At 33.0% G+C, this 288358-nt stretch overlaps 13 protein-coding genes, 2 long non-coding RNA genes and 1 pseudogene across 33 annotated transcripts; 7 read left to right on the forward strand and 9 right to left on the reverse strand.

The window, feature by feature from the left end:
- Positions 1-248: 248 nt before the first annotated feature.
- On the reverse strand, positions 249-3867 carry LOC7470917 (trifunctional UDP-glucose 4,6-dehydratase/UDP-4-keto-6-deoxy-D-glucose 3,5-epimerase/UDP-4-keto-L-rhamnose-reductase RHM1). 2 transcript variants are annotated; one of them, XM_002317523.4, is made up of 3 exons: positions 3700-3867; positions 1157-2738; positions 249-1075 (listed from the first exon to the last, which is right to left on the reverse strand). In XM_002317523.4, exons 2-3 carry the CDS (start codon positions 2723-2725, stop codon positions 632-634), a joined length of 2013 nt encoding a protein of 670 aa, XP_002317559.4. In that variant the 5' UTR covers positions 2726-2738; positions 3700-3867; the 3' UTR covers positions 249-631. The 2 variants fall into 2 exon arrangements, with proteins under 2 accessions (XP_002317559.4, XP_024436988.2); XM_024581220.2 differs by having other exon boundaries at positions 1157-2735; positions 3700-3863.
- A 15082-nt stretch (positions 3868-18949) lies between these two features.
- Positions 18950-42514, reverse strand: LOC7454402 (alpha,alpha-trehalose-phosphate synthase [UDP-forming] 1). Of its 5 annotated transcripts, none has more exons than XM_024581239.2 (19): positions 42295-42514; positions 34384-34465; positions 31420-31863; positions 31068-31165; positions 30598-30986; positions 29659-29773; positions 29410-29511; positions 28646-28796; positions 27033-27121; positions 26209-26257; positions 24193-24293; positions 23290-23477; positions 22361-22478; positions 21401-21577; positions 21200-21322; positions 21033-21120; positions 20804-20934; positions 20598-20696; positions 18950-19983 (listed from the first exon to the last, which is right to left on the reverse strand). In XM_024581239.2, exons 3-19 carry the CDS (start codon positions 31784-31786, stop codon positions 19600-19602), a joined length of 2769 nt encoding a protein of 922 aa, XP_024437007.1. In that variant the 5' UTR covers positions 31787-31863; positions 34384-34465; positions 42295-42514; the 3' UTR covers positions 18950-19599. The 5 variants fall into 5 exon arrangements, with proteins under 5 accessions (XP_024437007.1, XP_024437005.1, XP_024437008.1 ...); XM_024581237.2 differs by lacking the exon at positions 34384-34465 and adding an exon at positions 37136-37180; XM_024581240.2 differs by lacking the exon at positions 34384-34465 and having other exon boundaries at positions 42309-42514.
- A 26579-nt stretch (positions 42515-69093) lies between these two features.
- On the reverse strand, positions 69094-73120 carry LOC18103335 (zinc finger BED domain-containing protein RICESLEEPER 1). 2 transcript variants are annotated; one of them, XM_024581447.2, is made up of 4 exons: positions 72942-73120; positions 69748-71745; positions 69598-69654; positions 69094-69509 (listed from the first exon to the last, which is right to left on the reverse strand). In XM_024581447.2, exons 2-3 carry the CDS (start codon positions 71720-71722, stop codon positions 69608-69610), a joined length of 2022 nt encoding a protein of 673 aa, XP_024437215.2. In that variant the 5' UTR covers positions 71723-71745; positions 72942-73120; the 3' UTR covers positions 69094-69509; positions 69598-69607. The 2 variants fall into 2 exon arrangements, with proteins under 2 accessions (XP_024437215.2, XP_006377715.2); XM_006377653.3 differs by having other exon boundaries at positions 69094-69495; positions 72942-73119.
- A 3864-nt stretch (positions 73121-76984) lies between these two features.
- LOC18103336 (F-box/LRR-repeat protein At3g26922) lies at positions 76985-97871 on the forward strand. 4 transcript variants are annotated; one of them, XR_008056776.1, is made up of 4 exons: positions 76985-77128; positions 77614-78606; positions 79882-80223; positions 97497-97871. XR_008056776.1 is itself a non-coding variant. In XM_006377654.3 (4 exons), the coding sequence occupies exons 2-3, from the start codon at positions 77629-77631 to the stop codon at positions 80038-80040; spliced, it is 1137 nt and encodes a 378-aa protein (XP_006377716.1). In that variant the 5' UTR covers positions 76985-77128; positions 77614-77628; the 3' UTR covers positions 80041-80051; positions 80157-80320. The 4 variants fall into 4 exon arrangements, 3 of the variants coding, with proteins under 3 accessions (XP_006377716.1, XP_024467320.1, XP_006377717.1); XM_006377654.3 differs by lacking the exon at positions 97497-97871 and having other exon boundaries at positions 79882-80051; positions 80157-80320; XM_024611552.2 differs by lacking the exon at positions 97497-97871 and having other exon boundaries at positions 79882-80051; positions 80165-80320.
- On the forward strand, positions 85597-88988 carry LOC18103337 (F-box/LRR-repeat protein At3g26922). Its single transcript, XM_006377656.3, has 4 exons — positions 85597-85756; positions 86212-87204; positions 88502-88671; positions 88769-88988. The coding sequence occupies exons 2-3, from the start codon at positions 86227-86229 to the stop codon at positions 88658-88660; spliced, it is 1137 nt and encodes a 378-aa protein (XP_006377718.1). The 5' UTR covers positions 85597-85756; positions 86212-86226; the 3' UTR covers positions 88661-88671; positions 88769-88988.
- LOC18103338 (F-box/LRR-repeat protein At3g26922) lies at positions 93495-97871 on the forward strand. Of its 2 annotated transcripts, none has more exons than XM_052445220.1 (4): positions 93495-93751; positions 94600-95661; positions 97155-97324; positions 97422-97871. In XM_052445220.1, exons 2-3 carry the CDS (start codon positions 94627-94629, stop codon positions 97311-97313), a joined length of 1194 nt encoding a protein of 397 aa, XP_052301180.1. In that variant the 5' UTR covers positions 93495-93751; positions 94600-94626; the 3' UTR covers positions 97314-97324; positions 97422-97871. The 2 variants fall into 2 exon arrangements, with proteins under 2 accessions (XP_052301180.1, XP_024467485.1); XM_024611717.2 differs by having other exon boundaries at positions 93499-93751; positions 94586-95661.
- Positions 97872-107875: 10004 nt separating this feature from the next.
- LOC112325737 (NADH kinase) lies at positions 107876-110556 on the forward strand. Its single transcript, XM_024592698.2, has 5 exons — positions 107876-108096; positions 108640-108888; positions 109023-109103; positions 109623-109774; positions 109858-110556. The coding sequence occupies exons 1-5, from the start codon at positions 108004-108006 to the stop codon at positions 110210-110212; spliced, it is 930 nt and encodes a 309-aa protein (XP_024448466.2). The 5' UTR covers positions 107876-108003; the 3' UTR covers positions 110213-110556.
- A 25-nt stretch (positions 110557-110581) lies between these two features.
- LOC112323319 (E3 ubiquitin-protein ligase CCNB1IP1 homolog) lies at positions 110582-114637 on the reverse strand. Of its 4 annotated transcripts, none has more exons than XM_024580928.2 (9): positions 114315-114634; positions 113063-113183; positions 112897-112969; positions 112621-112666; positions 112430-112460; positions 111953-112208; positions 111694-111860; positions 111234-111471; positions 110582-111108 (listed from the first exon to the last, which is right to left on the reverse strand). In XM_024580928.2, exons 2-9 carry the CDS (start codon positions 113130-113132, stop codon positions 111102-111104), a joined length of 888 nt encoding a protein of 295 aa, XP_024436696.1. In that variant the 5' UTR covers positions 113133-113183; positions 114315-114634; the 3' UTR covers positions 110582-111101. The 4 variants fall into 4 exon arrangements, with proteins under 4 accessions (XP_024436696.1, XP_024436694.1, XP_024436697.1 ...); XM_024580926.2 differs by having other exon boundaries at positions 111234-111501; positions 114315-114631; XM_024580929.2 differs by lacking the exon at positions 110582-111108 and having other exon boundaries at positions 111230-111471; positions 114315-114637.
- Positions 114638-117773: 3136 nt separating this feature from the next.
- On the reverse strand, positions 117774-184833 carry LOC18103348 (receptor-like protein Cf-9 homolog). Of its 5 annotated transcripts, none has more exons than XM_052445263.1 (3): positions 182714-184833; positions 168512-169392; positions 117774-117946 (listed from the first exon to the last, which is right to left on the reverse strand). In XM_052445263.1, exons 1-2 carry the CDS (start codon positions 184831-184833, stop codon positions 168534-168536), a joined length of 2979 nt encoding a protein of 992 aa, XP_052301223.1. In that variant the 3' UTR covers positions 117774-117946; positions 168512-168533. The 5 variants fall into 5 exon arrangements, with proteins under 5 accessions (XP_052301223.1, XP_052301222.1, XP_052301224.1 ...); XM_052445262.1 differs by having other exon boundaries at positions 117774-118039; XM_052445264.1 differs by lacking the exon at positions 117774-117946 and adding an exon at positions 152351-152425.
- Positions 118062-156362, reverse strand: LOC112323337 (receptor-like protein Cf-9 homolog). Its single transcript, XM_052456952.1, has 2 exons — positions 156178-156362; positions 118062-119358 (listed from the first exon to the last, which is right to left on the reverse strand). The coding sequence occupies exons 1-2, from the start codon at positions 156279-156281 to the stop codon at positions 118062-118064; spliced, it is 1401 nt and encodes a 466-aa protein (XP_052312912.1). The 5' UTR covers positions 156282-156362.
- LOC127903984 (uncharacterized) lies at positions 170284-185082 on the forward strand. The gene is made up of 2 exons (XR_008056788.1): positions 170284-171160; positions 184767-185082. It is a non-coding gene; the product is annotated as an uncharacterized LOC127903984 (long non-coding RNA).
- Positions 185083-242525: 57443 nt separating this feature from the next.
- On the forward strand, positions 242526-247013 carry LOC7472328 (B-box zinc finger protein 22). Of its 2 annotated transcripts, XM_024581682.2 has the most exons (5): positions 243069-243209; positions 244149-244207; positions 244328-244542; positions 244622-245053; positions 246325-247013. In XM_024581682.2, exons 3-5 carry the CDS (start codon positions 244411-244413, stop codon positions 246604-246606), a joined length of 846 nt encoding a protein of 281 aa, XP_024437450.1. In that variant the 5' UTR covers positions 243069-243209; positions 244149-244207; positions 244328-244410; the 3' UTR covers positions 246607-247013. The 2 variants fall into 2 exon arrangements, with proteins under 2 accessions (XP_002316844.1, XP_024437450.1); XM_002316808.4 differs by lacking the exons at positions 244149-244207; positions 244328-244542 and having other exon boundaries at positions 242526-243209.
- A 405-nt stretch (positions 247014-247418) lies between these two features.
- Positions 247419-252302, reverse strand: LOC18103350 (mechanosensitive ion channel protein 6). Its single transcript, XM_024581681.2, has 5 exons — positions 250200-252302; positions 249752-249875; positions 248857-249150; positions 248545-248747; positions 247419-247906 (listed from the first exon to the last, which is right to left on the reverse strand). The coding sequence occupies exons 1-5, from the start codon at positions 252059-252061 to the stop codon at positions 247627-247629; spliced, it is 2763 nt and encodes a 920-aa protein (XP_024437449.2). The 5' UTR covers positions 252062-252302; the 3' UTR covers positions 247419-247626.
- A 6000-nt stretch (positions 252303-258302) lies between these two features.
- Positions 258303-259326, reverse strand: LOC112329127 (uncharacterized). The gene is made up of 2 exons (XR_002984606.2): positions 259204-259326; positions 258303-259105 (listed from the first exon to the last, which is right to left on the reverse strand). It is a non-coding gene; the product is annotated as an uncharacterized LOC112329127 (long non-coding RNA).
- On the forward strand, positions 259147-261136 carry LOC7472329 (protein ROOT INITIATION DEFECTIVE 3-like; annotated as a pseudogene).
- A 123-nt stretch (positions 261137-261259) lies between these two features.
- LOC7455929 (protein VTE6, chloroplastic) lies at positions 261260-266571 on the reverse strand. The gene is made up of 5 exons (XM_002317405.4): positions 266138-266571; positions 265320-265573; positions 263757-263880; positions 262538-262642; positions 261260-261735 (listed from the first exon to the last, which is right to left on the reverse strand). The coding sequence occupies exons 1-5, from the start codon at positions 266528-266530 to the stop codon at positions 261649-261651; spliced, it is 963 nt and encodes a 320-aa protein (XP_002317441.2). The 5' UTR covers positions 266531-266571; the 3' UTR covers positions 261260-261648.
- Positions 266572-288358: the final 21787 nt, after the last annotated feature.

A 288358-nucleotide genomic window follows, 5' to 3' on the forward strand; every position in this document is an offset into this window, starting at 1 on the left:
TTCCTCCTTTTTCCTTGACTATTCTAGCACACCTTCTGGCTACTATCTTATCTTTTTCTATCAAAAAAGATATTTTAACCACGGGATCACAGCAGCATCAACTGCTTAATTCATAATTCATAATTCATAATTCATGGTTTGGATGGCCTTGCACAGTTGGGATTTTGTCTTTCAATAATTGGGATGTACATGTTCTTAAAGCATAAAAAACTGGCCATTCCAAGTAGCTGAAATGATGTTAACAACAGTTTCTGCAATGGGAATATTATTATTGAACTGGCTGTTGGAAGACAAACTAAATTCTGCAATTCTTGAACATAACAAGGTAGCAGTACGTGTTCAATTGAAAAGCTCAGCGATAAGAATCGAACAACGAAACATTTGTCTAATAAGAGGCCCACCTGCAAGCTCCCAGATGACTACAAATTTTAAAAACCTATAATTGTTTGCTTTGGAAAGGAATGATGAGCAATCTAAGTAGTGATAGAAAGAACCTCCTTACTCTCTAATATGGCAGAAACCATGATATGAATCTAACAATGAATAGCAAGTAGAACAAAAATATTAGAATATAATTAGTGTACTCGGAGGCACAGCAATGCAAGATATGATCAGCAACTGAATCTTTCGCTTAGGTTCTCTTGTTGGGTTCAAAAACATACTTGATTAGGGACTCCTTGATTGGCAGCAACTCAGGGAATTCATTCTTCAGCTTGGACGCATCCAACTCATTGTTGCTCCGGGGGGCAACTATCACCTTGGCTTGCTCCTCTAGGTTGAAGTTAACCCATGTGAAGTTCGGGTCAATGTAGTTCTTGTACATGTCCAGAATCTCATTATGGCTCACAACACCAGGGTTCGTGAAGTTCCATATACCCCTCAAGTTCCTTTTTGCCATCTCAATTGAAATAGGTAGAAGTTCCTCCAAGATAGTCATGCTGTTTGGAATGTTAACTACTTTATTGTAGCGAGAGATTTTTGTAATGAAGTTGCGCGGGTTGCTTAGGTCTGATGATATTGGCATTCTAACTCTGAGCGTGCACACATTGTCATATTCTCTCAAAAGCTCTTCGACCTGGTTGAAATTTCAAACAATATACATGACCGTAGGAAAAAAATAATTTCAGATAAAATGAGTCTGGAAGAAAAAGATTACCATGGCCTTAGTTTTTGAATAGAAAGAACCAATGAAATTGGGCTTGTCTTCCTCAGTGAAACCAATGCCAGAACCCTCTGGATGACCAGCATCATACTCAAATATGCAGCCTGTAGCAAAATTTACCATCAGGAGGTTGTGCTCTCTGCAAACATCTGCTAAAGTTAGAGTTCCAGCAACATTGGTGCGTATGGTTTCTGTCTTGTGAGATTCACACCAATCAACATTAGGTCTGCCGGTGACCCCGGCAGCATTAAAAACATGGGTAGGCCTGATGTTCTGAATATCTGACAAAAGTGAAGATCGATCTTCCAAGCGCCCCTTTCCATATTCAAAGGAAATTCCTTGTTTCTCACACAACTTCCCCAGCAGACCCCCAATCCATCCAGTCCTGCCATAGATTAGGAACTTAAGAGAAGGTTTTCGAGGAGAGCCAGTGCCTACTTTTGTAACTGGAATCACCATTCGGGCCTGATTTGAATTATTTGAGACATAAGATGCATCTTTGTTCTCTTCAGACCCGTCAAAGTGTCTCCCACCAGGCATCATAAGCATTCTTGGATGAGGAAGCAGGGCTCCAGTGACATCACCCCACCAATCAGGATTTTGAGTGTACCACTCGATAGTCTTTCTCAACCCCTCCTCCCATGTAGTGTGCTCCGACCAACCCAAAATCTTCAGCTTCTGATCATCCAAAAAGTACCTTTGGTCATTAAACGGTCTATTCTCTACAAACTTGATGCTTTTATCAGGGTCCATGGAGAAAAGATTGCAAATATCTTTGGCTACATCAATCACTCTCCTTTCCTTCTTTGTCCCAACATTGTAAACATGGCCCACCTCTCCCTTGTGAAGGATGACTTCAAAAGCCTCAGCAACATCCTCACAATACAAGTAACTCCTCACATTAGAACCATCCCCATGGATGGGGAGATCCTTCCCTTGCATGGCTAAGAGGATAAACTTCGGGATTAATTTTTCAGGGAACTGATTGGGGCCATAAACATTGTTCCCACGAGTGGTTATCACAGGCAGCCCATATGACCGGCCATATGCCATAACAAGCATTTCTGCTCCAGCTTTTGTTGCAGAGTAGGGGTTGGTTGGGAGAAGTTGAGAGGCCTCATGATTTCCTACAACAGCATCTTCATCGGTCTCCCCATATACTTCATCCGTGCTCACATGGATGAACCTCCTGATCTGACCAGTGACTTTGCAAGCTTCTAAAAGGACATGAGTTCCATAAATATTGTTCTTGGTAAACTCAAAACTGTTACCAAAAGAGTTGTCAACATGGGTCTGGGCTGCAAAGTGCATAATTGTGTCGATCGACTCAGTGATCAGAAGGAAGTTGACGAGATCAGCACTTCCAATGTCACCCTTGACAAACTTAAAGTTAGGAGATGACTTAGAAGGGAGGAGGTTTTTCAAGTTCGAGCAATAGTCAAGCTTGTCAAGCACAACAATTTTGTAATCAGGGTAGTTGCGGATAAGCCTATTGCAAACATGGGATGCAATAAAACCAGCAGCCCCGGTGATTAGGATGTTCTTCGGAGTATATGTAGCCATGCCAAAACAACTTCTACAAGGAAAAGAAAACAAATTTAACCCTAGAACTGTAAGTTGAAGAGAATAATGTTTGCCCAGATTTAAAATAGAAATGCAGATCTTGATCACCATATAAGACAAACTAGAAGGAATGCATATATAGATGGGTCCACGAGCATCTATCTCAGGAGAAAAACAATAGCCAACTACCACAGCTCACATTAAGTAAAGCATGGAGAGAAAAGGAAAAAAGAGACGAGATCTGACGGCAATCTAGGGAGAATGCACACCCAAAATGATCAGATCAACAGTAAAATAGTAACAAATAATTATATAATAGGTTCAAGTAGTCACCGATATACCAAAAATGATTCTCATTTTCCCCAGTTAAAATATGATGAAGAATTAAGGCAGTTCAACTAAATCTAAAGCAATGAAATGTCCATGTCCTCAAGAAACTAAGTACGTAAATTCCAAACATCAGTTATCTATGGAATCAAAATCTCAAGAAAGTAAAACATAAAAACAATTAGCAAACCAAAAAGTAATCTCAAAATTAAGAAAGATCACCACCATACCATCAGATCCCACATAAAGTAATTAAGACAACAATTCATAATAGATCCACACAAAAAGTTTCTAGCAAATGAATGATTCCATAAACCAATTTCAACAAACCAAACATGAATCTGACATTGAACAATGGCTCCAAGTTACATTTTCTTAATACAAAGGATCCAGATCCAATTAAGCAACAAATGTGGATCATCCAAATCTACTACAAAGCAACAGAAAATACAGAAAGTTTTCCCCTTTATCGAAGATCTAACAAAATGGAGAAAACCCAGATAAAAAAAGTAGCGTAAACAGCTTGAAATCAACAACAAGTGATCACGATCAAATCTTTCATAAACCATGCTCCAATTTTGTTTAAGAAAATAGAAAATTTTAAAACAAACAAGGGTTGACAGAAGTAAGTTACAAGATTGACTTACAAATCCAAAACTGGTTAAGATCAAGGAAATCCCAGATATGAAATGAAGATTTAAGAGACAGAAAGAAGGGAAATTGGTACAAAGATATGGTCTGGTAGAGAAGGATATTAAGGAGAGTTCATATATGTGTTTGTGTGTGTGCGCGCGCGTGTAGGGGGGGTTACGTAAGTATAAAAAAACTGAGTCAATTAAGGAGGACCATCAGGTAAGTAATTTTTATGTACGTGTTTGACATTTCAGTTGCATTTTGAATTGTGTTTATATATATATATATATATATATTAAAATAATTTTTTTTATTATTATATTAAAATATCTAAAAACACTAAAATAATATTTTAAAGTAAGAAAAATTAAAGTTTTGGTCAAATATGTTTTGATTGAAACGTCAAACATATTAATAAATGACTAAATTGACATTTAATTTTAAGTTATTAACTATATAGTATTGCATGTTTAGTGTAGATGTTATATATATGGGACGATTAGACATTCATCTAAAAAAATATTAATTAAATTACAACTATGTTCATTAAGTGTTATATTTATGTTATTTTACCACTTGCACAAGAACTTTGTCATATAAACTGTCATTTTATTGAATGTTTGGATATTGTTTGATTTTTTTAGTATGGTTATCAAACTCGGCTCGACCTGATGAATCAACTCGAGACCTGGAGCCTTGACTAGGTTTGTTTCATTCAAAACCCTAGCTTGCAATTGGTCCAGAGAAAACCGTTTGACCCGCCGAGTCAACTCGAAACTCGGGTGACCTAACAAAACCCGGTAGATACCCGTTTTTTTTTTTCAAATGTGTTTTTTCTCCTAGCCAAAGACCTTTTTTTTCATATTTTTTAGTTGGTTATTAACTCATTTCAAAGTTTACTATATAAATACTAGAAGAATATTTTATTTTTTCAATGCAAGATTTGAAACCCTTTAGTATATATCATTGTTTTTAAACCCGGCCCGTTCCAAGGCCCGGGTTCTGGGTTTTGACCGGGTTGGCCAGGTCAATCCCTATTTTAAAAAAAATTCAAAACGGTGTCGTTTTAGTAAAAAAAAAATCAACGGGTTGCAACCAGGTTTTTGACCGGGTTTTGCCGGGTCAACCTGTCGGGTCGGCTGGGTCACACCGGGTCAATCCCTATTTAAAAAAAATTCAAAACGACATCGTTTTAGTAAAAAAAAGGTCAACGGGTTGCAACCTGGTTTTTGACCGGGTTTTGCCGGGTCAACCCACTGGGTCGACCGGGTCACACCGGGTCATGACTTTTCTTATTTTTTCTTCAACCCGGCTCGGTTCCAGCCCTGGGTCAACCCGCCGAGCCGGCCCGGGTTTCAAAACTATGGTATATATATTCTATATTCACAAGAAAAAAGTTATGTTTTTTCAATGTGGAATAAAAAATCTTTTTGGTTTAAATACTTTAACTTAAAAGGATAAGATAATGTCTTTCTAATGTAAGATAAAAACCTTTTTAAAATAATCTTTTAAACTTCATTATTTACAACATGTATAGCATATATTTACATGAATTGTTTCTTAATTTTTTCATATGAAATATTCATGCATCATTTGTTTTATGTATATCCATGAATTAACAGGTTGTCTTTCCTCTCTTAATCATGTATATGTTTAATGCTTACATTAGGATAAAGCTTCGCCTTTTAGACTATACACAACTAGTGTTACCATCTTCACTTTTATGATGTCAATGTATTCTTTAACCTTATAATATTTAGCAAGCCAATCGAGGAACTTTTCTATGTCCAGATATACATTGAAGGTATGGATTTATAACTTTATTTGAAACTCATTTGCTTGTTATCTCTCAAGTTATGATAGTTTATCTTGGTATACTAAGGTTTTATGGCCCCCATTGAATTCGTCTTTACTAACACCCTCCACATAGATAATTGATTGTCTTGGTGAATTTTTAGGAATATGTTTGGGGTTATGCCCACCCCAAGATAAGTCTTTAGGCATGTTCCTCTTCTCTTTACCATCCTTGTTGATGCCTCTCATTAGCTAAATTAGATGTTCTAAGCTATTTGAAATTGTTGTTATATTTTCTCCAAACAATCTAGTTTTTACTCTTAATTCTGCACAATTCCCTAAATAGTCTCCACCACTATATTATAAGATGGGTTGTTACCATCTTTATCTATCAAATAAATCAACTTACTTTGATACCAATTGATGAGACATATAATGCATATTGGTTTTGTCTTATGTCATGGGCCAAAGTAATATATATATATATATATATATATATATATATATATATACACTTAGTTCATATAAAAACCTAAATTTTCTATATTTTATGGTAAAGTTTATTTATGAGTGCTTCATTTCTCAACACTTTAGTGGCTAGAGAAAGGAGAAAAAAATGAGTTTGGGTTACTTTGAGATTTTAGGTGAGAGAGCAAATTTATATGACACCTGTATTCTTCTACTTTCTTATAGTGAATTTCTTTAATCATCTCACTTGTGGTGTAGTCCGAAGTTGTTGAACATGAAATTTTAATGTATGCTCTTGTATGATTGATTATGCTTGTTTTACACACACACTCACACTTTCCAATTAGGTTGAGATTTTAGGGTTAATTCCACTACAATTTGGTATATGAGTTTGTCTGGTTATCAATTAGCTTTCACAATGACAATAAAAGTAACATCAATGACAAAGTTTAATGTAGAGAAATTTAATGGTTGAAACAACTTCAATATGTAGCGTATTAAGATGCGAGCCTTGTTAGTTTAAAACGGTTTATTTAAGGCACTGAAAGGTGTATACAATTTGCTTAAATAGATGAATGGTGAGGGAAAAAAGATCTCATGGAACATGTTTACAATGCTATTCAACTTTATTTGTCTAATGAGGTTCCTAGAGAGGTTGTTGAATATACTACAACTGCTAGATTATGAAAAAAGTTAAGAACTTTTAACATGATCAAATCCTTGATTAACCAATTGTATTTAAAACATCTGTTGTGTACTCTCCAAATTAAAAAAGGTATGTCCATTAAAGAACATCTTGATGAATTTAATATAACATCTTGATGAATTTAATAGAATAATTTTAGATTTGTGAAATAATGATGTTAAGGTTGAAAATAAGGATCATGATTTGATTTTATTATGTTCGTTACCTTTATTTTATGACCATTTTATGCATACTTTCTTATAAGTCGGTTTAGAAATGTTAAAGCTTCTTTAAACTCTAGAGAGTTAAAAAGACGAGTGTCAGAGATTCATAACAAGGAATATATAGAGGGTTTGATAGTGAGTGATATAATAAATAATAAGGGTTAGGGTAATAGAGGCAAATTTAGATTAAAATCAAAGCTTATAAAAATTAAATACTTTGAATGTCATGAAGTAGGACACTTTTAAAAAATACTTTTCTAAGTGGAAAGATATGGAAAAAAAAGAAAACCTCTGATGTTGTAAATATTATCAGTGAAGGGAAAAATTTGTATGATGTTGAACATGTTTTAGCTATATCTATTTATAGTTAGGTGATTCGTGAATTCTTCATTCAGGTTGCATATTTTATAGTTGTCATAGTAGAAGTTCATTTAACACTTATAAAGTTGTCAATGAAACTATTTTATTAAGAGACAACAAATGATTTTTTGTTGTTAGTATGGTACAATTTGAACTATAATGTAAGATAGCATTATTAGGACATTGGAGGTTCGACATATTTCAAATATGAGGAAAAAAATAATTTCTTTAAGTCTTCTTGATTTCTAAGGTTATTGTTATTCTACTAAAAATAGAGCTCTGAGAGTTTGTAATGGTACTCTTGTCATAATGAAAGTAAAACTAGTTAATAACATATATCATCTTTAAGGTTCAACGTTTATTGATTTAGCTATTGTATCATCTATGGTTGATTCAAATAGTGTTTTTACTTAATTATGACATATATGACTATGATACATGAGTGAGAGAGGGTGATAGAGTTAATCAAATAAAATTTGTTGTGTGGTAAAAAATAGATAAATTAGATTTTTGTGAGCATTATAATTATAGTAAACAATGCAAAGTGAAATTCTTATTGTACCAAGGGTACTATAAATTATGTTTATTATAGCCTTTGGGTTTTTCTTCTTGTCTTGTCAAAAGTTAGAGCACAATATTTATTTATATTTATTGATGACTAATCTAGAAAGTTCTAAGTTTATTTTTTTAGGACAAAAAGTGATATGTTCATCATCTTCAAGTAGTGGAAAACCTTGACCGAGAAAAAGACTGGTAAGAAGATCAAACACTGGTAAAATTTTGCTCAAGTGAGTTTGATGAGTTTTGTAAAAATAAAGGAATCACTAAACACCACACTGTTAGGAATACACCATAATAAAATAGAATATATATACACTTATAGAAAAAGCATGTTATATGTTTTTACAAGCTAGATTATCAAAGGAATTTTAGTTTAAATAAATTAATATGGCTTGTTATCTTATGAATAGATCTTAATTGATAGTTTTATAGTTAAAGACTCCATATGAGGTATAATTTGGTTCTCTTGCTAATTACTCTAAACTGAGAGTATTTGATTGTTCTACTTATGCTAATATTAAAGAAGATAAACTTGGGTTGAGAGAGAGAAAATATGACCTTTGATGATCTAATTATTTTTTACAAGGAAAAAGAGTCATTTGGTTTTGATTTTGAGATGGACTAAAATACTAGCAAGCAAGTAGAGCTTAAGGTTAAAGCTTCAAAGACAATACAAAAAGATACATCAGTTGAACTTGTTGTGGAAGTGGTGTTTAGGCTATGCTAATTTAGTTAATTTTGCCTTGAATATTGTAGAGAATCTTGTAAAAATGCTCTTGTAACATATCCAAAGTCTTAGTTGCCCCAAAATATCTCATTAAATCGCCTTCATGAGCTTCCCTCACAAGTAAATCATGCAATGAATATTTAGGCACACACAATCTCTTAACTTTAAATAAAGATCCATTAGGCCTAAATTACTTATTAAAGGTTGAATGCTCACATTATCCATACACTTGTTCATAACTTATATATAATTCTTTCACATGTTAAAATCCTAAAAGTCTAGTGTTCAAGGTATTAAAGAAGTACATACCTTCAAGACAATGCATCCGCAATGATGTTTTCCTTACCACGCTTGTACTTAATAACATATGAGAACGTCTCAATGAATTCAATTAATTTGGCATGTTTCCTATTCAACTTACATTGGCTCTTTAAGTGTTTTAAAATCTTCAATTCTAATGGCCGAAACTTTCCTCCCAATTGTTTCAGACTCACGACTTACCTTATTTTTACTTAGTCTCATATCCTCACCATTATTTTTTTTTATGAATTCTCATTTAGCTTCCTCAACTTTCTTAAGCTTCAATTGATCTGCATACACTTGTCTAGGTCGCAATAGAGCAAGTGTGTAAATCTTTCATCTTTCTTCACAGTATACCTATTTTTGAACTCATCATGTTTGGTCTTCATATCAAACTGTCAAGGTCTCCTTGATAATAGGTGTGTATAATGCATAAGAATAACATCACATAGAACCTTATCCTTAAACTTTCCTATGGTGAATGAAACCAAAACCTGCTTAGTCATCCTAACTTCTCCATATTCATTCAACCACTGAAGCTTATATGGCTTAACATGTTTAGATGTATTCAGGTTCAACTTTCTAACCAAAGTTGAGCTAACAATATTAGTACAACTACCATTATCATTTATCATACCATATACCTTATTATCAATGTAGCTTCTAGTATGAAAAACATTCTCTCTTTTTTGCTCTACATCCTCTTCACAAACCTAACACTTAAAGATCTCTTTATAACCAAGGATCTTCCTTACATAACATACTCCACATAATTACAATCAAGCTTTGACATCCCTTCTAAATCATAATCACTAGTCGATTCCACCTCACTATCATCTCTTATAACCATAATTATCTTATTTGGACATGCATGTGATAAAAGCCTAAACTCTTGACATCGAAAAACATTTAATATTTTGTTTATGCCTCGGCCGAGCAATATTTTTCCCCTTTACTCCAAAACTGCAACTTGCATCCTAATAAAGGAAGGTTCAGCTACTTTAGGTGTAGTCATTGGTTTTACCTATGCATTACCCTCTCTTCTAAAATTTGATTTTCAAACCAAAGAGAAACCCGAATATCTAACAAGTTTTGCACTACATTTTCTCCTTAACTATTTCTTTATTTTTATAGTCATATGTACCATATCCTCAATCTCCATATAATGCTACAATTTCACCACATTAGCAATATCTTTATTTAATCCATTAAAAAATCTAGCCATTGTGACTTCTCTATCCTCATAAATATTAGCTCTAATCGTAGTTACTTCCATCTCTATAAAGTACCGATCCACACTTCTAGAACCCTGAGATGATGTTTGTAATTTATCATAGATATCTCTATAATAGTGAGTAGGTACAAACCGTTTTTCTTATAATTACCTTCATCCCCTCCTAAGTTTCTATTGGCCTTTCTCCATTACACCTTCTACTTGTAACAAGCTAATCCCGCTAACTAATTGTATAATTAGTGAATTCAACCACAATCAATTTAACCTTTTTTTCTTCTAAATATCTATGGTAATCAAATATAAACTCTATTTTTTTTCTCAATCCATGTAAGCCTCCAAATCATTATTTCCCTGAAACCTTGGAATTTTGAGTTTAATACCACCCAAATTATCATCTAAACCATCATGCTCCTTAAAAGTCCTACCCTGGACGAATATATTAGTTAACCGTGACCCACCTCCCATTATCCTCATATGTCATGACTCATACAGGGGATTTTGTTGCATTTGAGATTCTCTATCATAATCAACTACATCATCATCATCCTTTTTTTCTTTAGAATTATCGCCCATATTCTCATCATTCACTGTAGCCTTAATGCTAGGCATTTCAACTTCATTTTCTTTACGACTAAGAACTCCTTGTCCACTAATCATCTCATCAAACTTACTCATTAATTCTTCCATCGTAGCTTTTATTTTATCATGCCTTTCCTCCATAATTCTCACTTCTTTTATGCAGCACATTTTGAAGACATTGTTTATACCTGAAATAAAGGTTAGTAGAAAAGATAATTTTTCCTCACACAAACCTCATATGTTTACTCTGACAACAGAATTCACTCCTCTCATGTTTCACATAATTTATTATGCTTTTCACTCTAATAGTCTTATTACACCTTTTACTACTTTATTCATATACTTTGGTTCTTAAAAGTAACATAGCAACTTATCAAATAATTAATCAAACTATGCAATGATTTATTTTATGTTTAAAGACTCAAGAATCAATAATTATTCAAACTTCTCAAAACAAAACTTGAGGATAAACTTATGAGTAGCAATGTAAATTTATGCGAATATAATAACAAAAATGAGGACAAAAATTAAAAAGCAAGAATTATTATTAAGAAACAATGAAAACTATGAAATTTAAGAATAAAACAAAATGATGTAAGAAATCAAGAAACTTAAAAAATAAAGCAAGATAATTCTATCCTATCCAAATTTGCAAGAAATCAATTAAGATCACCAAGAATTTTCAAGACAAGTTACAACTAAACCCTAGTTTATTCAAGATCCAAAATTTCTAAATTTATTCTCTAAGAATACTTTCAAGATTGTGATTTTGATTCTTATTTCCTTTATTCTTTTTTTTTTATATGATGAATTTCTTAAGTCACAAAGATGAACACAATTTGTTCTTTTTTATATGCTGAATTGTGATTTGTTGTTTGAACAACTTCAAGACTTTTCCATATCAAAATCAATTTTCTTCTTCCTTTTTTTTTTAATCAAACACACAACTCAGATTAATCAAGAATTAATGTTTTTTTTTGTATTAGCCAAACATTTAGAGAGAAATAAACTAAGAAAAATAAGAAAACAAATTCTAGATATGACAAGATCTAAAGAAAACCCTAGAATTACTTGTAACAATGAAAATTAAAGAGATATAACCTAAAATTAGTAATGCTCTGATACAAAACTGATACAAAATTTTCCCTTAGATTTCTAATTTGAGGTTTGAAAAAAAAATTTGCAACTTGACCAAACAAGAATCTTATATTGGAGAACCAAAATTATATGCAATTGATCACCCGAACCTAGGCCTATAACGAGACACGAATAAGAAGTATAGATCACAATGAAGTTGATCAATCATTTGAAGAGTTTGCAAGTTCAATCTAGAACTTCGTATAGGAATCACTCAATAACACAAAAAGAGAAATAAAGTACATAATTTACGATAACTTTAGAAAAAAAATCATAAGCTAAAAAGTAATGTTAACAATCAATTTATATAGTAGAAAGCTAACCCTAATTTGACTTAATGGACCCAAACTTGATAAATAGGGTCTAACACATTAAAAGCTCAAAATAACTAAAATAATAAAATAAAATCTAACCCAAATAAAATTTTAAATTCCGCAAGCCCAAAAATAAACTAAAAGATAAATAAATTATAGCACAACTAACTAAAACAAGATTAAGTTGAATTTTATAATCTGCCGGCAGAATCAAAAGTCAACTCCAAACATATGGTTATCCCTCGTCTTGATGAATTAAAAGGTGTATCATATATGAATGGAAAGCTATGGATATTTACTTTCCAATGCAACTGAGATCACATCAAAATTCATTTTATAGCTCCAATTATGGCCAAAACATTAGCGAAAGGTAAAAATTAACATATTTGAATCTTCTTATTCCAATATTTCTGTTATGTTTGGATGCTCCCCTACAAGTCCTTCTTAAACATGAATCAAATTAATTAGATCTTGTTCTTTATTATATGATATCCTCTTGAAGTCCACCTTAACTCATGTATCTTGAAGAAGTTCATTAATTACCTCTTTGATCTAGGTCTTGTGATCGGATCCAATGTCATCTCTAATGGATCTCTTAGTGTTGAAGCTAAGATCACATTACATTTCACATGTTGTTAGTATGGTTAGCAAGTTTAAAAGAAATCCTGGTAAAGTCCACTGGCATGCCGTGAAATGAATACTTTTTTTTTTTTATCTTAGAAGTAATTTAGATGTTGGTTTGGTGTATGACAGGGGTAATAATGCTAGAGGTAGTATTGAGGGCTTTGTAAATTTAAATTGTGATTGTGATTTAGATAGGAGGAGGTCGCTGGCAGGTTATGTTTTTACTCTCTCAAAATATGCAATTAGTTGAAAAGTAATTTTTAATCCATTATTGCATTGTCTACAACAAAGACTAGGTATATCAGAGGTTCAATTAATAATCTTAGTTTATCACATGAGTTAACTGTATACACTATATTGATGTCAGGTATCACTTCATTTTAAATATCATATCATAAGGTGTTGTATTAGTGAAATAGTTTGTTACAACTAAGAGCTCTGTAGTTATGTTGATGAAGTCTATCTTTACAGTTAAGTTCAAGCATTACGTAGATTTGATTAGTTTGCATAGTACTTGAGAGGTTCTTGGTAGAGACAATCAGAGAGGAGTTTAGGTTCCATAAATTGGCTCAATTTAAGCCAATGTAGAGATTTGTTGGGTTTATCTTAAATTATACGTCCAAGTGAGAAAATAAATACTTATGTACTTAGTCCATATAAAACCCTAAAGTTTTTATATTTTACAGGAAGACTTATTTGTTAGTGCTTTCATTCTCTACACTTTAGTGGCTACAGAAAGGAGAAAAAAAATGAGTTTTATGTTACTTTGGAATTTTTTATAAGAAAGCAATTTTGTGCAATACTTTGTAATTTTCTACTTTCTTATGATGAATTTCTCTTATCATTTCATCCATGGAGTGGGTCTAAGTTGTTGAACCATGTAAATTTCATATATGCACTTATATGATTGATTATGCTTGTTACCCACTACAATTAAGGTTCTCAAGTCCTAAGTTGTAACATGAAACTATAAAGAAATAAAAAGAATACTTTGATATTTTCTGAAAAGTTTGACCTGTTCTGGAAAAATTAGCCTATAAGGATTTTTAAATACAAGAAAAAATTGTAATTGATAAAATCCTATAGATAACAAGAAAAATAGAGAAAATCCTGGTTAGAAACTTCTAGGCCAAATATGGGTACGTTCCCGAATTTTATTAGAAATTTAGGTAACAAGACCTTTAGAACATTTTATTAAAATTTTAGTTTGATGTAATAACAGGATAAAACATGATTGTTTTCATTAGTTTGGCTTCTTCGTGTATTTCTTTTCCAGCTTGGTCTTGGTCTTGGTCTTGGTCTTGGTCTTTAAACATAAAGATATTATTTTTATATAAATTATAGCCTCTGTCATGCCCAAGGTTGTCAATACCGTTTCGATAGGTGTTTCGTTTTTTCAATTGGAACGGAATGTTTCGGTTTCGGAGCGTTTCGGCGTGCCGTTTCGGGGTTATACTGTTCATCTATATATATATTCAAGATAAATTAATTATAAATTATGCATTACAAAGTACAAACACAATGTCAAGCAAACATAATTTTAAAATTTAAAATATTTCTAAATAGTCAAGATTAAATAGAACTTTAACTTAAAGTCTTAAAGTAATTCAACTTAAACAAAATACCAAAATATTATGAAGTAAAATGTTTTAACACAAAAGAAACATAAATCAAACATCATCTCCATCATTAACATAGAAATAAGGATCTTGATCTTGTGGTGGTATGTAGGGAAAGTCATCAACTAGACATTCCAATAGTTGATCATTTCCACCAAGCTCATTCTCTTCATCAAAACATGTCTCTTCATCCTCTAAAGTCAAAGTAGACAAAGGTGCTTCTATAGTCTCCCAACTTATATCATCTCCATTAAGAAGGCTAGGTTCTTCACAAATCCATTCATTCAATAGATCAATGTTATCGAGGCTAATGGGATCTAAAGCATCCCTTGTTTTGCTCAAATTCCTACAAAAAATAACATGAATATAAACCACATATATATTAGTGATAAATATAATTTTAAAAAATTAATATTATTGTTAATGAAAATAGTAATAATCATTTTCAATATTATTATTAATATGATAATATCAATATTTTACCTCTGTTGAATCCTCAAATTATAATGAACAACTACTAGATCACTCAATCTCTTGTGCTCTAGCCTATTGCGCCTTTTAGAATGAATGAATTCAAATATACTCCAATTTCTTTCACACCTAGTTGCACTACAACATTGACTAACAATTCGAATTGCAAACTTTTGAAGTTCTTGAGTATCATTGCCAAATTGCTCCCACCATGCAACTAGATAAGACAAAAGTTTAATTAATTAGATATTATAAATACAAAACAATATTATATTTAAAAAACAAAATGTTATTACCTGGATTTAACTTTTCTCTTTGACGAATAGCTAGAGGCATGCCAAAATCACTAGTTGCTTTCTTATACTCCTCAAGTTGGCCACTAATTACATCTTGAGTGTCACAATCAGGGACCAATCTAGTAATTATGCTAAGCAAACCTCGAGTAACCTCCTTTTGTTTTGAAAAAGAAGGCCTAAAATAGATTCCAGGATTAAGAAAAAAACCTGCTGCATGTAATGGACTATGAAGTTGCTTATCCCATCTAGCATCAATTACCGGAATATATGGTCCATATTGAGATACTCTATTTTTCAACCTTGTCTTGATGGCTTCTTTTGCTTTATCCATTGCCTCATATAAATAACCCATTGATGGTTTTTCTTCACTATCTGCTAACTGAAGAACTCACACTAAAGGCTCACTAACTTTGACTATATGTTCACATCGAGGCCAAAAGTCTTTATCTTGTAAAATTATGGCAGCTATTTCCTTTCCAACTTTACTTTTACCATGACTTGATTCTATCCATTTCATGCAAGTAAACATTTGTCGAAGCTCTTTCTTAAACTTAAGTAAACATTGGATGCTTAAAAAATGGGTAGCAAACCTTGTAATGCCAGGACGACAAAGATCATTTCCATTAGTAAAGTCTTTCCTCATCAAAGCTAAAACCCATGCATGATTATATATAAATTTGGTTATGTTTCTTGCCTTCTTAATGGTTTCATCAATCATCGGAAAATATCTTGGATCAAAAATATTTTCTAACATCAAATCAATGCAATATGCAGCACAAGGAGACCAAAAGAAAGTGCCATACCTTTGTTGTAAAGCCTTCCCAGCAGCCTTGAATGCAGCCTCATTATCACTAACAAATTGGACAATATTTTCTTGCCCCACTTCTTTGACAACTTCATCAAACATTTCAAGCAATGTCTCTTTATCTTTTCGAAGACCCGAAGTGTCAACTGACTTCAAGAATATGGTACCTCTTGGAGAATAAGCAAGAAAATTCACAATTGGTACATTCCTTTTATTTGACCACCCATCTGCCATAATGGATCATCCATAAAGTTTCCAATCAGCCTTGATTTCAAAGAGGTATTCATGGACATTATGAACTACATCTTTCAAAAGTGATCCCCTTAAAACATGATATGATGGTCCTTTAAAACCAGATCCCATTGATGTTATGGCGTCTATCATTGGTTGATAATAGTATGATTTAGCACCATTAAATGGTACATTAACATCATACCACCATCTTGCCATGACCTTCCTTGCATTATGTTCCTTCTCTTTAGAAGCCATTGCACTTTTAATGCTAGGTTGTGAACTTAGGGTAGTTCGTGGAACGAATGAAGTCATCTTTTTTCTATTTGCACTTGTGCCTTGCATTGTCAATCTCTTATTTGCTTTTGAACCGATATCACTTAAAGTAGGATTTGCACTACCACCCTCTTCGACTTCATCATTGGAAAGTGATTGAGAATTTCCAATATCAGTTCTAAGTCTCTTTCTTTTCTCTTTCTCCATTGTTAAGTCCTCTATCAACTGCTTCATTTGCCATTTCACATCTGGAGGAATCTTTTTACAAGCTTCAACTTGGCCCTTAATACTAGCAAGGTGATACTTCAGACGAGTAATACCACCACCATTGATTCTTTTGCTACAATGAACACATATACTTAAGTTCTTTGCACCAACAACCATTTGCCCATGAGCCCATGCTGGATCATCTGATCTTGTTGGAGCTGAAGCCATAGAAGAACCACCACTTGATGAGTTTTCAGCCATGTAATTTGATTTGGAAAAAAAAATAAAACACAATTAATTTCAGCTATTACAATTTACATCAACGTGATTTTTAAAGTAAAATGGATGGTAATAATACCAATAACTTAAAATGAAAAAAATGACATTTCTCAAGATACCATGTTGATTTACAAATATTATTTGTTGGCTTCACACTTTAAATTTATTATTTGATACATTCGGTTTCATATAATAATTATGTATCCTTCCTTATAATTAATCCGGCCATGGTCAAGTTACTTATATTATTAACTACCAAACCTAGCAACCTAACAATTAATCCGGTTATTTGGTTTGTATAGGCTTGTGCAAATAATACAGATCAAACATCAAAGTAGGATTCAATTTCAGATAAAGATTCAAAGTTCAAACTAGCTAGCCAAGCCCGGTGAAGTAATAAAATGATAAATACAATACAAAGTTACAACTTACAAACCCAACAGTAAGATTATATACAAAGAAAAAGATTACATGCGTTTTCCATTTCATAATTAAATTAGATACAAAGAAAGACCAAATTAAATACAAAATTTGGTATTAAGTTAGGAGGGGTATCTAGTGGGATATTGTTACTCTGCCTGCATATGATTTTAGAAAAATGATAAAATTTATACAATAGTCGGTGAGATATCCATTGTTTTCCGTAGATCAATATCATATTGTATATATTCGTTGAACAATCCATTCAAAGAAGTTGGTTTTCTATGCTAAAATATTTTCAGATGGCATATCCTTCTCTTTTATCTAACGTCATATTCCACACCACCTAAGTCCTAAACAATGGATTCATTGTAGTAAGCCATCTCTTAATTTGATTTATATATATAAAAAAAACTTTTAACGTAGAAATCAAAGCCATTTATCATAAAAGACAACTTTCTAAAGTGTTTTGTCCTTTGAATTTATGGCGAGCCTGAGACTATTAACGTTCCAGCAGTGTAAGACGTAAGTTAACAGAACTAAGTTCATGCGTTTTCCATTTCCAATTTGAACTTGAAGAGAGAAAAAAGATTGCACCTTAGCTCTGCAGAGACAATTATTTGAGAAGGGAACGGATGGCCACAAAGCGAGGTTTGATGAGTCTTCTGGTTCTTTGCCAGGTTGCAGGGGGACTCCTTCTCTTTTTTGTTGATTGAGCCGCTTTGGTCGGGAAGTCAGGTTGCAGCCTTGCAGGAGCAGCAGTGCAGTTACTGTAGTATGCAAGAGCAAGACAGCAACATAGAAGAGGAAAGATTGGAGGGGGAGTTCGTGAAACTGAAAGACAAGATGCCGATTGTAATTGTTTTGGTTGGGAACTTGAGTCTGCGAGGAGGAAGAGAAATTAGGGATTTGGTTTAGTTTACTTTAGACTTCAGAGAAAAAAGAGCGTGGGTGTACTGTGCAGTTAATGAAAATGAACCGGGTTTAATTTTGAGTCTTTGACTTTGACTCGGTGGCTTTAACCCGAAACGGAACACATGGAATTCGGTTGGAACGTTCCGGCCGAAATTTGACCGAAAATTCCGGATCAGGCCGAGATTTTAAGCGAGGTAAAACTTGTTTCGTTTCGTTTTGTTTTGTTTTTTTAACTGGTACGAGACGTTCTAGGCATTCCGGCCGGAACAGAACGGAATTAACAACTCTGGTCATGCCCCGATGTAACTTTATTTGGCAAAATTAATGCAATAAAAAATGCACGTATAATAATTTAGTTACTGTTCACTAGTACGATTTCTCACTTCTGCTAAAAATCTAAAATTAACTTGAGAACTAAAAAAAAAAAATCACAACCATTTGAGTTATGTTATTTATTTAGTTGTAATACATCTTAATTATATTAAAAGAAAATTGCTATACATCATTCTTACATTCTATATTGACAATATTCAAAAGATAATATTTAAAAAATAGTTCAATTGATCAAGTTTTATATTTAATTATCAATAATTACGAGTTTAAATTTTTTCAGAGTCATTAAAAACTTATATAATCATTAACTTCAGAGTCTGTGAAATTAATCAAGATATACGCAAGCTGATTCAAACATCAATGTTTCTAAATAAAAAATAAAAAAATTTCATTATGCAATCGAAGTATAAAAGTCACATAAATATTAACTTCTTGTGCAATTGTTCTCTTGGTTTTTACACATCGTATTCGCACCCGAAAACATGCCCACTTTAACAGGCTAAATGTCTGCCTGGTCCCTGAAGGACGGTATCACTGTTTTCAGGACTCAAAGCACGCAAGCATTACATAGGGATATCAGTATTTCTTTAATGGATAAAACTAAAGGGTATGACAGCTCTTATACACACTGTACATACGCCAGGAGAAGCAAACAAGCTTCATTTACTAACATAACTGCTCTTTTGCGAGTACTCATTCCAAAATCTGGGACAAAAATAAACATATGGAACGATAGAAGCAAAAGAACGGAAATGAAGAAGCTGAGGCTATAAGAGTTCTCTTCCTCAAATCTTTCAACAAAGGTCTCACTGCGGTGGCTTGCTGCTCTTTCTTTTCTTCCTGTTTTTTATCTTTTATCTTTTTCTTGGTTCTCGGTACCATGCCTTTGCTTATGTGGGGCTAACTATTGATGTTACAACATTCGAACCTATAGAGGACTGTTTCTGTTGCCTCACCATTCCTGCCTTCAAGAACCACACGTGGTTCGTGAACTCTGAGCGGATGCTTTACCATTTGCAGGAGAGAAACATTTCTCGACTTCAGCACTACTTGTCTCACGTAGATGCATTGGCTAATTTCATTAGGAAGGACACGACATCATCTGATGATCCAAGTAGATAGCGAGCATTTGTGCGAGTTCGACCAACAGCACAGGAGAAGTAATTATCTCCCTTGAGATCAAGCACGTTCCATGAAATCTTTTCTGCTGATGGCCGTCGCCCACTCCCACAGCCGTGGTTAGCTGTTCTCTTCTCGGGATTTAGTAAAGGTCGCTGTGCCTTACCTTGAGATGATTTAGACACGCTTCTAATGGCTGGAAGCTTCATAGAAGGTCGTCTATCAATGGGCGATTTTAGTCCATCATTTTGCTTAGTTCTTGCAACAGCTAAGCTATCAGAAGGGAGCTCTGGCTCAAAGAAGGTGTACACATCTTCATCCTGATGATCAAGAACATGATAATGAGATTCCACCAATTAAAATGCAAGCACACCAAATCAATAGACACGTTTTCCATCGAACAGTAGATGAGACAGAGACGGTTAATTTATAAAGAACTTGCTTAAGGCCTGAATTGAGAACGGGTTTTGCAAACAGTTAATAGTCAACTAAATTCCAGAAGGTGTTCTGTGAACAAGGCTGTTGCAGGATTAGCATGACTAGAGGATGGTCAGATAGATCTGACATCTGAGGTTTATTTGCATCCTATCAATGGGGTTTTAAAAAAGATGATTTAGAAAGCATTGTCATTGCTATCATATTGAATCCTCAAGCAAGTTTATTCAAGCTGCCAACAAAGAAACTTTTGCAACATGATTATCACATTAGTTATTTAATAATTTCAGTTTTCCGACTTAATAAAATGCACAATAATTCCCATTTATGACACAATATAAGCCTATTATAAGCTAAATCAATGTGTAAAATAAATCCAGCATGATCACGACTTATCCAAGTACATAGACCAAGTCTTGAAAACCAACATCAGATTGAGATTTTGGTCTCCCAGGATTCTGCTTAATATTGCTAGAGAGATTTAAGTTGATGAAATTACCTTTCCCAGAAAATGGCCAATGCATAGGACATAATCAATTGGTGTTGTCATGGATTTACTATGGACAATCTCTCCCAGTATACGATCAATAGCAGCACCCTGAATAAATACAAAGCTGTCATATACAGAACAAACAAGTATTGTACTAGAACAATGAAAAATTTTAGTGGTGTCAATAATTTTAACTATATCAATCATATCGTTACCTTTGTAACACCAACTGCTCGAACCTCAACTGATCGATTCCCTTGGACCACATCAACAGAGGCATTTGAAATTGGGCCCGTCCAGAGGTGTTGCAACATATCCCTTGCTTGAAGCCTCCCAAATTCAACATCTACCATCATAGTAATATCAGAACAAAACAACAATGAAGCAAGCAGAGATAAATAAATTTCAAAATTTAGCTGGTCCAAATTCCAAAAAGACACATACCTGCATACTTGTAATTCCATACAAGTGATGTTTCACAGCGTTCAAAATGTGATCGGGGAGTACGTTCTGTGAAGTACTCAAAAACATGCTGAAAAGAAGTGAAATGTGTCATATGGCTATAGGCAAGAAGGGATAATTAAAAATGAACACTATTATAACAGAAGCACCTTCACACTGTCAACCCATTCCATATTTAAGTGTTCTGGCATTGTTGTCATCCATTCTCCCTTTGTAAGTCGCAAAAACATTCCATGTTCTGCTGCCAACCACATGTCATACTCCCCAAAGTTCTGAGGAAGAGATAACACTTGGTTAAGACATTTTCATAACAGGGTAAATAGGAAATTAATGTGAAATAGAGAAAATACATCATCTAATGTTTTTCGGTCACTCCCACTGAGAACAACAATGGTTGTCTTTCTATCACTGCAAAGTGCTGTCAATGCTTCTTTTAACTCTGGGTGCAATTTAAGTTCCATTTCTTTAATTTGATCAGCTCTTCTCCCAGGAGTGTCCGCTGGCTCAGTCAATGTTGCATTGAATCCCTGTAGCGTACACACCAATCATATGAAGGCAGAAAGCAAGCACAGAAACATTTTTACAACAATTAAAATCAGGAACATAAACCATATATTAAACTATGATGAAAATTTCCCAAAATCCACATTAGGATTTCAATATCATGCTGGAAAGAAGAAAAGCAAATGTTTAATATGACAGGTAACTCCTATTTAATATGTTCCAAGGTTATGCTTTGTTCAGAAAAATAGCAGAAATATTCATGTCATGAATTCATTTTGTTACGAATTTATTGATTATTGAGGCAATGGGTGATGCCATGATGATCACCATGTAAAATAGATGAGAAATTTGACCTTATCCATCACTGCAAGGCTGCTTCACTCAACATAATTCAGATGCAATTTTTAATACCGTGCTAGTAGGCTTTAAGGCATGGAATAGAGGTAGAAATTGGTGCTTTCTCCAAGATCTAAAACTTTCATTTTCAGCTCAACCTTGAGTGATTTAATGTTTTATTTAATTGCATTAGTTTGGTGTGTGTGTGAGTGTTGGCTCAGCATACTCCTCTACAACCTGGGACACAGAATACCATTAACAGGCAAAAGAAAAAATTAAAATGAAGGACATAAAATTCTTTCACTAGAAATAGATTGTCTAGATTCCTAACAGAACAAAGTCGCACAAATTCTGGCATGTGTCTAAAATATACTTGTAACAGGATTTCTTATTTTGAGCCGAGACATAATGATTTTTTTCAAATTTAAAAAGAGCAGACAGTAATTATATATGTAAAAAAAGCAGCATACCAGTATGAGCAATCGATTAGTAGACTGCAAATAACGACTAATTGCATCTTCTTCTGGAAGTGCAGGTGGCACTTGCTTGGTCCTTAGTTGTGCCTCGATAACTGTATCATCTAGTTCACTGTATGGAAAATATTCAAAAATCAAAGTTTAGCACCACAAAATGAAAGTTGAAAAGCTGGAAATTTCTATTCTTGTTTTCATAAAGACTGCAAAATATCAAAATAGCCACATTAAATAATAAAGTTTTCATACATCAGAACTACACATTTCCAAGTTGAATTATGATTATTAGCAATATGATACTTGACAATATTTGCTAAACAAAAACACCAGAAGATTTTCATTTTCACATACTTAACGAGTCTATTCATCACTATTTAAAGGTTATTGGTACTGATCAATTATTTCCAATTATACTTCACTCTATACACATGTGGTATGGTCATTTATTAGCATGCACCAACAGCATTCAAAAATAAAAAACTGATTAAAGGCCATAATATTGAAATCAATTTCACTTATCCAGACTTAATCTATCCTCCTCCTTCATAGGTGCTAAAGAATAAATCTGCAAGGTCTCCCACAAAACCTTATGCAGATGAAAAAAGAAGCCTTCTCTGTGAAGCAAGCAGCCAGATTAGCGAATATCATGAAACACAATTTCTCGAATTCAAGTGCGTAAAAGCACAATAGAAGTGTGTACTCTGATGCATTGCATCAGATAAAGAAGGTAGTTCTTTAGGACAAGGTTATGATAGCACAAGGGGGTTTCATTTAACAGGTTTCTTCCATGCTGTGAACTCATAAGCCCCCTAATTACAATAGAAAAATAATATCAACAACCTAGTTACCGATGTCCAAAAAGGTTTTAAGACCTAAAGTACTTTTGGTCTTTTTCTCAAAGATAATTTCTGCTATTACACGTGTACCTCACAAAAGTTTCAGCCCATTCTTGAGCAGTGTGGGTTGTCACATGGACAAAGTTGTGGCGATGTCGCTTCTCTCTTTCTTCAGGGGACATAGTTAGAGCTTGGCGTATTGAATCAGCAACTTCAGTGATGTTCCAAGGATTCACAAGGATTGCTCCAGCACCTAGAGATTGGGCTGCACCTGCAAACTACAAAAATACAAAAAGCCTGCTTTTTTTAAGACTGGGAGATTATAATCCATAAAATACAGATAGTAATTATTCAAATATACAGCTATTGACAATTTATAATATATGATTGATTTTCATTCCAAATCAATGCAGAAAAACACAGCATCAAGGTTTGGTGTTCATGGAGCTTGTATTTGGTCATCAGTAGATAAAATAACTCCACATGTATTGCTGAGATCAAAATCATAGAGCTTCACTATGGAATCCTGCACAAGTCAAAATCATATACTACAATTTAAAAACCAAGTCTTCTGCCTCTGAAGTTTGTGGGGATTCCATTCTCATTGTTTACCAAATTATTTCACAGGAAGTAAAAAAAAAAATTGTGATAAATTGATATATGTCCTCCATTAGTTATTCGGAAGAAAAAGAAACTTTTGTTCACTAACTTCAACATTAAATTTATTTTCCAAGCAATTGGTGATTATGTTTATGAAAGTTGCTGCTTGTTGCTACATGAGCAAATATCATGGAAGGTGTCAGATCCAGCCATGTCAAGCCAAAACGTTAAGGCAATAAAAAGAAAGAGATCCATTAAAAGGATACACCAATAGTTACATAAAAACGACAAGAAGACTAACAAAACTACGTTTTCGCACTTGCAAGAGATAAACAACATCACAAATTTTAGATAAAATCCAGACATCACACATTTCAACTCATCTGTAATTACCTCACTAAGAATGAGCACACCTTTCTTCGAATCTTGGCATGCTACAAACTCATAACTGACGAGATTCATTCCATCCCTTAAAGAAGTTACAAGAGCAACATCTGCAAAGGGAGAGAAAAAACATTATGGGGAATGACAAATTATCATCTGCAAAACAGATCAGGTTTCTTGTATGTTCATTCCATTTCCAATAACAATACTATTAAACCAGTGAGATTTCCACTTTTAGGAGAAAACATTGTCGATTTTCACTGTGATTAACGCTGTCAACATTCTGAGACAAAGTTCTAGTTCTTGAAGTTTGCCCAAAGTCTAAAATGAAAGCATTTCCAGACCTCTACTGACACTTTGATATTTATACATTGTCTGATTTCAAATCTTCTAACTTCATGAATTGACTGTAAATCTGACACCATGTGGTACCCTAGAACAGATAGCATACTTTCGTAGTCAATTCTTGGAAGAATGGCATTTCACAAGTAATAAGAAGATGAGACTCAAACATTAAACAATAGCATAAAATCCTGCTTGGAAGTACATCATTTCCAGTTAGAGCAGTTAATACATAAGGAAAGGCATTTATTCAAATAGTGAAGATGAGCAGAGTACAATATGAATGTGTAAATAACATAACTTGTGAACAAATAGGACTTCTTACAAAAAGATTTGCTCATAAAAATATATACATACATGTGCGCACGCGTGCGAGTGCATGCATAAATGTATGTGTCCACTCCATTTAGAAGAGTGTGTGTGACATGGTTGTTCAGATGAACATGTCTTGAACAAACTCCATACCGTCCTAATAATGAGCTAACATCCAAGAGATGCAAATGCGTTTGGAACAGTTTACAGGAACAAAAACCAAAGGGATGTCAATTTTAGTATCATCATGTCGTAGTCATTGTCTTGGGTTTTGATAATATGTATGTAACAATTCTTGATAAGTAGAATGTAATGCACAAAGGATATGCTACTAAACACACACAAGCACAGACAGTGCACAAACACAAATTGATGTCTCAAACTGATAATATTTTAGTTGCATTCCACTTCATAAGTTTAGAACTTATTATTTAGCTTTTTTGATGATTTGGCTTTTGAAGTCATTCCCAACCCTGCTTATATAAATGCAGCTGTCCAGGAAATATTGGCGCTCCCACTTGCACATCCATTCCATTATATACAAATGTGTGCTATGTGGCTTTTCAGATAAGAACCATTTTAAATGAGGATTCTGTTGCCGTCCAATAAATAAGGTAGCATCTAACTGATGCAAGAGTTTGAAACATAGGCTGCAGGCTGCAGTCTGAATAACCAGCAAGGATGTGAACTTTAGTATTGGCTGTCATTTCCATTTTTACCTTGTCCTTATTGTAGTTATTATCATTACATTTATCATTAATAATTAATCTGCAGTGCTTCTAAATGATGGAGAATTTGTTCTGTTTGATATTTCATTGCCACATAACAAGATTTACTGTGGAAATGGTAAGAAGGATTAAAAACTTTAAAATGACTGGTAAAGGAAATGGGGGAAAATTAAATAAATTCAGAAGAGAAACTTAACCAAATTCAGGGAAATAAACATCCAAATCCGAAGATTATAGCACATGATCAATCTATAGGTCAAAAATATTTCAATAAAACACATTTGTGTGCTGCCCATATGCACTTAGCCACATAGTAGTTGCTAAAACAGGAATGTTTATCTCTTACATGCCAGCTGTATTTAATAAGATACGTGTCAATTGTGGGTAAAAGCTTAAGTTAGAGATAAGATTTTCTTAAAAACAGGTAGAAAGGTTAAAATAAGGGCATCATGATTAAGAGTCTTTTAGTGAAACCATATTTGACAATTGGTAATAAGAGCCACTAATATTGGCTGCTCCATTATTTTCAGTTGCAGAAATATCAATAAGGTTAATCTTATGCAGAAATAGAAAAAACTATAAAAAAAATTCCAAAAAAAATGAAGATAGTAGGAAAACCTATGTTAAAGGATGAAAAAATTACCGGTAACTGCATATAAAGCACACAAGGCATGGAAGTCGAGAGAGCGATCCTGCAAGCATAAAAGAAACTGCTTCAGGAATTTCCCATTAATGATCCCCAGATGCAAGATTAAATCATTAGAAGATGACTCAGAAAAACAAGGCATTTTTCAGGAGCAGAGTATAAATCTTTAAAGAAGTTCTAATACTACAATAAAATCTCCCACAGGCAAGCAGAAACCTAGCCAAGGTCTTCAGATTCCTCTTATTTATAAACCACCCAGCTCAAAAACTGGCATCTTGTTATCTGTTTCTTTTCTTTTCTTTTTTTTTCCCCCATACTGTATTGTTTTGTTGAGACCTGAAAAAAACTTCGCACACAAAAACTGTTTTCTCCCACATAAAATCCTTTTGTTTTCTCAAAACGTTTTCTCAATGGCTTCCACTTCAGTTGGACATAGAATGTAAAAACATTCAGTTATGTTTGGCTATAGCTTCGTATGCCAGGATTTTCCTTTCAATATAAAGGCCAAACGCCCTTTGGCTCATCCTTTTTTTCTGAAACAGAGATCTGCATGAGAGTTCTTATTTTTATATTCAAATATGAGGCAAAATGTTTATGGTGGCTAGGTATTTTATTCAAGTATTTGGTTTAGACACAAGTACATTTCCAGCAGAGATTCATTTCTAAAAAGTATCGCAAGAAGCTAGAAATGAGATCAACATACAGCCAATGATAAATTTACTCCTTTCAAATAGTAATTTGTCAAGCCAACAAGCAATCTATAATGCACCTCAAAATTTTCATTTATAATCCAACATTGAGTTGAAAAATCAAAAACATACCAGGTGGTGTATTGGAACAGCAGTTAATGTTCCAAATCTGCCATTAATGCGTCCAACAATTTCATGAACTTGGCTTGTAAGTTTTTGATCTGTGAATATAACAAGAAAAACTTACTGGTTTATCTTTTTCGAGAAGGCACAAAAGCCACAGTTTAGAATGCTACACAAGGCTAAGAGTCAATAATCTGTTATCATGGCTGAGACAGCAACAAGCACATCAAAATCAATAAAGCCTAACGTTGCTGATACAAATACACTAGAAGACAAAAAAAAATCGATGCACCTCGAATGACAAATCAGAAGAAATGAAATTAAGGAAATCTAAACCCAGTTTGCAAGTAACCAATGAATTTATCAAGGGAATAATAACGAGATAAGAGTCGAAAAAACTACTACAAAACACAAACTATTACTAAACTAGAAAATCTTGAGTTATCTCGTAGGTGTTACTAACTTCTATAAGCACCTAAGATCAACAACTCAATAAAGATAGTATCTCTATCTACCATTATATATATTTGGGAGCATTCTCTCATGCATTTTTTCACTCTCCTATGTCCCTTGTCTATTAATGTTTTCTCTCATGTCATTTTTCTAATTTTGAAAAATAATGCCCTCAAACCAAAGAAGAAAAAAACAAAGAAACATAAAAAAAATTATAAATTAATTTTAAAAGTTAATAGAACTAGGAAAACCTAGAAAATAAAAAAGAAATGAAAAATAAAGAATAGAATTGAAAAAACTAGGAAATTAAGAACTTGGAACATCCCAATATAAAAGTGAACTAAATCATAAAAAATATAAAAAACATTGAAAACAAGTGAAAATTTTGAAAACCCGCATCAAGCAAGACCCTTTTTTATATATATCTTTTTGGGATTTTCCTTGGCTTTTCAAGTTTTTGTTCTAATTTTTGAAAATGAAATTTTCATTTTCTTCTAACTTTTTTAAAATTAATTTTTCTGACATTTTCCTTCAAAAAGTGAGAAAAGATTGTATGAAAAAAAATACGAAAATATAAGGGCATGTGAGTAAATAATTCCTAAAATGGCATTTAATATGTCCAATTTATTAGGGTAGCTAAATCAAGTGACCCCAACTCAATATTTTGCACGTAACTCGCAATGGGCAATAACCTCATGTAATTGTGGTATGATGGCATGCTCAAGAGTTGAGATCCAGATTTCATGTTCACATTCCTCATTTTCCTTTTGAGTGGCAGCTGAAGGCTTGAGCTAACTCTAGTTGTAAGGCCTGAGGTGAGGATTTCCATAGAGACCTTAGGTTCAATTTACAGTGACCTCCACTATAGAGAAAAATCGAAAAAGAAAAAACCATAAAAATATAAATGTAGCTTCTATCATTTAGGAAAAAATAGTAACATAAGCAGTGCAATTTGGAACATTTTTGTACACATAGGACACAACCAGTGCTTAGGAGCGAAGATCCAACTTGATTCCCAGACCTTTTCTTTCGTAGCATATATTGTTTCGGCATATGGGACAACATAACTCTTAAAGACATAAATTCCACAGTACAGTCAGTTTGAAATGCCAACATGATGATGACTAATGTCATATATGGAACTGTATCAAGGGTGTTAGAAATCATACACTCAGGAACATCTGTTCTTGTTGGCACAGCAATCTGCAGTAGAACAACTTTATCACGCCAGGCGGAATTCTCCTCGAGAAATTTTTCAAATGCAAGAATCTTCTGTGGAATTCCTTTAATCATATCAAGGCGGTCAACACCTAGCATTACCTGTTAATTATAATAATTTCAGCAGGAATGAGATAGTAGAATATAATCTAATGACATGGTTTGTGAGAAAAAAGGGATGACAGTGAAGTTGACAGCGTGAGAGAACCTAAACCTTAAAAGTTAAAAGACGTAAGATAATTACATGAAGGTTTAATTCTATAAAGATCAGAACAAATGACCATGAGATTCTTATGGAGTAGTGCTCATTTCAGAATATGCTAGTCTTGGTGCTGGAGCCTGGAGCTAGTTAATCATTTTAAAAAATATGGGTCAAAAACAGCTGACCATCTTCTTCTTTTCTTCTTTTTTTCCCCTCAAATACTTTAGTAAGAGAACTGACTGTTCAAGTGTTCATGAGAAACAAAATTCAACTGACATGAAATAAAACAGAAATTCAAATTATGTATGATTTGGCAGCTGGCACTGGAGGTTCTCCAAGTTTCCATGGCCAACAAAAATCAGAGATCCCATATCATGCCTATTACATATGTTTCAAGTACTTCAAATCATATACTCATGCAATAAATGTCAGGTTCATAATTGAAAAACTTGTAGGTTTCAACTACCATATTTTAGAAAATGAAGAACTTAATCAAGTAAAGATCAGATCTACCTTTCGGCCAGCAAATCTTTCCTTCAGTTCTTTGATGTGTTCCTGGACTTGAGGGAGTTCAAGAGCTCTTATGAACCGATCTGAGTCTATCCCAATGGGAAACTGATTACAAGAAGATGAAAGAGCATGATTATCATAACAGGAGTAGAACCTTATTTGCTCATGCTGTGGTGCAACACCAGAAAGTATGGAGTGACTCAGTGAAAAAAGGCAAGGGGAATTCAAATGAATAATTCTACTCAAACATACCGCAGCAACTCGAGTCAGCCTCCCTTGATCCTCAACGCCTTCAGGTGTGCCCTCTAGCCCAAGAATACGAGTACAAGCACTAACAAAATGTCTTGCATAGTCATAGGTGTGAAACCTGAGGAAAAATTAACATGTTAAGTTAAAGTCGTGAGTAATAATAAGTCTTAGCAAATACTGCAAGAATGCTCTTACATCTGAAGCAAAACAAAAGAACCAAAAGGAAAAGGGGTCCTATTCATGTTACCATGAAATTAATTTGCAGTATCAAAAAAATATTAGTGAGTTTGAAAGCAAAATTCCTGTTATATTCAACAACCAAGAGTGGCCTCTAAAACCAAATGATTTAATGTCAAACTAAAGATAACCCTAGTTCTAGATTCCTACCTATACAAACCCTGGACACAGAGCCACTCCATATTTCATTCAATAATGCTAGATTTAAAGACCCTACATCAAAATGTTCAGAGCAGTCAGTTATTTATGGATTCCTTTCCTAAATTACTAATTTTCCTCTAGCTTCCCTCATTAACTGTAACTACCAAAACTCAGATAAAGTTCAATCTGATGATTTCAAGCCTAAATGCACTTCAACTTTTTGTTGGCCTGCCACAAAAAAAACAAACAAGGAATCTCATTGGATCATTAGGTTTCAGTCGCACTTGTCTCTAAATAGACAAGGGAGTTCAGAAGAGGAACAGAAATAAAGTCCCTTACATTAATTACGTGTACAGTGAACACAAGAGATACTAACTCAGGTGGAGGGTGCAAAATATGGAAATGATGAATGAATGAACCATTCTAGTTTAAGTGAATTTCAAACAATTTACAAATCCAGCCATTTTCCCTTGTCAATGTTTAACCGTATCAACAATGCTAGCAAAGCTAAAATGGAATGCTATATATGATTTAAGAGACTTGCATTACATAAGTGAAACTTACCCAACTAAATCGGCTGCAAGAACAGAACGTAGTAGGTCTGATCGAGATGGCAGCGTCCTATGGATTTCAGAAGAAGGAAAGGGTGTGTGGAGAAACCAACCAACTTTCATATTATTATTGTATTCCTTAAGGCATTTTGGGAGGTACATCAAATGGTAATCATGGCACCAGACAACATCACCCTCCTCATAGTGCTGATTCACCACATCAGCAAACATTTGGTTTGCCTTCTTATATGCAGCAAACTGAGACTGGAAACTTCTGGTCGTGGCAAGTCGATCTTCTTGTGGAAGCCCAAGGTAATGAAAGAGGGGCCACAATATATTGTTGCAGTAGCCATTATAATATTGATGAACAATCTCTTCGTCAAGGAATACCGGAATACACCTCTGCAATAATTGAAGAAGAGGAGAGAATCAGAAACTTTTGATTTGTTAAGTTCAAAAGGTTTCAGGCACAGAAAGTTTTACCTTTTCAGCCAAAGCTTCAGTAAGCGCCTTCTGGCCAACTTCATCTGGCACATTAACTCCAGCCCAACCAATCCATTTCGCCTCAAACTCCTTTACACCTTCGGTAACGTTGTCCGAAACACATCAGGTACATGATCACAAGAGGAATGAGAAAATGCAACAAAGATAAAATACAGAATTAAGTAGAGAACAAATCAGAGGAGATACAAAAGCCTGAACAGTAAGAATGAATAATTTCAATGACAAACCCAACTCGAGTAATATTAGTCTCAATTACTTTGGGGTCCACTACATGTATTGTTATTCTCCATTCCATCAAATGGTTATAACAAAAATCAATGTAATTGCATACCTAGAAGAGCAGTGACTAAGCCCCCAGCACTTATCTCCAAAGACCATGAGTCTTCACCTCTTCTAACTGCAGATACAGGTAGTCTATTAGCTACCACCAACAGCCGTTGCCTTAAAGGCCTGACATCCAGCTTTTCATATCCCTCTGCGATAGCACCTTCCAAGTATTGTTCGATAAATGAATTGTTTAAGCTGTCACCTTCTCGCGTGCGCAAATCATTTTCACATGCTTCAGTTCCTCTATGGTTATCAGTTACCTCATTTGAATAGGCAGACCTGATACTTCTCCTTTGCTCTCTTATCTTTAAGAGCCGTCCGACACGACCTGAGTTAAGGGTAGAGTTACCGTTGTACTGGTTTCCAGGCATACGCTCACAACTTTAGTAACCCAACCTCCAATCAACAATTTGATGGGATAATGGTGTTTTCAGAGCAATTGAATCTCCTACATTTTTGTTTGAAAGTAAATTAAGTGCTCAGTAATCCCTATAAGCCACACAAAAATCTCAGTCCTAGTAAGTAAGACACTAAGAGAACTACATCAAATCATTGTCACATCTTAAAAAACAGAGTGAAACACATTTCTACGGCTGTATAAAATCCAATTATCGGGCTGAAATAAATGGCATGAGCATCTTTTGCATATTCATCAAACAAGACAAACACAAAATGACATAAGGGCAACGAGAAAGAGATAAAACAGAGAATGGGATCCACAGAATAGCACTGAAGCAACAAAAATGGGGTCTACAAAAAAAATCCTAGCTATTTAAGCCCAAATATTTGAACCTTCTCATTCAAAAAATAAACCTCAAATATCCAAAAAAGCATCACCACCCTTTTTTCCAGTTCATGAAAGCAAGACTGACAGATTGGCAAAGCGCGGACAAGAAGAATCATAAGATCCACAGAAGCAATTCAATTTAGCACACAAAAACAGAGCTCTCTTTGTTTATTTTCACTCAGTTGAAAAGGCAAATACATTGCATGAACAGAAATACTACAAAACACTTCCTCCAACTTGAAAATCAAGTTGAGCTTAAAAACACAAACGCAAGTTAAAAAGAATCCAAGATATTCCAAACACAAAACATGAATTACAACTCAAACAAGAACGACATCAAGAACCGACCTAGGCAGGCAATATAAGAAGTAGCTTGACAGTTGGCACCAGACTTTCGGGGATTACAAAAAAAAAAAACAAGGATTCGGTGAAAAAGATTGATCTTTTCACTCAATTGTGAAGCTATATTTGAATTTATAAAGATGGGTTTCAAGTAGAGAGAGAGAGAGAGATGGGAGAAAGAAAAACGAGGGGGAGCACAAAATCCCCGTGCAAGCTTTATAGGGTGCATCAAGATTCAGAAGCCATGCAAGGATTGTGTTTTTTTTTTTAAATAATACACAATCTTTTATACCGTCAAAAGGTATGTGATTAATTAAAAATTTGAGGTCTGATTTTTAAGGAAATATCATTTACCACGATAAGTAACATATTATAGCTTCTACATCGATAGATATTAACTAATATTTTAGTATTAATTATGTAAAATATTTTGTTAGAGATAAAGATGATACAGATTAATGAGTAATATTGACCTAAGAATTGGATAAGTATTCATTATTTAAACAATCAACGCTAAAGATTAAGAAAATAGTTTTAAACAAAGAAAGAAAAATTCAATATATATATATACACACACACACATATTCAGTTATCATTTGGTGTAATTAATTGATATGCCTATTTGTTGGGGTTTGTAATTATAATGCCTTTTTATTGGCAACAACATTTTTAGTAATTTCTTGCATTATTAGCAACCAAGAAAATTCTATTGCCTTAAATAGAGAAATTATGCGTAGATTTATTATTGATGATATTTATTATATTATTCTCGTTTTCGAAAATTGTAAGAGCAAATTTACTGCAGGTTCAATGGTAAAAAGTAATAAATTTTTTTAAAAAAACTTGTGGGACAAAATTATTATTATTATTATTATTATTACATAAAAAATCAGAGGTGCCATCATTTTTTTTCTTTTTCACTCAAAATTGCACAAACTATATTGTGCCACACACACAATCTAATTGGATACCCAAAACCAAAATAACAAGAGTTTTAATGTAAAGATCAAACTATTGTTTGAAGACCATCCAATTAAATTAACCTAATTATTTATTCAACTAAACACTCCAATGAAACCCTTCAATCCAACGTCTCTGAACAAGTAATCATATTATTTAATTCAGGAAAAAGTCTCCAGACTTCGCGTTAAAGCAATTAAGCAAAATGGGTGCATTAATATTTCCTAGCATACTTACAACTCCATAATTTATTGTTTATTGAGAAATACACAAGAACAAACTTTACTATAAAGGAACTAGCACAAGTGCCATGGCAAGTTTTATGCATGGAATTATGACGCATGATTTTCACATGTAACAGTGATTTGATTCCAGGATTGGTTTAAGCCGGTCTATTTTTTATTTTTTTTACCAAGATGATATTATTTTTAAAAAAGAATCCAAAAAATAAAAATTGATTTCCTATTCCATGAATCAATCCCTTTAAAGATTTCCTATTCGTTTTTTAATTCAGTAGTTGAGAGGAAATTCCTCCGAGTTTCCTGTTGCTTACCCAAGCGAGTTTCATTGCAGGATTTATTTCCAACTATTTTATATGCATGATTAATGTATTTCTATTACAAAATGTTGAAACTTTGACGGCTAGAATTATAAATCTAAGAGATTGGTGTGGTGATTTTTAAGTTTAGATTCTACGACTAATCTTCTGAAGAACAAGATGGACGCACAAACTTAATTTTTAACTCCTGAAAAACTTAATTACTATTTTCACCTCTCTAATTAAAATGATGTCAACTTCAACCCCCATATCCACATCCAAAAAGATTATTATTATTTTTTTTTAGTTTAATATGGGTGTCCGGGTCAGCTTGCGCGTACCTCGACTAATTTCATGGGCCCTGAAGTTAACGATCATGTAAATCTCCAGTGACCATCATATGAACAACCACATGAATTAAACCTGAAATCATAAAAAATTAAATTTTTTGATTCCAAAACTCTCTTATTTATAGCCACCACTAGATGATTAAAAAACTGTTGAGAAGTAGTAGAAGTAAACTGTTGAGAAGTAGTAGAAGTAACCATACCGCACCAATAGCTTAAAGCGGTTGCATGTAAGTAAACATAGATTACTAAACGTAAGCGGCCAACTGATGGCTAGAAATAATATCGTTTTCCACTAAGGCATGGATTCAATCATGAACTTATAATGGACCCAATAAAAAGGCAATGACGGTGTCCTGGCCAGCCACAGGCTAAATACATGCTCTGAAAAGTGCTTACCTAAGTGAGTGGTGTCCAGCTGCCCCCACCTAGTAGAGGTGCAGATTATGACTTTTTTAATATTTATGAGTTTGAGTTTTTTCAGAAAGATTTATATAATTATTGATTTTAAAATTTATAAAATTAGCTAGCGTATCTGAAATTCTGAATATCTATATTAATAATAATAATAATAAAAAATCAAGAATTAGCCCTGGAGAGAGGAAACACACGGGGAAAAAAACATTTCCGGGGGAGAACTGGAAAAACCGCGCTTTTAGACAGTGACCATTTTTCAGAAAGCACCAAGGACAAGGAGGAGACGAGATTGTTGGTTGGAATTTATTTCTCGTCCAATCCCCACAGATAAAAGAGAAAAGGCTAACGATCATATTTCTATTTGTTTTTATATTTTAAAAAAATTAATTTTTTTATTTTAAATTAATATTTTTTTTTTAGTATTTTCACATCATTTTGATATTCTAATATCAAAAATTTATTTTAATATATTTTTAAATAAAAAATATTTTAAAAAATAACTGATATTATATTTTCAAATACCCTAATATATCTAATATATAGGCTAATATTCTCTATGATTTGTTCTGATATCTAATATATTTTCAATTATTAGCAGCCAGCTGATATGACGAGTAGAAATCTACTTGCCATCATGCCACCCGCTCTATTGAAGACAAGAATACCTAATAATTTCTAGTAGGAGAAATTGTTGAGTAAATACAAGTTATTTCATAAATAGAGTTTATAAAAGCTCATCCGGATAAAATCAAACCACAAAAACTCATAAAATCAATTGTTAAATCATAGAGAATATAACCCCTTAAATGTTAGAATCTTTAGATAGAGAGGTTTTTGTAGTTTCTAGAAATAACTTCTTTATCATCTTAAAAATATAAAAGAACTTTTTTTTATATTTGTTTTTCAATATAAAAGCATTACAGTAGTTGTCAGGAATTTAAATTCCTAAAAAATTATAATATGAATATTTGGTTTTGAATTTATCTCCTCATGAGCATTCATTAATTCTCAACTCAAATCCAACATACATCTCGTGTTAGCAATAAATAAATAATATATATATATATATATATATATATATATATATATATATATATATATATATATAATCAATTGATTTGCAAGGGGAAATTACTAAGGACTCTACTTCTTGTATAATTAAACACTTAGACCAAACAATACAATATTAATAAATAAAAAAATTGATTTGAGATTAATTAGGAAATTCAGGATTTCTTAAATCATCTTTTTCTTACAACTTAAAAGGAGACCTGGAGCATGGAGGAATGCTTCTCTCAAGGGGGGGCCAAATGTCCATGGACTTGACAAAAAATAGACCATTTGTACCATCCAAACGGTTGATGTATACTGATAGATGTGGAGTTTATCCCTATCATGAGTGGTAGTCACTTTTTATGCCAACACCATTATTCGCAGTTAGTGTTTACCATCGTGAATTATTTTTTTTAAATGTTTTTATTTAAAAATATATTAAAATAATATTTTATATCTTTAAAAAGCATGTTAAAATAATAATAAAAACATTTAAAAATTTAACTTGAATATAAAAAAAACACCACGTGAAGCTTTACACCAAACCCTGTCATATGCCACGGCACTGTTACTGTGGCTGCTCGAGGCTGTAGCCTGGACCATGTTAGTTTTTGTGTTTAAAAAGTATTTTTGAAAAATTTAATTTTTTTTATTTTTTTGCTTTAAATTAATATATTTTTGGTGTTTTTAGATCATTATGATGCGTTGATATTAAAATTAATTTTTAAAAAATAAAAAAATATATTATTTTAATATATTTTCGATTGAAAAATACTTTAAAAAGTAACTACAATTATCCTCCTCCGAAACATACTCTTGGTGCCTGTTTAGAGTGGAAAAAAGCTCTAGCAATAGAAAATATCGATCATCTGAAAGCTAAGTGGACCGCACTACATAGCTATTGAAATCCCAATCAGAACTTTGTCTATTCCATCATTAATTGGCCTCATTAGTTGGATTTTTTAAAGCATGGTGAATGCACAGACGCAACAACAACTTTAATTTCTCCTACTATGAATTCTAATCTCGGCACATAATGTTTGAAAACCAGACTCTGGTGCATATTCTAAGCATGCCCAGGGCAAAAAAATGCCTTGGCCAAAAAGAATTGCGCATGAGAATGAGAAGAACAGGTAAAGCGGATGCAATCAAGATGACATCGATAATCCAGAAAGTAATGCATGAGCATAGAAATTTGGATTCTAATAAATATGCTGTTTGTAATAGCATGTTAACAGAAAATAATACCATATTAATCTGTTCTGGGAGCGTTTACCTTCTACATTGGCATGCTGATGCAGAGGAAAAAACTTTTTCGGTCCTGAGAAGCGACAGCAGAAATATCTCTAAATCAATATATCTATGGCTTGATAGATCGAAGAATTATCCTTCCCCGTCGCTCGTTTGAAATTGAAGTACTCGAAAAACAACCATAAAACATAAAACATGTGACTATTATGTGTTTGAAAGTGGGATTGTGGTTGTTTTTTAAAATGTTTTTTATTTGGAAATATATTAAAATAATATTTTTTTTATTTTTTAAAAATTATTTTTTATATTACCGCATCAAAATAATTTGAAAATATTAATTTAAAACAAATAAAAAAAATTTAAATTTTTTTAGAAGTATTTTTAAAATATAATAAATGAATAGAAGAAGGTAAATGCAAGCTAAAACAGGTGATGACAGAAAAATACTCGCATGCAACTTGGTGTTTTCTCTGCCAAACAAAGGCAAGTGGACGTTAGTATCATTGCTGCTGTCAGATACCTACTTGGGATTCTCGAGTAGAAGAGCCCGTGAAGACCATCAAACACCTAGACAGGAATTCGCAGCAAAGCCATGAATTTCTCACACACGCAAGAGGTTTGGTACTCAAGATTTTTATGGGTCCCGCTAGAAAAGATACCCTAACCCAAAGGCCTCATGATCAACTGATGAGATGATCTAAGCCATTCATTTGTAACTTCCTCTTTTCAATAGTCAATTTTTGAAATTTCACCGTAAAATCCCAGTTCTCAACCAGCCGGTAAAAAACACAAAAAGATCTCAAGGTCAGAAAAGGCTTGCTGAACAATAAATTGGGGACGTGAGTATTTGCCAAAACTTCTTTAAAGAATTGTCACTTGTGATATGAGCTAATGATCAGGTGGGATATAAATTGAGTTTTTTTGGTTTTTAGCACTTAAAAAAAAAAAGATAAAATAACACACTATAAATATTTAAAAAAATTACACAATTTAAAAAACTATAAATAATATCTGCGACTCTTGAGTCGCGAGTCACAAATGTCATATGAGACTCATTTAAATTCTAAAAATAAATTAACATAATTTACAATAAAAAGAGAAGAGAAAAAAAAACAAGAAAAAAAAGAAAATGACATTACAGACACACTAAAACTCTGATGATAACATCACTAATATCGTTGGAAAAATATCGAGTCATTCAAATGTGCTGAGACTTATTTGCCTAGAACGACTCTTATAGCACACTACGATTATCGTTAATGACGTTTCTTGATGTCGTTTGATTTGTCTTGTTGAGATTTTACTAATAGTACCAGTAATATCATTATCAAAGAAAAAGGCCTAACGTTTGATTTCTTAATAGCATGTTTGTAAATCTATGAATTGAATTTAATTCAGGGGTTTTAATGAAATCTCATATTTGTAATCTTAAATGTTGAGAATTGAATTTCAAATGAAATTTAATCTCTAAAAATACTATAAAAATAAATTAGAGGTGAACCACTCTGATTTACCATTTCAAAAAGAAAAAAAATATAATATTAAAATTAATTACTTCAAAATACATATTTAACCCTTTTTAAAAGATTTTTAAAGAAATAAAATGAAGGTAATGAGGGTTATATAGAAAATAAAATAAAATAAAATATATATTTTCTAAACATACAAATTCAATTTATTTATTAATTAAATTAAAATTAAATACTATAATTAAATTTTATTGTTGAGAATTGATTTCAAATACCTTCTAAATTATCGGTTAGACTATCAATTTAAGAACTCTATTATCTTATCAATCGAGATAGAACAACCATATACCAGCATGATTGTCAAGTTGACAAACGTAGGTAAATTTTTCTAACTATTTTCACCAATACCTATTGGCTTTATTCGCTTTGCACAGTCCCTTTAGGCAGACTTTCATGTATCATGAACATTTGTATCATATTTTTTTAGTACTTTTGGTTTCTAGCATAGGAAAAAAATATATATCCCGGTGCAAAAAATATTTTAAAAAATAATATAATTTAGAGATTACAAATGATATATGTGATTCATGAGTCGTAATTATCTTATACGACTCCATCAAAATATAAAATTGTTGGATGCTTGATTCAATAAAGAGAAAGGAGAGAGAGAGAAAAGAAAGAAAAAAAGACTATTAAGGCATATCAAAACTATGATAATGACACTATCAGTACCATTGGAAAGTCACCAACGATGACTAAAGTGGGTCACATGAGCAGTCCAAAAACAAGTGAGTTTCGGCACCTTTGAACAGCTCGTGTGGTCCATTTTGTTTATCGCTTGTGACTTGTTTTGGTGTCATTAGATTCGCCTTGTCGAAATCTTTCTAACGATACTAGTGGTGTCATTATTGAAGTTTTGGTGTGTCTTTGATATATATTTTTTTCTTTGTTTTATTTCTCTCCTCCTTGTAATATGTAAAAAGAGAAAAGAGAGGGAAAAAAAAAGACTTCAGAGGTACACCAAAACTTCAATGATGATATCACTAATACTGTTGAAAAGATCTTGACGAAATAAATCCAACGACATCAAATAAGGTTACAAACAATAAACGAAGTAGGCTACACGAATAGTTAAAAGGTGTCGGGGCTCACTTACCTTTGAACCGCTCGTGTATCCCACTCTGGTCACTGTTAGTGACCTTCTTTAGTATCGTTGGATTTGTCTTGTCGGGATCTTTTCAACGATAATGGTGATGTCATTATCATAATTTTGATATGACTTTTTTTTTCTCTCTATTAAATCATGTATCCAGTAATTTTATAATTTAAAAAAGTTATAGATAATACTTATAACTCAAGAATCACAAATATAATTCATGACTCTTTAATCCGTTCTATTTTTATAGATATTTTTTGCAACGTTTTATTTTATCATATATTTTCTTAATGTGCTAGAAACCAAAAAGACTCACGTTTTTTCGAAGAAATTCTGATTTCTTCCGTTTCATGCATTTATTGAGCACTACCTAATGCCAATTAATTATCTGGAAAGCTGCAGCAGAGCACTCTAACAGTCAAGTCTGGAAACATAAAAGCCAGAGCATCCACCGAGCAACTTTTAAGAAATTTAGAGATTTGTTTTAGTAGCACAGTATAAATAAAATATTGAAAAACAGTAAAGTTGAAAAGGTAATTGAAAAAAATAATACAGTTTATAAAATCATACATAATATATTAAAAAAACTATTTTAATTTTTAAATTTAAAAAATATTATCTATTATCTTTATCCCAACTGTGATAAAGATATTATTAATTTATTTTTAAAATATAATATTTTAAAATATAAATTTCTAATTATCTTATATAATATATAATATTTACAATTTTTAAATTCATAGGTTTTAACATTAATTATAAAAATAATTTATTATTAATAAATATTTTTTTCATTTAAAAGATAAATGCATGTAATTTTTTGAAAGGAAAAAAATCACAGCAATTTAGTTAATCAAATCACGTGTGTCTATTTTTTTATGAAAAAATATTTATTAATAATAAACATTTTTTTCATAATTAACAAATAAAATCTTAAAACCTGTAAATATTATGTATTATCTTTATAATTGAGAATTTATATTTTAAAATATTAACTTTATTGATAATGATAATAAATAATATTTATTTATTTTTTATATTTAAAATAGCTTTAAAAAAATTCAATATTTTTAAAGGAGTCACGGATATCATTTACAATTAATTATACACTTTTTAAACTATATTATTTCTATTATTCTATTTTTTTTTAAAAAAAAACCCCTCATAAACTTCTTAATCAATGGATCAATATTGGACTTGGATGGATCGCAGGGAAATCTTTGGTGTAATCTGAATGACTAGCAACTACAAGCAGAAATGGACTACTGGTTGACCTGATACTACTCACTTTCTTTCTTCTATTTTTGATATTTGCAAGCACGCCAAGCAACGCCAAATCTCTGCCAAGTAACGCCAACTCTCTACCTAACATACGGAATCGTGACTAGTCATTTTGTCTTTCCAATCCTAATTTTTTTTACATTTTTTTTAATTTTTTTAATATATTAATATTAAAAAAATTATTTTAAAATATTTTAAAAAATAATAACTAACACGAAGAAGCTTGTTACCTAACAAGCATGCTTCAAAAGATAGTAATGTGTACGTGACACTGACGGGAATAGGAGGAATAATGAGACACGGGATTCAAGCATTAGACAATAGACATAATGCGATATGGTACAATTAATATTCTTTCAAGTGTCTACAGAATAGATGAACGTCCAGAATTCCATCTACAAGATATTTTTGTTATTTTAATTATTTTTGGATTATAATATCTTTTTCTACTTGTATTTAGATTTTTTTTTGGTTAGGTGGATTTTAATACTTACTTTTGGATTCTTTTAATAAAACCGGCTTTAATTTCTATATAAATACTTGAAGCAACCTTAAAATTTAATAACATTAATTTCATTATCGTTAAATGTTGGATAAATTTTCAATTGTGGACCTCTCTTACTATACTACGAGGAAACTATGAAACCAAGTTTTTATTTGACATTGCAGTTCAATTGAGTTTACCAGACTTTTAAACAGGTTAAGATATATCTGTAAAAAAAGAGAAGAAGAAGAAGAAGAAGAAGAAGGAAGATTGTTGTTGGATCACAAAACCATCAACGATAAGGCTTACTTGGAAAATATTGTTTGTCAATTTTGGAGACTAGATCACAGGCATGTGATGTGTGTGCGGGCGCGCATAATAGAATAGAATAGCCAAACAAACGTGACTTTCAAACTTCACTTTCCGTTATTGGTGCTCAGTTTTCACAGCAACGAACATGGCATCATTTGGAAATTGAAAAAATCAACCAGGCAAATAATTAAGCCGTCAGTACTGATAGACTACGCCTAGAAGGACTCAACATGCGCTAAATATGTTTGTATTTATCGTGTTGTGCACATACGTAGACGACAAACTAAAAGGTATATGTAAGATTGGAATATATCATGCGTATTTGATTGAATCTGTAGTCTGATTAACATTGAAGATTTTCGATCATGAAATTAATTAAAGCAGCCAAACACATAAGGAAAAAAATAAAGCTAAGTTTCCGAAATCCAAGAAGAAAGACAAATAATTAAATATTTAAATTGAAGATTGAGAGGAAGCCGAACCAGGATATGCGTACATGAACGACGATGATCAGCTGCTTCGATGGAGCTCTGAGTTCATCGAAGATTCCTTCGATATGTAATGGCTGCTTGCAAATTGAGAGTGAGAGATTTTGTTGGAGAAAGAGATTGACAGGAATTAAGTGGTAAAAGAAAGATTTATATACGAGGAGACATGATTCCGTCAGGGTGGGATTTTTTTCTTCTTTTTTTCTTTGGCGGGCAAGAGAGAGAGAGAGAGAGAGAGAGAGAGAGAGAGGCTTTTGTCCACTGGTTTGGAGGGAATCTATTCTCTTTTTTTTTTTTTTTTTTCTGTTTTGAATTTACTTTACCGCTAATTTTTTTTTTATTTTTTTTCTTGAAAGTACTTTAAGGATTCCTGCCTTTTCATTCCTTCTCTGCATGTTTGTTTTAAAAAAAAATTGAAATTTTTTTTATTTTAAATTGATTTTTTTTATAATTTTTCATCTTTTTGATAATGTCAAAAGTAATATTTTTTTAAAAAATATATATTATTTTAATATATTTCCAAACAAAAAACATAAAAAATAATTATTACTATAATATCGAACACTACTAAAAGCAATTCTTGGCCCCTAACGTTACTTTCATATCATTTCTTCATGAATTTGTGCCTTTCTTGTTGGCCAAGATACCTCGCAGGCTAGTCCAAATATTTTTTAATATAAAAGAAAAATGTTAAGATGAGTTAAGTGTTCCTAAAAATGTAAAAAATTAATAATATGAGATTCATGTTATTAATTTAATTCAGTTTAATAAAAATTTTAAATTTAAATAATGTTAATAAAAAAATACAACAACAATAAATAAGCAACAAAACAAAATTGACAACGTAAAAAAAATACATTGCTTATCGAAAGCAAACTGAATAAAATTATAAAGTTTAATTTTCAAATAAGGGAGAAATTGAAAAAAAAAACTAAAAAAAAAGCAACAAAAAAATGATCTAAATTAACTCAGGTTAACTCACTAACTAGCAATTTTAGGTACAAAATTGGGATAAACCTATAGAAAAAAAATAAAAAACAAATATGAAAACCAATTCCTAGTAGATCAAATGTTGAAAGAAAAAATTAAAAAATAAAATTAAAAAAACTTAAAAATACCAAAGTCAACATATATTAACTATCGCAACTCGTAACCCTAGTCATGAGCCTGAGACCAACCCTATATAGAAAACAAACCCTAAAATATAATGCAAAAAATTCTAAATCAATAAAATGATAAGAGATGAGATTGAAAAAAATACAAAAAAAGAATAAAAAAACAAAAAAATAGAATAAGAAAAATAAGAACTAAATTTGATATAAAAATAATTTGAAATTAAGTATTGATGGATGAAATTGAAAATAAAATTCAATCAGAAAAAGAAAAAACAACAATCGAAATAATAATGACCATATTTAATATAAAAATTAAATAAAACAAAATAACGAGAGATGAAATCGAAGAAAAAAATCAATCAAAAAAAGATTAAAAAAAACCAATAGCAATACAAAAAATAAGGATCAAATTGGATCTAAAAGGCAAATAAAATGATATCTTTATATTTTGATAAGGAAAACAGAGACAAAATAAGGAGAGAAAAAAGTTCACTAGAGCCCAACCATTTCTTCTATATGTATACAATTTGCATCAACAGAAAGATCACAACGAGATACTTCCAACACTATCTTAAAAGGCGGCATTTGAACATTGAATTATGCCACAAGCATCGCTCAAATAGTGTAGGCGTTTTCACACGCCGACAATGTTTTGTTTTTTTTAAATAATAATTATGTATGTCAAAAGACAATATCACACCATTCAACTTGTTAATAACTAGAAACCAGTTTAAAAATATAAAAATATTTCATGGATGCAAGCTTGAAAAAATTTGTTTTTAAGGGTAATATAATTTTTATACTATGCTTTTATAAAAGTAAATAGACCAAATAGCCCTAATTAGCCTTTTAGCAAATTTTACTTGTAAGGGTAATATAATTTTTACACTGTGCATATAAAATATAAAAATACCAAATTATTCTTGATCAACCTTCTAAAATATTTTCTTAAGAGTAATATAGTCTTTACATTGTATATTTAAAATATAAAAAGATTGAATTGTTCCCCATTAATCTCATAATGACTATGGCTATGTGAAAAAAACTATACTCCACCCAATAGCAAATTCATTGATTTTTTATTGGAAGAGAAAAATTATAATTATACTATTGTGGTGAATAATGATATGTGTTTAGGGACACAATGAAATTTTGCATGATTTAAATAAATAATTTAAAATTCTGAATTATAATTTAAGAGTTTGTTTGATATAATTTTTGAATTATAATTTTTTTATTCTAATTTATAATTCAAAAGTTGTTTTTCATAAATAATCTATGAGAAAAGTAAAAATAATTTTATATTAAAAATACATCTAATAAAAATTACTCAAATGAACTTATATATATATATAATAATAATAATAATAATAATAATAATAATAATAATAATAATAATAAAAGTTTTAACGTTTGATTAAAACAAGATTTTGACTTAGATTTTGTTTTACATGACATTTGCAAATCGAATTATATTTTTTTTATTTTAAGTTTTGACTTATAAAAAAATCATAAACATGTTTAGTTAAAAATAAATTTTGACTTGTATAAAAAACATGTTACAAAATTAAGTCAAAAATTTAAATTAATCAAAAGTTAAAATTTACAACTTTAATATATAGATTCTGTTATACTAGATCTCTTATTAAAAAAGTCATTTTAAATCATTTTTACCAAATATAATTATAATTTAAAGTCATTTTAACTTATTTTTTTACTTGAAAAACAACTTCTGAATTATAACTTAAAGTTAAAAATCATTTCTCATAAATCATGCGAACCAGCTCTCAATTTTGTAATCAAATTTGATTCAAATTACAAGTTATCTCCACCAATAATATCTATGCCTTTTTAATGAGTTAAAATTAAAAAAAAATCAATTTACAAAATTTATACCAAACAGAACCTAAAAATTATTTTTAAATAAGATATGCAGTGTAAGTTAGAATTCATAATTCATGTTAAAAACTATAACTTTTATTAAATCAAAATTTTAACTCAATTTTACAGCAATATCTTAATTTAAATAAAAAAAAGTTGTTTCTAACAAATCATACTCACGTCTTCTCTGTAAATCAAAATAAACAAGACTTAAATAATCTTTGCCCTTTCGGTCAACAGACTTTGCCAATCCATGAGTACACCTCAGAAGCCATCAGGGGAGAACACAGATATGTCAAACACATTACATCATGGTCTCCTGCTTATCAAGATTCCTAAGACGCACTTAAAAGCATTGTGTGATGCTGACAGGGTCGGCTGTTTTAATGACTGCAAATTTACCAATGATATGCTTTTTTCCCAAGTAAAAAATGTTTAAATATTTTTAAGGTATTGTCTTTGCTTGACAGTAAATATTATAATAATATCATATCTAATTATCGAATAAAATAATAAAATATTTTTTACAATCTTTAGCTTGCACAAACTCTAAGCTATAAATATCATGGTGAATTAAATCTAGATATTTACAATTTTTATCTATAAAATAAATTAGAAGACTCAACCATTTAAATAAAAGAAGAATCTTTATTAATCTTCTCGCTCTTTGTTTTTCCTGGTACAAGAATCATCACATTAAATTTAAATAGTCCATCACATAGATATCATTTGTTCACAAATATCCCACTATTTGTAACAACAAACTTGTAGGACACAAAACCAACCTAAAGCCATTCTTGCTCTATAGCAAGCAAAAACCCAAATTCTTTTAAATATCAAAAGCATAAATCACGTTGTTGAAAAGTCATCTCTTTTCTTAGATGTCATCCTTAGCACCACCTTTCCATGACTTAGGGTTTTACTCATAAAAGAGTTTCTCATGAACAACTATTATTTATTTATAGTTGGTGCATACTTAGAAAAACTATTCATGTCAGAATATAGAGGATGGTGAATCCAATATCAACCCACCATTTTTTAGGGTTATCCACCAATTTTACTTCTGACTCAATGGCAATAGCTTTATAGCTTTTTCATTAACATTCTCAATCACGTTAACTTGAGCATTCTTTCTTTTTATGATGACGACAATGTTTAGTGTGGTGTCTTTTGTTGCAAATAAATCAAGTTCATTTGGACTTCTTTTTACTACCGCCACCAGCATCAGGACCTATGAAAGAACTCACTCTTTCATGCTTCCTATTTATGTTCACACCACTTAAGTTCTTAGTTTTTCTCCATTTGGAGCACATGTAGGAATATGGTTAGCCAACAAGGTAACTAGGACTATAAGGACTACCGGGTTAACCAATTTATTATGCTATCAACACTCATTTCAACCATCTATTATCTCAATAATAGTATTAACTTCATAATTATATATCACACTTATATAATCTCAAATAATATTAATTAAATTGAATCACAAGAATATAACACATTAATTCAAAATATAGAAGCAAATCAAAATGTGACGACGAGTGGGCATTTTTACCTTAGGTTCAATACCAAGCCAACAACTTGGAATTAGGATGAGGGTCAAGATTGGGATTATAAGCTAAGTTGAACGAACTATGATAAAGTCTAAGCAGTTAATTGAGGATATGTCTAAGTACTCAATGATGGTTGGGTCTAGGTATAAATTCTTAGAATTTGACCATGTAATTGGGTTTAGATTCTTTGAATCTAGTCATAACTTGATGAATATATCTATTCCATCACATTAATTTAGTTAATTCTGAATAATAAAATAACAAGGATGTAATGACTATTAAAAGGATGTCAATTTTTTATTGATATGAAAAGAAGAGTCTTCATACATCATGATCATGATCATGATCAATTGAAATTAATCTAAAATTGTACCTTTTTTTGAACAGAGAATAATTAGATAGGTGGTCAGTGCTTTGTCGTGGGTTGAGTTGAATTTTTTTTTAACTTAAAAAAACAACGTTAAGCACTACTATCATGTTTTAAAACATAATTGTTTTTTCACAACTTGAGTCATAAATCCTATTGGGTCCAACAATGTGGTTTAATTTAATTATATGATAAGAAAAAAAATAATGACAATAAATGTACTGATGTAAATCCGAGTTAACATTTCACATCATTTGCATATGTTATGAGACTGGAATCATTGTATAAAAAAATTATGAGGTCTAATTCTTGACAATTCAATGCTGAAGGATGAGATTTAGAAAAAAAAATCAATTTAAAAATAGGATCCAAAGGAAAAAAAATTAAAAGAATAGGAACAAAATTTAACATAAAAAATAAAATAAAATGTTGAAACCTGTGACACGGGTCGTGAGGCCAGACTATCCTCGTAGAAAGAAAAATAAAGAAAATAAAAAAGTTGAATATTCAATAAACCTACTATTGAAGGATGCAATAAAAAAGTAAATATAAAAAAATTAAAAAAATTTAGCAATCCGAGTTAACATTTCATACATGTGACCCGAGTCATAAGATTGAATCATCACATGAAACAAATTATAAAGCTCACCAATGTTGAAGAATAAGATTGAAAGAAGTAAATCAATCTAAAAAATAAATCCAAAGGAAAAAAAGAAAAAAACAATGAGGAGAAAACTTGATATAAAATTCGAATGAAATAAAATGATGTAAAAGCTTTAATCCAATCTGAGTTAGGGTGACAAATTTACAACCCGGGTCGTGAATGTCAATAGAAAGCTAAAATCAAGCAGTATACAGGTTAATAGAAAGGCTGAATTCAAGCAAGCTATAAATACTAGATATAAATAGAAAATTTCTCTTACCATAGATAGCTCCCTAGATCTAGCTTAACATATGTAGCTTCCTAGAATTACTCTTTGTAATTACTGTGTACAAGATAATTTTCCCTGTATAAATGAAAGGCTAATCTCAATGAGAGGCAATTCAAACCAATCTGCTATGGTATCAGAGCCTCTCTCATATAATTCATAAATCTTAGTTTTTCTTAGTCATAGCTTTATGAAGAAGTCAATAATGTTTGTGTCAGATTTACTGGCAAAAATTATGTTGTTTCGACATTTCAGTTGGAGATCTTTCTCAAGAGAAAAGAGTTCTGAGGCTATATAGATGACAACCACAAATGAGACTTGGCTGTTGAGGGATCTGTTATTGCTAAGGCAGCATAGGCAGCTAAAGATACACAAATCATGTCCTGGATTCTCAGTTCCGTGGAGTCACATCTGATGTCTTTGCGTCCTCATAGATCAGGAAAGGTTATATGGGATCACCTCACACAAGTCTATAACCAAGATAACAATGCTAGGCGTTTTGAACTTGAGTTGGCTATTGCCAACTATACCCAAGGAGATCTCTCTATTCAAGATTACTATTCTGGATTTTTGACTCTATGGAATGACTATTCTGATCTTGTTACAGTTAAGATTTTTGCAGAAGGAGTGTTAGCAGTGCAACAAGTCTATAAGATCAGCCAAAGAGACCAATTTCTGATGAAATTACAACCTGAATATGAACCAGTTTGTGCCTCTCTAGTCAATCGCGATCTTGTTCCATCATTGGATGCTTGATTTGGAAAACTCTTATGTGAAGAACAGTGTCTCCATACTTAGACTGTTATGGAGCAGACAAGAGTTACCCTAGTTGCTTATGTTGCTTACAGTAAAGGGAGGGGCCGTGATACGAGCAAGACACAATGCTATAGTTGTAAGAAGTATGGCTATATTGCACCTTATTGTCCAAATAAATTTTGGAACTACTGCAAACAGCCAGGACATATTATCAAGGAATGTTCTATTCATCCTCCTCCACGCCTCAACAAGGCTTATCAAACTGTTGTTACCACTACTGGTCCTTCTGCTCCACAAACTCTTGTTGGCTCACCTATCTCACAACCTCCGGCAAATTTATTAACCAGAAAGATGGTGCAAGAAATGATTATGAGTGCTTTCTCCACACTTGGTCTTCAAGGTACTGGTTCTTCAACTCTTTCGTGGATCTTAGATTCATATGCTTCTAATCATATGACAAACTCCTTTGGTGGCTTAAGTAATATCCGGAAATTTTATGGATCCTCACATATTCAAACAGCTAATGGCAGTGCTCTTCCCATTGTAGCTGTTGGTGATATACCTCCTTTAAAAGATATTTTTGTCTCACTTAAGCTTGCTATAAATCTAGCTTTTGTAGGTCAGTTTGCGGATAATAATTGTGATGTATACTTTTCTAAATATGGATGTATTGTACAGGACTAGATGTCGGGACAACTGATAGCGAAGGAGCCTAAGCACAGACGTCTATTTTTCCTTCAATTTCATGTTCCACACACCTTGGCTCTTTCCTCTATTTTATCTCTCTTTTATACTGCACCTAAAGTGTTTAATGAAGTTTGGCATAAGTGTCTTGGTCATCCAAATCCTAAAATTCTCTCCCATCTGTTGAAATCTAGATTAATAAACAATAAATTGCATTCATCTTTCAGTATGTTCCTTGATTGTGTCACATGTAAGCTTGACAAGAGTAAAGTGTTACCTTTTTCCCTTTGAAGGCAGCAGAGCCACAAATCTATTTTAGATAGTTCATAGTGATGTCTGGGGAATTAGTCCTATCCTTTCTCATCCAGGTTATAAATATTTTGTAACCTTTATATGACTATAACCGTTATACATGGGTTTATTTCTTGCGGAACAAATCAGAAGTTTTCTCCATGTTCAAACTATTCTTGGGACTTGTACACACTTAATTTTTTGCCACTGTTAAAATTCTTAGATCAGATTCGGATGGGGAGTATATATCTAATGATTTCCAATCTTTCTTGCAAACTAAAGCATTATTTCTCAACGATCATGTTCCTATACTCCTCAACAAAATGGAGTAGCGGAACGTAAGAATCAACATCTTTTGGATGTAGTTCAGACCTTGCTCATTGAAACCTCAGTTCCTTTTAAGTTTTAGGTAGAAGCTCCTACTACCGCAACTTATCTAATCAATCATCTTCCTTCACAAATCTTAGGTCTAAAGTCTCCATACTTTCGGCTTCATCATTGCCATCCTACATATACAAATCTTCACACCTTTGGGTGTGTATGCTTTATGCATCTTCCTCCACTTCATAGAAATAAACTTTCTGCTCAGTCCATTCGTTGTGCCTTTCTTGGGTATAGTGCCAATAAAAAAGGTTATCTTTGTTTTGATCCACACACCAATCAAGTTCACATTTCTAGAAATGTTTTCTTCTTTGAAAATCAATGTTTCTTTCCTTTATCTTCATCTTCGGCCACATCTCTTGCCTCTTTGCCTTCTTTTAATGACACTTCTCATATACCAGTGTTCAGGTTGATAGAATTAAGCCATATTCAGTGTACAGACGTAGACTACCAGTGCTACCCCCTTCAGCTAATGTCCTGCCATATACTCTTTTGCATCATTCGGTGGATTCTGAGGTAACCAATTTACTTCCTTTACTGCCTCCTTTACGGTGCTCCTCTAGGGTATCTGTACCCCCTGACAGGTATGAGTTTAACCCATCTATGACACATATCTCTAATACTGCTCTCTCAACCACTTTAAACTCTATTGATATTCCTACTAGTTATTCACAGGTAGCTAAAGAGTCATGCTGGCAGCAGGCCATGCAGGAAGAATTAAGTGCCATTGATGCTAATCATACTTGGTATGTTGTTGATTGTCCTTCTGGTGTCACTACTCTTGGATGTAGATGGGTCTATTATGTTAAAATCAAGGCTGATGACAGCTTGGACAAACATAAAGCCTGTTTGGTGGCTCTTGGAAACCATCAACAATATAAAGTCAATTATGAGGAGACATTTGCTCCAGTACCCAAAATGACTACGATTCAGACACTTCTGGCCATTGCAGCTTCTCAACATTGGTGTTTACACTAATTGGACATGAAGAATGCTGTTTTCACGGTGATCTCAATGAAGATATTTATATACGTCCATCAGTCGGCTTATTTATCACTCCTACTTCTGCTGTGTGTAAGTTGCGTCACTCTTTATATGGTCTCAAACAAGCTCCTCGGGCGTGATACGTGAAATTTGCCTATACCCTTGTTGACTTTGATTTTCTCAAGAGCAAATATGATGCCTCTTTATTTCTGCGTACAACTGCAAATGGAGTTGTGTTTCTATTGGTATATGTTGATGATATAGTCATCACGAGTACTGATTTAACTCTGATTGATCAACTAAAATAGCATTTGCAGAACTCCTTCCACATGAAGGATCTCACTAATCTAACATATTTTTTTGGTCTAGAGATTCATGCTGGTTCACATGGCATTTTTCTATCACAACACAAGTATGACATGAACTTGATGGCTGCTGCTGGTCTCCAGGATTTGCCACCTTTTGATACTCCAATGGAAATTAATATCAAGCTACGCAAAGATGAGAGAGATTTATTATCGGACCCAGCAGCATATCATACATTTATGGGCAACTTGATCTATCTTACGAATGCTAGACCTGATATCTCTTATGCAGTACAACATGTTAGTCAGTTTATGGCCTCTCCCAGGCACCTTATATGGCTGCTGTTAAAAGAATCATCCGCTATGTTCATGGCACAATTCGGAGAGGGTTTTACTATCCTGTTGGTACTTCTTTTGATTTAATTGCATATAGTGATGCTGATTATGCTGGGTGTTCTGACACTTGACATTCAACCACTGGTTGATGTATGTTTCTTGGTCCTGTACTTGTTTTCTAGAAGAGCAAGAAACAAGATCGTGTCTCCAAGCTTCTACTAAGTCCGAGTACAGGGCTATGTCCCAAGCTTGTTCAAAAATATTATGTCTACACGGGCTCCATGTTGAGCTTGGTTTTCGACAATGTACCCTTACTCCTCTTTATGCTGATAATACAAGTGTCATTCACATTACCACCAATCCTATCTTCCATGAGCGCACCAAGCATATTGAGGTGGATTGCCACTTCATTCGAGATGCTTTTAAGGCTCTGATTATATCTCTTCCCCGTGTGTCTAGCAATCTTTAGGTGGCTGATGTCTTCACCAAAACTCTCACATGCCAGTGTCATCATTTTCTTGCGAACAAATTGATGCTTATGGACAAATCCACATCAATTTGATGGGGGATGTCAATAGAAAGCTAAAATCAAGCAATATACAAGTTAATAGAAAGGCTGAATTCAAGCAGGCTATAAATACTAGATATAAATAGGAAATTTCTCTTACCATAGATAGCTCTCTAGATCTAGCTTAACATATATCGCTTCCTAGAATTAATCTTTGTAATTACTGTGTACAAGACAATTTTCCATATATAAATGAAAGGCTAATCTCAATGAGAGGCAATTCAAACCAATGTGTTAGTGAAGCCAAGTTATTCTCATAGAAAGCAAATAGAAAAAAAAAAATAAAGAAGCTCAATCTTTAGTAAACTCAATATTGAAAGATGAAATTAAAAAAAAAATCAGTGTATGAAAGAAAAAAAAGACCAACAATATCAATTTGAGTTAACATTTCATACATGTGATTTAGGAAATAAAATTTGGATCAACGCATCAAAAAAATATTACGAAACTCAATTCTCAATTAATCCAATATGTTAAATGATGAAATTAAAAAATAAAACCAATTAAAAAAAAAAGAAGTTTTCCACCGCCACACTAATGTTTTTATCATTTAAGTTAATCGGCCCTCAGTTAATTAACCAAATGCATACAACATTTTGTACTCTTTATTTATTATTTTTTTTTATCATTTGGATAATATAAACATTTTCTCCACCGCCACACTACTCCCATAAAAAAACCTAGAATATAATAAATGAAGAAAGATTTAATGAAAGGAGCGGCTCTGATGAACTATTCTCCTTCAAATTTGAACTGATCAGGCGCACGGTGATCGTGAGGCCATCAACTTTATGCCTTTGGATCTCATCCTGCTGAGCTCACTCACATATTAATGCATCTACTTTTCTTTGTGCCCTTTTTTCTTTTCTTTTCAATTTATACTTTATATATCCCTTTCGACAGAAACCATGTCGATTCACCACCGAGTTAAAAAGTTTAGCTTCCTGTGAAGGTGGTTGCCTTTCGATTCAGCACCCTTTATGCAACCTTGAGAGAGAGTGAGTGAGTTCAATTGAAATGCTTTGAGTTCATCAAATTCAATATTGTTAAATAGAGGGAATTGGAAGCTTTGTCATTACACTGTTGATCGAAAGCAGATTTGTTTTTACTTTTTAAAAGTATTTTTAATTTTTTTTGTTTTAAATTAAATTTTATGATATTTTCATATTGTTTTTGATGTATTGATATTAAAAATAAATTTTAAAATGTTAAAAAATATTATTTTAATATATTTTTAATTAAAAATCTCTTAAGAAAGTATAATAATAATAATAATAATAATAATAATAATAATAATAGTAGTAGTAGTAAAATCAGGTGACTCAGGAACTAAAAAATCAAGATTTTAAAAATAAGAAAGGCACCAGCTAATAATATCATCAAAGATCACGCAGTAAGAATCGGAGCAGCGAAAAGTTAAATTGAAAGCAATGTCGGAGTACTTCTATTGACTATTCCGTCGGAAAACTTTCTATTCAAAGTTTAAATTTTAATTGAGGGTTATTTCTTTTCTTATTAAATGAGAGATCTAAATATTAAATCTAAGATAGAATAAATTAATGGAAATTGAATTTACCAATAGTTAGATTAAAATCATATCTCTTTAAAATATACAGCAATATAAAGAGGAAGGAAGAAAACCATTTATAATAAGTTTGCTTTCATGCTCGAGCGAGGTTAAGAAATTAAACTTTTTTGTAAAATTAATTTTTTTATATTTTTGAATTGTTTATATATTATATATATTAATATCAAAAATAATTTTTTAATATATTTTTAAATAAAAAATATTTTTTAAAAAATAATTGCTATCAAACTTTTAACACCCGGGGAAGATGTATGGCGTGTGAGAAGTGAATGAGGGTTGTAATGGGGAACATAATGAGAATCTCTTGATTTGAAGAGATATATTTCATGCACGTAGTGACCCTCTTGCTTTCTATTTCTGATTCCTTTACCGTACAAAAAGGAATGCATGCAACTGATGAGGACAATTTATCTCCTTGCTCTCCGATATAATCATTTTCATGATGATTTATTTTTCTCTTTTGTCTTCGGGTGGTTGTTTGAGCATCTTAATCAATGGAAGCCACGCAACGCGCCAAAGGTATCTTAGCCTAGAGAGTGGCTGCTAGATTCTTTGAAAAAAAGGGAAGGCAGAAACAACTTGTAAATCATATAATTGAGATTCCTCACCGGCCAGCCTGAGACATTGACGGTTCTTCGTAAAATTTGCAGACGGAGAAATATACAAGTTCAAGTCTCACAAGTCATGCTCATAGCCCGTCATTTCATGACGAGCTTCCTCGTCACTCCTGATTTGTTTGTAGCTTGGATTAGGCTGGCTAGCTGGATTCTCGCCTGTAGATGATGACCTAGCCCTCTGCAACTTCTCCTTCTAGCCACACCAGGTCGCTATATGACACCATTGGAATCCCGGGTGCTCTTGCTGCTAACCAAAAAACACAGCTAGCTGCTCTATGTACGTGCAGACAAACACATCTCTGAGTAGGGAAATTACTAGCATGTTGCTCTTTTTTCCCTCCCTGCGAGAAAATGGATGCAGATGCCGCCACATCTCGATCTTTCAGTCCTTTGATATTCGATCACAAACTACAAAGAATTACTAAAAGACAAGGGGATCACTGTTCACATGAACGAAGTAAATGTAATATTTTAAATATTTATTAACACAGTTGATGTATGGCTTCCTTGACGAACGCATGGCAAGGCGTGATTGAGGTTGCCGATTCGAGCTTTAACATTGCTAATATTTTCAGCAACGTGACAGCCGACATATTTTGTCGATCACCCCTTTATAAAGTGAAAAAAACATAAAGGCACAGGCTAGTGGGTCTGCTGCCTAGACTTTTTGGTATAGGCCCATGCCATTTTATAGTGCCTGTCTCTTGCCCACAAACTAGGCTTTTTTGTGTAGTCACATGGCAGTGCCATGTGTTTTTTTAGCCTCCTTTTTCTCTCACTATTCTTTTCAGTGCCATTATAGATCAGTTTTTGTATTTTTATTATATAATAAAATAAAAAAATTAATTTATTTTAATAAAAATTCATAATTCGAGTCAAGTTTGATAAAAAACTAAAATAAATCTGCTTTTTTTCTTTATTTTTTTTCTTTAAACCTATCTAATTAACAAAGATATATAAGAAGAATATCAACACAAGTTAATTTAAAATTCAAACTAAAACCATCTAGGTAGTGACCCAGTGGTAAGAGCTTGGGACCAAGAGGTTTGCTCCCTCTGTGGTCTCAGGTTCAAGCCCTGTGGTTGCTCATATGATGGCCACTGGAGGCTTACATGGTCGTTAACTTCAGGGCTCGTGGGATTAGTCGAGGTACGCGCAAACTGACCCGGACACCCACGTTAAACTAAAAAAAAAAAATTCAAACTAATAAAAAATCAAGTCATTATTTGTTTAGTTTCACTCATTAAACCAAGTTTAATGATAACACAAAAAGCTTAGTTTAGATATTGTTTTTTTACATTAAAAAAAATTCAAATCCAACCTTAGCAAAAACACAGGCAATAAACTAGTATGTACTAAGTGGAGGAGTATTCAACCATAAATTAGTAATAACTATTATCTTCTAAAATATCTAATCTAGTATATATAATATAATTTTTATCTTGTTCAATTATTTATATAAAATTTATTATTGATTGATTTTACTACATTATTGTAATCTCATTTTTGTGTTGTCATAGTCATTATAAATATATTTATTTGTATTGTTACTATTATGCTTAAACACGAATAACAATATATCTTATGTCCATGAAAATATTTAACCCAAATTTTATACAATTTTTATAAAATTGTATTATTTTTCCACCTTTGGTATCAAGTTTTAAATTTTTTTATTAATTGAAATTGAAGTTAAGAAATTTCTATCGTAATAGTAAAATCAAAGAGTAATAAAATTTGTAATATCGATGCATATCCTATTCTTATTTTTAAAGAAATAATATTGTATTATTTGATTTTGTAATTGTATTAAGAAGAAGGGTTTAATTAAAATATAATAATGGTTCAAATAATACATAATTCAACTCTTATATAATCATAAGTTTTTGAATAATTTAAAAGAATTTGATATGGGTAGATTTACTAAAAATAATTAATTTTTTATTAATTTTAGATCTTATAAAAAATATTCAATGTGCATCTTAAACTAAAACTTATGATATTAGCTTTGATGAGCTTAATTAAAAGGAAGTTATAATAAACACATGCTAAGAAATTGTGATTCAAAATATTTAGTTAAAAAGATTTTCTCAATTTTTTTTTAAATAGATATCAATATTTGTTTTTCTATATAGACGGTAAGAGGGACTCATTATATTATTGATTTTTTTAATAGATGAAATTTTTTTATTAGATTAGATTAAATTATATTAACATATAAGCTATCTATGCATGTTAATCATAATCATAGAACACACTTTTTCGTTTTAATATTGTATATTATTGGCCTATTTTAATTGAATCAGGAGGTGATATTAGTCTTGATATGCACGAGTTGGTTTTTTTTTCCAGGATAAATGTCTTAATATATATGGCCAAGTCTATTATATGTCTCTACATTTCTAATTGTGTCCTTTTTATTCTTATATAGTATCTAATTCCAAAATATTTCTTTATTTCTAAGTATTTTTGTACAGATTGAAATATTTATATCTTGTATTCCAAAAATATCCTCAAATTATATATAAGGATATAAAATAAGAATTTCATACAATTGCTCAAAATATTTTAATAAATAAATTTTTTTATAATAAAAATAAAAATAAAAATTGTATAACTCAAGGACATTTTTTAAATGAAAAATGTCAATACATTACATCGAGGGACACCTTTTTTTTCGGTATTGAAAAAAAAAATTAGAAAAATAAAGATTTTATTGGAGTCGTCATCAAGTAATTTGAAGGAATCATAAATCCAAAATTAAACACTGGTCTCAAAGATTCAGGTACTAGGTTCGTTATGATTAAGAGAATGTAGATACCACACTTAAATCATCCTTTCAAGTGAAAGGTTACCCTTACTTTTGTTTTTTCAAATTTTATTCAAATGCTAGAACATTTTGATCTTTTTTGCAATTTATTTTTTAGGGTTAACGCCGGTCCCTAAAAATAGAAGACTCGTTGAAATGTTAACTTTTAACCCTAAAAAAAAGAGTTACGTCCAAGTTACAACAAAAAAGGCACAATCTATATTTATTTTTTAAATTTTGACGTCGGTCCTTATTAAAAACAAGAGACACATCGATGAATAATGTTTATCACTAAAAAGAAAGATTATGTTGGAATAGCTAAAAAATAGTCATAACCAATATTTAAGAATTGGGCTTTAGACCCACGCACAACGATAGGATAAACTGGGCGCTGGACCTGCATTGTCATTCTTTTTTATATTTATTTATGGTATTTAAAAAAATAAAAAAATATAAATAAATACATGTATGAAAGACAAATAAAATACCCCTAGAAGTCCCCAACATTACTTAAGTGTCACTATATAGAAAAAGACCAAAATACCCTTGAATTTCACTGTAAATTACAAAAAGACCCCTGGTAGCGCGTGTGTAGCTCACGCATGGTCACTGTTGGAGGGGATGAACTTTTATTGCGATATTTTGGGGAAAAAAGGCAGATTATGGTAGATCTAGGTGAGAGGATTCCAATGGTGGTGGCGATGTTGGTTGTTGATGGTCGATGAGAGGGAATCGATGATGTAAAGCTTTGGGTGGTCGAAGGTAACCACAACCTTTTTCCAGAAATATAAGGCGGAGAAGGCGATGAAGACCACCTAGGGTTTTCACGCGAGGGGGATACGAGTCTTTCTGTGTTGGTTCAACGACTTGAGGTGACTAGAGTTTGGATATCTAAGGAGAGAGAGAATCACCAGCGAGAGGAGAGAGAGTATGTGAGGTTTGCTATGATACGGACACGAGCATGGTAATCTGGTACACCTAAAGTTTGTGGAGTGCTAGATCACTTCTGGATTGATCCCTCGGCTGCAGTTGGCTTGATCTGAAAATTGAACCAACACTCCTGATTGATAGATATTTATTTCGGTGTGATAAGATGCATTGAATGCTTGGTACACCATCAAAGTACAAGTTTGTTAAGGACTGAGATGGATTTGAGTTTTAATCTAATCAAAGGTTCAGATCTAATTATTATTCCATCAACTGGTTGGCATTTTTTGAATTTGTTTTTAAATCAATATCTTAATAAGGTGAAGAAAAACTAAAAAAAATCAGAAATAGCTATTTTTGTTTGACCATCTGTTTATGAAAGATAAGTAGTTAAAAACAATATTTTAGTTCCTAATTTTCACATAAAACCTTCCAAAAGTAGTTAAGAAATTTAACATCATCATCAGAAATAATGCTCTTAGAAACGTTACGAAGTTGTGCCATCTCTTTAAAGAATAAATCAACAATATTGGTGACATTATCAGTTTTATGACATGATATGAAATGTGTCATTTTAGAAAACCTATAAAAAAACCATAAAAATTGAATCTCTCTTTTTTTTTTTTTACCTAGGTAAACCTAAAACAAAGTCATGAAAATATCTACATAAGATTCATTAGGTAAAGGCAAAAGAGTATATAAATCATGCAATAAGATCTTAGATTTAGATTGTCTACATGTAATGCATTTGTCACACACTTTTTGGACATAACGTTTCATTTTAGATCAATAAAATTGTTCATGCAAAATCTCAAAAGTCTTCCTAACACCAAAGTGTTCCGTTAAACTATTATCATGAGCTTTACACACAAGCAATTCATACATAGAACTATTAAATATACAAAGTTTATTTTCCTTAAACAAATATACATCAAGTCTATAAAATTTACCATAACCTAATTTCTCATAAGCATTAAAAACATTAGAAAAATCAATATAATTTTCATACAAATCTTTCACATACTCAAATCTTAATAATTTCATATTTAAATTAGAAAGAAGAATATACTTTTTCGATAGTGTATCAACCACTATATTTATCCTTACCTTACTTATACTTAATAACATATGGAAATGTCTTAATAAACTCTATCCATTTGGCATGTTTCCTATTCAGCTTACTTTGTCTTTTTAAATGTTTCAACGATTCATGATTTGAATGTATACCAAATTTTTTTTACTACAAATAATATTGTCAAGTCTTCAAAGTCCTCACCAATGCATAAAGCTCTTTGTTATAAGTTGAGCAACTTAATATTACTTCATTAAGTCTTTCACTAAAATAGGTAATTGATCGCTTCTCCAACATTAAAACAACTCCAATACACATTCTAGAGGCATTAAACTCAATCTCAATTTTTTTAATAAAGTTAGGTAGTGCTAATAAAAGTGTTGAACATAGCCTTTCTTTAATAAGATTAAACGTATCCTCTTGTTCACTACCCCATTTAAACTCAACAAAGTTTTTAACAACCTCAGTTAGTGGTGCAACTAGTGTATTAAATACTTAACAATTCTCCTATAGAAACTAGCCAAACCATAAAAACTTCTAACCTCAATAATTGATTTAGGTGTAGGCCATTATTGGATAGACTTCACATTTTCCTCATTCATTTCTATACCTTTTGCACTAACAACATAACAGAGAAATAGAACCTTTTCCATGAAAAAAAATACACTTTTGCATATTAGCATATAATATTTCTTTTCTTATAAATGCTTAACATGCTTATCTAAACTCTTACTTTAAACCAAGATATAATCAAAATAAACAACAACAAATTTGTCTACAAATACATGCAAACCATGATTCATAAATCTCATAAAAATACCATGCAATTTATCTAGCATATCATCTAGACTAGGAATGAAATGCGTATACTTTACCATAATGTTTTTTATAGCTTGACAATCAACACACATCCTTTAAGATCCATCCTTTTTTCGGCACTAATAACACCATAACAACACATGAACTCATGTTTTCTCTTATATACCCCTTAAACATTAGCTCCTCAACTTGCTTTTGAAGCTCTTTTGTCTCCTCAAAACTATAGGATGGTTGTTAGGAATTGTAGCTATGAGTGTGAGATCAATTTGATGTTCAATTCTCCTTATTAGTGGCAAACCACTAGGAATATCTTCGGAAAACATATATTTAAATTCCTGTAACAACAAAACATAGGTTGTATGCATATGATAAAATTTGTTAGCATTAAAATATGTCTCTTTATACAAAAGTATAAACATAGGCTGGCTAGTATAAAAAACATTCTTAATTTCATTTTCTTTTGCATAAAAAACGCACTTGCTTTTTCCCCCATCAACATTCTCTTTTCTCTTCTTTTCTTTCTTCTCTTATTGATTTTTCACTTCACTCTCTGCTAGATCCCTAATTTTTTTCTCTCTCAGTTGAATCTAACTTTTCTCTCCTCTTATGGCTCATGATCAAATTTTTATTTTCACTCCCTTAGCCTCACTTTCCCTTTTCAATTTCAACTGGTTCTCATCAATATTTTTTAGTGAAAGTGGTATAAAGGTGATGAATTTTCCATCTTTTATAAAATAATACCTATTTTTAAAGTCATCATGTATAACTTCTTTTTTTATCAAACTACCATGGCCTCCCTAATAACAAATGACATGAATGCATAGAAACAACATCACACGAAACTTCATCATTATACCTCCCAATAAAAAATGAAACCAAAACCTGTTTATAAACCTTCACTTCCCCATATCCATTCAACAATCGAAGTTTATAAGGTTTATAATGCTTTGTAGTATTAAAATTCAACTTTATAATTAGTATAGTACTAGTAATATTAACATAACTCCCACCACCTATAATCATACTACATACCTTATTGTTGATAGGCATCTCATATGAAAAATATTCTTTTTTTGTTGCTCTAAATCATCCTCCTTAACTTGAACATCCAATGCTAGCCTAATCATAATTGATTCCGTCTTAACCAGATACTTTATATCATCATATCTAGCATCCTCAATTGTTGACATCTCTTCATCATTGTTGTCACTTTCAGATACAATATCCCCATGATAATGTAAAATCAAAGCTCTCTTGTTTGGGTATTGAGAAGCCATGTGACCTATTCCCAAAACTTATAAAAAAAACATTTAATATCATGATTACGAGGTGTTTAAGTATTAGATTTATCTCTAGTATTAGTGGAGACTTCTTTCTTGCCTTTAGATTATTTGGCCTTAGACCCCACATTCAACTTGGTTTGTGCAACCCTTTCTCTTATAAAATTCAACTTCTATATCGAAAATAAACTCGAGTTTTGAACTTGCCATATACTACCATTCTTTTAAGTTGTTGTTCTACCTTTTTATCCATATCCACTATGTCATCTAACTTCATATAGTGTTGTAACTCTATTACATTTGTTATCTTGCAATTTAACCCATTCAGAAACCTAGCCATAGTAGCTTCTCTATCCTCCACAACATTCTCCCAAATCATAGTTACTTGCATCTTCTTATAATAGTCCTTTACACTCTTAAAACCTTGAGTTGGACTTTGCAACTTTTTATATAAATCTTGGTAATAATATCTTAGAACAAATCTTTTTCTTATGATTGCCTTTATCTCATTCCATATGTCAACATGCCTCTCATGATTTCTTCTCCTATTTGAAACATGTTGATTCCACTAAATTATAACATAATCAATAAATTCAACTACAACAAGTTTTATGTTTTTTTATTTTTGAATAGTGGTGACAATCAAATATCAACTCCACCTTTTTCTCCCATTCTAAATATGTTTGAGGATCATTCCTCCTCTAAAACGCTAGAATTTTCATCTTAATACTTCTCAAATTTCTATGCAGACCATTATGATACCTAAAATCTCCTTTTACTCCTCGATGGCCAAAATTCTCAACTTGCTAAAATAACCTATCACCACTATTTCTAGGATGTCAAAATCTATCACTTTGGTCAAATGATACACGATCAAGATCTTTGGTTCTTCATCTTTATTCTCGTCAACTATCTTATTTAAAAGTGGGATAACATGTCTTTTCAACCTTCAAATATTAGGGCCCTTTCATACTGACCCTTCTAAAAAACTAGCTATCATAATCTCTTGTCTTTCCACTTGTTCCTGCACCTCACCAAACACCATATTCATCCTCTCATATTATTGTTGCATTACCCGTAACATAAATAATGAGTTTTACTTCTCCTTCATAGGTCATTCATCTTTGAAAGACATTGTCAAAATCTAAAATTTTATATTAGTACTAAAAACAATATACTCACACACTTATCATGTGTTTACACTCAATAAGATGTTACTCCACTCTTGTTTCACTCAATTATGGCTTTTCACAATAATATTATCACCTTTTTTCCTTTTACCTCTCATGTTCTCCTTTTCAGTTCTGTAAGGAATTAATCATAGACAATAAAAAATCATGGCCTCGTAACGATCAACCATAGATTTTAGGACTAAAAAAAATCAAGAAAAATTAAATAACAATGATACATATTTATAATAATAAAAATAAAAGCAAAATTGAAAACAACAATGAATATGTCAACGAACACAACAACAAATACGAAATCAAAAACTAATGCAAGAAAAACTCTAATGACCCAAAACTATAATAGATTATAAAACCAAAACTAAAAACAACAAATAAACAAAACCAATTGATGATGTAAACTTATTTTGATAAACACTGATTCATAATTTGCTCAAATACCTGAACCCCAAGTATGCTCAATTAATCCCAAAATCAATGACAAATAACAAATTCAAGCTAGTATGTAAACACACTAGTTTTGGCACAACACTAACTTGCCAACAACAATTTCTTAAGAATCATAACTTTTAATTTTTATGATATAATTCAACACTTGTGATTTTCAACCTTTTCTCTTTTTATATATATATATATATATATATATATATATATATATATAATATTGATTCAACAGTAATGGAATCCAACAACATTTGTTTTTTATATTATTTTCACAAGAACATATTAAAAATAATGAAAAGGATTAATATGGAAACCTAAAGATAGATATATAGAACCTGATTTTAAAGTTTTTATTTGATATTAACTTATGTAAACCTAGAGGGTAAGAACCCTTGAATACATAAAAAAGATAGAAACAACCTAAAAAAGCTAAAATAAGATTGATAGAAAACTCGACCTAATGATTATCTAAACCAAGGAACCAAAGTTATTGGATGAAAGACCCCAATGCTTTGATTATAAAGAATCAAGAATCGAAGGTATAAGGATGAACACCCTAAAAACAATTTTTTTTTATATAATTTCTAAAGAATTAAATGAAGAACCAAGAGTTAGAGTAACCTTGTACACTAAAAATATCTTAAACAAGGATGAAAAAAAATAATAAAAGAGTACTAATCCAAATAGAAAAAGAAATCATAAACCAACTAGAAAAATAATATAAATCTTGTATAGTAGCTTCTGTGCCTTATCATAAGGTCTTTTCGATATTTGATCACTGCAAAATTTAATCATATAAAAAACAAAACCTTTAGAATCTTCTAGCCAACTTTCAGCTTAATCCAACTTTTAGATTGAAAGTTATGCTTGTTAACGTAAAATTGTGCATTAGAAAATATAAAGCTCACAACCGACAGAGTCTATTTGGTATTGTGGTGGCTTTTGTGGTTGTAGTTTGAAAAAAAGTTGTTTTACAAAAAGTACTTTTAGTTGAGGTTAGTTTGGTATTTATATATGTTTGGTTAAAACTGTGGTTGAAATTGAGGTTGAACAAAAAGTAGTTTAATGTGTTTGGTTAAAAGAATACTTTTCAAATTGAGGTTATAAAATAATATATATATATATATATATATATATATATATATATATATATTGATGGTTTTAAATTTAAATATTGTAGATTTAACTACTGTTATTACATCATGAAATAAATAATACTTATATCAAATATTATAGATCAAATTCTGCAAATGCTACGTCATCAAGCTATCTCCTTCTAATTTTTTGAATAAAACACAATTAAAAATAAATTGTGATGAATTACTATAAACGACTATAAAAAATATCTCTCCAAACCTATAGCTGTTGTTTGAGAATTCATGCTTAATAAGAAATTTCTCAAGCTCCAATTTATTTCTTTTTATTTAAATTGATATTTGTTTCTTAAAAAATATCCATATTAAATGTATTTGTTTTGAAAATACCATTTCTAGTAGTATTGAAAATGATGTTTTCAGAATAAATGCACTTAATTTATTATTTTTAAATGTAAATAATATAGTAAAAAACAATTACTCTTAAACGGTGCTAGCAACTTCCAGATATTTTTTCTAAACCTGGAATTGTAATTCTATGCAAGCCACGTGTCTTTCAAATCATCTAGATAATTACCTGCAAGGAAAAGTTATTATTAGAAACGAAGTCATGTAACTCCACTGTGTCCGCAGGTTTGCGGAAAGCAGCTGAGAGCTGCTTTCCGCAAACCTGCGGTTTTAACCAACTTTTAAATGGGTCCTACATGAATAGTATATTGTGGTTCTTCATTACCAAACATTTAAAATCTGCGGTTTGCTTTAAAAGCTACCGCAGCCGCGTAAACAAACGGTTACTTAAGCTTTTTCAACTCTTGTATGGATTTTATTAATTAAAGTTCGATCATTTCTTATTGAAGTTTAAAAGTTTGACTTGACTCAAATATCCTAAATAAACTCATGGAGTGTTTTTTTTAATCTTCTTACTTCTTGACCTTGTAATTGTCCTAATCAATACCTCTAATAGATCATTTGATAATATTTGTTGATTTTTACTATCATAAACTGCCCAAAACTAGAATAAAAAACATGTTCCTAAAATCATCGGCATACCATCGGGGCACGAGTTCGCTGAGATTATCAATTAATTGTTTTGTGATTTAATTGCTTTTGTGATTTTTTAATTTATCAGTAATTGTTAAGTGAAAAAAAAAAGAGTTTTTGTACCGATATCTTATGTGAAAACCATTATATCATGTACCAAAAGAGGATTTGATATCGGATAATTAATAAGGAGAAAATAAGGAGAAGTATGAATTTTAGGGTCAACTATCTATTCGGCATGTGCTCTACCACAAGCTAAATATTTGTTTTAACAAGAAAGTTGAACATGCATGATTTTGCACACATGTTTTTTTACATAAAAAATTTCAAGTGCAAATCAAAATATTTATGCATGTATCTAATTAAATAAATTGAGAATTATCTATGTTCATAAAAAAAGTCATTAAAGATAACTAAATATATATCTAGAAAAGTCAACAGACGAATATAAATCAAGATATTTGATCTCGCAACACAGTTCATTCACCTAATTGTGTTCAATAACTTTATTTATTAAAATTAAATTTTTATTTAATCAAATGATAATAGAAATAGATACACATATAAAATTTATTGAATAAGATCATAGAGAAAAAAAAAATCTCGCAATGTTGCACTTAATAGAAATATTATCAAAAATAAATATGTTTTATCTTTAAAAATAAAGTTCAATTATATAAAACATAAAAAAAATATAAATGAATTAGAATAATATCATTAAAAATTAAATACCTATAAAATAATTAAAGAAAAATCACTATTTTAAAAAGACTAAATACTAAAAACAAAAATTAAGAGACAGGGGTATTAATTTAAATATAATTTTAAAATTATTTTCAAAAACACTTCTAAAAAAAAGCAAAATTAAAAATACAAAAAAGAAGAAGAGGCTAGTGCCTGTCCCATTTAGGCATGGGCCCTATTTTCTTAAAATTCAATTAGAGCAAATGAAAAAAAAATGAAAAACAATTCATGCCTGGCCTATTGAGATGTGTTGCCTTGCATTTCCCAGATTTTGGCTACTATGGTGGCAAAAAAAACAAGGTCTATATATTTTTATCCAAAAATATATTTTTAGCCTTTTTAACGCAAAACACCTAGAAATGAGCCTAAACACCTTAAAAAATCCATAATTTGATGTTTTTTTTTAAAAAAATCAACACAAAAACCTGAAACCAACCCCATTAAAACTTTTTCTGAGTTTTGATTTGGTTTTTAAGGCAATTTCAAGTTGGAAAAACACTTAAGTTTGACTCCTCTCACCAAATGAAACCTTTTGACACTAAAATCAACTATTTCAGTGGTTGAAATTGTTGCAAACTTTGATTTTCTCTCTCTATCGTTAGAATCCAGCGTCTTTTCTGTCTCTTCTCTCTAAAACTAGGGACTAAAATTTACAAAAATAAATTTTTGTACCAAATTAAATTGAAAAACTATTTAGCAACAGAATAGTTGTAATTTGTAAAATTGAAGGACTAAAGTAAACTCTTTTTTTGATAACTTTGAAAGCATCACCTATTTGTAACATTTTTTCCACTTTGGTCCTTATTCTTTCAATTTTGCCCTTAGTCAACAATTTTGATTCAATTATCCTTTACTTTGTCCCTAAAATAATGCAATGCGCAAAAAAAAAATTTGAGGATCAAAATGAAAAAAAATAAACAGTAAATCCATAATAAAATATGAGAAGGTGAACAGCGGACAATGTTTAAAGTCTTTGTTAACTAGACATGGATCCTCCCTACACCGACAGTACACATTTTTGTTTCATGTAAAAAATAATGTTTAGACGCCGTAATCACGTTTCGATTAAAGAACAAAAATTAACAACTTAGATTATAGGTCCGACAAGGTAAGTTTGTTTTATTTTAATTAGATGATAAAAAAAAAAGCAATAATAGTAAACACATAAAAAGAAAAAAAAAAGGTGTTCATGACAACTTAAGGAAAAAAATCCATGGAATGATGAAATTGTATTAAAAAAGGCGGAAAAACCCGACCTAAGTCAACTCGAGATAACATGATAAACATGTAATTTGGGTAATAAATGTCGAGCTAACCCGACTTAACTCGCGAAACTCGCAGCTCAAGTCATGAGATCGAAATAACCCAAGAGAGAAGAAACCACGAAGTCAATTTATTAAAAAAATATCAAATGACGAAATCAAAAGAGAGAATAAACAAAAAAGGATATCTACCTGCGTTAATTTTTCAAACTCGCGACCCTGGTTATTAGACCGGAAACACCATATATAAAAAAACCACGAAACTTAATCCCTAACAAATCAAACATTGAAGGATGAAATTGTAAATAAAAAAATAACACAAAAGGATCAAAAATCAAATAGAGTAATTAAAAGAATGAGGATAAAAATTGAAACAAAAAATAAATTAGAGGTAATCTATAAATTATTTATTGAAGGGTGAAATTGGAAAGAAAAACAAACTTGAATAAAAGGAAAAAAATCAAAAGAATAAGGACCAAATTGAAAAAATAATATACCATAAATTTGAATTGAGGGATAAAATTGAAAACCAATAAAAAAAATACACAAACGGTTTAAGGAAAAAAATCATAAATCAAAATATCAAGGACTAAAGTGATAAACAACACATGAAAAATTACGATTAAAGAAAGAAGTTGAAAAAAATAATCAAAACTCTACAAAAAAAGCAAATGATAAAAAAATTAGGAATCAAAATAATAAGGATCAGATTCAAAAAAAAAAAAGAATTGAAAGGCCTAATGCAAAAACCTGGATGGAAGGAGAAAGAAAAGAAAAATAAAAAGGTTATTAGCACCAAATTGAATGTAAATCGACAACATGCGCCGACCAATAATGAAAAGGATACTGAAAAAAATCAGACTCTACTTCAATGATGACCATCTATAGTCATGCATCATCATTAGTTTTTTTTTAATATTTATTATAATGCAAAAGACAAAAACTCCCCTTACCCACTTAATATTAACAAGAAAAGACCAAATTGAAAAGGCAAAACTAACATTGGATCAAAGTCAATGACTTTTTCCACTATAAAATCATGTAAGTAATTTAATTGTTTTCAGACCTTAGTTTTTTTTGTCCCTAATGGTATTTCCATCCTTTTTACATGCCAGTAAAGTCTCTCCTAGCCCAATAACCGACCCAATTGTTTTTTGGTTTAAAGGGTAAAATAAATTAGAGTCCATAACTACAGTAAACATAAATTCATGCGAGATAAATAAATTCTTTCTTACAAGACAGATTAAAATATATTTGTGGATAATAAGGAAAGCATGCGTGATAAAACACCAATGCATAAAATAACCTTATATTTGATTAAGTTGTATTTCGTATCTTGGATTGATCAATGTTTTGGAACATAAACTTTATTATATACATCAGGATTTTTCAAATAAAAAAAACCACTTCTTTATTCTATTTAACCTTTTAAAATCGAAAAGCTGCATCATAGCAAACTCGTTTCTGATAAAATTAACCTTCAATTTACCGCTATTTTAAATTCTTGGAACACCACAGGAATAAACACATAAAAACGCACGAGCAGTCGAGCTCCTTACGTTCAACTATGAATCACAAGAATTTGCAGGATCACATTAGATTATTGACTTCTTAGCACACTGATTTTTAAGTGTGCTTTTCTAAATTATAGGACTTTCGCACAATTTGCAGTCAGCCATGCCTTTGCATTATTATTAATTTTTAGTTTGTAAACTATACGTGATGCAGCAAAAGAAAATCCCTCAAATTGGAAGTGACATAATCAGTCAAAACTCAAAATCACTGAATTTATGAGAACGTAATTTGTGAAAATGAAAGTTGGAAAATACTATACATTAACACCATCCACTAAATTTCCGTTTCATCTAGTTATAATAAGAGATCTGCCCAACAGAGGCTCAAATTCTTCAAATTCAAGCGGAGGATACGTTAACCTTGCATGTCCTTGAATCTAGAACACAAACGTTTTAGTCGCTATCCTCAAAATGTACATTTCAGCTTCTTGATGAAGCAACTGTACCTAAGTAGCAATTTAGTCACACTGCAATATGAACATAGAGAATAAACTTAACTATGCTACACCAAACTCTGGAGGCCTATGTGTAGGAAACAATCAGGTACCATCATACAGCACATAACTTCAAGATAGCTCCCCATCAACCTTGCATGACAAGACTAAAATAAATAAGAAATAAGAAATAAGAAAAAATAAGCATAAAGGGGGCATAGATTTATTTGCAACTCATATGACTTGATAACATACCATGAACAGACTAATTCGCTTCAACATAAAGCGCTAGAGCAGAAGATGGATTGTGATCTGGTAAAATCACAACAGCAGAAAATTAGTAGAGGAGAAATTATGGGCCAACCAGATATATCAAAGTAAAATTCAAAGATTATGGACACAAACCTTCTGATTCCACCTGCAACCAATCCCGTGTGCATATCAGAGCCTGTCGAGTGTCTGGATTCAGGGAACTGCGATAACTATCAAGCACCCTACCTCCAACACCAAAAGCCAACTCTGGCGCAATAGTTGACATGGGAGTCCCCAGAATGTCTCGTGCCATCATAGACAATATAGGGTACCTAGGTGTGTGGACTTTCCACCAGTTTAATATGTTGAAATCGCAATTGCGAGGAAAGACCGGTTCTTCCAAGTATTTGTCCAAATCAGATATTGCACTCTGACCTTGAGAAGATTCATGGAGGAACTTGTCAAAACCCTTTAATCTATCCCTACTATCAGTACTGGTGCTAGGTAAACTGCTGCCAGGTAAAGTTGAACCTTGATCGACCAATGTTGAGCAGATGGAGTATGCATTAAAAAGCTCCTTAATGCCATCAGAAACTTCCTTGATTCGATCCAGGGCAGTACTACCATAGATCTGGGAATAATAATACTCCACCAATTTCATCTTGAATCGAGGATCTAAGATGGCTGCTACTGCCAAAGCCAAACTGCACTTGCTCCAATATCTATCAAACTTGGCTTTCATCTTCGATGCCATGGAACTAAGAAAATCATCTGGGTTCTTACACCATTCAATTAACTGGATGTGAACATCACAAATTTCAGGAAAATATATGTTCGCTGTTGGACATTTATCCCCAGAAAAGATATTGGTAATTTCAACAAAGAGTTTCAAATAACCAGTGATGGAACTGGCCCATTCCCACTCGGTATCAGTTAAAGCTGAGGTATAGGCTGGATCACGCTCTTGCAAGAAACAAAATGCACTCTTGTATCCTATGACTGTTTCGAGCATGAAGTATGTTGAGTTCCACCGAGTTGGCAAATCAAGAACCAAATTCTTCTGACTACTGATTCCAATTTGCTCTGCAATTTCATTGAACTTTCCTTGTATTACCTGCGAACTTTTAACATATCGAACACTTCCTCGTACCTTTTCAGTCACCTCTCGGATTGTTTCCATGGCATCTTGAACAATCAAATTTAGAACATGCGCAGCAGAGCGAACATCAAATAATTGACCATTACTCAAAAGGGGCCTGTTTTGTGAGATCCGATCCTTAATTCTGAGCACAATATCATCATCAGCAAAACAATCATCAAATGTCATGGCAAATAACTTGCATTCAACATCCCATTCCATGAGACAATTTATAATCACTTCTGAAAGCATATCTTCAGTATGAGAAGAATCCAAGGTCACAAAATTTAGAATTTTCTGTTGTAATTTCCAGTCCTCATCAATATAGTGCGCTATCAAACACAAGTATTCAGCATTTTCTGGAGAAGACCACATTTCAACAGCAAGGTTAATTCTGCCATGCAATCTATTTATCATCTCATACACTTTCTGTTTCTCTTTCATATAAATCTCAATACAAGAGACTTCAATGGAGCTATTTGGCACAAACTCAAACAAAGGCTGAAGATTCTTCACAAATATTTTGAATCCAACATGCTCAACCATGGTTAACGGGTAACCATGCAATATGATCATTCGGGCAAGATCCAGACGACTCTGTTCTTGATCAAACCTACAACTTCCAAGGCTAATAATTTCATCTTTTCTCTGTTCATGATCGAACTTTATAATTGAGGGCTTAATATATTCATCTTTTCTTTGTGTTTCATCATAGTTGGCATTGACATTTGCAATGCTAAGGGAAGTATCCTTCTTCTTTTTCTTTGCTGCAAGTAGTTGCGACACATCATAATTAGATCTTTTAAGACATCTCATTAAGTGATTTCTCAGATGCGTAGTCCCACTATTACTTGACCCACTGAGTTTCTTGTCACAATGCACACAAACAGCATAGCATACATCTGCCTTCCTAATCCTTTGGAAGTGATTCCATACGACAGACGTCAACCTCTTTGGTTTCTTAATAGCTGATTCATTTGATACTTCCATTGCATAGGTTTAAGAGCCAGAGTCTGCATTTGACAGGAATCAAGAAAAATTGTGACAAATGAATAATTTAACCTTTGATAAAATTTCAACACTGATGAAATCTATAAAGAAGACATGAAACAGCACTAGATTAGACCGATGACCTAGAGATGGGTTAACTCCATAAACAAAGATTACATTCCTAAGACCTCAAGCCAAAACATAGCATGGTTCAATAGAGAAGCCAAACTCAGGATAACAAGAAAAATGCTTTGCAATTACTTTCATACTCTTTTTTTCCTGACAAAAAAACCTTTAGTATGAGCATCACAAACTAAACATGTGGGTCTCACTTAAACCAAAACATTGCAGACAATCATGCATCCAAAAAGACCAGCCCAACCCAACCCACAAGAAGTAACTCTCTCAACAGAAACGGTTAGGAAACACTACACAAATGATCTTCCAATTTCATCATTAATAAGCAGCGGCCAAAAAACTCAGCGACCAACTCTTTCAACTTTCACTATCCTCTTAAGGAAAAAAAAAAAAAAGGCACACGCACATTCAAACGCATTACCAAAATCAAGGCTGTCAGTGATGTCATCATCTACCAAAGAAATAACAATCACATGAACAATTGTCACAACAAACAAAAAAAAATCATTTCAAAATTCAGTATTCTTAAATCACTCAATAAAATCACAGTTCCAGCTCCAGCATCCATGAATAAAAAATCCAACCAATCCACCAAAAACCAAATGAATTGATCATCTTAAAACCCTAAATTCTCATACAATAAATTCAAAACCAATCCATCCTCTCAAAGTCCACAATTCTCAAACAAAAATAACAAAAGTAGCAATAGTTTCAGCTTCAAGCACCTCTATAAATATTAAGTGTCCACACACCAAGAAACGCTATAAAACATAGATGGACCATCCTCAAATTCCCAATTTTCCAAGAACAAAGAAAAAAGAAAAACAAACTTTTAAACTTTACTTTTCTCTTTAACATGAATGCAAGATCCAATCTTTCAGCCATTATAACCATCAACTGAACAGTAACAGAAAAAAAACAGTAAATGGGCCATCTCAAAATACAGGAAGTAAGCACTAAATCACATTTTGAAAAGAAAGAAAGGAAACAGAAATAAAGGAAAACGACTTGCGTATACAAGAACCTTAAAGAAACAAAAAAAAAAGGTGAAAAATGAATCATGAGCGAGAGAGGGTCTTACATGGATTCTTGGATAAGCTTTGCTTTTTGAGCTCCACAGAGCCCGATCAGAGGATCCGGGAAGGTTTAGAGTTTGGACTCGGTGAAGAAAAGAAAAGATAAAAGAGGATCCGGTGTGGGGTTGTTGAAATTTGGAGAGAAAACGGGTAAGGATCCGGTAAGAAATCTGGTCATGTTGGAAACGGGTTGTGGGCCAATATCAGGGTTGGAAATATACTTTTGTTTGTTTGTTAATGCGGAGTTGGTAGAGGTGGTGTTTGTATAAAAAGAGGTATGTTTGGATCATAATAAAACAATAAATAAATAAAAGGGACCATATTGAAATTTAATTTGAAGCCAAACCCATGCTTGGGTCCGTTTGCTCATTGTTAGGTTGATTTGTGGTGCGTTGGGTTTCGACAAAATGGGGGGGCTTTGATTTTGGATTGGATATAACCAAGTCTCTCATTGTACCTTTTCTTTTCTTTTTCTTTTTATTTCTTTTATGATTTAAACTCTAGATATTAAAATGATAAGTAAATTCATTTACAAATCATACTATTTTTTTTAATAGTATAATGTAGATTGCAAATTTTTATAATTTATTATTTGTAAAATAAAAAAATACAACCCAAGTAATATTAGTATTATTCTTCCATATAAAAGTTAAAATTCAAATTTCTTATTTTAAATAAGTAAATAATTTTGTAATGTTGTTATTATTAATGCAAAAGTTCATTCTCCAATCACATTTTGTTTAAAAACAAATACATGGTGCAATAATTTTCTTATATCAATCTAAACATAAGATTTAGAGAGAGATTTAAAACCTTAATGTTGTTAAACATTAACAAAAATAACATAAATTTAAAATTTTATTTACTTTAAATTATTTAAAACCTTAATGATGCGAGAAATTGACTCAATTTGGTACCACACGTGGCCATGCTTTTTAAAAAATTTAAATTTTTTTACTTTGATTTTTTTTTACTTATTATTGAATTGTTTTGGTATACTGATGTCAAAAATAAATTTTAAAAAATAAAAAATATATATTTTAATATATTTTCAAATAAAAAATACTTTAAAAATAACTGTTATAACAAAAATAGTCATTTCACATTCTCAATTCTTTAATTTCTCACTAATTATCCTTTTTTTTTTCTTTTTTTTGAAAAAAAGAGGATGACTATGCAAAGTTCGTGCTCCTCTTTCTCTCTTCTCTTTAAGTTTTTTTTTTCTGTTTGGGAGTATGGTTGCGATTGTTTTTCAAAGTGTTTTTCACTTGGCAATGCATCAAAATAATATTTTTTTTGTTTTTTAAAAATTATTTTCAACATTAGCATATCAAAATGATTTGAAAATACTAAAAAAATATTAATTAAAAAATAAAAAAATATTAAATTTTTCAAAAAATATTTTTAAAATATAAAAACAAGATGGACGTATTAGATTTTGTTGTTTCCGTCATGGTTTCTAGCTTCTTCAAAGTGGCGGGGTCTCACCTTTCAATTCTTTTTTACGGGTTTTTATATGTGTTTTTTTCCCCTTAAACGCATTTAAACATGGCAAACTTGCTTGGATTTTGCTTTTTGGATTGTTAATTATAGTTCCTTTTTTTTTTTTTTAGTTTTTTAGAGCTTCGATTTTAAACGAAGAAGAAGAGAAAGGGACATGCTAACGAGTTTTGGTTATGGAACAAAGTGGAAGAGACTTTGTCACACTACCATTGCTCTTACTAGCAACTTTTGTTTTTAAGTTTTTATTGGTGCGTGGAAGAGAATGGATCTTGATAGTCTTTTTTTTTTTTTTTTTTGTCTTACTTATTAGAAAAAAAGATGTTAATTTAATCAAGTTAATAAAAAACCAAACCTTATACATAAAGCATACATTCTTTTATGATTAGGTATGAAGGTTTTTATGTTGATTTTATGTTGATTTTCTAAGTTTTATGTGACGGAGAAAAGCTATAATAACCACAATTTATTTACACGATATTCCATTTACATGTTGTATTATTATTGGAAATACAAGAAATTTTTTATATAATATTTCTACCAGAAATTCAACAGAGATTACTTTATTTTTTTCAAAACCAAGTTATTAACTCAATCAATATTCACAACTTGAAAATAAAATTTTAATATTTTCCTATATTTGAGATCTACTTTCTTATTTATATTATAACAAGCACAAGAACAAACTTATATTTCTCTTCAATATTGACTCAAATGGATCAATTATTATATTATTCAAGAAATATTATGTATAATGAGATGATTAATTTAATTATGATATAATTCAAGACACATTCATTTTAAAGCAAAATAAACTTAAAATTGAGTACACATCATTACACTTAAGTGTTTTTCAAAAGAACCTAGTTTAAATACATTATTCATATTTAATTTAGATTTATATATTTTTTGGATATAAAATTATATTACATAAAAAAAGATGCGTTTGATTATAGAAAATTATAAATACAAGATCGATTAATCGGCACGACACTGTAAGATACCTTAAATTTATACTAAACATAATATAATAAGATTATACACAATGAATATTTATTATTGCTACTTCTATATATAAATATTCCAACTAATACAATTGTATAGTTTACGCACATACAATGTCTTCTCTAGCCCATTCCGGGCATTTGTTTTATAACCATATTAACATATTTCTTTAATTGTCCATTAATCACGATACTAGTCTCATTTACTAAGGTAGTAGTTTTTTCAGTTAACTATTAACCAAGACACTAGTCTCATTAACCAAAGTAACTAGTTTCTACAATTGCTCATTAATCAGAGTAGCAGTTCCATTTACCAAGATTACTTGTTTCTTTAACAATTAACATTTATCAAATAGATTATAATACATTGAAGGAAAAATTGCTATCACAATTAATTAATACATTAGTTTTAAAGTCTCGAGTACCTACTTGATGACGGAGCATGTAAAATGATATCTTGCTACTAAATAGGTTTTGAGTATCTTCTTTACCAACAAAGACAATATCATTTACTATTAAATCCTCAATTTATTTTGAAATTTGACCCGATAGATAATTATTTTATTCTTTACTTAAATTATTTAATACGATTCCATATCACTTAAACTAATTATTATTAGCCATTTAACCCATATAAACAATTTCAGTCTTATAATTTTTAATATTTAAATCTTACATTAAGAGCATATCTAAATAATTTTTTTGAAGTTAGCTACTTCTAGCCGACTTAACTTAATTTAATCGCTAAAACACGCTAATTAATATTTTAACCATATCCAAAGTCTAAGTATTTAGGCTCTTTTCTAGGTAATTTGGATAAAAATTGGTTTTTAGATTAAAACAATATAGATCTTGTTTTTTCACCATCACAACGAGTCGTTTGACATTTTAAAAAATAGGGTTTGCATACGAGCCCTTCCTCAATGGGCCAAGCACTAACTTGGCTTGCCAAACCCACTGACGCCTAGCTGTTTTGTTTTTAAAATTTTTTCATTTAAAAAAACCAAGCTGTTTTTTATATGTTCTTAAATAATTTTTTAATTTATATTTAAATTAATACCCCTTCTCTCTATTTTTTATTTTTTATTTAGTGTTTTTTAAATAGTAATTTTTTGTAATTATTTTATATGTATTTAATTTTAAAGATATTATTCTAATTTATCTTTAATTTTTTTGTGTTTTCTATAATTGAACTTTATTTAACAAAAATATTTTTTTTATTAATATTTCTAATAAGCATAACTTTTTGTGAGATATTTTTTTACATTTCATATGCATGTCAATTTTTATTATTTTTTGATCAAATAAAAAATAATTTTAATTAATAAAATCATTGATCACAATATGATAAATGAAACGTTTTACGATTGATCTATATATATTTTCTGATTTTTTAAAATATATATTTAATTATTATTAATAAATTTTATTTAATTATTTAATTAAATATATATATAAAATTTTTAATTTGTACTTGATATTTTTTAATGTAAAAAATATGGGGAAAAAAAACTTCATGTTTAATTTTTTTTATTAAAAAAACAAATATATCCGGCCTGCGGTCAATTAGCCAGAATGCTCCAAACAGCAGAAAACCCGCCGACTTTAACACTTTCACTCGCCATAAAAAAAACAAAACGAACCCCTCAATTTCCCCTGTACTGTCTCGTCTCCGGCGAAATTCTCAGGTGAGTATCCTTAAAACCCTTTGAAATCAAATGGGTATGCAATAAATTCATGCAGCACGTACTGTTTAAACTTTTAATAGATTGGGGTTTATTGGTTGTTGCCTATGGATAGACAGATAGATGGGTTGATATTTATCTAGATAAATTGGAAGATTTTGAATATAGTTTTAGCACACAAGGAGGTTGACTTATTTATTTATTTATTTCGACTCAGTTTTAATCCAAGCAAATCATAAGATTTCTTCTTCCAAATGCAATTTGACTTAGGTCATTGATTCAAAACAATAGATTTTAATCAGGTAATATTTTTTTTAATTTCAAATTGGTATGCAGTAAAATCAATCAATTAGTCTTCGTTGGTTATTGGTTTTGGAAATTAATTGGCATAATCGGAACAACAAAGCATGGATTTTAACAATTATTTTCTTCGTAGTCTCATTTAATGGATCCTAATTAGTAATTCTAATGTTTTTTTCATTTATCAGGGTTGGTGAGATAGAATGGAATCAAGGACTAGAAAGAGGTCATCGCTGAACAACAATGAAGACAGGATCAGCACGCTACCAAATGTACTTCTCCATCACATTTTATCTTTTTTGGACGCAGTGCAGGTTGTTCAAACCTGTGTTTTGTCCAAAAGATGGATGAATGTGTGGAAATCTCATCCCTATCTTGACTTCAATTTTGAGACTTTTTCATCCTTAATAAGTTCATATTATTATGACGATGACATGAACAATTTCACTGATTTTATCAGTCATGTTTTAGTACGTCGTAATAACGTCAAGGCTTTTAAGCTTTCCTTAGATACACGTCGTGATTGTCAGTATAGTGTGGTAGAATCTCTGATATATTATGCAGTTAAACATCACGTGGAAGAGATATCTATAAATACTGCTCATTGGGATGTCCCAATTGTGTTGCCTCGTTGTTTCTTTGACTGTGAATCATTGAGAAGCCTGAAATTGAAAGTAGACGGTGGCCTAGCTTTGCCAAAATCATTGGGGTTGCAGTCTCTGAAGACATTGCATCTTGGTGGGGCTCAGAATTTTGATGGGAAGATTTTCTCAAGTTGCCCGAATCTTGAAAATCTGACAATTGAAGATATATGCTTAAACGTGATTGAAAACTTCAATATTCATGCTCTTAGTCTGAAAAGCTTGGAAATTTTGAATTGGAGATATAATAGAATTAAGCAGGGGTGCAAAGTTATGTTAGTTGCTCCTAAGCTTACCAGTTTCAAGTTTGATGGGAACACTCCTCTATTTTGGTCTGAAGTGAATCTTACCTCTTTGGATGATGTAAATGTAGTCTTGCAGAGATACTATCACAATCATTACTATCCATTCTATGTAGTTGAAGATGAATACATTTCAGAAGAAGAAGAAACCGAGCAGGGGCTTGGTCTCAATCTCATCAAGATGCTTCATCAGTTCTGCAGTGCAAAATCTTTGACATTATCCATGAATATCATTGAGGTGCATATTTTAAAACATTCTACAATTTAAGAGATTGTTTTGTTAAAGCTTGTGGTACAAGGCTGTGAAGTTCAGATGGCATGTCATCATTAGAGATATTGCGAATTTTGCCATTTTTGTCTCTTTAAAGATTTGTGCAGGAGGTTGTATTCTTAATTTGCATGGCTATCTTTAAGAAAATGATTTTCTTAGTGTGCATTCATTTGGACGCGTCTTGTTAACCTTTCATAAAGTTCCTAGCACATTAACTACTACTTCATTCCCTAGAGTGCTGCTAATTTAGTTGACAAATGCCTCCTTTTATGTTTTACATTGAAGAGTTGAAAGATATTCTCTTAACTGCATGAAAGAATTTTAGGATTTCGTGTGTGGTCGCTTGCTTGTGCATTAGCCCAAGTGCGTTTGATATGGACTCTTTAGGATTTGGAATCATATTCCTGCAACTCTGTAATATTAACTATTAGGCAGTGTTGAATTCTACAGGTGATGGCATAAGCTTTTTGACATTAAATTTTTACTTTTTTTAATGCTATGAGTTTACTTTGTATTTTGGCAATGGTGCTGCTACTGATTGACCCTCAAAGTGTAATGTTGAAATGTGACGTATCCTTGAATAATTGAATTTTACATTCCATGCATCTTAAATGCGTTCTTATCCTCATAGACACTCTCCTTCTTTATCATGGCATGCTGGGCATAGATACAATAAATTTGAGCATACATCTTTTACAGTTATTTTTTCCATACAAGCTTACCACTGATTGGTTGGCTTGCAAGGCTTTGAATATTTGATAAAACTGGATTTTCTTGAGCTGCAATTTTTTATTCAAGTATGGTTGAGGGTCATTAACAGATTATTAATTTTCTCATGTATAGCTTTCAAGTAGTGTTACAAGTTAAAAGGATTTGTTTGTTCTTGTTTATGCATATTTTACCCATGACTAAATAATAATAATAATATAATAATAATTTTTTATTTTTTGTTAGCGGTACCTAAAAGAATTTCATTTGATGAAATATCAAATCCTTTATATTCATGTTCTGCTGCTGACTTTTGTGTGAAAACAAGTCTGTTTATCATTAATAACTAACAGACTGACGTAGTTAACATGTAAAGACAACTGTTTTCTTCAGCCATACCCAACTAATGTTTATCATTTGTTGCTCACTGAATAACTAAAATGTTAATTATTTTATATATTTATTTTGCAAGGGTTTGTTTCTTGAACATCCTTTAGTCTGGTTTCATTTTATATGAAATTTTCATGTTTCCAGGTTCTCTCAAAGGTTCCGGCTGCTCTAAATAAACATCCTTCTCCGTTTTCTAATTTGAAGTATCTGAAGTTGAAAACTGACCACAAGGATGTCACTCTACCTGCCCATGTCTTGAATTACTTTCTTAGAAGCTCTTCTTTGCTGAAAGTATGCTTCTAATATCTCCCAAGGTAATCGAACATCTCCTTCTACATTCAAAGTTACTGTTGATGCCACATAAATAATAACTGCTTCAGTCTCACTCTAACATGCCTTGTAATTTCGTGGGCACAAAGCTGTGAAGCTATATGAAGGCAGTTCTTTCCATTACCATACGCATGTGAATGTCTTTCAAGTGCTTAGGTACTCCTTTGACACCTGTATTCTACATTCTAATCGATTGTGGCTTGATCCTTGTAGCATACTGCAATACAATATACGATGTTCTTTTTCCCGCAAACATTGCTTGGTTAATCCAATATATTGAGCAGCTCTGATTGAAATCAGCAGTTTGCATGAAACTTGCCGAGAAAGAACCCTGCATACGATGTGTTAGCAAAATTTGCCCAGAAGGTAAAAAGGAAATTGTTGGGTGATCTGTCGTTCTTGCATGTCGAATTTGCAAATATTTATTTACCTGTTGATTAAATAGGAGCGGCAGTTGTTCACTGCCAAAGGCTAAAATTGATTGATAACAGTTAAATTAACAAAGAGTTATTATTGATTAGGAGTTCAGATTTATCCATAGACTGGTAAAAAAAATCATTATTATGACAGGCTAGTTACAAGGCCATGAAGAATTTAACAACTAATTACCAACTCAAGGACTAATTGAGCAGGCTTAATTAGATTTACCGCGTTATGGTTTTTCATCTTTTAACTCCATTAAGCATCAAACAATTGCACATGGACAGACTTGATGTGCTCTCCATCTTATACCTCTGTTGCCATTCCGAACATCAGGCGTTACTACTCCTACGTAATAACACTTACATATCTTTTTAGGAATTGATGTAGTCAGGTGCTCACACCATTGTGGCCCCAAACTCTAGGTAGCCACCAATGGCTTCTCTTGAAGGATCTCCCTATCATCGAATGAACATGTCTAATTCTAATTTTAGAGTCATCTAATTAGAGATGAAAAACACAACAAACATTAATCACGACAATAATAATGGTGTGGTAGATCATGATTAATGAACTAAATCAGATTTAAAATAAGTTAATACAAAATTGATCTCTCATATGAAAACTTGAGGAGCAAGTACCAAGATATCTTCCAAGAGCAAATGCTTTGATGGGACTGTACGGAGGTTGCCAACCGTAACTTCGGTGTCATATGTTAGTTTTACAAACATTGCTGCAAGCCCAACATTATTAGAGTATGATCACACACTATGTAGGTTTACATACCGTCTCAAATTGATCATATGACTCGACAACCTTATAGTACACAACCTTACTTGTTCCTAGGCAATATACAATGCTCCACAAGTTACTTTACAACATGGTAATGTAAAACCTCTTCTACCTCAAGGACTTTATCAAACACAAGTAATGTTGTAAATAGATAGGGTTAAGCTAGCTTAATACCTAAGTAGTTCTTTGAATAAGACAGACAATCAATAAGAAAACACTTGTTAAATTCATTGATCAATGTTGGGATGGTGCACAAATCCCTTAATGAAGTTATTATTGTTTGGCTCATTACAAATCCAAATAGCCTTTCATTGATTCTTTATGCTATCGACAAACTCAATCAATAGTTTGAAAAAAATAAAGACTCGTTTTCATGAGCACTTCTATAAAACAAAGGTAGAGTTGTCATTGATTCAGGATTCTAAAACCAAATGCATAATAGTTATAATAAAGCAAGAGTGCATTAAATTCATTATGGAGTGGATGTAGTGGAGTATTACAACGAGGTTTATGGGAACCAAGAACTTGGATATCTACATCCCAACAAATGATCTTGTTCGATATTAAAAGATGTCTGAGAAATGAGAAGAAAAAAAAAGCCATTGAGGGGAATATACCCAAGTGGCTATTTCAATGAAGTTGAAATCGTACATCCAATTATTTACTTAAACTCTAATGAAAAGTTCGATGAAAAACATTATTAACATTGAGTATCTTGGTATTATTCTTGTAAGAATTAAACATTCCCTTATAACAACTTTCTTTTTGAAATTAATTTTGATAGAAGAAATTAAATAAAACATATGAAATTTTAACCAACATCATCGGTAAAAATTAAATGGATATTGTTATGGTTAAAGTCAAATGTTCAATGCACCAAATCAACATGTTGGCTTGTTTTTAATCAATTTTAATTTCAACACTTAAATTATTAGAAATTATGTGAATTTGGAAAGTTGTAGGGAACTAGTTCTCAATCTACTGTGCATACACACATAATTTCACAGGTAGTCATTAAACATTCTATCATTGAGTTTGTGCTCGATTTTTAGAAAAATTATTTGAATTTCTCACTTTTTAAAGAATTCAAAGTAAAGGGACTGCAACTAAATTTTTTGAAAAAATACAACCCTTTTTATACCAATAAGGAAGAAAAGGAAAAATCAGTCATGACAACCAAGGAAATGAGAGAGGGAAAAAAAGAAAAGAAGAATGGAATCAATGGATTGTCAGAATCACATTAGAGCTCCATCACTATCATGTGCTGTCGCACAATGAATTCCTTGCCAAGATGATCCAATGATACTAAGAAAGGTCATTGTCATATCTTGGAGGAGGCTATACACACCTTCTTAATATAGTAGCCTTTCTCACACGCTAGCGATTGTAACACACAAAACACCTTTTAACATCTTTCGTCTTTGATTCTCTCATAACTTTTTAATTTAGTCACAATTTTCATCTCTCTCAAGCTTAATAAAGGCCTAAATAGGAGAGAAGAAAGGAAGGGAAAGGAAATAGATAAATGGCCCAAATTGAGTAAGCTTATTATAGTTGTGTCCATGACACGAGTTTCTAATTTGACAGGTTAGTCTAGGTTGACCTAAGTTATGAATTTGACATGTTAACATGAGTGGACCTAATAAGTCACCGTCTCAATTTCTTTTTAAAAGATATCATCTTGAAATATTTTTTAAAGTCAAATCATGTTCTTAAACCTTTGGAATCGCCAAATCAAGTAGGTCACGTTGAGCCAACTTCTATATAACTTAATTTGAAGCCCAAGTAAGGAAATGGATCAGGTTGGGAGCTTATAATATTGACACATTGGGCCAGCTTTAGTGACATTTTTGAAGAGCTCACAATGAATTGGACATTCTTTCATATATTAAAAAAAATCACTTATCTTTTTTAATAAAATAAAAATAGTTTGAATAACATTATCTTAAAATATTTATTCACATAAGGTTTTCACTAGGTATATTGCTTAAGTTTTTCCCTCCTCCTATGACTATAATTTTGAGTTGTCAAAATGTTTTAAAAATAATTATCTTTCGACAAAATTCTCTAGTATTGGCAAGCCCTTCTGCCTTGCATCCTAATCTATTAAAATCTTGGATATCTTGTCATAATAGTCAATGAGTTATAGGTCAACTGATATTGATATCATCCTTATTTATTAGAGTGTTAGAGTATTGTGTTTGAACCTCTTCTTTGTCACATACAATAATTTGTATAATCCTTCTTTATAATTCAAGGAGATTGATATATTACGTTGCTATCTTTATTTTTTTAATAAGTTAATTTTAAAATGTCATGATGAAGATATAAATTTACCAAAATTGATGAGGCTTTGGTCTTAGAAAAGGTTCGAACTTTAAAGAGTGTTTAAGCATTGATTGTAACAACAACTTTAAACTTGATATAGACAAGTTGGATGTTTAATCAATCATACACTTGATTCTAAGATCTTGAAAATTTTAATTCTAATTCACATTATGAGTTCAAAAACCAATCAGGTTTAAAGATGCAATGGATTAACATTAGTTTAAAGATTATACAATACTTTATAATAAATGATTGGATTTATACACAACTAATACATGACAAATGAACAATATGACAACATAACTAGTCAAATATTTTATTTAAGAAAAAACCCTAACTAAACCATTTTTTTTTAATTATGTCAATTATGAACTGAATTAAACTGAATTGAAAACCAATTCAAATCAAATTGCCTTAGGTAGGTTCATTTTTTATTTATTAACAGGTAACTAATAGGTCTTTTAATTAGGATTGTTTTGTTTTGTTTTGTTTTTTTATATATACCTAGGCTTTTAATGCTTATTTACAATAATTATATATTGAATTGGGATTAAGAAATTTTCATAATAAGCTTGGTTTTTTTGTAGGCTTTTATTAACAACTAAATGGTTTATTGTAATAGACTTTTACTCCCCACTTATTGGGTATTTGTAAAGCCATAAAAGAGACTTTTGCATGATATAGACTATTTAACTTAAAGGTGACGGGGGAAAATTTCTTTAACAAAACAGGCTATCTAGCTAGCAAGTCTAAATCTAAAAGGTTAGGCTAGTGCGTTTAGAGCATGTTTAAAATTATGATTGTGATTATGATTCAAAGTATTTTTTGTTTAAAAATACATTAAAATAATATAAAAAAATATAATTTTTAACAAAATAAAAAATTAAATTTTTTAAAAACGCGAGTTGAACCGTGTTTCTAAACAATATGTTAGTCTAAAAGCAAAAGGTTTAGGTGCTTTTGGGTATGGAAGTTAGGGATACATGCCTTTTATATATATATATATTGATAACATATTTTCCACCCAATTTGTTTTAAAATAAATAATAACATGTCATTCACTTTAGATAATAAATTCAATTTTCAACCTTTTTTCACAAAGTCCTTTTAACAATGGAAACAAAAAAAGGTTGTATTTCTTTAAACTTAGTTCTATCATTTGTTTTTAACTACAAATTAAAATTTTATTTCATAAAATAAATATTTAATTTAACGTCAATAATTCTTAGAGACTTCATAAACATATCTCAACACATAAAACAATATCAATAATTCAATAAAATTCAAAATGATAGTGTAGAAGGGAAAAATTTGTCCATAATGAATTTTTGACGTTGAAAACAATGTAGCATAATAAAAACTTGCATTATGTTTTAACTGTATTTTTAATTGTAATTTGTAATGTTCTTTTATAATTTGTTTTTGTCTAAAAGAGAAGTTTTAATGCTGATTATTTCTTACATTCCAATATTAATGCTGTTTTCATTGTGCTCACATATATATAAACAAATTCAAACATTCCAATATTAATGTTAATTAGCCACATTAGCCAAAAATAAAAATAATAAAAATCCTAGAATGTATATCTCATTTGCTAATTGGTATCATCGAGCTTCCTAGGTAATAATGGAAAATGCAAGGAAAGCACAAAAAGAATTATTTTTTGTCAATTACTTTTGATTGCAGGACAACATTGAAGGGAATGTGATGGTTTTGAGGTAACATTGCTTAATTTCTTTTTATTTAATGTTGGTGTCCGGGTCAGCTTGCGCGCATCTCAACTAATTCTACGAGTCCTAAAGTTAATGACCATGTAAGCCTCTTTAGTTACCATCATATTAACAATTATAAAGTTCGAACCTGAAATTATAAAAAAAATAAATATTTTAGTTCTAAACTTTTACCACTGAATACTATAAGGTTAACATTGATTAATTTTGAATCTGAAAAATTAATTGAAAATATTATTTACCGGAGAGGGATGCATTTGTAGTTATCCATTAACTTTCTACTTCCCGTCCCTAATCCTTTATACATGCTCCAAACAGTGAGTGAAAAGCCGCCGAATTTAACACTCCCTCCCCACAAAAAAAATTCTACGAATCCCTCAAATTCCCATCTACTGTCGCGTCTCCGGTGAAATTCTCAGGTGGGTATCCTTAAAACCCTTTAAATTCAAATTAGTATGCAATAAATTCATGCAGCACGGGCTGTTTAAGCCTTTAATAGATAGGGGTTTATTGGTTGTTGCCTATGGTTGATTGTTATCTACATAAATTGGAAGATTTTTAGTTTAGTTTTAACACACAAAGAAGTTTACTTCTTCTTTTTTTCCCCTTTTAATCCAAGCAAGTCATAAGATTTTGTCTTCCAAATGCAATTTGACTTGGGTCATTGATTCAAAACAATAGATTTTAATCAGGTAATATTTTTTATTTCAAATTGGTATGCAGTAAAATCAATCAATTAGTCTTCGTTGGTTATTGGTTTTGGAAATTAATTGGCTTAATCGGAACAACAAAGCATGGATTTTAACAATTATTTTCTTCGTAGTCTCATTTATTGGATCGTAATAAGTAATTCTAGTGTTTTTTCATTCATCAGGGTTGGTGAGATAGAATGGAATCAAGGACTAGGAAGAGGTCATCGCTGAACAACAATGAAGACAGGATCAGCACGCTACCAAATGTACTTCTCCATCGCATTTTATCTTTTGTGGACGCAGTACAAGTTGTTCAAACCTGTGTTTTGTCCAAAAGATGGATGAATGTGTGGAAATCTCATCCCTATCTCGACTTCAATTTTGAGACATTTTCATCCTTAATAAATTCAGATTATTATGAGGATGAGATGGTCAATTTCACTGATTTTATCAATCAAGTTTTAGTACGTCGCAATAACTTTAAGGCTATTAAGATTTCCTTGGATTTATGTGGTCATACTCGGTACAGTTTGGTAGAATCTTTGATATATTATGCAGTTAAACATCATGCGGAAGAGATATGTATAGATACTGCTTGTCGCGATGTGCCAATTGTGTTGCCTCGTTGTTTCTTTAACTGTGAATCATTGAGAAGCCTAAAATTGAGAATTGATGGTGGCATAGCTTTGCCAAAATCATTGGGGTTGCCGTCTTTGAAGACATTGCATCTTGGAGGGGCCCAGAATTTTGATGGGAAGATTTTCTCAAGTTGCCCGAATCTTGAAAATCTGACAATTGAAGATATATGCTTAAACACGATTGAAAATTTCAATATTCATGCTCTTAATCTGAAAAGCTTGGAAATTTTGAATTGGAGATATAGTAGAATTATGCGTGGATGCAAGGTTATGTTATTTGCTCCAAAGCTTACCAGTTTCAAGTTTGATGGGAACACTCCTTTATTTTGGTCTGAAGTGAATCTTACCTCCTTAGATGATGTAAATGTAGTCTTGCAGAGATACTATTACAGACATGACTATCAATTCTATGTAGATGAAGATGAATACATTTCAGGTGAAGATGAAACCAAGCAGGGGTTTTGTCTGGATCTTCTCAAGATGCTTCATCAGTTCTGCAGTGCAAAATCTTTGACACTATCCATGAATATCATCGAGGTGCGTATTTTAAAAAAATTTACAATTTAAGAGATTGACCTGCTAAAGTTTGTGGTACAAGGCTGTGAAGTTCAGATGGCAAGTCATCATTAGAAATATCATGAATTTTGTCATGTTTGTGGTTCTAAAGATTTATGCAGAAGGTTGTATTCTTAATTTGCATGGCTATCTTTAAGAAGATGATTTTCTTAGTGTGCATTTGTTTAAATGTGTCTTGTTGACCTCTCATAAAGTTCCTAGCACGCTAACAACTACTTCATTCCCTAGAGTGCCACTAATTTAGCTGACAAATGCCTCCTTTTATGTTTTACATTGAAGAGTTGAAAGATATTCTCTTTAATGCATGAAATAATTTTAGGATTTCATATGATCCCTTGCTTGTGTGTTAGCCCATGTGCGTTTGATAAGGACTCTTTAGGATTTGTGTCATATTCTTGCAATTCTGTAATCTTACCTACTAGGCAGTGTTCAATTCTGCAAGTGATGACATAAGCTTTGTGAACTTTTTTAATGGTATGAGTTTGCTTTGTAATTAGGCAATGGTGCTGCTACTGATTGACCCTCAAAGTATAATGTTGAAATGTGACGTGTCCTTGAATAATTGAATTTTACATTCAATGCATCTTACATTCTTAACCTCAAAGGCTCCCTCCTTCTTCATGATGGAATGCTGGGCATAGATACAATAATCTGAGCATGCATCATTTAGAGTTATTTTTCCTTACAAGTTTACCACAAGATTGATTGGCTTGCACAGCTTTGAATATTTGATAAAACTGGATCTTTGTGCTGCAATTTTTGGTTAAGTATTGTCGAGGGTCACTAACAAATTGTTAATTTTCTCATGTCTCTTTCAACTAGTGTTACAAGTTAAAAGGATATGTTTGTTCTTGTTCATACGTATTTTACCCACCACTAAATTATTATTAATATTATTTTATTTTTTTTGTTAGCGATACCTAAAAGAATTTCCACAGTAGTTTCATTTGGTGAAATATCAAATCCTTCATATTCTTGTTCTGCTACTGATCTTTGTGTGATAACAAGTCTGTTTATCATTAATAACTAACGGACTGACGAAACTGTTTTCTTCATCCATACCCAACTAATTTTTAACTGGTTATCATGATCATCTATGGACATCAGGTTTCATGATGAGATTGTTTGTCAAAAACCTTGGATTTGTTGCTCACTGAATCACTAAAATGTTAATTTCCTTGTTTTTCGCAAAGGTTTCTTTCTTAGTTGAACATCCTTTAATCTGGTTTTATTCTACATGAATTTTTCATGTTTCCAGGTTCTCTCCAAGGTTCCGGCTGCTCTAAATAAACATCCTTCTCCATTTTCCAATTTGAAGTATCTGAAGTTGAAAACCGACCACAAGGATGTCACTCTACCTGCCCATGTCTTGAATTACTTTCTTAGTAGCTCTTCTTTGCTGAAAGTATGCTTCTAATATTTTCCAAGGTAACCGAACAGCTCCTTCTACATTCGAAGTTACTGTTGATGCCTCTTAAACAATAACTGCTTCTGTTTCACACTAACATGCCTTGTAATTTCTTAGGGCACAAACCCACAAAGCTCTGAAGCTATTTGAAGGCAATTCTTTCCATTACCATACGCATGTGAATGTCTTTCAAGTGCTTAGGCACTCCTTTGAGGCTTGTAATCTTCATGCGAATCGTGGCTTGATCCTTGTAGCCTACAGCAATACCATATACGGTGTTCTTTTTCCTGCAAACATTGCATGGTTAATCTCATATATGAGTAGCTCTGATTGAACTGAGCAAGTTTCAGGACTGAAACTTGCTCAGAAAGAATCATGCATACAATGCCAGTTAATGCAAAATTTGCCTAAAAGATAAAAATGGAAATTGTCGGGGTATGCGATGATGCCCTTCTTGTGAATTGAATTTGTGACATTTGTTTTTTAAATCCACATTAAGAAAGCTAAATGATACGAGAATTTCACGTAACTATAGACATGGATTACTATGGATGATTATAATAGTGAAATTATCTTTTTACCTCTTAATAACTTAAATTTAAGCCTTGATTTAGGGGTATTTGGGTCTTTTAGCTGGCTTAGTTGTCATTAGAAGATAGATTGCTCGGGGTGTTTGTGTGTTTTTTTTTTTTTTTTTAATTTTTTAACATAGATAAAATAATTTTTTATATTTATGCTATGTTTGTTTTCCGGAAATTGGTTTCCGGGAAATCATTTTTCAAACTTTCCTGTGTTTGTTTGTCATTAGGAAAGTTGGCCAACGGAAAACACTTTCCGGTCAACGGAAAACACTTTCCAGTCAAAGAAAAATTTGGCTTGGTTTCCAGGAAAGTGTTTTCCTTTTATTTTGGGCGGAAAACACTTTCCGGAAGTTGTGAAAAATTTAGAGATGTCATATTATTTGCTGATTATATCAAATTTGGTCCTCAAACTTTTGATTGCTATATATATTTTGTTTTTAATATTTATTTTTCAATTTCATCCCTTAGAATTTAATTTTTATATTAATTTTGATTCTTATTTTTATAATTGTTATTTGCTTTTCCCTTATCATTTTTAATTGAAATTTTTTATCTATCAAATTTGGTCATCATTCTTTTGATTGTTACTTATTTTATTTGAAATAATTTATGAAATGTTAATTATTATTATTTTAATTTCTTCATCTTTTAATTTTTTTATTTTTTAGATTTGATCTCTATTATGTTGATTATTATTTATTTTATTTGAGATAATTTATGAAATTATATTTTTTTTCAATTTTATTCTCATTTAACTTTTTAATTTGTAAGATTTGTTCTTCATTATTTTAATAAACTTGAAAAAAAAATAAAACATTAATAAGTTATTTTCCAGCTCATTTTTCATGACATAACCAAACACTGGAAAGTGTTTTCCAACTTATTTTTCATTACACTACCAAACATCGGAAAATAATTTACTTTTTCGGAATTCACTTTCTAAAAAGAAACTACTTTCCAGCAAACAAATGGGGCTTTAGAGTCAATAAAATTTAGAAATATTGACCAAGGGTTTTCTTGGCTTTTTTTAATATTTATAATAGTAAAAATATTTCTTTATCTCTAAGATCAAAAAATAATGGGCTGGTGGATAAGGGTATTTTGGGTTTTTTTCAATTTTTATATACAAAAAAATAACGCTTTTAACCTCAAAAAAGACAAAAAAAAAAGCTTTGTTTTTTGGGGTATTTTGGTATTTTTACGTAGGTATTTTGTGTAATTAAGAGGACCATGTGGACGTTTTAGTATTTTTTTCGTTGTATTTTTTATTTTCTTAATTGAAAAGCTACTAGCGCGTGTTTCACATGTCTTAGTGAGTGGACGGTGCCCATGCCACTAAGGAGGCGCGTGAGACGCTTCATGGTGGTCAAATCTGGTTGTTTCCTGTTTAACTAGATGCGCAATTGTGCTCTCTTCTATATGATGCGGCGTGTGTAAACATATAATGGTTAGGTTGTTGCTGGTGATTGATTATTTGTGTTTTTTTTCTTTCTTTTCTATTTCATGATAGCTAAAATGCACAATTGTCATATCTTTGTTTGCCAGACCTTACCCTTTTACTCTTTAGTGACTTAAATTTAAGCCTTCATTTTAGGGGTATGTAGGTATTTTCTTCTCGCTTGGTGGTTATTAGAAGATTGTTTGGGGGTATATATATATTTTCTAATTTTAACACAATTAAAGCATTTTTTTTATCTCTAAAGTCAATAAAATTTAAAACTGTTGTCCAAGGGTTTTTTTTGGATAAAAAAGATAGGCTGTTGGACAAGAATATTTCAAGTTTTTTCAATTTTCATATATAATAAAATAACACTTTTAATCTTAAAAAAAATAAAAAAATAGCTTAGATTTTATAAAAACATAACGTGTATGCCATACCTAAACAACTTGCCAGATCCACATGCTTTGAGCCTCAGAATTAATACCAGAGATTCAGCAAGTTTTCCCAACCATACCAGGCCAAAGCGCCTAACTTCATCTTAAGGTGCCACAGAATTAATACTTGAGATTCAGCAAGTTTTAATGATTTGAATGCCATGACTAATTAACTCTGTTGCCATTACTTAGACACCAAAAAATAAACTGATCGGAAATTATTCTACACAATGGGTGCAAGGCACATTTAGAAACATTATTGGCTCTTAATTAATTTAATATTTTCTTAATGTTCCATCTCTGTCAGTGTAAGATCACTTACAAGTGCTTTCTGGCTTTTTTCTCTCTCTTTTCTTCAACCTCAACACATTAGATTCACCTTTACCTACCCTTCTTCATCGCATCCCACCTTTTCCATTCATTTAATCCCTACCACTGATGGTTGCCTTTTCATTTGCAGGGATTCTCCATCACTAGGATTGCACTTGCTTTTTGTGCGTGCAACAGCTTAATAACCTGTTCTCCAGCTACATTTACGAGCCTCTTTTGACTGCTACAGCAAGAATTTACTTGGCTCTCTTGCAATGCACCATTACTCTTTGCCATTGATGAGGCATCGTTCTGTTGTTTGTTTGCTGAATGCATTTCTTTTGTAATGCTTTTTGTTGTTGCTAAATTCAAGAATACAGGTGTTGCCTAGCTTTTTAAGAATGATCAATCAAATAATACATTCTCTCAAATTATATAAGCTTTTGTTCTTACAATTTCTTTGCATTGTGAACCCTTTCACACACTGATAGTTGCCCATATTCACCTAAATTTGCTTCATCTGCACAATTGTTTTTGCTTCGTTCAACGTTCTCTTAATCATAACTTCAGCTGGTTTTTCTAAATTTTATTAGCAATATTGATAGGCATGGTTTGCCGGACCAATCACTTGGGAATGACTTAGGTTCACATGAAACAGTTTAAATACAAAATTATTCTTGGGTCTCAACAGAAATAAGGTTGCAGGCAAGAAGTTGCCAGATCTTATCGACACTTGCCTTTAGGTTGGGGTCTTTATTTGTCTTTTTTTTTATAAAAAAAAATAAAATAACATGAAGCTTAAATACTTGCCCTCGTGGTTGATGGTGAATATATTAGATTTTACTGGAGCCGATATTTTTATGAGAACAAGTTTGTTCATTTATATTTAAAAACAAAAACAACATAGTTAAGATAAAATTATTTTTATTGATTTTACACCGCTTTGACATAATCTCTTAGATAACTTAAGTTTCAAATTCAATTGTGTTTGAGTTGAATCTGATCAATTTAACCTAACAGACTTAAACTTGACTTGGTTGTCTAGCTCAAAACATGATCTAACTCTTAAAAAATTGTCAAGTTGTTGTCATTTAATATATACCTAACCCGATCATGCTAAAATACAAAATAACAAACTATTCAAGGATAAAAAAATTTATGAAATAAAATAAAAAAATAATAATATATCATATTGACCTAGATCAATAATATGACCACGGTAAACCAACCTCGTTAGACTTTTTTTTTTTCACCTTCTTTTTTTCCTAGTAGAGCTTTCATTAGATTTAGAAAATAAAAAATTAAAGAATTATTAAATAATCAATTATGAAATTAAAAAAAAATCATGGTGTTTGTAACGTATGCACTAGCTTGTGAGGAAGCTCATCGCAGTAGAGAGGCATGTTTAACATCCCATGAGATCTAATGACTACCTTTCTAAGTATATCATCGAAATCATTTTCACAGGGGCTTTCTTAGAGGGCAGAGCATGAAGGTTAGTCATGTCCGACATGGTTCTGGTGACCACTCTTTTTTCTTTTTGTATTTTTTCTCCTCCCGTCGGTCTTAGCGCCAAATTCCTCTACTTCTTCCCTCCAAGTAATTGGTTTTTTTTTTTTTTTATATCAAATTAGATTCTTTATCTACAATTAATATCAAATGCATAAATAATGATTATTTTTTTACATGTTGTCTTTTGTACTACTAACCAAATTCATATATTCCATTATTAATGATGCCAACATTAAAGGGTAATGTTAATTAGGCAGAAATAAAAATAATCCTTAAGGGTATAATTCAACTAATCGGGTTTTAGATTTGTTCCTTAAAGATTATTAGTTCGATTTACTAGAGATTTATATGGTTGTTAACTTTAGAATCCATGAAATTAATCAAGATAGGCGCAAACTAGCTTGAAAACCCATGTTAATTAAAAAAAAAAAATAAATAACAAAAATACTAGAATGTATATCTCATTTGCTAATTGGTATTACTATGCTTCTTGGGTAAATAATGGAAAAAGCAAGGAAAGCGCTTAACGAATAAATTCTTGCCTAATAAAAAAGCAATTGCGGGAAAACATAGAAGGGAATGTGATTTTTTTTAAGGTAACATTGCCGTATTCTGAACTTTGAGAAATTGTTTGAAAATATAATTTATATCAGAGGGATGCATTTGTAGTTAGTTTCCCATGTCTACTACCCGTCCCTGATCCTTTATATACGCTCCAAACAGCGAGTGAAAAGCCGCCGACTTTAACACTTCCTCTCCAAAACAAACAAATACGAATCCCTCAAATTCCCCTCAACTGTCGCGTCTCCGGCGAAATTCTCAGGTGGGTATCCTTAAAACCCTTTGAATTCAAATGGGTATGCAATAAATTCATTCAGCACATACTGTTTAAGCCTGTAATAGATTGGGGTTTGTTGGTTGTTGCCTATGGATAGATAGATAGATGTGTTCATTGGTATCTACATAAACTGGAAGATTTTGAGTATAGTTTTAACACACAACGAAGTTTACTTTTTTTATTCCTTTTATTTCCACTCACTTTTAATCCAAGCAAAGCATAAGATTTTTTCTTCCAAAAACAATTTGACATAGGTCATTGATTCAAAACAATAGATTTTAATCAGGTTTTTTTAACCCCGTAATCTCATTTGAATTCATTATCTAGAAAAAAATGACAAATTATATTATAATCGAAATAATATATGTTAATTTTCTAATATAATAGTAATATTGATCCTAGAGTATTTTTTTTTAACGAAAAGATAGAAAAATACGAAGTTGTGTTTATGATATCCAAATTGTATACCCTTTTCTTTTCATTTTTTCTCATGAAACTTTTTATATTAAATTTTGTTTATAAGGTGAATCAAAATTCTTAAAGATATACTTTGGCATGAAATGCTGTATTATTATAAATAACGTTTTGGTACATATACTAATAATAAAATAGTCTCTGAAAATTAACAAATTCATTTTTAAGCCAATCAAGAGATTATATTGGCAGTATAATTATAGCTGGATAGTACAATTACAAGAAAATTTAGTGTGATGGTTAATTTGAAATATAGGATGCTGCACTGTAATTATAACTCTTTTTCAAATTTCAATGACTTCGTAACATTCCTTCCTTGTTTACTTTTTGTTGTGGAATTTGCAGTTCTCAATCAATAGGTATCTCCTTGTCTCTCCACATTAACAATGGAAATAATCATACTGGAACCAGATGGACAACCTCAAAACAACCAAGAACCAACAGGGGAACCAAGGACTAGGAAGAGGTCATCACTGAACAACAATGAAGACAGGATCAGCACGCTACCAAATGTACTTCTCCATCACATTTTATCTTTTGTGGACGCAGTGCAAGTTGTTCAAACCTGTGTTTTGTCCAAAAGATGGATGAATGTGTGGAAATCTCATCCCTATCTCGACTTCAATTTTGAGACATTTTCATCCTTAATCAATTCAGATTATTATGACGATGAGGTGAACAATTTCACTGACTTTATCTATCATGTTTTAGTACGTCGCCATAACCTTAAGGCTGTTAAGATTTCCTTAGATATACTTCGTGATACTCGATGTAGTTTGGTGGAATCGTTGATATATTATGCAGTTAAACATCATGTGGAAGAGATATCTGTAAATACTGCTCATTGGGATATGCCAATTGTGTTGCCTCGTTGTTTCTTTGACTGTGAATCATTGAGAAGCCTAAAATTGAAAGTTGACGGTGGCATAGCTTTGCCAAAATCTTTGGGGTTGCAGTCTCTGAAGACATTGCATCTTGGTGGGGCTCGGAATTTTGATGGGAAGATTTTCTCAACTTGCCCAAATCTTGAAAATCTGAAAATTGAAGATATATACTTAAACACGATTGAAAATTTCAATATTCATGCTCTTAATCTGAAAAGCTTGGAAATTTTGAATTGGAGATATGGTAGAATTATGCGTGGATGCAAGGTTATGTTATTTGCTCCTAAGCTTACCAGTTTCAAGTTTTATGGGAACACTCCTTTGTTTTGGTCTGACGTGAATCTTACCTCTTTGGATGATGTAAATGTAGTCTTGCAGAGATACCATCACAGTCATAACTATCCATTCTATGTAGTTGAAGATGAATACATTTCAGAAGAAGATGAAACCGAGCAGGGGCTTGGTCTCAATCTCATCAAGATGCTTCATCAGTTCTGCAGTGCAAAATCTTTGACATTATCCATGAATATCATTGAGGTGCATTTTTTAAAACATTCTACCATTTAAGAGATTTATTTGTTAAAGTTTGTGGTACAAGGCTGCAAGTTCATATGTCATGTAAACATTACAAATATTGTGAATCTTGCCATTTTTGTTGCTTTGAAGATGTATGCAGAAGGTTAAATTCTTAATTTGCATGACCATCTTTAAGAAAATGATTTTCTTTGTGTGCATTCATTTAGATTTGTCTTGCTGACCTTTCATAAAGTTCCTAGCACATTAACAACCACTTCATTCTCTAGAGTGCCACCAATTTAGTTGACAAATGCCTCCTTTTATGTTTTATATTGAAGAGGCGAAAGATATTCTCTTTACTGCATGAAAGAATTTTAGGATTTTGTGTGTGGTCACTCGCTTGTGCTTTAGCCCATGTGTGTTTGATAACAACTCTTTAGGATTTGCGTGTCGGGGGGTTGAAGTAGGGAGGGGTTTGGTTCATATTCTTGCAACTCTGTAATCTTAACTATTAGTGAGTGTTAAATTCTGCATGTGATGACATAAGCTTTTTTGACATTTAATTTGTACTTTTCTAATGCTATGAGTTTGCTCCGTAATTTGGTTGACCCTCCTCCAAGTGTAATGCTGAAATGTGACATATCCTTGAATAATTGAATTTTACATTCCATGCATCTTTTATAGCTATCTTTTCCTTTCAAGTTTACAGATACTGGCTTTGATTGATTGGCTTGCACTACTTTGATATTTGATAAAACTGGATTTTCTTATGGTGCAATTTTTGGTTTCAAGTATTGTGGAGTGTCACTAACAGATTATTAATTTTCTGTATGTATCACTTTCAAGTGGTGTTACAAGCTACTAAAAGAATATGTCTGTTCTCGCTGCACACATATTTTACCCATGACTAAATTATTATTTTTTGTTGGAGATACCTAAAAGAATTTCTACAGTAGTTTCATTTGGTGAAATATCAAATCCTCTATATTCTTGTTCTGCTGCTGACTTTCATGCGAGAACAAGTCTGTATATCATTAATAACTACCGGACAGACTTAGGGAACGTTTGGGAACGCGGCTGCGGCTGCGGCTGCGTTCTCAAAAATTTTGAAATTTTTTTTTTTTTTTTACTAAAATTTAATATGGTTTGTATGTTTTGGATCGTTTTGATTTGCTGATGTCAAAAATGATTTTTAAAAAATGAAAAAACATCATTGGCATGCATTTTGGCACGAAAAGTTATTTGAAAAGCACCCGCAACCACACTGCCAAACACGCTCTTAGTCAACATGTAAAGACAGCTTTTTCTTCAGCTATATCCAACTACTGTTTAACTGGTTATCATGATCATCTATCGACATCAGATTTCATGATGAGATTGTTATTTTATAACCTTGAATTTGTTGCTCACTGAATAACTAAAGTGCTAATTTCATTGTTTTTCTCTAAGGTTTCTTTCTTAGTTGAGCATCCTTTGATCTGGTTTCATTTTATATGAAATTTTTGTGTTTCCAGATTCTCTCCGAGGTTCCGGCTGCTCTAGATAAACATCCTTCGCCATTTTCTAATTTGAAGTATCTGAAGTTGAAAACCGACCACAAGGATGTCACTCTACCTGCCCATGTCTTGAATTACTTTCTTAGAAGCGCTTCTTTTCTGAAAGTAAGCTTCTAATATTTTCCAAGGTAATCGAACAGCTCCTTCTACATTAAAAGTTACTGTTGATGGTTCTTAAATAATATCTGCTTCACTTTCACTCTAACATGCCTTGTAATTTCTTAGGCACAAACCCACGAAGCTGTGAAGCTATTTGAAGGCAGTTTTTCAAGTGCATATGAATGTCTTTCAAGTGCCTAGGTACTCCTTTGGGGCTTGTAATCATCATTTTAATCGATCGTGGCTTGATCCTTATAGCATACAGCAATGCCATATAAGATGTTCCTTTTCCCGCTAACATTGCGTAGCTAATCCAATATATTGAGCAACTCTGATTGAACTCAGCTGTGTAGCTATGATTGAACTCAGAAGTTTGCCAGAAACTTGCTCAGAAAGAACCATGCATACGATGATATCATTTTTTTTTATTGTTGTTTTGCTGCATTCTTTTACATTTCAGTTTATTTATTTTTCTTTTACCATTTACTTTCTTTTTACTTGACATTTCCTAAAACAATGTATCTTTTAAAATAATATATCTTTCTTAAGCATAGAATATTAGACACTTACATTTCATTTGATTTATGAGGTTGTTATTTGATTCATTTCGGGATTACGTTCCTTTAAGCACAAAGAGATGCACATGGACAAACTCATTGTACTCTCAAGCATCTTATATCTTTGCTACCATTCCTAATATCTTTGCCTTCACAAGCTTGTAATGGACAAGACGATGCTATTACACTTTCAGCACAATATAACATGTATCCGTTTTTAGAGATTGATGGTATAGTTAGGTGGTCACAACCATCGTGACCAAACTCCAATCAACCATCAATGGCTCCTATTGAAGGATCATCATTCTATCAGAAAATGAATCCATCTAATGCTAATTTAAGAGTCATCCAATTGAAGATGAAAAACGCAACAAACACAACTTACCATGATAATATTATGGTAGTTATAGAATTATATAGGTCATGATCGATTAGCTATATCATATTTATAATGAATTGAGGCAAAATTGATCTTCCACGCAAAGAGAATAATGTGTTTGGTATTGTGGTAACTGTTGTGATTGTGGTTTGAAAAAAGTTGTTTTTATAAAAAGTGTTTTTAGTTGAGGTTGATTTGATATTTATATATGTTTGGTTAAAACTGTGGTTGAAATTGAGGTTGAACAAAAAGTAGTTTAATGTGTTTGGTTAATAATGCTTTTTAAATTGAGGTTATAAAATAAGTAAAAACTATATATATTAATATTGATGGTTTTAAATTTAAATATTGTAGAATTAATTACTACTATTACATCATGAAATAAATAATACTTTATATAAAATATTTTTTATTATTCCATTAAACTATCTATAATTCCATTACGTACAAAATTCATCCGATAAGAACTACAGTTTTCATAATTTTTTGAGTGTGTATTAAAATTAGATAAAATATTATCAGGTATAAAATTGATATTACAGTGCGAGTGAATTTAATTCACTTTATACTAGTTTTTCAGGAAAAAAAAATATTGTTCACATTACAGTGCGAGTGAATTTAATTCACTCTAAACTAGTTTTTTTAAAAAAAAATATTAAAAAAATTAATACACTGAAAAAAAAACTAAAACTAAAACTATTCACGTGAACAATGCAAGTGAATTGTACTGTTCATTGTTTTTAAGTGAACAGTGCAATTTTCTTGCACTGTTCACATGAACAGTGTATTAATGTACACTGTTCATGCTAATTGCACTGTTTAGTGAATAATGCAATTAGCATAAACAGTGTGCGAAAAGCAAGAATTCCTTACTTTTCTCTCCCTGCGTTTGGAACGCAAAAGTAACGTGGGACCCATGAACAAAAAATCTCGTTTTAATGTTTACCAAACGATTTAAATCTGTGGTTTAATTAAAATGCAGTCGCAGCTTGTAAACAAATACACTGGCAAATACTAAGGTATTTTTCATGAGCAAACACTTGGAGGTTCCTAGCCATATACTGAGTATCAAGGCTGCCAAACTAACCGCCTTAACCCATGACAAACAACACAATCTCCTTTCCATCCACTCCAACCAAAACCTCATGATCTCCCTCCCCTCGTGCATATAGTAGCCTTTAACCACCACCCTCTACATCCAAAACACACCATCAACTATGTCATTTCTTCATTTTTCCCAAGCCAAATAAACTGGTAGCTATATAACCCAACAACCCTGAAATCTTCTTTCCATCATGAAATTGAAGCATCAATCCACCAATACCCAGGTTGAAAATACGAAAACTTCTCTAACTAAAATCAAACCAAAATTCTAGTCAATTTCTACCCAAAATCAAGTAAAAAATCCCCCATCTCTACGATTTTAACCATAAAATCCAACATAAAAACACCTAAAAAAAAGAAGAAAAAAATAGTATCAAAACATGAGATACATGTGTAGTGCACCTCACACACCTATCAATAGGCTAACGCATGATTCCCATGCACTGACCTACTGAAATGATTTTTAATTATGTTCTAAGGACAAAATCACCTTTTCCCCTTCCCTTTATTACATAAGATTATCTGTGCATGTTTTTCATTATATGTTGAAGAATTGGAGTTTGCATAATTGTATGGCAACTTTGGGGTATAAAGCCATCACAAATTTATTTTTTTAGGTGCGATAAGTTTATAATCAGCAACCCATGTTGAGATTGGAATAGAATTATCTAAGGTGTAATTGTTTAACCTTGGTGTGAGCCTTTATATATATATATATATATATATATATATGTATATATATGTATGTTTGGTTGTGGTGGAGTTTATGCTCGAATAACGGTTTTCAATTATTTTTTTAAATAAATGGTAGGTTTATTTTTATATTAAGAAAGTTTATATTTTCACTTTTTGTTTGGATGTGTATTAATTATTTTCTTTATCAAATAATCAACTTGGGGATGGTAAGATCTTTATATGAATCTTGTCTCTCAGATATTTAGATGTTTTCATATAAAAAACAATAATAATTTTTATTTTTAATTTTTGTGTGATTGTTTGTATGTGTGTTGATTGATTTTTTATTTATTCAAGATTTAACCTAGGGATAATACAATCCTTAAACATGTCATGTTTCTTGAGAGTTGAAAGATACTAGATATGGTTGATATGCCACTTTGTTTTTTGTAAAAAAATACATATATCATTTTGTTTTGTGTGAACCTGGATCTATAAATTGAAGGAAATCTTAAGAAATATCATTTTAATATACTTTACTGGTTATCCAGTAAACTGTTATCATATTGATAGAGTCATCTTCGAGATGTCAACATTTGATTTCATAAAAAAAGCATTATTTATAATAAACATTTGGTTAATATTATTTTGAAACTTGGTTTGTAAATATAATTTAGATGTTTATACTTATTGTTTATTAAATTTTAATTTTGAATGTGTGGATGTTTGTTTAATTATTTTCTAGATGATAACTTTTATGTGATGAGTGAATTTGGATCGTGTTGATATGACCCCACATAGACCGATTTAGAACGAGTGGTGGCTTTTGGATCTTGAGTATAATCGAAGAAAATAAACTTGAAACCTAATTTATCATTTACCATTCTCTCAAATCTAATGTCTATATTTTAAAAGTGAGGATTACACCATGTTGTCAAAACTAGATCCCAAATCACTGTCTCAGGTCTTAGTAGTATTTTATCCTTAGTATCAAGTGCACATATATCAGTTTAGAAAAATTATTAGCATGTAAGCACAATAAGTATCTTTTTATCATTAAAAATAAATATGAATCAACTTACCTTAGGTATGATATATAAAATGATTGTTATTTTTTCTATTAAATAACCAATCATTTACTTAGAATCTTTAAAAGACCAATTAGTGCTCTTAGTTACTATAAAACTATGTGAATTTAATTCGATTCCTATCAATCATATCAGCTCACCAAGATGTCAAAAGAGAGAAAATGAGGGACTACAATGAGTCAAAAGTTTTTGACCCCTTTTCCAAGCTAGGTAGCCCTATATATATTTCAAAGAATTTATATGAAAAGAAGTGGGGGACATCAATCCCAAAAAAAATCTAGAAAATTGAAAAAAAAAACAAACAAATAAGAAAAAGAGAGAGAGAAGAAAGAGATTATAGAGATATACAAAATAAAAAAAAGGATAAAAACATATTAGAAAAAAAAACAAAAAAGAAAGAAAAAAAAGAAGGGATGTTGATCAACATTGCCATCCATGACAATCACACCATTATCAATAACCCTCATTAATAGACTCTTCATCACCAATTAACCTATACCAAAATCTTTTGAAATGCGCTAATAAAACGCAAAGACCCGCATATCTCTCTCTCTCTCTCATCTCTCTCTCTCTCTCTCTCTCTCTCTCTCTCTCTTCATAATAAAAGACCCTACACCAACTACAACATTTATCTTTGTTCATATTTATTTTTATAAGCATACCCCTATCAATTTAGGCAACCTTAATAAAAAGTACAACCTACAACTTTATCTTTCAAAAGTAAACACAAAGCAATTTATCATAGGTAGGATGCCTAGACTAATTTTATTTTTTATTTGAATAATCAGTTTTGTACTATAGAATCTTGGAAAAGCTAGTTAGAGATTTCCTAGTTACCTTAAAAATAAGCGGTGAATATTTTTTTTCCCATTTTTCCCTTTTTCTTTCAGCTCACTGAAACGTCCCCTATAATAACAATTATGGGGTTATGTTAAAAAAATTGAAAAAACATAAATCGATATTGATAATTTTTTTCCATTTTTACTGTTCATATTGCACAAGCATTCTATGCTTTGTTTCCTATAGATTTTTTATTTGACATTTCAATTATAGAACTTTATTTATTTTTGTATTTAAGTCCTTATTTATTGAGAAAAGAGATAGAAAGTTGCTAGAAAAGGGATATGGGAGAGAAATATCTTGAGTGCCCAAATTTTGACCATATATAACTCTGATTTTAGTGTCTATGAATTCATTTTTAAGAAAAAAACTCAACGAATATGGCTTTTACCTTTAATAATGTTAGAAAAAGTAGATCGAAACTAAAAAATGTTAATGACTTAATTTGATTTTGTGTTTTCTTGTCTATTAAAATGTGTTTTATGATTGGAAGAGGTCCATATGATATATTTTTTCATGTTTTGGAGTAAAAAAAAGTTGAAATTTTAGTTTGTGGGATCCAAAACGTTATACCCCGATTTTTTAATTACCTTTAGCGATTGCAAATTGTTGTAGATTAATAACACATCATTCGCTATCTATAAATAAATTATGGTATGGGCTCTTAAGCCCATGCTTGTATAGGCCATCCTTTCATGCCTAGACATGTCTAGGCTTGATTATTTAGTCCCTTTTATTTTAAAAAATATTTATATTAAAATAAATTATATTTAGATAAATAATTCTAATAATATTTAAAAAACTATTTGCTTATGTTATGCTTTTTAAATAATAGTTTTAGCTTTTTATTGTTATTATATATATATATATATATATATTATTTTTTAATTATTTTATATTCTTTCTTATAATTAATTATTCTTTCTTTTTCATAATATCTCATACAAATAATCAAAATATCTTTTTTCCTGATTTAAAATTACTTTATAGATTATAGATTATGATAAGTTTTTATTTTAAAAACAATGCTACCAACATCTACCAAAATTGAAAAGAAATAAATGAATAATAAAAAGAGAGTTTTGGATAAATAATATTTTTTCCTACTAAATTTAAATCATTTGAGTCTTAATGGATGTTTGTTTAAGTTTTATTCAAATAACTATACATAAAACAAATCATAGTTCCATCGAAATTAAAAAAAAAAACACATAAATAAAATAATTAATAGAAGAAATATATTTTTACTCCTTGAATTTAATTCATTATAAATTTTTGGATAAATAATATTTTTTCCTACTAAATTTAAATCATTTTAGTCTTAATAGATGTTTGTTTTTATTGCTTTAAGTTTTATTCAAATAACTATACATAAAACAAATCATAGTTCCATCAAAATTAAAAAACAAACACATAAATAAAATAATTAATAGAAGAAATATATTTTTACTCCTTGAATTTAATTCATTATAAATTTTTATGAATATTAATTTTAGTTACCACATAAAAAAAGATGGTTTTGAAAATGGCATGAAGAAATATTTATTTACGAATATTTACTAATACTCCTGCGCTATATAATGGTAATACGAAGTCATGGGCTTTCTAACGAAATAAAAAAAAGTCCATCTAATAAATCATATGAGAAGAGAAACAAAGTTATTCATTCTAAAATATTCATTTTCAAAAGATTTAAACAAAGTTATTTATTTTGAAATATCCATTATTTAATGAATTTTTTCTTTTAACATAGATGATTTAGACTTATGGATTCCACATCCAACCAATACTAAAATTATTTAAAAACTTATTTAGGATTTGATATTTCAAAAGTGTACATCGAGGGTTTATACTAAAAATAAACACCACCTCTACTAAAAGTTTAAATTAACAAGTTAAAAATATATTTTATACTTTGTATAAGCACCTTTTTTCAATTAATTAGAATGAATTAATTCTTTTAATTATTTGTGCTTTTAATTCTTTGAGGACGATGACCGTTTAACTTCAAGCTTTTATTTCAGTCAATAAATAGTATTGGATATGCGTATAAACGTTTTTCACTTAATTTATATGAAAAGTTGATCTCCAAAGGGTAAATTATTTTCTTAACAAAGTAGAAAACAACATGTTTTTGACATCAAATTTTTTTTTTTTCTTCATGTATCTAGACATAATTGTGTCAGGTAAAAAGTCTTTTTTTTTTATATGAACTTTTGCCAAAAACCTCACAAGTTAAAACAACTTCTTTATTTATGTATTTCCCTTTTTATGTAAGAAATATGTTTTTTATTAATAGCATGAACTTTTTAATAAAAACTTATCATTATTTAAAAAGCAGGTTTTGGATTACAAGAAAGTACGAAAAAATCATTTACTTAAGAGAATGGTTGAGGGTAGCTCAAATAATCATCATCAATCAAAAGATAATAAAGTTGAGCTTAAAAAGAGTGAAAAGAAAAAAATGACCTAAACATTTGGTCTTGATTTTTTAACATACTTATTAGAAAATTAACCTCGAACCTATTCCGAGGCAATGTCATGTCCTAAAGCTTTATATTGGGAAAAGATAATCAATAAAAAAATTGAATCTATTATGAATGATCATAATCATACATGAGAACTAATGAATCTTCCTTTGAAAAATAAATCATTAGGTCATAAATGGATCTTTAGAAGAAAGATGAAAGTTAATGGCTCTATTGACAAATATAAAGCTAGATGAAACTTGATGGCGCTATTGATAAATATAAAAGCTAGACTTGTTGTTAAAGGTTTTAGATGACAATAAGGTTTTGAATATTTTGACACATATCCATCTGTGTCAATAATAATTTCCATACTAACATTAATAGCCATTGCAGTTATTAACAAGATTGAAATACATCAAATGGATATAAAAATAACTTTCTTATGGAATAACCCTATGAAATTGTTGTTAATGGACAAGACAAAAAAGTTTGTGAGCTTGTCAAATCATTATATGATTGAAACAAGTATCTAAATAATGACATGAAAAATTTGACAAGGTTATGTTGTCAAATGAGTTCAAAATCAATAATTTGATAAATGTGGCCAAAATCAATGCCAGTTATTTGTGTCCATTATGATAATCAGTCAACAATTGAAAGAGCACAAAGTAGTAGTTTAATAGGAAATCTATACATTATAAACATAATAATGTTAAACACTTTCTCTTGAATGAAATTATTTTCATTGATTATGTAAAGTCAAAGAAAAATATTATGGATTCACTAATTAAAGGTTCATTAAGAGAGTTTGTGTATAACTCATCAAAAGAAATGAGCTTAAAACCTTTTAAATATGAAAGAGTGTAATGATAATAACCATACCTAGTTAATCGAAAATCCCAAGTCATGCAAAATTCTTGTGGTAGCACTAGAAAAATATTATTTCCTGCTTATTCCTAAGATTAAATAAGTGTTAGCTGCATCGTGATAAAGGGAAAGCTGAGCTCTTAATGATTTTCATATATTGGTGCTTTAAATGGAGTATAGTAGAATATTTTTAATAAAAACTCACCTATATAAGTGAAAAATATGGCCCTTTTTTTGAGAATTTCAATAAATACTGAATTTTCTAAAGCACTCATGAATCAGGGCCAAAATAAACACAACAATGAGAACCACAAGAAATCTCTAGGTAGAGAACTAGAGTAATCTTAGTTTACATAAAAGGCTGAATAGTGCAAGACATCGCGTTCAATATTTAGCACAATAAATTCGATAATATTTCACTAAGAAAGCTCAAAGCCAAAAGCTACATATCTTGATGTAGTGATATGCTAAATCAATATTTCTCAACAAATCTTTGAGTGACTTTAAAATCGATGAGCAATTTTTGTTCATATGGGTAATTGTTAGAAATTTGTTTAAATAATATTAGTTAAACAAATTATAGGTGAATGAAAAATTAATTTCAAAGAACCCTTGATTTTCTTACTAAAAATAACCTTGGTTTTTCTAGTTTTTATTCTTGATGTATGGTGGTTAATCAAAGATTGATAATGGTGGGGATTAATTTTTATTAACTCTTCAACTTTTTAACTTCCAAAATTCACTATAAAAAAGGGTGAAAAATACTTTCTAACTTGAAATTTTAAGATTTTTACATACTCTTTCTCACTTCATATTTTAATTTTTTCCTCACTTTAAGCTTTGATTTTCCACCCAAACTTAGAGTTTAAGTTCATCTTATTGAGATATATTTGAGTTTTATATTATTTCATTCAAATATCTTATTTAGAAGTGCATCTAAACTAAGGTGGTGTTGTTATAATATTGAGAGAGATATTACAAACATCTTAGTTGCACAATTAATAAGCAATAAAACCTTAAGGACAAAGGATTCAATCTTGACAATAACAAATATTTCATCACTTTAAAGTGCTTGAACAAGTAAGTACTTTTTTTGTTTTAATTTAAATATAGATATTTTTTTTATTACTAGTATGTTTATTAGAGTTTTGAATTAACATTGATTGCAAGTAGGGCTATTTAAAAATATCAATTAAACCAAGAAAACAAAAAAAACATTAACTGATAAAACCAAACTAAGAGAAAAACCAAATCAATCAATTAGAAAATCAAAAAAACTTTTGGTCCGGTTCAGTTTTGATTTCAAAAGTATGAAACCAATTGATTCGGACCGATTCAATTTAAAATTGAACCCTAAAGCAAACTCAGGTATAAAAAGCTAATTTTTATCTGAAACTGTATCCCCTTAATTTCCTTTCCTCCGCAGCCACCCTACCCCTCCCTCTTTATCTTTATAGTTTGTTGACTTTGCTCACCTCTCTCCTAATGTAACACCCTCAAATTATAATATCATGAAATCTCAAATATTTTTTTACTAAACTCTCTCCCAACCCCCCTCCCTTTCTTCCTTGTTCTCTCTATCTCTGGTCTTTTAATTTAGTGTGGTTGGAGATAGAAAAATATTAAATACTCTTATATTTTATATACTTTTTCACCATCTTCGACTCCTAATGATGTTTGATTGCTTATTTGGTGTGTGATTGCATATAGACATAGATAACACAAATGTGTGAGGACTTTGTTAGCTCCTACCATGACAAACTAACTTTCTATTTTCCTTCCTCTATGGTCCATTTGCTTTTCTTTTATTATGTTCCCATTATTATTTTCTATTCTATAGATTTTTCTACATTAAAGCTTTTGAAAAGAAAAATTAACATATTCATGCACTTTTGACCAAGTCTTTAATGTTGTCCCAATAAGATGACCTCTTTTTCTCTTTTGTGTAAATGAAGTAAAATTAGATTAGATACTTATGATTACTTCATTTCATTTTTTTTTTCATCATATTAATACCAAATTATCCCTTTGCTTTTTGCTAGCTTTATCCAGGTGTTTGATTTCCTATTTTTTCATGCTAAAAAATCAATTTTGATCGAATCAAACCGGTTTGGTTTGAATAAGTTTTTGGTTTGATCCGGGTTATTTTCTCAAGAAATTACTGTTTTTAATTCGATTGATTTTTTAGATCCAAACCAGACTGAATTAGATCGTAAGCACCCCTAATTGCAAATTTAATTATATATTTAGTATACAAGCTATATATATATATATTGAAAACATGTTTTCTATAAATTATATTTTTCCATGCTTATAGTTTTAAATATGTGTTAATTCTAGGTTTTTGTTGGACATCTTTTTTATAATGATAAACTAAATATTTTTACTCATTAGTTTAATATATATTTATAAACTTTGATCTACAGTAAAATACGTTATGTTTTAGTTTATAGTTTATAGTTTATAGTTTATAGTTATAGTTGTAGTTGTAACTGTAATGTAACGTAAGTGTAATGTAATATTAATTTAGAAGAAAGAAGTGCACATTTTGAGTAACAGTTATTGAAGTAGCCCAAACAGGCACATAAGCCCAACTCACTGCCTTCCACACCACTCCTGCATCTCCAGCCCCTTACTCTCCCAAGTCTTTAAGGACGGACAGCACTTCGCTGCTGTGAACCCATCGAGAAAGCGAGCTCACGAACACACAGCGAGAAAGATATAAAGATGGCAAGGAGGCGGCTATTATTGATGTTAAAACCTTTTGATGTTTACCAATTTGGCCAATCAAATGGCGGCTCTTCCATCACCAATTCTCAGGTAACTACCATATCTACATTACAGTACCACCACCACCACTTTTACTCTCTCCATTTTTTTTTACAGAATATTCAGAGCTCACTTGCTATTCATGGTTTCTTCACTTCAACCCTCTTAAATATTAGCCATTTCTTTTTGGGTTCTTCTCCCTTGTCTCATTTTCATTTTTCTTTTCGGTTTTAACATTTGGCTTAACCTTGATGAAGATACTCTGTTTGATAAAATGTCAAAGTTGATATTAGTGTTTTTTGGATTGTATTATTTTCATTGCGTTTGACATTTTCTGCTCTTATTTAGCTATCATGTCTGTAATAGTAGATGGCTATAAATCAAAATACTTAATTTTTATGTTTCAATGGAGGAATTCTGTTCATTCTCAAATTTGATGGCTGCTTGCTAGAAACTTTGTTGGTCAAGGAATGTTTGAAGGGACCATTTGATCTAAAGTCTTAGCCTCTCTTTTTTGGTCATTTTCTGTTTTTATCAATCATGTAAAGGTTTCTTCGATGTTTCTTACCCAATTTTGTGTTGGAATTATTGCAGGCTTTTCGTTATCTAGATAACAGGCGTAAGGTTCACAAGGATGCTGTAAACTTCTGTCAGGATATTTTACGAAAGAAATCAAATATTGATTGGGAACCCATCTTACGTACAAATTTGTCACAACCAATTCGGAATTTTGATTTGGTTGTTACTGTTGGTGGTGATGGAACTCTTTTACAAGCAAGTCATTTCTTGGATGATTCAATTCCGGTTCTTGGAGTGAACTCAGATCCCACACAAGTCAAAGAGGTTAGTTTATTTGTCAGGCTGAGCTTAGATTTGTGTTCATTAAGTCTGTAAGGATTTATTTAGATTCTCTTCTTTTTTCCCTTGATGTTAAGGTGTGTTCTGGATGTCCAATTACAGTATGCTCTTTGGTGTAGGTGGAGAAATTCAGTAATGAATTTGATGCTACTAGAAGCACTGGCTACCTGTGTGCAGCAACTGTCCAGAGTTTTGAACAAGTAAGAAATACCAATGGGGTTAACGAAGGGAAATTAAAGAAGCAGGCATAGACAATAAATGCGACTCTGATAATGTATAGGCCGTGATTATAAGTTTGGATATTGATTAAAGGACAACTTAGTAGCCATGTAATGTCCAGGTTAAATACTAGCATTTGTGCTAACTTAGATTGATCACTAGGCAATCCAGAAAGTGTATCCAAGACCTGAAAACCTAACTTAATTTTACTAAACCATTTTTTAAAAAAGCATCCTGACTGGATTGCTAGTCATTAGAAGGCTTTCCTTGGAGAAGAGATTTAAACACACTTTCGTCTTATAATTTGTAATCTTGAGATGGTTTTACTCTCATTTTAGTTTATGTGCCTGTACTAATATCATTTTTTTTTTATAGTATGTATTTTCTGGAATGGTGTCATTTGTTCTTATAATATGTATTACCTAAATTAGCAGAAATCACCAAATTCTTTTCATAGTAAGTAATTTCCTTTGTTCATCAATCATGTTGATTTCTCTCAGGTGCTAGACGATATCCTAGCTGGTCAGAAAGTCCCTTCTAACCTCTCGAGAATATCATTAAGTGTAAATTCACAACCGCTGTCTACTTATGCCCTCAATGACATATTGATCGCAGACCCTTGTCCTGCGACAGTTTCACGCTTCTCATTCAGGTAATGATTTGGCGTTGAGCATGCATTGATTACAGCATATTATGTTGATACGACCCATGTTGAACCTTTGTTCTTGTTTTCAGGATTCAGAGGGACAGTGAATCGTGTGGCCCATTAGTGAACTGCCGATCAAGTGGTCTCAGAGTCTCGACTGCTGCTGGATCAACAGCTGCAATGCTCTCGGCAGGTGGATTTGCGATGCCTGTTTTATCCGAGGACCTTCAATATATGGTGAGAGAACCCATTTCACCTGGAGCCGCAATCAGGTTAATGCACGGGATAATTAAATCCGACCAGTCCATGAAGGCCTCGTGGTTTTCCAAGAAGGGAGTAATATACATTGATGGTTCTCATGTTTTCCACTCTATCCAGCATGGGGATACCATTGAAATATCTTCCAAGGCCCCGAGTTTGAAAGTTTTTTTGCCTCACGATTAACACAGAGGACATGTGAACGGGGAGTGTAAATATCTGAAAGGACAGAAATTTTACATGCATGATGGAGGTCTAGTAATTTTGCAGGGAAATTATATTTCTCTTATTGAGAAGTCAAAAAAGCAGGATCTCCTTTTCTTTTTTGCCCTTCTCTCCATTTTCCTTATGAACCAAAGCTTGTGCCGGCCTCAAGCATCAAATGTGAGAAAATTATAACTCAAGGCCCTTGTATCAAGCAAGATGCTGTTCTCTGTTTTAAATCATGTACTCTAAATAATGACAATGAAGTGAAATTGCTTGAAAAATAAAAAAGAAATGGCATTGAAATATGTTTTTATTGACCAATTGGAATTGACTCTTAAGATTTGTAACTGCGTAAAAGGTCCAGCCGTTCTTTCATAGCACACAGGCACAAAAGTAGCAATTGGATCGAGAAATCCAGACCCAAGAGGAAAATGCTAATATCATTTCAGTATTTCCTAGTAGAACTTGAATCCTCTGTTAAACTGATCAGAGAAAGCAGAGGATGCTACTGTTACAAGACCAACGTAAGAGCATCAAGAGTTGCTGAGGTTCAAACACGTGTGCCCCTTTAAGCCAACGCTTTGACATCTTCTATGTACCCTTTTTAATTATATCAATCAAGAAATCCAACAGTATAATAGCTATTTCCATGTATCTGTTGTTATGGAAGCCAAAATCTACACTTGCATGATATCAGGATTACAGTCTCTTGTTTGTGCCACGTCATCATTCTTCTCCTTCCCTTTTTTTTTTCTTTGTTTTTTGGAAGACAGGAAAAGGAAAGAGAAGACAGGAAAAGCTTCTCAGGACTGTACTGAAACCAAGCAGTCCGGCGAGTGCATGTAAGTTGCACGCCTTGCCTTGTAGCCTACAGCCTGAAAAAGAAAATATAAAAGATAAATTACTCAGAAATATCAAATATCTAGCAACTTGAATCGAATTACAAAGATTAGGCTACGCTACTACTAAGCCTGGTTAATGAACACAGTCCATCACTTACGTGAACATCTGAGGGCGGCTACGTGAAAGTTGAGGGCGCTTTATCGGGGAAAGTATCAAGTTCCTTAGCGTCATTGAGGGGTTGCCAGAGCCAGCTCCAAAGGAAGGAACAGAGCCAATTCTTCTATTTCCAACATCAACTGGCATGGCTGCTTGGTTTGCTGGTGAGCCACCACGGATTTCAAAGGGACCAGAATTCGAGCTGTTTTGTCTTGCCGGCCATATATCCTCCCGAGGCCCTGGAGTTGATGGAGTGAAAACCGTCCAATCTGCATAAATTAAGTCAACTAATTTTGGAGATGCTTAACCAAAATGCATTATTAAGCTATAGCGTGACAATGACAAAGCAAACATTTTCCAATGTTGTAAGCGTAACAAGGACTTTAATAATCAAGAAATATTTTAAGGCACCACAAGGAGCCTGTGCTGTTCTATTGCCATTTTAAAATGAAAATGATTACCTTTACGGATAGGGTCTCTGTTATCCATCATGGTAGCTGCAGGGTTTGAGAACAAATCAGGCTCATTTCTTGAAAAGAAATTGTTTGCTGGTTGGATGGCTGATCTTTTATTTGACTCGTACTCGCTCCTCAACTGATCATACATTTCATCAAGTTTCCTCTTCTGCCTAGTATTGAAAGTACCAGTGTTTATTACGATCCAGGCTCGCATCATAAGCTGATAAAGTAATTGAAGGCTTTGGACAATATATAAACTGACCTGGCTTTCTCAGAAAATTTCTCCTGGAGCTCTTGTTTATCCTTTGACAAGCTCTCAATCTCTTGTTCCATCATCTGGCACCTTTTGGCCATTTTCTGATATGCAGCATGCAGCTGCTCGAGTTTTTCCGTGAACTTTTCTTGCATGGACTCACATTTTTGCCGGCACTGAGCTACAATTCTATTCATCTTGTATTGCATCTCAAGTTCCCTTTGCCCAGTAAAAAACATCACGCTTCTGTATGCACTTTTCATCACTGGGGTCATTTAAGGAAGATGCAAGGATTAAAAGGCTGTTTTTGCACGTTTCCCAGGGAATGCCAAGAACCATTCTGCTATTCAGTTTGGTAATTCTCTCAAATGAAATAGAAGAATTATGAGTACCACCAAATAGTCTTATCATTTCAAATTTTCAACTTGTATTCAAACTAGCAGTTGATGGATTTAAGGAAAAATGGTGTTAACTTATAAAGGATACATATCTGTGGAGATATTCCAGCCATGGCCATCTGCAAGAAATTCATTATGAATAAAAGGAAAAAGGCAACCAGTAAAATAAGAAATAGCAATGTTGTGACCAAATAATGATGCATGTTTAGATTTCACTTTAATAAGATGTAATAGAAGAAGCAAGATATTCGTAATATTCTAAGCTAAGTCCTTGCTTACATTTATCCACTCATCATTTGGATTGATCTCCACAGGTTTCATAAGGCTGTAAAGAGGAAACAAAAATTGAAAGTAATATCAGAATACCATGAGCAAGAAACATCAGTAAAGATTACCCAAATCATTATTTCATATTAGAGGTGTTCAAAAAAATTGACAGATATATTATGATCTTGTGGACATTCAAGGAAATGTCAAATAAATTCTTTTTGTTAAGAAACAATTCCGAGCCACAACAAGCATTTCATGGAATAAGCATTTCCATAAAGCACTCACCTCTTAGAGAGCACTTGATCACAGATTGGACAGGCCGCATCATTATTAAGGATCTTGTTTGCATCTTCAGTGCCTGTTTATTCTGTTAAGGGACAATTTGCGAATGCAACAATAATCCAGAAAGCATAGAACTAAAAAAGCTTAATCATAATCTGATCTTGGATACATAAGAGGTGACCACAAGTAGTAGAAACAGCACGCCCTTCCAACTCTCGCCAGCATGAATTGCATCTCATTTTCACCTTCACTATGAGACTTTTATCCAAATATTATCCACTCATCTGAACCTAATAAAAGGAGTTTCATAGCATTAGCATTAGCTACAACATCACATGCAGACACATAGATTCAAACTAATCTGCATCACTGTTACATGCAGCCACATGGTTTTAAAAATTGAAGTTTTGGATGACACTGGCGAAAATCATCAGCTGTAAATACTGAAAATATATTGAATTTTTTAGTCCCAGTAAATTCTTTAAAATCATAGAGTTTCATATTTTGTAAAATAAAGAGTGATATTGATCATGCACAGAAAAATAGACATGGAGATTTTATAGAGAGCGATATCGATCATGAAGAATGACAATCCACGCAACTTCTTTCACAACATTCGTTTTTTTTTTTAACGAAATTGGCCCATCTTTATGGGGTCATTTATTTTCTCAACATCAAAATGTGATCTGCGAATTCACTACAATCCCCTTCCATTATGCACAATCAAAACAGAATTTGTGCAAATATTTATATTTTTTTACGAAAGTATTCCTCATAAGATAAAACGACTGTCACAATCTCAAAAGAATTGCTAAAATTTTGTCAAATATACAGCTGCAAAGTGCCAAATCCTCATCACTGAGTATCAAATTACAAAGATTTTCTAGTGTCTAAATATTGATCAAGGCAGTGGTTACTCAGTAATCAAGAAAAATTAGTCAAGGTCATGAAAATGACCAGAGTACCCTCAGTTTGGTACTGAGCCAAAAAGTCCGCGCAGACGCAAAATTTGCATGAAAACCACCAATTTTCTCGAGTTCCAAAAGTGAAGTCTTATTATTCAAATTCCTGAAACTCCTTTCCAATTCTCAAATTTTCTCAGCATCCAAACGGAAAACGAGAAAAAAGAAGACGCATAAACAAAGCTTGTAAAAAAGAAGACACAAACAAACGGAATCGACTTGATAAATTTTCCTGAAAATCACACTCCTCGGCGTTCTCCTTAATGAAAATCACAAATCAACGCCTAAAATCGTAAAGACACTAGAGATTATAAACATAAATAAATCATATGGAGATCTAAAACGCGAGCAGAGTGACTATCGAAATTGAAAAGCAGCAGCAATTGGTAATGTGAAATCAAATTTATACGTTACTTCGGAAACAGTGAAATGTGATTTGAAGAGACACGAATCCCTAACCTGAAAGAGTTCTGGCTCGAAACGTTTCTTCTCTTCTCTTCTCTTCTCTTCTCGGCTTGTGGCGTGGGGGTTTTGAAGGAGAGAAATGGCGGCAACTCGATTTTTGTATTTATTTCAAATTATCACACTTCTCTCTCTCTCAAGCAAGGAATTTATAATTTGACGCTTCTCCTTTATTTCAAAATCTGGATTCAGAACGGTGTCGTTCTTCAAGCAACTCTTTTAATTTTTTAACCTTAAATAGTGTTAAAAAAATCTAAATTAAAAAAAAAAGAATTTTGTTGTTCTGTTTTTTTTTCTTAATAAATTTGTTTTTTTTAATAATGTATGTATAGAAAAAAGTATATAGTTGTGCAAAAAGCCAAGATAGAGATTACAGAATATCTAAATTATGATTTTTTCTATGGTGCTGAAATAATAAATTCAGGATCACTATCAAATTAACATATAATTGTCTAATATCAGCTAAACCTATCTATTATAACAGGTTAATGTTAATAGTTTAAATCATACTAGAAATAATAGAAAACTTTGAATAATTAATTTAACAATTTACATGAGTAACTTTTTGATTTCAAAATGATAATTCATTTGTTTAAATCTAAAGGATTTCCTATTATTCATCAACTAGGTTTTCTTAGAATCATAATTTTTTTTATCCATTTTAATATCGTTTCTTATTTTAACTATATATTTATAGGCTATGAAATATATATTAAAATATATAGTAGCCAAAGCATGGCTTAGGACTTCAAATTAATCACTAACTACAATTCTTAATAATTACAATTACGACAGTAAGAATCTATCTATTAACCAGGCTAAAAACCGCTAAATGAACAATTTTGCTCGTGAAAAATTATAAACACACAAATTAAAAGAAAAAACAAAGAAAGAAAGAAAAAAGAATTTAAGTATGGTCCCCTCCTCTTGACAGTTGTCATTATAGTCCTTGTCCACAGGCCTTCTCTTGAATCTAATCGAGAGAAGTTTACAAAAAAAAAAAAAAGCAAGTTGAAGCTAGAGTAAAGATTTTTTAGATTTCCTAGTCGAAATTCAGGAAGCACCATCCGAAATTCATATGCCTCACTGTGTGAAGGAGGCATAAGCTAAATATAGCTGTAACAACACATGCACATGGAAAATATATAATATTTAATGTGCAAAGAGGGAATTCCCAGTTTTTATTAGGGGTGCTTATTTTTTATTTGGTTTGATTTTTATTAAATCAAATAATTAAATTAGTTTTTTTAAAATAAAATCTGGTTAAAACCGACTGGTTCTGGTTTGGCACGGTTTTTTCGATTTGGTTCGGTTTTTTCAAGTTTAGCTTGGTTTTTTTGGTTTCGGGTTCGGTTTAATTTTTTTGGTTTCGGGATTATCAAACCGAAACCGAACCAAACCGGTCGGTTTTTTAAAAATTCTAATCGGTTTTTTTCACGGTTCGGTTTTTTCGGTTATTATTTTTTTTTCTGATTTTCTCGGTTTAATCAATTTTTTAGTTTTTTGCTCACCTCTAATTTTTATTCTCTAAATATATGATAATTATCTCTTTAAGAGGTTTCCAATATCTTTAAATAAGTCATGAAACCTACCTTACCACAAAACAACTACAAATATAAAAGCATGTAAAAAGTTAAAAAAAATCTAAATTAAACAACAAATCTTAAAACACCTAGAAAAAACAATAAAATTATTATATATATACCTAATATATAAATATTTTTTAAAAAATATCTTCATGAATATTAAATGAGAATAAATTATCTATTTTTTATTTTAATAATAGTTTTTTACATGTTTTTCTCATATTAATTTTTATTCTATCACACCTAAATAAATAATTGAGTCATGATAATTTTTTATGTTTATAATCAAAAGTTTCTTTTCAAATCATTATAAACTTTTATTAAAAAACAATGCTTTTTATATATAATAAAAAACATGTTTTCATCAAAATAATACAAAAAAATACATTTTTCCTCCTAACTTCAAATGATTTAAATTTTAATGAATATTTATTTTAGTTTTTTTCTCAAAAAAACATGCTACTAAAAAAGACATAATTTTGCTAAAATAAAATAAAAATGTATGAATAAGGAAGGAAAAAATTGCTGCCCGAATTGATAGCTAGGGGTGAGCAAAAAAACCGAAAAACCGATTAAACCGAGAAAACCGGAAAAAAAATAACCGAAAAAACCGAACCATAAAAAAAAACCGATTAAACCGATTAGAAAATTACAAAATATTCCCGGTTCGGTTCGGTTTTGGTTTTCAAAGTTTGAAACCGATTGAACCGAACCGAACCGGCCCGGTTCAACTAAGTTATCTCTTGAAAAAAAAAAGGAGTATAAATAGCATATTTTCTAACCCTAAACTTATCTCACCTTCTCACTTTCTCAGCCGCCACCTCTCCCTGATTCTCATCTCTCATCTCTCAAATCTGCCTCTCTCTCAGATCTGCCTCTCATCTCTGCCTCTCAAATCTGCCTCTCATCTCTCATCTCTCAAATCTGCCTCTCTTCTCTCATCTGCCTCTCAAATCTGCCTCTCATCTCTCAAATCTGCCTTCTTCTCCATGCTCTCTGCCTCTCATCTCTCAAATCTGTCTTAGGGTATCAAAGATCCAACCAAAGGAATATGATATTCGAGCTCTGTCTGGGCTGAGTTGTGTTCTTGATAAAGAGGTACAAGATGCAGTTACATGCAACCTGTTACATTTAGTTGAACAACTTGCAATACTTGTGATGCTCAGTTATGGCACAGATGTTTGTCATTGTTTGCCATTTTACAGGGAGGATTTAGTTGAACAACTTGCACACTTCTCTCTCCTCTCTCTCTCTCTCTCTCAACTCTCAAGCAAGGAATTTATAATTTGACGCTTCTCCTTTATTTCAAAATCTGGATTCAGAACGGTGTCGTTGTTCATGTAACTCTTTTAATTTTTTAACATTAAATAGTGTTAAAAAACCTAAATTAAAAAAAAGGAAATTTGTTGTTCTGTTTTTTCTCCTTAATAAATTTGGTTTTTTTATGATTTATGTATAGAAAAAAGTATATAGTTGTGCAAAAAGTCAAGATTGAGATTACATAATATCTAAATTATGATTTTTTCTATGGTATAGAAACAATAAATTCAGGATAAATATCTAATTAACATATAATTGTTCTGTATCAGTTAAACCTACCTATTAATGTTATTAGTTTAAATCATACTAGAAATAATAGAAAACTTTGAATAATTAATTTAACAATTTACATGAGTAACCTTTTGATTTATTAAATGATAATTCATTTGTTTCAATCTAAAGGATTTATAGCTTTTTAAAATAGGTTTCTATTTAAAAAAAAAATTGCCGCCCGAATTGATAGCAATCAGATCTCTTGGAAATAAAAAATCATGAATCATAATTAAATGAGCGTAATTGATAGCTTCAAAATATCAAGACATAAATGCCATCACCTAAATGACACCTCGTCAGAGCTTTTGCTCATAATTTATTATATTATTAACTTACAATGACATAAATCTATCGATTAAAATAAAATTACAAACACACGACGTAAAAAAAAAAACCAGCTTCACTAGCCTGGAAGATGATCCCCTCTTCTTGACTGCTGCCATTATAGACCTAAGTCCACAAAGCAAGTTAATTAACTAAACTGGTGATGGATCATGGAATAAAATATTTGCGCTATTAGTTAAAAGCATTATCAAGACTTACCTTCTCACACCGCCCTGAGTAGCTAGTGTCGTCTTCCACCATTTCTGGCCGGAGCATTCTTCCTTCTAAGCCTTTTTCCATATTGATGGGCACTGGCTTCAACCATCTTCACAAACCATGCAGGTTTTCTTGCTCTAAATACAACGTATCCTATAGAGACTCCAAATACAAATCCACATCCATAACCCATTGCTACAGCTTTCCATCCAAATCCTTCTTCAAACATTGAATCTTCTTTCTCGAAGTTTGATGGTGGCGGTTGTTGCCCCTCACCTTCGTTGCATTTTACTTGCAAGGGAAGTCCACATAATCCCAAGTTCCCTTCGTATGAACCAATTTCAAATGTGTTGAACTGCTTACCTACAGGTATGGGTCCCTCAAGTTGGTTATACGAAAGGTTGAGGACTTGAAGAAATGTTAAATCTACCAGTTGTTGAGGAATCCTTCCAGCAAGCAGATTTGAGGAGAGATCCAGCGATTCCAGATTAGTTAAATTCCCAAGTGATGGCTGGATATAACCGATGAGGCTGTTGTGAGAAAGGTTGAGCTGTATCAGAGATTTAAGCTTCCCGAGGGACTCTGGAATCTTTCCCGTGAATTTATTGCAGGATAAATCAAGTGTTGCGAGGGCAATTTGAATTTTAGAAAACTCAATCTCCGAACCTTTCCATGCCAAAGTTACAGAATAAACATAAGAAGTAGATATATTTTTATTTTTTGGCCTCATGTAATCCATATCCTGATCAACGCTCATCATGGCTTTGAAGTTGTTGAAATACTCTGTTGGCAACGGACCACTCAAGCTGTTGTTGGAGAGGTCAAAAATCTGTAATTTAGAAAAAGAGTCCTTGACAGTTGGACCCTTAAAAGAACCATGGAATTTATTTGACCTTAGAATAACAACCTCCAACTGTGGAAGCATTTCTAAAAAGGAAGGGAATGTGTCATCAATCATGTTGTTACCGAGATCCAGAAATTCTAAATTCACACAATTGATGATGGATGGTGGTATCACCCCTTTCAATTGGTTGCCATTGAAGTTGAGATATCTCAAATCGTTCCCCTCTGAATAGATTGAAGGGATATTGCCATGGAGATTGTTGCCACCAAGATGCAACACTAAGAGTCCATCACTGAAGTTTCCCAAGCATTGTGGGATGAATCCACTAAAGCTATTGTTGGACAAGTCTAGAATCTCTAGGAACTTCAGCTCACAAATGACAGAGGAGATGTTCCCGGTCAGTTTATAATTGGAGGAAAGCATAAGAGCTCTCAAATGCTCAAGCTTGAAAACTGAAGGTGGAATCTGGCCATACAACCTATTATGACTGAAATCGATATATTGTAATGAATTGCAAAGGAACGGACTTATCTGGCCATACAGTAGGTTATTGTGAAGAAGGAGAGCCCGCAAAGAAGGCATAGAAAACAAGGAGGATGGAATTGTTCCATCGAGCAAGTTATGAGATAAGTCGAGAGAGTTTAAACCTGAAAGCCTACTTATTTGTGATGGGATACTTCCTATCAGTATATTGTTTGAGAGGTCCAACGAAGTGAGCCGTGTGAGGTTAAAAAAACCATCCGGAATTTGACCATCAAACCTGTTGTTTGAGAGGTCCAACGAAGTGAGCTGTGTGAGGTTAAAAAAACCATCAGGAATTTGACCATCAAACCTGTTGTTTGAGAGGTCCAACAAAGGGAGCTGTGTGAGGTTAAAAAAACCATATGGAATTTTACTAGAAAAATTATTGGAAGAAAGTTTCAAGAAATATAGCTTTTTAAGGTTTCCAAATGAGGATGGAATCTGACCATCAATCTTGTTGTTTGAGAGGTCCAACGAAGTGAGCTGTGTGAGGTTAAAAAAACCATCCGGAATTTGACCATCAAACCTGTTGTTTGAGAGGTCCAACGAAAAGAGCTGTGTGAGGTTAAAAAAACCATCCGGAATTTGACCATCAAACCTGTTGTTTGAGAGGTCCAACCAAAGGAGCTGTGTGAGGTTAAAAAAACCATATGGAATTTTACCAGAAAAATTATTGGAAGACAGTGTCAAGAAATCTAGCTTCTTAAGGTTTCTAAGTGACAATGGAAGATGACCTTGAAAACTGTTATATGAGAGGTCTAACGAAGTGAGCTGTGTGAGGTTAAAAAAACCATATGGAATTTTACCAGAAAAATTATTGGAAGACAGTGTCAAGGAATCTAGCTTCTTAAGGTTTCTAAGTGACAATGGAAGATGACCTTGAAAACTGTTATATGAGAGGTCTAACGAAGTGAGCTGTGTGAGGTTAAAAAAACCATATGGAATTTTACCAGAAAAATTATTGGAAGACAGTGTCAAGGAATCTAGCTTCTTAAGGTTTCTAAGTGACAATGGAAGATGACCTTGAAAACTGTTATATGAGAGGTCTAACGAAGTGAGCTGTGTGAGGTTAAAAAAACCATATGGAATTTTACCAGAAAAATTATTGGAAGACAGTGTCAAGGAATCTAGCTTCTTAAGGTTTATAAGTGAGAATGGAAGATGACCTTGAAAACTGTTATACGAGAGCTCCAACGACGTCAATTGCGTTTGATTAACAAAAACATCAGGTATTGGACCAATAAAATTATTGAATTTAAGATCCAAGTACTCGAGTTGCTTAAGTTTTCCAAACGAGAAAGGGATTTGACCACCCAACTGGTTACCTTCAAGTGCCAACTCAATTAGTTGAGTGAGATTACCAAGTAGACCAAGATTCGAGCCAACAAAATTGCACCAATTAAGATACATCACTTCCACAGACTTCAGTTGACTGATTGAATGTGGTTCCAAATGTATTGAAATCCGCGTCTCTGACAGAGCCAAATGCGAAATAGCATTGCTCAAATTGTATGGCGGAAAAGAGCCAGTGAGTCCTTCGTTGCTCGATAAATCGAGCGATTGAAGGTTTGATCGGCGAAAGAAATTATCAGGGAGTTCCCCTTGCAATCCACAATACCAGAGTCGGAGAGATGACAAAGAAAAAGACAAGTTCATCAAGGAACTGGGTACCACGAAAGACATGTTCACTCCATCCAAGTAGAGTTCTCTCAGCTGGGTAAGGTTCTGAGCAAGCTTGTTGAAAGAAATCGGTTCCAGCATCAGCTCCTCAGAGTTGGAAGAGAGATCAAGTGACACCAATCTGGATAAATGGGAGATTTCTGGGGGAACTTGGCCTGCAAAATTCGATGAATCTAGATTTAAATGCGTCAAATGCAAGAACTGACCAAAGGAAGATGAAATAACAGAGCGATTGAAGTCATTGCGAGAGAGATCGAGCTTCTGAAGATGATGAAGGGAGAAGAGAGTGCTGTTAGAATGGAGGGTGCCATAAAGCATGCTGCAACCAAGGTCTAGGCCAATTACATGGCCAGTTTGCATGTTGCATGTCACGCCATCCCAAGAGCAGCAATCTGTACCCTCTTTCCACAGCACTTTCTTGGGTGGATAACATGAAAATCCATGTGGAGAAGAAGGCGTCATGGGAAAGGAATGTTTGAATTGGAGTAAAGCCAGGCTCTGGTCACCGGGGCATAATTTTACTGAAGAGGAGAAATTGGAAGAAGAATGAGCAGGTTGGGAGTGCGAATGGAAGAAAAGGAGGCAGAGAAATTGAGCGAGCAACAATGAAGATCCCATCATTCCCCTAAAAGTGCTCTTCTTAGAGACTGGAAGTTAACTTAGATTGATGGGAGACTTCTATTAGAATGTAGTGTATATATAGAGACTTCTCCGGAATGCAGAATTTCCCCTTTCCTCGTTGTTTCTAAAATTATTTAAAAAAGAAATCATATAAATATATGATCAAAATATATACTGATGGGAGAACAAAAGTCTAGCCAGAATAAAATTGAAAGCAAATTCCTTCACTGCTGCAAAACAGACTAAAAACGAAATGGAATTTGAAAGGTTGCAGTATCTACTAAAACCTCAGTTCGGCTAATTCGGAAACCAATAGCAAAAATAGACTGGCCAACAAAGTTTGCACTGATAAGTTGCCATTGTTATTCGGAAACTACAATATTTGGATTAAAGAAAAAAAAAACAAATAAATAAATAATAAATTCATAAATAGCAATTAAAAATTCATAAAATTAAGTCCCTTTTTTTGTTGTTGAATAGTGAAATGGATATTCATTTTGTCGCGTAAAATATAACACTTTTATATTAGATATGCTAAGTCATTATTCTAAATTTAAATTATATTATATACATGATTTTTTGTATCTCAATAAAGACATGCAATGAACATAAGGTTTTATACCAATAAATGACTAGGAATAACCTTTATTTATATAGTAAATTTTGGTATCCGATAATAACTAAGCATAAGATTGAGTTGAGTAAGAGAAAAATTTTTAATTGCCTCTCCTACGCGCGAGACAATGCATGTATAACAACTCTTTAACTCTAACAATAATTTTTTTTGGTCTTAAACTGTAATCTAATTGCCTCTCCTACACGCGAGGCAATACATGTATTTTATGAACCTTTTATCTCTAATAATAATTTTTTTTTTTAAATTGAAAATGTAATATTTTAAATACTTGAAATTAATTTTTAAACAATCACAAAATCCTAACAACTATTTTATTTTAAAACTTTTTTTAACAGTTTTAACTCTTTAATTTCTTAACAGCTCTTTTATTTTTTAAATTATTATAACAACTCTTTAATTTTCTAATTTATTTCTTGACTAACTGGTACATGCTAACAGCCTATATATACCATGCACTTTTATAATCAAGGTATACTAAAAACACCATAGTATTTTTTTTGTGTTTGCAAAGCTTGTTGGTATTTTCTTTCGATCTTGGTCTAGTTATTTATGTAACCCTTGTTTTAGAGGAGAAATTTGTTGAATCATGAAGAATGACATTGTATAGAGAAAATTTTTCTTAAGGACATCCTTCGTATACGTCTCAGATTTTATTTTGTTTCTGTTTTTCATTGGATTTTCTTGGAAGACTTGGTTTTTTTTTGTTTTTTTTTTTAGAAATAAGATTTTTGAATTTATACTTAACCAGAAAAAAATGTTTGGCCACCCAGATGATTGTAAGATGGAAGACTTGTCAGTATGGCTTTCCCTGGTCTTCTCTCCAAATACAACGCAACTTGACTTGATATTCATGGATAGTAAAGTTATGTAGGTCCAGTATTTGATTAGCATAGACTGGAACAGTAAGTTTTTGACTGGAAAAATGGTTATGTAGGTCCAGTATTTAATTCCATCAATATTGACTGGACCATAATGAACTAGGAACCCCTTGCACACGGTGTATTTGATTTCGATACTTGTCAATATTACAAAGTATTTGAAATTGCAGTTGCAATTTGTCTTTGAAAAATTCTGATATTTTTTTAATTTTAAATTATAATATATTTTTTATTTTTGTATCGTTTTGATGTGATGATGTCAAAAATAAAATTTAAAAAATATATATTATTTAAACGTATTTCCAAGCGAAAAATAATTTAAAAACCAACATCTACTACACTTCTAAATAGGAACTATGCATACATCTATCTTTCTAAAATTGGTAATTATACAGTCTAGAGAAAAATATCAATCAATCCCTAAAATCGTAAAGAAATTCGAGAATATAAAAGCTCTATCTCGGAACATAAATGGAAGAAACATTTAATCTAAGTCCATGTCATATGTTATTAGTTGATAAATAGTTTTCAAATTATTGGATGGCCCAAAAATGTTGGGTTTACTTCCATCCCATTTCGAGTCCAAAACCGTGTGTGTATTACAAAGAAAGAGAAAATGAAAGTCATTCTTTTTGGGTTTTGTGAAACACTGTCAAAGAACCAATTCAATTCAAAAACTTAAGCTATTAGGTGAGGTCCCAAGATATGATTTATATTATTCTCTAACATACCCCCTCAAGTGAAAGCTCTTGGAGCTTAAAACTTGCATAGACCCACATTACCTTGTGCTTAATTTTTATCAAATAAATGAGAATGATGAAATTCAAACTTGTGACCGCTTGGTCATCAACCCTCTGATACCATGTCAAAGAACCAATTTAACCTAAAAGCTTAAGCTATTAGGTGATGTCCCAAGATATGATTTATATTATTCTCTAACAAACACAAACATATAGTGAAAATAGTAAATTTGAATTTTTTTTCATGAGTCCCGAGAATCTTGTTAGAACGATTTAGAGTTGTTTAAGATTTATGTGAAGATTACCTGAAGATTTGAACTTTATTTCAACTTTGAATATATGCTTCAAGGTTGGGTTGTCGCAAACTATAAGTCTTCCAATTGTTTGGCCTCTAAAGGTAATCCACTCGAATCACCTATAAAAAATCTCATAAACCTTTTTAGAAGAAAGAGATTGTTATACCTTAAAGTAATAACTCTTTTTTTTTTTTTTTTTGTGTTGTAGGTATTTCAATATTGTACTCTACTCACCTTTTTCACCATCCATGTGAAATAAGAGGCATATCTTTTTATTTATAAGGAAACCTAAAACCTTATAAATGATAAAATATCAATTTGCCCCTTAAATAATATATATATATATACACACACACACACTATTTTAGGCTAATTTTAGAAATTTATTCAATTAAGTCCCTACTTGATTTTTTTAGGTTTAGAATTGTAATTCCCTGTATATTAGTTTAGTCAATTCAATATATAAGTCATCTGACAAACACCTACATATTAGTCAATTCAGTGTACAAGTTATCTGACAAGCACCTATATATTAGTTTTAAGTATCTCTCATACTTCAGTTTATGAGAACAATTGTTTCCTTTTATAAAGAAAAGAACATCATATATGTTGTAACCCATTTTGGGTTCCCCCCCACAAAAATAAAAATAAAATAAAAATATAAAAATATATAGCCGGAAGAAATTATAAAAAATAATAAGGGGTTTAGAGCACTCGGAAAAGGATCAGAAAATTGATTAAGGAGGTTCAAAAATACAAAGAGTGATTTTTTACAGTATATACTTGAATGATGAGGGTCTTGTTAGACAAGAAAATTTAATTTGAAGAGAAAAGTCCGAAATTGGATGTTTATGGACTCAATTGGATTTTATTGAAGGTTTAATTGAATTTATAAGGGGGTTTGATTGCAAAGAAAATTGATTTTTAAGTCAAATAAGGTTTTAATTGGAAGAAATTAAAGTTCTGGGGACAAATTATGATTTTTGAGAGTTGATTGGGCTAAATCGGGGACTTTATTGCATACATGTTGAAGTTTAATGACCAATTAGGGACTTATTTGACACGATTCAAAACCAAGGACCAAACCAGAAGATGCGCTAAAATCAAGGATCCAATTACAATTCGGCTTGATTACAAAATTGTCAAAACACTAAAATGTTAATTTTTTGAAATTTTGAAACGGCGTCAAGCACTATTTATTGTCTCCTTAAAAGAAAGCCATTTTCAGCATTAAAACAGGGATATGGTTTGCAGTAAATTGCTGAAATTATGGGGCATGTTTTATGGCTTGTCCCGGATACCATTATCACCGCAAGGCTTTCCTTGCCTATAAAAGGGGAAGAAAAACAGACGAAAAGAGAGGGGGAGAAAGACAGAGGGGACGAAGGAAAAACACAGGGAGAGAGAGACGACCACAGCACCAACAGTCCCTTCTCCCCGAGTCAAGCTTTTTTCCTTTCGTTTTCCTTCTTCCCCTCAGCCGACCAAAGAACACACCAGCCCCTCTACCTTTCCATCTCTTTTTCATCCCTTCATCTTCAAGTCTAAGCCAGCCACCAGCGGCTTCCCTGGTTTTGGAGATTTCGGTCACAGAACCCCCAAGCCTCCAACAGCCTTTCCCTCTCATCAACAGCCCACCATTTTCCCCCACGCCACCACCCTCCTTCCTCAGCTCATCATCTTTCTCCCACACGCCGCGCTACCATTGAGGGAAACCGTTGTACATTGAGGAGGGCGAACAGCTGACAGAAGGAAACACCCGCGATCAAGAGAAGAAGAACCAAACAGAAGCAAAGGAGGAAGGAAAACAGAGGCGGGTGCATCTGCATAAAGGAGAAGAAATACTGCAGAAAAGCAGTTGCTGACATTGAGCTTCTCAGCCACTGCCACCGTCAGAACCACCGGGAGACCTCGTCGGCTGCCTCTCCACCGCCACCAGCATCACAGGGAGTGTTCGCCATCGTCTTCAACATCGCTTCTGCCACCAGGTTTGTTTCTCCTTCTCGTCGCTGTGCATGCACCATTTCCTTGCATTTCACTGTTCAAGTGAAATATAATTCACTTGAACAGTGAAATGCTATTTCACTAGTTACTTACTGTGCATATGCACAGTAACCAGTCCATACTTGTTTTGGGCTGGAACCCCAGCCCAGCCCATGCTGCTGGGCTGAGTCCAGCCCTGTAGAAAGTAAGCCCATGCTGTTGGGCCGATTTCGGCCCATTTTCCTTTTGGGCCGGGTATGGCCCATTCAAAAGTTTTCTTCAAATATGTATTCAAAAATCTGTGATTTTCTGCAAGTTTGTATTTTTGTACTATAAAGAATACAAATCCGGTATGAAAATACCCGGTTTTCGTCAAGACATCAGAAAAAATATAAAAATGAAAAAATGTTTTGTTTTCATGCATACGGCCAATACCCTAACATTGTTTTTACGTTTTTTTTTATCTAAAAAACAAATATTTGAAGTTTCAAAAATGTGTTTTCGCATGGATTTCTTAAACACAACAAAAATCATTTTTCTTGCATTTCTGGATTTTACAACATGTTTGTAAAACTCCAAAGGGTATTGGCCAATATTCCAAAAAATATAAAAATCTTATTTTTGGGGAATTCATCTATTATTCACCACTAATGTTTGGATAAAGAAATCCCTAAAGGACGAATATCCAAAATATTATTGGGGATAATTTGTTATTATTCACCACTAATGTTTGGATAAAGAAATCCATAAAGGACAAATATCCAAAATATTATTGGGGATAATTTGTTATTATTCACCACTAATGTTTGGATAAAGAAATCCTTAAAGGACGAATATCCAAAATATTATTGGGGATAATTTGTTATTATTCACTGTTAATATTTGGATAAAGAAATCCTTAAAGGACGAATATCCAAAATATTATTGGGGATAATTTGTTATTATTCACTGTTAATATTTGGATAAAGAAACCCGGAGTGGTAAATATCCAAAATAATTTTTTAGGAATAATAAATCCGCACACATCCTTGAAAGAAGCCTTGATTATAATCGAGGACATTTCAAATTTTTTTTTACTCCACGGTTTGCGAGCCGTGAGAGTATAAAACATTAAGACAAAAATAGGTTTTTAAAGCACCCTAGATTTCGTTCATCAGAGCAGACTTATCCTAGGAAACGGATGGGATTAGAGAACATCAACACCATGACAGTTATAAGGCAAATCAAACACCAAGCAGCTTACCTTAGGTAGGGCGTACTAGGGGTGCTAAAACCTTCCCTTTACGCAACCAGTCCCTTGCCTTAGAATCTCTGAAAGACCAGTTAGGTTTCCTAGTGACCTTCATACTAGGTGGCGACTCCCTTTTTCACAACAGAAAGACCCCAACAATCAATCACGGCTACGAGAACAGGTCGCCGCGACGTCGAGCCGCTCGGGAGGGTACGACAGGATGGCGACTCCACTGGGGACCATAGGACTAAGCTTGGTAATTGTTTATTTTATTTTATTTTGCTAGGTGTTGTTTTTTTTACTATGAATGATACTTTGTTTAAAAGCTTTAGCATGCATCTTTAAATTATGTCATATATGGTATAGTCACGCATCACTTTATTATTATTATCTTTTTGATTGCACACACATTAAACTTCAAGTTAGGTGGGGGACTAGCAGCTTGCCTTATGACTTGAGTCAAGGTTTAAGTTTGTGTAAACCCCAACTCTTTGCTGAGTGTTTAGACTGATAGTGATTGGTACATGTGCCGTCCCACTATCTGCTGAACCCCCATATTGCCTTTACGAGGGCGATCACTGGGACAGCGAGAGACCCTTGTTTAGAGACCAAGTAGTAAACCTACCCTATGTCTCACATAAATGAACTAGAACCTATCCTTAGGGTGTATGATCCATAATATCTTTTGCATCAAAACAAGTCTAACCCCCGGCATTTTGAATTGCAGGACTTGTGAACGAAATGGCCACCATCGCTAAATTTTCCATCATAGAATATGAGAAAAATTCCGAACTGTCACAATTGACTGAAGGAGACTGCCTTAGAAGCGATGCTAAGAAAACTGTCACCAATCAAGAACCTGAATTGCATTATGAATGAGGTGAACAAGTTAACGACTCATTTTCAGAATGTGGATAAGGATGCATTTTTTAATAAATACGGACGTTTGATGGAAATTGCAAGGGTAGAAGTCTTAAGCCCAGCTGTGCGAGCCATAGTTCATTTTTGGGATCCAGACTACCGGTGTTTTTCTTTTGGAAGCATAGACCTTTGGCTAGAGAGTTTGTGGAGGAAAGGGATTAATAAATTTTGTATTTCCTTTTTATTTATTAATGTAATAAACTTATCAAGCAGTAATGAAAAGGGCGTTGACCCATCTTCTTATGCAAAATCTATCTCTTGGTGAATATGATTCAAGCAAACGACTTGAAATGTAGTACTCCTAGCAATGTGACAAAAGAACCTATGTTTATAAGGTGGTGGCTATTATTCGTTCACAAGAAAGTTGCATCCATACCCAATATACAAATGCATTTTTATCACAATCATGCATTATATCATGCATTTTCTTATACATCTATACACGCATATGCAGACTGAGAAACATAGGTCCCCCTTCTAGAATCCACAACACTCGATTAGAGAAAAGGTTGGAAAATGAAGAAAGGTTACACCCAAAAGCTCAGTACCAGAGAAAGCTCGAAGGAGTTTGGAATGATGTTGCGCACCTAATCGGTTTGCTCAAGCAAATGTTTTGAGACAATTTTTCCTTTAATGAGATCATGCATTTTCAAAAGTTCATCTTGATGTTTTTACACATCACTTTCCATTTTCAAATCGGATCTTTCAAAACAAACATCTACACTTTACACTGAGAATGAATGGCCAAACTTAAGAATACATAGTAGCTATAGAAGAGGAAGATGTAGATGAAAATAGGACAACGTGAACAAGCTCGGAAACCCGCTAGAGAGGAGCTTGAAACCATAGATTCGGGCAATGAAAAAAAATAAGAGAAAAATTGAAGATATGGATGACATGATTGCTAAACCTAGAGAAAGAGAGAATCATGTCCAAATATTGAAGGAATTGTCTTGAAAGAAGTATAAGTTGAGGCTTAACCACAAAGTGTTCATTCGGGTTGAAATCTGGGAAGTTGTTGGGATTTATGATGAGTGATAAAAGGATAGAAGTGGACCCCGGTTAAGTAAAAGCTATTCAATCTATGCCACCTCCCAAGACTGAGAAAGATGTGAGAGGTTTCTTAGGAAGGTTGAATTACATTGCTCGGTTTATATCCCAATTAACCACGACTTGTGACCCGATCTTTCGTTTGTTAAGGAAGAAGAACCCTGGAATTTGGAATAAAGAGTTCGAAGAGGCTTTTGAGAAAATCAAGCAGTACTTGTTGAATCCACCCCTGCCTGTTCCTCCTGTACCAGAAAGGCCATTGATATTGTACCTAACAGTAACAGAAACAACAATGGGATGTGTGCTTGGGCAACACGATGAAACCGGAAGGAAGGAAAGGGCCATTTATTACCTGAGCAAGAAGTTCACGGAGTGTGAGTCTAGATATACGGTGATTGAGAAGCTGTGTTGCGCACTGACCTGGGCTGCAAAGAGATTACGTCAGTATATGTTGTATCACACTACGTGGTTAATTTCCAAATTAGACCCGTTGAGGTACATTTGTGAAAAGCCTTATTTATCGAGCCGAATTGCAAGATGGCAAGTTCTATTGGCTGAGTATGACATAGTATATATGACAAGGAAAGCCGTAAAATGGAGTATTATTGCCGATCACCTGGCTGACCATGCTATGGAAGATTATGAATCATTAGACTTTGAATTTCCCGATGAAGATGTGCTTACAATCGAGGAAGAGAAATCAGATTGGTGGATTATGTACTTTGATGGTGCTGTAAATATATGTGGTAACGGAGCAGGTGCGGTGATAATCTCTCCTGATAAGAAGCAGTACCCGGTTTCAGTTAAGCTACAGTTGGGGTGCACCAACAACACAGCTGAGTATGAAGCTTGCATTCTCGGTTTAGAGGCTGCACTGGAGCTAAACATCAGAAAGATAGATGTGTATGGAGACTCAATGCTGATCATTTGCCAAGTAAAAGGAGAATGGCAAACCAAAGAAGAGAAGTTAAGGCCTTACCAAGAATACCTGTCTAAACTGGCTGGAGAATTTGAGGAAATAGAGTTCACCCATCTAGGAAAGGAAGGAAACCAGTTTGCAGATGCTTTGGCTACACTAGCATCTATGGCCAAAATAGACTTTGGGCACAAGGTACAACCAGTACACATCAATATCAGAAATCACCCAGCTCATTGTTGCTCAGTCGAAAGAGAAGTGGATGGAAACCCTTGGTACTATGATGTCAAGAGTTTCATCCAAAACCAGGCATATCCCATGGGGGCATCCAAAATCGACAAGAAGACCTTGAGGAGGTTGGCAATGGATTTTTATCTTGATGGGGAGATTTTGTATAAGAAATCATCCGACGGGACTTTGTTGAGATGTTTGGATGAATTTGAGGCAAAAAGTGCGTTACGAGAAGTCCATGAAGGGATTTGTTCAACCCATGCTAATGGACACGTGATGGCTAGGAAGATACAAAGAGCCGGTTACTTCTGGATGACATTAGAAAAGAATTGCATCGACTATGTCCGAAAATGTCATAAGTGCCAAGTATACAATGACAAAATCAACGCCCCTCCAACTCCTCTATTTAACTTGACATCTCCATGGCCCTTCGCGATGTGGGGAATTGATGTGATTGGACCTGTAAACCCAAAAGCCAGCAATGGTCACAGGTTTATTCTTGTGGCTATCGACTACTTTACAAAATGGGTAGAAGCCGGGTCATTTGCTCATGTGACGCAAAAAATAGTGAAGAAATTTATTGAGAGAGATCTGATTTGTCGATATGGTCCACCAGAAAAGATTATAACTGATAATGCCCAGAATTTCAATGGCAAGATGATAATAAAACTCTGCGCTAAATGGAAAATCAAGCATTCCAACTTTTCGCCGTATAGACCAAAGATGAATGGTGCGGTAGAAGCTGCTAACAAGAATGTCAAAAAGATTATTCAGAAGATGGTAGTCACCTATAAGGATTGGCATGAGATGTTGCCATTTGCCCTTCATGCGTATCGCACCGCAGTCCGAACCTCAACAGGAGCCACCCCGTACACGTTGGTATATGGAATGGAGGCGGTTATGCCTTTAGAAGTGGAAATCCCCTCATTGAGAGTACTAGTAGACTCTGAGCTGGAAGAGGTAGAATGGGCAAAAGTTAGATATGAACAGCTGAATCTGATCAGTGAAAAGAGGATAGTCGCAATCTGTCATCATCAACTTTACCAAAGAAGGATGGCCAAATCATACGACAAAAAGGTTCGACCTCGAGGATTCCACGAAGGAGATCTTGTACTGAAGAAAATATTGTCGTTACCAGGAGAAGATCAGAGTAAATGAGCGTCAAACTATGAGGGCCCTTACGTGGTGAAGAAAGCATTCTCGGGAGGAGCTTTGCTGTTATCTAGAATGGATGGAGAAGATCTAGTTAGGCCAGTGAATTCTGACTCTGTAAGGAAATATTACGCTTGATGTATTCCGTAATCTCCCAATCAATAAAATAAAGTTTGGCCATGAATTTTCTCTGTAAAAAACCTTTCTTCATAAAAAGCATGATCTCATAGCATTTGAAATCTTTTTACTTAAACAAACTCTTTTCTTACACATGACTAAGGAAACGACTCCATCAATTGGAGGGAACCAAATCAAATCTAAAACTTGGCATATTTATGCACACCAGCTGGGGGCAAGAAGTGTACGAAGTGCACATAGGGGTCCAAAGTGAAACAAAGCCCAAAGGGGTATCGTAATAAAAAACTTCTAAAAAAAAAAGCATCTTTTATAAGAATTGCTAATTGCATTGAAAGTTTCAGTTTTCATGAACAAAACCAAATCTTTTGAGTTTTCCTTTTGAAATAATAATAAAGCACAATACTCAATGAAGCAAGAAAGGGCCCCATAAGAAACCAGAGATCTCTTCATTAAGAGGATATGGTATATTTCGGTTCATGAGAAAAGGTTGAAACAAGAGCTTGAAGAAGTTTACGATGAAAGGGGGACCTATGTTTCCAAGATCGGTAACAAAAACATACATGCATATTGACCATAATGCATTGCTTTCAACATGTGTCAGATCGGTGTTTCATCACCATTTCTCAGGTAGTGCGTTTTCTAACCCTACCTAATTTTGAGCGTGCCTTTGAGCCCTCACTTCTTAGGTAGTGCGTTTTCTAACCCTACCTCATTCCGAGTGTGCCTTTGAGCCACCACCATTCAGGTAGTGTGTTTTCTAACCCTACCTCCTTTTGAGCGCGCCTTTGAGCCTTCACTTCTTAGGTAGTGTGTTTTCTAACCCTACCTCCTTTCAAGTGCGCCTTTGAGCCATTGTCAACATTTTTCTGGGTAGGCCACCCATTACAATGCGACCAATTCTCCATGTTTTTTTTATCTGGGTGGGTCACCCATTACAATGAGACCATTCTTCCACCTGGGTAGGTCACCCATTACAATGAGACCGTTCTTTTCTTTATCTTGGGTAGGTCACGCATTACAATGAGACCGCTCTTTCCTTTATCTTGGGTAGGTCACCCATTACAATGAGACCGCTCTTTTCTTTTCCACTTGGGTAGGTCACCCATCATAATGAGACCATCATTTTTTTTCTGGGTAGGTCACCCATTAGAATGAGACCATTCTCCATCTTTTTTTACTTGGGTAGGTCACCCATAATAATGAGGCCATTCTTCCCCCTGGGTAGGTCACCCATAAGAATGAGACCACTCTTTCCTTTTCCACTTGGGTAGGTCACCCATCACAATGAGACCATCATTTTGTTTCTGGGTAGGTCACCCATTAGAATGAGACCATTCTCCATCTTTTTTTACTTGGGTAGGTCACCCATAATAATGAGGCCATTCTTCCCCCTGGGTAGGTCACCCATAAGAATGAGACCACTCTTCCCCTTTTCCACTCGGGTAGGTCACCCATCACAATGAGACCATCATTTTTTTTCTGGGTAGGTCACCCATTAGAATGAGACCATTCTCCATCTTTTTTTACTTGGGTAGGTCACCCATAATAATGAGGCCATTCTTCCCCCTGGGTAGGTCACCCATAAGAATGAGACCACTCTTTCCTTTTCCACTTGGGTAGGTCACCCATCACAATGAGACCATCATTTTGTTTCTGGGTAGGTCACCCATTAGAATGAGACCATTCTCCATCTTTTTTTACTTGGGTAGGTCACCCATAATAATGAGGCCATTCTTCCCCCTGGGTAGGTCACCCATAAGAATGAGACCACTCTTCCCCTTTTCCACTCGGGTAGGTCACCCATCACAATGAGACCATCATTTTTTTTCTGGGTAGGTCACCCATTAGAATGAGACCATTCTCCATCTTTTTTTACTTGGGTAGGTCACCCATAATAATGAGGCCATTCTTCCCCCTGGGTAGGTCACCCATAAAAATGAGACCACTCTTTCCTTTTCCACTTGGGTAGGTCACCCATCACAATGAGACCATTTTTTCTGGGTAGGTCACCCATTAGAATGAGACCATTCTCCATTTTTTTTTACTTGGGTAGGTCACCCATTACAATGAGGCCATTCTTCCCCCTGGGTAGGTCACCCATAAGAATGAGACCACTCTTTCCCTTTTTCCACTTGGGTAGGTCACCCATCACAATGAGACCATTTTTTATAGGTAGGTCACCCATTAGAATGAAACCATTCTTCATTTTTTTTTACTGGGTAGGTCACCCATAAGAATGAGACCACTCTTCCCTTCTCTCCACTTGGGTAGGTCACCCATCACAATGAGACCATCTTGCATTTGGGTAGGTCACCCGTCATAATGAGACCATCTTTTATTTTGGGTAGGTCACCCGTCATAATAAGACCACACACAGGATCTTGGTTCTGGTTAAAGGGGATCGCCGGAAGGGATTTCAGGTTAGCCCAACCGCAACACAGATATCAGCTTTGGCTAAGGGAAATCACCAGATGGGATTTCAGGTTGGCCAAAATACAAATATGGATTTTTAGTTAAAAGAGATCGCCAGAAGGGATCTAAGATGGAATGCCAGGTTAAGCTAATCGAAGTTAGAGGTCAAAGGATCGCTAGATTGGGATCTCAAGATGACTAAGTTTTGATCATTGTTTCGAGTCGAAGGGGAATTGCTGTAAAGACAGTTTCAGATCGATCAAGCTTCGACAAGATCAATTTTGGAAGTTCAGTTATATTTATCTTTATAAAACTTACGACGCAAAATCATTGCTCTGTAAGTATTATAAAGAGGGGGCATATGTTGTAACCCATTTTGGGTTTCCCCCCACAAAAATAAAAATAAAATAAAAATATACAAATATATAGCCGGAAGAAATTAGAAAAAATAATAAGGGGTTTGGAGCACTCGAAAAAGGATCAGAAAATTGATTAAGGAGGTTCAAAAATACAAAGAGTGATTTTTTACAGTATATACTTGAATGATGAGGGTCTTGTTAGACAAGAAAATTTAATTTGAAGAGAAAAGTCCGAAATTGGATGTTTATGGACTCAATTGGATTTTATTGAAGGTTTAATTGAATTTATAGGGGGTTTGATTGCAAAGAAAATTGATTTTTAAGTCAAATAAGGTTTTAATTGGAAGAAATTAAAGTTCTGGGGACAAATTATGATTTTTGAGAGTTGATTGGGCTAAATCGGGGACTTTATTGCATACATGTTGAAGTTTAATGACCAATTAGGGACTTATTTGACACGATTCAAAACCAAGGACCAAACCAGAAGATGCGCTAAAATCAAGGATCCAATTACAATTCGGCTTGATTACAAAATTGTCAAAACACTAAAATGTTAATTTTTTGAAATTTTGAAACGGCGTCAAGCACTATTTATTGTCTCCTTAAAAGAAAGCCATTTTCAGCATTAAAACAGGGATATGGTTTGCAGTAAATTGCTGAAATTATGGGGCATGTTTTATGGCTTGTCCCGGATACCATTATCACCGCAAGGCTTTCCTTGCCTATAAAAGGGGAAGAAAAACAGACGAAAAGAGAGGGGGAGAAAGACAGAGGGGACGAAGGAAAAACACAGGGAGAGAGAGACGACCACAGCACCAACAGTCCCTTCTCCCCGAGTCAAGCTTTTTTCCTTTCGTTTTCCTTCTTCCCCTCAGCCGACCAAAGAACACACCAGCCCCTCTACCTTTCCATCTCTTTTTCATCCCTTCATCTTCAAGTCTAAGCCAGCCACCAGCGGCTTCCCTGGTTTTGGAGATTTCGGTCACAGAACCCCCAAGCCTCCAACAGCCTTTCCCTCTCATCAACAGCCCACCATTTTCCCCCACGCCACCACCCTCCTTCCTCAGCTCATCATCTTTCTCCCACACGCCGCGCTACCATTGAGGGAAACCGTTGTACATTGAGGAGGGCGAACAGCTGACAGAAGGAAACACCCGCGATCAAGAGAAGAAGAACCAAACAGAAGCAAAGGAGGAAGGAAAACAGAGGCGGGTGCATCTGCATAAAGGAGAAGAAATACTGCAGAAAAGCAGTTGCTGACATTGAGCTTCTCAGCCACTGCCACCGTCAGAACCACCGGGAGACCTCGTCGGCTGCCTCTCCACCGCCACCAGCATCACAGGGAGTGTTCGCCATCGTCTTCAACATCGCTTCTGCCACCAGGTTTGTTTCTCCTTCTCGTCGCTGTGCATGCACCATTTCCTTGCATTTCACTGTTCAAGTGAAATATAATTCACTTGAACAGTGAAATGCTATTTCACTAGTTACTTACTGTGCATATGCACAGTAACCAGTCCATACTTGTTTTGGGCTGGAACCCCAGCCCAGCCCATGCTGCTGGGCTGAGTCCAGCCCTGTAGAAAGTAAGCCCATGCTGTTGGGCCGATTTCGGCCCATTTTCCTTTTGGGCCGGGTATGGCCCATTCAAAAGTTTTCTTCAAATATGTATTCAAAAATCTGTGATTTTCTGCAAGTTTGTATTTTTGTACTATAAAGAATACAAATCCGGTATGAAAATACCCGGTTTTCGTCAAGACATCAGAAAAAATATAAAAATGAAAAAATGTTTTGTTTTCATGCATACGGCCAATACCCTAACATTGTTTTTACGTTTTTTTTTATCTAAAAAACAAATATTTGAAGTTTCAAAAATGTGTTTTCGCATGGATTTCTTAAACACAACAAAAATCATTTTTCTTGCATTTCTGGATTTTACAACATGTTTGTAAAACTCCAAAGGGTATTGGCCAATATTCCAAAAAATATAAAAATCTTATTTTTGGGGAATTCATCTATTATTCACCACTAATGTTTGGATAAAGAAATCCCTAAAGGACGAATATCCAAAATATTATTGGGGATAATTTGTTATTATTCACCACTAATGTTTGGATAAAGAAATCCATAAAGGACAAATATCCAAAATATTATTGGGGATAATTTGTTATTATTCACCACTAATGTTTGGATAAAGAAATCCTTAAAGGACGAATATCCAAAATATTATTGGGGATAATTTGTTATTATTCACTGTTAATATTTGGATAAAGAAATCCTTAAAGGACGAATATCCAAAATATTATTGGGGATAATTTGTTATTATTCACTGTTAATATTTGGATAAAGAAACCCGGAGTGGTAAATATCCAAAATAATTTTTTAGGAATAATAAATCCGCACACATCCTTGAAAGAAGCCTTGATTATAATCGAGGACATTTCAAATTTTTTTTTACTCCACGGTTTGCGAGCCGTGAGAGTATAAAACATTAAGACAAAAATAGGTTTTTAAAGCACCCTAGATTTCGTTCATCAGAGCAGACTTATCCTAGGAAACGGATGGGATTAGAGAACATCAACACCATGACAGTTATAAGGCAAATCAAACACCAAGCAGCTTACCTTAGGTAGGGCGTACTAGGGGTGCTAAAACCTTCCCTTTACGCAACCAGTCCCTTGCCTTAGAATCTCTGAAAGACCAGTTAGGTTTCCTAGTGACCTTCATACTAGGTGGCGACTCCCTTTTTCACAACAGAAAGACCCCAACAATCAATCACGGCTACGAGAACAGGTCGTCGCGACGTCGAGCCGCTCGGGAGGGTACGACAATATATATCAGTCTCAACAGCTCTAATTAATGTCCAGTCTTAATATAACATTGACTAGGAATAATGGTTTGATGCAATAAGAATCTCATAATTATAACAACTGTATAATTTTCTTTGCAAAACATTTTTTTTTCTAAGGACTTTATCTTTATTCTAGATTCATTAATCAAATATTTGATGAATATTAAAGATAAAAAAGCCTTTATTAATAAATTAAATATATATACATGAACAAAGTCAATACCACATATAACCAATTGATTGATTATAGGTCATATGTACACCCCCAGTTATAATTTTTCTAGGTTATTAAAATATGAGAAATTTAACCGATAGTAAAATGAATTAAATTAAATTAAAGAAACCTAAATCAAGATAAAAATGGTGAAATTAATGAAATGAAAAGTGAATATAGTGCTAAATTGTTAGAAAGAAAAATTTACGGGGACAAAATAAATACGTAAGACCAAGAGGGGTCAATGTTCAAATAACAGAAGGTTAGGGGTTTATGTACAAATGATAAAATGACCCCTAGGGTTTAGAGGATTAATGTATATGTTTTATAAAAGGGTTAAACAAGAAAATTTGGATTTTTCTTGCGTAAAAATCACCTACTGACCAATTTAGCGCTATTAAGCATAACGATCAATCCAACGTTGGATCAAACTGAACATTTATGAGAGCCTCCTTCACATATAGTTTCATATACAATTAAAATTTTAGAGTGATCAGAGTTCGGTAAGGTTGTCAAATAATGTCGAGAATTAGACTGAAAAATAGCATGAAAATCATTAATGGCAGTTTTGTAAATATGCTTGATCAGCTGGAAAATTGCAGCAGCTCTCTTCTTCATTAAACCACGGCTAGACAGAAAAATAGGAGGAGAAAAACAAAGAAAAGAGATTTTGGAAGAGATAGAGAGAAAAAGGCAAGGAGGAACCCAACAATTGTGTTAGGAAAAGTGTTTTTAGTTAGAAATCAACAAGAAACAAGAGAGAAAAGAAGGAACAAGGGAACTTAGGAGACAAAGAGAAGACATATGGATGACAAAAATTCCAACAACTATAACTCCACCGTTGGATCAAAACAATATTTGAATATGTTGTTCTCCTCCATGTCTTGTACATTGTCACTAGAGGGATCGTCTATATCAATCCCCGTGTGAGAGATATCGTAGGAGGAAAATTTCTCGGAAAATACACTTCTGGACATTCTCAGTCGCCAACCATTTTCTCCACCGTCCACTGTTGGATCAAGCTATAATTTGGATATCGTGTTCATGCTAATTCTATCTAGATTCTGAATGGTGGAGATCAAAACCAACCACTCCGAACAGAAGTTGTACTTCTTGCATAGTAAGTCTACAAGTTTTAGGTCAGTTCAGTTAAACCTATGTTTCTGGAAATTTTACGTTGGATGGAGTTGATATTTGGATATGTTATACTTTTAATAATGAATTATAACTTGACCGTATGGATTGTTGTAATATTATTCATTTGTTATTTATGGGTGATTGAAATTGTTGCCAAAATTAGTTTTGTGTGAGCTGAAACAGCCCCAAAATTAAAAGGAAATGGAGCAATAGAGAGACTTAAGGGTTGTTGTGACAGCCCTGAACATCTATGTTTGGGGGGGTAAATACCTCTCCAATTTTTTTTTAATGTCTCTAAGAAACTAAAGCAAGGCTGTTGTGACAGCCCTACTAATGGGTGTTAAGGGGCTGATTTGGACAGCCCCAAGAACAAAAACTTATGGGAAATTAGAGTCTCATATAAAGTGATTACAGTGAGGTAAGTTTGGGTTAAGAAATTAGCTTGGAAAAGTTTGCACGGTTTGAGTTAATAGATAACTATGTGAACATGAAATAATGATCTAATTTGGATATGGTAATCTTGCATTAAATCATATAATGATGCTTGCTAGATTATAAGAAAACTTTGAAAAGGGAAATGAATGATATTAAATATTGGTCTTGTGTGGAGCAGGAGAGGCATCGACTGTGGGACCTCAAGCTAGTAGAACGAGACCACTAAGAGGAACAGCTAGGTGTTTACCACCTCACCTCTTTAAATTTTGAAGAGTTTAATACATTCTAAAATTTTATTTTTTTATACTGCATGTTGTTTTATGATAGTAAAGGATGAGAAATTTGATAGTGGAAACAAGATTAAATATGACGGCTGGTGTCGTGAGTGTTGCCGGGAAAAACATTGTATAAGGTAATAATGGTTGTTATCCTAATTTCTAAGGACAACTCGGATTGATATAAAAAGTCGGCCACATGAGTGGGGGCAAGGAAAGTTAGCCGACCATATGAAAAGCAGAGAGAAAAAGGGGGAAATTGTGGTTTTCCTTAATGAATTTATTAAAATAGGTTGTTTTCTTTATGTGAATGTGTGTGTGAATTGAATGAAATTAGCATGAAAGAATGAGGGAACTCTTGGTTCCTTAAGGCCATGCTTTCGGTCAATTATGTATCAAAGAGGGAGGATGTTTAATTTGACATATTTAGCTTAATGACTTATGTTTAATTGTGTCAAAATGAGGAAACAATGCATGTTGAAATGTCAAGGATTGTGTTTAGAAAAATATTGTTCGGAAAGTTCGTAAAATTGATAAGAATGTTCTATTTTGACGTTAAGAGGGAAGATCGAAATAAATAGGATAAATTGGTTCTTAAAAAGATATTTTTGACACTCTTATATGGTATGTGATATTGCTAGGGGTTGAGATAAAAGAGAAAAAGTTGAATTGTAGATGTTGTGTGTAAATGAAAAGGTTGATAAATCTGTACAGATTTGTCTCATAACTTTTGGAGAGAATTCGAGTAGGAGGATGAGGGAATTAAGATCTGGTTCCTGCATAGTAATTGTATTTTTGGATGTTGACTAACTAAGAAAACTGGTGTTACTCAATTTGGAGCTATAGAACTCCAATTATGGGTCACCAACCGAGACTGGGTCATGATAGACCCTATAAGGCAGTGGGTCTGATTTTTTGACAAATTATTTCGAGTGTCTTGAAGGCAGAACTAGGTTCTCCTCCCCTCATGGGACTTGTAGCCCCATGTCTTAGCTTTCCAACGAGACCAACCTTGCTTGAAACATAGTCTTAGAACTCTAGATATAGTTAAAACTCTGAGGAGAGGTCGGAATACGACTTTTGCTGGCAGATTCGGAAACTCCCTAAAGCGACTATTTAGACGCGTTAAAGGGTGAAAATTTGGGTCCTTTCCCTTTAGGGAACATGTGATATTATATCTTAGCTTCCAAAAGAAACGAGTCATGTTTGAAATGGAAATTTGTAATGATAACTATGGTCAAACAAAAAATAACAATATTAATGGGTGAAATTAGCATGGACTAGCATACATTTAGTGTATGTTAGGATCTCGGGTAAGGAGATCACCATGCATCGATGCCTATGGGGCATGGACTAGCATACATTTAGTGTATGTTAGGATCCCGGGGAAGGGAATCACCATGCATGGATGCCTATAGAGCATGGACTAGCATACATTTAATGTATGTTAGGATCCCGGGTAAGGGGATCACCATGCATCGACTAACATATATTTAGTGTATGTTAGGGTCCCGGGTAAGGGGATCACCATGCATCGACTAACATATATTTAGTGTATGTTAGGGTCCCGGGTAAGAGGATCGCTATGCATCGACGCCTACAAGGTGATGATGATACCAGTGAAATTGGTATTGGCAATGAGTTAGGCAGAAATAATTGTGGTTGATCTTATGAAATCTTGAATGGAAGTTGAAAATGGAAGATGAAACGATTTTAGTAGTTGAATGAAAAAAAGTTCCAATGGAAACAAATATGGAGAAGTGAATAGAATATGAATACATGTTTGTCTTTTTAAATTGTTGGATATTTGTGTTATTATACTTATTGTGATATTCATGTTTCAATAATATGTATTTTGTTTTAGGACCATCGTATGCACGACAGGAGTAGATCCTAGTTTTTGTTCACTTTTTGTTATCTAGTTCTAAGGAGTGTATCCTTGTATTTTGCAATATTAAAATATTTATATAACTTAATTTGTATAATTGATGTTTAAACTTGAATAGATGAACTTAACTCTGAAATTCATATAATCATGTTTCATGTGTGCGTGTTTATCTCATTTATTCTTCTCTAACGATATTTGTTGTTCAATGTGTGTTATAAATATTATGGTTGTGATGATGATGATGTTTGTGGGTCTGAGACCCAAGACGATTGAGTCGTGATTGAGTTATGAGATGTGAGATATTAGAAGTGTAAACAAGGCATATGTCGATAACTTGGGATCTCCCAGTATAGGAAAGACTCTGCCGAAATTTTGGTGGAAATTTCGGTAGACTTTTATATGAGAACTGTATAAAAAAAAATTATCCATATTTTTACATACCAAATCACAGGAAAACAACTATAAATACATATGAAAGTATGAGGCGTTACATCATATACACTAACAATTCTCTACAATGAATTCTTTAATTTGAATAGTGTTGTTCGTTGAAAAACTTCTATCTTTATGTGTTTTCTAAATACCTATTTGTTAGTTTTGCCAATCTTTTTTTGATTATTATTGTTGATAACTTGATATCCTTTTTTTTGGATGATTAATTTTTTTATTGTTGTTTTGATGATGGTATACATATCCTCTAATTGAGTTACAAAATAAATTTTGTAATCCCATTATTGATGGATTATGATCCCAAGGTTTTTCCACATTAGAGTTTTAATGTAAACAAAAATTATGTTCATCATGTGGTTCTATTGTTGATTGTTTCCACTTTTTAATTTGATTTCTCTCATTTTAACTATGCAAAGAGAAAAGATTTTGTGACATGTGGTTTATGATTATAGTTTATACAAATGTCTTGGTACATATCATGAAACAAGGTTTCATCCTAAATTAATGTAAATTTTTCATTAAAAAAATAGAGAAAGCTTGAAATAATTGAGTTTTGTTTTTGGAAATTGCAATTACTAATTCAAGGTGTGTGTATTCTTGATTCTATGAGAATTTTTATGAAAGTTTTTCATTCACTTCTCTTCAATAAAAGTTTTATTTTTCAAGAATTTATCCTAATTTTTTGTCTAATTCTTTTTCTGACTATTGATTTAACCTCTAATAAAATAGATATGCGTTGGTTATATTACATCTTTTCAACAAGTTTAGAAATGACTATAACAACCCTGATTCTCCAATAGAGAGAATGACCTATGATTGACTTAAGGAAAATTTCCACACCAAAAATTAATAAAAAAAATTTATGTTATTATGTTCAAATTTATGCATTCCCTTATTCATAGTGTAGATTAAATGTACATAAATAGTTATACCAAAGATTCCCTTATTCATATGAACATGTACTCTAGAAGAAATGTTTTTATGCAATGTTAACAATTTTATAACTATTTTTTTATTGTTAAAATATTTTCGTTTATGATCATTCCTATTATCTATATAAATCAAGAAAGATATGTGGACTAATAAGGCTATTATGAAATATTTACTTACAAATAGGCAAGCTATTCTATTCTAGTTCATAGTTTCTCTTGTTATATGATTGGTCTAGGAGACACACCAGATATTTTAGTTGTGCCTATATCACTCATTATAGGAATTAGGCACAAGCTTTCTCCATCAAATTCTCATTAATGGAGTGTGGTTCGTTCAAAAACTTCATACCTCTTTATTTATCGCTGAGATGTGTGGATTTTTCAAAACTTCATGGACATAAAAAAGAGAGAACACCACGGATTGTTTTATGATAAACAAATGCATTTTATAAGTTCATTGTTATGGATAACTCTTATAAAATATTGGACCTATGACGTACGTACGAGACTTAAATTCTATATGTAGATGCTATATAGTTGATTTTCATCCTTTAAAGACTACAAGTATCAAGGGAGCATCCATTGACAAAAAGATTACACTAAGATTATCATCACATGGCTTTGACGTAACCAAGAGGTCAAAAAAATTAAGAATAATCAGCCATTCACAACAAATGATGAAGAATTTCTTACAAATTTAAGGATTAGTAATTTGTTTTACAAATCGAATGGATTTAGTCTTATACACAGAAGCATATGGGAATCAAGAAATAAAGAAGATAAGCTATTCTTTCTTTTACCTCTCAAAAGTTAAGTGAGTTAAAAGTCTCATGTATGATTTTGAATAAAAAAATAAGTGAGGAATCATTTTTTCAACTTTAATTTCAATATTCCTTTTTATTTCATCATAAGAATGACTTAATCTTTTGGAAATCCTAGTTAGCATAAGCATGATAACGGGGGTTCTTATTATTATTACTCAAATAAACATTAAATATTCTCTTACATATTTGTCCATAGATCAAATTGGATATGTAATTATTAGAATAATTTTATAATGGATAATTAACTTATATGATATTTTATTTCTCCATAAATCTAGGTACTCTGACTTGCATTATATTATCTTATTTATATATATGAAAAATGATAACATTCAAGATTATGCACGATTATATAAGAAAAATTCTTTGTTGCATCTCTCTTTAGTCTTATATCTTTTATCCTTAGAAGGTCTTCCTCTATGAGCAAGATATTTTGAAAAACTCTATATGTTATCATGTGGATTACAAATAGGTCTATATTACTTGGGTTTTAAAAGGACTCCTTATGAGTGTTGTTTTTAGGCACTTTTATTTAAAATGATCAAGTTATTAATGATTGGACAAAACCAAGAGTAAATCCTTATAAGAGTAATTATGGAAAATCCTCTTTAAGATAAAAAAAAATAAATACATGAATTGAGTATGATTGAATGTGTGATAGTATATATTATACAAAGAATAGTAACAAGCTTGATTATTACATTTTTGCAAGTTATTATGATTTCTAAAATATATTTCTTAGTTCAAGATCCCTTTACCAACTCAAATAAAAAAATTAGTAAATTTATTCCGTATAAAATGGGAATGAATTAGGGTTATGAATTTATAATTTATAATAAAGTTAATTCAATGACTATAAGTTTATTTCATATAAGACCAATCCCGGATGATCAGAACGGTAAAGAAAAAAAAGATCGAAGGCATTGCTTCTGCCTTCCTTAGAAAATTGCTTGCGCTCCATGATAGTGGACAATCGGCAGAGAAAAAAAATGAGGCAAGAAACAGAGGCAGAGAGCTAGGTTAGCAGCTCTGATACCATGTAAAACGGAGAAAGAAAAGATTTGCCAGAAATGTTATTTTCATTGAATCTGTTGCTGCCGCTATATACAAGTATTTTCCTATAATTGTGCTTAGCTATTTTTGGAATAAGAATTACAATAGGAATAGATATCCTTGACAGCATATGTTTACATATTTGTTTCCTAATCCATTTCGTAACCATGAGATATTGTTGATCCTTTCTTAACAGAAGTCCCCAGCAACGTACACTTCCCATCAGACGAGCTGCAAAGGAAGAGCACAAACTGTATCTATTAGCACATATTAATTGCTATTTTCTAAGCTATGAAATGCTTCTTCTTCTTCTGAGAAACATATAAATTGCTTAACCCTTCAAGTAAGCTGTCCCCTGTTCTTGCTAATAATAGCAATAAGAATCTATCAGTATTAAGTTTGTAAGCCAGCAAGGAATAATAGCGGGGTAGATGTCCCCGAGAACAGCTGCCATCAGACGAGCTACAAAGGAAGTTCTAATTAGAGCATGAACTGCATCTTTTAGCACAAAGACTTGCTGAAAAAATGTCAATTTTGGAAATTAGTACCGCCGTGTTTCCAACGCTCACTCTTGTCTGGAAATATTTGCAAGTGAACCTTCAGTTCCATATTCAGCACCACACAATATCTATACGTACATCCAAGTTCCGAAGACTTGGAGGTCAAGGACAGACCAAATGAAGATTGGTTCTCCCTTGTTGATGCTGAAAGAGAGAGACCTCTTAGGACGACCAATCCCACAGAATCTTGAGGGCAAGAACCCTCAAACTCCAATCTCCATTGTTTGTCAGTTTTCTAGTAACTGTTCAATAAAGCTATTGCCAGAACGTGTTGACTGGTTTACAACTTGTGTTAGTGACTTAAGGGACCTCTCCTCGTGTGGAAATATTCGCTGAAAGGATTTATTGGTTGCTGTACAGCTGCGGATTGGACACGAGAAGGTGAAGACGACTTTTTGTTTATCAATTTTTTTTATTTCAATTATGTATACATTATCCATAGTTTAAATTATTTTTTATTTAAAACAGAAAAGGGAAAAATCAAAGTAAATCAATTGAAGGAATGGAAAGAATTTCTCGAAAACAAAATATTACTAATCAAGGTGTGTACATTATTTCCATCGGTTTTTATTCTTACTTTATTATTATTTTTAACTCCTGGAAAAGGTATTATTGATCATATTATAGGTATACAAAAATAATACTAGTAAATAGTTAATTAAAAAGTTTAATTTCCAGGATGAAGATGTTTTGCGCGTACCTCGTTGAAACCAGGGCCACCTCATTTTACAAAAAAGTTAGATAATCGTTTCTAGCTATGTTTATTATTTTCCAGGATTAGATTTTGAGACTTGCCAATATTATGAAGGGTTTGGAATTGTGGTTGAATTTTGTTTTTGAAAAATTCTGAATTTTTTTTTCTTAGCTTTGAATTATTATAAGTTTTTGTTTTTATATTATTTTGATGTTAAAAATAAATTTTTTAAAAATAAAAATATATTTGAAAAGCAATATTTACTACATTTTTTAATAAACATTAAACATACATCTATCTTTGTAAATTCTTATCGAAGAAAGTATCAATCAATCTCTATAATAGTAAAGAAATTCGAGATTATAAAAGGTCTATCTCGGCACTTAAATGGAAGAACCTTATAATCCAAGTCCATATCATATGTTTTTTAAGTGCTCAAGGAAATGCATCAATTAGTTAAAATAAGATCCACGCAACCACTTGTTATTAGTGGATGGCCCAAAAGTGTTGGGTCTACGTCCATCCCATTTGGAGTCCAAAACCATGTGTCTGTATATTACAGAGAAAGAAAAAACGAAAGTCGCCTAATGACATTTTTAAAAGCCAACCTTAACTTTTCTTTGTTAGTAAATGGCAAACTATAAAACCTAACGAAAGAGAGAGTTTGGCCATGAGAGAAAGTTTAAATCTTAACCTTTTCTGCCTTAATCATCAATTATCTGACCTCTAAAGTTAATACATAAGAATCACAAGGAAGAAATTTTCTAAACCCTTTTAAAATAGAGATATTTTTATACCTTAGAATGATAACTTTTTTTTTTGTATTTTAGATATTTCAGTACTGTACTCTACTCATCTTTTTCACCATCCATGTGAAATAAAAGACATAGTTTTTTATTTATAGGAAAATCTAAAAATTCTATAAATGATAAAATATCAATTTGTCCCTTAAATAATATATATATATATATATATATATATATTATTTTAGAGTAATTTTAGAAATTTATTCAATCAAGTCCCTACTTTATTTTTCTAGGTCTAGAATTGTAATTCCATGTATAAATTACACTTCAATCCTCACTTTCTAAAACTTATTTATAATCAAGTCACACTTGATTAATCTTTCCATTTTAATTTCTAACCAATGGTTCTTATATGTGTGACTCATTAGATTTCCTAATAAGTTAACTCAAATATAAATCACAATCCTAAATAAAATAAGATTAACTAAATTAATTTATTATCAATTCAAAAGTTGATTGATTTATATTTGAAGATCAAGTATAATGTCTAGCAACTTGTCATGATTCCCTAAATATTAAAAAAGACATAAGTCGTTTGACTTAACTTTTCAATGATTAGTTTCTTAGTGTAATTATTATTCATTTATTAATAATATTCCAATTTAGACAATATAGTACGGAGTATGTTTACTATATCAAATCATGTTTGTTCTCAACATCATAGTTATTGATTCTTTAAATAAGATTTAAAACTCTTTACAAATCTCATTCCACCTTGCAAAAGGATCTACAATCAATACTATTTAAGAATGGATGAAATATTTTTTCTAATTCACCAAGCATGATGAATCAACACTACTCATCCTTTTTCAACTTTTTCAGTCACAACATCCGTGTTCTGATTTATTACGAATTTTTCATTTTAAGTAAGTAAATGTATCTTTTTTTAATTTGAATATAATTTGAATTTTTAATTTTTTTATTACATGTTTTTTTAGTACATGTATTTTGTTTGGGTGTTTACTTGTTTTATTATTTTTTCTCAAACAAACTTGTCGTATGAATTTATGATTTTGTTTATGTTATGGTTTGTTTTAGATTTTGTAAAATTATATTTGTTTGTAAATTATTGAAACTTATATTAAATTATCGACTTAGGTGTGTTGTCGGGGGCGAAAGTGAGGGTGGGGGGGGGGGGAAGCAGGGCCCGCCCCCCCTAAAGACATTTTAATTTTTAAAGAGGAGGTGTTGTATTGGTGGGTCTTATTACAGCTGATTATCACTTTACTTTTGATTTCCTAATTCACTCTTGAACTACGTGGAAAAAAAATGAAGGCATTACTTTGGGAAATAAAAAATAGAGCCATCAATTTCTTCTAATATAAATTTTGTAGGCTGCAGCCAATCAAACAGAAGAATAAAAACACAAATTGTAAGTAAAAATTTTTAACAAAAAAATTGAAGTAGAGTTATCAATTAATTTATCTTTCATCAAACAAAAAAAGATAATTTAAATTTAAAATTTATTTTTATTTTGTTTTGAGATGTTTGTTAATAATTTAATGAGGTTCTTTTATAATTCTACCATTTTTGCTCCTTTTTTTCTCAAATCTGCTAGTTCTACCCATTGTTTTTTGAATTCTTGTTATAGTGATTTTTTTTTCTAATTAATTAGATATATTTTATTGGTTTGTTTTGATTACACTTAGATCTATTTTTTTTATGTTTTGTTTTTAGCAGAGCCACTAAAATTATCAATTTTTTCTTACGATATATGTTTTGATTTTAGGCTGAACGATGAACAAACTAAGAAGAATTGATTTCTTTATTATTTTTTGCTTTATTTCAAAGTTTATCAAACATAAATAATGCTTGAAATTAACTTCATTGTTTTGACTCAATTTGATATTGCTCTAAATATTTTACCTTATACAAAGGTCATTATATGTTTGTAGTAAGTTATTTGAATAAAACTAAATTATACATGTTTTGTTTTACAACTCATGTACAATAAATTAAAATAAATATTATATCTTGTTATATTAATTTTGGCCTCCCCTAACAAATAATTCTAGCTCCGCCCTTGTGTGTTGTGATGAAATAAATAATGGTTTGTTTAACATGTCTGTTTTATATTTTGTTAATTTTATTACCGAGTTATAATTTACGTAAATTAATATGCATAAATTTGTACGAACATAGATAATTGACAATGAATTAAGAGAAATATAAAAGTAGGTTAGATAATCTTAAGCAAAATCAGTATTTTTACAAATTTATTTATTTAATGTAGTTAATTAATGTATGCAGACACATAGATTCAAACTAATCTGCATCACTGTTACATGCAGCCACATGGTTTTAAAAATTGAAGTTTTGGATGACACTGGCGAAAATCATCAGCTGTAAATACTGAAAATATATTGAATTGTTTAGTCCCAGTAAATTCTTTAAAATCATAGAGCTTCATGTTTTGTCAAATAAAGAGTGATATTGATCATACACAGAAAAATAGACATGGAGATTTTATAGAGAGTGATATCGATCATAAAGAATGACGATCCACGCAACTTCTTTCACAACATTATTATTATTATTTTTTTTTACGAAATTGGCCCATCTGCGATCTGCGAATTTGTAAAAATGTGATCTGCGAATTCACTACAATCCCCCTTCCATTATGCACAGTCAAAACAGAATTTGTGCAAATATTTGTCAAAACAGAATTTCCATGAAAACCACCAATTTTCTCGAGTTCAAAAAAAGAAGTCTTATTATTCAAATTCCTGGAACTCCTCTCCAATTCTCAAATTTTCTCAGCATCCAAACGGAAAACGAGGAAAAAAGAAGACGCATAAACAAAGGCTTGAAAACAAGAAGACGCGTAAACAAACGGAATTGAATTGATAAATTTACCTGAAAATTACACTCCTTGGCGTTCTCCTTAATGAAAATCACAAATCAACGCCTAAAATCGTAAAGAAACTAGAGATTATAAACATCAATAAATCATATGGAGATCTAAAACGCGAGCAAAGTGACCATCGAAATTGAAAAGCAGCAGCAATCGCTATTGATAAATCAAATTTATACGTTTCTTCGGAAACAGCGAAATGTTATTTGAAGAGATACGAATCCCTAACCTGAAAGAGTTATGGCTGGAAACGTTTCTTCTCTTCTCTTCTTGGCTTGTGGTGTGGGGGGTTTTGAAGGAGAGAAATGGCGGCAACTCGATTTTTTTATTTCTTTCAAATTATCACACTTCTCTCTCCTCTCTCTCCCTCTCTCTCAACTCTCAAGCAAGGAATTTATAATTTGACGCTTCTCCTTTATTTCAAAATCTGGATTCAGAACGGTGTCGTTCTTCAACTCTTTTAATTTTTTAACATTAAATAGTGTTAAAAAACCTAAATTAAAAAAAAAAGAATTTTGTTGTTCTGTTTTTCTCCTTAATAAATTTGGTTTTTTTTATGATTTATGTATAGAAAAAAGTATATAGTTGTGCAAAAAGTCAAGATAGAGATTACAGAATATCTAAATTATGATTTTTTCTATGGTATTGAAACAATAAATTCAGGATCAATACCTAATTAACATATAATTAATTGTCCTATATCAGCTAAACCTACCTATTATAACTGGTTAATGTTATTAGTTTAAATCATACTAGAAATAGTAGAAAACTTTAAATAATTAATTTAACAAAAAAAAGAAGGAACATAAGTAGCTAGCCAGGAAGATGATCCCCTCCTTTTGACAGCTGTCATTATAGTCCTTGTCCACAGGTCCTTTAATTTCTTGAATCTTATCGAGAGAAGTTTACAAGAAAAAAAGAGCATAAGCCAAATATAACTGTAACAACACATGCACATAGAAAATATATAAGATTTAGAGTGTGTTTGGTATTGCGGTAGTTGTTGTGGTTGTGGTTTAAAAAAAGTTGTTTTATAAAAAGTACTTTTAGTTGTGGTTGGTTTGAAAAAATAGGTATTTGGTTAAAACTGTGGTTGAAATTGAGGTTGAAGAAAAAATAGTGTAATGTGTTTGGTTAAAAATGCTTTTGAAATTGAGATTATAAAATAATTTTAAAATATATATATTAATATTGATGGTTTTAAATTTAAATATTGTAAAATTAATTACTCCTATTATATCATGAAATAAATAATACTTTATATAAAATATTTTTTATTATTCCATTAAACTATTTATAATTCCATTACGTACAAAATTCATCCGATAAAAACTACAGTTTGCATAATTATTTGAGCGTGTAATAAAATTAGATAAAATATTATCAGGTATAAAATTGATATTACAGTGCGAGTGAATTTAATTCACTCTATACTAGTTTTTCAAGAAAAAAATATTGTTCACATCACAGTACGAGTGTAACTAGTTTTTTGTTTAAAAAAAAACTGTTAAAAAATTTAACACACTAAAAAAAAAAACACTGTTCATGTAATTGCACTGTTCACTGAACAGTGCAATTGCATGAACAGTAACGAAAAAGCATGAATTCTCTGCTTCTTAACAATTGAGTTACAGCCGCAAATAAAATGGTGGGACCCACGTTTTTTCACAGTTTATAATTCGTAACCAAACGGATAATTACTGCGTTTTTTAAGAAACGCGAACGTGAACGAGTAGAGAAACGGACTCTTAATGGGCGAAGAAAGAATTCACTGTTTTTATTCTCTAAAAATAAAATATATGATAATTAATTTTTTTTTAGAGGTTTACAAAACTTTTAAATAAATTATAAAATGCTACGTACCCTATTACAAAAACAACTATAAATCTGAAAGCATGTAAGTTAAAAAAAATCTAAATAAAACAAAAAAAATTCTAAAATACCTAGAAAAAATAATAAAATTATTATATATAAACCTAATATAGAAATCCTTTTTTAAAATATATTCATGAATATTAAATGAGAATTAATTATCTATTTTTTATTTTAACAATAATGTTTTACATGTTTTTCTCATATTAATTTTTTTCCTATCACATATAATTAAATTATTGAGTAATGATTTTTTATGTTTATAAAACTTTTATTTAAAACAATGCTTTTTATATATATAAAAAACATGTTTTCATCAAAATCAAAATAAGACAAGAAATACATTAACATGGAAAGAGAATTATTTTGGTTTAAGATATACATTTTTCCTCCACACTTCAAATTATTTAAATTTTAACAAATATTTATTTTAGTTATTTCTCAAAAAAACATGCTACTAAAAAAGACATGATTTTGCTAAAATAAAATAAAAAACAAATGTATGAATAAGAGAGGAAAAAATTGCTGCCCGAATTGATAGCAATCAGATCTCTTGGAAATAATTAAAAATCATGAATCATAATTAAATGAGCGTAATTGATAGCTTCAAAAGATCAAGACATAATCACCTCGTTAGTGCTTTTGCTTACAATTTATTATATTATTATGATTCTGGTAAAATTCATTAACTTACAATGGCATAAATCTATCGATTAAAAAAATTTACAAACACACGACGTAAAAAAAATAAAAAGCAGCTACACCAGCCTGGAAGATGATCCCCTCTTCTTGACTGCTGCCATTATCTACGACTGGATGGGTTGGAGGTTGTCGACGTCCCCACCTTTGCCACAAAGCAAGTTAATTAACTAAACTGGTGATGGATCATGGAATAAAATATTTGCGCTATTAGTTGAAAGCATTATCAAGACTTACCTTCTCACACCGCCCTGAGTTCCACCATTTCTGGGAGCATTCTTCCTTCTAAGCCTTTTTCCATATTGATGGGCACTGTCTTCAACCATTTTCACAAACCATGCAGCTTTTCTTGCTCTAAATACAACATATCCTATAGAGACTCCAAATACAAATCCACATCCATAACCCATTGTTACAGCTTTCCATCCAAATCCCTCTTCAAACATTGAACCTTGTTTCTCGAAGTTTGACGGTGGCGGTTGTTGCCCCTCGCCTTTGTTGCATTTTACTTGCAAGGGAAACCCACATAATCCCAAGTTCCCTTCGTATGAACCATTTTCAAATGTATTGAACTGCTTACCTTGAGGTATGGGTCCCTCAAGTTGGTTATACGAAAGGTTCAGGACTTGAAGAAATGTTAAATCTACCAATTCCTGAGGAATCCTTCCAGCAAGCAGATTTGAAGAGAGATCCAACCACTCCAGATTAGTTAAATTCCCCATTGACGGCTGGATACAACCAATGAGGCTGTTGTGAGAAAGGTTGAGCTGTTTCAGAGATTTAAGCTTCCCGAGTGACTCTGGAATCTTTCCCGTGAATTTATTGCATGATAAATCAAGTGTCGTGAGCGCAATTTGAATTTTAGGAAACAGAGTCTTCGAACCTTTCCATGCCAATTGTACAGAATAAACATAAGTAGTAGATACATTTTTTGTCCTCATGTAATCCATATCCTGATCAATGCTCATCATGGCTTTGAAGTTGTTGAAATACTCTGTTGGCAAAGGACCACTCAGGCTGTTGTTGGAAAGGTCAAAAATCTGTAATTTAGAAAAAGAGTCCTTGACAGTCGGACCCTTCAAAGAACCACGGAGTTTATTTGACCTTAGAATAACAACCTTCAACTTTGGAAGCGTTTCTAAAAAGGAAGGGAATGTGTCATCAATCATATTGTTACCAAGATCCAGAAATTCTAAATTCACACAATTGATGATGGTATCACCCCTTTCAATTGGTTGCCATTGAAGTTGAGATATCTCAAATCATTCCCCTCTGAATAGATTGAAGGGATATTGCCGTGGAGATTGTTGGCACCAAGATGCAACACTAAGAGTCCATCACTGAAGTTTCCCAAGCATTGTGGAATGAATCCACTAAAGCCATTGTTGGACAAGTCTAGAATTCTAAGAACTTCAGCTCGCAAATGACAGAAGAGATGTTCCCAGTCAGTTTATCATTGGAGGAAAGCCTAAGAAGTCTCAAATGTTCAAGCTTGAAAACTGAAGGTGGAATCTGGCCATACAACTTGTTGAAACTAAGATTGATATATTGTAATGAATTACAAAGGTTACAAAGGAACGGACTTATCTGGCCATTCAATAGGTTATTGTTCAAAAGAAGAAAATGCAATGAAGGCATGGAAAATAAGGAGGATGGAATTATTCACACACGCTCATTTTCTCAACTTTATCAAATCAAACATTTTTTAATAGCTAGAAGCATAGTTTTTAAACCCGATCTGGTGGTCTACCCGGTATAATGATCAGGTCACGAGTCAGATGGGTTGACCCAGGTCAACCCCAAAAAACAAAATCCAATGCAACATCTATAAAAAACACATAAGTAGTTACAATGCAACACTTATATAAATCAAATTTAAATTTTAAACCAACAAAATAAATTTAATTCAATATCCAAAACACAAACCAAATATAAATTCTAAAATATTTAAAACAAAACATCCAAAAAACATAAATTCTAAATCAACAACATATTCACTTTTGTTGAATGAATACATTAAGTTCTTCGGTGTTCATATGAGCAAAATTTGAATCAAATGTCGATGAAATTGAGTCAATCTCGTCAACACCTAATAAAACATCAGCATGCTCCTTTGAAACTTCATCGCCACAATCATCTTCAATCTCATTAATATTTATGAAATCTACATTTAAAACACGATTAACAAATAAATATTATGTGTTAAACAATACTTTGTTTTAAATAATATTTTTCACTAAATGATCAATAATTAATTATCATCATCTAAAGTATCTTGTACGGTCATTGTTGATAGAGCTTGGTGAAAACTCTTTGCTTCTTCAGTTGTCAAAATTGACGGGTCATCTTCTACTACCCAATTTTCAATGTCATGATTTATCAAACATAATTTATCATATTATATTCACCTAATTAACAATAAAAACAAGCATATAGTTTAGTTAAAATATTGGTTAGCAATAGCCCTTTAAGGAATGCTAACATGGCAAGATTACAAAGCAATGTCTTTTACTCAGTGTGTAAGTGATGCATATTATAATTGTCTTTAATTAATCCCCTGTTATGCAAAACACCAACATCGTCATGCTCAATACCAAGGTCTCTGCTCTTTTTTCCATTCCTTACTCTCCCCATTAATTACTCCTACTATTAACCTCAATTTTTATTTTATTTTTTATTGCTGCTAATCTTAATCATCGTAATTTTTCTTTCTCTCTATCCATCAACCCGGCCCGGTTCCAGCCTCGGGTCAGCCGGGTCTCAGATCGACCCTCTGGGCCGGGCCGGGTTTTAAATCTATGGCTAGAAGATTATTCAGCATCAAGGTTCGTCGGCTCAAGTTTCCAAGTATAAAGCAACTTAACAAGAGTTTCCTGGAAGGATTGGTCATGCATAACAAACTACAATATTTGGATTAAAGAAAAAAATAACTTTAAAAAAAAAAACAAACAAGACTTGGTGCATCTAATTTCCAGGATGGGCCACCTCAATTATGATGACTTTAAAAAGTTTTGACATTATTCAGAATAAATAGTTTTCAAACTAGTGGATGGCGCAAAAGTGTTGGGTATACATCCATCCCATTTGGAGTCTAAAACCATGTGTCTGTAAATTACAGACATATTAAAAGCCGAAAGTCACCTAATGACTTTTTCAAAAGCCAATCTTAACTTTTCTTCGTTAGTAAATGGCAAAGTACTATAACTTTTGCGCCATAAAGATATTGAACCTTTGCATTTAACCTATTGACAAAAAAGATTACATTAAGCTTATCATCTCATGGCTATTGAGAACGAATCCAATCAAGCAAACTACCAATTGAGCTGAAGACATGGCTAATTGCTCACAAGGATATATAGGAGATTGGGAAATTTCTTACTTCACACCGTAGCTAGACTAGGTATATGTCAAAAAAAGTTAACTTGCAAGGCCAACTCTTATCGATAGCACATCCTTCACTACCAGAAATTCGCTTAATACCAATGGAATTGCCGACGGAATAATTCTGTCGATAATTTGGGGTCGTCATTACCAACAAACATTACTCCGTCGGTAATTTCGTCGGTAAATACCGACGGCACACATCCGTCGGTATTTACCGATGAAATTACGAACGGAATGTTGAGAATTTAAAAAAAGAGGGCGGTTCGCTGACGTGGAGGTTATTGCGGGTATTTTTTACCGACAGAATCACCGAGGGATTCAAAACGTCAGCTCCGTACGGTGACGTGACCGATTCACCGATGGAAATGCCGACGGAATCACCGAGGGATTCAAAACGTTAGCTCCGTACGGTGACGTGACCGATTCACCGATGAAAATGCCGACGGAATCGCCGATGGATTCAAAACGGCAGCACCGTACGGTGACGTGCCCTTTTAGCCGATAGATTAACTGACGAAATCACAGACGGAATAGTCCGTCGGTGAAGTATAAGAAAACCCAAATCCTCAAGCTTGAAAACTGAAGGTGGAATCTGGCCGTACAACCTGTTATGACTGAAATCGATATATTGTAATGAATTACAAAGGAACGGACTTATCTGGCCATATAGTAGGTTATTGTGAAGAAGAAGAGCCTGCAAAGAAGGCATAGAAAACAAGGAGGATGGAATTGTTCCATTGAGCAAGTTATGAGATAAGTCGAGATCGTTTAAACCTGAAAGCCTACTTATTTGTGATGGGATGTGTCCTATCAACTGATTATTAGATAATAAAAGTGTGGTTAGACCTGAAAGCCTATTTATTTGACAAGGGAGAAGGCCTATCAATATATTGTTTGAGAGGTTCAACAAAGTGAGTTGCGTGAGGTTAAAAAAATCATCTAGATTTTGACCATCAAACCTGTTATTTGAGAGGTCTAATATAGTGAGTTGTGTGAGGTTAAAAAAGCCATCTAGAATTTGACTATCAAACCTGTTATTTGAGAGGTCCAAGCAAGTGAGTTGTGTGATCTTAAAAAAACCATCTGGAATTTTACCAGAAAAATTATTGAAAGAAAGTGTCAAGGAATCTAGCTTCTTAAAGTTTTCAAGTGAGGATGAAATCTGACCATCAAATCTGTTGTTTGAGAGGTCCAACCAAGCAACTAGAGAGAGCTTCGAAAAGTCATTCAGAATTTTGCTAGTAAAATTATTGGCTGAGAGAAGCAGTGACTGAGATGCTTAAGGTTTTTAAGTGAGAATGGGAGATGACCTTGGAAATTGTTATGTGAGGGCTATAACATTGGCGTTTAAAGCATCGATAGAGATTTTATTGTTTCAATGGAGCCAGGTTCCTGAGTGGAAACCTAATATCGATGCATGGTTTAAGCGATTTCCGGTCGGTGTTAACTTTTAATTTCCAACTTATTTTTAATAAATTATTTTTATAATTTTATATCTTGTACTATTTTTATTTTATATGAATTATTTATATACATAGAACAAATTTGAGTGGGATAGGGCGAACAACAATGTTATAAGGAGGGTATGAGAGAATCACGCTGCAACTAGGTAACATCGAAAATAATATTTATTTTTGTTTTATAATTTTATATTCTAAATTCTAATTTGTTACTATGGAAGTAGGTTGCATGATTTTGGTATGACACCTAAAAAAAAAAAGACATGCGAGGGATAACGGTCTTGAAGGATGGAATGAGGTGGCGGTTTGGCGGGAATTCAAACCGCCATTCATATCGGGGGAAATATGGACAGCATATATTGAGCACGTGACCTCAGAGCGGTTCTCACGGTGTTCCCGGTCCGGCACCAACAACCAGAACCGGCAAATTCATGATTCGGTGACCACGCACACTGAAGGATCCGTCCCATTCAGCGCACATGCAAAGCGGATGGTAAGATTAATTTTAATGAAATATATCATTAATTAATTTGTCGTTCCTTATAATATATTTAACTTGCAACCTATTTTTTCCTTACAGGCTGCATCTCTTGGACGTGAGCCGAGTCCAATGGAGCTGTTTGTAGAGACGTATGTGCGGAGTCAAGACCGCCAAAAGGGGGTGCAGTAGTTCGTGGACAACTGTGCTTAGCACTTCGTGGTATGTTCGTTCATTCATTTTATTTTGTAAGTTATTATTTTCTTGAATTGAATATGATGATTTTTTTCTAAATTTTCAGGAGACCTATAATAGCCGGTTGAGGGAGAGATATGGGAACAATCTTTCGACCCATCCAGATTTCGATCCAGATTTGTGGATGGAGGTAGTATCGTCTGGTGGACCCGAAAAAAATCAGGTCTACGGGCTCTCCAACACTACGGCCGAAAACTTGCGTTCGGCCCGTAGTGTCTCAACAGTTGAGAGTTCTCCATCAGTATCGAGCACCCAGTTTGAGGAGTTCATTGCCTTGAAGCAGCAATATCAACAACTCTCGACGAATTATGATAAGCTCCGTCAAATAGTCATGGAGATGAGATCAAAGATGGGTGATGATACATGTGCAGCTCCTTTTTGGCCGTACGGTCCCGGGAACAACTAGCCTCCTCCTCCTCCTCCAGCTCCGCCGCTATTCTAGTTTAATTTTGTTTTTTAAACACATTAAATTTGTAATGAATATTTGGATGAATATTATTTAACATTATTTTTAAATTTTTAATGTTTAATCCAATTTTATTTGTTTATTAAGATTTTTTACTATTAATAAATTATTTTTTATATATATTTTAAAAACATACCGACGGATTTACCGACGGATAAGTTCCGTTGGTATTTCACAGAGAGTTGCCAAACAATTACCACCCATGCCATAATTACCGACGAAATATTTTAGTCGGTGTTTACCATAACTATTACCGACGGACTATCCGTCGGTACTTACCATTGAAATTTCAGACGGGTGTAGTCCGTCGATAATGTTCTGGCGGGAAATTTTTTTTACCGCGCGTATCCATCTGTAAGACCGTCGGTGGGTGGTTTTTTTTATTTGCGACGGAAAGGGGAATTATTGACGATTAGTATACCGACAGACTAAAGCTGTCAGTAATAATTTTACCAACGAAGTTCATGCCTTACACCGACGGAATTATTCCGTCGGTAAAACTGTTTAATGGTGTAGTGAGAGAGGTACACACCATCTTCAGCACGTGGGGTCTAAAAATAAGTAACAATAATATCCATCAATGATTCCTAAGTGTAAATGAACCTCCACTAGTCATTACATTTTGGTGTCAAATTGGGATATTAAGTTAATTGTTCTTTTATGCTTTACATTTCTATTAAAAAAAGGTAAATCAATAATCATAAATAATTAGAAAAATCATGGCATTTAAACAAGTTGTCCATATATATATATATATATATATATATATATATATAAGGGAAGCACTTTAAAAAATTAATAAAATATTATGTTTATATAGCAACATACTCAAGATAAATTAACATTTATAGGTCTTTGTCCAACCTTTAGTTCAAAAAAGGACACCTAGTATCACTATATTTTGCTTCTAAATAGGTAAACTATCAATAGTCACTATTTAGACTCATGATTGGAGTATAAAATATCATTCAACAAAAATGCAAGTGATATCTCACCATATGATAAATGAACCTTCATTGATCTTTGTCCATAAACTTTGGATACATAAACAAATGTTTAGTACCATAACCCTCTAAGGATTAGGGTTGGGTTTATTCAGCCCTATATAAACCCATCTAGTTCTTCACTAATGTCACCTGAAAAGATTGTCTCTAGTTACGGGTGATAGTATCTTCTCTTTAATATAACCAACTTCTTATCAAAAACTCTAAAAAACTAGATAGAGTTCTTAGTAAATATAATACTAGGTGGCGACTGCTTCACATTTCATTCCCTCTTCAGACCTTTTTTCTCCTTTTTCAACGTACAAATTTAAAAGAAAAGAGCAACCATTGTGATGTCGAGTGCGACACAAAGCATATGTGCGAGCATGTGTGCGACACAAACATGCACTAAAGCTATCAGACAAAGAGTCTGATGTCGCTTAAGTGATAGCTATTGATGCATGGACACATGGTGATCTTATGTATAAATTTTACATCATAAATTAGTTGGATAATATGCTTTATTATGTGTATAGTTTCATTGTAAGTTCTAAGAAGCTACGAGAATCCATGGAGCAGAAATACAAGGATGAGGATGTCAGTTTGAAAAAGAAATCATAGTCAACAAATTTCTTGATTTCAAAATGGATGATTCAAAAACAGTTGTAAGCCAAGTCCAAAAGTTACAACTCATCCTATATGATATTTATAAAGAGGAGATGGTTCTAAGTGAGTCTTTATAAGTGATTGTTATTATTAAGATGTTAATATCATATTGAAATGACTTTAAGAACTATTTTAAACATAAGCAAAAAGATATGAGAGTTGAATCTCATTTTAAAATTAAGGATAGATGATGACAATAAGTTGTTTGAAAAGAGAGCAAGCAACTCCTCAATGACCCCTGTAAAAAATATGGTTGAACACATGGAAAAATTCCATAAGAAGAAGAAAAAAAAAACTCATTACTAAGAGCAAATGCATTATCAAAAATTTCAATGGAAAATACTTTATTTGTAACAAGAATATTGGACATCTGGCTAAAGATCGCATAAATAAGTTTTTGTAAGAAAACCCGAAGAGAAGGGTTGCCCAAGAGAGTGATAAATTTGTAATCACAAAAAGTAAAATGTTTGTAAAAAATGGGTATTTATAGTGGCCTCTTAAAATAAATTTTATGCCAATTGTAATCAAGGATGAGAATAATAATAAGATTGATTTTTTTTTCCTTGAACCTTGTGATATATGATATGAAAGGTTGAGACATTTAAATTATAATTATATAAAAAGATTAATTAATCTTAAATTATTACCAACTATAATTTTTTTAACAAAAAATGATAAATGTGAAATATGTGTAGAATTAATCAAAATCCATAAAGACTTATATTATAATTCTTATTTTGACCCTTAGGGGTGAGCATGCTTATTTACAGCAGATAACTGATAATCTTGAACTTATTTGTTTTAGTTTCTCGTTCATGGGTGTTCTAAACTTTTACGTGAGTGTTCAGAGCTAGAGAAAGGGAGTCTACGGAGTTTTCCTAACTGACAGCTATCACATAGATGTTCAATTTTTATTGCTCCTATAACATCAATCAATCTTTATTTTTTAATAACTGCAACGCTGAAACTTGAGGGTGTCCTAAATGTTGATGCCAAATATCTGCTGATCTAGATTTAAAAATATCTGCTGATCTAGATTTAAAACGATGAGAAATATAAAGTTTTGGTGAGTTGTGAAGAACATAAAGATCACCCTTTCGTCATCTTGTGATCACTAGTTGTCCAGTTGCTCGTTTCTTGACACAGAAATCAATATCAGAAAATTCACAATTAACTGGAAATTGAGTAGTTAGTTGACTTATTGAGAGTAGATTCTTTTTCAAGTCAGGGACAAACAGAACATTCTTGAGAGGTAAAGCAGTATTCTTTTGTTTAACAAGAGTATCACCAATACCAAGAATTGGTAGGGAAGATCCATTGCCTATAATTATATAATCTGTACCATAATATTCACGAATATTAAACAACATACCTGGCTGTCCTGTCATGTGGTTTGATGCTCATATGTCTGATGTCCATTCAATTTCTGCTACTGTGTTATCAAGAGTAAGTGCAGCAAGAGCTTGCAGGATATCATCATGTTTTTGTAGTCTTCATGGGCACCCACCAGCAGATTTTGGTAACATGTCCTATGGGGCCACAATACTGACATTTTTCATTTCGGTAGAGATTTCTTTCCACTAGAGTCATACGACGCTCTCCTAATGGAGGAGGACGTCGTTGTTGTGGAGCATCAACATGCCGGTTTTGACCTTCATCTCGAGTTTGTTGTGCCTAAAAACCTCTTCCATAAGATGAAAATTTTTGAAAGTTATTACGATACCTATAAGAAAGGTGGTGATGTTGTTGTTGGTGTCTATAGAATGCTAACTGAGGGATGAATGATGACGCTGATGCATCTGACTGACTGGAAAACCAGCTACGTCTTTCATTAAGATTTTTGAGTTGTGAGATCGATTCTGTATATGATGGTCTTGGAGGCTTTAGCATATAGTAGTTGTAAAATTTTCATATTGAGGTCCAAGACTCGTGACAAGGTAGAAGACTTTTTCTTTATCAGGGACAAGTTTTCCAATGGCAACAAGGCTATCACACAATCCTTTAAATTTTTAAATATGCTCACCTATGGTTTTGTCATCCTCTTTACGAAAATATGTTAACTGTTGACGCAGTGTGAATTCACGTTCTTGTGAATCTTGTGCATATGCATTTTTGAATGCTTCCCAAACAGCATAGGCTGTGTCAAGTCCTATAACAAGACTTAATGTTTTCTCAGAGAGTGTTCCAATGATCCACCCTCGCAGAAGGCGATCTGCTTTCCTCTAAGCAATAAAGGCTTCTGTTAGTTTGGGTTCAAGTTTTTCTCCAGGTGTGATGTTACTGCCATCTGGTGTGATGTATTGGATGCGTGCAGGGTCTTCATTGGTGAGATGGCCAACTAAGTCTTGGCTTTTTGCAAAAGCCAAAGCTTGCTCTCGCCACAGGGGATAATATTTTAGGCTTAGTTTGAGAGTAATGAAATTTTCAATATTTAGAGACAATGAGGACATTATCTTTTACTTGTATGCTCACACAAGCTCTGATACTATAAAAAAAAAAAGTGAAGACGTGAGTAGAACAATTTGTTCTAATGGTTTTTTGTTTGTTTGTTTACTGAAACATTAACATACAATTTTTTAACATACATTACATTACCATAAGCAGAGTATTTAAAGTTTACTGAAGATGACATATACAAGGATTCAAAGAGCTAGCGAGCTAAGGATTATCTAGATCACCATGAACAAGGACATGAGGCAGCTTCCATGCATTGGCAGTTCTGACTTGGAATCACAGAGTCCCTTTTAATTTCGGATGAATCACAACAGTCTCCTTATCTTGTTAGACTACCATTCTGACTTGAATTTGTTACCCTTGAAGACATCTTTATCTCCTGACTTTTCTCCATTAAACACGGCAGTTTTGTAGAACAATATGGGCAGCATCGTAAGGGGCATTGTGAGAGAATTCTGCTTTATTACCCCACTAGCTTGGGCACCCTTATCTCTCCACTGAACTCTCACAAAGCTTGTTGTCAGATTATGTTGTGCAAACAAGATACACAATAGGTCTGTATTTTGTGAATGGATTCGTAAGCTCTTCGTGTCCTTTTGGAGAAAAAGCAAAAAGGTTCTTGGTAACCGCCGTAGATAAGGCGGGTGGGGGGGGGGGGGGGAAGAAAGGAAAAGAAGATGAAAACAAGAGAGGGAGAATAAGGAATTTAGGGTTTTTGTGTTTTTTTTTCTTTTGCAATGGCCTCCCCTAGGTTTTCTTGTAATGTCTTTTTTCTTGCTAGTGCATGCACTGGGTCTGTATTTATAGTACAGAAATCTCATTGCATATAAAAAACTAAGTTACAAACAAATTCATTCTTTTCTTTGAAATTTAAATTTGATTAAGAATCAAATTAAAAAAAAGATAACTATCATTATCTTAATAATAAGAAAATAACAAAACACATTGTAGTTCCTAGTTTTCCCACGAGTTGAAAAATTATATTTTTCATCGAAATAAATCCTTAATTTTTTAATTTTAAATTTTAATCACTGTAAAATTAAATCGAAAACCAACGGGCTAAAAATTGAGTTATAATAATGTGGTTGTCTTGTGGTAAAAGTAATAATCCAAGATGTTTGAATCAAGAATTGGAAAAATTGTTTAAAAGTATACATGTGATTGTCGATAACTTATGATGTCTTAGATACAGAGGTAACTCTATAAAAATTTTGATAGGAATTTTAGTAGAGGACTAGTTGATAAGCATTAATACTATTTTGAAAAGGAATGTGGTTATATATATATATATATATATATTACAAAAAATTAACATAGTTTTCCATGAACCATGACTTCTTATAAAAAATTAACCTTAATTGAAAAGAGGGGACATTACACTTTTCTTTCTATTGAAAACATGGTATCTAAGCTACATTTATGAAATTCTTGACCTCTTGATTTTCCCCTATTGTTGTATATTTTTTTCTTTTCTTAAAGACTTTGAATCCTATAAAAAAAAAACCAAGATCATTCTTTCTTTAATATATTAAGAGAAACATATTGTATATTGTTTATGTGTGATTATAATAATAATAAAAAGAATAGAGCGATCTGAAAATTTTACAACTTCTCCAAATAATAATTTGGAGATCCATCCAATTTTGATCAAACACTTCGATTGGAGTCGGACGTGGTCTAATTGAGTTGAAACTTTGTACGCGAGTTCACGACATGAGGTTCTATAGTATGAATGGTGGAGATTGAAACATAATTGATGTTTTTGGCAATGAACAATAATTTTTATTTTATGATTCACACAAAAAGAAGAAAAACTTATATTTGTTATTTTATGATTAATTTGGTTATCTCCAATTAGAGAGAGAGATAGAGTGATCAACAATGGATATGGATTCATCAAAATATTATGAGAATTTTATTTATATTGCCAAGCTGTCTAGGAAAGTTGAGTGGTATAATGAAATGATGAAGACAATGAAGAAAGTGCCAAAACTTGACGTTGAATTAACAATTAAGAAAAGATAATTACTCCATTTGTTTTCATATGGTATAAAGAAAATAAATTGATGAGACTTTTTGTAAAAAAATTGGGTGATGATAATTTTTTTCATTTAAGATTGGGTTGAATTTTTTTATTAAAAGCAAGTTTGTTTTTGTATTTGAAAAATGCTTTTAAAAAAATTTGAAATTTTTTTATTTTTTTTTACTTCAAATTAATATTTTTATTTTTTTCCTCTTGAATTTTTTTTCCTTTTTTGTTATGTAATTATTTTTTCATACGGTAAAGAGAAAATAAATTGTTGGGACTTTTTTTATATTATATAAAAGTTAGGTGATGATAATTTTTTTCATTTGAGGTTGCGTTGAATTTTCTTATTAAAGCATGTTTGTTTTTGCGTTTCAAAAATGCTTTAAAAATATTTTGAATTTTTTTTCCTTTAATTCAAATTAATATTTTTGTATTATTTTTTATGTGATTAAAAGTGGCGTAGGTTCCCAAAACTTTGAATTTTCCAAAAAAAAAAGTGACTACAGGCCTCATATAAAGCTGAGGCATTGATTAATATAGCACAGTGGAAGAAGATTATTGGGTTTGGCTCGACAGCCAAACCCAAAGTTTTTTAGTAAAAAAATGATACTGGGTTGTTGGGTCCTACTGCCATAATGACCCAATAGCGTTAGGTTTGGCTACCCAACAAGACCCAATACTTTAATTTTTTTTTCTCTTATTTAATTTTTTTCATACGGTAAAGAAAAATAAATTGATGGGACTTTTTTTATGTTATACAAAAGTTGGGTGATGATTATTGTTTTTCATTTGAGGTTGTGTTGAATTTCTTTATTCAAGCATATTTGTTTTTGCGTTTCAAAAATGCTTTAAATTTTTTTTATTTTTTCTTTAATTCAAATTAATATTTTTTGATGTTTTTGTATTATTTTGTTGTGATGATATAAAAAATCAATGTTAAAAAATAAAAAAAATATTATCTCAATATATCTTTTAAAAAATATATTTGAAAAAATAATTGTTACGTAATAATATAATAACTAGCATAGTGGCCCGCACTCCGCAGCAGGTCAATGACAATTTGTTTTTTCAAATGTAAAAATGTTTGAGCTGGGTTAAAAGCACAAAATATATTTTAACCATCATCATCTTCAAATAAAGTATTTTCTACAGTAGCACCATAAATAGTGCATAACAGAGCAGCGCCTAATACACTGGCATCTAATTTCTTTCCCTTTAATTTTTTTTCCTTTTAAGATATTTTCAATTTTATGTTTTTTCCTCTTGAATTTTTTTTTCTTCTCTTTTGTAATTTTGTTTTTCATATTGTAAAGAAGAAATAAATTGATGAGACTTAAAAAATAACTTTATGAAATATTTTAAGATGGTCATTAAAAAAATTTGAAAGACTAAAGAAAAAAAAAACAAAACGCACAATTAAGAAGGCATAAAAAACTTTATTTTAACTCCTGAAGTTTCAGTTTACATAGTATTTGGTCCCTGCAATCTCTTATTTTTATATATTATTTCTAAACTTTATTTTTACCATACTTACTCCCTGAGTTCTGTGAGACGAGAAAGAAAGTCATATGAAAAAAAGAGAAGGAGAGAGAAAGTGGTTGAAAAGTCACATCTTAGCCATAAAAATATCAATTTTGATGTCAATAAATATTTTTAAAAGAATAGAGTTCATATACACCATTATGACTTACTACATGGTGCCACCACCTCACTATCACAATTTTACCACCGCGCAACTACTACTAGTTCACAACATAGAATTATTATCTATTAATTTTGGAAGTTTTGCAAATTAACCTTTTTCATACACAAGTTTATGCAAAGCAAAGCAAATTCAAACACATTAAATGATGCTAACATAACTTTGTGATGATAAAATTGAAAAACAATAAATTTTGATAATAAAAAAGGCATTGTTGAAGAAATAATATCATATATAGTTCATTATCTTTGATGCTACAATAAGTACAAGAAAATTGTTGTTCAAGAATTAAGACAACTTAACACCTAAGAGGAGGTGTTAATTTGATGTAACATAAGACTATACAGATAATGCAAATTACTTCAAGTACAATAACTAACAATATAATTAAAGTATTCAAAGTAAAGAGATAATGTAAAGAATTTACTAACTCATTTTGAACATGATTTGACAAGCTTACATTCATACCTCAACTACTAAACCATACTTGAGTATTGTATTCATTTGCGAGTCCAAGATCAAAAGTATAATAGCCACTTGATGAATCTACACCAAAATTTTTACATTACTTGAAGTTATTCTCTCTCCAAGATCTTTTGCATTTGAAGATATGTCATCTTTAAGATTTTTTTTCCTTAGTGAAATTACCTCACAAATACTAAGAGTTTTTGTCTAACTCCCAAAGGTTTATCACAACTATCTCTCTTAATAGAATGAATAATATAATTGAAGTTCTAATATCTCTATATCTCACAAGATAACACCTATATGATTTCAAGGTGTTTAAGTGTAGCGAGAATGAGATTGAATACTCTTGTGCTAGATTATAAAGGTTTAATAGCCAATATTGAATGATGAAATTGGAAAATAAATTATTCGATTTAAAAAGAAAAAAAGACCTAAGTCAACATAGCTAATTTGCAAAACTCGCAACCTGGATCATGAGATCATGATAACCCTATAGAAATCAAATAAAAAAAATTAAAATCAATTTTCAATCAACTCAATTTTGAATGATGAAGCTGAAAAAGAATTAATTTAAAAATAAATAAAAAATGACATGAGTCAAAAGGACTAACCTGCAAAACTCATGACCCGATAATGTATAATATCAAGAATGAAAATGTAGAAGAGTGTTTATGGTAATTCCATGTTATCGAGGGAAATAATGTTGTAATTCATTACAATATATCGATTTCAGTCATAATAGGTTGTATGGCCAGATAAGTCCGTTCCTTTGTAATTCATTACATTATATCGATTTCAGTCATAACAGGTTTTCTTAGAATGATAATCTTTAATTTTTGATCCATTTTAATATTGTTCCTTATTTTAATTATATATTTATAGGCTATATATATCTATTTGATCACAAAATAGTTTTAACCACCAATCACTACTAATTAATTTCTAAGTATTACACAAAGCATGGCTAATTAGGACTACAATTCTTAATAAAAACACACAAATTAAACTAAAAACAAAGAAAGGAAAAAAAAAAAGGAACACAAGTAGCTAGCCAGGAAGATGATCCCCTCCTTTTGACAGCTGTCATTATAGTCCTTGTCCACAGGTCCTTAATTTCTTGAATCTCTTACAAGAAAAAAAGAGCAAGCAATGCTAAACTGAAGATTTTTTAGATTTCCTAGTCGAAATTCAGGAAGCTAAATATAACTGTAACAACACATTCACATAGAAAATATATAAGATTTAATGGGCGAAGAAAGAATTCACAGTTTTTATTCTTTGAAAATAAAATATATGATAGTTATTTTTTTTAGAGGTTTACACGAATTTTAAATAAATTATAAAATCCTACCCTATTACAAAACAACTATAAATCTGACAGCATGCAAGAAGTGAAAAAAAAAATCTAAATAAAACAAAAGGTCCTGAAATACCTAGAAAAAATAATAAAATTATTATATATAAACCTAATATAGAAATCCTTTTTTAAAATAAATTCATGAATATTAAATGAGCATAAATTATCTATTTTTTTAATTTTAACAATATTTTTTTACATGTTTTTCTCATATTAATTTTTTTCCTATCACATATAATTAAATTATTGAGTAATGATTTTTTATGTTTATAAAACTTTTATTTAAAACAATGCTTTTTATATATAAAAAAAACATGTTTTCATCAAAATCAAAATAAGACATAATCACCTCGTTAGTGGTTTTGCTTATAATTTATTATATTATTATGATTTCGGTAAAATCATTAACTTACAATGACATAAATCTATCTATTAAAAAAAATTACAAACACACGACGTAAAAAAAAAAAAAAGCAGCTACACTAGCCTGGAAGATGATCCCCTCTTCTTGACTGCTGCCATTATTGACCTAATCCACAAAGCAAGTTAATTAACTAAACTGGTGATGGATCATGGAATAAAATATTTGCGCTATTAGTTAAAAGCATTATCAAGACGTACCTTCTCACACCGCCCTGAGTAGCTAGTATCGTCTTCCTCCATTTCTGGGAGCATTCTTCCTTCTAAGCCTTTTTCCATATTGATGGGCACTGTCTTCAACCATATTCACAAACCATGCAGCTTTTCTTGCTCTAAATACAACATATCCTATAGAGACTCCAAATACAAATCCACATCCATAACCCATTGTTACAGCTTTCCATCCAAATCCCTCTTCAAACATTGAATCTTCTTTCTCGAAGTTTGACGGAGGCGGTTGTTGCCCCTCGCCTTTGTTGCATTTTACTTGCAAGGGAAACCCACATAATCCCAAGTTCCCTTCGTATGAACCATTTTCAAATGTATTGAACTGCTTACCTAGAGGTATGGGTCCCTCAAGTTGGTTATACGAAAGGTTCAGGACTTGAAGAAATGTTAAATCTACCAATTCCTGAGGAATCCTTCCAGCAAGCAGATTTGAAGAGAGATCCAACGACTCCAGATTAGTTAAATTCCCCAATGACGGCTGGATAAAACCAATGAGGCTGTTGTGAGAAAGGTTGAGCTGTTTCAGAGATTTAAGCTTCCCGAGGGACTCTGGAATCTTTCCCGTGAATTTATTGCAGGATAAATCAAGTGTCGTGAGCGCAATTTGAATTTTAGGAAACACAGTCTTCGAACCTTTCCATGCCAATTGTACAGAAAAAACATAAGTAGTAGATACATTTTTTGTCCTCATGTAATCCATATCCTGATCAATGCTCATCATGGCTTTGAAGTTGTTGAAATACTCTGTTGGCAAAGGACCACTCAGGCTGTTGTTGGAAAGGTCAAAAATCTGTAATTTAGAAAAAGAGTCCTTGACAGTTGGACCCTTCAAAGAACCATGGAGTTTATTTGACCTTAGAATAACAACCTTCAATTTTGGAAGCGTTTCTAGAAAGGAAGGGAATGTGTCATCAATCATATTGTTACCAAGATCCAGAAATTCTAAATTCACACAATTGATGATGGATGATGGTATCACCCCATTCAATTGGTTGCCATTGAAGTTGAGATATCTCAAATCGTTCCCCTCTGAATAGATTGAAGGGATATTACCATGGAGATTGTTGCCACCAAGATGCAACACTAAGAGTCCATCGCTGAAGTTTCCCAAGCATTGTGGGATGAATCCACTAAAGCCATTGTTGGACAAGTCTAGAATCTCTAAGAACTTCAGCTCGCAAATGACGGAAGAGATGTTCCCAGTCAGTTTATCATTGGAGGAAAGCCTAAGAAGTCTCAAATGTTCAAGCTTGAAAACTGAAGGTGGAATCTGGCCATACAACTTGTTGAAACTAAGATTGATATATTGTAATGACTTACAAAGGAACGGACTTATCTGGCCATACAATAGGTTATTGTTCAAAAGAAGAAAATGCAATGAAGGCATGGAAAACAAGGAGGATGGAATTGTTCCATTGAGCAAGTTATGAGATAAGTCGAGAATGATTAAACCTGAAAGCCTACTTATTTGTGATGGGATGGGTCCTATCAGTTGATTATTAGATAAAAGTAGTGCAGTAAGACTTGAAAGCCTGCTTATTTGAAAAGGGATCTGACCTATTAGCCTATTGTACGAGAGGTCCAACCACTCAAGCTGTGTGAGTTTAACCAAACTATCCGGAATTGGACCAATAAAACTATTGTTTCCAAGATGCAAGTACTTGAGTTGCTTAAGTTTTCCCAATGAGAAAGGGATTTGACCACCCAACTGGTTATCTTTAAGGCCCAACTCAATGAGTTGAGTGAGGTTACCAAGTAGATCCAGATTCGAGCCAACAAAATTGCACCCACTAAGATACATCTCCTCCACAGACTTCAGATGACTGATTGAATCTGGTTCCAAATGAATTGAGATCCGCGTGTATGACAGATCCAAATGCGAAAGAGCATTGCTCAAATTGTATTGCGGAAAAGAGCCAGTGAGTCCTTCGTTGCTCCATAAATCGAGCCATTGAAGGTTTGATCGGCGAAATAAATTATCAGGGAGTTCCCCTTTCAATCCACAACGCCAGAGTTGGAGAGTTGACAAAGAAGAAGACAAGTTCATCAAGGAACTGGGTACCACTAAAGACATGTTCACTCCACCCAAGTAGAGTTCTCTTAGCTGGGTAAGGTTCTGAGCAAGCTTGTTGAAAGAAATCGGTTCCAGCATCAGCTCCTCAGAGTTGGAAGAGAGATCAAGTGACACCAATCTGGATAAATGGGAGATTTCTGGGGGAACTTGGCCTGCAAAATTCGATGAATTTAGATTTAAATGCGTCAAATGCAAGAACTGGCCAAAGGAAGATGAAATGACAGAGCGATTGAAGTCATTGCGGGAGAGATCGAGCTTCTGAAGATGATGAAGGGAGAAGAGAGTGCTGTTAGAATGGAGGGTGCCATAAAGCATGCTGCAACCAAGGTCTAGGCCAATTACATGGCCAGTTTTCATGTTGCATGTCACGCCATCCCAAGTGCAGCAATCTGTACCCTCTTTCCACAGCACTTTCTCGGGTGGATAACATGGAAATGTAGATGGAGAAGAAGGCATGGGAAAGGAATTTTTGAATTGGAGCAAAGCCAGGCTCTGGTCACGGGGGCATAATTGTACTGAAGAGGAGAAATTGGAAGAAGAATGAGCAGGTTGGGAGTGCGAATGGAAGAGAAGGAGGCAGAGAAATTGAGCGAGCAACAATGAAGATCCCATCATTCCCTAAAAGTGCTCTTCTTAGAGATTAAAATGTGGAAGGTAACTTAGATTGATGGGAGACTTCTATTAGAATGTAGTCTATATATAGAGACTTCCGGAATGCATATTTTCCCTAATATTTAAATAATCAATTTTATATGTACTAATATTTGCACTCAATTTGTCCAAATAAATATTAATATTATAGCATTGTAAAGAGATCTTTGATTTTTAATCTGTTTCGATTTTATAAACTCTGATTTTTATTTTTTTTGCTAATCAAATCTTTCTCTTGAAGTTTTCACATTCTCGCCTAGTATGAATTTCCATTCTTTTATTTTATGGTATATTTGGAAATGTAGTCCAATCATAATTAAAAAGAATTTTTATTTTTTTTAATTAATTTTTAAAAATTTTAGATAAAATACGCTGATTTTAAAAATAAAATTTTAAAAATAACAAATATTATTTTAATATATTTTTTTAAAAAAACTTGAAAAACAATTTCTATCCGTACTCTTAAAGATTCTTTGCTTGTCATTTACCTGGGTTTTACTTGTAATACTTTCTCTTTATTTGCATCATTTGTTTTAATTGATGATTGAATATTTTAATTAGTTACAACAATATTCAGATAGTGTTTGATTCTGTGGCACTACTATGTTAAAAAAACAAAATTTATTTTTTTTTAATTTTTTTTGTTTTGTTTTTTTAAATTATTTTGGTATATTAATATCAAAATACTTTTAATAAAAATCAATTTAAAAAACAAACATCACTGTAATAACCAATACCATAATTTTCAATATTTTAAATAATCTACTTCCTAATCATTTTACATGTTCACACACGCTCATTTTCTCAAGTTTATCAAATCAAACATTTTTGAAGACTAGTCAGCATCGAGGTTCGTCGGCTCAAGTTTCCTGGAAGGATTGGTGATGCATAACAAACTACAATATTTGGATTAAAGAAAAAAATAACTTTAAAAAAAAAAAAAACAAGACTCGGTGCATCTAATTTCCAGGATGGGCCATGCACCTCAATTATGACGACTTTAAAAAGTTTTGACATTATTCCAATCCAAGTTGATATTAGTTGGTTAGTAGGAACATTCGAATCCAAGTTGAAATAAGATCCACGCAACCACTTGTTATTAGGAGCATTCTAATCCAAGTTGAAATAAAATCCCAGCAACCACTTATTATTAGTTGGTTATTAGAACTTAGAAGCATTCTAATCCAAGTTGATAAATAGTAACTTTCAAATTAATAGACGGCTCAAAAGTGTTGGGTCTATTTAACATGTGTCTGTATATTACAAAGAATTAAAAACCGAAAGTCACCTAATGACTTTTCAAAAGCCAACCTTAACTTTTCTTCGTTAGTAAATGGCAAACTATAAAACCTCAAGAAAGAGAGAGTTTGAAAACATATATATACAGGATAAATAGTAAATTTTAAATTTTCTCAAGAATTTCAAAAATTCTTGTTAGAAAAATCTAAAGTTGTTTAAAATTTATGTGGAGATTACCTAAAAATCTGAATTTCTTTTGATTTTGAATATATACTTTAAAGTTGAGTTATCGCAAATCACAACCCTTCCAATTATTTGATTTCTAAAATTAATTCACACGAACCACAAGTGATAAATCTCTCAAACCCTTTTAGAAGAGAGAGATTGTCATATCTTAAAGTTATAACTCTTTTCTTTTGTATTTTAAGTATTTCAGTACTGTATTCTACTCATTTTTTTTTACCTTCCACGTAAAATAGAAGACATAATTTTTTTATTTATAGAAAAATCTAAAAACCCTATAAATAATAAAATCCACAAATAAAATGTAGCTGTAGATTACCTTTTTTTTGTTTAGTACAACCACTTAAAATTTGTAAGGAAGAAATGAGATTTTTTTTTTTTTTTTTTTTAGAAATGAGATTTTTGAATTTATATACTTAACGAGAAAAAAATGTTTGGCCATCCAGATGATTGTAAGGTGGAAGACTTGTTGATATGGCTTTCCTTGGTCTTCTCTCCAAATACAACGTCGCAACTTGACTTGACATTCATTGATAGTAAGGTTATGGAGGCATGAATACACGCAAGCAACAAGTGACTAGACTACACGTGGTGGCACAGAGGTGTGAATGTGCAGAGATTAGCCCCATTATAATGAAATATTTATATGTTATTCTATTAAACTATACTTTTAAAACATGTGAGAAAAATATTGTATATTTATTATGGATATAGATTTATTATATTATAAATTATACTATAAATAAAGAGTATTTACACTATAAATGACAATACTGTAGCATCAAGTAGCGTTCTTTTCCATGTTCTTTTCTATGTTTTCTTATTATTAGTTGGTTATTAGAAGCATTCTAATCCAAGTTGATAAATAGTTTTCAAACTAGTGGATGGCGCAAAAGTGTTGGGTATAAATGGCGTTAGTAAATGGCAAAGTAATACAACTTTGGCGCCATAAAGATGAACCTTTGCATTTAACCTATTGACAAAAAGACTACATTAAGAGATTATCATCTCATGGCTATTGAGAACGAATCCAATCAAGCAAACTACCAATTGAGCCGAAGACATGGCTAATTGCTCACAAGGATATGTAGGAGATTGGGAAATTTCTTACTTCACACCGTAGCTAGACTAGGTATATGTCAAAAGAAGGCAACTTGCAAGGCCAGCTCTTATCGAGGGTACGTCCTTGTGGATTATTAATTCTTTTATCAAATTAGTGTTTTGTCTTTTTGGGCATCATTCTTCTTCTTTAGTCATCCTAAAAGATATATTTATTCAATCATTCTTTCATCAAAATGAACTCTATCACCACTAGTGATATATATATTCTTGCCCTCTGAATCCAGTCTAATTAAGAAACTTGTTGTTATATATATATATATATATATATATATATATATATATATATATATATATATATATATATATTCTTTCATTATTTTAATGCATGTGAATTCAAGCATCAAATGAATTATATTTCATGTCATTTCATCGAGAGATAGAGAAATTTGTTGTTGCCTTCCACCGACTTCACCCCGGCATTAAGTTGTTTTAATCCTTAAAAAATAGTTTTATTGTAGTCATCACAGATAGTGTACTGTAGATGACACTGTTTCTTCAACAATATCTTTTTTATTATCAAACTTTATTGTTTTTTAATTTTATCATCTCAAAGTTATATTAGCATCATTTAATGTGTTTGAATTTGCTTTACTTTGCATAAAACTTGTGTATGAAAAGGGTTTTGCAAAATTCCAAAATTAAATTAAAGAATAACTTTATGAAATATATTTTACGATGGTCATTAAAAAATTAAATTAAAAAACAAAGCACACATTTAAAAAGGCTTAAAAAACATTATTTTAACCCCTGAAGTTTCAGTTTGCATATTATTTGGTCCCTGCAATTTCTTAATTTTATATATTATCTCTAAACTTTATTTTTATCATCTCCCTAAGTTTAATGAGACAAGATAGAAAGCCATATGGAATATATCATCTCCCCTGAAAGAGTTCTGGCTCGAAACGTTTCTTCTCTTCTCTTCTTGGCTTGTGGTGTCGGTGTTTCGAAGGAGAGAAATGGCGGCAACTCGATTTTTTTATTTATTTCAAATTATCACACTTCTCTCTCCTCTCTCTCTCTCTCTCAAGCAAGGAAATTATAATTTGACGTTTCTGCTTTATTTCAAAATTTGGATTCAGAACGGTGTCGTTCTTCAAGTAACTCTTTCAATTTTTTAACCTTAAATAGTGTTAAAAATCCTAAATTAAAAAAAAAAGAATTTTGTTGTTCTGTTTTTTTTTCTTAAAATCGTAAACCTAAATAGTGTTTATTTTCAAATTGATTTACCTTTTCTTTATTACATTGTTTATTGATTTCTTTGTGAATATCTTTAGTGTAGTACCTAGATTTTTTAGATTTTACCCATCAAAATACCTTTATAGTTTATTAGGTTTTTTTATCTAAAAACCTTACCTAATCTCTTAGTGATTTATTTTGATCTATTAGGTTAGCATTCGGTTACCCTTTCACCGTAAAAAAGAGCCAAAAATAGTTGGAACATAGTGGATAAGATAAAATAAAAAATTAAGATAAAATTGTGTTTAATAATAGTTTATATATCTGTATTTTATTTTATTGATGCAAGACATGGAAAAATACAATAATTTTTTTTTATTTTACTCTTAATATGTATTTATCATCTAACTTCCAATGTTTTAAATAATAAATAGAGATCATTATTTTTTACTTTAATTTATAATCATCATTAATTTTTTTAACTAACTTAAAATGATAATTTCTCATATCCCAGAGATCAGGCTAAAAAGGGATTAATAATTATCGTAAAAAAGATAATTAATCCCTAAGAAGACAATATAACTCAATTATAATTTACTTAGTCAATAAATTATTTTTATAATGTATTTCAAATCTAACATAATTAGAAATGCAAGATAATAATTTTATATTATATATTTTAACACAAATTTAAATACTCCACTTTTTTAAACAATTAAATCAACACTCAAATTCAATTTAACAATAAAAAGACATGAAAACACCCACTCAAGATTACGAACATAAATTTAACACTAGAAACCACCTTTAAACAACTAATCAACAAAAAATTCAGTTTTAAAATTCTTAGATCGAAAACTATAAATTCATGTATCTTTCAAATCTAGAAATAAAATTGTTTGAATTTGGTGTCTACGAGCTCCTAACGATGAGAGCTTCTATTTTATAATGATGTTGTTTGGTAATTTAGTTGGATTCTATTTGATCAATATTTTATCTCCTCTCTTTCTCTCATGTTTATATTTCTTATATATTTTTAATGAATTTTACTTTTATATTTTTCTAGTTTTTATATCTAATAGTGGAAATTAAACTAGTTCAAATAAATAAACCATATCTAAATGTAAGAATAGAGATTGAAATTTTGAAACATTCAAGAGAATAATTATGAATTTTTTTTGTCTTTGTCTATGGTCTATGGACAAAAAAATAACTAAAAATTGTCCATAAAATAGAGATAAAAACCTATTTTTGTCTATAAATATATAGTCAAAATAAAAAACAATAAAAAAACACGATTTTATCCATCGTGTTTTCTTAGAATTATAATCTTTTTTGTTCCATTTTAATATTTTTCCTTATTTTAACTATATATTTATAGGCTATATATTTTGAACCTATATCTATTTGATCACAAAATAGTTACCACACCAACTACTAGTTAATTTCCAAGTATTACACAAAACTAGCTATGAAATATATATTAAAATATATAGCAGCCAAAGCATGGCTAATTAGGACTCCAAATTATAAACACACAAATTAAAACAAAAACAAAAACAAAGAAAGGAAAAAAAAAAGGAACATAAGTAGCTAGCCTGGAAGATGATCCCCTCTCCTTTTGACAGTTGTCAATATAGTCCACAGGGCCTTGCTTGAATCTAATCGAGAGAAGTTTACAAGAAAACACAAGCAAGTTCAACGCTAAAGTAAAGATTTTTTAGATTTTCTAGTCGAAATTCAGGAAGTACCATCCGAAATATGGATCAGTTTGTGAAGTAGGCATAAGCTAAATATAACTGTAACAACACATATGTTGTTATTTATTTTTGAATCCTCTCAAAAAAAAAATACAAAAAAAATAAGAGTCGAAAAAATTCAATAATAATAATAATAAATAAAATAAATAAATATGTCGCAGTGAGAAAAGATGCCGGAGCGCCCAAAAATGGCCAAAAATTAGTTGAAGATGTTCAAAAATACAAATATTGAAATTTGGCAATATATCGTTGATGAATGAGAGCTGTGTTGATAAAGAAAATTCAATTTTAAAAATATATATCCAAAATCAGATGTTTATGGACTCAATTAAATTGTATCGAGGGTTTAATTGAATTTATGAAGGGTTTGATTGAAAAAAAAATTGATTTTTAAGTCGATTTAGGTTTTTATTGGAAGGAATTAAAGTTCTAGGGTCCAATTATAATTTTGAAGAGTTGATTTGGTCAAATCAGGGGCTTAATTGCATAATTATTAAAGTTTGACGACCAATTAGGGACTTGATTGAAAAATTTTGAAACCAAGGACCAAATCGGAAAAGGCGCGTAAATAGAGGGGCGGAAATTGACCAAGTCAGGGGCTAAATTGAAAAAATTAGAAGTTTATTGATCAAATGAGGGTCAAATCGCATGAATCCAGAACCAAAGATTGTCTTGTAAACAACGTTAAAATCAAGGGATCCAATTACAATTTATCTGGGGGCTTGATTGCAAAATTGCAAAAAATCCAATGACCAAATTGGAAATATTCATTTTGAATTTTAAAACACTGTAGTTTCCTTGACAATTGTTCATTACCTTCTTCATTAACAACGGTTTTGGTAGTAAAAGGCAGTGAAGACGTTAGCGGTGGAACTGCTTCAATGAGGGGAGCACGTCTCACGGCTGATATCCCTCGCCACCGTGATGCACGCCGACCGTTACTATCTTCATGCAATAATCCCAAAAAATGCATGCATCCTCTAACTATAAAAGCTAGAGGAGAGACGGACAGTGGAGAGGGGGGGAAAATCAGAGAGGGGATCAAAGGAGAACAGGGGAAAAGAAAGAAAAGCTAAGAGAGAAAGACAGAGAGGAGAGTGAACGAAGAACAAACCAAAAAAACCAAAAAAAGAGGGAAATAAGCAGAGAGAAGCACAAGCATAAGGCAAGAAGAAGAAGAAGAAAATATAGAGAAACCGAAGCAGCATCCTCCGCGTACCACCACCAGTCTTCCTCTTTACCGCCACCAGCATCACCGCTAGCACCAGCAGCACCTCCACGAAGCCACTACAGAGAGGCAAGAACACTGTTGACAGGGGGAATGAAAAATAGAGGAAGAAAACAGCACAACGAAGCAGAGGAGAGAGGAAGGAGAATCAACATCTGCCACCACAGCCAGCTGCCGCGACAACAACACCACCGTGAGCCACCAGCACCGTGAACCACAATGCCTCCATTCCAGGTAATTCTCTTCCTCTCGTCTTTGTTTCCCATTTCATCTTCTTGCACGCAGAATGTGCACTGTGCATGTTTCTGCAAGCAATGAAAAATAATTACCCTGTTACTGTGCTCATGCACAGTAACCAGGTAATTGCATTTGGCTGGTTACTGTGCACGGGTACAACGACCAGTCCGGGTTGGATCATGAGCTCAGTCTATGCGGCTGGGTTGAGTCCAGCCTAATATAAGATAGTTTGTATTTTATTGGGTTGATCTCGACCCAGTTTCTTTTTTGGGTCGGGTCCGGCCCATTCCAACAAATTTTTTTTTTGTTTTCATGCATAGGACCAAGTATCTCAAAGAAAAAAAATCATATCATATTTTCATACAACAAAAATTCAAAAATATGTATTAGCATGCATTTTGGCTTTAGTAACCAGTTTATTAAAGTCACGAGAATTAGGCCAATATTTGAAAAATTCCAAAAAACATTATTTTGTTTTCTTTTAGTATCTGGGGTTACGACCTTATACGTAAGATGTATTCCGGATATTAAATTCTTTTGTTGATGTTTCAACGGTTAGGTTTTACCCGATAAGATAAGGATCTCTTTATCGAGGAGTACTTTTCTTAAACCATAGACAAACCAACAACTAGAAAACATGATAAGACCTTATATTTTATCAGACAATAAAACAATGCAGCTTACCTTAGGTAGGCATATTTGAGGTGCTAGTACCTTTTCTTTACGCAACCAATCCCCGTACCCGATTTGTGAGACCAGTTAGGGTTCCTAGTGACCAAAATACTAGGTGACGACTCCCATTTCTGCTTTCCACGGATAAAAGATAAGAATTCCTCGTCTCCCTATTTTTCCTGATTTTTCTAGGATACTAATATTCTAGGATTTGTGGACGCAATCGCCGCGGTGCCGCACACGTGCGACAATATGCACATTGTCATAACCTATTTTTGGATTATTCTCCAAATTAAAAAAAAAAATTCTCCTAACCTCCAAAAAAAAAACCTGAAACAGTGCCGTTCTAAACAGCATTGTTCTCCTTCTTCCCCTGCACACGTAGAAGCAAGGGAAGAAGAGGTTTATTCTCTTGCATTTCCCCGCTCCCTCTCTCTCCCAAAATCAAAAAAACCCGAGACGACCCATGCCCCTCACTTGGCACCAAACAAAACAAGCAGAGGGAACAAGCCCTGTGGGTGGCCCTGAGGCGGCTGCCTAGTGGCCTCCCAGCCCCTACCCCTGTGCCATGACTGAACAGGGGTAGTAGACCTCTCTCCCTATTTTTTTTTCTATAAATACCGACATAAAAGAGGAACTAAAGGGGGGGAATAGAGAGAAGGAAGAGAGAAATATAGAAGCATAAGAATAGAAACCGAATGAAGGAGAAATACAGAAAATGCTGAGAAAGGAAGAAGAACCACCGGCCAAGCAGCTCGCCTAAGTTTGCCACTGCCACCAGCACTGTGAGTTACCAGTAGTACTGGCACAACCAGAAAACAAAAAAAAACAGAGAGCAAAAGAAAGGAAGCACATAAGAGAAAGGAAAGCCGAAAAACAGAAGATAGATAAAGAAGAAGATAAGCACTATAACATCTCTCTAGTCTCTTTCTCTCTGTCGCTGGAAACACCTCCTGCGACCACAACACTGCCACCGTGAACGACAGCGCCCCATCACCAGGTAAGCTTCTTCCTCTTCCTCCTTTTCTTCTTTGTCTTCTCCAGGCCGCTCCACTGTTCTACTTGAACAGTGGAGAGTGAATTAATTCACTCTTCATTGTTCACGTGAACATTGGAGAGTCCACTGTTTGTTTTAGTTTTCTGGGCCAGACAGCACTGGCATAGACCAAAGTGGCTGGGCCGGGCCCGTCCCAGTAAACAAATTTCCAAAAATATTTTAAAAAATTTGTGATTTTCCCGTGTATTTTTCAACTGAATTTTGCTTAATATTAGTTTGTATTTTTATATCATAAAGATACAAATCCAGTATTAAAATACCCGATTTTCATCACAACGTTGGAAAATTAAAAAAAAAACATGTTTTTGTTTTCATGCATACGTCTAAGTCTCTCAAAGAAAAAAAATCATATCATATTTTCATACAAAATAAATTCAAAAAAAATGTTTTAACATGCATTTTGGCTTTAATAACCAGTTTATTAAAATCATGAGAACTAGGCCAATATTTCAAAAATTCCAAAAAAAATCATTTTTTCTTTTAATATTAAGGATTACACACTTATACGTAAAGTGTATTCTCGATATTAAAAAGATAGTTTTTTTTATTGACGTTAGAATGATTAGGTTTTACCCGATAAGATAAGAATCTCCTTACCAAGAAGGACTTTTCTAAAACCATAGACAGACCAAAAATTAGAAATACAATAAAATCGTAGCATATATTAGACATTAAAACAATACAGCTTACCTTAGGTAGGGCATATTTGGGGTGCTAATACCTTCCCTTTACGCAACCAGTCCCCGTACTCGATCTCTGAGACCATTTAGGGTTCCTAGTGACCAAAATACTAGGTGGAGACTCTCATTCTATTTTTCATTGATAAAAGACAAGAATTCATTGTCTCCCATATTTGTCAGATTGATACACTACCTGAGGGTGGACGATCGCCGTGACGCCGCACACGTGCGACACACATAGAAACTAAATCCTAAAATACCTAGAAACAATAATAAAATTAGTATATATAAATGTAACATATAAATTCTTTTTTAAAAATATGTTCATGAATATTAAATGAGAATAAATTATCTATTTTTTTTTATTTTAATAATAGTTTTTTACATTTTTTCTCATATTAATTTTTTTTTCTATCACATATAATTAAATTATTGATTCATGATTTTTTATGTTTATAATTGAAACTTGCTTTTCAAATCATTATAAACTTTTATTTAAAAACAATGCTTTTTATATATAAAAAAACATGTTTTCAGAAAAATAAACAAAAAATACATCAACAAGGAAAGAGAGTTTTGGTTTAAGATATACATTTTCCCTCCGTACTTCAAATGATTTAAATTTTAACGAATATTTATTTTAGTTTTTTCCTCAAAAAAACATGCTACTAAAAAGGACATAATGTTTCTAAAAAAAAAAATGTATGAATAAGAATGGAAAACATAATGTATGAATAAGAATGGAAAAAATTGCTGCCTAAATTGATATCAATCAGATCTCTTGGAAATAAAAAATCATGAATCATAATTAAATGAACGTAATTGATAGCTTCAAAAGATCAAGACATAAATATTGCCATCACCTAAATTACACGTTGTTTGTGCTTTTGCTTATAATTTATTATATTATTATGATTCTGGTAAAATTATTAACTTACAATGACATAAATCTATCGATTAAAATAAAATTACAAACGCACAACGTAAAAAAAAGAAAAGAAAAAGCAGCTTCACTAGCCTGGAAGATGATCCCCTCTTCTTGACTGCTGCCATTATTGACCTAGTCCACAAAGCAAGTTAATTAACTAAACTGGCGATGGATTATGGAATAAAATATTTGCGCTATTAGTTAAAAGCATTATCAAGACTTACCTTCTCACACCGCCCTGAGTAGCTAGTGTCGTCTTCCACCATTTCTGGCCGGAGCATTCTTCCTTCTAAGCCTTTTTGCATTTTGATGTGCACTGTCTTCAACCATCTTCACAAACCATGCAGGTTTTCTTGCTCTAAATACAACGTATCCTATAGAGACTCCAACTACAAATCCACATCCATAACCCATTGCTACAGCTTTCCATCCTAATCCCTCTCCAAACATTGAATCTTCTTTCTCGAAGTTTGATGGTGGCGGTTGTTGCTCCTCACCTTTGTTGCATTTTACTTGCAAGGGAAATCCACATAATCCCAAGTTCCCTTCGTAAGAACCATTTTCAAATGTGTTGAACTGCTTACCTACAGGTATGGGTCCCTCAAGTTGGTTATATGAAAGGTTGAGGACTTGAAGATATTTTAAATCTACCAATTGTTGAGGAATCCTTCCAGCAAGCAAATTTGAGGAGAGATCCAGCGATTCCAGATTAGTTAAATTCCCCAGTGATGGCTGGATATAACCGATGAGGCTGTTGTGAGAAAGGTTGAGCTGTATCAGAGATTTAAGCTTCCCAAGGGACTCTGGAATCTTTCCCGTGAATTTATTGCAGGATAAATCAAGTATTGTGAGGGCAATTTGAATTTTAGAAAACTCAACCTCGAAACCTTTCCATGCCAATTTTACAGAATAAACATAAGTAGTAGATAAATTGTGTGTCCTCATGTAATCCATATCCTGATCAACGCTCATTATGGCTTTGAAGTTGTTGAAATACTCTGTTGGCAAAGGACCACTCAGGTTATTGTTGGAAAGGTCAAAAATCTGCAATTTAGAAAAAGCATCCTTGACAGTTGGACCCTTCAAAGAACCATGCAGTTTATTTGACCTTAGAATAACAACCTTCAACTTTGGAAGCGTTTCTAAAAAGGAAGGGAATGTGCCATCAATCATGTTGTTACTAAGGTCCAGAAATTCTAAATTCACACAATTGATGATGGATGGTGGTATCACCCCTTTCAATTTGTTGCCATTGAAGTTGAGATATCTCAAACTATTCCCCTCTGAATAGATTGAAGGGATATTGCCGTGGAGATTGTTGCCACCAAGATGCAATACTGAGAGTCCATAACTGAAGTTTCCCAAGCATTGTGGGATGAATCCACTAAAGCCACTGTTGGACAAGTCTAGAATCTCTAGGAACTTTAGCTCACAAATGACAGAAGAGATGTTCCCAATCAGTTTATCATTGGAGGAAAGCATAAGAACTTTCAAATGTTCAAGCTTCAAAACTGAAGGTGGAATCTGGCCATACAACTTGTTATGACTGAAATTGATATATTGTAATGAATTACAAAGGAACGGACTTATGTGGCCATACAAGAGGTTATTGTTCAGAAGAAGAAACTGTAATGAAGGCATACAAAACAAGGAGGATGGAATTGTTCCATTGAAAAAGTTATGAGATAAGTCGAGAATGTTTAAATCTGAAAGCCTACTTAATAGTGATGGGATGTGTCCTATCAGTTGATTATTAGATAAAAAGAGTGTGGTTAGACCTGTAAGCCTATTTATTTGATGAGGGAGGCCTGTTAGTCTATTGTAAGAGAGGTCTAACCAAGTGAGATGTGTGAGGTTAGCAAAATTATCTGGAATTTTACCAAAAAATTTATTAAAAGAAAGTGTCAAAGAATTTAGTTTTTTAAGGTTTCCAAGTAAGGATGGAATCTGAACATCAAATTTGTTATATGAGAGATCCAACTCGGTGAGTTCAGTGAGGTTAGAAAACTCATTCAGAATTTGGGAAGTAAAATTATTGGCTGAGAGTTGTAAGCGACTGAGCTGCTTAAGGTTTCTAAGTGAGAATGGCAGATGACCTTGAAAATTGTTATCCGAGAGGCGCAACCACGCCAATTGGGTTTGATTAACAAAAATATCAGGAATTGGACCAATAAAATTATTGTTTCGGAGATCCAAGTGCTCGAGTTGCTTAAGTTTTCCCAACGAGAAAGGGATTTGACCACCAAACTGGTTACCTGCAAGTCCCAACTCAATGAGTTGTGTGAGGTTACCAAATAGATCCAGATTCGAGCCAACAAAATTGCACCCACTAAGATACAGCTTCTCCACAGACTTCAGATGACTGATTGAATCTGGTTCCAAATGAATTGAGATCCGCGTGTATGACAGATCCAAATGCGAAAGAGCATTGCTCAAATTGTATTGCGGAAAAGAGCCAGTGAGTCCTTCGTTGCTCCATAAATCGAGCCATTGAAGGTTTGATCGGCGAAATAAATTATCAGGGAGATCCCCTTTCAATCCACAACGCCAGAGTTGGAGATATGACAAAGAAGAAGACAAGTTCATCAAGGAACTGGGTACCACCAAAGACATGTTCACTCCACCCAAGTAGAGTTCTCTCAGCTGGGTCAGGTTCTGAGCAAGCTTGTTGAAAGAAATCGGTTCCAGCATCAGCTCCCCAGAGTTGGAAGAGAGACCAAGGGACACCAATCTGGATAAATGGGAGATTTCTGGGGGAACTTGGCCTGCAAAATTCGATGAATTTAGATTTAAATGCGTCAAATGCAAGAACTGACCAAAGGAAGATGAAATGACAGAGCGATTGAAGTCATTGTAAGAGAGATTAAGCTTCTGAAGATGATGAAGGGAGAAGAGAGTGCTGTTAGAATGGAGGGTGCCATAAAGCATGCTGCAACCAAGGTCTAGGCCAATTACATGGCCAGTTTTGATGTTGCATGTCACGCCATCCCAAGTGCAGCAATCTGTACCCTCTTTCCACAGCACTTTCTCGGGTGGATAACATGGAAGTGTAGATGGAGAAGAAGGCATGGGAAAGGAATTTTTGAATTGGAGCAAAGCCAGGCTCTGGTCACCGGGGCATAATTGTACTGAAGAGGAGAAATTGGAAGAAGAATGAGTAGGTTGGGAGTGCGAATGGAAGAAAAGAAGGCAGAGAAATTGAGCGAGCAACAATGAAGATCCCATCATTCCCTAAAAGTGCTCTTCTTAGAGATTAACTTAGATTGTTGGGAGACTTCTATTAGAATGTAGTCTATATATAGAGACTTCCGGAATGCATATTTTCCCTAATATTTAAATAATCAATTTTATATGTACTAATATTTGCACTCAATTTGTCCAAATAAATATTAATATTATAGCATTGTAAAGAGATCTTTGATTTTTAATCTGTTTCGATTTTATAAACTCTGATTTTTATTTTTTTTGCTAATCAAATCTTTCTCTTGAAGTTTTCGATTTTATTAACTCTGATTTTATTAACTCTGATTTTTTTATTTTTTTTTTCTAATGAAAACGTTCTTGAAGTTTTCATTTTCTCGTACAACTTTCAAATTTTTATTTTTTTTTGATGTGTTTGGAAGTATGGTCGAATCATAATTTAAAAAATTTTAAATTTTTTTAAATTAATTTTTAAAATTTTTAGATCGTTTTAATGTACGTTGATATAAAAAATAAAATTTAAAAAATAACAAAATATTATTTTAATATATTTCTAAATAAAAAAAAACTTAAAAAACAATCTCTATCATAATATTAAAGAGTTCTTTTCTTGTCATTTACCTGGATTTTACTTGTAATACTCTCTCTCTATTAACATCATTTTTTTTAATTGATGATTGAATATTTTGAGAAATGTATACATAAAAAAAATTAAATTAAATATTTTCATATATTTATGATGTTTTTAGTATTTAAAAATTTTAATTGATAACAACCTTGTTATCTTTTGTTTCTTCCTGCATCACAATCGTTCTTTTTTAAAAGAGTTTTAGAAAATTGATACATGCCAGACCCATAAGCTGGACTTTGGTTGCCAAAGACTTCGCTACAATTTCTCGAGTATCATCCATCAAGCGATGGTGATATCTTGGAACTATACATATTTCCACCTCGGGCTAGTCTGAATTGGGCACCACGAGAGTTGGTGCGTTTAATTCCCAGGATGGGCCACCTAACATGTAGAGAGAATCGGGTATTTGACTGGAAGATTGATCCAAATGCTGGTTTCCCATCTATCATGCATCAAGTGATGCTAATCTAATTGAAACAGTAAGATTTTTACTGGAAAAATGGTTATTGAATCTGACCCAATTGGGCTGATCAACCGAGCATTATTAGAGTTTTTTAGTTTTTTTTTCTATATAAATTATTATTATAATTATTTTTATTAATAGATACATAAAAAAATAAAATTAAATATTTTAAAATTTTTTCTATATTTATAGTGTTATTGATCTTTGATGTTTTTACTTGTAATAAATTCTTATCTTTTATTTCTTTCCATGTCATTATCACTTATTTTTAAGAGTTTTAGTAATTTTTTATTGATGATTTATGTGGATTAACGAACATTTAAATTATTTGTAATTTATGACAATTTAGTTACGGATTATATTTAGTTACAATTTAGTAGTTTTTGAAAAATTGATTAAATTTCATAAAAAAATCTAATTCTTTTATAATTTTTTATATATTCTAAATGACCCTAGATTTTCTAACCAATGCTTGGACTTCCAAATATATTTTTTAAAAAATTATCATTAAAATATTATCAAAATTGTTTTTTGATAAATAGTCCTTCGCAAATGAATGAGTTACGGATTTACTGTACACATTTAATTAAATAAATTTGTAGGACACATGATATTTTCGAGATAGAAATTAATGCTTAACTTATACTGGATTTAATAGCACCAGCTAAAAATATTTTTTTAATAGATGGAGTGAATTAAGATATTTATCTAAAATATTTTAGGTTGAATAATTTTCTTGTAGAATATTTCATGAAAAAATACAAAATAATTTTTTTAAAAATATTTTATGCAAAACAAATAATCTCTTAATTGTAGACTATGTTAGCCATGTATCATCATCCATCATGGAATTCATTGGGAAATGAATGAACAACTTAGACATTATTTTGTTTTCAGATGGAAATTAATACGTGCTGGTGATATCATGGAACTATACATATTTCCACCTTGGGCTAGTCTGAATTGGGCACCACTAGAGTTGGTGCGTTTAATTGCCAGGATGGGCCACCTCAATTATGCCGACTTTAAAAAGTTTTGACATGTTCATCACTCTCGTTTTCCGGCTATGTTTATTATTTTCCAGGATTAGATTTTGAGACTTGCCAATATTATGAATTGTTTGGAATTGTGTTTTAGAAAAATCATGATTTTTTTTCCTTAGCTTTGAATTATTATAATTTTTTTATTGTTTAATATGTTACTACTAAAAATAAATTTTAAAAACATAAAAAATATATTATTTGAATGTTTTTAAATGAAAACATATTTTAAAAAATAACATTTACTACACTTTTATTTTTATAAATTTGATTATTATTCAGTGTAGAGAAAACATCAATCCATCCTTATATAATTGTAAAGAGAGATTCAGATTATAAAAGCTCTATCTCGGCACTAAAATGGAAGAACCTTTCAATCTAAAGTCCATATCATTTGTTTTTTAAGAGCTCGCGGAAATGCATCAATTAGTTAAAATAAGATCCACGCAACCACTTGTTATTAGTTGGTTATTAATTAGGAGCATACTAATCCAAGTTGATAAATAGTTTTCAAATTAGTTGGTTATTAATTAGGAGCATACTAATCCAAGTTGATAAATAGTTTTCAAATTAGTGGATGGCCCAAAAGTGTTGGGTCTACGTCCATCCCATTTGGAGTCCAAAACCATGTGTCTGTATATTACGAAGAATGAAAAACCGAAAGTCACCTCTAATGACTTTTTCAAAAGCCAACCTTAACTTTTCTTCGTTAGTAAAGTATACAATATGAATGTAGTTATTTTCTTCGTTAGAAAATAGTCAGCTACAGTTTTAGTAGGGCTGCAGATACTCGGTGTTGGGACTGCCAAGCCTATGGCATCCGCGCGTCAAGTGGGACGACAGGATACAGGCTGCAAACATATGGTGTTGGGACTCCCCAGAATGCTAGCCTTAAGTCCTGCATAAAAATCTTATGTTGTTGGGTCCGGCTCATAAATGTTATTATTTTTTTTATAATTCAAAGTATTCATATAAAAAATGATGTCAAGGGTTCTTGACATCGACAACTTTGATGGTAAACTAGATATGAATAAGAATTGATTAATTATTCTGAGAAAAGAATAGTTAATGATACAATCGATTGTATTGATATCGGCACATGAATGTAATTGATTAGTCTAGCCCAATATTAGAAGACTAATGATACTAATGAGATTTATTAGTATCAGCGATTACCTTCTAGAAAATAAAAGGGAAGATATTGATTAGTTATTCCAAAAGAATGAGTTAAGCTAATGATACCAAGAGAGGAATATTTTGGTATCAAGTGATAATTGATTTATAAAGAAATGGTGTTCGCAAACCGTTGAGTTGTGTTGAGATTTTCAAGATGAAATTATTCTTGGCAAATGAGATAGGATATTAGATGGATATTGATAATAGATGGAAAAGATATGTTGTAAAAGAGGTTTATGTCTAATTTTATATATCAAAAGAAATTCCATAGAGATTATTACCTGTCATTGTTATTGCTTATTACTATCTTTTATATTTATGTGTACACGTTAACATCTATTTTTAGGTCCATCAAGGTCACGTCATGAGTGATATTAATTTAGTTATCTTTTGCTTTTAACCATGTAAATTATTTTTAAATTAAGAAATTTATCTTCTAAAACTTGAAATATAATATTAATCCATAAATTTGAATGTACGACCTTAATGTAATGTTTGTAACTCTAAGTACCTATTTAACCCTGTGTGTTTATAGTTGAAATCGAATATTTCACTTGAATTATATTATATGATGTTATTGAATAAGATATGTTGTGTTGATGATGATGAGTTGGGTTGAGATCCAAAATGATTGGATCAGGATGTGAATTAAAATTGAAAGTGTAATATGATTTTATCGATAACTTGGGACCTCCCAGTATAGGGGAGACTCTACTAAAATTTTGGTAGAAATTTTGGTGGAACCTGTATATTTAAAAAAACAATTACCTGAAAATTTTCAATGTATTGCAAAAAAAGATGTAGGAAATTGAGGTTGTTACAGTTGGTATCAGAGCGTGGTTGTGATTCAGTAGACTTTATAAGCATGGAATGTATAATGAATCACTTATTTTGAGATAAAATGGACTAGACATGGAATATATATATATATATATATATATATATATATATATATATATATATATATATATATATATATACATATACATACTTGGTTACCAGTGTGGTAATTAAGGATAGTGATATATATTGGGTTGGAAAAAAGTTGGTTAAATAAGGAAACAAGATATTACCTTGTGATTGTGGTATCGATAGCAAATAATAAATGTGGAACCATTGTTTGATAATACGTTAGATAATAGTAAAGGATTCATGAACAAAATAAATTTGAAATATTAATAAAATGATAATGTAACAAGGGTGTTTGTTGTCTTGATGAAATATAAATGGATGGGATGAAACCATATATGAATTAATATTTGAGTGAATATATGATTGTTTAGGCATAATCAAGTGTTGATGTAAGTGCTATCGATTCAAACTTCTGACACAACATACAGATAGAGGCGAGACTGTTTTGTGATTAATGCCTTAATAAATAATTATGTGAAGACGGTAGTGAGACCCTGCATATTAGGCCCTTGCCCTAATTGACAACACTTTATCTTGACATGCAAAAGAATACTAGTTTGGTACATAACAAAATAGATAATACGAGTTTATTACTGGCGTCGTAGATATGAGATAAAGGCTTGGAAATTAGTTATGAAAAACATTATTAAATTACCTTATGAGAATCTAGCCCAAAATCAAGAATGAATTAAGGATCGTATGCGTGGTTATCCTTGTAGACATATAGGAGTAAATGGTTAAAACATGAACATGGAGGTAATACCTGTTGTGGAATGTTATGGGCTAATGGTAAGACACTGAGTTACCGTCATACAAGATAATAAGTAAATAAATAATTTGGCAAGCTACCTATGTAAACACCTAAGAGAAAATATATATATATATATGAATTGACGACACAGTTTTCGCTGCCGATTTCGTGATCGGTAGCGACGCAGTTTTCACTGCCGATTTCGTGATCGACAGCGACGCAGTTTTCGCTGCCGATTTCTGCATCGACAGCGACACAGTTTTTGTTTTAAAAAAAATTAATTAACTTAAGGAGCTGGGAGGGAGGGGTAAAACCGGTTTTAGATAGACCAAAACAAGGATAAGAACACATCTAAACCAACCCCCAAACAACCCACCTCATTTCATGGGGAGTATAAATACAAGGAGGAGAGAGAGGATGATCCATCCTCTTCCCAAACAGCAGCTGCATGTCGTTCTTCCCTTCCTCTTTCAGAACAGAAACCTAAACCAAACTAGTAGAGAGTGCTTTGTGAACGTGTGAGGGAAAGATGAGACCTTGAGAGAAGATTGGTCAGCTGCCTAGAGGAAAGGAAAAAGAGGGCTGGAAAACGTGAGAGGAAGAAGAAGGAGGAGAACCAGCAGGAGAAGAGGAAGAATAGTTTCAAACCTTCCTCAAACTTAGTTAGATTCGAAAGGTATGGGTCATGAAACTCCCTTCCTCTTCTCCTTAAGACCAGAAACGGAAATGAAGAAGAAAACCCTAAGAAAATTGACCTAAGACCTAAGCTAGCTGTGAAGGAAACTGAAATTAACTAGGAGAACAAGGAAACAGAAATGAAATGAAGCCAATTTCAGAACATCTAACAAAGAAAAATGAATAAAATGGAAATAACAAATCATGGTAGAGGGCTGGCTTTAACTATGGGGTTGGCCAGCATGCATGTGTGTGTTCTGCTGGGATTTGTTGAAGGATTATGTGCTGAAATTGATGGTTTCAATGTGTGTGTTCTGCTGGAATTTATTGAAAGATTATATGCTGTAATTGATGGTTTTCAATGTGTGTGTTCTGCTGGAACTTAGTGACAGTGTATATGCTGGGGTTATTACAGCATGTGTGGTGTGTGTTCATGCCAAAATGTGTGTTGTGCAGTGAAACCGTGATTCGCTGCCGAAACTGAGTGTCTGCAGCGAATTAGCATTCGCTGCCGAAACTGAGTCTTCTGCAGCGAATTAGCATTCGTTGTCGAATTGTGTGTGTTCTGCAGCGAATTGTGATTCGCTGCCGAAACTGTGTCGTCTGCAGCGCGTTAACAATTCGCTGCCGAGTGGCGTGTTCTGCAGCGAACTTGCGATTCGCTGCCAAAGTGGAGTTGTCTGCAGCAAATCGCTGCCGAAGTTGAGTTGGCTGCAGCGAATTTGTGATTCGCTGCCGAAACTGTGGTGCCAGCAGCGAAACAGTTTTCGCTGCCGAACTGGCTGCCGGCGGCGAAACAATTTTCGCTGCCGAACTGGCTGCCTGCAGCGAACCAGTTCTCGCTGCCGATTTCTACAATAAGCCTCCTAGGCAGAAATGACTTAAATGCTAGTAACAATTTCATGGTATGATGGTGTAAAATATGGAACACTTGAATGTGAACATATGAACTCTTGAAATAAGTGTGCTGACGAATGTGATTCAAAAATATAAATGTACTGATTTGTGACCATTGATATCTTAGGTGGTGCGGTCGGGATTGGACCATCGTCAAGACAAGAACAACCCACAGGTGGAGCAGGTAGGTGACTTGCACCTTCCTTTTTCATACGTTGAATAATGAAATACTTTAACATGAATATTACCATATTGTGTTAGAACCGATATTAGATTGTCGAACGCTTAAATGTTGAGAAATGAATGATTAGCTTCGACTAATGGCATCCAAATGGATGGCCGGGATGATGAATGATTAGCTCCGGCTAATGGCATCCGAATGGATGGCCGGGACAAATGAATGATTAGCTTCGGCTAATGGCATCCGAATGGATGGCCGGGACAAAGAATGATTAGCTTCGGCTAATGGCATCCGAATGGATGGCCGGGACAAATGAATGATTAGCTTCGGCTAATGGCATCCGAATGGATGGCCGGGACGAATGATTGATTAGCTTTGGCTAATGGCATCCGAAGTGGATGACCGGGGTGAGTGAACGGTTAACCTCAGCAAATGATGCCTTAAGAGGATAGCCGGGTTTAAGATTATGGTTGATTGCCAAAAAAAATGGGTGCATCTATATGTACTACAAGCTGTTTATACCAAGTACATGAAGAAATTATAAATGTTAAAGCTTCTTTTAACTGCCAGACCGTTTAGTTACCATTATTATTATTATTATTATTAAGTAATTACATTCTCTTAAATATTTTGTACTGCTGCAGGGACGTCACACCAACGAGACGTCTAGGAAACCCGATACACGGGAACCTACTTTTGCAAGGAATCATGTAGATGCATTCTAAATCACAATGTATTTTGTATGAATCAATGTACTAAATGTTTAACTTTTATTAGATCCTTTTGTTTAAATTTGTAATGGCTATTAGTAGGATAGGAATGCAAACTCATGTCTATGTATGTATATTTTTAATATGAACTTCTAATCATGCAACCATAATATTACGTGTTTATGTAAGATTCACTTTTAAATGAAATGTTGATTGTATGGATTGTATCTTGATGATGTGAGGGATCAGGTTCGCTGATTACCGGCACCATGTGTGTTAGGTATATATATATATAATTTACTATTGTTTTGGGCTTGAAAAACTGGGTTGTTACAGTTGGTATCAGAGCACCTGGTCTGGATCCTGAGGATCACTGATAATTGCGTTGTTGTGGTGAATTTCAGGATGGTACGCACCCGGCAAGGGACACGAACTGAGCCGCCCTCCTTAGAAAGGTGGGGCAGGAACCAAGGTATCCAAGGTTGGTAAGACGAAGATCCCTTGGATGATATGGCATCTCATGCTCCGAGAATACCACCCGAAACCTTGCAGGGGGAAGCTGCGGTAGCGGGGGAAGGCGGGAGGCCTAACCAGACAGAGGGAGTACCCCCAGTTGTAGCAGAGCAGCAAGAAAGATCAGAAGCACAACCATCAACTATTCCAACTGGTGTGCCCCCACAATATGTAGACGCGAGACTCCTTGTACAAATAGTTAAAGCAGTGATGAAGGGCATGGCTGGTTCGGCGACACAAACAACTCCCACCACGCAGATTCCACAGGCAGCCCCTATGACTAGCATGACCACGGATAACGTGGTGCCACTGGTACGACTAGTCAAGAGTATAAGGGAAATGGGCTGTGAACCGTATATGGGGGAACAAGATGCAGAGATAGCTGGAAGATGGATTAGGAAGGTAGAAAAGACCATGATTCAAATAAGCATACCCGAGGGTTTGAGGGTAAATTGTGCAACCCATTTACTGTCTGATAGGGCCATGACATGGTGGGAAACAATTCAGTTGAGGCGTGCAACCGAGACACTAACTTGGAGTGATTTCAAGACAGAGTTTGAGAATCAGTTTTATTCCAGGTACCATCGCAAGGTGAAAGAACAAGAGTTCTTGGCATTAAGACAGGGTGATATGTCGGTATTGGAGTACGAAAGGAGGTTCCATGATCTCTCATTGTTCGCCCCACACTATGTGCCGATAGAGGAATATATGATTGAGAAGTTGAGAGATGGTTTGCGACACGATTTGAGACAAGGATTGATCGCCTTACGGTTTAAATCTATGAGAGAGTTGATTGAGGCTGCCCAAGCTTTGGAGGCTTGTATTGGAGAAAGCCAAGGGGGACATCAGGGTATAGGCAAAAAGAGAGATGGGGACTATTTCAGCGGCAGACCACCACTCCCGAAGAAAGGAAAAAGTGGAGTGTTTGAGCAGTACAGGAAAAAGGGGAGTTTGATGTTACCGCCCCACCAACAGTCAAGTGGGAGAGTGATGGTTGGACAGTCGCACTCGAGGGAAAACTCTTCAACTAGGACCGGTGACTGCAAGGGTGTTGGCTATCCTTTTTGTATAAAATGTGGACAAAAACACCCTGGGGACTGCTCAGTTTCCCCCGGGCGATGCTTTGTGTGCAGAGGAGAAGGTCATAGGTGGAGGAATTGCCAGTATTTGAGTCAAGGGTGTCATTACTGTGGTGGAAGAGGTCATTTCAAGAGGGACTGCCCTAAAAGGAACACTGGACAGGTACAAAGCTATAGGCAGCCCAGTCAGAGCCATCAACAGTCAGTCACCGTGAATAGGCCAGTGAGATCTTCTCAATCAGGAGCAAACTCCAGTCGAGGGAGACCGAGAGCACAAAATGATCGGACCCTGGGGAGGGTCTTCCACCTGACACAGGAGGAGGTTAGGGCTGCATCGGATGTGGTGGCAGGTACACTACTATTGAATGATTTTAATGTGCATGTGTTGTTTGATCCGGGTGCCACCCACTCATTCATTGCTAAGAGAATTGTCACTAAACTGAGAAAGGGAGTAGAAATAGTAGAGAAGGGATTCTTAATTGGAACTCCAATGGGAAACATGGTTGAAACAAATATTATGTATGTGGATGTGAGGGTTAGTCTATCTGGGTATGAAACAGAAGTAGACTTGATTCCCTTAGAGCTGCATGATTTTGACATAATCCTAGGCATGAATTGGTTGAGTAAATACAAGGCTCTAATAAATTGTTATGCTAAAACTATTACTTTCCAAACCCCTAAGGGTGAGAGAATGATTTTTGAAGGAGAGAGAATTCTCAAACCAATTGCCTTAATATCGGTGGTAACAGCCCAAAAACTTTTAAGAAAGGGATGTATGGGATACCTCGCATACATCTTAAACTCTGATGATGAAGATCCACGACTGAATTATATTCCTGTGGTGAAGGAATTCCCAGATGTGTTTCCCGAAGAACTACCGGGACTACCCCCGGAGTGAGAGGTAGAGGTGTCCATAGACACTTTTCCTGGAGTCCCACCCATAGCCCAACAACCTTACCGGATGGCTCCAGCAGAACTGAACGAGTTAAAGACTCAACTACAAGAATTGTTAGACAAAGGGTTCATACGGCCCAGCAATTCTCCTTGGGGAGCACCGGTCCTATTTGTAAGAAAGAAAGATGGAACCCATAGACTTTGTATTGACTATCGACAGTTGAACAAAATAACAATGAAAAACAAGTATCTGTTACCTCGGATAGATGATTTGTTCGATCAATTAAAAGGAGCGAGGGCATTTTCGAAGATAGATCTGAGATCAGGGTACTATCAGATGAAGATTAAAGAAGCGGATGTAGCAAAGACCGCATTTAGAACTCGTTACGGACACTATGAATTTTTGGTGCTACCGTTCGGGTTGACGAACGCCCCAGCCCTCTTCATGGATTTGATGAATCGGGTTTTCCAACCATACCTTGATAAGTTTGTGGTGGTATTCATTGATGATATACTGGTGTACTCAAATTCTTTCGAGGAGCACGAAGAACACTTGAGGCAAACCTTACAAACCTTGAGAGATCACCAATTATATGCAAAACTGAGTAAATGTGAATTTTGGCTGAAGAGAGTGACGTTTCTAGGACACGTCATTTCAGCCGAAGGTGTTTTTGTAGACCCCCAAAAAGTCGAAGCAGTCTTGAAATGGGAAAGACCGACTTCGGTCACCGAAATACGTAGCTTCCTGGGACTTGCAGGATACTATTGGAGGTTTATCGAAGGTTTTTCCCTGATTGCAACCCCTTTGACTCAGCTAACTAGGAAGAATAAGAAATGGGAGTGGTCGGAAGAATGTGAGAAAAGCTTCCAAGAATTGAAGAGGAGGCTCACCACTGCTCCAATGTTAACCCTTCCCTCAGGGACCGAGGCTTTTGTGGTATATAGTGATGCTTCGGGGAAGGGATTGGGGTGTGTTCTGATGCAACATGGGAAGGTGATCACCTATGCATCAAGACAGTTAAAGACTCATGAGGTGAACTACTCGGTGCACGACCTGGAGTTGGTTGCCGTAGTATTTGCCTTGAGGATATGGAGACACTATTTGTATGGGTCTCGAACCCAAATTTTTACTGATCATAAGAGCCTGAAGTATCTGATGTCGCAAAAGGAGTTGAACATGCGACAAAGAAGGTGGATAGAGCTCATTAAGGATTATGATTGCACCATAGAATACCACCCGGGGAAAGCAAACGTGGTGGCAGATGCCCTCAGTCGTAAAAATAAAGCCACCCTGGGAAGGTTAATAGTGGGAAAGGAGCGGCAATTTGCGGAATTGAAAGAGATGGGTGCAAATTTGGACATTAATGCCGGAGGTGGGTTAGTAGCCCAACTATTGGTGCGACCAACGTATCGGGAACAAATACTACATGCCCAATTCCATGACAAGGTTGGGTCCAAGATTAGGAAGAATGTAGAGGCCGGGGTAGAAATGAAATTCCGAGTAGCGGATGATGGATCCTTGATGATGGGACAACGATTGTACGTGCCTAATGACGAAACAGTCAAACGAATGGTTCTACAAGAAACACATGAGTCCAAGTTCTCCATACATCCTGGCAGCACTAAGATGTATCGAGACCTGAAACACCTCTATTGATGGCCTAATATGAAAAGGGAAATAGCTGAGTATGTGTCAAAGTGTGGGATATGTCAACAAGTCAAGGTTGAACACCAAAGGCCTGCGGGACCATTACAACCATTACAAATTCCAGAATGGAAGTGGGAGATGATCACCATGGATTTCGTGTCAGGATTTCCCAAAGGGAAGAAAGGAAATGACGCGATATGGGTCATCGTAGATCGGTTGACGAAATTCGCAATATTCTTGCCTATAAAGATGACTGACTCGGTGGACAAGCTTGCCAAGATCTACATAAATGAGGTGGTACGGCTTCATGGGATTCCGGTGTCCATTGTATCGGATCGAGATCCCAGATTCACCTCTCGACTTTGGCCGAGCATACAACATGCCTTGGGGACAAGATTGGACATGAGCACTGCGTTTCACCCTCAAACGGATGGCCAATCAGAAAGAGTCATCCAAGTCTTGGAAGACCTATTACGGGCCTGTGTGCTAGAATTTGGAGGAAACTGGGAGGAACACATGGCATTGGTGGAGTTCACGTATAACAATAGTCACCAAGCCACAATAGGGATGGCCCCATATGAAGCCTTGTATGGTAGGAGGTGCAGAACTCCTTTGTGTTGGGAGGAAATTGGGGACCGGAAGTTATATGGCGCGGAGTTGGTCCAAGTCACCACGGAGAAAGTGAGAACCATCAGGGATCGCATCAAAGCCGCACAGGATAGACAGAAGAAGTATGCTGATGTGAGGAGAAGACCTCTCGAGTTCAGTACGGGGGACCAGGTGTTCCTGAAGGTAGCCCCATGGAAGAACATGTTACGGTTTGGATTGAAAGGGAAGTTAACTCCCCGCTTCATCGGACCCTTCAAAATCTTACAGCGAGTAGGACCAGTAGCCTACAAAGTGGACTTGCCCCCACAGTTAGCCAAGGTCCATGATGTGTTCCATGTCTCCTTGTTAAGGAAGGCTGACGTGGACCCCGCGCGAGTTCTACCCCAGGTTCTAGTAGAAGTCAAGGAAGACTTAACACTGGAATTGAGGCCCTTAAGGATACTAGATCAGGAAGTGAAGGAGCTACGGAGCAAAAAGATCCCCATCATCATAATCTTATGGCGAAATGCTCAAATAGAAGAGGAAACTTGGGAGAGGGAGGCTGAGATGAGGAAAAAGTACCCCGATTTATTTGAACTACCAGGTATGGAGTGTGAAACCTCTTAAATTTCGAGGACGAAATTCATATTAAGGGGGGGAGAATGTAAACACCTAAGAGAATATATATATATATATATATATATATATGAATTGACGACACAGTTTTCGCTGCCGATTTCATGATCGGCAGCGACGCAGTTTTCGCTGCCGATTTCGTGATCGGCAGCGACACAGTTTTTGTTTTTAAAAAAAATTAATTAACTTAAGGAGCTGGGAGGGAGGGGTAAAACCGGTTTTAGATAGACCAAAACAAGGATAAGAACACATCTAAACCAACCCCCAAACAACCCACCTCATTTCATGGGGAGTATAAATACAAGGAGGAGAGAGAGGATGATCCATCCTCTTCCCAAACAGCAGCTGCATGTCGTTCTTCCCTTCCTCTTTCATAATAGAAACCTAAACCAAACTAGTAGAGAGTGCTTTGTGAACGTGAGAGGGAAAGATGAGACCTTGAGAGAAGATTGGTCAGCTGCCTAGAGGAAAGGAAAAAGAGGGCTGGAAAACGTGAGAGGAAGAAGAAGGAGGAGAACCAGCAGGAGAAGAGGAAGAATAGTTTCAAACCTTCCTCAAACTTAGTTAGATTCGAAAGGTATGGGTCATGAAACTCCCTTCCTCTTCTCCTTAAGACCAGAAACGGAAATGAAGAAGAAAACCCTAAGAAAATTGACCTAAGACCTAAGCTAGCTGTGAAGGAAACTGAAATTAACTAGGAGAACAAGGAAACGGAAATGAAATGAAGCCAATTTCAGAACATCTAACAAAGAAAAATGAATAAAATGGAAATAACAAATCATGGTAGAGGGCTGGCTTTAACTATGGGGTTGGCCAGCATGCATGTGTGTGTTCTGCTGGGATTTGTTGAAGGATTATGTGCTGAAATTGATGGTTTCAATGTGTATGTTCTGCTGGAATTTATTGAAAGATTATATGCTGTAATTGATGGTTTTCAATGTGTGTGTTCTGCTGGAACTTAGTGACAGTGTATATGCTGGGGTTATTACAGCATGTGTGGTGTGTGTTCATGCCAAAATGTGTGTTGTGCAGTGAAACCGTGATTCGCTGCCGAAACTGAGTGTCTGCAGCGAATTAGCATTCGCTGCCGAAACTGAGTCTTCTGCAGCGAATTAGCATTCGTTGTCGAATTGTGTGTGTTCTGCAGCGAATTGTGATTCGCTGCCGAAACTGTGTCGTCTGCAGCGCGTTAACAATTCGCTGCCGAGTGGCGTGTTCTGCAGCGAACTTGCGATTCGCTGCCAAAGTGGAGTTGTCTGCAGCAAATCGCTGCCGAAGTTGAGTTGGCTGCAGCGAATTTGTGATTCGCTGCCGAAACTGTGGTGCCAGCAGCGAAACAGTTTTCGCTGCCGAACTGGCTGCCGGCGGCGAAACAATTTTCGCTACCGAACTGGCTGCCTGCAGCGAACCAGTTCTCGCTGCCGATTTCTACAATAAGCCTCCTAGGCAGAAATGACTTAAATGCTAGTAACAATTTCATGGTATGATGGTGTAAAATATGGAACACTTGAATGTGAACATATGAACTCTTGAAATAAGTGTGCTGACGAATGTGATTCAAAAATATAAATGTACTGATTTGTGACCATTGATATCTTAGGTGGTGCGGTCGGGATTGGACCATCGTCAAGACAAGAACAACCCACAGGTGGAGCAGGTAGGTGACTTGCACCTTCCTTTTTCATACGTTGAATAATGAAATACTTTAACATGAATATTACCATATTGTGTTAGAACCGATATTAGATTGTCGAACGCTTAAATGTTGAGAAATGAATGATTAGCTTCGACTAATGGCATCCAAATGGATGGCCGGGATGATGAATGATTAGCTCCGGTTAATGGCATCCGAATGGATGGCCGAGACAAATGAATGATTAGCTTCGGCTAATGGCATCCGAATGGATGGCCGGGACAAATGAATGATTAGCTTCGGCTAATGGCATCCGAATGGATGACCGGGACGAAAGATTGATTAGCTTTGGCTAATGGCATCCGAAGTGGATGACCGGGATGAGTGAACGGTTAACCTCAGCAAATGATGCCTTAAGAGGATAGTCGGGTTTAAGATTATGGTTGATTGCCAAAAAAATGGGTGCATCTATATGTACTACAAGCTGTTTATACCAAGTACATGAAGAAATTATAAATGTTAAAGCTTCTTTTAACTGCCAGACCGTTTAGTTACCATTATTATTATTATTATTATTAAGTAATTACATTCTCTTAAATATTTTGTACTGCTGCAGAGACGTCACACCAACGAGACGTCTAGGAAACCCGATACACGGGAACCTACTTTTGCAAGGAATCATGTAGATGCATTCTAAATCACAATGTATTTTGTATGAATCAATGTACTAAATGTTTAACTTTTATTAGATCCTTTTGTTTAAATTTGTAATGGCTATTAGTAGGATAGGAATGCAAACTCATGTCTATGTACGTATATTTTTAATATGAACTTCTAATCATGCAACCATAATATTACGTGTTTATGTAAGATTCACTTTTAAATGAAATGTTGATTGTATGGATTGTATCTTGATGATGTGAGGGATCAGGTTCGCTGATTACCGGCACCATGTGTGTTAGGTATATATATATATAAAAAAAATTACTATTGTTTTGGGCTTGAAAAACCGGGTTGTTACAACCTATAAGAGTAGGCGAGGAGGTCACAAGTGTGCAATTTATGTACATGTGATTGTAGAAATACATAGTTAATAAGAAAACTAGAAAAGAGATGAATTTAGGGAATGAAGGGAACTAATACGCGCTGACGATGAGACGTAAATGAACATTAATTCAGGAGTTAATACTTAATATTAGGAGTTTCTGTGCATAGAAGTTGAGTAATTATGGATATGAAGTGTTACTTGGTGGGCTCTAAATAGGATTAGGATGTGAAAATATGATGATATGAACAAGTAGTTAAGTATGAAATTATATGGACCATAAGGATTTCTATATTGAAACACTAAATCGCTAAGATAAATCATAGTTGTTAAACTGTAAGGAGTGCAACATGGAATTGGGGAAAACAAATTGACGACAACAATAGTTATATACAAATGTAATCGGAAAACTACAACAATGACAAGAATTACATGTTAATCGTAATGGACTTAAATGATGGATCTTAAAAGTATTCAATACATTAGTTAGCCACAATACCAAATACTAACATGTAAATAGATATTTAGTTGGTATTATGACAAGCTAAAGTTATGAAATTGAGACTAGGTCATCTGAATAGTGGATGACTCGGGTGGTTGGCACGGTACTTCACTAGTAGGGTGAATAATATTTAAGATAATTGACATGTTACTTGTACTTTTGTTTGGGAAGGAGATGTCATTGACAATGTGACTAACAAGAATAATCATTGGATAAGATAAATGTAATGTTTGAGGTGTAGTTATGTTATAAATTTGGGAAGTAATTATAGGAATACTACGTATCGATGAGAGATAAAGTGGTGTATAAAAGAAAAAGTGTGTCTAGTGGGAGCATGACATGCTTCAACAATGAGAAAATAAGGTAAAATTGTTTCCTCGAGACAAACACAAGAGTTGGGCTAATAGCTTATTGAATTTAATTGTCTATACTTTTATATAGAATCCAAGACGTGTTTCTTATATCCATGTTACAGAAAGGAGAAATGAAAAAGATAAAGAAGTACCTAATAATATTTGCAAATATAAGTAGAAATCCTAAATTTTGAGGACGAAATTTCTTAAACGAGGGGAGAATGTGAAAACCTGAAAATTTATAATTTAAATATGCGGATGTATAAACCCTCATGTAAAAGTAAGACTGAAAGTGATATGATCTCAATGAGTGATGGAAATCAAGATAAGAAATAATAGATAAATAATGATATATAATGGAAGGGATGACCTCCATAAAATGAATTTTGGTTAAGAATTCATAAGGATAGAGAAATTGGTAACGTGTTTTGAGGGATAAAATAATGAGAAAAATGACAATGTTTGTAAGAAATAAGTGAGATAATAAAAAATACAATATAATAAATGATAGTGCAATGAAAATGGTAGGACTGAAGGTGCAAGCACTGATTAAAAATCAGTGACGTTACTTTGGTTCAACCTAAAAGCTTAAGCTATTAGGTGAGGTTCCAATATATGATTTATATTATTCTCTAACAAACACAAACATGCAGTGAAAATAGTAAATTTGATTTTTTTTTTCAGGAGTCTTGAGAATCTTGTTAGAATAATTTAGAGTTGTTTAAGATTTATGCGAAGATTACCTGAAGATTTGAACTTTATTTTGACTTTGAATATATGCTTCAAGGCTGGGTTGTCATAAACCACAAGTCTTCCAATTGTCTGGCCTCTAAAGGTAATCCACACAAACTACCTGTGAAAAATCTCATAAACCTTTTTAGAAGAGAGGGATTATTATACCTTAAAGTAATAGCTCTTTTTTTTTGTTCTAGGTATTTCAATATTGTACTCTACTCACCTTTTCCACCATTAACGTGAAATAAGAGGCATAGCTTTCAATTTATAAGGAAACTTAAAAACCTTATAAATGATAAAATATCAATTTGCCTCTTTAATAATATATATATATATATATATATATATATATATATATATATATATTATATAAGGGAAACACTTAAAAAAATTAATAAAATATGATTGTTTATGTCGCGGGGTCGTGCCGACTTGACGTTGTTTGGCGATGGCGGACGCTTTTTGTCGAGCCTCCTCTATGCAGTTTTGTGTGTTGGAAATATGTTTTGGATTTAATCATAAAATTATGATTAATGTTCAGGAGTTGCCACCTAGTATTATGGTCACTAGGAACCTATGGTCTGCGAGAGTTTGAGTAAGGGACTAGTTGTGCAAGGGGAAGACGCATCACCCCTAATACACCCTAACTAAGGTAAGCTGCATTATTGTTTGATTGTTATTCTGTGTCAGGATTCTATTCGTTGGTCTTTTCTAAGGTTCAAGGTAGATCTCTCTTCATGAGAAAGTTTCTATCTTATCGGGTTAAACTCTAACCATTCAAAAGTCTGAATTTTAGCATCGTCTTTTTACACCTTATATCTTTAATACGTGAGGGTGTACTTTATCATATAATTTTACACCCCACAAATATTAAAGTCTACATCTAGACCCTAAAAAAAGATTGGAAAAAGGTTTTTGATATTTTGGCCATATTATAATGGATGATCATAAACTGGTTATGATATCCATATTTTTGGATTTTCAAAACATGAGAAAGATACAATTTTTTTAATGAAAATGTGCTTGGAAAAATTTTAGGATTTGGCTATATGCATGAAAATAATTTTTTTTAAAAGGGAAAATTAATTTAAAGGTTTTTGAGATTTTTTTTAGAAAATGTTTTGAATTTTTTTTTGAAATATTTAGGAGAAAACCGAGTATTTTAATACCGGATTTATATTTTACAGTGTAAATATACAACCTGATATTATGCAAAATTGCTAGAAAAATATTTGAGAAAATCACAATTTTTTGAAATGATATTTTGAAAATTTTTGATTTTTTTTAATATTATAATATATATATATTAATTATAATTTACATCCTGCATGAACAGGAGGACGTGAATTATAATTCACGCCTACTGTTCACATAGTGAATAGAGAAGAAGAAGAAGGAGGAAAGGAGGGGGGCTCGCCTGGTTGAAGGGTCTGGTGAGGACAGTGTGGTGCAGGCGATGGAAACTGTGGCAACTGACGGTGGTTGCGACAGGAAGAGGAAGAAAGGAGAAGACATATGCAGAGGGAGAGGACCGGCGGTCACGGTGGCCGTTCTGCCACTGGTGAAGATTTAGGTTCGTAGGGAGGCTGCGCCGCTGTCTGTTGGTGGAGGAGAAAGGTGTTTGCGGGGTCTTCAGGAGCTGAAGACACGGTGGAGAGAGAAGGGAGGAAAATGTTGGCTGGAATCGGGAATGGCTGGTTTTTTGGCTGACTTTGGACCCGATTTCTCCCCCCTCAGGCCATGAAATCAACCTCTATTTATAGGCGGTAGAAGGAGCAATCTTGTCTATATCAGGAAAAAAATTGAAGCCCTTGATTTAGTTGGGAAGGATCCCACCGTTGGTTCAAAGTAGGCATCCTGAGTTGTCAAATCTGCAGAAAAAGGCTGCCTGAGTTGGCTTGTTTAGGCTGGTGCCGGGGCTGTCGTGCTGTCATTCAGCCTGAAATGTTCACGTGAAATTGTAGAGAAATTGCAGGTGATTATTTTCGTGCAAGTTTTGTTAAATCTTATGGACGTTAGATACATTAAATGTGCCTGCAAAGTAGGTGACAAGAGCAGCTTTATCCGGGTAAAAGATGAAGACAATGAACAGTGACCAGACGACATGTCGTCTAGTCCTTTATATATATATATATATATATATATATTCAAAACGGTGCCGTTTTAGGTTTGAATTAGGGATTTCCTCGAAGTTCAATGTAGTCTTGTAGCTTTCAATTTGTTTCAATTGAACCCTTAATTGACCATAAATGTTTGATTTAATGCAATTAATCCCCTGATGAACTTCAATTGGATCCCTGAAGTTACGCGCCTTTTGTGATTTAGTCCTTAGTCTCGGATTTATACAATTTAACCCCTAATTGACCATTAAACTTTTAATTTCTTCAATTTCACCCCTAAATTTCATCAATTAAGCCTCTATAGTTTGGTGCCTTTTGCAAATTGATCATTGGCTGTGAATTTCTTCAATTTAGCCCCTAATTGACCCAAAAACTTCAATTTTCTTGCAATTTGGCCGCTAATTTCAATCAATTAACTTGGTAAAAATTAAATTTGGTCTCTTAAAATTCCAATATTCTCAATTAAGCCTAGATTAGGCTCCCAAACTTAATTTTTCACCAATTAAGCCCTAAATAAAATTAATTTGACCCTTTTAAAGTATAATTAAGTCCTTGTACTTAATTAAATCCTTGAATTGGACCCAAATTAATTCTTAAACATAATTAAAATTCAATTTGGCTCATGATTAAATCAAATTGGCCTATTAAAAATTTAATTATGTCCTCGAACTTAATTTTTATGAAAATTCATCCAATAATAATTTAATTTGACCTTGAATGTGCATTTTCTCTCTATTTTGGGGCATAATGGGGTACAATTAGGTCTTTAATTTCCTTCAAAAATTGCAGTTTGATTTCCCGACTTACATTCTCCACATTGCCAGCCTTTATTTTGTTTTTTGATTTTTATTTTGGAAAAGAAAGTGATGTTTGGGGAATAACCTAGAATTGGGTTATGATAGTTTAAATAGCAACACACTCAGGATAAATTAACATTTATAGGTCATTGTCCAACCTTTAGTTCAAAAAAGGACATCTAGTATCACTATATTTTATTTCTAAATAGGTAAACTATCAATGGTCACTATTTAGACACTCATGATTGGAGTATAAAATATCATTCAAAAAAAATGCAAGTGATATCTCACCATATGATAAATGAACCTTTATTGATCTTTGTCCATGAACGTTGGATACATAAACAAATGTTTAGTACCATAACCCTCTAAGGGTTTATTATGCCCTATATAAACCCATCTAGTTCTTCACCAATGTCACTTGAAAAGATTATCTCTAGTTACAGGTGATAGTATCTTCTCTTTAGTATAATCAACTTCTTGTTTAAAACTCTAAAATACCAGTTAGAATTCTTAGTGAACATAATGTTAGGTGACAACTACTTCACATTTCATTCCCTCTTCAGACCTTTTTTCTCATTTTTCAACATAAAAATTTAAAAGAAAAGAGCAACCATTGTGATGTCGAGTGCAACACAAAGCATGTGTGTGACACAAACATGCATTAAAGCTATCAGACAAAGAGTCTGTTGTTGCTTTAGTGATAGCTATTAACGCATGGAAACATGGTGATCTTATGTATAAATATTACATCATAAATTAGTTGGATAATATACTTTATTATGTGTATAGTTTTATTGTTAGATCTAAGAAGCTACAAGAATCCTTGGAGCAGAAATACAAGGATGAGGATGTCAGTTTGAAAAAGAAATCATAGCAACAAATTACTTGTCTTTAAAATGGATGATTCAAAAATAGTTGTAAGCCAAGTCCAAGAGTTACAACTCATCCTATATGATATTTGTCGCACCCTTGCGCAGAGCGTGGGGACCCTTCCCGAGAGTGGGGATTCCATGTCGGGGTTTTTGTTTTGTTTTATAAGGGAGTCGCAACCTAATATTATGGTTACCAAGAAACCTAACTAGTCTTTCAGAGATTCTAAGGCAAGGGACTGGTTGCGTAAAGGGAAGGTATTAGCACCCCTAGTACGCCCTACCTAAGGTAAGCTGCTTGGTGTTCGTTTTGCCTTGCTATGGTGTTGGTGTTCTCTAATAAGTTTTCCTATGATAGGTTTGCTATGATGAATGAGCTTGGGTTCAAAGTCTAAAAGTAAGAACCCTTAGTCAATATAGATCATACCTTTAGATGTGTCTAAAGAGTGCCAAGAAGAACCGATGTAGATCTCTTAAAATCTGTGTTTGATTTGAAATAAATTTATAACCTATGAATTAAAATATAGCCAAGATAGAAATCTAAGGAGATTCAATGTACTTTAAAAGCTCATTTTCCCCTTAGGATTTCAAGTGTTCGTGACTTGTAAATCGTAAGGAAGAGGGATAAAAATTTAGAAATCTAAGGAAATTCATAGCGCTTTAAAAGCCTATTTTTGCATTAGCGTTTCATACTCTCACGACTCGTAAACCGTGGAGTTAAAAAAATTGGAATGTCCTCAATTATAATTGAAGCTTCTTTCAAGGATGTGTGATGACTTATTATTCCTAGAAAAATATTTTGGATATTAAGCACTTGGGGTTTCTTTATCCAAACATTAACAGTGAATAATAACAAGTTATTCTCAATAATGTTTTGGATATTCATCCATTTGGGATTTCTTTATCTAAACAGTAATGGTGAATAATAGATGAATTCCCCTAAAAATAAGATTTTTGTATTTTTTGGAATATTGGCCAACACCCTTTGGAGTTTTACAAATATGTTGTAAAATCCAGAATGCAAGAAAATAATTTTTTGTGTTTAAGAAATCCATGTTAAAACACATTTTTTTTAAACTTCGAATATTTGTTTTTTTTAAAGGAAATTTAAAATATGGTAGGGTATTGGTCGTATGCATGAAAACATATATATATATATATATATATATATATATATATATATATATATATATATATATTCTGCATTTGCATTGAAAACCGGGTATTCTAAATGCGAGATTGATATTTTTTTTACAATATAAAAAAATTCAGACCTTAAAATAAATATGCCAGAAAATCATAAATCTCTTTCTCTTTCTTTTTTTTTTCAGGAAAGAAAAAAAAAGTTGGAACCAGTAGGTTCGGCCGGGTCACTTGCTCAAGCAAGTGACCTAGCTAGACACAAAAAGGGCTAAGTTACTGTTTAATGAAAACTGTCCAGTTACTGTTCAAGTGAATTAATTCACTTGAACGGTACAAACACAAAGGAAAATGCATGCAAAGAGACTCAGTTACTGTTCAAGTGAATTATAATTCACTTGAACAGTACAAGCACAAAGGAAAATGCATGTAAAGAGATGGGGAGGAACAGACCTGGAGGCAGAAAATGAAAAGGAAGATGGTGATGGGGAAGGCGAACTGGCTTGTCTATCAATATTGTCATCTGTTTTGGCTCTTTCCCCTCTATTCTCTGTTGGTGTCCGTCTCTTGAGCTTTATCTTAGCGTTTTCGTCCCTCTCTCTCTACTGGTTTTAGCTCCTTTGTTCTTCCTTGTTCTGCAGATTTTGTTTGCAGAACATGGAGCAGAGACCGAAAGGCAGTCCCTGCTTCTTTCTTGTTTCTCTTCTCTTTTTTCATCCTTTTGTCTTCTTTCTCTTCTATTGCCTGCCTTCCCGATCTCACAGTAACGCAAGGATGAAGGAAAGAAACTCCCTCTGTTCTCTGTGTTTTTTTTCCTCTCCTACTGCTTGCCTCTCTTTCGTTTTTTCTTGTCTTTTTTCTTTCTTTTTCTCCTCTTTTTCCCTTCTCTGCTAGGTCAGTAGAGGGGGCTTATATATAACCTAATATATCTCTATTTAGAAAAGATTCAATGCACTAATTCTAGGATGTAAATCTTGGCTGATTTACAACCAAATAATGCAAATGAGAAAACTACAATATTCTCATTGATTATGTGTTGATTCCAGTGATTTCTTTCCAATATTAACACATCATCCCAGCCATCTATGTTAGGGATAAAATCCCAGCCATTAGATGATGGTGCGGTTTCTCTCTTCATGTCATTTTGCAGCTCTCAAAAGCTGTTGTCTCCTATGAATTAAAACTGCACAAAAACATGATCTACAGCTCCAAAAAGAAAACTACCAGGAATTTGCAGAGAAAAGGAAATAATTGCATACGGGGAGGTTTGTGCTGAGAAAAAAAGGAAAGAAATCAGACGGGGAGGGGTGTGTAGAGAAAAGGAAAGAAATGCAGATGGGGAGGTTTGTGCAGAGGAAAAAGGAAAGAAATTAGATGGGGGAGGGGTTGTTCTCAAAATGATAATGAACAGTATCATGCTAATAAAATCCTATGATGCTGTTTTACTCTGCCAGGTAACAAACATTATTATGACGTTTTATGATCCAGTTCCTATTTTTTTTAATCCTCGAACGAAACCGATTTACTTTCCATAGTTGGAAATTTATCTTTAATTAATCCGATAAATCCTTAAAACATTATCGGGTCCCTCGAATCAAGACCTAATAAACTCGGGCTAGAATCCTTCTTGCGGCAGGATTTTCTACTTTCATATTAAATATTGAAATGGAAATATCTTGGGCTTCTGGTATTGAAATCAAGCAATTCAAAAGCTCAAATTCATCAGCACGTACATGACTATAACTTCCATGAGGGTTTAAAGTGAGATAAAATCATTTTGAAGAACATAATTGCAACAAAACTCGGTTGGAAACCTTCTCGCGACATGATTCTCTACTTTCACGCTAGATTTCAAAAGGAAATATCTTGAGCTTCTGTTATCGAAATTAGCAATTCAATAACCCAAATTCATCTAAACTTGTAGCATTATAACTTTCATGAAGGATCCAAAATGAGATAAATTTGTTTTTAAGAGCAGAATCTGGCCGCAGCTTGAAGGTCAAAAGAATTTCCTGATCTGATTCGAGAAACTGCCAATGTTAAGCATCCCAAATCTGATTGAGGGTTTGACCTAAGGACAGTGAACAATAAAATTGTGATGGAAACAAAATCTTTAGTGCAAAACTCGGGTTAGAATCCTTCTCGAGGCAGAATTCTCTACTTTCTCATTAGATATTCACATAGGTATATCTTGAGCTTCTGATATCGAAATTAGGAGATTAAAAAATCTAAATTCATCTACACGTACAAGTCTACAACTTTCATAAAGGGTTCAAACTGAGATAAATTCGTTTTGAAGAGCAAAATCTGGCCGCAACCTGGTTGGTCAAAAGGATTTTCTGATCTGATTCGGGAAACTGACAATGCCAAGCATCCCAATCTGACTGAGAGTCTGCCATAAGAACAATGAACCCTAGGACCCAATAAAGGTGGAGGTCAATTCTTCAACATATCATGAGTGACAAAATATAACTAGGATGGTTAGATATTGCACGAAACCAAGTCAGAATCAAAGCCTAAGTTAGAGCAAAAAATTGCGACAGCAAGAGAATTAGTTTTTTTTAGTGCAATTTCTGAGGGATTTATCCAACCTTAAAGAATAGATAAAGAAGAAATGAATTTAGCATTACAAAGACTCCTAATCAGTCTAAGAAACCTAACGATTTTGGCAGCAAAAGAATATGATAAAGAGGGCAGAAAACAACTCAAACAGGGTTTGAAAAAAATTTCTTTCTTCTCTGCTTTTGTTAATCTTCCAACAAACATGAGCTAAACTCCTTCACTCGGTTCAAAAGGTGTACACACAATTTTCAGCACGCGGGGCCCAAAAATGAGTAACAACAATATTTATAAAGAGGAGATGGTTCTAAGTGAGTCTTTATAAGTGATTGTTATTATTAAGATGTTAATATCATATTGAAATAACTTTAAGAACTATTTTAAACATAAGCAAAAAGATATGAGAGTTGAAATCTCATTTTAAAATTAAGGATAGATGATGACAATAAGTTGTTTGAAAAGAGAGCAAGCAACTCCTCAATGATCCCGATAAAAAATATGGTTAAAGACATGGCAAAATTCCATAAGAAGAACAACAACAAAAAAAAATCTCATTGGTAAGAGCAAATGCATTATAAAAAATTTCAAGGGAAAATACTTTATTTGTAACAAGAATATTTGACATCTGGCTAAAGATTGCAGAAATAAGTTTTTGTAAGGAAACCCCAAGAGAAGGGTTGCCCAAGAGAGTGATAAATTTGTAATCACAAAGAGTAAAATGTTTGTAAAAAAATGGGTATATATATTGGCCTCTTAAAATGATTATTATGTCAATTATAATCAAGGATGAGAATAATAATAAGATTTATTTTTTTATTTTCTTGAACCTTGTGATATATAATATGAAAGGTTGAGATATTTAAATTATAATTATATAAAAAGATTAATTAATCTTAAATTATTACCAACTATTTTTTTTTAACAAAAAATAATAAGTGTGAAATATGTGTAGAATTAATCAAAATCCATAAAGACTTTATATTATAAGTCTTATTTTGACCCTTAGGGATGAGCATGCTTATTTACAGCAGATAACTGATAATCTTGAACTTATTTGTTTTAGTTTCTCGTTCATAGGTGTTCTAAACTTAATTTTTCTTACAAGTGAATTTGAGTTTTGTTTGGTGTTGATTGCATGTTATTTTTATCATCTATTAATTCTTGAGTTTGGATTTTATATGTGAAGTCTCATAGTCGAAGGATTAGAATAAGATGGATTAATTTGACGTGCTAAGAATGAATTCCTAAATTAGGAGCTGTAATAACTCGTTGTTAGGCATTTTCAAGGTGACTTTGTTCTTTATATGTGAAGTCTCATGTTAGCATGCAAGATTAAGTCTAAAGTTCTTGGAGTAAGGTAGAGACTAGGTTCAAAGTGTCTCAAATTAAAATTGACATGATGAAGGATCGAGTAAGAATTGAGTAAAAGATAGAGTCGTACCCTTTATCTTTCAATAACTTTAATATATATAAATCCAACTAATTCAAGCATCCTAGTGAGAGTAAGTGCTATCCAATCAAAAAAGTTCTCTTTTTCAAAAAAATGAAAACAAAAAGAGCAAATCTCAAATCAAATAAAAATAAATTATACAAAACGAATTCTTAAAATTTTGCATTTCCCACTGATATTTTGGGGTAGGCATCCTTGATTTATTGGATGTTTTAGTTTTTTAATTAATGTTGGCTTATAGAAAAGAAACATACTTAGTGAAGAAGGGATTGGTCTTAGACTTGGATGCTTGACATCAAAAGATATTATGAGAGCAATACTTTCTCCCTCGCATCAAAATGACATGCACGAATATAGTGATTCTCATGTGGGAGAATTGTGGTATTGGAATGTTCAATAATTTCCTTTAAAGCTTTGAACCCTTTTGAAAGAGATGAGTTTATGACGTTTTGTATGTGGATTCAATGGATTATTATATTTAGGCCAAGCTTATAGGCCTGATAAACTTGTTATCAGGGCCAAAAAAGCATGCAAAAACAATACAATTTTTTATGCTAAAAACACAAAATGATTTTTTTTTTCCAACTGCTATATCTATAATTTCGCAGCAGCACAGAGCAAATCCAAGAACTTTCAAAACCAAATTGACAGATCGTTGGTAATATGATTTAAACTAGCATTTTCAAATATAACATCTGAAATGTACGTAAGAACATAAAAGATGGATGGTATGGCAAACAAATCCATTAATTCGTTACCTCCATTAACTCTTTGGCCTTTGAAATGTCCTCAGATTTTGTTTTTATCAGTTCTTCATTAGCAATTTTCAAATATAACATCTGAAATGTACGTAAGAACATAAAAGATGGATGGTATGGCAAACAAATCCATCAATTCGTTACATCCATTAACTCTTTGGCCTTTGAAATGTCCTCAGATTTTGTTTTTATCAGTTCTTCCTCAGCAATTTTAAGAGCACGTTTTGTATTACGGATTTCGCTTTTCTGCTCCACATTAATCTTTTCAAGATCTGCTAGCTTAAAGTTCAATTCACTAATCTTCTTTTCAGCTTCACTTGCGCTGGCTTCCAGGGCCTCCTTTTCCTGTTGTTGTGTTTCTAATTCCTTAGAGAGCTTCTCCATCTATTTCTCTAGCTCGCCTGCACGTGCGTGCCTTCCCAACTAGCTCCTAAGCATCAATCTTCCTTTTTTTTTAAGAGATGAAATTTCACTCTGCAGCAGTGCAATACTATCAACTTTCTCTTGAATAATTGTCTCCTTCTGTGCTATCGACTCGACCAAAGCCGTTCCCAAAGTTATGAGGGAGAAGTTCCCTTACTGAATGAAAGTCACAGCTCAGTCGAACTTCCAGTTACGCGAACCAGATCCATCATCCACATCTCATATGCCATTGGCGGGGGTCCCATTCGTCATGTGCCCTTTTACGGGATCCCATTCCCAGTAGGTAGACTTGAACCCATACCCTTTCGGGGGGGACTCTTTCTAAAGTAAAAAGATTCACTGGAATGAAGGACAGCTACTCGTCTATGCTTACTACGAGCTATACCAGGAGTCAAGCTAACTGCAATAATGAAAGTTGCAATGGATAAGAGAATACCGGAGCTTGCCATTTGTGCAGCGCTTATTATAGACAGACCTTTTCGGATTAGCCACGAAATGAACCAATCCAATTAATGTTCATAAGTCCACCTATGCTTTCCCTACTTACCCTAACACAGCTACTTTGCTCCAGCTTCGGCAGATCCTTCTTCATATGCTTAGTCAAAACCACTCTTGCTACGAAGAGACTTTTTGAGAGAGTCCCTTTTTTCGGGGATAGGCAGGATATCTTGGTTTGAGAAAACTGGTTAAAAAGAGTAAGACTCCTCCCTCCAGTGGTTTTCGCTTTTGGATTCTATAATGAGTCGCTATAACTAGACATCCATACCAGGGGCGGAGGAGCATAGAAGAATGAGGTGGGCTGTAGTCCAGGTAGAAAAATAAATCCTAAAAAACCCTAATATCGATCCCATCTTATAAGTATAGCCTTTTTATTTATCTTTTTCCAAATTTGTATATGTAAATAGTCCCGTCTGCATTATTTCTTATTTGCCTCGTACCTTTTCATTGGGCTTCTTAGCCTTTGGCATCCCATTTCTCTTCTTACTCATTGAATAAATCTCTAGGATTTTCTTTTCCGGAGAAAAGAACCCATTTTATATATCCCAATTTATATGTATTTGATTAATTCTTAGAAAAACATTAAAAAATTTAATTTAAAAATAAATAAATTTAGGAGTGTGGTTGCGATTGTTTTTTAAAGTGTTTTTTGTGCTGAAATGTATCAAAATGATGTTTTTTTTATTTTTTAAAAATCATTTTTAAAATCAATGCATCAAAACAATTCAAAACATATCAAAAAAAATTAATTTTTAGCAAAAAAAAAATTAAATTTTAGCTCTCTACTCTTTAGCCCCATCTCATAGCATCAAATAAATACTCAATCAACCATGAGGAGTGTAGTCTAATTGGTCAGACTCTAGGTTTGCTCCCTAAAAATCACTAGTTCGAGTCTCACAAACCTTAAGGCCACTGAAGGTTTACATGGTCGTTAACTTCAGGACCCGTGGGATTAGTCGAGGTACACGTGAGCTGGCCTGAATATCCACGTTAATAAAAATAAATAAATAAATACTCAATCCAACTTTTGCCACATCTTTTGCCACCTGTTTAACTCCCGTCAGTATGGAGTATGGTTTCTTAGCTCATCCTTCTTCCATGTATCATTAGTGAAGTGATGGAAAACAAAAGGCGTGAAACCAGAGCGTCTATTCAGTGATGAATATTGAAAAACAACTTATATTTATTTGTTCGTAACTTAGGATAAAAAAAATTCATGGCTCCGCCCTCGATCATACCATTTAATTCTTTTGTTTTCTCATCGATATGAGATTCGAGTGCTTGGATCTTAGACATAAGTTGATGAAGTTTGATCTTCAACGCAGACAAATCACCGGGAGCAGCCGACTCAGCTGGATTTGTTATCGATGAAGATCAGAATGATGTGGCAGATAAAGGAGACCTCAATATGGCAAGTTTTCCAAGTTAGATAAAAAAAAAAAGGATGGAGGATACACAATGGGTCTGCATTTGGTGAACGGATTCGTAAGCTCTTCTTGTCCTTTTAGAGAAAAAGCAAAAAGGTTTCTAACAAACTTATTTTTTTTTTTTTGAACTTTAAATTTAATTAAAAATAAAATTTGATAAAAAGATAATTATCATTATCTTAATGATAAAGAGAAAATAACAAAAATATATTATATTCCTTAGTTTTTTCATGAGTTGACAAATCATACTTTTCATCAAAATAAATTCCTGATATTTTAATCTTTATAAAATTAAATTAAAAATCAATAGGTCAAAATTAAATTATTACAATGTGGTTGTGATGTTGTGGTAAAAGTAATAGTCCAAGATGTGTGAATCAAGATTGGAAAATTCTTTTAAAAGTGTACATGATTGTTGATAATTAACCTATGATATCTTAGATATAGAGGGAACTCTATAAAAATTTGGATAGGAATTTTAGTAGATGACTAGTTGATACGCACTAATATTATTTTGAAAAGGAATGTGATTATATATATATTTAAAAAATTTAACATAGTTTTCAATGAACCATATCTTCTTATAAAAAAATTAACCTTAATTGAAAATAGGGGACATTACACTTTTCTTTCTATTGAAAACATGGTATCTAAGCTACATTTATGAAATTCTTGACCTCTTGATTTTCCCCTATTGTTGTGTATTTTTTTTCTTTTCTTAAAGACTTTGAATCCTATATATATAAAAAAAAGCAATACAACAAATCATTTTTTCTTTAATATATTAAGAGAAGCATATTGTATATTGTTTGTGTGTGATTACAATTAAAAAAAAAAAGAATAGAGAGATCTGAAAAATTTGCAAATTCTCGAAATAGTAATTTCGAGATCCATCCAATTTTGATCAAATACTTCGATTGGAGTAAGGCGTGGTCTAATTGAGCTGAAACTTTGTACGTAAGTTCACAACATGAGGTTCTATAGTATGAATGGTGGGGATTGAAACATAATTGATGTTTTTGGCTATGAACAATAATTTTTATTTTATGATTCACACAAAAAAGGAGAAAAACTTATATTTGTTATTTTATGATTAATTTGGTTATCTCCTATTAGAGAGAGAGACAGAGATCAATAATGGATATGGATTCATCAAAATATTATGAGAATTTTATTTATATGGAAATGATGAAAACAATGAAAAAAGTGCGAAAAAAGATAATTACTCCATTTTTTGTACGGTGTAGAGAAAATAAATTGATGAAATTTTTGTATAAAAGTTGAGTGATGGTAATTTTTTTATTTAAGATTGGATTGAATTTTCTTATTAAAGCATGTTTATTTTTGCGTTTGAAAAATGCTTTTAAAAAAATTTGAAATTTTTTTATTTTTTTCTTTCCTTCAAATTAATATTTTTTTTCCTCTTGGTTTTTTTTTCTTTTCTCTTATGTAATTTGTTTTCATAGGGTAAAGAGAAATAAATTGATGATACTTTTTTTATATTGTACAAAAGTTGGGTGCATGATGATATGTTTTTTTTCATTTAAGGTTGTGTTAAATTTCCGTATTAAAGTTTGTTTGTTTTTGCGTTTTAAAAATACTTTAAAATTTTTTAATTTTTTATTTAATTAAATTAATATTTTTTTATGTTTTTTGTATTATTTTGATATGATTGTAAGTCCCCAAAACTTTGAATTTTCCAAAATCAGTGACTTCAGACCTTATATAAAGGAGAGACATTGATTAATGAAGAACAATGAGAGAAGATTATTGGGTTTGGCAGAGCGACCAGAACCAATGCCTTTAGGTTTGGCTGAGCGGCTAGAACCAATGCTTTTGGGTGTGGCTTCGGCAGCCAGATCCAAGGAAGATTATTGGGTTTTGCTCTGTAGTCGAACCCAAAGTTTTTTAGTCAAAAGTATTACTGAATTGTTGGGTCCTGCCACCAACCTGACCCAATGGTGTTAAATCTTGTTGGGTAGCAGGACCCAATATTTTATTTTTTTTCTTTTTTCTTATTTAATTTTTTTTCACAAAGTAAAGAGAAAATAAATTAATGAAACTTTTTTTATATTGTATAAAAGTTGGGTGATGATAATTTGTTTTCAGTTGAGGTTGGGTTGAATTTTCTTATTAAAGTATGTTTTTTTTTTCATTTGAAAAATGCTTTAAAAAAAATTGAAATTTTTTTTTAATTTAAATTAATATTTTTTTGATATTTTTGTATTATTTTAATGTAATGATATAACAAATCAATATTAAAAAATAAAAAAAAATTATCTCAATATATATTTTAAAAAATAATCATTATATAATAATAAAATAATTATCATAGTGGCCCGCGCTCCTGTCGAACTACAAAAAAAAGCTTCTAATTAGCACACAGACTTGCTGCACATCACTCACATAGACTGGATCTCAACAAAATGTTAATTATGGAAATTAATTAATATTGCCGTGATTCCAACACTCTTGTTTAGTGATCAACTAGTAAAGAGAAACCAACGAAGTGTTAATCTAGTGATTAAGATATTATTATATTTTTATAAGAGTAAAAATACAAGTTTGATCCCTAAAAAATATATTTATTAGAAAGGATAGCCAAGAATATTGAACGGGACAAGTCTCAAGAATACTTGGATAAGGACAAAAAAAAATAAAAAATTAAGGGAGCTCTCCTTGCGAGGAAATATTCGCTATTGAATAATTCAACCTTCAGTTCCATTTTCAGCACCACATGAAGAGTGGACAATATCTAAACATCTAAGTTCCGAAGACTTGGAGGTCAAGGACAGACCAAATGAAGATTGGTTCTCCCTTGTTGATGCTAGAAGAAAAATTAAATTGATGAAACTTTTTTTATATTGTATAAAAATTGGGTGATGATAAATTGCTTAACCCTTCAAGTAAGCTGTCCCCTTTTCTTGTTAATAATAGCAATAATAATCTATCTGCATTAAGTTTATAAGCCAGCAAGGAATAATAGCGGGGTAGATGTGCCCGAGAACAGCAGCCATCAGACGAGCTACAGAGGAAGTTGTAATTAGAGCATGAACTGTATCGGTCCCCGAGAACAGCTGCCATCAGACTTGCTGCAAAAATGTCAATTTTGGAAATTAGTACTGCCGTGTTTCCAACGCTCACTCTTGTGTGGAAATATTTGCAAGTGAACCTTCAGTTCAATATTCAGCACCAAATGAAGATTGGTTCTCCCTTGTTGATGCTGGAAGAGAGAGACCTTTTAGGACGTCCAATCCCACAGTATCTTGAGGGCAAGAACCTTCAAACTCCAATCTCCGTTGTTTGTCAGTTTTCTAGTAACTGTTCAATAAAGCTATTGCCAGAAGAACGTGTTGACTGGTGTACAACTTGTGTTAGTGACGTAAGGGACCTCTCCTCGTGTGGAAATATTCGCTGAAAGGATTTATTGGTTACTTAGTCTTGCTGTACAGCTGCGGATTGAAGATGACTTTGTTTATCAATTTTTTTTTATTTCAATTATGTATACATAATCCCATAGTTTAAATTATTTTTTGTTTAAAATAGAAAAGGGAAAAATCAAAGTATATCAATTCAAGGAATGAAAAGAATTTTTAAAAAACAAAATATTACTAATCAAGATGTATACATTATTTCAATTGAAAAAAAAAATATTTTTTCTTTAGGTTATCCTAATCACTTTTCTTTTTAAATTTAATTCATCTATAGTCTCTTTTTTTTTTTTGTCTATTTGAATTAAAATCATCTTATCCAACCTAGTCGGGTCTATAACCTGAGTTGCATATTTTTTTTATCTTTTAAAACATGATTGCGGTAGTTAAACATTATTTTTTACACAAAACAAAATAGTCTAGCCCAATGGCGAAGCGCGGGCTCCAATTATAGTTAACATATACTAAAACGACTTGACTTTTCACTATATAAATCAATAATAAAATGTTAAGCCCTTTTAACCTTGGTCCTCGAGACTTTTTAGGCCTTTTTTACAAAAAAATCAAAATTTTTTTTTTCAATTTCCTCCTCCAACATTCGGCTTACGAGGTACTGGATTTCATAATTTATTTTGATTTACTTTCTATAAAGTTATCTTGATCTCATGACCTAGGTCATGACGAGTTTTGCAGGTTAGTCATGTTGACTCATGTTGTTGTTTTTTTTAATTAATTTTTTTTAACTTCATCATTCAAAATTGGGTTGATTGAGAATTGATCTTAATATTTTTTTTATTTGATTTCTATAGGGTTATTGTTAGAGCTCTAAGCGCGGGGACGCGCCAACGAAAGCACACTACCTAGAATTTGGCAGCGATGGACAGCGTCAGCCTTGCATAGGCAGAGACGAATTTGGCAGGCAGCGTGCGATGGTCTATGCGAGTCTTTGAGCTTGCGACTTGGCATGGATGTGGGGGCTTAGATCATGGACCTTCTAAGTCAACAGCTGACGCAGCAGAACAGGTAGTTGGGACTGCCATATGGATAGGCAGAACGTGGGTGAAGTGGCAGCATCATGGGGGCAGAACGTGGGAGCATAACTGGGGTGCTCTCCAAGCTGTTGAGATCATGGGAGAGAAACTGCCCCATCACTTGCTAGAAAATAGGTCACTAAGATCATGGAGATCATGGGGGAGAAAATGCCCCATTATGTCTTGAAAAATAGGGATCATGGGTGAGCCTAGCAGCTCACATATCTGTCTATAAATAGGCTGTAAAGCCTTTACTGTGTAGTATGCGATTTATGTGCATAGCGCGCGCACTCTTATTGTGTAATCCTTTGTTGACGAGATAAATAAAGGTTCAGAAGTATTCTTGTAATTCTCGGTGTGCTTGCTTGTGTTTGTTCTTTGTTTACGATGAGGCAATTGTGAGAACCTCTTTGGGTGAGCGAAACACATAGTCGTAGGAAACACGAGCGAAAAGGTGAGGCAAGGCTTAGTCTAGTTGGGACTAGACTGCCACATTGGGTTGAATTTCGGTGTGAAAAAATTAACCTCGTGACAATTGGTATCAGAGCGCGGTTGATTCTACAAACGTGCAGTTGAAGTCATGGAAGCTATTCGAGAACGGTTGATGCATCTTGAGACTTTGATAGGGTCGGATGAAGAAGGCGAAGAATGTTCTATTATTGATCGCTTGAAGGAAGCTATGGAAAGTGTTGAAAGGGCTAAGAGCTTGTACATTTCTCTTGCGGCAGAATCGAGTGAACGATTGGCAGCTGCCGAAGAGACGATTGCCATTCTGAAGAGGGCAGTGATAAATGCTCCTATTGGGGTAAGTACTTCTAAACCTAAGGTGCCTGAACCAAAGTGTTTTGGTGGGGCAAGAAGTTCCAAAGAACTTGAGAATTTCTTGAGGGACATGGAGCAATACTTTAGTGTTGCGAAGATCGGCGTGGCTGAACAAAGGGATCTTACCGTGATGTATCTCACGGGTGATGCGAAGCTTTGGTGGAGGACGAGAACCAAAGATGACTTAAGTGTTGGACATCCAAAGATTGAGACGTGGGATCATCTCAAGCAGGTGCTGAAGGAGCAGTTCCTTCTGAACAACACATCTTGGATTGCGCGGGAGGAATTGAAAAGGCTCAAACATGAAAAGTCAGTTCGTGAGTATGTTAAATCTTTCAGTTCTTTGATTCTCGACATCGAGAATATGTACGAGAAGGATAGGTTGTTCAACTTCATGTCTGGATTGCAAACTTGGGCGCAAACGGAACTAAGACGATAGAACATAAAGGATCTGTCCTCCGCTATTGCTGCTGCGAACAGTTTGGTTGATTTTAAATCAACTACTAGAGAGGGGTATACATCAACCTCCTTCAAATCTAAGGGAAGAAACAAGGAGGAAAGGATGAAGAAGAAGTTCGGTGGGGGTGCATCGAAGGCTGCTGTCGCGAATAAGGGTAAGGCTAAGTTTATGAGTGCACAAGGTAAGGGTACTAAACCAAACTTTACTTGCTTCATTTGTGATGGTCCTCACTTTGCGAGGGAATGTCCGAAGAGGGAGAAGTTAAATGCTATTCGGGTTGGGGATAGCGATGAGGATGAGGGAGTAGTTATGCATGTCAATCCTATGCGTGTGATAAACTGCCTGGTAGCTAAATCAGGGGATGCGGCTGCCGAAACCTGCCCTATTGATTAAGACTTGTCAAGGATTGATGCACTGCAGAAAGGGAAGTCAAGGGCTACGGACAATATGATGTATGTGAATATTGGGATAAATGGCAAAGACATGAATGCTATGCTGGATTCAGGTGCAACCCAAATGTTTGTGGCATATCGGCTGGTGAAGGAACTTGGCTTGCGGCTGAGTGATAGCCATACATCAATGAAGGCAGTAAACTCGAAGGCACAGAGAATTGCGGGGATGTCTTACGATGTGCCGATAACGCTGGATCAGTGGAGAGGTAAGCAAGACGTACTGGTCGTAAATCTTGATGATTACAATATTATTCTTGGTCTTGATTTCTTACGAAAAGCCAAGATTGTTTTGATGTCGTATCTCAATGGAGTCATGATTGCGAGTGAGGGATGCCCATGTTTCGTCCCATATTGTAACGTCGCAGCTGCGAATGTTGTGAAAGGGGGAAAAAGCTTGGTCTCGGTAATTGCTATTGATAAAGCGTTGCAGAAAGGAGGGGAAGTGTTTCTTGCAACAATAGTGGACGAGAAAGCGGACTATTGTGGAGAGGTGCCGAAAAAAATTGCTAGTGTGCTGCAACAATTCGCGGATGTAATGCTGCCTCAATTGCCAAAGGAACTCCCGCCTAGGAGGGCCATCGACCATCGAATTGAGCTGGTGCCAGGGACAAAGCCACCATCTCAAGCCCCTTACCGAATGTTGCCAATAGAATTGGCAAACTTGAGGAAACAATTGGAAGAGCTGATTGACTCGAGGTTTGTCCGTCCTTCCAAGGCTTCCATATGGTGCTCCGGTTTTGTTTCAAAAGAAGGCGGATGAGAGCCTTCGCATGTGTGTGGATTACCGAGCACTTAACAAGGTAACAATAAAAAACAAATATCCCATTCCTTTAATTCAGGATTTGATGGACAGATTGTGTGGAGCCTCAATCTTTACAAAATTGGACTTGCGATTGGGGTATTGGCAAGTGCGGGTTGCTGACGGTGACGAGCATAAAACTACTTGTGTGACGAGGTATGGTTCATACGAGTTTCTAGTTATGCCATTCGGCCTAACAAATGCTTCAGCAATATTTTGCAATCTAATTAACGATGTCTTATATGATTTCTTAGACAATTTTGTTGTAGTCTACTTAGATGACATTGTAATCTATAATAGAGGCATTGAAGATCATGTAACTCATCTTTCTAAAGTCCTAAGCAGATTGAGAGAATATGAATTGTATATGAAGAGAGAAAAGTGTGAGTTTCCAAAAGCTAAAATTATGTTCTTAGGCCACTTGATTAGAGAAGGACAGGTGAAGATGGATCCACGGAAGATTCAAGCCATCGTCGAACGGACAGCGCCAAAATCAATCCCGGAACTGAGATCATTTTTGGGGCTTACAAACTACTATAGACTATTCATTGAGGGCTATAGCAAGAAGACAACTCCTCTCTCGGATCTTCTCAAGAAGAATCGAAGATGGGAATGGATGGTTGACAGCCAGCAAGCTTTTGAGAAGCTGAAAACAGCGGTAGCGTCAGCTCCAGTCTTGGGGCTGCCTGATTTCGAGAAGCCATTCGAAGTGCATACTGATGCTTCGGATATGGTCATTGATGGAGTGCTCGTACAAGAGGGGCATCCGATTGCTTTCGAGAGTCGGAAGCTAAATGACGGGGAACAGAATTACTCGACACATGAGAAAGAGATGACGCCAGTAGTGCACTGCCTTGGCATTTGGGGAGTATATCTATTGGGGCTGAAATTTGTTGTCAAGACCGACAATGTTGCTAACACATTTTTCAGAACGCAGAAGAAATTGTCGCAGCGACAAGCTCGATGGCAGGAATTCTTGGTCGAAAATGATTTCGTATGGGAGCACAAACCGGGGAGCCATAATCAGGTTGCGGATGCACTCAACAGATGCGAGGTAATTGCTACCGTTCTTGCTATTGTTCAGGTGGAGTCGGGCATGCTGGGTTGACTTCGTCAAGCTGCTAGGGAAGACGCAGCGTACAAGAAGATGGTTGAGCTTATACGAGAAGGGACAATGCAGAGGTATTGGCTGGAACAAGACCTACTATATGTAAAGGGGGGGTCAAATCTTCATGCCGAAGGGAGAGCTGCGAAAATATTTAATGACAGAGACTCCTGATCCGCAGTGGGCTGGACATCCAGGTAGAGAGGATGGTTGCTCTCTTGTTGCAGACTTATTATTGGTCAAAGATGGAGGACGACATAGAACTTTATGTCAGGACCTGTCTAGTATGCCAGCAAGACAAGACTTTATGGCAGCATGAGGCAGGTTTGTTACAGCCGCTGCCAATTCCAAAAAAGCCTTGGGTGTCGGATTCGATGGACTTCATTGTTGGTTTTCCAAAGGTGGATGGCATGAACACGATCATGGTTGTCGTGGACAGATTCACCAAGTACGCGGTGTTTATGGCTGCCTCGATGGTGTGTATAACCGAAGTGGCCGCTGAATTATTCTACCGCAACGTGGTGAAGTACTCTAGAGTACCTTCTAACATTGCAAGCGATCGCGATGTGCGATTCACGGGCAGATTCTGGACAGCGTTGTTCAACATGATGGGAACAAGGCTGAAGTTTTCGACTGCCAATCATTCACAAACTGATGGGCAGACAGAAAGGATAAATGATCTGCTGGAGGAATATTTGAGACACTATGTGTCAACGATACAACTCAACTGGTTGGAGTTGCTAGAAAGTGCGCAGTTTTGCTATAATCTTCAAAAATCCTCGATAACAGAAGCAAGTCCGTTTGAGCTGGTTTTGGGGGCATAACCCCAAACTCCTACTGAAATTACAGTGCAGATGTCAGGTGGGAAGAGTCCAACGGCATACAGGTTTGCGATGGAGCGAAAGGAACTGTTTGAGCAAGCCCAAGATAGCTTGCGTAAGGCAAGGAAAAGGATGCTTAAATATGCCAATCAAAAGTGAAGATTGTTGGAATTCAGCGTGGGCGACAAGGTGTTGCTCAAGTTAACTCTGTAAATTTAGAAGAAAATTGTGGGGACTACGAAGCACTGAGGGTTGGTGGCAAGGTACGATGGACCTTTCGAGGTCATCGAAAAGGTAGGGGTTGTCGCCTATAGGTTGAAGTTGTCCAAACGGCTAAAGCTTCATCCTACTTTTCACGTAAGTTACTTACAACCCTTTTATGAAGACAACGAGGATCCAAAAAGAAGTAAGTTGCAACGAGCTCCTCCTACGATTCACAAGCAGTTTGACGATGGTATCGTCAAGATCATGGATCATCATCGACTCTGTCAACATAGAAAGAATCGACGAACAGAATTTTTGGTAAAATGGAAGAAAAATGAGGAGGTTTCATGGGAGAATGATACAGACTTGTGGCAATTTGAGGATCAAGTGCAAGACTACCTCACGTCTATTTTGACGACGACGTCAGACTCTTCTAGTGGGGGTGGTTTGTTAGAGCTCTAAGCGCAGTGACACGCCAAAGAAAGCACACTACCTAGAATTCGGTAGCGATGGACAGCGGCAGCCTTGCATAGGCAGAGACAAATTCGGTAGGCAGCGTGCGATGGTCTATGCGAGTCTTTGAGCTTGTGACTTGGCATTGATGTGGGGGCTTAGATCATGGACCTTCTAAGTCAGCAACTGACACAGCAGAACAGGCAGTTGGGACTGCCATGTGGACAGGCAGAACGTGGGTGAAGTGGCTGCATCATGGGGGCAGAACGTGGGTGAAGTGGCAACATCATGGGGGCAGAACGTGGGTGAAGTGGCAACAGCATGGGGTGCTCTCCAAGCTGCTGAGATCATGGGATCATGGGAGAGAAACTGCCCCATCACTTGCTAGAAAATAGGCCACTAAGATCATGGAGATCATGGGGGAGAAAGTGCCCCATTATATCCTGAAAAATAGGGATCATGGGTGAGCCTAACAGCTCACATATCTGTCTATAAATAGGCTGCAAAGCCTTTGCTGTGTAGTATACGATTTATATGCATAGCACACACACTTTTATTGTGTAATCCTTTGTTGACGAGATAATAAAGGTTGAGAAGTATTCCTGTAATTCTCGGTATGCTTGCTTGTGTTTGTTCTTTGTTTACGACGAGGCAATTGTGAGAACCTCTTTGGGTGAGCAAAACACATAGTCATAGAAAACACGAGCGAAAAGGTGAGGCAAGGTTTAGTCTAGTTGGGACTAGACTACCGCACTGGGTTGAATTTCGGTGTGAAAAATTTAATCCCGTGAAAGTTATCATGGTCTCATGACTTAGGTTGTGAGTTTTGCAAGTTAGCTATGTTGACTTAGGTCTTTTCTCCTTTTTAAATTGAATAATTTATTTTCCAATTTCATCATTCAATATTGGCTATTAAACCATCATAATCTAGCACAAGAGTATTCAATCTCATTCTTGCTACACTTAAACACCTTAAAATCATATAGGTGTTATCTTGTGAGATATAAAAATATTAGAACTTCAATTATATTATTCATTCTATTGAGAGAGTTAGTTGTGATAACAAAATCACCCTTATAAACCTTTGGCAAAAACTCTTAATATTGGTGAGGTAATTTCACGAAGGAAAAAAAAACTTGAATATGACATATCTTCAAATGGAAAAGGTCTTGAAGAGAGAATACCTTCAAGTAATGTAAAAATCTTGGTGTGGATTCATCAAGTGGCTATTGTACTCTTGAACTTGGACTAGCAAATGAATACAATACTCAAGTATGGTTTAGTACTTAAGGTATGAGTGTAGGCTTGCCAAACCACGTTCAAAATTAGTTAGCAAATTCTTTCTATTATCTCTTTACTTTGAGTACATTAATTATATTGTTAGTTATTGTACTTGTAGTAATTTGCATTATCTATATAGTTTTATGATACATCAAATTCACCTCTCCTCTTAGATGTTAACTTGTCTTAATCCTTGAACAACAATTTTATTATACTCACTATAACATCAAAGATAGTGAACTGTAGGTGACACTATTTCTTCAACAATGCATTTTTTATTATCAAAATTTATTGTTTTTCAATTTTATCATCACAAAGTTATGTTAACATCATTAATGTGTTTGAATTTGCTTTACTTTGCATAAACTTGTGTATGAAAAGGGTTAATTTGCAAAACTTCCAAAATTAAATTAAAGAATAACTTTATGAAATATAGTTTAAGATGGTCATTAAAAAAAATTGAAAGATTAAAGAAAACAAAACAAAATGCACAATTAAGAAGGCATAAAAAACTTTATTTTAACTTCTGAAGTTTCAATTTACATATTATTTGGTCCCTATAGTTTCTTAATTTTATATATTATTTCCAAACTTTATTTTTACCATAATTACTCCCTGAGTTTTGTGAGACGAGAGAGAAAACCATATGAAATAAGGAAAAGGAGAGAGAAAGAGGTCAAGAAGTCACATCTTAGCCATAAAAATACCAATTTTGGTGTTAATAAATTTGTTTAAAAGAATAGAGTTCAATATAGGTGGTTTGAAGCTTCGATCTTGTTGGAAATAATAGATTACAACTCAAAGGTATTTTTATTTGGTTTAATTTTGGGTTTTTTTGACCACTTAGAGGGTAATTTGGGTTCGAAATGATTTAATTAGGTTAATAGGGTGTGTTTAGGGTGTTTTAGGTAAAAATAAGTTGACAATTAGTTTTTGAGATAAAACAAGTTAAAACATGACTTTTTAGCATTTAAAAATTGATTTTTTTTAATCAAAGGTGTCATTATTTTATTTAAAAGATGATGTGTCATCAACTTAAATGAAGGATGTGTCTTCGATCTTATAAAAAAATATATAAACAATATTTCATCGACACATTAAAAAACCCAAAAACATCATGTTTTTCTTAAGCCAAAAGCACTGGCCTATCTTTCTAGGTTCAGACACAAGACTTTTTTTATATTGTCCTTTAATTTTTTAAAATTTTTCTCAATTTTAAATAAAATTCACTATAAATAAAATAACTTTAATTTCATTTTTATATTGAATTGTCAATATTGAGTCATGATTTTTTATGTTTATAATCGAAACCTGCTTTTCAAATCATTATAAACTTTTGTTTAAAACAATGGTTTTTATATATAAAAAAAACATATTTTCATCAAAATCAAAATAAGACAAAAAATACATTAACAAGGAAAGAGAGTTTTGGTTTAAGATATACATTTTTCCTCCGTACTTCAAATTATTTAAATTTTAACGAATATTTATTTTTGTTTTTTTCTCAAAAAAACATGCCACTAAAAAAGACATAATTTTGCTAAAATAAAAAAAAATGTATGAATAAGAAAGGAAAAAATTGCTGCCCGAATTGATAGCAATCAGATCTCTTGGAAATAAAAAATCATGAAAATTATTAACTTATAATGACATAAATCTATCGATTAAAATAAAATTACAAACACACGACGTAAAAAAAAAGAAAAAGCAGCTACACTAGCCTGGAAGATGATCCCCTCTTCTTGACTGCTGCCATTATAAACCTAAGTCCACAAAGCAAGTTAATTAACTAAACTGGTGATGGATCATGGAATAAAATATTTGCGCTATTAGTTAAAAGCATTATCAAGACGTACCTTCTCACACCGCCCCGAGTAGCTAGTATCGTCTTCCACCATTTCTGGGAGCATTCTTCCTTCTAAGCCTTTTTGCATTTTGATGTGCACTGTCTTCAACCATCTTCACAAACCATGCAGGTTTTCTTGCTCTAAATACAACGTATCCTATAGAGACTCCAAATACAAAGCCACATCCATAACCCATTGCTACAGCTTTCCATCCAAATCCCTCTTCAAACATTGAATCTTCTTTCTCGAAGTTTGATGGTGGCGGTTGTTGCCCTTCACCTTCGTTGCATTTTGCTTGCAAGGGAAATCCACATAATCTACTTACTAAGTAAAATGATTAGTATGCTAATATTAAATTATTTTTAATAAAAAAACTTTTAAAAGTAATTGCTACACCATTAAACAATACCATAATTTTAAATATCTTAAATAATCTACTTACTAATCATTTTACTTATTCACACACGCTCATTTTCTCAAGTTTATCATATCAAACATTTTTGAAATAGCTACGTTACAACTAAGAAGACTTGTCAGCATCGAGGTTCGTCGGGTCAAGCTTCCAAGTGTAAAGAAACTTAACAAGAGTTTCCTGGAAGGATTGGTGATGCATAACAAACTAATATTTGGATTAAAGAAAAAAAATAACTTAAAAAAAAACACAAAAAAATAAATAATAAATTCATAAAATTAAGTCCGCTTTTTGTTGTTGTTGTTGAATAGCGAAATGGATATTCATTTTGTCGCATAAAATATAACACTTCTATATTAGTTATGCTAAGTCATTATTATAAATTTAAATTATATTATTTACATGATTTTTTTATCTCAATAAAGACATGCAATGAACATAAGGTTTTATACCAATAAATGACTAGGAATAATATTTATCTAGTAAATTTTAAAATATGATAATAACCAACAAGGAATAGTGGAATCATGTGTATAAGATTGAGCTAAGCAAGAGTAAAAAATTTTATTATCTCCTCTGCGTGCAAGATAACACCTATAGTTTTTGAATCTTTTATCTCCAACAATAAATTTTTTGGCTTTTAAATTGAATCTATAATTTTTTAAACACTTGAAATTAATTTTCTAACCGTAATAAAATCCTAACAACTCTTTTATTTTAAATATTTTTCTTAACAGTTATAACTCTTTAATTCCTTAACAGATCTTTTATTTTTTGAACTGTTGTAACAACTCTTTAATTTTCTAATTTATTTCATGACTAACTCTTACATACTAGAAGCCTATATATATCATGCACTTTTATAATCAAGATTTGTTGAAAACACCATAGTATTTTTTTATGTTTGCAAAGTTTGCTAGCATTTCCTTTCAATCTTAGACGAGAAATTTGTTGAATCCTGAAGGATAGCCAAATATTAAGGAAATATCTTTAGTAATAACCTATGTTTTATTTTGTTTTTGTTCTTGATCATTGTATTTTCTTACAACATGAGGAAGACTTGGTTGTTTTATATTTATTTTTCTTTTTAGAAATGAGTTTTTTTAATTTATACTTAACCAGAAATAAATGTATGGCCACCCAGATGACTGTAAGGTGGGAGATATGGCTACGTTCCGTATTTGACGAGCATAGACTGGAAGATTGATCCGAATGCTTGTTTCCCGTCTATCATGCATCAAGTGATGCTAATCTAATTGAAACAGTAAGTTTATGACTGGAAAAAATGGTTATTGAATCTGAACCGAGTTGGTCGGTCAACCTAGCATTATTAATTAGGGGTTTTTTTAGTTTTTTTTGTTTTATAAATTATTATTATAATCATTTTGACGAATAGATACATAAAGAAATAAAATTAAGTATTTAACATTCTCGTATAGTAAAACTTTCAAAACTCCATTCATTCCAACTGTAGTTTTGAAAACTTTTAATTTTATTTTCAAATTAATTTTTTTTATATTTTTAAATCCCTTTGATACAGTAATGTTAAAAATATAATTAAAAACATAACAAAATATTATTTTAATGTATTTTCAAGTGAAAAAAATCTTGAAAAATTGAGGTATAAAGAATATCTAAAACTAATATATATACCTAAAACACCGTGGTAGTGTGGTCGAATTGCAATTCTGAAAAATTTAAATTTTGTTTTTCAAATTAATTTTTTATGTTTTTAAATTATTTTAATGCGCTGATATCAAAAATAAAATTTAAAAAATAAAAAAAATATTATTTTACTATATTTTAAAATAAAAAATACATTAAAAAATAATCATTATTACACATTCAAACAAATCTTTACTTGTTATTCACCTAGGTTTTACTTGTAATATACTCTCTCTCTCTCTCAACGCCATCTATTTACATCATTTTTTTTATTTGATGAATATTTTAACTAGTTACAACATTTTGAAGAAAAAATAAATTTTTTTAAATAAATATTTTTATATTTTTAAATTATTTTAGTGTTCTAATATAAAAAATTAATAATAAAATAATTTTAAAAAATAACTATTGTTACAACAACAAACACTGATTTAATTTTCATTATCTTAGATAATCTACAACTAATCATTTTACTTATTCACAAATGCTCATTTTCTCAAGTTTATCAAATCAAAATTTTTTTAAATAGCTACGTTACAACTAAGAAGACCTGTCAGCATCGAGGTTCGTCAGGTCTTCTCTCCAAATACAACGCATGACTTGACTTGATATTCATGGATAGTGAGGCGACGTAGGAACAGTATTTGGCTGTTGGTGTGTGTTTGGCAAGTATCATCCACCAAATGATCATGGATGATAGCTTCGTTCCGTATTTGACTGGAAGATTGATCCAAATGCTTGTTTCCCATCTATCATGCATCAAGTGATGCTTATCTAATTGAAACGGTAAGTCTTTTACTGGAAAAAATGGTTATTGAATCGATCTGATTCGATGGATCAATCTAAGGAATATGTTTGGGAACGCGGTGCAAACCGCGTTTCTAGAAAATTCAAAAAAAAAATTTACTAAAATTTAAAATGTTTTATATGTTTTAAATTGTTTTGATATGCTGATGTCAAAAATAATTTTAAAAAAATAAAAAAACATCATTGATATGCATTTCGGCACAGAAAGTTATTTGAAAAGCAATTGCAACCACACTGCCAAATACTCTCTAGTGTTATTAGGGTTTTTTAATTTTTATTTTATATAAATTATTATTATAATTATTATGGCGAATGGATACATAAAGAAATAAAATTAATTATTTTAAAAGATTTTTTATATTTATAATTTTTTTTATTTTTAAGAGTTTTGACTTGGAATAAATTAACCTCTTATCATTTATTTTTGTCTACGTCATGATTATTTTTAAAAAGAATTTTAAGATATTTTTCATTAATGATTCAAGTAAATTATTGTTAAAACATGAATACTTAAATGATTCATGATTTGTTACAATTTAAACTTTTCTTCGATTAAACTTCAAAAAAAAAAAATTAATCTTTTAATAATTTTTCTTCTAAACGATACTAGATTTTCTAACTGTATACTTGAGGCTCCCAAATATTTTGTTTTTAAATTATCATTAACTTGATATCGAAAAGTTCCTTTGGTAAATAGTCCTTTGCAAATGAACGAGTGTCTAATTTACCGCCCACATTTAATTAAATAAATTTGGAAGATATGTGATATTTTCGAGATAGAAATTAATGCTTAACTTATAATGGATTTAATAGCATGAGCTAAAAATATTTTTGTAATAGATGGAGTGAATTAAGATATTCATCTAAAATATTTTAGGTTGAATAATTTTCTTGCATAATATTTCATAAAAAAATACAAAATAATTTTTTTAAAATATTTTATGCAAAACAAATAATCTCTTAGACTATATTAGCCATGTAATGGAATTCCTATGGAAATGAATGAACAACTTAGACATTATTTATGCAGGCCTCATTACATTTGATTAAACTAAACTTGTAGGACACTTCATTTTTTTTCCAGATGGAAACTAATACATGCCAGACCCATAAGCTGGACTTTGGTTGCCAAAGACTTCGCTACAATTTCTCGATTATCATCTAGACTTGGTGCGTTTAATTTCCAGGATGGAGATGTTTTGTGCGTATCTTGCTGAAACCGGGGCCGCCTCACTAGAATCATTCTTGTGAATTTATTGCAGAATAAAACAAGTGTTTTGAGGGCAATTTGAACTTTTGCAAACTCAATCTCCAAACCTTTCCATGTCAATGTTACAGAACAACCTTCATCAAAGAAATTTTTTCTTCCCTCTGCTGGCAAATGTCCACTCAATCAAGATGTAAAAATCTATAATTTAGAAAAAAGAATAAGAAAAAGTTGGACCCTTTACAAGGCCATGGAGTTTGTTGGATCAAATTTGTACAACTGATCGAGATGGGTAAGGTTGGAAAAATCATCCAGAATTTGACCAGAAAAATATTAATTGGAAGATTTAAAAGATAGAGATGCTTAGAATTTCAAAGAGAGGATGAGATCTGACAATGAACAGAGTTCAAAAAACATATTTCTGTAAGGTTATTGTTTGATAGATACAAATAAGTGAGTTACTTAAGAGTTCCAAGTGAGAATCGAGAATAACCACCAAAACTGTTATATAAGAGGTGTAACAAAGTAGTAAGGTTAGCTAAATAATTCGGGATTTGGCTAGTAAGAGTGTCGAATGAAAGCAATAAGTGATTTAGTTGCTTAAGAGTGTGTTTGGTATTGCGGTAGCTGTTGTGGTTGTGGTTTAAAAAAAGTTGTTTTATAAAAAGTACTTTTAGTTGTGGTTGGTTTGAAAAAATAGGTGTTTGGTTAAAACTGTGGTTGAAATTGAGGTTGAAGAAAAAGTAATTTAATATGTTTGGTTAAGAATGTTTTTGAAATTGAGGTTATAAAATAATTTTAAAAAATATAAATTAATATTGATGGTTTTTAATTTAAATATTGTGGATTTAACTATTGCGGTAACATTATGAAATAAATCATACTTTATATAAAAAAAATTTATTGTTCTATTAAACTATCTACAATTCCATTACGTACAAAATTTATCTGACAATAACTACAGTTTCCATAATTTTTTAGCGTGTAATAAAATTAGATAAAATATTATCATGTATAAAATTCACGCTAAACTAGTTTTTTTAAAAAAAAATTAACAAAAAAAAAACTTAACACACTAAAAAAAAATTAAAAAATTAAAAAATTAAAAAATTAAAAAAATAAAAATAAAAAATCCACGCAGTGCAAGTGAACAGTGCAAGAGAATTGCACTGTTCATGTTAATTGCACTGTTCATTGAACAGTGCAATTACGTGAACAGTGCAAAAAAAGCAAGCAATTCTTGCTTTGTAAATACTGCGTTTCCAACACAGAAAAAAGGTGGGACCCAGTGAACAGTATACCACTTTTTTTGTAACCAAACAGCTGCAACTACGTTTAAAAAAAACGCAGCCACAGCCGCAGAGCCAAACGGGCTCTAAGTGATCTTAGAAAAAACATCACAACAAAGCTAAAAAAAATTCTAATTCAAAACTTTATTAATGCATATTTTCTCTAATCAAAACTTAATATTATAGCTCTTCTAAGCTGCTTATATACTAGGAGAAAATCCTAATTAAAGCAAAAAAAAAAAAAAAAAAATTTAAATTAAATAGAAAAAATAATTCTAAATCAACTGGGAAAGTATGTCAAATCCTAAACAGTAATTTCTAAACTTTATTTAAAGGCTTTTTCAACTTTAGATGGCTATAAAATTTTAATCTTATAAAAAATAGAGCCTTGAAATCTCCTAGAAAAATCTTAGCATGAATTAATAGTTCGATTAAAACTTATTCCCGTTGATATAAGTTCGTGTGTTAAGAAAAAATCTCCTGCATCTTGGAGTTATTATAGAAAGATACATAAGTTATTATTAGAAAGGTACAACTTCGTAAGTTGCATCAAATTACCAAATTAAAATCACTAATATACAATTCCTTCATAGACTTTAGATTACTGATCAATCCATGAATGTAAACTGTTATCTATAAGAGATCAAAAGACAAAAGAGCACTACTCATATTGAATGACAGAAAAGAGCTAATAAGATCTTCATTATGGGATAAATCTAGCTACTGAAGGCTTGATAGCCTGAATATATTAGATGGGAATTCTCATGGCTAGTAAGAGCACTACTCATATTTGTTGTCATGGTAGTTTAACTTTTTATGTTACTTTGTACGCCTGAGCAATTTATTCTTCATGGTTTATAAGATTATTGTTTGGTCTTGTTTTAGCCTTTTTATATAAAAAGTTTTATCATCTATGAGATGATCTAAAGGTTAAAAGAAAGTTTTATATAACTGAAATAAATTTATGTTCATATATAATTTTATTGAGCACCATTTTAATCAATTTAGTTTTAGACTACCACCTTATTAAATGGTTAGTTCAAAATTTAATCAATTTATTTAGGTTAATAAATGTATCAATTTCAATTAAATATATTCAATTTTATTTAACTTTTGAAAAATAATTTAAACTTTCTTTGATTTAAATCCTATAATCTAAAAACAAATATTTTATAGTTTATTTATTTTGAATAAATAAATAAATAAAACTTTCTACAAATTATTTTTTGATTATTGTGATAGAAAAATATGAACTCTACTTGAGAGAATATTGCTTTGGCAAGCTTTATTTTAGTAAGGAGAATTTCACCATTGTATTATAAAAAACCTATGAAGTTCAATTGTATGAACTTTAAAATGTAAAAACATAAGATACTCTTTTATTTTGTCACCTTAAACTTGGCAAAACTCTTGGTAAAAGATGGATTCTCTTGTAGTCTGATGTCGCTTTAATGACAACTATTGACGCATGAACACATGGTGATCTTATATGTAAGTATTACATCCAAAATTGGTTGGATAATGTACTTTATTATGTGTATAGTTTCATTGTTAGTTCTAAGAAGCAATGAGAATCCTTAGAGCTAAAGTACAAGGATGATGATGTTAGCTTGAAAAAGAATTCATAGTCAATAAATTTCTTAACTTTAAAATGACTGATGCAAAAATAGCTGTAAGTCAAGTCCAAGAGGTACAACTCATCTTATATGATATTTATAAAAAGGAGATGGTTTTAAGTGAATCTTTATAAGTGATTGTTATTATTAAAATGTTAATACATATTGAAATAACTTCAAGAACTATTTTAAATATAAGCAAAAGAAGATGGGAGTTGAAATCTCATTTTAAAATTGAGGATAGAAGATGACAATAAGTTGTTCGAAAAGAGAGCAAGCTCCTCCTCAATGACCCCCATAGAAAATATGGTTGAACAAATGGTAAATTTTCATAAGAAGAACAACCAAAAAAAAAAGCTCATTGTGAAAAGCAAATCCATTATCAAGAATTTCAATGGAAAATACTTTATTTGTAACAAGAATATTGAACATATGGCTAAAGATCACATAAATAAGTTTAAGTAAGGAAACCCTAAGAGAAGGGCTGCTCAAGTCAATGTTGTTGAAGTTGAGAACCTCTCAAATGATATATAAGAGATGAGCATGTCTACAATTTTCTTTTAGGCCAACCTAGTAAACAATCTCAAGAAGTGATGGGTTGATACTAGTGCAATAAGACATGTATATACCAAGAAAGGTATGTTCTCTACATAACAAGACATAGATATCAAACAACTATACACAAAAAACTCTTCAACCTTAAAAGTACCATGCATTGGAAAGGTCATTCTAAAGAGAACTTTTAAAAAGCTTCTCACTTAAAACAATGTGCTTCATGTTACTAATATTAAAAAAAAAATAAGTGTCCGCCTCATTCTCAAGTAAAAATAAGTTCAAAATAGTCTTTGAAAGTGATAACTTTGTAATCACAAAGAGTAAAATGTTTGTAAAAAATGGGTATTTATATTGGACTCTAAAAATGAATGTTATGTCAATCAAGGATGAGAATAATAATAAGATTGATTTTTTTATTTGCTTGAACCTTGCTGATACTCATTTTTGGGTTCCCACACAAAAATAAAAAATATATCAAAACAAATATATCAAAAAAATATTAGGAAGAAATCCAAAAAATAATAGCAGCGAGAAAAAGATGTTGGAATGCCCATAAAATGACTAGAAATTGGTTGAGGGGGTTCAAAAATACAAGCATTGAAATTTGACAGTATATTTTTAACTGATGAGAGCCCTGTTGACAAGAAAAATTCAATTTGAGAAAGAAAAGTCCAAAATCAGATATTTATGGACTCAATTAAATTTTATTGAAGGTTTAATTGAATTTATGAAAGGTTTAATTGCAAGAAAAAAATGTTTTTTAAGTCAATTTGGGTTTTATTTGGAAGAAATTAAAGTTCAAGGGTCCAATTATAATTTACCCAAGGATTTGACTATAAAATTTCAGAACTTGAGTGACCAAGCTGAAAATAGCCATTTCACATCTCAAAACAGCACCGTTTCAAAGGACACTGTTCATCACCTTCTTCATTACACCAGGGAAGCCGTTTCAGTAGGAAGAAGAAGAAACAATTAGCCTCGGCTGCCCACGATGCAATACGTTACTGAAACGTATGGCATTTATTCGGCTATAAAGCAAGAGAAAAAAACAGACACCCCTACCATCGCCGATCGTTACCATTACTCCTGCAATAACGATCCTGAATGTCTTTATTATCAGGGAAAACACATGCATTCTCTGACTATAAAAAGTCAAAGAAGGGATTGAACACAAGTGGAGAAAAAAAAGAGAATAGGAGAAAAAAACATAGAGAACAGAAGGAATAGAAGAGAGAAACCAAAGAAAAAAAAAGAGAGAACAGGGGAAGAGTAGAGAAGGGGAGAGGAGAAAAAAAAAAAAAGAGAAACAGAAGGTGAGTCCGGACCATTGTATTCCTGTAGCAGCTCCAGAGCTCCATCTTTAACAGCAACAGAGCATTCCAAGAGGCCACACAGGACGCAGACAGACACATGGGAGATAGAACAGAGAGAGACTAGGAGGAACTAAACTGAGATAGCAAAGAAAAACAAAAACAAAAAAAGAATATTATATACCTGATCTGTGGATTTTTACTATGAAATAGAAATTTAGAGTACGATATTTTTTAAAAAAATAAAAATATGCATGCATTGATTTTACAATTATTTTGCTGGTTTATTCACTGACGCTAGAGTTAGGAACACCATACGCTTTTTTTTTACTATGTAATATTTACCAACGCTGGAGTTGAAAGTATCCGTAATTGAATATTCACTGACGCCAGAGTCAGGAATATTACAAATAAACCATCATAGCATAAATCAATAAACTCTTAGCAACTTAAGATAAAACCAGCAATGCAGCTTACCTCAGGTAGAGTGCGCTATGAGTGTTAATACCTTTCTTAGCAACAACTAGTCTCAAACCATAGAATCTATGTTGACCAGTTAGGGTTCCTAGTGATCATAATACTAGGTGACGACTCTTTAAACCAGACCATTTCCTTTCAAAGAACCAGACACCATAAACCTGTTCTTTTCTTAGAATTTTTTAAGGCCGTCGCGATGTCGGGTGTGACAAACCTTGTGATATATGATATGATAGGTTGAGACATTTAAATTAATTATAATTCTATAGAAAGATTAATTAATCTTAAATTATTACCAACTATAATTTTTTTTAATAAAGACTTTATATTATAAGTCTTATTTTGACCCTTAGGGTGAGCATGCTAATTTATAGCAGATAACTGATAATCTTGAACTTAATTTTTTTTTTTTAGTATCAAGTTCATGCTGCTCTAAATTTTTTCTTAAATGATTTGGTTTTCTTATAAGTGAATTTGAGTTTTGTTTGGTGTTGTTAGAATGTTATTTTTATCATCTATTAATTCTTGAGTTTGGATTTTATATGTGAAGTACTCTCATAGCCGAAGGGTGCTTTCACACGTTCCGAGAATTGCTTTTTAGACCATTTGTTTTATTAGATCCAACTTTTTAGTTTTGTTCACTCTAAAGATTGCCAGTTAAATTATTTTTGTGAGCTATGCTAGACCATAAGATATTGATGTATTGACAAGTCTATTATCTTGTAATAAGGTAGAGGCCATTTTTTATAAAAAACAGGAGCAAGATTATTATTTTAGGCCAAAAATCTAGGGATCTTTCTTAGAGTTTAGACTGAACTAGCTTTAACCCTTTTTTTTTAGATTAATATGGGTGTCCGGCCAGTTTGCGCGCGCCTCGATTAATTTCATGGACCCTAAAGTTAACAACCATGTAAACCTCTAGTGGCTCTGAGGTTTGTAGAACTCGAATTGGTGACCTCTTGAAAGCAAACTGAAAATCTAACTAGTTGAATTATACCTTCCAAGATTGAACTAGCTTTAACCCTTGTTTTGTTTTACCCTTGTTTTGTTTTGTGGCGGTGATGGAAATTCTATTGGGCCATTTTCAAGGAGCTGTAATAACTCGTTGTTAGACATTTTTAAGGTGACTTTGGTCTTTCTTTCAAATGTACTGTCCTATAGGATTAAGTTTTTCTTAGTTTTAACTCTTTAATAAAATAGAGTAGCGACTTCAATATATTTTATACATTAGGTTTTTCGCATTCGCTTTAATTTCTACGAGCGACAACTATAATACTCGTAACATTCTTGTATGGCTTCGGCAATTCTTTGCAAAGTTATTTTCGTGATCGTATGCATGTTCAAGAGTTCGTCTCGCCGGACGTTGTCTCGGATTATGTCATCATTTGCTTAATGTTTATTTCTTGCAACAAGCTTAACTACAACTTGTATTTTTAATGCCCTTTCGTGTTGTCTAGCTGCTAGCTTATTAACAAGCATCATTCTTGAGATCCTCCTTTCTAAACAAATTTCATCCATCAATAAAAAAATTGCAAAAATATGGCCAGCCGGAGGAGTGATAATTTTGAGTATGCTTTCTTATTTCCAATGCAAGACAAAGATTAGAAAACATCAATATTTTGAGTGTTATAGGCCCGTTGAATGTAGTTGCACTTTTCACTCGGAAATATATTAAAATAATATTTTTTTTAAAATCATTTTTGACATCAGCACATCAAAATGATTAGAAAAAAAAATTAATTTGAAGCAAAGAAAAAAATAAAAAATTTCAAAATTTTTCAAAAACACTTTTAAAACGCAAAAACAAACAGGGCTGCATGGACACGTTGCTTCTATTGAGCGTCAACAACTTTACTAGCTAGGGAAAAAGAAAATTGAGGCATTCTTTTTATTTTTTTCAAAATAATAAAGAACAAGACATTAAAACTTATTTATTTTAACAACAAAACAAAATAGCTCAAAACTGGTTTTTTACACCAGTTTGATAGCTAGGGAAAAAGAAAATTGAGGCATTCTTTTTATTTGTTTTCAAAAAAATAAAGAACAAGACATTAAAACTTTTTTATTTTAACAACAAAACAAAATAGCTCAAAACTGGTTTTTACACCATTAGCATAAGATTTAGCAGTTATATATATCAAATTTAGGCTAGAATCATTTGCTCTGAAGTGCTAATAGATCAAGTTGAAATCTAATCCAAGTTGGATATGATGCCAACAAGAATGTTGTTGGAGAATAATATAAATATCTTAGAACCTCACCTAACAGCTTAAACTTTTGGGTTGAATTAGTTCTTTGACATGGTATCAGAGCCTTGAGGACCAAGCGGTCAAGAGTTTGAATCTTATCATCCCCATTTATTTGATAAAAGTTAAGCACAATGTAGTATGGGTCTGTGCAAATTTTAAGTTCAAAGGGTTTTTACTTGAGGAGATGTGTTAGAGAATAATATAAATTATATCTTGGAACCCCACCTAATACACTTTCACTTGAAAAGATATATTAGAGAATAATATAAATTATATCTTAGGACCTTACTTAATAATTTAAATTTTTAGCTTAAATTAATTCTCGGATAAAAACAGATAAATTTGGGTCTAGAGCACGCAAGATTAAGTCTAAAGTTCTTGGAGTAAGATAGAAACTAGGTTCAATGTGTCTCAAATTAAGATTGACATGACAAAGGATCAAGTAAGAATTGAGAAAAAAAAACTGATCAGGTTCTAGATTTGCTCTCTAGAGATCACCGGTTCGAGTCCCACAAACCTCAGAGTCACTGGAGGCTTACATGGTCCTTAACTTCAGGGCCTATGTGATTAGTCGAGGTGCGTACAAGCTGGCCCGGACACCCACGTTAATTAAAAAAAAATTAGAAAAAGATAGAGTCATACCCTTTATCTTTCAATAACTTTAATATAAATCCAACTAATTCAAGCATCCTAGTGAGATTAAGTGCTTTTTTTCTATGAAAAAAGCTATCCAATCAAAAAAGTTTTCTCTTTTTCAAAAAAATAGAAACAAAAACAACAAATTTGAAATCAAATAAAAAGAGAAATTATACAAAACAAATTCTTAAAAACCTAGTTCGATCTCTTACAAAGATTTCATAATTGTAAATTTTGCATTTCCCACTGATATTTTGGAGTAGGCATCCTTGATTTATTGGATGTTTTAGTTTTTTAATTAATTTTGGCTTATAGAAAAGAAACATACTTAGTGAAGAAGGGATTGGCCTTAGACTTGGATGCTTGACATCAAAAGGTATTATGAGAGCAATACCTTCTCCCTCGCATCAATATGAGATGCACGAATATAGTGATTCTCATGTGGGAGAATTGTGGTGTTGGAATGTTCAATAATTTCCTTTAAATGACATGGTTTTTTAATGCACTGATCTAAACCCAATTAAGTCATAAAAAGAGACTAAAATAATTATTTTTTTATGTTATTAGGTTTTTTTTTTTTAGATATATAAAAATTTATACTCTTTTTTTTTTAAGGGATTAATTTGACATTACCAAATTGATTGAAGACAAATTAGTTTGTACATATTTTTTTAATACAGTAAAATAATTTTATTATCTTTAAAAATAAAAATAAAATGTATATCTCTTGTCCAGGAGCTTTTTTTTTATTTTCCAATAAAATAGAATATTGGTGTCCAGGGGTACTTTTATATTTTTATTCTTGTTTTTTTATTATAATTAATTTGATTGAGGACAGTTAAAATATAGAATATTATTTTTTTAGAAAAAGTGGGGAGGCATGTGGGAAGATCCCACGATCTTCTAGCAATGCATGTGGTGGTGTTTGGTGGCCAAACAATAACTTTCAAGGCAGTTTTTGAATCATCTCAACGACCCTTCCATCCCTAAACGACATGTGACTTAACCACCTTTGGTTTGACATCGGTATTTGTTTTTTTCTCTCTCTTTCTCAAATTTTACATTAATCCTTTAAATTTTCAAAGCAGTCTTTCAATTTATTTATTTTTCAAATTTGGTCCTTATTTTTTTTATTGGCATTTTTTATTTGAAATAATTTATAAAATAAAAGGAATTTTCAATTTCATCCTTTCAATTTGTTTTTCCTCCTTTAATTTTTATAAGTCAAATTTGATCATCATTGCTATCTGTTTTATTTGAGATTATTTTTAAAAATGAATATTTTTTACAAATTTCATCCTTCTTTATTTTTTTCCTATTATATTTATTTTTTTATTATTTTGATTGCTATTTTTTTTCAATTTCATCATTCAATATTAAATTTGGTGAGAATTGAGCTTCTTAATTGAATTCAAGTCTAAAAATTCATGGATTGTGATTTTCAAAGATTAACTCAGATTTAAGAGATTTGTCAGAATATTGTTGTTTTCTTCCATTTTCATAGCATGATTAAATGACTAGACTACCTTAAAAGGCAAAAAAAAAATTAATGGTATTTTTGCTTTTTTTTATGTTGATTTTTTTGTTATAATAGATTTGATTGAAGGATAAATTTTGGCAGGTATTGTTTTTCCTTCTTATTATCATTGTCACTTTTTCTTTTTATAATCGATTCCTTTACTATTGATTAGTACTTAAAAGTGTATTTTTATCAAGGTTTTATATCATCATTTTGCACTTGAAATATCAATAACTCCTTAACTAAAGCATGTTTTATAATAACAAGTCTGATACTATAAGATACCTTAAATTTATGGTAAATGTTCATCTTAAATGCAGGCCTATCACATAAATCAAAGGATTGATTAATGAGTTTAACTACTGAAATTGAGAAGATAAAGAGAGGGTTAAGCTTAGAAAAGAGATGTTGGTTCCGTCCAAACTGGAACACTATTCAGTCATTGGGTCATATCTAGAGCTGTAGATCTTGGATTTCAATTTGATTTATATGGCTAGAAAGCTAAGACATAGGCCTAAAACATTCATGGGAGTGCATGACTCAATTCTGTTGTTTGGAAGTCCAAATCTTAGCAACAACAGAGAAGTTGGAATATGTCCTGCAGCCCAGACATTGTTCAGTGTTCAGCCCATATCTCGAGTTCTAGAAGTCCAAATGCACCGATTCTTTTAATGTTGGAAAGTTGAGACAATTTCCTAAAACTTTCATGATTTAAGTCTGTTCAAATTCTGACGGTAGCAATGACGTTTTGTTCAGACAAGAAGATAAGAATTGTCACCAAGTCAAGATGTGGCCACCCATTCAACAATTAGTCATCAAATCAATAGTTTCGAATTTTAGCCTATAAAATGAGGCATTTGCCATGTATTTAGGCATCTTGGTTTTCAGATCAAGATCATGTTCTTGCTCTCTCTTTATATTTTTGTAATGCTTAAGTTTTGCTTTCATTAATATCTTGTTTATGTTTTTCATTTCCTTTCATTTACTTAGTTAACTTATTTCTTATTTATGTTCTTATCTTGGTTATTTATGTTTCTCTTTCTCTTCTTCATTATGTTTACCTAAGTTTATTATGTCAAGGTGAAAAGGTTACACTAATGATGTAAGAATAAGTATAGTGTCAACTCAACATGGACTTTAATGTTTAATACTAACATGTTTTATATTTGTTATCTTGTTCACTTTTAATACTTTGCTTGTTAAATGGTTAATCTAGATTTATCTTGTATAACCTTTGGTACAACAAATACTTGGCACTTTCATAGCCCAAACCGTATGGTATAACCGACACATGTGCTATGAAAAGAATTTGATTTGTTGTTAACATAAGTTATAATCATGAATGCCTGACAACATTTACAAGTGTTAGCATTATTCGAATGAGATAACTAATGTAATCATGTTAACAATTTATAATCTGATTGGAACCTCTTTTGTGTGTGGTTTACAGTTGAATAATAAGAATTTATACTATACTTGTTTGAAATACCATTAGTGAATCCTTTAACCTTAACAATTGTTTTTATCATTGTTTAATCCTTATATCAATATCACATCTCAAAACTTTCTTTATTATTATTATTATTATTATCATTATTATCATTGTTGTTGTTGTTATATTATTGTTATTTATAATTTATATAGTTAAACTCACTGTGGTTCGATCTCAGTATTTATTATTTCGACATTCCTGCACTTAAAAAAAAACATTAATTTTTTAGTCGTGTGAACTATGATTTATTTTTTCTATCATGTAATTGATCATTTTTCATGTAGAAAAAAAAAATCAATCCAGTCTGTCTGTGACGAATAGCGTCCAACCTATCTGATTATAGTTTGGATACAATAAAACCTTAGAGTGAATTATCACACAAGGCCACGTGACACATGAAAGGACAGTAAAATATTCAGGCAAGAACAAAGAGTAGATTGGCGCGTGCAAACACTCTCTAGGCATCGGTTTTCTCAATTTTATCCTGTGGCTTCCCGCACTCTCTCTCATTACAAGACAGCCCAAGACAGCGAGCCTGGTCTCCATTTACTTGAACACAATCGAAAACCTGCCACGTGTACATCAAAAAATAAAAATTGATATGCGCCGCTAAAAATATCCCCCAGCCCAAAGGTTCAAACTTTGAGGGAGTGACTGCCTCGCTCACCTGCTTCCTTCTTTACGTGTCCCACCTACTAACTGTACAAGTCAGCTCTTGTGGCTCCATTTCATCCTCTTCTTTTCTCCCAAAAGATCTCTCTTCTCCCTTTATTTCTTCACTCTCAAGCCTCTCTACTAAAATATCTTCATATTCTATCTTTTTGAAAAGAAATTTCCTGCTCTTGGGAGAGAGATATTGGATTGAGGTTCTCCTTGCAGAGAGAGAGGGGGTGGGACACGAACTGGGTTTCACTTTAAGGCAGAAAGGTCAGATTCGAGGTTTGAAAAGGCAAAAGAGAGGGTTCTTTTTTCTATTTTTCAGAAAGAAGAGAGAAAAAGATAGGATTTTCAGAGAGAGAGAAAGAGAAGTTTAAGGTTGTAGAAGAAGAGAAACTATTGTGGTTGCGTGTGGTTTTTTTTTTTTTTTTTTTTTGGGGATAGTGAAACAGAGAAATCCTAAGAAGATTGGGAGTTCTTAGAGAAAATTAGAAAGAGTGAGAGATCGCTGGGGAAGATGAAGATACAGTGCAACGTCTGTGAGGCAGCGGAGGCGAAGGTGCTATGTTGTGCGGATGAGGCGGCGTTGTGTTGGACATGTGACGAGAAGGTTCATGCGGCTAACAAGCTTGCTAGTAAGCATCAGAGGATTCCACTTTCTACTTCTTCTCCTCAGATGCCTAAATGTGATATTTGTCAGGTAATTATTTTATTTTTCCAAGTGTTTAATTTATTTTTAACTTGATGATGTTATTGAGTTTCTATGTTAATAAGATTTTGGATTTGATGTGTCATGTACTAGTTGTGGTTATTAGATTCTGGAGATTGTTTTTAGATTTTGTTTTTCAGTTTGTCAATAGGAAGGGAAAAAATTTTAACTTGTTCTTACTGAATTAGTGATTAGTAATTAGGATGAATGTATGCGGACTCCACATGATTCTGGGTTTAGTGTGATGGTCTCTGATATCTTTTTAATGACTTGGGGTCATAAGGTTATTGTTTAGTATCCAACCTATAAGTTGAGGGTAATGGGATTAGCTTCTCATTCCTCGGAATTATGTAAGCATTCCCCTTCCAAACTAGCGAATAAATAAACAACTCCCAGCTCTGAACCTCTGCTGTTAAATTGAAGAAACTAGGTTGGTTTTTTGTATTCTTACACAAGCTATTGCCAAAACATTCACAGTTTCTTTTTGTATCCTGGGGAATTTCTTATAGTCTCTATCTCGATTAAGCAGAGTATGATAGTTAGATGTGAATAAGAGTGATAACTGCTGTCAAGGCCACATTTGAGGTAAATTAATGTTAAGGAAGGCCGGATTTGACAAATATTTTGAGCGAAAAAGGTAAACCAAGACAATCAAGAAGAGAAAGGGGAAGAAGAGAGTGTTCTTTTGGTTTGGCAACAAGTTGTAAATATCTGCTAGTAAAGTAGTCAACTGCCTAGTATGTATTGTAACTTAAGAGCCAAAAAGATGACCTGTTGATTTGCTTGTCCGATTCGCTTGCCATCAAAGAGCAAATTCATTCTTTTCTATGGCTTAGGTTGTTCGAAACACGTGCTTTCCTTTCAGATATCTAATTCCTCAAAACTATCAAGTTCCTTCTTTGAAATCTACATTTTGCTCTTTGGTGGCAGTTTTCCGATTTTACTTTCAGTTTTGACGTGTAACTCATCTATTCTTGAATGGTGAAAAGGTTAGTAACATAAAAATAGTTATATGCATAATTCTAAATTTCTTCGTCATTTTCATTACCAGATTTTTTATTTCGCAATAGTGACATATACTCGTATTAAACAGAATCCATGCTTTGTAGGTTCTAGCTTTCCAGTTTCTTATAGCACCATGTTCTTTTCAATGGTTCTAAAAATGTGAGGAGTTATTGCTCTACTCGGGGAAATGGTTGAGCCCTCATCCCCCAAAAAAACATTTTCAAAATATTACATAGTATTCCTAAAGCCTCATGATATTTTTAACTTGTCACCCCAAATAATTCAATACACCCTCTACCACTGGCCCTACTTGCTAGAGGTGAGTTTGTTGGGTATGAATTTATACTTTTTTTCTTTTCTTGTTGTTTACTAACTGGTGAAACTGTTGCTTATTACAGGAGACTGCTGGTTTTTTCTTTTGTCTAGAAGATAGAGCATTGCTCTGCAGGAAATGTGATGTTGCCATACACACAGCAAATACCCATGTGTCTGTTCATCAGAGATTTCTGCTCACTGGAGTAAAGGTAGGTCTAGAACCTACTGATCCTGGTGCATCCTCTTCCTCAGGAAAGTCACCTTCAGGGGAAAAGAAAACCTTGGAAACAAAATCACGCCCTGTTTCTAGAAGAGGCACCTTATTGCCTTTGGCCAATCCTTGCAATCAAGTTTCGACTGTGAATGTCTGTGGAGTTGGAGACTTTGGGCCTGCTAAGCTGCCCTATTCTGGAGGTTCAGCAACTTCCAGCATTTCACAGTGGCATATAGATGAATTTCTCGATCTGCCTGAGTTTAATCAAAATTATGGCTATATTGATAATGGATCTTCTAAGGTACGCATAAAGATTCACAAGGCAAACAGAGGCTGATCATGATCTAATTCATGTTCAGCTGGTTGAGATTTACATTACATCCCAACTAGGAGAACATGAATTAGATTACCTATAATATACCTATTAAGGCTAGATGAGTTTCTTGAACTGGCTTAATTTAATGAGAATTATGGCTATATGCATAATGGATCATCTAAGGTATGCTTGTAGTTTAATCTAACGTAGATGTACAGTTTGAGGGTAAGATCTTAAGTTAACTAGACTGGATCCATTATTGGTGCAGTTGAGTTTGATCTAATTCATGTTTTGATGGTAGGAATGTACATCTGAAGGTTCTTCCAATTAGACTACATATTTTCATGTAATTAATAACTGTAGCTCGTTTTAGTATAATTGCAACAACAAGGGCCATTCTTCCAGAGGTTCTTACCAAAGTTTGTTTACCAGGAATCAGGGATCTAAGGCTCGCCTTTTACCAAAAATTCCCTGCCCTTGTAAAACATTGATTTTGGCTGTATTGTTGTTGTTATAAGCAGGGCCATCTGAAGGAAGTAAATTACTTTTGAGGCTCCAAGCGTTTTTTCCCTTTTTGTTCTCCTTACCTGCACTTGCATTCAAAATTTCCAAGAGTTTTAGCTCAAGCACTTTCCAAATAATAAGGCAGGGATCTTTCAGTATTATTCATGCTACGTGTGTGAGAGAAATGCTAAGTTCCGCTGATTACATGCCAAGTTCTTATCCCACTGATTCAGAGAGATTATAGAATAATGATTGAGAAAAAGGATCTGACATGATGGAAAAACAGAAATGACTAAATCCCCCCCCCCCTTCCACAGACGTGCATTTTCTTGATTATGATTGTGTAATCTGGACACCGCTTAACAATTATCAAATTAGCTAGATGGTCCCTTGTTTCCTTGATGTGTGTTACATATTGACTTTTGTCGACTCGTAAGTGCAACTGAACACCTGTGAAATGTGTTAGTAAACATGTATTGTTTGTTTATTTGTGGGTAACATTTTTCCCATCCAATGTTAAAATTGGATTCTGTATCTGATTCACATTGGCTGTGTCAGTTGTGGTATTTTCAAAACTTTGGATTCATTGCGTTTGTCACAGAAAAGTGTGCGCACAGTGGATTTTTCTAAACTTGTTATACTGCTGTTTTTCAGAATTACTTCCTAATGAATTTGCTATTAGAAACGGCTTGTGACCGGCCTCCTTAATGTTCTATACAATTTGTAATTTTGGCTTCTTTCTTACTAGTCAGGCTGATAGTGGCAAACGTGGAGATTCTGACTGCTCTGCCATTTTAAGGTCAACTGAAGAAGAGGTGGATGATGAAGAATGCTTGGGTCAGGTGCCAGATAGCTCCAGGGCAGTTCCCCAAATCCCTTCCCCACCTACAGCCTCGGGGCTATACTGGCCAAAAAGTTTTCATAATCATTCCGAGACAGCAATTTTTGTGCCTGATATATGTTGTTCAGTTGTGCAGAACTGTCATTACAGTGAACAGCGTGGCACTGTTTCCAAACGGCAGCGGCAACTCTAGACTACTCTTTGCCAGCTTCATCCCTGCTGCTACTTTTTGCTCCTCCATTCCACTGCTGCTACTTTGGAGCTTGTAAGATAAAAGGCATTAGTGCTTGAGTCAATAATTCATTCACCTGAGACATTGATATCTGTAAGAGTCAGTAAGGTGGTTCAAGAAATACCTCAATAACGTGATGGAAATCCATGTTTCACAAAAAAATTCTGAATCCGAAGATAGGAGCGTGCTGAGTGGTTATTATTAAATCTTTTGTAAAACTTGAGAAGGTTGTTTGACCTTTACTTTTCATGGAAATCAGACATCCTTAATGATGATACCTGATGTCTGCTTCCATGTACATATCCTAATTACAAGTTTGAAAGCTGTTTGTCTGCCGCTTCAAGCAAAGTAATTGCTTTCCTTTTCAACTCTCTTTTATTATCTCCTTTATGCTGCTGGGTATCATCACACCAGAGGCATAGCCCCGCCTTTCCCGTTTTGCTTGATGACTTGATGTGGCAAAGATCAGCTTGGCTTTGCGGTGTTATATTCTTCATCTCTAGGAGTTCGGCCAGTGAAGTCCTTTGTGTTGCAGCATGCCGGCCCAGGTGCACGTTGATGCTTCTTAATATAAGAATTCTCAGACAGGAATAAGATGTAACATGGCCATGATGCCTCAAACATGGAGTGGTGCTATGTGGCTACAGATGATCGATCAACTTATATACGATCTCATGTAATGGGCAGCAAAATCACCATATTCTCTTTAACGAGAAGTCAAACAAATTTGCTAGCGAATGCAGCTGCCATGAGAATCATAATACAACTATACAAGAAATTCAACGACGCTACAGTAGTTGATTATATAACAATAAGAATTGGCATACAGTTCTGAACAGTTCGTGTACTATAGTCTTCTCATCCTCCAGGATAAATACTAGAGCCGACAATTTCATTTTAATGGGGACTGTTTTCAAAAGGAGATATAAGTGGCAGGAGTGGCCAGTGAATGTACGATATCTGCTTTCTTTGTTTCATCCTTCAGCTGGTCCAATTGGCAGGAAGGCGGTCAGAGGTGACAGGTGGCAAGGCACGAACATTGATGTCAAGAGGAAGAAGGCGATATTGCATGTCGAGCTCCCTGAAAATTCTCATCATCTCATCCAGCAAGAGAGATCTTCTTACAAACCTCTCCCCCATGTCTTGGTGGTTCATCCTATGAGTCAACCAAACTGCTATCCGTACCCTGGTCAAGTCTTCTGCATCCTTGAATATAATCATGGGGGAAGGATACCAGTGGTCCTTTTTGTTCTCAATATAGCTGCAGTGGCAGATGCAAAGTAATTCTTAGCATAGATGATCTATTACAAAAAAATATCTAACTTGATGCATGCCTGTAATAAACTAATGAAAGAACAACCACTAGTTGGAAAAAGTATCTTACAAGAAATGAGCACTGAAAAAAAAAAGATGCTCGCAATATGAAAACGCACAATCGTGCATGCATTTTCACAGTATCTGCTGTTTTCCATCTCAAAGCAATAACATCTAGATCAAGTTCTAGGGCCCAGTCGGTCAATCAACCCAAAGTAAAATTTTGATGGCTAAGATCTGTCTGTACAAACCCCATTCAAATGATGATAATATTGAATTTAACTTCCCAAAGACATAAATTTACAAGGGACAAGTGCAAATGGAACGAAAACTGCAAATTTGCAGGCTCCAAATGTGGATCCCAGAAAGAAAGAGTTGAGATTATTTTCTGCCAAAGTTTTCATGCTGTATAGTGAGATTTATTGGGAATGTAACTTTATCAATGTGATTTCAGCTTCAAGAGAACAAAATGGACACTCTTTAACATAGCAAAATGTTGTAAAATCAATGATAAAGTACCATTATGACTTCAGTAAAGAGAATTTGAGATGGGAAAAAAAGGTTATCCAATCTTTCTGTGGTTACCTGTTTATTCTTTGTTTCACAATGACAATCTTTTCAGCTGGGGTAGCTAGGTGGATGAGGAACTCAACTGCATCTCCCATATCTGGGCTACGGTAGTAGTTACCAATCGCTTTGGTAGCAAGAACACTGTTTGTAATTATTATCTTCTGGTTGTCAAATCTTAAAAAGACAGTAGTTAAAATGTTCATCTCTTCAACCACCATCTGAAATTTGTAGAAAAACCAATTAGACCCATAATAAAAAGAAGCCAAAACTTCTATCATGTTAAATCCATGAAACTGTGATACAGTTCATATGCATTAGCTTACATACCTGAACTCCATCAACTTCACAGCGATCGCCCACATCAAATGGATGGATTACAAACAGGAAAATAATAGACTCAAACACAGTTTTGCAGGTGTTTCCAAATATGAACGCCACAAGGAGAAGTTGTGAACTTAGAAAGAGGAGAAACTTGCTAGTAGCAATTCCTAGTATAAGAAGCCAAATAACTGCTATAACAATCCCAACCATAATGTTCACCATACGATGCAGTTTGTTAACAGCAGTTTTTGTGTCATTCAGTGTCAAAGCAAGTGCTCTCCGTTCTCTGAAAGCATTAACCTGAGACAATCAAGTGCCTTCTCATATGATCATAGAATAGAAAATCACAATCTCATGTCTAAAAAAATATGGAAGCAGAAAAACTTTGTAGATATGCCATCAAATATGAATCTGCAAAGCAGGTTTCCTTTTTTTCATAATCTGTGAAAAGAAATCCTCATTGAAGAGAGGAGATCATCCCATTGAAAAGCAAACGGTTATGTCTATACTGGAGATGATAAAGCAACCCCTCTTGAAAATCAATGTTTGAGGTAGGTTTTTACAAGAGAAGTACATAGAACTGTTAAATTTTGACATTTTGTCAAAGGCAAGCATCCAAAAAAAATCGTTGAGATTTCATATTTTATAGCTTAGACTTTAATGTTCAAATTTTGAAATGGTTATAGACCTATAAATTGCTAAAAGATTTCCAGTCCAATCCTGTAAATGAGTGCCCAAACTTGTGCAGGAGGGTTTTATCATTGGGTATGAGTTCATTTGCACCTCCTACACAACTCAGCAAGCATAACAAAATTCTAGAACTAAAAATGAAAAATATGCCAAAAAGGAGAAATGAGGAAGAAAAAAAAAGGTAAAAGGTATAATGTTAATTGGTTCTTACCACCCAGTTTTTCAAACATTTTTTGCTGATTTTTTTGCTTTCAGATGCTCCCTCAAAGAGGCTCATGGTCTTTGCAGCCTCATCATCTTGCATGAAACGCGTGATGTCATCCAAGTAGATATACCTGCATGATAAAACAATGACAGAGGATCATCACAAGATGACTGTGATACATCATAAACCAGATCAAGTTACAGACTCAGAATGAATATCTTCAATGATCCTTGTCCAAGAAGACATTTTCTGGCATCATGAAACAGAGCATAACGAAATTTGGAAATCAGTTAAATTTGATATAATCAATGCCCACATTATCCAACAAGAAGAGTCACGGAGCAAGTCAAATACTAGAATAGGCTGATAGTAGATTAAATCGAGAAAATTAGAACCTAAATACAATTTAACACGGGATTCAAAACATAAAAAGTGAGTGGAAACAAGAACTTACCGACACCCTGGCCTAGCCACATTCTGGAATATTTTCCTTGCTGCAGCCTTCGCTTCAATTTCACTTCTAATCTTTGTAGCAGACTCTTCATCACCGTCATTAGAATTTTGTATCTTCTCATCCAGCGTGGACAGAGCTCCATGTCGAATTATATTCATCAGCCTCTTCATATTCCAAGCAGAAACATTCTTAGGATTCAATTTGTGCAAGTGGTCGATCGTTATACCCTCATCTCCCTCGTCAAATTTGTTAGAAAGAGAACGAGAGAGCTTGGGGGTACCTATTCGAGGGCTTTTCTGGAGCCTTCCACTTCCGATAACCTTTGCACTCTGTGGTGGTGAAAGGCTCGCAGTTGCCTTAAGGCCGGGGGGCACGGTGGCACCTGCATTCTGCAACTTTTGTACTTCTGCCAGAAGTCTCTCTTCCTCTTCCTCATTCCTTCTCATTTCAACCAATGGGGGACCAGATAGGGTTTCAATCACATATTGATTAAACAACGACTCCTGGATCCGATCAAAGTAAGTGCTCACATGAAATGAAGATGCAAGAACTTTAACCACTAAGGTCTTCACCAACCACAACAAGGTACCCACAACTAAACAGACCAGAACCTTAGTCACATATCTAAGTTTGTCACTCCGAGTTTCCCTCTCAACTTTCTTGTCAAACAAGCAGTGCCAGGCAATCAAAACAAGCCCTAACCACAAACAATTTTGCACAGCTTTCCTAACTCCATAAACAAAATACAAAACCCGTTTCCGCAAGAGAAAGTTTCTCTCAATGAAAAACACGATGATCCTAATAACCCAACCTGAAACCAACCTCCCACAAATCAAAACTAAAACAAAAACTTCCCATTTCCACAACCTAAGTCTCCAAAAATCCTTCTCTCTCAAATATGGAATTGCAAGACTACAAACTAAAGCAGCAATAATAATAATCAAACTCACCCATTCAAGTAAAATCCAAATATCAAGCCTATCTTTTTTATACTCTTCGGGCAAATCCTCTTCCAATAAAGGGTCATCTTCCTCTTCATCAACAACACTCCCTTTCCCTAAAAATCCAGACTTTAACAGCCCCGACCTCCCAACTGCCACTCTTCCCGACTTCTCCGGCGGCTGCGGTGGCGGGTCCATCAATCTAGACTTTGGCCTGTCCTTCAACAAAGTAGACTTCCTCTTAAACGAGGGATTACTCGAAAAAGACCTGTGGTTTCTAGAACTACACTTCAAAATCTCACCATCATCAGTACCACCGTTACTTTCTTTAGTTGGAGAAGAATCTTTAAAATCCCTTCTCCTCCTCACTGATTCACTTGACCCTGGTGGGTTCGGGTCGAAAGAGACCCGATTCATAATAGCAGTAGGAGATTCAGAAACCGGAGCTAAACTCTTATGAAAAACAACAGCGTCGTCCTGGAGATGAGTCATCATCTCAGAGTCCATATCTAAACAAAACTCACCCGATGCTTTCTGTTTGTGCAAGAACTGACCAATCAGCTTCGAGGGTGGATCTTCTTCCTCCTTCGATGAACCGCTACCACTAGCACTAACAGTAACACCATTGTTACTGTTAATGTTCTGATGACCTTTAAAATCAAATTCGTGACTTCCATTTCCATCACTGTTGTTGTTGTTGTTGTTGTTGTCGTCGTCGTCGTCGTCGTCGTCTCCATTAATAACACGTCGCTTATCTTTTTTATTTGCATCATTCAAGAAATCATAGCTTGATTCCCTCCAAATCCCCCCTCCTCCTCGTCCTCCTCCTCCTCTGTTATTCAACATCACTTTAACACCACTGTCATCGAAGCCGTCCATGCTCACAATCACTTCTTTCAGGTCAGTTGAATTAAGGGCCATGTTGGGTTGTGATCAGTGAACAGTGTGAATATAAAACGAAGTGTATTATTCAAGGCGGTGCTGTTTGGAACATGGGAAACTGCGAGAGAAGACGAGAATGAATTTTCTTTTCTGGGATTCTTAGCAAAGAGAAAAGAGTGTGGACGCGTGTACTTATAGAGTGAATACTTTATGACATTAAGGTTAATTAGCGCCGTTGAGTTCTGCGGAGAGAAATAGTAAAAAGACAGAGAAGAAAGAGGAACAGGTGGCGCTTGGGTTTTGAGCTTTTTAAAGTCAGAAAGCGACAGATATGTTAGGGAAATTTAATATCTTTCCTTCGTATTTTTGGAGGAGTTTTTGGGTATTAGAATTTAAAAAAAAAAATTGGGAAAATTGTCAAGAAAATATTTGATAAATTAGAGGGTGTTTCGCAATGTGGTAGTGATTGCTTTTCAAATAATTTTTTATGCCGAAATGCATGCCAATAATTTTTTTTATTTTTTAAAAATTATTTTTGACATCAGCATATTAAAACGATCCAAAACATACAAATTATATTAAATTTTAATAAAAAAATTAATTTTTTTTGAAAAGCGATTTGCACCGCGTTCCCTAACATTTTCTTAGTGTGTTCAGAAAAAATTGTTCAAATAGCTTAGGAAATGGAGGTGCGATACTGTTTGGAATTAAAATTACATTTATTTTTTAAAATAGTTTTATATTAAAAAATATATTAAAATTAAATATTTTTTAGATTTATTTTTATTTTTATTTTTAATACGGTATATCAAAACTATCATAGCACTAAGACATATTAATTTAATATTTTTTTAAACCAGAAATATTTTTAAAAAATATCTAAGAATACAAACAAAAATTGTGTAAAACATCTCTTTATAAGTTGTTTTACACTCAAAATAATCACAATTTAATTTATTATATTTTAGAATAAAAGGCTTGTAATGTGATAAATTTAAGTGAATGAGAGAGGTATTGCATTTTTAGTAGAGGAATTTAAGTGGTAAAATATAAGGTGACTATCTACTGGGAGAACTTAAAATGTGTTCTATAATCATCAGTTCTCTATGGTAAATGGGACTATTAATCAAATAATCACATCTAACTATGTTTAAATATATCCATTTTCATTTAATAATATTATCATTTTCACCTCCTGGTGCTTTTTGAAGTGCTACATCCTGCGAATCATGGTGTGATTTACTTTTGTCCTTGTCTCCCACAACCAGATAATTCTCAGCTAGTGTCGGTTTGAGATTATGATAATAATAATAATAATTTAAAATATTTTTTATATATTAAAATAATATTTTTTTATTTTAAAAAAATTATTTTTAACATCAGCCTATCAAAACAATTTAAAAACATTAAAAAATTTAATTTTAATAAAAAAAATTCAAAATTTTTAGGAACGTGATTTGTACTGTGTTACCAAACGAAGCATTAAAAGCACTGTTATCAAACCCGGACCAGCAGGTCGGCCCGATGGCTGGATCGGTCTAGATTTGTTAAAAGACCGGCCTGTGCAACAACCCGGCAAAACCTGGTCGACCGGGTGAGTCGACCAATGACCCTGGCAACTCGGGCGAACCCGGATGAGACCCGGTGTTTTTTTTTTCAAATGTGGTTTTTCTCCTATACCTCTTTTTTTATATATTTTTTTAATTGATTATTAACACTTTTTAAAGTTCACTATATAAATATTAGAAAAATATTTTATTTTTTCAATGTGGATTTGAAACCATTTAGTATATATATTTTATGTTCCCAAGAAAAAAAAATTACTTTTTCAATATGAAATTTGAAACCCTTTAGTATATATACTCTATGTTCTAAAAAAAAATTTATTTTTTCAAAGTGAAATTTGAAACCCTTTCATATATATACTCTATGTTCATAAGAAAAAAGTTATGTTTTTTCAATGTGGGATAAAAAACCTTTTGGTTTAATACTTCAACTTAAAAGGATAATATAGTATATTTTCAATGTAGGATTTGAAGCCTTTTCGTATATATACTCTATGTTTACAAGAAAAAAGTTATGTTTTTTCAATGTGAGATTGAGATTTGAAACCTTTTAGTATATATATTTTATGTTCCCAAGAAAAAAATTATTTTTTCAATATGAAATTTGAAACTTTTTAGTATATGTACTCTATGTTCACAAGAAAAAAATTATGTTTTTTTAATATGGAATAAAAAACTTTTTTAGTTTAAATACTTTAATTTAAAAGGATAACATAGTATTTTTTCAATGTGGAATAAAAAACTTTTTAAAATATTCTTTCAAATTTTATTATTTATAATATATATAGTCTATATTCACATGAATTTTTTCTTAATTTTTTTATATAAAATATTAAAATTTTAAATATTTTTGTAATTTTTTTAAATAAACTCATAAAACTCGGTATCCAGCCACTTGACCGGCTGGATTTGATACCTATGATTAAAAACGAAGCCTCCTTGGTAATGGAAAGTTGAGAACCAATTGGTGAAGATAATATATAATACATTTATTATATGCTGACAAAAGAAACCAATGTATAACAAACTATTATTCCTTGATGTCTGAGAATCGTACTACATTCAGAGGCTACAGAATTTGATATCTTGACGGTGAAATAAAGCGATGCTTGATCTAAATGTACCAGTTCCTGTAGCCCTCCACTGCAATGGTGGGGTGATGCTCATGGATTTTTGCCTCCTTGCATCTTACTAGTTGATAAAAATCTACCTAAGTTATTGATCAATAATTCTCATTCTTACCTTAAATGACTAGTAACGTGGAGCTAATCACTACTGTTAAAATCAAGTACGTGGTATACGTTGATGCAATGCAAATTGTTGCTTAACACAATCGGGGCAATATAACTTAACTATCACAAAACATTATATTAAAACCATTGATCTTTGTATGTTGTTGCATTTGATGAAAACTTGATGAGTTGCCTGTATCGCATTGCCTGGGTACAATGTCGTATAACCTATTAAAGCATTGAATCCATGTATCTAATTATAAATAGTTTGGTGTGAAAAATAATATTACAATACAAGAAAAGGAAAGCGACAAAAAAAACATGAGAATCAATTCCCAATAATCCAAATATTGAAGGATAATATTGGCAAAAAAAAATTACATGTTAATATTAGAAACCTATAACCCTAGTCATGAGCTTGGGACTAACATCATTGAAGATAAACCCTAAAATGATAACGAAGTAAAATTTTCAATAACAAAACATCAAATGGTGGTATTTGAAAAGAAAAAAAAGCAATCAAAAAAAGAAGCAAAAAAAAAAAAAAGCAATAGAAAGAAAGCAGATAAAATTTGACATAAAAATAAATTGAACTCCAATGTTAAGTATGGATGGCAATGATTGCTTCTGTGTCAGATTTTTGATATTCATACCCTAGTCATTACTTATCGGGTAAAAAATTTAGATATTTATAAACTATCAATTGGATTTTACGTATCCATATGGATATCAATCATCTAACTATTATTTATTATTCAATAAAAACTAAAATTATATATATATTCAACAAATAAATATATCTATATAATATAAATATACATTTTGGGTTAGGTTCAGGTAGGTTTTGGATATATTTTGATAATATTCATATCCTATTCATTACTTATCGGGTAAGGTAACTTTTCAAAAAAACACCAATCTGTTCAGGTCAGGGCGGGGCGGGGCAGGTTGGGTCGAGGCGGCATCCATTATGTTCGGAATAAATTGCAATTTCTAATAATGAGGGATTAAATAAAAAACAAAACTAAATTAGGAAAATGATAAAAATAAAATAAATAGCAATCAAAAGAATGATGATCAAATTTGAAACAAAAACTAAACGAAATTAAATGATGAGAGATGAAATTGAAGAAAAAAAATAACCTATAAAAGATTAGAAAAAAATAAAATAAATAAGAAATCAAAAGAATGAGGACCAAATTTAAAATAAAAACTAAATGAAATCAAATGATAAGGACAAAATTAAAAGAGAAAAACTCATACAAAAGATTTTAAAAAATAAAATCGATGGGAAATCAAAAGAGTGAGGATCGCATTTGAAATAAAAACCAAATGAAATGGATGAAATTAAAAACAAAATAAACCTACAAAAGATTTAAAAAATAATGAAAATCAAAATAATAAGGATCACATTGTATAAAAAAGACAAATGAAAGGAAGCCTGTATACTTTGCCAAAAAGAGGATAGAGAAAAGTGGGTGGAGAAGAAAAAAGTCCACCGGAGTGATATCATCCATCATTCACTGCCACGCACGCCACCATCAGAAAGCTCTTGGTGCTCTTCTTGAAACGCTATCGTGAAACGTGGTGTTTGACGGCTGGAGGGGCTCGCACGTGCCTCCTAAAAGGCGCAGGCTTCTCTTACTTGCTAGCGCATGTGTTGCACACCCCATCAATTATTATTATTATTATTATTTTATCTTTTGTAGGTTTATTTTGGTTAACTTGACGAGTTTAAATGCAAACTAAATGACTAATTAAAATGTAATTTGCCTAAAAATAATTCAAGATTGATATTTTAAAACAACAATTATTAAAGCAACAACATATTACATTAACCTAAATTAATTTAGATTAGCTCATGAAATTCAATCCCCGAAAAAAAAATCATGATAGCCCATTAAAAAAACAAATTATATAAAATATTTTTTTATCAATTTAATATTATAAAAATTACCCTAAAGCCATGAGACAAATAACTCATACAAAACAAATTAAGATTAAAACAAAAAACTTAAAATAAAAATAAAAATAAAAAAAGTGCGGCGTGAACTGTGTATTGATTGGCATCACATTGTCGCTCATTACTAACAAATACGCGTTCAATTTTCTTTAGGACCACTAAAAATGCAATTTCTGTCGAAGCCCGAAGGTGTCATACACTAGTAGATGACCAAACGATGGCGACACGAGAAACAGAGCCGTTATTTAATGATACACTTTTGACAATTGATTTTAATTTAAAGTCACATATTGGTAGGGTAGACCGGACCACTCGTAATCTCGGCGACGTGAGAGGAGAAAACAAAAGAAAATGATTTGGGTTCGAGAATGTTTTACGCAGCAACATGATATTTGGCAAAAGAAGACGCTAGAAAGAGATGATGGGCAATCAATCAATCCACCCTCCGAATTAGCTTGCAATGGTGACAATTTCGAGTTTTTTTAGGTCATCGAAAAGTCTTGTAGATTAGTAGGGATATACATACACTGACCGAGCATTCATTGTCATCAGAAAAAATAAAATTTTTGACGCAAGGTGGGGGAATTGGGATGTGTAAAATGTCTAACGTAACTTTATTGTATATTAAAAAAATATTAAATATAATTTAATTGATTAAATTCTAAATTTATTTTTTTTAGAGATAATCGATTTAAATTTTACAAATTTTAAGATTATTAAAGACTTACATAATCGTTAATTTTAAAACCAGTAAAATTAGTCGATGTATACGTAAACTAACCCGAATACTCACATTAATAATAATAAAAAAAACATAATCATGTCTTCTTCTATTATTCTAATTCCTAACATGTTTTCTTTTGGTTTTATGGTCAAAAACATCTTCGACCACATTTCACACAAACAAAGATGCTAAGTTTATAATCATCTAGGTGGTGACCCAGTGGTAAAAGCTTGGGACCAAGAAGTTTGCTCCCTCTGTGGTCTCAAGTTCGAGCCTTGTGGTTGCTCATATGATGGCCATTGGAGACTTACATGGTCGTTAACTTCAGGGCCCGTGGGATTAGTCGAGGTACGCGCAAGCTGGCCCGAACACCCACGTTAAACTAAAAAAGGATACTAAGTTTATTTCTTTAATCCAATAAAAGAAAACATACTATTTACTACAAGATTAAAAGATTTGTAAAAATGTTGGCCAACCCCTAGCTACATCATCAAAATCAAGTGCTGATGGTAATATTTTTAAATATATTTTTTCAAGTTGAGATAATCTAATGCTGAATTTTATCTCAAAACCAGAAAAAATGTCTAGTTAAAGCTTTAGCCCAATACAGAAGAAGCTTATCTGTAAAACATACAGACGCCCAGTTCTCTTGCAATTCCGTGAACCTCCCTGGTTAGGCGGTTTCTAGTCAAAGAAGGTAATCAAAGCGGTGAGATTTTATTACTGTTCAGTGAATTATAGAATTCCTTCGAGATCTTGACTGCACCAATCTGTTGGCTATCCAGGAAGCAAGGGATGATTCTAAGCAGCCCAGAATGCACAGTACCTTGCAATAAAATAACTGAAAAGAGATGATAAAACGCTGCGTTCTAGCCTACGGACACAGGGTTTGTTCTTCAAATAAAACGGTGCGTATCGCACTTAATGAAACGGTGCGTATTGCACAATAGTTACTTAGCCTAACGATTTGATTTATAAATCAATCTTGAGATACTGTAGCTTCTTCTCTTCTTCAGGTTGCCACACCTGACAATGCTCCCCTCTTCAATTCGACCTTGTCCTCAAGAGAGAAGGTGGGAACCTGCGCTTGAGGTCGTCTGCAAACTCCCAGGTGGCGTCTTCTGGTGAGAGGATGTCCCAGTGAATAAGAGCTTGTGTAGCAGCCTGATGTCCCTTCTTGAGCATTCTTCTATTTAAAACTGCTCGAGGTTGAGGAGTCTGTTCCTGTGAGAAACTAGGTAAGCTTGCCTGCACCATTCTATTACCAACGTGCTTCTTAAGTTGTGACACATGAAAAACTGGGTGAATTGTTGCAGATGGGGGTAATTGCATTCTGTAAGCCACGGTTCCTATCTTCTTTAGAACCAAGGAAGGCCCATAGAACTTTGCTGCTAGTTTCTGACAAGTTCCATGGGCTACTAATTTATGCCTGTACTGTCGCAATTTGAGAAGTGAGTACATGCATATGATCATTAATATAACTCCAAGCTGGTGGAAAATTTAATTAGCACTCTATAATGGGGTGTTTACCTCACACATTTGGTAAAAAATCATTGTAATTTTCATATCCACATACATCTGAAGGAACTTTTAAGGTGCCTGTGATAGAACTGAAGGTTAAGGTACTATTTTGACGGGTGAGATTAGCCAACGAAACTTGAAACTTAGACCTGACGCAAAACTAGTCTTTTTCTTACCTTGTGAACTAACTTTACTAGTTTAACAGGTTTAGTAAAGAAGAAGGCGAATTGCTGATGATAAACAACCTCGTTTTCAACGCCCATGACCACAAAACCTTAACACGTAATCCACGTTTGCCCCATGTAAATCACAAGACATCCTTCTCTATTCATGTATACCTTGCATGTCCGTCAGTAGTACCACCTGAAGAAAATGTCGTCTTCTCATGAAATTTTCCTTACTAGCTCTACTAACCGCCCCATTACTGCTTATGACTTCTTCTCAGGCACCACCGTAGCTCGCTTCTCTGGCAGCCGGTCACCTTGCCATGGCCTTGTCCTTGCTGGAAAGGCTTATATTGATGCCTCTCATATCTCCTCGGTCACTTCTTCAGGCTCAATTCACCTGTACAATTGGTGGTCCTCAACAGCTTTTCACCATCTGCCTGTCTCTGAACCTGTAGCTCCACTTGATATGCCACTCTTGATGGGTCATTTTTATTTGCTGGTGGCCTTTCTGGGAATGTCTGTGCTCTTTCCATCCCTTCATGGCCCGTTCTGAAATCATTTCCTGCCCATAACAAACCAGTATCTTGCCTCACAGTCAACAATTAACAGTGATGAAGTCTGAAAAAACTTCACTTGGAAATGGACTTTTCTTGGTTATTGAGGTTTGGCCAGTATGATTCTGCAAAACAAGTTCCTTCACGAGAATGATATTTAAGTTAGTTTTTTAATTTAATTGCTAAAAAAAAACGAAAGAATAAAAATGGACGATGTAGCTTTTGTAGATGTGTACATTGAGTTTGGAGTGTGGTTTCAAAGTATTTTTTACTTAAATATATATTATAATAAATTTTTTTAAATTTTTTTTTATATTAGTACATCAAAATGATTTGAAAATACTAAAAACATATTAATTTGAAATAAATAAAAAAAATAAAAAAATTAATTTTTTTAGAAACACTTTTAAAATATAAAAATAATTTTTTAGAAATACTTTTAAAATATAAAAACAAATAAATATTGGATAATAATAGAGATAGCACTATCACATTGTTATGTTGCCTACTGTACAATAGCTTGCCCATGCATCGGGAGCTACACCTCACCTGGGCCTGGCCAGGCGAGATGATGTGCTGGGCTGAGCTGTTACTTCTTTCTTCTTTTTTTTTCCCTGCAAACTTCAACTGGTCACTTCTAATTTCTGGCGGTGATGATGGTACCGTGATTGTGAAGCCAATCTTTCAGATCGTAGGGCAAACAAAAGATGAGAATATTAGCAATTTCATGTTTCATAGCTTTTACGCAAATGATGGTCCAGCTACGGCTGTTGTAAGGGGTCCAGCCACTCTACCGTAATTTCTTGCTCAACAGATTGCACATGCAAGTTGTGGAGTCTTCTGGATGGAACAAACCTCTGCAAAATTACATTCCCATGTGCAATTTCTGGGATTTCTTTGGACCCAACAGAGACAGAATTCTATGCTGCAGGGGCAGATGGTTTGATTTATGAGGGATTTTTGAAGGTTGGAAGCAGAAAAGAAGTTACCCAAATGCTTGAATTGGAGACATGCGGTGAAAAACATGGTGGGGCGATCATATCAGTGGTGATTATGAATGAGGGGAAGAATTTGGTTTCTGCTACGGAAGATGGGAGTGTGTATTTATGGGAAGTTGAATAGGTTTACCAGATCAGTAAAGGATACAGTAGTCATAGAGGATGTCTTGTCGGTGGCAGCAAAAGATAGGAGCAAAGCCATTGATATGCTGGAGCCTGCTGTTGGAGCGTACGAGAAACCATTGGAGCTCATTCTCAAGGAAGCCAAGGGAGGGACCAGCAGGAATAGCCATAAGGAGAGTGGTGACATGTAAACAGATTCGAAATTACAAATCTTCCCTTTTTTCTCAACCTTCAAGAAAGGAAATCCAATGTGTTTATCATGTGCGTGCAGGGCTAAATATGGTTTATTAGCTGCTTAATAAAAGCTTACTGTACGTTCCTCTAAATTAGTTGTCCTATTTCAGCCATTATCGTTTCCATCAGAAAACTGCCACAAAAAGAAGGTTCCGGTGATTAAAGGATCACATTGTCCAGTTATTAGTCTGGCGTCTTAACATAGGCCTTAATGCATCAGCTAATAAGAATAATATACAGATAAAATTGGTAACATTTTGTATCTAACAACTATATAACGAATATTATCCCGAACTGAACTAGAATTACTTACAAACGCCTCCTTGTTTGGCACTCTGTTGCTAACATAGCCGAGAGCTATGTATGCAGATAACAAACAGTCAATCTCGCAGGTTGATGCGAAACAGAGCAAAATACCTTATCTGCACTGCACCTGGTCATGCTTTGTTCATCAATGGAATGTATAGATGGCTGAAATGATGTTGAAACTAAAGTCCAAAATTTTCAGACATTTTAATTTCCAGTAATTTATAGATTTAAGCACCCTAGCTTCGGAGAAAGACTTGCTGCATCAGTACAGCTAAAATACTGCCCACAGATATGTTGATGACATTGACAGCATCATTATTGAGCTGCAAAAAAGAGCAGAAGCATAAATTATATCATGAAAGAGGAATGGTTTAGTGGCAAACACGGACTCAAACAGCCTATCAATGATTGATGAGATCCTCAACCTCAGCAATATCAGGCAGTTACACACGAGATAGCAATAGAATTGCAGGATATTTCCATACTCATACTGATGAAGTATCACAATAATCTGTAGAAACTCAGAAGTGTAGAATATTCTTTCCTAAACATGTCCATTTAATAGAGGAGAGTCCAGAAAAGCTAGGAGCCATGAAGTCATAATACACAGAGAAGGTAAATCTCATTTGCCTGATTTTTCTATTTCTCTATGGTTGGAATAGGTTTCACAGATAAAGCATCTATATCCAGACTAATCAGATACTCGTCAGCTCAACTAAGGTAATCCTCAATCCCAAATTAATCAGGTAAGCTACATGGATCCAAACTTGGATTCAAAGCTAATCATATTCTAACACATCAATCAATTTAAGTAAGGTTCAAGCTGGTTAATCGTCCCCAACAGTCATAGACAATGAAGTGCAACCCCCTCTTCTACACGGCTGATCAGAACTCAAAACATATTGACAATAGCAGAGAAACATAACATGTACAACTGCTGGCCGCATTCCATAGTTTGTTATGCCAGTGAGTACGGAGCTTGAGCCTTCTAAGGTTCCTGGGATGGGGAGTGGTTTATCAGGAGGTAGTCCTGTAAAGTATAACCCCCCAACCCCCTACCAGAAAAAAAAAAGATTGAGTTCCATATGATAAATTAAGTTTTCTTCTTTTTTTTTGCTTGCTTACCCATTGAAATCCTTCTTTCTCCTGGAAAGCAGCACCTATTATGCTCTCACCAACATTAGCAATCTGGGATGCTATCACACATATAACTGCTTCAGGTGCATTTATCTGATTCATACAAAGAAAAGGGGAATGATTGGAATATGTCAAAAAAAGCAATACACTAAAATATTGCTACATGGTCTGAATGAAATTAAAACATAATCTGAAGAAACAGCATACAAATGTAGTCAAAATGGGTGCACCTAACCAGTAAACTCTCCACGAATCCTATTCAGAGCGAGGATGCTCTGTTTAGAAGATGAAGAGGCTACCCCTATTTGGAAGCCAGTCACTAGACCATACGGTTTTGCTGATGCACCAAACCTAAACACAACTTTCATGTTGGAAAATGCACACTCTTCCTTAAAAATCAACTTCCTAATTCTTACAGCATACTTTTTCTTAGTTTATTCTTTAAATAGTACATTTGTTTATGTCAAATATAGGAAGAAAGTTTATTATGGGATAAGTTGGACCATAAGCATCATAACAACCCATTTCAAAACTTACAAAATGAACAATGAAGAAATCATCTAAAAGAACTACAAAAAACAAGGTAATCATTCTTTGGAGATAATAGGAGTGACTCCATAATACTAGGTTTCTTCCAAATCTCTTTCGGCAAAGCTACTTCCTTTTTTTGGCAAGGTTTCATAAAAGTTAATCACAACAGTATCCAGAATACTAGCTTCAGAAATAAAAATGGTAATTACAAAAAAAGATAACCTTATTGATGAGAAATAATAGTAAAAAGAAAACCAAAACTTTTCTCAAAGCAGTATGTGGGATTGGGGGCAGAAATTAAATGGAGAATATAAAAATATATGGATCAAGCCAAAACTCTGTTTTTAGATTTTACATTTGACAATTACCATCAGCATTGCCTTTGCTATAACAACACAATCTGAAAATGAGAAACTATGATAATGATAGCATAAGGTTATGTAATGGTGTGATGTTTACCAAAGCAATGTGAGAAAGAGAAAGAAGGCAGGAAAAATGCTCATAATGCTAACGACCATTTTAGTTATACATTTTTTGGTTGCATAATTATTTTCTTATGCTTAAAAAGAATACAAGTCAACCTAAATAAGAATGGATGATACAGATGAAAAAAAAAAGAGTAATGTAAAGCAATAGAAAAGGTTATGCATAATAAAGAGAACATGATAAACAATACCTCACCCAGGATACAACCAATGGAGGCAAGAAGTATAGAGGCCAACAATCCAGCTAGTGTTCCCTCAGCACTGACAGCCCCTTCTGTTCCTCTTGGAACTACCTTAAATGTGGTAACAAGGTACCTGCTCAAGCCACATAAATGTGGAACTATAAAATTCTCATAGTCCAAAAGCAAAACAAAAGATTAAGAAAAGCATCAAAGCATGGTAATCAAATCAAATTTGTTCCTATGGATACAAGCTTCATTAAAAACTGAAACCCTTGAAAATGCAATGATCAAATCGCAAGAAACAATTCCAACCAGCATTACCTAGATTACCAAGTAAAACTCATAAAAAGCCAACTCTCACAAACTATAATCTAACTACAGCAAGGAATTGCTCAACTTGTGTGCATGCACACGTGTTTGGGAGTTTTCAAGAACATGTCTCTTCATATGAAGGATTTTATTTATTTTTCCCTTTTTATACTTATCAGTAATAAAATGTATTATAAAAATGCAATAAACTGGATGTGACTCATATATCAGAAGCACTAAACACATTTTACAGGTAAATGATCGATGAAGATGCATACTACCAATTGTCACTGGCACAGCATAATAACTACATGTTTCTTTTCAAGTGAATGCAAAGAAACTTAAATACACGATCTGATTATGCTAATTGCAAATGCCACCAGCATTCCATTAGTTTGTTAGATTTAGGTACATGTGCAAAGTACACAGGCTTGATGTCATGATCACCTAAATACCATATAGAACCTGCCAGAGAAGAATTAATCTTCCAAAAGCGTTGAGAAAGCAACTTCATAATATCATTATTTACGCTTCTTCTATCGCTCATGCTTTGTTATCTAAATTTTAGACATTTTCTTTTCAAAACTCCTTCTGTTAAAAAGTGTAAACTCATAATGGGAACATATCGCACTCATTCTTTTGAAAATCATCGACAAACAAGAAATGCAAACCTCAAACAGAAAATTATCATTAAAATAAGGTAGTTAATCACTGGAAAGTTTAGTCCATAAAACATATCTCCAAAATAATCAGGCTTTTCTTGCATGGTTCTCACATAGTGATAAACTACAGTTCATGAACACTCCTCCTTGAAAAGGTTAGTACTTAATACATCAATGTAAAGGACACTCCAAGGAATTCATTTACATACACAGGTCTTAATCAAACCTAAGTTTCTTAAATCAGTCCTAGTTTTCTTATCCCAGTAACCTTCTTAAGCACAATAATCCTTGTCTCAAGGTTTAGAAGGATACCCATTAGCACAGTTGCCACCAGTGTTCCAAATCCAGATCCAACTAGATGATCGAACTTCTAAAATTGTAACAAGTAATGCTTCTAAGTTATTTCAGCAAAAACTATCACCTATAAACAATGAAAAACTAAATAAAACTGGCTGATGACTGATGCTATTAAGTGGCGATAGGTCAATGGCATTCAAAGCCACTGAATTCCAAATCCAGCTTAATCAAGAGTGACCAAATCAAAGCCTAAAAATTCAGAATGAACTGCTGAATCCTCACCAAACAGAAAAGAAATACTTACGTAGTTTTTCCATATGCCTTCCCTATCTCACTTGAGACTGTATCACTCAACTTAGTACAGAAACTGGCTACAAAGCCAAGTTGCCAAAGCGCAATAAATGCCCGTCCCCCTGTTCCAAATATTGACAGAAAAGCACACACACAACCAGCAGCACTTGAACCAATCACACTGCCTGGTCCCCTTCTTCCCTTCCTCTTCTCAGCCACCCCTTGAGCTTCCTTCTGAGCCATTTTCACTTTTGTAACTGCAGTTCCCTGACAGCATAAATTAACTGAATCCTGTTAAAAACAAGAATTTGAATGGAAAAAAAAAATACAATGACTAATAAATCACCCTCTAAAACTGGCAATTTGTAACCAATCAGTTGCTAAGAGTAAGCTCTAACTTCTAAAATTCAAATCCTGCACGAAAGAAATACAAAATAATCTATAAGATGAGAGAAAGAGAGAGAGAAATAAAAACACCGCATTATATTTTTCAACCACTTAAAAGAAGTGAAACCATTACAGATTAAACCCAGAAAAGGACCCAACATCTATGGCAGACTGACCAATTAATTATTTCAAAATTAAGTGTACAAAATCTAAATTCTATAGAATCAGAAAAAAGCTCAAGCAACCTAATCATGCATAAATATTATATATATAACTAGAAAAGACATAAAGGGCATAAAATGTATCGCCTGAATCACTAAAAAAAAGGAATTCAATTATTTTAGCCATTAAAAAACCCAACAAAACAAATCACCAAAACCCAACAAAAATAACAAAATACATGCAAGCAAAGATCCAATCTTTTTTTTTTGCTTTATAACTTACAATAACAAAGTAAGACGCAACCAGGAGGAACCCCGAAGCTCCAAAAGCGCGCCAAGTAAGAGTGCCCAGCAAATAAGCAGCAAAAATCCCAGAGAGAGAGAGCCCGGATACCAAAATTGGAGACCCCACAACAAAAATCAACAGATTGCTGAAAAGGGCTGATTTCCAAGTGGGATGTGCTGATTGGATCAAGTTCATAGCGTCTGATAGAACTCCTTGCATTGAGACTGCATGTGGTCTGTGAGGGAGCATTTTCTTGTGGGACTTGAGTGTTGGAAATGTTGGGGTGGAAGTAAGAATTAATGGTTTTTGGGGGTGAATTTGTGATTCGGAGAAGTGGAGAGGAGGGAAGGGATATGGGTGTTTGATGTAGAGGAGCGTCGAAAGTGCCATTTTTATGTTTTTTATGTTCTGTTTGACTTTTGAGTAAAAGCTCAGGTGGAGAAGAAGCATTTAAAAAAAATAAAAATACCCATTGATAATGTTATTTTTCTAATTCATATTTAAAAAAAAAAATACATCAAATTTAAAATAAAAAAAATTCATTAAATATATTAGTGATTTATAATAAATGCTATATTATTAATGATCGATACAGTTATATGTCTATATAAATCATTTAATATCTATTTTATATTTATATATCTTGTATCTAGTGTTGACTTACATATTTATTATTTGTTTGAATGATCTTATATCATGTATTTTAAAAAACTATATATCAACTACGTAATTTGCATCATATACCATTTAATATATATATATACTCGGTTGATAACCAGTTACCAGATCTTTAGAAAAACAAATCCAAAAATTATTGTTTTTTATGTTGAGACTGTAAAATTTATAGACCATAAATTAAAAAACTTGCATACCAAATCATAAAATCAAGGCAAATCAAATTTCAAAACAAAAAATATGGTTTTTTCAAAACCATAAAAAAATCACCTTAACCCTGATTGCTCCAGACACTCCATAAGTCAACAACAACCCTCACAAGTTCACACCTCTATAAGTCACATAAACACTATCCAGAATTATTAGACCCAAACCTATGATGATGAAGCATTTCAAAAAGAAACTCTTAAAATCAATAAATTTATTTGGAGGAATCTTAGTCCTAAAACAACCATTGTTGCTGATATAACCACCCATAATGAACCAATCATTATAAACTAATGCAAATTCAATGCTTATTCCATCTATGAATGAAACGTAGATGAAATGTCTGAATATAATATCATAAACACCTTACAACAAATGATCATCTTACAACAAATGATCATGGCAACCAATGCTTACAAAACCTAAACTGGAACCTCAGATAAAGCTATAGATGAGCTCCTTATAGCTAGATTTTCTGGCCAGTTAAAAGGATGGTGGGATTACCATCTCATTGAAACCCAGCACCTTAAGATCCTTAACTCCATCCAGAAAACTAAAAACCAAATACTCATCTTTGACTCTAATAAAAACATCATCTAAGATGCAGTCTCAACCCTTATTTTAACAATTTCTCTACATTTTGTAAGAGATCATTCTCATCTCAAAGACAAATATATTGAACTCTTTTCCAACCTTTGATGTAAAAAAACTCAATGACTTCCAATGGTACACAAACACTTCCCTCACTCGTTTCATGCTCTGAGAAGATTCAAACCAATCTTTCTGAAAAGAAAAATTCATTGTTGGATTGTCAACCCTTCTAGGATAAAGAGTCAGAAATAAAATTAAGATATTTTTTTCTCCAAAACAACCCCTTATAACCAATTAATATATGGGGAGCTTGTTAGTTTTACCTAAAAGAAAGGTCTCAAGATTTGTCAAGACCTTAAACTTCAAAAACACCTCAAATGGAAAATGAAAAGAGCTCAACAAGAACTATATAGCTTTTGTCAGCAGTTTGATTTGTCTCAACCAAAACCAACTTGTAATGGTTCATACTCTAAACCTACTACCTCAAAACCAAATAAACCACCTCACAAAAGAATAGCCCACAAATATAAAAAACATTTATATACTAAAATCAAACCTTACTATAAAAAGACCATTAAAAAACCCACAAAACCTTTCCAATCAAAATCAAAACTCAAACCAAAATTTGATCCAAAAACATTACCTATTACAAATGTGGTTAGAAAGGTCATGCCTCTAGATTTTGTTGGATCAATACAAAATTATATGAACTATATTTAAAAGAGGAAGTCATTTATCATATCCAAAGCCTTTTGATTGAGACATTTGATATTGAATACAACCTATTAGATCTTTTTGAAGAACTTTTCCAAATAGATGAGTTAGCAACATCCAGTTTTGACTCAGAAACATCAAACTACACCACTCCAAAATAAATACATGTCCTAACCCAAGATCAAGAGTTTATTCAAGCTATCAAAAAGCTTGATGACCTTTAGCTATAAAAAATTTACCTAGACAAACTCTTAAGTTCTTTAAATGGTTTAGAAACACCGTAACTTGTCCAAAAACCAACTTAATTGCCATCAACCAGTACAAGTACATAACCTTACCAAAATTCTCAATAAAAAGAAGAAATCCGAACATGTTATTGCTATCCCACATTTACAATTTGAAATCAAAACCCTTAAAACTAAAATACAAAACCTCAAACAAACTCAACAAAAAGACTTAGCTATTTTACAGCACCTCCTCTCAAAATTAGAAAACTAATCTAATTCTAAACCAGAAACAAAAGACTAGACCCTAAAAAATCATGCATTATCAAGCATGTTCCTGAAGATTTTCTACATGCTTTAACCCAAATTACTTCAAAAATATATAATAAAAATTACATTAATTTTTTCAAATGATTTTAAAATAAACACTATTGTTTTATTTGAAATAGGTGCAGATCTAAATTGTAGTAAAGAAAAAATCGTTCCAAAATAATTTTTACAAAACACTTCTGAAAAACTTTCTACAGCAAATAATACTAAATTAGTTATTGCATAAAAAACTCAAGCATCGGTTTTTAATAATAGGCTTTATCTCAAGAATTTCTTTGTCGTTACTAATGATATTAATCATACTATTATTCTTGGTACTCCTTTTATTGACATGATTACTCCTTACAAAATTAATCATGAAAATATTATTTCAAAAATCAATTGTTGAAAACTTGTTTTTCCTTTCCAATAAAAGCCAAAGACTAGAAATTTAAATTTAATTAAAGTATGTTCCATTCATATTTATTACATCAATGCATTGATCTAAGGATAACAAACTCATCTTATGCATCTCAGAAAAGATATTTTTTACAAAAAATTGAGTAGCAATTAAAAAAATTCTATTTTACAAAAAAAGAATTTCAGAATTTCAAAGCAAGATAGAAAAAAGAATTTGTTCTGATTTAATAAATGTCTTTTGGAAGAGAAAACAACATGTTGTTGATTTTTCTCATGATGATAGTTTTAATGAAAAGCAAATTTCTACTAAATCAAGGCCTATTCAAATGAATGATATATTAGAACAACATTGTCATCTTAAGATCAATGACTTGGAGTCTAAAAGCCTTATACAAAAATCTAGATCATTTTAGTCACGTGCAACTTTTTATGTTAACAAAAATTATGAAATTGAAAGAGATACACCAAGGCTTTTCATAAATTATAAACCTCTTAGCAAAGCTCTAAAATAGATTAGATATCCAATTCCAAATAAAAAAATTTTATTATAAAAATTACATTCTACATTTATATTTTCAAAGTTTGATATAAAGTTAAGATTCTGGAAAATTCAAATTCATCCAAAAGATCGTTCAAAAACTGCATTCATAATTTCATTTGGACAATATGACACGACCAAAAGATTGATGTCTTCTCCCAAGTGCAGGAGTGTCGAAGTAATAAATAACCCGGTAAGACCGGGGTCGAACCACAAGGAGGTTAATTGTATAAATTATAGATAACAATAATACAACAACAACAATAACAACAATAATAATAATAGTGAAGAAGAAGAGGAAGAAGTTGATGAGAACTTTGAGATGGAAGATTAACGTAAGGATTAAACAATGATAACAACAAATGTCAAGGTTAGAGGATCCACTAATGGTATTTCAAACAAGTATAGTATAAAATCTTATTATTCAATTGGAAACCACACACAAAGGAGGTTCCAATCAGATTATAAATTGTTAACATGATTACATTAGTTATCTTATTCGAATAATGCTAATACTTGTAAATGTTGTCAGGCATTCATGATTATAACTTATGTTAACAACAAATCAAGTTCCTTTCATAGCTCAGGTGTCGGTTATACCATACAGTATGGGCTATGAAAGTGCCAAGTATTTGTTGTACCAAATGTTATACAACATAAATCTAGATTAACCATTTAACAAGCAAAGTATTAAAAGTGAACAAGATAACAAATATAAAGCATGTTAGTATCCAACATTAAGGTCCATGTTAAGTTTATATTATACTTATTCTTACACCATTAGTGTACCCTTTTCACCTTGACATAATTAACTTAGCAACACATAATGAAAGAAAGAAACATAAATAAACAAGGGAAGGAAATGAAAAGCATAAGCAAGAAATTAATATAAGCAAAACTTAAGCATTACAAAACATAAAGAGAGAGCAAGAGCATGATCTTGATCTGAACACCAAGATGCCTAAATACATGGCAAATGCCTCCTTTTATAGGCCAAAATTCGGAACTATTGATTTGTTGACTAATTGATGAGTGAGTGGCCACATCTTGACTTGGTGACAATTCTTATCTTCTTGTCTGCCAAAAACGTCATTGATAACGTCATAATTTGAACAGACTTCAATCATGAAAGTTCTAGGGAATTGTCTCATCTTTCCAGGGTAAATATTTGAGATCATTTGGACTTCTAGAACTCGAGATATGGGCTGAACACTGAACAGTGTCTGGGCTGCAGGACAGATTCGGACTTCTTCGTTGTTGCTACAATTTGGACTTGAAAACGGCCTTCGTAAATCTTGGACTCCTCATGAAAGTTGTAGGCCTATGTCTTATCTTTCCATCCATATAAAATAGACCTAAATTCGAGATCTACAGCTCCAGATATGACCCGATTACCGAACAATGTTCCAGTTTGGACTGCACCAACATCTCTTTTCTAAGTTTGGCCATCTCTTTGTCCTTTCAATTTCAGTACTTCAACTCATCAATCAATTCTTTCATTTATGTGATAGGCCTGCATTTAAGATGAACATTTACCATAAATTAAAGGTATCTTATATTATTAGATATGTTATTATAAAACATGCTTTAGTTAAGGAGTTATTGATACTTCAAGTGCAAAATGATGATATAAAACCTTGATAAAAATGCACTTTTAAGTACTAATCACACCCCCCAACCAGCTTATTACTAGTCCCTAGTAATCAAAGCGTTAAAATAGAAAAACTATTTGCAAATTTCACAAAGCAAGGCATTCATCATTCAACTTCCATTAATCTATCCAGATAAACAAACTCTCATTAAATTTTATATATCTGCTCAATACCTCTTAAACAAAATATTATTAAACCTTCCTTTTTATGTGCTCAATGTATGAAAACATAGATGATGGGGCTTTTATTGGAAGAAAACAATATTCTGTTCTAATGTTTAAGGTTAACTTCCTTGGGTTGAGATTATTATCTTCTTTTTTTTTTTTTTTTTTTTCTTTTTCTCTTTTTTTTTTTTTGGTATTTTTTTTTTTCAATATATACATATACTTAAAACACAATGCATCTTTAACCCATGTAACGAGCTTTCGGCTAATGACTCCCAGACCAGTTGGTCTTAGGGCATTAGGTGTTGAGACACCCCTACGAGCTTAGTAACTCGGGTTGCAGATACTGATACGTAGATAGTGCAATGTTTGATTCCCTTAAGCTTTTCTCCTTAACCCATGTAACAAGCTTTGGGCCAATAGCTCCCAAGTCAGTTGACTTTAGGGTATTAGGTGTTAAAACACCCCTTCGGGCTTAATTGCTTAGGTTAGGGAGGCTACGAAACCAAACTTATCTACGCTTTTATTATCATCAATTTTTGTTGTTGTTTTTTTTTTTTTTTTTTTTTAAATTATAGACTATCCTCATCCCTTAGTTGTTACCTTTAACAAAAGAACATAAATAATGTAATAATCCAATGTGCAACCCACAATCATATGTTAAAGTGTGTGTGTGAAAATGAAGGTTTAAGAATACTTGTTAAATGAGTATATGAGCAGAATCAAGTGATAATAATGCGAGAGTTTGTAAACCTGAATATTTCAAGAAGTATTCTAATAGGCCTTGTTATGAATATTGCAAATAACCATTAGAAAATGTTTACTAAGATGCGTCTCAAGAGTCAATAAAATTCCCCCTTACTCTGCCATCCTAGTAATAACAGTTTTGTTAAATGGTTTTAATAATAGCAAAAACAGTTAGTAAGCTTTTTTTTTTTTTTTTTTTTTTTTAATGTCAGCTACTACCCTCTCCCCCCAACCAAAACGAGACATTGTCCTCAATGTCATAAGGTAGAAAGATAGAGTATAGAAGACATCACCTGAAACAACGAACACTGACAAACCTGAAACACACTTAAACAAATATAAGAAATAACAGAACAAAATACTATGCTAGAAATAAAACCAAAAGACACAAGGATTCACAAACGAAGGCTCAAATCCAATCTAAGCTTTTTACGGCTTTCTGGAGTTGACCAATTTATGCGACTCATGGAAGGATCAATTACAGGGGTGAAAGATTGTAGTTTGTCGATCAATTGTTCAGCAGTAGCAGCAGAGATTATGATTTGTCGTGCCGAAGATGTTAGAAATTCCTGTTCCACAGCTTGATCAAGAAAAGACAACAAATTATCATAAAAACCATTAACATTGAGCAAACCTATAGGTTTATGGTGAATGTGAAGTTGGGCCCAAGAGGAAATATGAAAGATCTCTTCCAATGTGCCCAAACCACCTGGTAAGGCAATGAAGGCATCAACATGGTTAAACATTGCATTCAATCGATCAGACATTGTGGAGACCTGTAGTTCCTCTCCAATTGTTCTTCCAATGATGTCCCCTTTTGTTAAAGCTTCAGGGACGACCCCCAAAACTTGACTACCTCCTAAAAATACAGCTATTGCCACACCCCCCATTAACCCAAGGCTGCCTCCCCCATACACTAAATGAATCTTTTTCTCAGCTAGTACCTGACCAAGATGATTTGCTGCTTCCAAAAAAGCTATTTCCTTCCCAGGACTGGATCCACCGAAAACACAAATATTTTTTATGTGATAACTTGAGGGACCTGCCATTTCTACACACTTCTATATCTGTCTAATGTAAGGGTTGAGTAGAAATGAGGGGAAGGAAGAGAAGATTTTATAGATGAGGATTTGAAAAAGCAATCATATCACCTAGATATAGGCCAGCTGGAGTCTCACACTCTCTCTCTCTTTATGTATTTATTTATTTATTTATTTTGAAAAGCATGTGTATGTACAGGTAGTTGTGATTGTGGCTCACATCTTCCCTTGGTTTTACGTCCAAGAACGGCTTAAACGCCCTCTATGGGTCGGGGATAGGCTTCCCATCCAGTTTTCTTAAAAACTGGCAAACAGGGTCTTTTTTAGTCAGATTCCCAAGACTAAGTCGATCATGTTCTTTATGGAATTGTGGCCATAAATCATGAATAACACGATGCACATCTCCACTAGGATGCGTCTCAAGGGTTAATAGAAGATTATCTAAAGACCCCTTACTCAGGCCATCCTTAATGAATTGTATTTTATCTTCACGGTTTATAGATACCATTCCTAAAGAACGACATGTTGCATTACAAGTCCATCTGGCACATCTGTGACAGACTTTCAGTCGTTTTGCACGACGTTTCTTTGCAAAAGTGCTTTTACCTGTTCCAGGCATGTGTGAAATGAAAGAATTGGAGGACTCACCTGATAATCGGACCTTTGCTTCAATCAGCCAGCGAATATCCTCAGGAATTCCATGATTCATTAACAACCTCAATCTTGCACACCTAGCATGGTAAATTTTTGTAATCGCATTCTGAGGCAAAGCGGGAAAGTACTTTTTCAATTTTTCAAGAGTGGTGTCCATTTTCAATGAGAATTGGAGAAGAGATTCAAAGAAGAGAGAAAGAGCCAAGAATTGCACAATGTTTACAAATATCAGTTATTATGGGAAACTGAAAGAACCGACTGAAGTCACGGAGTACCGTTATCCGCCATTTGACCGGGGTGAGAGAGACTAGCAAAACAAAATTCACACCAAAACAAAACACAAAATAATGTGAGAAAAAGAATCATTCTTTATATACAGGATCACTCAATTTAATAGAGTCATTTTCAACTGAAAAATTGTCAAAGTAAACTTTCAAACGATGTCCATTTACCTTGAAAACGTTGCCATTCTTTGGATTCTCGATATCACAGGCCCCATATGGATACACATGTTTCACAATAAAAGGACCGCTCCATCTTGATCTTAGCTTTCCAGGAAATAAATGGAGTCGAGAATTATAAAGCAAAACTTTTTGACCAACATCAAATGTTTTTCTCGAGATTCTCTTGTCATGAAATTCTTTGATTCTTGCTTTATGAATTTTTGAATTCTCATATGCGTCATTTCTTATTTCCTCAAGCTCATTTATTTGTAACTTATGGAGCTGACTGGCATCATCAAGGTTTGAATTGAAAGCTTTAATAGCCCAATAAGCTTTATGTTCAAGTTCCACAGGCAAGTGACAAGGTTTTCCATAGACTAGTCTATAAGGTGACATACCTAATGATGTTTTATAAGCAGTTCGATAAGCCCAAAGTGCATCATTAAGTCTTAAAGACCAGTCTTTCCTATTAGGGTTCACTGTTTTCTCCAAGATTTGTTTGATCTCCCTATTAGCAAGCTCTACTTGTCCACTTGTCTGAGGGTGATAAGGGGTGGCAACTTTGTGTGTGATTCCATATTTCTTCATTAAAGACTCAAATGGCTTGTTGCAGAAATGTGTTCCACCATCACTTATCATGGCTCGAGGGATTCCAAATCGACTCAAAATATTTTCTTTCAAGAACTTTATTACTGTTTTGTGGTCATTGTTTCGACTTGGAATTGCCTCTATCCATTTTGAAACATAATCTACTGCAACTAATATGTACAAGAAACCAAATGATGGAGGAAATGGACCCATGAAATCTATACCCCAACAGTCAAAGATCTCAATGACAAGAATAGGATTTAAGGGCATCATATGACGTTTTGAAATAGATCCCAACTTTTGACAATTTTCACAAGTCTTGCAGAATGCATGTGAGTCCTTGAACATGGTGGGCCAATAAAATCCACTTTGTAGGATTTTTGCAGTGGTCTTTCTTGATGAGAAATGACCCCCACATGCCTCAGAATGACAAAATTTAATGACACTACTTACCTCATTGTCAGGAATGCATCTTCGAAATATTTGATCAGGACAATATTTGAATAAATAAGGGTCATCCCAATAAAAGTTCTTTACTTCATTCAAGAACTTTCTTTTGTCTTGGGTACTCCAATAAGCCGGCAATTGTCCTGAAACAAGAAAATTAACAATATTAGCATACCAAGGCATTGTAGAGACAGAAAATAAAGATTCGTCAGGAAAGTAGTCATCGATTGGTTTGATGTCAGATCTCGAATCTGTTGTCAATCTTGACAAGTGATCTGCGACAACATTTTCGGTGCCTTTCTTGTCTTTGATTGTGATATCAAATTCTTGAAGTAACAAAATCCACCGAACCAATCTAGCCTTAGAATCTTTCTTAGAAAGAAGATATTTCAATGCTGCATGATCACTAAAAACAACAACAGGTGAGCCAACAAGATAAGACCTGAATTTTTCACATGCAAATACTACTGCAAGTAATTCTTTTTCAGTGGTGGTGTAATTCATTTGAGCACTATTCAAAGTTTTACTTGCATAGTAAATCACATAGGGTTTCTTATCTTTTCTTTGTCCCAAGATAGCACCCACGGCATAATCACTAGCGTCACACATTATTTCAAAAGGTAATGACCAATCAGGAGGTTGAATGACAGGAGCAGAAGTAAGCAGGTTTTTAAGTTTAACAAAGGCTTCTTCACAATGTTCAGTCCATTCAAAAATATTATCCTTTGTTAGAAGGTTACTCAAGGGCTTAGATATCACACTAAAATCTTTGATGAACCTTCTATAAAAACCAGCATGTCCTAAGAATGATCTAACATCTTTAACAGATTTTGGCGTTGGCAAGTTAGCAATTAACTCGATTTTAGATTTGTCAACCTCAATTCCTTTGGATGAAACAATGTGACCAAGTACAATGCCGTTTGTTACCATAAAGTGACATTTTTCCCAATTCAGTACAAGATTCTTCTCTTCACACCTGCTCAAAACCTTTTCTAAGTTAGTCAAACAATCATCAAATGAATCGCCAAAAACAGAAAAATCATCCATAAAAATTTCAAGAAAACGTTCAACCATATCACTAAATATACTGAGCATGCATCTTTGAAACGTGGCTGGTGCATTACATAATCCAAAAGGCATCCTTCGATATGCAAAAGTACCAAATGGACATGTGAAAGTAGTTTTCTCTTGATCTTCCAATGCAATTTCAATTTGGTTGTAACCTGAATAGCCATCTAAGAAACAATAAAATTCATGACCTGCAACTCTTTCTAGGATTTGATCCATGAAAGGTAAAGGAAAATGATCTTTTCTAGTCATTGAATTAAGTTTCCTATAGTCAATGCACATGCGCCAACCAGTAATAGTCCTAGTTGGAATTAACTCATTTTTCTCATTCGTTATCACAGTGACTCCAGACTTCTTGGGTACAACTTGGGTAGGACTTACCCATTTGCTGTCAGAAATAGGATAAATGATTCCATTATCTAGAAGCTTAATGACCTCATTTTTCACTACTTCTTTCATATTAGGATTAAGCCTTCGTTGCATTTCTCTAGAGGGTTTAGCATTTTCCTCCAAATAGATCCTGTGTGTGCAAATCAAAGGACTAATTCCTTTTATGTCAGCTATGGTCCATCCTAATGCATTTTTGTGATTTTTCAGAGTTTGTAATAACTTACCTTCTTGATGTGCATTAAGTTTGGAAGAGATTATTACCGGAAAAGTTTCATTTTCTCCTAAAAATGAGTATTTGAGATGGAATGGTAACGACTTCAAATCCGGTTTTGGTGGTTGAACACTTGAAGGTATGGACTCAATTGATCGTGGTGGCAATTCCTCAATTTTCGGTCTCCAACTATTTGCCTTCGATTCTTCCTGAAAATAAACCATTTGCAAATCTTCAGATTCATCAATCTTAATTTCACTGGAAGTGGTTTGAAATTGGTCATGAACTAATTTTTCAGTAAAGTCCACTTCCTGTAAATCATTATCATCTCCAGGTTGCTTGCAAATGTTAAAAATATTCATTTCCAATGTCATGTTTCCAAAAGATAGCTTCATCAGTCCATTCCTACAATTAATCAATGCATTAGAAGTTGCAAGAAACGGACGTCCTAAAATAACAGGAAATGAATTACATGCTTCAACAGGTTGTGTGTCCAAGACAATAAAATCCACAGGATAAATGAACTTATCGACTTGTACTAACATATCTTCAACTATTCCTCTAGGCACTTTTACAGATCTATCGGCAAGTAAAAGAGTTACAGAAGTTGGTTTTAACTCACCTAAATTGAGACTTTGAAAAACTGAATATGGAAGTAAATTCACACTAGCTCCAAGATCAAGTAAGGCTCTTTCAATTTTATGTTCTCCAATAAAGCAAGAAATTGTAGGACAACCAGGGTCTTTATATTTCAAAGCATTATTGTTTTGAAGAATAGCACTTACTTGTTCGGCTAATAAGGCTTTCTTTTTCACATTCAGTTTTCTCTTCACAGTGCACAGATCTTTCAAAAATTTAGCATAAGAAGGAACCTGTTTAATAGCATCCAACAAAGGTATATTGATCCTTACCTGTTTGAAAGTTTCAAAGATTTCAGAGTTGTGATTAACTTTCCTTTGTTTGGTCATGGCATGAGGAAATGGAAGTGCTGGCGAAGAATCAGTCTTTTCTTTGCAATGATCAGATTCAACCCCTTCCTTACCCTCAGAGATTGACTCATCATCATTCTCACAAGGTTCAAGAATGGGTTTTTCAATAACCTTACCACTGCGAAGAGTGATGACTGATTTTACGTGATCTATATGTTGGCTTCCCGAACTACTTGCATTCGCATGGTACTGCCCCTTGGGATTTTGTTGTGGTTGAGATGGAAACTTACCTTTCTTTTGGAAACTGAGAGCAGATGTCAATTTTGCAAGAGTATCTTTAAAATCTGTCATGCTTTGAGCAAGTTGAGTGTTAATTGCCTCTTGCTTTTCCATAAATGCATGCAATGTTTCCTCAAGATTTCTTCTAGGAGGCGGAGCATAAGGAGGTGCATATCCATGAGAATTTTGGAATTTATGGTGTGCTTGAAACGGTGGCTGTGAAGTTTGAGCATTATTGTTCTCACTCTTCCAATTGAAATTTGGGTGATTTCTCCAACCAGGGTTGTATGTTTGCGAGTATGGGTTATGATTGGGCCTTTGCAAACTGTTTAATGCATGAGCTTGTTCATGGAGACATTCTTTAAAAGAAGGCAAGGTTGGACAGTCATTGGTTGAATGTTCGTTGGTTTCACAAATTTGACACACAATGTCTTGAACAGATTTTACTTGACCACTCTTTTTTAATTCTAGTGCCTCGACTTTTCTAGCTAAAGATGCAAACTTGGCTTGGAGGTCATGATCTTCCCTAAGGTTGTACATACCTCCACTAGATGTATGAGGTTGGGTTTTACTTGGTGCCTCATAAGTTCCTGTAGTGTCCCAATTTTGCGCATTTTCAGCTAGCAAGTCTAGGTATTCCATGGCTTCATTAGGGTCTTTATCTTCAAAAGTTCCATTGCACATCAATTCAACCATTTGCCTATCTCTAGGTGTTAATCCTTCATAGAAATGTGAAACTAATCTCCATGTTTCAAAACCATGATGGGGGCAAGTATTAAGCAAGTCTCGATATCTATCCCAACATTGGTAAAATGTTTCTCCTGGTTTTTGAGTGAAAGTGATGATTTGTCTTTTGAAAGAGTTTGTTCTGTGGGACGGAAAAAACTTCTTTAAAAATTGTTGTTGCATTTCATCCCAAGCACGAATGGATCCAGGTCTCAAATTTTGTAACCATGTTTTAGCTTTATCTTTTAGTGAAAAAGGAAAAAGCTTTAACCTAATGGTGTTCATGCTACAATTTGAGTCATTATACGTGTTGCAAACCTCCTCAAATTCCCTTAAATGCAAGTATGGATTTTCTAAATCTAAGCCATGAAAAGAAGGTAAAAGTTGAATAATGCCTGTCTTAAAATTAAAATGAGATGCATCAGGAGGAAAAACTATGCATGAAGGTGCACTTGTTCTTGTGGGATTCATGTGGTCTCTAAGAGTTCTAACCCGAATATTCTCATTATTCTCATTGTGAAGCGATTGGTTATCTTCTTCGGCCATATTTTCTGAAAATGATGAGGATACCCTACAAAGTCTACCACTTAATGTACGTGACCACACTCTCATGCACGTGAAAGAAAAGAATAAAAGGAAGAAAAGAAAGAAAAGGAACCAAAACAAAAGAAAAGAAACAAAAGTTAGATAAAATGAAAAGTGAAAAGAGAAAATAAAATAAATACTATAATTTGTACAAGAATTTACCTCCCCGGCAACGGCGCCAAAAACTTGACACGACCAAAAGATTGATGTCTTCTCCCAAGTGCAGGAGTGTCGAAGTAATAAATAACCCGGTAAGACCGGGGTCGAACCACAAGGAGGTTAATTGTATAAATTATAGATAACAATAATACAACAACAACAATAACAACAATAATAATAATAGTGAAGAAGAAGAGGAAGAAGTTGATGAGAACTTTGAGATGGAAGATTAACGTAAGGATTAAACAATGATAACAACAAATGTCAAGGTTAGAGGATCCACTAATGGTATTTCAAACAAGTATAGTATAAAATCTTATTATTCAATTGGAAACCACACACAAAGGAGGTTCCAATCAGATTATAAATTGTTAACATGATTACATTAGTTATCTTATTCGAATAATGCTAATACTTGTAAATGTTGTCAGGCATTCATGATTATAACTTATGTTAACAACAAATCAAGTTCCTTTCATAGCTCAGGTGTCGGTTATACCATACAGTATGGGCTATGAAAGTGCCAAGTATTTGTTGTACCAAATGTTATACAACATAAATCTAGATTAACCATTTAACAAGCAAAGTATTAAAAGTGAACAAGATAACAAATATAAAGCATGTTAGTATCCAACATTAAGGTCCATGTTAAGTTTATATTATACTTATTCTTACACCATTAGTGTACCCTTTTCACCTTGACATAATTAACTTAGCAACACATAATGAAAGAAAGAAACATAAATAAACAAGGGAAGGAAATGAAAAGCATAAGCAAGAAATTAATATAAGCAAAACTTAAGCATTACAAAACATAAAGAGAGAGCAAGAGCATGATCTTGATCTGAACACCAAGATGCCTAAATACATGGCAAATGCCTCCTTTTATAGGCCAAAATTCGGAACTATTGATTTGTTGACTAATTGATGAGTGAGTGGCCACATCTTGACTTGGTGACAATTCTTATCTTCTTGTCTGCCAAAAACGTCATTGATAACGTCATAATTTGAACAGACTTCAATCATGAAAGTTCTAGGGAATTGTCTCATCTTTCCAGGGTAAATATTTGAGATCATTTGGACTTCTAGAACTCGAGATATGGGCTGAACACTGAACAGTGTCTGGGCTGCAGGACAGATTCGGACTTCTTCGTTGTTGCTACAATTTGGACTTGAAAACGGCCTTCGTAAATCTTGGACTCCTCATGAAAGTTGTAGGCCTATGTCTTATCTTTCCATCCATATAAAATAGACCTAAATTCGAGATCTACAGCTCCAGATATGACCCGATTACCGAACAATGTTCCAGTTTGGACTGCACCAACATCTCTTTTCTAAGTTTGGCCATCTCTTTGTCCTTTCAATTTCAGTACTTCAACTCATCAATCAATTCTTTCATTTATGTGATAGGCCTGCATTTAAGATGAACATTTACCATAAATTAAAGGTATCTTATATTATTAGATATGTTATTATAAAACATGCTTTAGTTAAGGAGTTATTGATACTTCAAGTGCAAAATGATGATATAAAACCTTGATAAAAATGCACTTTTAAGTACTAATCACAATACGAGTGGAATGCTATGCCAATCAAACTAAAAAAATGCTTCTTCTTAATTTTAAAGAATCATGAATGATATTTTCAATGCATATTCAAAATTCTGCATTGTATACTTTGATGATATTCTTATCTTCTCAAATTCTATAGAACAACATTTCAAACATATTTTTATATCGCAAAGAAAAATGATTTAGTTGTTTTAAAAACAAAAATTTCTCTTTTTCAAACTTGTGTTTGTTTTCTTGGTCATCATATCTCCCAAGAAACTATTACACCTATAGAGAGATCCCTTACTTTTGCTAGTAAATTTTCTGACAAAATCTTAGATAAAACTCAACTACAAAGAGTTTTAGGAAGTCTTAACTATGCTCTAGACTTCTATCCCAATATGAGTAGAATAACAAAACTCTTATATGATAAACTAAGAAAGAACCATGTTTCTTGGTCTGATGAACATATTAGAATCATTCGACAAATTAAAAAATAGGTAAAAATAGGTCCAAGAGATTCCTTGCCTACACATTTCCAATCCTTTAACTCTCAAAATAGTTGAGACAAATGCCTCAGAGTTAGGGTACCCGTATCCTCAAATAGGTTCAAAAAAACAAAGAATGAATTCTTCAATTTACATCTACACATTAGAATAATTGTTAAAAGAATTATTCTACTATTAAAAAAGAAAATATTTTTATTGTGTTATGCATTATGAAATTTCAAAGCGATTTACTAAATCAAAAATTCCTTTTATTTATTAATTGTAAATTTGCTAAAGAAGTTTTACAAAAAGATGTTCAAAATATTGCTTCAAAACAGATTTTTACTCAATGGAAAGTTATATTAAGTATTTTTTATTTTGGTATAGAATATATAAAAGGAGATACAAATTTTATTCCTAATTTCCTAACTAGAGAATTCCTTCAAAACAGATCCCGATGCCTCCCAAATCCAAATCTAGAAACAAAGGAGGTAAAGACCCACAAACAAAGTCCGAGTCTACAAAATGTCAAAACCCTATAATACTACTTACATAAGCAATTTCCTCTACAAAACCTATCAAATCATGGTATGAAGTGGTTATCAAAGAAGAAGAAGAACGTTCTTTACAAGTAAAAAATTAGGTAGAATCCCTATCCAACTCACCAGAATTACTTCTGGCTTTACAAGCTTTTACAAGAAGTAATCCGAGGAAGAGAAATCTTCCTAGACAAATAAATACTCCAAACCAATTTCCAAAACCGAAGCAGGATCTTCCTCTCAAAAATCCTTGCTTCATTATAATTCAAATTTTACATTCGATCTATCTCAAAAAGTTTTAAAAGAAAGATCTTATTATATTGAAAAATTTATCAAAATATTTTGACCATCGAAAATGGATTTTTCCATCACGATCCTTTTATTGCAACCACAAAAATCTTCCCTCCAAATTGGTATTTCAAACCATGAGACTTATCCAAATCCCAATATTATTACATGATAATACTTGAAATAATAGGATCTGCTAAATTCAAACATTTCAAACTACAACTAAACTATTCCCAATATGTTTACTTCACATGTATTATCCAAAATATTCTTCATTTTTCTGATTGAAAACAACCTCTTCTCCAAACAATCCAATTTCCAATCAGCTACGATGTCAAACTTAGTGATTTCATTGCCTGTTCTTATTCATACTCGGATTATCAACAAGCATGGTTCGATGCGTTTTTTCTTCAAAATAGTAAAGGTAGCCATTCTTGGCTATTCTATTTCAATAATTTTATCATGACTTCAAATTTACCAAACCGGTTCCTTCAATGGTGGGATTACTTTGATTGTATTTACAAAGTAATAAAACCCCACCTTTTTATTGAAATAACTACATTTATTTCAAACAGAATTTTAAACTTTTAGAAAATGAGAAGAAATTTATGTCAATTCTCATGTTCTATTCCAAATTCTTTGTTTCTTGGGTCTGTTCTTGGTATTTTGACTATAATTACCAACATGGATATCCCATCCTCATAAAAAGATATAAAGTAAAATGGTGAGACTCATTTATAGCAAAAAACAAAAGTTCAAAAGTTATTGTAATAAAATGACTTTAACAACACTAGAAGGCCCAAATTATAGACCTAATTCCTCAATCCAAATTTATAGCCCGAAGATCTCATGCTTTTGCTCTTCTTGCCTCAATCAAATATGAAGAAAAGTATTTTAAGATCATGAAACAACTGTTACAAAGCATGAAAGACTTCATCTTCAGGTTTCATTGTTGGCCTAGTTGATGACAATGAAAATGATTGTTATGGAATTTTTTCTCCTGTACAAAAATAATATGCACTTATTGTAAAAAGAAAAAAAAAGTATTTTTCTAGGCCCATAAATATTTTGGCCCATTCTTAAATCTTACTGGCCCAACTCTTACCTATCGACATAAGTGGTTAAACTAGTCAAATTCCAATTTAACTTTTCAAAATGCTGACCCTCCCTACTTGGAAAGGATGACAAACAACAACATGTGACTTTTAAAAGTTGACCCCCACTTGTAAAGGATGACAAACAATAAGCAGACGACTTTTTTAACTTCTTAAAAAGCAAATCATTTGCTTTATGAAATTTTTTAAAAACTAGTGTAACAGCCCGGCTCAACCTTGCCATATATTGTCCGCTTTGGGCCTTACCGCCCTCACAGTTTTGTTCCTGGTGACGCGAGCCCACTTTTGAGCCTGACACCCCAAAACATGTATGATAAGTTGGTAACCAACACTCTTAATAAGGCCAGCTACCACTCCCTCACCCGCCGATGTGGGATATTACAATCCACCCCCCTTAAAGAGCCCGACGACCCCGTCGGCACAATCAAACAGCCAGTGAGGTCGGCTCTGATACCAAATGTAACAGCTCGACCCAACCTTGCTATATATTGTCCGCTTTAGGCCTTACCGCCCTCACGGTTTTGTTCCTGGTGACGCGAGCCCACTTCTAAGCCTGACGCCCCAAAACGCGTATGACAAGTTGGCAACCAGCACTCTTAATAAGGCTAGCTACCACTCCCTCACTCGCCGATGTGGGATATTACAGCTAGTCTCAAACCCCTCTATATAAATAAGCTTTCCCCAAGCTTGAGGGGCAAAACCAATAAAAAGTGTTCATCTAAAGTTATCAAAACCTCTCATTTTGTAATTTCTTGTAACCTTCTGTATAGCTCTCTAATATCCTGTAAACAGATCCATATTTTTGGATCCAAACCAAAGAACTTATATCTCATACACTGTTATCTATACAAATTTAAATAAGATTAATTTAAATCTCATTTCTATATATATATATATATATATATATATCAAATTCTTTTTATTTTGTATTTACATTTATGCAAAATTAAGTATGCTTTGTGTTTGTTAGAAGATCATGTCATTCCTAGACTTGCCTCTTCATTCACATCAGAAATTTATTTTATTTTTATTTTATAGTTTTGCTCTATTTTAAAATCAAGTATATCGACTGGAAACCTGTGACCAGATCTTTAGATCATTCTTAGGTGTAACAATGTAACATATATGTTTTTATTTTCTATTGGTATCAGAGCCTATTGGGATTTGGATAGTATTGTTACACAAGATTTTAGAGACTTGGTTAGAAGAGAGAACCTAAAACGAATAAATAAATACTATAGATTGTTGTAAGTCCCATTTATGAGTGATGATAGGATAGTAAATCCATATAACCTATATTTTGTTATCTAAGTTATCTTTTAAACCATGGATTCTTTTTTTTGTAGGACAACTTCTATTTTAGCTTCCTCTACTTCTTATTCTAATGAAAGTTAAAAGGTTATAAATAGTGAAGACGTTACAATTGAAGATTTTAGAAAACAATATTGATAATTAAAAAATTCTAAAGGTTCAAAAGAACCAAATTTATCAAACTTCTTCTTTCAATCTTTTCAAAATTGATTTTACAATAAAAACTGAAGAAAAGGATACTCAACTTACAAAACCCAACTTCTTTCCTAAAAATCTTTATAAAAACACATAAATAGAAGTTATAAATATATTCATATTGAACTAGTACAGGTAGGAATAAAACCCCTTACTAAAAAAGTACTAAACACATTTATTTTAGTTGTCCTAAAAGATGTTAAATTCCAAAATTTCCAAAATTCTTTACTCAGTTTCATTAAATCCAGTTTATAAAGTGGCCCTATTTCTTTCAATTGTCATCTAAACCTTACCATATCCCTTAAAGATAAAAACATCCTACAAAGTATGATCTTACAAATAAAAACTGATAATTACAACATGTTTGAAGGATCAATCCTTGTACCATTAATCTTTAAGATCTATTACAAAACTATGTTTTCTGCCTTTTCAAGTAAACATAAATTCCAATTCCAAAAAGATGAAACCTTATTTCTCCAAACAAACCTTTCTAGATAAAACACAGTTGTACCTAAATCTATAGAATGAAAAGATGTTACCCTACCAGAAGAATGGATCCTTGAAGGTGCCACCCAACCTAAGCTTATTCAACTACCACAACCAAATATCCAATTAAAGGTTGTGAAAAACACTTTTTTGACACGACATGAAATATACAATATAAACTCAAATCGTAAAATCATAAGTAAAATATTTTAACTAATTATATATTAACAATTTCAATCAAGTAGTAATTAACAATATAACACAATTAAAATAAAAATAAAAATAAACAATAGAAAAGTCCAAACACCTTTATTTTATTCACATTGATTCCTCTACTTCTTGGACAAATCGACCCACTTACTTCGTCATTTACAATAAACGAGTCCCTTCAAATTTTGATAGACCATTTAACATTAATTACTCTAAGGGTCAAGACTTTTATTTTATATATTTTCCAGCTAAAACAGAGTAATATATCAATTGATATGCTAATAGTTTATATAAGAAATTGTGAAGAATGAATAGGTATTTTAATTTTACGAAAATGAAATCCACAAATAACTTGTATCATTAAAACAATTATAATAATTATAGTCAAAATCAAGCTCTTGATTATCAAATTGCACAAGTTTTGCAAGATATAAATTTAAAACAATGAAAATGTTAAGGTACATTTTACCAGAATGCATAATTTTATATGTTTTTCAAACTCGTAAAATCGGTCCTATTTTACCGAGTTTGAACGAGTTTGACCAAGTGTGACCAATTTTACTAGTTTTTGAGTTTTAATCTGATTTGACACGTTAGATACATGTTGACTCGTAAAATCATAAGATTTTAAGAGTCAACTCGCTTTTTTGACAACATTGATCTAACTTAAACACATAACTCAGTATAGTGATGGTAAAGTTAAACTATCCTTCCATAGAACATTAACCAGCTCTAGGTTCTTAGATGAATCTTCTACATCAAGTATAATAAATCTTGGAAGAATTTTTAGATTCCTTCAGTTATAAATATGCCTTACCATACAAACTCATTTAAGAAATCGACCTCTGATATTCCTAGCACTAGTTTCCAAAATGTCGATTATACCATAAAGGTACTCAAACTATTATATTTAAACACTAACCAACCTTCTCCTCCAACCTCTCTAACGTTCTCATCTGTAACTAAGAACATCTAAAATGAGCTGAATGTTCTTGAAGCAGATTTTGTTGTAAATAAAAAATATTTTATTAATGATTTTATAGCATCCATAATGCTGAGAAAAGATCTTGACTTTTCAAAACTTTCATGAATGAAAGACATGAAATAAAAAAATATTTTTATAATTTCATTACATTACATAAAGTTTAAATTTTATTTTTTGACTAGTTTGAATTATTCTATATAACTGAACATCACATTGCATATCCATTTGCAAAATATGCATGTCCTATAACATCTAGAAGGAAAACTCCTATTTGAGAACTTGCTAGTGGTACTTCCATTGAGTTTGAACATCCACCTTTAAGAAACCTCGAAATCCCACATAACAATCAGACTATAGATGTTGCCCCTTACAAAAATTCAAATGATGATATCACCACAAACATCAAACATATTATCTAGCATAATAAATTTACTAATACCAACCTCAATATCATAGGAGAGTAATTGACCAGAATAGAAAAATAAATCCAAAAGACTATTCTCAAACACATAAATCCAGTATAGTGATGGTAAAGTTAACTATCCTTTCATAGACGATCAACCAATTAATGGTTCTCGGATGAATCTTCTACATCAAGTATAATAAATCTTGGAAGAATTTCTAAGATTCCTTTAGTTATAAATATGCCTTACCACACGAAATCTTCTAGAAAATCAATATATGATATTCCTAGCACTAGTTTCCAAAATGGCAATTATACCACAAACATACCAAAACTATTATATTCAAACTTTGACCAACCTTTACCTCTCCAACGTTCTCATCTGTAACTGAGAACATTCAAAATAAGCTGAATGTTCTTGAAATAGATTTTATTGTAAATAAAAAATATTTTATAATGATTTTTATAGCAACCATAATGCCGAGAAAAGATATTGGTTTTTCAAAATTTTTATGAAAGAAAGACATGAAATACAAAATTGTTTTTATAATTTCATTACATTAGAAACACACACACGATTAAACTACAGGATGTAATCTTCCTTTAAATATTTCATGATGATTTATAAATAAATAGTCCTAGTGTTATATTTTCTTTAACTTTTAAATTATTAAGTGGTAAACATCATTAACATATATTACAAAGAAACTAAGAGGTGAGGTAAAATTATTGTGCATTCATGTATTATGCACTCTCTCATGTATCATTATGGATTGGATTGGTGATTTTTTTTTCATTTTGATTCCTAAAGTTTTTTTTCCTTGATTGAGTCCTTAAATTGAAAAATTTAAAGGCAAATGCTTCCTATTTATTAACCAATGGCAAAAT

Source organism: Populus trichocarpa, chromosome 11, assembly GCF_000002775.5.
Source record: "Populus trichocarpa isolate Nisqually-1 chromosome 11, P.trichocarpa_v4.1, whole genome shotgun sequence".
Taxonomy (NCBI): Eukaryota; Viridiplantae; Streptophyta; class Magnoliopsida; order Malpighiales; family Salicaceae; genus Populus; species Populus trichocarpa.

Bases quoted from the DNA above. Each gene is read 5' to 3' on its own strand.
- LOC18103335 (XM_024581447.2), bottom strand. From the start codon at position 71,722: ATGGAAGTATCAAATGAATCAGCTATTAAGAAACCAAAGAGGTTGACG. The intron at 69,655-69,747 runs GTTTGTGTCCAT...TGATTTTACCAG, and splicing joins GTTGCAGGTGGAATCAGAAG to ATCACAATCCATCTTCTGCT.
- LOC112323319 (XM_024580926.2), bottom strand. From the start codon at position 113,132: ATGAGATGCAATTCATGCTGGCGAGAGTTGGAAGGGCGTGCTGTTTCT. The intron at 112,970-113,062 runs GTATCCAAGATC...CAGAATAAACAG, and splicing joins TACTTGTGGTCACCTCTTAT to GCACTGAAGATGCAAACAAG. The intron at 111,502-111,693 runs GTAATCATTTTC...TAATTTATGCAG, and splicing joins CAGAGACCCTATCCGTAAAG to ATTGGACGGTTTTCACTCCA.
- LOC7472328 (XM_002316808.4), top strand. From the start codon at position 243,027: ATGAAGATACAGTGCAACGTCTGTGAGGCAGCGGAGGCGAAGGTGCTA. The intron at 243,210-244,621 runs GTAATTATTTTA...TGCTTATTACAG, and splicing joins CTAAATGTGATATTTGTCAG to GAGACTGCTGGTTTTTTCTT. The intron at 245,054-246,324 runs GTACGCATAAAG...CTTACTAGTCAG, and splicing joins TTGATAATGGATCTTCTAAG to GCTGATAGTGGCAAACGTGG.
- LOC18103336 (XM_006377655.3), top strand. From the start codon at position 77,629: ATGGAATCAAGGACTAGAAAGAGGTCATCGCTGAACAACAATGAAGAC. The intron at 78,607-79,881 runs GTGCATATTTTA...TCATGTTTCCAG, and splicing joins TATCCATGAATATCATTGAG to GTTCTCTCAAAGGTTCCGGC.
- LOC7455929 (XM_002317405.4), bottom strand. From the start codon at position 266,530: ATGGCACTTTCGACGCTCCTCTACATCAAACACCCATATCCCTTCCCT. The intron at 263,881-265,319 runs GTAAGTATTTCT...TGGCTTGAGCAG, and splicing joins AAGGCATATGGAAAAACTAC to GTACCTTGTTACCACATTTA. The intron at 261,736-262,537 runs GTAAGCAAGCAA...TCTTTTTTGCAG, and splicing joins AGAAAGAAGGATTTCAATGG to CTCAATAATGATGCTGTCAA.
- LOC112325737 (XM_024592698.2), top strand. From the start codon at position 108,004: ATGGCAAGGAGGCGGCTATTATTGATGTTAAAACCTTTTGATGTTTAC. The intron at 109,104-109,622 runs GTAAGAAATACC...GATTTCTCTCAG, and splicing joins CTGTCCAGAGTTTTGAACAA to GTGCTAGACGATATCCTAGC. The intron at 109,775-109,857 runs GTAATGATTTGG...TCTTGTTTTCAG, and splicing joins GTTTCACGCTTCTCATTCAG to GATTCAGAGGGACAGTGAAT.
- LOC112323337 (XM_052456952.1), bottom strand. From the start codon at position 156,281: ATGCCTTCTTTGCAGGCTCTTCTTCTTCACAATAACCTACTATATGGC. The intron at 119,359-156,177 runs GTTGTACGGCCA...CAGTCATAATAG, and splicing joins ATCGATTTCAGTCATAACAG to GTTGTATGGCCAGATTCCAC.
- LOC7470917 (XM_002317523.4), bottom strand. From the start codon at position 2,725: ATGGCTACATATACTCCGAAGAACATCCTAATCACCGGGGCTGCTGGT. The intron at 1,076-1,156 runs GTAATCTTTTTC...AATTTCAACCAG, and splicing joins ATTCAAAAACTAAGGCCATG to GTCGAAGAGCTTTTGAGAGA.
- LOC7454402 (XM_024581240.2), bottom strand. From the start codon at position 31,786: ATGCCTGGAAACCAGTACAACGGTAACTCTACCCTTAACTCAGGTCGT. The intron at 21,578-22,360 runs GTATGCTGCTTT...TGTACGCTACAG, and splicing joins CTAATCGATTGCTCATACTG to GGATTCAATGCAACATTGAC. The intron at 21,323-21,400 runs GTATTTTCTCTA...TCTCTTCCTCAG, and splicing joins ACCGAAAAACATTAGATGAT to AACTTTGGGGAGTATGACAT.
- LOC18103348 (XM_052445263.1), bottom strand. From the start codon at position 184,833: ATGATGGGATCTTCATTGTTGCTCGCTCAATTTCTCTGCCTTCTTTTC. The intron at 169,393-182,713 runs GTCAAATAAACT...TGTTATTCTAAG, and splicing joins TTGAAGGTTGTTATTCTAAG to GTCAAATAAACTCCATGGTT.
- LOC18103350 (XM_024581681.2), bottom strand. From the start codon at position 252,061: ATGGCCCTTAATTCAACTGACCTGAAAGAAGTGATTGTGAGCATGGAC. The intron at 249,876-250,199 runs GTAAGTTCTTGT...TTTATCATGCAG, and splicing joins GTGGCTAGGCCAGGGTGTCG to GTATATCTACTTGGATGACA. The intron at 249,151-249,751 runs GTAAGAACCAAT...TGATTGTCTCAG, and splicing joins AATGTTTGAAAAACTGGGTG to GTTAATGCTTTCAGAGAACG.
- LOC18103337 (XM_006377656.3), top strand. From the start codon at position 86,227: ATGGAATCAAGGACTAGGAAGAGGTCATCGCTGAACAACAATGAAGAC. The intron at 87,205-88,501 runs GTGCGTATTTTA...TCATGTTTCCAG, and splicing joins TATCCATGAATATCATCGAG to GTTCTCTCCAAGGTTCCGGC.
- LOC18103338 (XM_052445220.1), top strand. From the start codon at position 94,627: ATGGAAATAATCATACTGGAACCAGATGGACAACCTCAAAACAACCAA. The intron at 95,662-97,154 runs GTGCATTTTTTA...TTGTGTTTCCAG, and splicing joins TATCCATGAATATCATTGAG to ATTCTCTCCGAGGTTCCGGC.